General features: G+C 47.8%; 4 protein-coding genes across 39 annotated transcripts; all 4 read left to right on the top strand.

Annotated features, from left to right (window-relative positions):
- Positions 1 to 42,340: 42,340 nt before the first annotated feature.
- GTF2IRD1 (GTF2I repeat domain containing 1) lies at positions 42,341 to 105,604 on the top strand. 28 transcript variants are annotated; one of them, XM_065037199.1, is made up of 28 exons: positions 42,341 to 42,473; positions 63,502 to 63,630; positions 66,027 to 66,168; positions 69,444 to 69,590; positions 73,284 to 73,467; positions 74,536 to 74,828; positions 75,241 to 75,330; positions 76,175 to 76,258; positions 77,349 to 77,532; positions 78,665 to 78,690; positions 80,698 to 80,818; positions 83,393 to 83,430; positions 84,437 to 84,517; positions 86,220 to 86,309; positions 86,711 to 86,770; positions 87,210 to 87,275; positions 88,405 to 88,588; positions 89,745 to 89,803; positions 89,987 to 90,052; positions 90,851 to 90,934; positions 91,823 to 92,006; positions 92,767 to 92,795; positions 97,490 to 97,537; positions 101,205 to 101,282; positions 102,903 to 103,095; positions 103,524 to 103,561; positions 104,455 to 104,510; positions 105,352 to 105,604. In XM_065037199.1, exons 2-28 carry the CDS (start codon positions 63,508 to 63,510, stop codon positions 105,424 to 105,426), a joined length of 2,823 nt encoding a protein of 940 aa, XP_064893271.1. In that variant the 5' UTR covers positions 42,341 to 42,473; positions 63,502 to 63,507; the 3' UTR covers positions 105,427 to 105,604. The 28 variants fall into 28 exon arrangements, with proteins under 28 accessions (XP_064893271.1, XP_064893259.1, XP_064893269.1 ...); XM_065037187.1 differs by having other exon boundaries at positions 104,455 to 104,591; XM_065037197.1 differs by having other exon boundaries at positions 86,708 to 86,770.
- Positions 105,605 to 114,791: 9,187 nt separating this feature from the next.
- GTF2I (general transcription factor IIi) lies at positions 114,792 to 177,574 on the top strand. 9 transcript variants are annotated; one of them, XM_065037168.1, is made up of 33 exons: positions 114,792 to 115,034; positions 122,136 to 122,241; positions 123,520 to 123,658; positions 132,683 to 132,817; positions 133,233 to 133,416; positions 133,581 to 133,609; positions 134,914 to 134,962; positions 136,754 to 136,794; positions 138,046 to 138,123; positions 145,125 to 145,187; positions 145,802 to 145,906; positions 148,941 to 149,006; positions 151,219 to 151,402; positions 153,664 to 153,722; positions 155,669 to 155,740; positions 155,923 to 156,106; positions 156,423 to 156,481; positions 157,495 to 157,566; positions 159,076 to 159,259; positions 159,724 to 159,782; positions 161,072 to 161,155; positions 161,637 to 161,732; positions 162,756 to 162,821; positions 163,756 to 163,939; positions 164,513 to 164,565; positions 165,374 to 165,484; positions 166,265 to 166,348; positions 168,293 to 168,476; positions 169,064 to 169,092; positions 170,483 to 170,539; positions 171,616 to 171,654; positions 173,646 to 173,721; positions 174,987 to 177,574. In XM_065037168.1, exons 2-32 carry the CDS (start codon positions 122,143 to 122,145, stop codon positions 173,702 to 173,704), a joined length of 2,907 nt encoding a protein of 968 aa, XP_064893240.1. In that variant the 5' UTR covers positions 114,792 to 115,034; positions 122,136 to 122,142; the 3' UTR covers positions 173,705 to 173,721; positions 174,987 to 177,574. The 9 variants fall into 9 exon arrangements, with proteins under 9 accessions (XP_064893240.1, XP_064893241.1, XP_064893238.1 ...); XM_065037169.1 differs by having other exon boundaries at positions 114,831 to 115,034; positions 171,622 to 171,654; XM_065037165.1 differs by lacking the exon at positions 114,792 to 115,034 and adding an exon at positions 115,209 to 115,654 and having other exon boundaries at positions 171,622 to 171,654.
- A 2,172-nt stretch (positions 177,575 to 179,746) lies between these two features.
- Positions 179,747 to 187,740, top strand: NCF1 (neutrophil cytosolic factor 1). The gene is made up of 11 exons (XM_065037170.1): positions 179,747 to 179,927; positions 180,393 to 180,473; positions 180,797 to 180,872; positions 181,815 to 181,980; positions 182,119 to 182,174; positions 182,441 to 182,563; positions 183,095 to 183,202; positions 183,969 to 184,086; positions 184,576 to 184,683; positions 186,281 to 186,423; positions 187,058 to 187,740. Exons 1-11 carry the CDS (start codon positions 179,856 to 179,858, stop codon positions 187,174 to 187,176), a joined length of 1,170 nt encoding a protein of 389 aa, XP_064893242.1. The 5' UTR covers positions 179,747 to 179,855; the 3' UTR covers positions 187,177 to 187,740.
- Positions 187,741 to 188,544: 804 nt separating this feature from the next.
- Positions 188,545 to 203,960, top strand: RCC1L (RCC1 like). Its single transcript, XM_065037172.1, has 11 exons — positions 188,545 to 188,894; positions 189,807 to 189,936; positions 191,997 to 192,125; positions 192,990 to 193,056; positions 194,155 to 194,206; positions 195,828 to 195,912; positions 196,894 to 197,075; positions 198,530 to 198,614; positions 199,665 to 199,838; positions 201,159 to 201,244; positions 202,825 to 203,960. Exons 1-11 carry the CDS (start codon positions 188,607 to 188,609, stop codon positions 202,900 to 202,902), a joined length of 1,356 nt encoding a protein of 451 aa, XP_064893244.1. The 5' UTR covers positions 188,545 to 188,606; the 3' UTR covers positions 202,903 to 203,960.
- The last annotated feature ends 1,048 nt before the right edge of the window (positions 203,961 to 205,008 follow it).

Below are 205,008 nucleotides of genomic sequence, written 5' to 3'. Positions count from 1 at the left end.
CTGCATTTACAAATTTACAACCATTACAAACCAAGAGCTTTCTTCATTTCTGGGAGTGGTTGGAAACATTTAGCCTCTTTCATTGCAAGGTCATTTTCTTTGGGCAAGCGAGGACCAGCTTTTTCAAACAGTACAAACCCACGTTTTGTGGGAGTCTCAAAAGCCTCTGGAAGGTGCAAGAGGAGGCAATGGCGACTGTTGGGAGCAGTCAGGATTTTCAGTTGTCTGCTAGTTTGCCTGCAAGAAAAATAGTACAACCTGTCATCTGCATTACTACCCTCTACAAATTGCACATGTTAATTAACAAAGATCTCTCCAGTTCTTTATACTATTCTAGCCCAGAACTTAGAGGATTCCTTCAAGTAAGATTAGGGGAAGAGTGAACCAGTTTTATACTGACAATAGTAAGTACAATAAAGAATCTGTGCTTGGATGTTAAGCAGACAACTTGTACCTTCAAACAAAACACAAGTTAATGTAAAGGGTGGCCATGCTAGTCCTGGAAAACCAAGAACTGAACCATTCAGTGCAACTCTTACCTGTTAGCACTTCTACACATGTCAGAGAGTTTCACAGCACATACTCTAATTTCCCCAATTGTGTTTGGGTTTCAGAAAAGACTGTGGTTACAAAAGTGTCAAACTGTACTAGTTCCTACCCAGGGATGCAAATACAGCCTGCCAGGTTTTGGAAATCTTTATAGAAAGTTTCCTTAAGGTCCACATCTGAACAGACTTGTGAGGCTGCTCCATTTTTATAGAGGCAGGAAAACTAAAGGCCCGTAGAAGCAAAAGCATCTGCTTAGCAACACCAGCACAGCAGGTATGAGCCCATGGCTGCAGATTCCTTGGTTTTGGTGATCTGACCAGTAAGACATGACACTTTCTGAACCACATATTTTCACAGAAATCCAAGCAAAGCAAGGCTGAAAAGACAGAGAAGGTGAGCTGAAAGAAATGACATTTCTCTACCATGTGGTTCCCTTTAGTTGGCTTGTAGAACGATATTTACGTTTCATGTTTATCAACTTCCATTTATTTCCTTCACTTGTCACACTAAGCAAAAACTTAATGGTTTACTTGAAATGCCTGTTAATTGTTACCCATTATTGCTTGTTTTAATTCTGTTCTTTTTGTCCTCCCCTTAAGAAACAGGAAAGAATAGAAAGATTATGTATGTGCTTTGGATGAGGGCAGAGGATAGACAAATTGCCACCTTTTAAATAACAATACCAATTAAGTTACCAAATCGGACCAGTCAGAAACCTCTCAGAAAACTGCCTTGCAGATGATGTGAGAACATCTGTGGAAAATCATCTACTGCTGACGTTCTGCGCAGGTACCAAGTGTTAACATTTCCACAGAACTGGAAACACCCACCGTTCTCATGATTCTTTCTGTGAAATGATCGCTAGGTCTGAGCAGTTGCACTAGCAAACCCTCTATTCCAGAGAGAATCATCCTTTAACCCCAACGGCAGCAACAGAGAGAAGACTCTGCAATAGTAACCTCGGTGCTCATAGCAACAGAGGCTGAAGGAGTTAAGCCTTTCCAACGCTGTGTTCTCCTTTGATGTGTCCGTGTTCCATCTCTGCTGCCCAACCCTTCACACTGCAGCCAACCCCACGTGAAGCAGCAAAGGTTTGAACCTTCACCCCAGCCTGTTTCCAAAGAGGAGGACAACCTGAAGCTTTGCCCAGGTCAAAGATGCAGCTGAAGAGCCTCTCATCCTTTTACGCAGGGAAAGGAGCCATGAGATGAGATGCACGTCTGTTCTTTCTCACTGTGTAGAATTTCTCACATACAAGCCTCACCCTCCAGAGGTCTTGAACATCAGATGCTCCCGCTTCCAAGGTAGCTCTCAGCTTCGAGAAGAGTCACGGTTTACAGGGCTGTTTTTCTTCTTACTCCTGTAGACAGGCTCACTTTCTCTAGGTGGTAAATTATTCATTCTACACATTCTCAATCTAGGCCCTGGCACCACATACACTTTTAAATGCTGCAAAATCAATATATTCCAAAACCTATGGTAGTCTGTGGCAAGCTGTAGAATTTTGAATCCTTTCTCTAGCTATGGAACTTCTCCATTTTTGCTGTTTTCCAATTAAAAATAACCTCTGAACAACAGTGCACAATTTTAAACAACAGTAGCCTGCAGGAAGGATTGAGGTATGTTGTAGTTTGTCTACTTAACACTGTAAAGCCAAATACATATTAATATTTTATTTGCTAATAATGTCTAGGTGTTATAGGGGTATCCAAACCAAACCATCAAATCAACTGTGTTTCCGTAGTTTTGAAAACAATAAATGCTTGCTCAAATGTTTAACAACTGACTGGCATTCTACAGTTGAAAGACAGTGAAAGCCTCTCTCCTCCAGAAGTTAAGTTTTAAAAGAGGAACTTATTTTCCCCAATTTCATTGTGACTACACATGTACCAAGAGTTAAATATTTGTAGAATCTAGATTTTCCACAAACTACTTAAATTTGCAGGCTCTGCAAGGTGTCACATACACCCATGATGCTTCTCCAAACAAGGAATAAGAGAAGTCCATCTGTACATTCAGAATGAAGACTATATTAATTTTGAAATCAGGTTACTAAACCCAAACAGATTTAAAACTTTGGCAAAAGAATGTCCACAGAATACCCTGTCACAGCCCTCTAATACTTCCAGCCTAATTTAAAACAACTGCTGTTCCCAGGCATAGAGCAGAGAGCAAAGACAAAAATAAAGGCTAATAAGCCTCCACCCAATCACCAGTAAAGCTGTGGGTTGCTTCACTGAATCCAGTTTCTGTTCCTTTACAAAAGCCAGTCACAGCATTGACTCCATCCCATCACCAGCAAGTGTTCCCCTTCAAGTCTGGACTGAAGCTCTATCATTACTTAAGGCATGGGAAGGAATGAAATTATGTGCTAGTCAGTTCTGTGCACTACTACTGCCTTATATTGATTAACATTAAATTCAATTTCATGCTAATCATCCTGAGTCCTTGCTATATATATATATATATATATATATAGTAGGAATGGGTTCTACTGTGCCCTGAGTGCTGCAAAAGCTGTGTCCTTTCAGCAATTATTGCAGTGTTATTCATTACAAGACTCTTCTCCTCCTCCTCCCTGGCAGTCTCATTCTCCACTGCTGTGCTCAGACACAGCTGTGACCAGAGGAGAAAGTAAATCATCCCACTACAACAGATATTCGATAAATCACCACCAGGAAGAGTCCATCTCTCTTTCATACATAGACAGATTGGTCGAATGTCTAAATTCTGGAAAAGCAGACTCCAGGGACATCATCCTTTCCCTTGCCTTGACTTCCATGCTCTTCCTTCAGCTGGCAACTTCAAGACTCAAGAGTTCCTAAGAGGGAACAGCACCATCCAGCTCCTAGCAACAAAATCACTTGCTCTGCCTCGGCTTTCAGGATCCTCCTGCTCACTGCTGTGTGCTGAGAGGGCCTGCACAGCCCAGCCCTGAAGGATGCAAAACTCCATCTGTGCTGCCATGGAGCAGAAGCTGACCCTAGATCAGCTCTCAACACGACTGTACATAGTACAGGACTCCGGTACGGCTGCTCTCGGTGCTCACTCAGCCTTCGCATTTTGAGACTTCAGCCTTCGCCACGGAAACACACAGAATATCTCTGTAGCTTTCAGCAAGTCGTTTTCAGAGGTACTTTTAAATTACAAGCCTTACAGATTATTCAAACTGTCCCTCTGAAGAAAAAAAAAAAATAATAACCCATTCTGGACAGGTAAAAGCATGCAAAAAATTATGAGCATGATACATTTGAACATGATAATAAATGGATTTGCTTCAAAGACAGCTGGCAAGAGCAAAATGCTCCCACTAGGTCCCAGCGGCTGCTTTGTGCTGTGCCACCATGCTTCATGTGAGAAAGCCCAATCAACACCAGAGTCTTTATAACCCTATTTGCCAGTGTGCACCAGTAGTCACTTCGTGCTCTCCTTTTGCTCTGCCCATCCCCAAATAGCCAGGTGAATAGCAAAGAGTGTTTCTTCAATGATTTATTCAATAAAGATCACAAAAATAATCAGATAAATTATTCAATACGTTATTTACCAACTTTTGCTGCTCACATTTCAAGAAAGAAATTGAGCTCCAGAGAATGTTACACACAGAGAGGTTGTGCCTATGAAACAGCTTTGACAAATCTTCAGACTATTATTTAGCAATCCCTATGCTCAAATAGCTCCTACTGCCCTGAGAAGGGCCAGTACAAGAGACAAAATAGAGGCTTGCTCTCCAGCATCAAAATGGGGAAAAATACATATATTTATCTTAAAGGTCGGTTCAGTCATTGAATAGTTGCCTAGCAACATTTCCTAGCAACACCACTGCAGAAATACCACAGCAAGCACTCTCCTACAAGTCAATTAGAAATGGTAATTTGTATGGGAAGATCCCACCGTCCGTTCCAATTAGAGACAACAATTCTTTCCTCATCACCATTCTTTTTCATTAGAAGCTTCGTAAATTTATCCCTCGCTTCATTTTGCTCTGCTTTCTTTCACTTCTCTTTCCCAGGTAACAAAACTTCACGTCAGCAGCAAGTCAACGTCGACAGTTTCAGGAGCAACACCTAGGAATAACACAACCCATTCATCTTCATCTCCAAATCAATGATCTCCTCTGCAAAAGCATCTCAAGAGACACAACTCGCTCTGCAATCCTCTTCAGATGTGGAGATACTTCCAAGGGAAAAGTCGCACAGCAAGCTGGATTTCTGGCACTGAAAGTTGCATTGTGCTTTCCAAAGTTCACAGTGCTGTGGGTGGGGAACTTCATGTCCTGAAGCGGAACACAATTAGGCAACGTGGTATCACATCCCTAAACTGTGACACTTTTCTGTTTCATAGAGTCTGTAAGCAATAGCAATGAGTGAGAACAGTTTGATTAAAAAAAAAAAAAAAAAAGTAATTAAAGTGCTTGGTAATTTCAAGTCATTTAAAGCAATGTGTTCTGAAATGAGATTGGAAAACTAAAAAGCCAGGCAAATCTCTGAGATGGGAACAATCACATACTTAAAGCCTTTCATGCTTGAATCTGTCAATCTCAGCAATGAAATTAAATGAAGAGAAGGAGGAAAGAAGAAAGTGATACTGCGTGGGCTAGTGACTGATCAAGGTTTAAACAATCTCATTTATTGATCTCTCCAATATACAGTAATGACAAAAAATAGATTTCCTGCTGTCAAATGACCATAATTTTCTAGCTGTTTACTCTTTCCAAAGCCAATCAACTATCTCCTACTTAACTGATTGCAAAAACTATTATATGCTTTCATTGGTGTTTTTGATACTCCTTCATCTAGATTGCAGTAACTGGAAGGAGACATTTCCCTCAAAGTTTGAGTGAGATAAGCTTCAATACAACACTGACCTACAGGCCTCACCCATAACTGACTCACTTTCCTAACAAGCTGCAAACTCACAAAAACTTGAATTAGAGAAGTCCTTTCAGGGCCTTAGATCCCAAAACACCTTTTCCCAGCCCTGCTCTCCCACAGCAAACAGCGCTGCTGACCTCAAGGCCTGGGATGCCTTTGCTACCGACACAGTCAACGCGAGCACATTTCCAACAAGGTATGGCTGCCTTGCAGTGGCTGGGGAAACACAGCAGGCACAGCTGAAAGTATCTAACTTCAGGTTGAAAAATGATATTACATCTCTAGCAGCACCAGCTTTATAGACACTATTAAGAGAAAGCTTATTAGTCTGTCAAGCCTATGTGGTGAATCTGCAACCCCCGGGCTGACTACAGCTAGCTTATTTCATAAAGCCCACAGCAAAATTATTCAATAGTAACATAAGGGGTAAAAACCACAATCATGTGTTTTAATGTATAGCTTGTCAAAGTTATTTGAAAGGTCTATACAGCCTTTAGCAAGGAAAAGGTTCCCCACAGCTGCCCAAAAGCAATATAGTTGGTAATAAGCTCATACAATCAAAAAGCAGACCTTCCTCCATAGCAAACACATTCTGATGTCCTGATTTACGTGACAGTATCCTGCAACAACTAAAGCTGGATCTGCCTACACCTCTGCTTGAAAGTGAACACAGTAAAAATACCAAAAGAGCACCAAATCTCCAGAGTTAGCTCAGGAGAGGATCAACCAGAGCAGGCCACATTCTGCAGCAGCAAAACCAGAAGTGCACCAAGTGTGACAGATTTAAATGAAAGGGCCTGAAACAAGTACTGCCATTCACAGAATCCCAGAATGTCAGGGATGGGAGGGGACCTGGAAAGCTCATCCAGTGCAATCCCCCCGCCAGAGCAGGAACACCCAGATGAGGTTACACAGGAAGGTGTCCAGGCGGGTTGGAATGTCTGCAGAGAAGGAGACTCCACAACCCCCCTGGGCAGCCTGGGCCAGGCTCTGGCACCCTCACCAGGAAGAAGTTTCTTCTCATATTTAAGTGGAACCTCTTGTGTTCCAGTTTGAACCCATTGCCCCTTGTCCTACCATTGGTTGTCACCGAGAAGAGCCTGGTCCATCCTCCTGACACTCCCCCTTTCCATATTGATCCCCAGGAAGGAGTCACCCCTCAGTCTCCTCTTCTCCAAGCTCCGGAGCCCCAGCTCCCTCAGCCTTTCCTCACATGGGAGATGCTCCACTCCCTTCAGCATCTTCGTTGCCCTTCACTGGACTCTCTCCAGCAGTTCCCTGTCCTTCTGGAACTGAGAGGCCCAGAACTGGACACAATATTCCAGGTGTGGTCTCACCAGGGCAGACTAGAGGGGCAGGAGAACCTCTCTCAACCTAGGTGAACATGTGAAGGGGAAGGCAGGGATAAACCAATTGGCTCATCTCTCCTTACCATGTTCTCAGCCTCTCCAGGCCTCACTGGGCTGCAAGTCTGGTCCCCTGTTTTCCCCTTGCTGTCCCCTGTTGCTGCTTGGGGGGTTCTTGCTGTGCATCTCAGGTCTCCATGAAGGAAACAGCCCTCATGCACAGGATCAAACCAGGGATGAACAGAAGCAGAGGGGTATCTTTTTCGCTTCTGCCAACCACAGATTTTAAAAATAAAGCAAACCACGACAAGTGAACAAGAAAACACATCCCCCCAGCTAGAACCACTGGCACTCCCTGGACATGGATCCAGCTTCACAGAAGTTAAATTTAGTTAAGTGGTTAGAAGTTACTCTTCCAGTGCCATGATTTGGAATTATGTAAATTCTGTGTTAAGAGCACAGGGAGAGATTTATAGCCTTTTACTGAAACTGCAGTACTGAAACTGTGTTTGCTCATCCCTCAAAGGCCAGAGAAGATTTCTACAAAAGAAATGAAAAGGTAAGATTTGAAAGGCAATTTTAGAATTCAAATGAGCAAGTAGTGATTATGCCTTCAGCCCTTCACGACAGACAGAAGGGCTTTGTTATAAAGTTAGGCTGGAACCAGCCCAATTCAACTATCAAAAAAATAGAAAGAAAACAAAACAAACAACTTCTTTGCATTAAAAACATCATCATGTTAACAGTCCAGAGATCCAAGACACCCTTCCCTCACAGGAATGGGAGGGCAAGCAACTGTGTCACTGGAGAGGCCCAGTTAATCCTGAAAAATTTCAAAGCACCCGGAAAGGATTCTGTAGGGTAATACACTGGCAAGATGAAAGACATTACAGCCTGTGTATCCCAAATTCCTTTATGTTCTTCAGAAGCACTCAGCCATGGCAAGCGCCAACTGCTCCTCTTCTCAGCGGAGTTAACTGCTCCGTACTAACCCTGCTGCTGTCCCAGCAACTCGGTAATTCAGCTTTATCCATGCTGATTTGACATGGATGGAGTTGGAAGACAGGATGGAGAGAAAAGACAGAGCCAGCGGATGCTGCTCCAGGTCAAGGGGAGCAGTGGGCACCCTCCCAGCACCCCAAGGCCCCAGGGACACAGGCTACCCAAAACCCTTCAGGAGAAAGTACTTAATTCTGTCTTGCTGTTTGATAGCTAAGCAAGAGGAATCCTCCCTGTGCCCAAACAGGAAAAAAAGTATAGAATAATATGTAAGTTCAAAAGCCTGCCTTTGTTACAAAGAAAAAAAGGCATGGAATGAATATTGGGGGGCAATTATAAAATAAGCCCAGGTCATTGATGAAGTCTGACAGCCTCCAGGCAAAGTCCACAAGCTTTCCTGGAGATATCTCTCTTGAATACCATGTCCATTTTTGTTTTAAGTTCTCCTTTTACGGAGAAACCCAAGTGCCTAAATTGTTATTTGTGGAATACTAATAAGATCGGTTTGCAATTGAAATGAAGACATACTGCAGCAGGAACCGTATAGTTAATCCATTTTGTCAGTCAGAGGGTACAGGTAGGATGCAAGCTCCTAGATATCAAGAAGCACAGCTGTGGCAAAAAAAACCCAAACGTTTTATGAGCATCTTTGTCTCATAGATAACCCGCAAACTCAACCTCAGTTCCCAAAGCTTTCACACTCACCACAAGTTCACTGGTCATTGGTCACACACAGGGTAAGTCGCTGGCCAAATCTTTACTGACAACAGAAATTCAGTATCATGACCCTGACAGGGAGCCAAAGGAAGGCAGGGATGGGACTGTTCAAGGCTAAGTCTCCAGTTTACCCATTAAACTTGCAATTTAACCTAAGAATACAGTAGAGGGTGGGTAGAATCTGTCCCTTCTACAGATCAACAGACTTCAGTTTCTCAAAACAGTTATTTTTGTTTAAGACTAACACACATTTGTCAAGTCATCTCTTGCCAAAGAATCTACAAGTTCTTTGCAGAAAACCATCTCAAACAACAGTACTTACAGAGAGATGCAAAACAGAACCGTAAAAAACCCGTTTTCTTCAGCAGTTGTCTTGTTGTCCAGCAGGTATTTTCACAAAGAGGTTATCTTCACATCTTCCTCAAGAAAGACGACACTGTTTAGGACTAGAACTTGCAATTGATTCTCTGACCCTTCAGTAGCTTAGCACTCAAGGAACATTACTCTACTTGCCTGTGTTTCCAGACTACAGAAGGATTTTATTTCTGACTGGAGTGGCCTGCTATCTCTCTCACTTTCCCTGTCCATGCTTTGTAAATCACCAAAAAAATAAAAGCAATGAGTGGAGACCTCCCATGTTCAGATGGAGCAAAACTTCCATTTGGTCCCACTCCTTTCTTTAGGCAGTTTGGCCCCACACAAACTTCAATGAGAGGAATGGTGTGCTTGTCAGACAATCGGAATTTGGGTGGATTCACATCTTTGACACAAGGCGACACTCAACTCTTCCAGCAAGCCAGGGGTGCAAACAGAGTTGGATCCGTCACTCCTCGTTCTCCCAGGAAGGTGAGAGGCAGCAAAATCTTCCGCTGCTCACATTCAGCATCTGCCAACTTGCACATTTTTCCTCAGAGAAAAGAGAACAAGGGGAAGAAGTTTTGCAGAGAACATTTTTTGCCTCCTCTGACTGCAGCCTCATTACCTGTCAGAGTTCAGTCTGCACCTTCCCAGAAATGACTCATGAGCAGAAGGTAAGGCCAAGACAAGTTGAAGTCCTCTCTGAAATTTCGTAACATTGAAATGCAAAACCATCCATAGGAATACAGATCAGCTGGAACAGCAGTAAAGATCTAAGATGTTTGGCAAGCCTGAAGTAGCGAGCACAGTAACCCCAAGATGAAAAGCATTTGGGAAGTGACACAGCAGCATACTGATGATCCCTGCAAAGCACTGCTGCTCCGAAAGGCACAGAGAAACCACATTTCCAAATGGCAAATCTCAGGGTGTTCACACACACTTACACCAGAACCATCCACATGTATCAAGCCACATGCAAAGGCTGTGGGGAAAACCTGTTCACAGAGCTTTATTGTGCTAAGGACCCACTCTGTGTGACTGGAAGTGCTTAACGATGTGCCAATTATACTGTTCCACAGTAGTTTGCAAAGAGAGATGGCAGAGGAGACCCATGCTGCAAAACCAGCACCCATTCCTGAGTGGAAAGTTTAGAGAAAAGCCTTTTTTCAGCCTTGTTAACTCTCAGGATTAGCACCCTTTCCTACCGAAGGCAACAGGCTTGCTCAGCCAGAGGCTGCAGCAGGAGCGCAGGTGGCTACGGGGAGGGATTTTGCTAAAAGGTACATAGACCTTTTTGTAGGCATTGGATCACTCAAATATGTGCCCAAGAGGTAAGGCAAGAAAAACAGCAGGTTGAACTGCAATGCACTGGCAAACGGTCTTGAGCAATGAACAGCAGCAGAGGTGGGAGCGTGGCTATGGGCCACCTGTTTGTCACAAGAAGCCACTTTCATCTGGCCTACTTTGGATGTGGCAAATATGCTGAGAGTAACTGCAAACCCCGAGGCACCATTGCAACAGGCTTGTGTACTTCAGCACTGTAACACCAGAAGCTTTAAGATCACTGGGCACTTGATCTGTAGCTCCTGCTATTGTGCAATTATATTAGTGAGTGTAATGAACATATTTCTTCCCTAAACTACCTCCCTGAAACACCTCAAGAGTGGCCTAAAGCACAGGTCAAGAAGTCCAAGTGGTTATTGCATTGAAATGATGAAACCTGAAAGGCTCTAAAAATGAGAAATGCTAACTATTGTGATTGCCACAAACTGATCTGAAAACAGATACTGTGATAAAGAGAAAAGGATAGGCACAGTCTTCAAAGGATGGTCATTTTTCATTATCCATCAGCAGCAGTTCAATTATAGCACACAGTGTCCCCATGTGCTATAATTATACTTTCAGCTGTGCTCACAGGCAAGTATTTCTCAAAACTAGTTTCAATTCTGCTACAGACACTGCAAGTCAGACAAGGCACTGGACAGGGATGTCAGGTGCACGGAACTAGGTGACCCTAAAGATCCTTTCCAACTCAAACCATCCTATCATCTGCTATGATCTTCTAAATCAAATTAATTAAAAGCATAAAATTATACACTTGCATGCACACCTTGAACAGGCCTTTTGCTGTTAGTCTTGATGCAAGGCCTGGATTCAGTAGAAATTTACTTACAAATCAGAGCACTCAGGTAGCCCAGACACAAAATAATCCATCATGTTCATGGACTACAAACAGGTTTCTAAAAATGCAGCGGAGGGAAAGGCCCGGGACACAAGCCTAGTGAGCGCTCACAGAACACATATGCAGAGGTTTTGGGTTAGTCTGTTAACAAGCACTAACCACCTCTGTGCCATTGCAGGGAAAGCAGATGAAGGTCCAGAACACCCAACCCAGTACACTTCATTCTGCTCAAGAGAATTAGCCACAAAAAGCTGCTATTTCTTGTCAAAACAGCCAGCAGATCTGCATATCCTGCAAAAACAAAAGGCAACCCATGCTTTACCACTCCTGTGGCTGCAGGAGCTCCACAATTGCCACCTGCTTCCTAAACAACTGAGTGCTCCAGAAAGGAAACAAAAAATAGACCCACTGATACAAAGGAGCAGAGCATCCATCAAGTGATAGGACATATCTATAACCCTTGCGCTTTCATTAAAGTCAGTGATTTTATGCTAGTTATCCCTAACCTACCATGCTGCACCAAAACAAATGCTTGTTTCACACTGTGTTGCTCTCTTCCTGCAGACCCTTCACTACATTGCTCCCTCACTGCCTCCCCACTGCCAGACCTTGCAATATTTGGCACTCCATGACACTTCTTGTAGTCTTCAAAGCTCAGGATTTCATTAATTCATTTCCATGCTTTATTTCACCTAAGAATTCCTTCGCGAAGTCTGCTCAGTCTTGGGAAGCAACACGGCGCTCGTGCGCGCCTTTTATAACCACGAGTTCAAGCGTGAAATGGGAGACAGACTGAGCATCCGTATACTCACACTATAGCACAAATAAGTTGGAGAGTAGAGGTCATACGAGAGATGGGGAACAGCTTGCTGGCCTAGGAACAGCTTTCCATTCCAGAAGATGAAAATTGATTTCTCCGCTCTAGTTCAACTAATTACTATAGTCGGTCCCATGTGATTAAGTAGAGAAGATGCTTTAGACCAACAGATTTTCCACCAGCAGCTTCAACAGCAAGCAGAGCTGGAGGTTGCTGTGCATAGTAGTGCCACAGCCAGGCTGGCTGTCGCTGTGCTCCATCATCGCCAGAACCCAGATTTTCCTGTGTCTTTAAGCAACTCACAAACAACTTCCCTACCTATCTCACCAGCAAGCCACACTTCATAGCAATCAACAAAATCCAGGATGTCACCATCCATAAGTCCTGTTGCTTTGCCATCACCTCTTCGGGTTCTTTCCCTACTCCGATTAAAACCCAACTACAAGCAGTTTTGCAGTATCTTTTATTCCGCATTGTGGCTGCTGCACAGTTTCTCCAGATCAACTCCTCCTTTAGCTCCTCAGAGTCTTCTCTCCTGGGGTAAAGACAATGGTTTCTGCAGGTAAGGAGCACGACCTCAGGAACAAGCCATAGAATCATTCCAGTTGGAAGAGACCATCAAGATCATCAAATCGAACCATAACGCAACTCCAGCACTGAACCATGGCCATGAGAACCTCATCTAAATACCTCTTAAACCCCTCCAGGGATAGTGACTCCAGCACTGCCCTGGGCAGCCTGTTCCAATGCCCCACAGCCCTTTGGGGAAGAAATTGTTCCCCACATCCAACCTCAACCTCCCCTGGCGCAACTTGAGGCCGTTTCCTCTGCTTCTGGTGCTTGTTCCTGGGGAGCAGAGCCCGACTCCTCTGGCTCCAAGCTCCTTTCAGGCAGTTCAGAGATCAGAAGGTCTCCCCTCAGCTCCTGTTCTCCAGCTGAACCCCCCAGGTCCCTCAGCCGCTCCCATCACACTTGTGCTCCAGCCCCTCACCAGTTTCATTGTCTACCTTGTAACTTGGTTCAACCAAACATGCAAACAGTCCTATTGCCCACGGATTTTTTTTAACAAAGCTTTCAACTCTTAAATTACAGACCACATTCAGATTCCCCACCTTTAAATTATTAGTCTAGGATATGTACAAGTTTCTGCTACAAGGAACAGAACCTAAGATTCTCAAAGCTGAGTATTCATTTGAATTGAGACTAGTTGAGTTAAATTGATTTTTTTTAATGCGTTTATCCTCAACAGGGACTTATTTTTTTTCCTTAAATGCTGATTTGCTGAAACTGTGCCTATCCAATACTCATTACTGAAATGCATGGAAAGCTGCCAAAAGAAGTGATGCCTTCTGGACTAAACAAGGGATTTATTACTGAAAAACCACAGCACAGGGTAAAAATCCATCACAAACTTATTGATTTAAACTGATTGTAAGTAATCACACACAATTTATATTAAGTGAAACATACTGCCATCTAATTTAGAGTAAGTTAATTGAATGCTATTACTCTGAATTCAGTTTAAAAGCAAACTCTAATTGATCTCCAAATAGAAATAATAGAAGCTTTCAGAAAATATGAACAAAAAATTCCGCTATCTCTGTTTATTATGCATTGATAGGTCATTTTTACCTATTTTTAAATAGTTAGACAGCCATTATAGTATTATATTTCAGCAGAGATTTATATGTAATCCTGAGTTCAAGCTAAATTGAACTGGACAAGTACTGTGCCTGCAGTGTGGAGAAAATAATTTGATATGCAGGATACAGTTTGAATAACTTCAACTCACTCTTTATATAGAAGCCTCAAACTTTGCCTGCTTTCCACCCAAAATATGATGAAATAAAAGTCATACATTTTACTAAAACATGATTCTCTCACTTTCAGAGAAAGCATCTCAGGATAATAATTGTATCGTCTGGCACAAGTTATCACTGCAGCACCACATCTTCCCTCCGTGATCCCATTCAGGGAATTGTGCTTGTCAGCCTCCTTTGATATGTCACATAATTGGATCCCAATCCTCAGCAGTATTAGTCAGCACTATAGTCAATTTTATTTCTAAATAAACGTTTGAAGGTATTTGCTTTTAAATTGTCAATGTATAAACACTGCCAGGAAAAAAAAAAAAATAAAAAGTTCAGAATGATCTCTCTCACACTCAGAAGTTTGACTATCAATATTTAAGGATGTCAGACCATGTTACTTTTTATTAATAAAAAATCACTCACTTGTTACAGGAGTGCAGAGTGTGCCACTGCTTTCTGTAGGCAACTGGCTTCAGAGCTTTTGAAGACCCGGAGGCCCAACTCAAACATTTCCTCATGGAAACCCCTTCGCAGGTCACACTTAGTTCAAGACTGACAATTTCTCAACAGCAGCACTTGTGCCAGATCACAACACGATGAACTCACAGGGCTCACTGGAAACATTTCAGCCATCCTTCCCACTGCAGGTTGGGTTTAGCAACTCATCAGCTGCCCATTTGCAGGTGTTTCAAGTCTTACATGAAGCTAAAAGCATAAATAAGGCCTTCAGATGGCCTTCTGACAACTTGGAAATTTTATTTTTAAAGTAATGCTCTAACATATGTTGCACTCATGAGTTTGAACTTAACCCTGCAAGTAAGTAGCCTCATTACAACTCAGTTAAGTCAATTTGCGGAGAGCATTGCAGGACTGGGCCCATAGGAATTTATTATGTTCCTGGAGCTGATTAAATTGCTGGATACCTTCAGCAAGGCAACAGCTCTCTATCCAAATCATCATTTACTCCTATTTACCTGGTTAGTACTAGCTACCTGTTAGCTGTTATTTTTTCACAACTGGACACTTCAGTCTTAGAAACTTTCCCTATTTTTATCATAACCTGGCTCTTAACACCAATCCCTTGATTAACTACCACAAAGGACTCTCTGCTTTTCTGCTGCTTTGAGATGAAGTAATAATCAACTGCCATGGAAAACTCTGAATAATACCAGAGGATGCCCATGATCCTCTCAGGTATTTGCCAAGCATGACTTAAATTCTATGCAAAAACAACCCTAATTTACAATCTCATTTTTTCTAAATAAAGCTACAATGCCATTTAGCAGAGACTTTTTTTCTCTTCACTAATGTGGATGTTGCCAGACCATAATAAGCCTGTTTGGGCCTCCCCAAAACCCCATGCTACCACCTACTGCACTGTTTGTTAAAAGAGTAATTAGCAAGTCAGAGTAACAAGTAATCCTCTTCTCTGAGGGGGAAATTTATTTCTTCATCAATAAATACAAGTAAAGTTCAGCCAGAGATAAATTGTCACAAGGGAAGGAAGTGAAAGAAAAGTTTATTTTGTCAAAGAATGGCTAAGGTTGCACAGATACAACTTGTAATTTTCCTGCTGTATTTCTCCCTCCCCACCCAGTCTCAGCAGTCCAGCTATTTCCACCCAGTCTCTGGAGTGTACAGGAGCAACAGACAAATTAACAAAAAAAAAAGCCAAAAGAGGAAAGTTCAATGGATCACATGCAGAAAAGACAACCCTGGCACAATCTCTGAATAGGAAATAGTGAAATGCTCAACTTGAGAATCAGCTTTTGGCATCAAAAGCTGCTCGCAGTAGAGTTGTTTGCAAGCAGAGTTCTACAGGCTACCGTTGCAGTCAAGGGGAAACAAGGGCCGCGCAGGTGCTTTCACAGCAAAGCAGCAGCAACAGCACATCTTCCTCCTTTGTAACCTGGTGTGGGAACTAGAGCATCAAAAAGACATCCTAAAACCAGGAGCTTGTTTTTTCAACTAACCCATTTCCTCAGGCTTGGATCATTGTGGAGTACACCACAGAAAACATGAGAGCTCCCCAAGAAAAAAAAAATATATATATATATATTTCATCTGCTGTTATACTAGTAAGACCACACAAATACATAAATACAATTAGCACTAATGTCATCTCTCTCCCCACATCCAAGAGTCTCTTAGCTTCAATTTTTTTCTTAGCCCACAGTCTCTAAGCTTCAGTTCTGTTCTAGTAAAAGCCATTTGTGCTGTACTGCAGCAGTCTGACACTTTGCTTTTCAGTATTAAAGTAACTCCCCTGCTAACATTTTCCACAATCCTGCACCAGAGGATGGCAGCAGTGCTGACACCATTCAGGAGGACAAGGGACGTGAAATGAGATGTTGCAAAATGAAGTTTAGACATGCTGAAGCAGTTGAAACACCAGTTAATATTTGCTTTCTTTCCAGTCCAAAAGGAAGCAATTTTATTAAAGGATAAGCTACCCTACACACTCAAACCCCATAAATCCAACAGCTCTAATCGAGGCCACTGCTCTCCTGCCCCACAAGGCACATTGCCCCATATGACAACAAAGCTGAAGTCAGACAACAAACACAATCAAATCACAAACACAGCATTTAACTCACTGCAGGCGACAATCAGATTTTTCCGAGCATTAGGGATTAGCCTTCTATTGTGGCAACAGACAGAGAGCAACCCCCACACCTTTCTCAGGCCTATCCTAAGTCTCATTCATAAAGCTCCAGCCTCTTCCAAATATGGTACCTTCTGAAATACTTGCACTAAGGCTTAAAAAAAGCCACAACTTGCACTATTCAGCTCAAACCCCTTCAGCCCTTGCCCCGACCCACGCACAGCTCCCCAAATCTTGCTGTTCTACTTGCAACATTTGCATCTCCCCTCACTATTTTGGCAACTCCTGTCCCCTAAGCCACAGCTCCAGCCCTCTGGATGCACAAAGACTTTGTTTGCCAACCCTTGACCTCCAGGCTGTGGGGAAATTCTCAGTAATCACCCCAAACACTCCATGGGGAAACCCAGGCCACCCTGGGGAAACAGAGGTTGTAGGAAGTGAATCTGGAAAACACTACTGAAGTAATACTGGAAAAATAAAAGCGAAAAATAACAAAGTGACAGCTAAAAGTCTGCAATTCTGTGAAAAGTTGTTTACAGCATACGTGAGAGTTTTAGAGAAACTGGAAGAGGTGTTGCAGAGAGCAGGAGTTACTTTCACCCAAGGAACACTTTTCTAACACCAAAAAGCAATACAAAGCTTTCCTTTCTCAAAGCTGCCATGAAACACACGTTGGGCAGTGCGTCAGAGCACTCATCAGAGATCCATCTGCTAGATAAAGCAAATAAAACACCAAGCTTGCAAGATGAACCATTGTCTGGCATTTGCTCCCTGGATGTGAAAGGCCACAAAGGAGCAAACAGCAGCACCAGAACTCACCACTGTGCTGGTCACAGCCCAAAACAAGCTTCAGAAGACCAGGATTAAAAACTCCAATGTGTAACTGCCTCTATAGAAATTATTTTACCCCTATTTCTCTTGCTACAGGCTGTATGACATTGCTCTGTCTCTGAAAGGGGCAAGAACAGACCCCAGAGTGGTTTGGTTTTTAAATAACTCCCCTGACACAGTCTCCAGGAAGACTGGGAGGCCATGACTCCCCACCAACACAAGCAAAAGACAGCAAAATACTACAAGATGTTTGCTGTCCTGGGTGGTGGTTTTAGCCTCAGAATTTCTTTCAGGAATGAACTAAAATTTAAGTCAATGTAATGCCAAATAGCACAAAAAAATCCACTCATACTCACATCATCCTTTGGTATCCCTGTGACAGCATCCCCACACACCTCATGTTTAGAGCCTGTTACTTTCCAATGGTCGTCCTCTCCTTGCTTACATTACAGCTTTGGATCTCAGGAAAGTGAAATATTGATACTGAACAGGAAAGAGAAATTCATCTGTGTGATGAGAGTAGTGAGCTGGAGTAGAAGCTGTCAATCCAAGGAAGTGTGTTACAACTGCCACAGTATAATGAAAATATTCTTTAAAACTCTTCAACAACTGCAGAGTGAGCCAGAAAATAAAACTGCCTTCACCTGGAGACTCTGTGTGTGAGCATATCAGCTTCTGCTCTGGACTGTACAGTCAGTTTGAGTGGGGACTAGCCCGATTTCCAAAATGCTTAATTAACAGCAAAAAGGGACAGACAGACCATTTTGCTTCCCATTTCCCCTGTGCCAAGATAAGTCATTATTGCAGTACTGTTCAGGGGAAGGCAGGAGAACTTCCAAGATACCAAGTACAAGTAGGTCCTTGCAAAGGATCAGCCTGGGACACCCTGTCCCCTCGGCAGCACACAGAGCACTGCTGGGGCAGGAAGGATGAAGCCTCAGACACATCCAGAGCCACACAAAGCCAAGCAGGGGAGGGTCAGGTAGAACGAAACCTCAGCTTATTTGAAGAGAAGCTGGGGACAACCACAGCCCAGCACATGTTTTCAGGCTTTTAGAGGATGCAGTCTACATAATGAATTAGGAGTCAAAGTTGCACATAAAGCTGAAAACTCAGCAGAGTCCTTACTTACACTTGCACATCTGACTGTCAAATAATAAAAGACTTTCTTAATAGAGATCATCAGCACAGGTTCTCTTTTGCCAAAATTTCTAGAAAGCTACTGATAATTTCTGTGAATTAGACTTTGCCTCATTGCAAACATTTCTCAACTCTAAGAAAGTGCAAGATTTATATGCTTTAGACACTTAGGCAGAGATTTTCACAGGTCACCAGGGAATTCAGATGTTTAGCTCCTGCCAGAAGTTTGAACATTGAAGAGTAAGCACAGGCAAGCAAATATTTGAGGTATTTAACCTCCTCCAAAGGTACCAAAGCTAAGTACCCAAGTGACTAACCACTTGCACAAATACAAGCCTCCAATTTTGGGGGGTCATTTGTGTCAGCATGAAGCAGCTATTAAGAGATGTGGGAGCATTATCCAACACCTTCGCAGTAGCCCTCTGTGCTAATGGAGTCAGCCAGGCACACAAGGCAGAGCATGATTAGCTTCACAGCTTTTAATCACTGTTGTGATTTTATACAAAGTGCAGAGGTGGGGAGGAGGGGCATTTAGTAAGGCTGGTTTGAGGCCAGAGAAAATATGAGGTTATGGTTAAGAGTGGAAGATTGGTATTTATAAACCAATACTGTACAATAAATATAGTGTGTTAACCCAATTAGCTGAGTGGAGTAAGATGAATGTGGGGTATACTACTGAAACAGCAAGACTGCAAGAGGCTAAAATTAAATATACCCAAAAGAGAAGGGCAACAACAACACTATTCTAAAACAATGGGGCTTTGGTGACTATGTGCAGTTCAAAAACTTCACTGAGCACAGATGTCTCGGCACTTTTGGCGTTCGTATTCTAGACAGAGAGTGAACGGGGCCAAAAGTACACATTTTTTCACAAGTGAGAACACAATAATGCCAAAATTCTGCAGATGAAGCTTGTTAAGCTGTTTGCTAAATACCACTGCACTGTAATACACTGAAAAGAAAGAAAACTGTCATTGTAGAGATCTAGCTGCTTGCAGAAGCTTATTAACTTGTACCACAGCCCACATGTCCTCAGAGAATACTCAAACAGTCAGATGCAGCCAGAAACTGTGGGAATAACGGGGAAGAGGAGGTGGCCAGGCTAAGAAAAGAAATAACAGCTGAGGAAGAACAGGTATTTTAGACAGTTACCAACATTTAAAGCAGAGAACTAAGCTAACATTATATCAGTCTGGGGCTGTTTGCACTGCACCGTAAGTCAATGGCCTTTACATGTGCAGGAGGAAAAAGAAAGTAGCCTGCTAAGAATTAATTTCAACTAGGCACTCCAGCAAAAGGAAAACAGCTCTCCTAGAATGTTTAAGGAGAAGCTAATGGAGAATGATGTACACATGCATATATTAAAATTTTCTCAGCAGTGAGCATTTCAACTTCTAAGTTTCCTGTACAGCTTGAAAGCAAGGCAGAAGCCAAATTCTTAGGAAGAACACCATCTCTTCAGAGGATTAGGAATTAAGTTAACTGCACATTAGAGATAAAATAGTGGAGTGCTTGTCTTTATTCTTAATAATAAACCATAAAGCATTGAACTATACAGCACGATTAACTTCTTTCAACTTCTCACTGTTACTGCTGAGACAGCAACATGGTAGTCTCACAGAAACATTAAAAAATATGGAGTGATTAAGTTAAAATTAAATAAATTCAGGGTAGGCAAAAAATCCTACACTGCAGCACAGAAGAGATCAGTCTTTTGTTCGTGTAAAGAACAGCCTGAGCACTAGTAGTGTTAGAATGAAATCCTCAAAAGCAAAAGTCATTCATGGTTTGAAGTGACCAGCTCTGTTGCTTTACATGTTACCCTGCATCCCTTCTCCTTCCTAACTCAAAATTCATCTGTCTGCCTCGTCTCTAGAATAACAACACTGCTAATGATGCCTACTAAGCTGCTGAAAAGAATGAACTCGGGAAACCGCAGCTAAGGTCTCATCCCCTCCTCCTTTTCCAGCTCCATACACTCCTGAACTTCATTTTTAGTTGAATAGGTTCCCCATTTACAAAAATCCTCCTAAAAAACCCAATGACTAAAAACATGTAAGTCTGTGAGATGCAGAGATACTACACAAACAGGGGCCATTCTGATCATTAGACAATCAGCCCAACACATACTAGAAGATACCAGCAAAATCCAAAACTTACCAAGACTCCTGGGAATGAGACACTCTCTATAAGATGGACAAAGTTCTGCCTTCGGTGTGTAACTACAAGTCTTCAACTATTCTCTATCATTCAATGAGTTGCTAAATTCACCTTTACCCTGACCTGGCTCAGGACGACTGAAGAGAAAAAACAAAGCAAATATCCCATCCCTCCTCTTTCTCCCAGCTTTAGCTATAGCCTATGAAAAAACACCTACATTCTTTCTCCTATTTTATTGTCTCCCACCCCTGGGAGAAGCTCACCTGAAAAGTAGGCACAGCTACTGGTTTGAGCATTCATCAAATCCCACATTAAAGTGCTTCTTTACTGCCTGAAAAAGCTGGGCAACACTTAAATCACTGACAAAGCTCTGGCACCAAAGCCCTATTTTCTTGCATTACACAGAGACTAGCACAGGTGACTCAGATCAAAGATTAAGCAAATCTAAACAAGCAAATGGCCCCACAGGGAACAGCTGAACTCATCATGGCACAACACACAGCAGCTGCTGTGAGGTGAAGCACCCTCCCAGTGACATCAGCAGCAATTTTCCTTCCCATCTGATTTCTGGAGCTGTGTGAGGTCCTAAGCAAAGTATCAAAGCCCTCTCAGCTCGATATGATGTGTCATCTGTGACATGGTGGAACACATACCTTAGCCAAGCACACAAGGATGACTATTTGGACATCTGCAGTGGCCTTTGGGCATTAAAACTCGGCTGCAAATGGCCCAGGACCACACGCACACATTCCGTGTGCCAGGCTGCTCCCTGAGGTGTTTGCCACCTAAGCGCATAAGGCAGAATTAGAGCTGATGACAATTTTCCAGGAAAATACCAGAAAAAGGCAATGAAGCAAAATAAAAATTTTCCATGGAAATGTACTAGCTTACAACAGCAGCAAGGTTCCCCTGTAGGCTACAGGGATTTCACAACATCAGAAGCAGAGCAGACACATAAATTACCTGAAAGGGCTTTTGGTTTCACTGCTACAGAATCAGCAGCCTGAGGAAACTTGCATCTTCCAAAGACAGCAATGCTTTCAAATCTGTGGTCTGTGCACCCCTCTGGGAAAATACAAGAAATGAGTGTTTGCTCAGATTTCAAAAGGAAAATATCTTCTTTAGAAGCTACTTTGGGTTCCTCTGGGCTGATATGTGTCAGTATTTGGGGACCCTGAAAGTCTGGTTGCTGCGAAGTCCTAGTTCCCAACTTCACAGACCTGAGAAACTCATTCTGCTCTGGAAATATGCACAACAAAACTGGAGTTCAGAGAGAGCTGAGCTCTGCTCCCTGAGGCTGGGAGGGTCCCAGCTCTCTGTTTGCTCTCAAACTCAGACCTTGGCTGTGCTCAGGCTTTAGAAACCATTACTTCATTTTGGGTAGGACAGTTCAAAATGACATTTCCTGTTTTGTCTTTTAAAGTTATCACGAGAATTTCATTCTCCACCCAGGAAAGTAACCTGTCTTGTTTATGCTTTCATAGTTCTACAGGATAGAGATAGAATACAATGTATAATAGACACAGAAGATTTTGGAAAAGTAGGTTCATTTTGATATTAGGTAAACTATGTAAGCCTGAGAGTAACAGTAACAACTCTAATAGGTTTTTTCATACGTGTGGCAAATTTAGGAACTCCTGGGACTTCTCTGAAGCTCAGCAGCACAAGTTAATTATCACTGTCAACAGGTCTTCAGCTACCTACTGGAAGAAAAGATTCACAAGTACCATCAGCCCTTTAACCTGTTTTTGCACCACTTTCAGGTTCAGAGATTCACACTAGAAACCATTTTAGTTTGGAACCGAGTATTCTATTATGTCCAAATCATTCCCATTAATTTCCTTTTAGACCCGTTCATCTCCCCATTAGACAATCCACTGCCCCTTCCTCAAAAGCATAAATATCCTCATAAAACATCCTCTCCCAGGCTAACATTAAAGTATGTTTTATACCCATCAGATATTTTTACAGGCTACTCACTCCATATTTGCCAATACTTAAGCCATCCAAAGAATCCATCAGAACTTCCTGAAGACAGCCACATGCCAAAAAGAAAACAGCAAAATAATCTCCCTTTATAAGAGCCAACCCCAGATCTAGTTATTCTAGATTAAAGAAAATCCTACAATCTTATATTTAACCATCACATTTCAGCTTTTGTCCCCCCTAATACATGTATTTGTGAGGGTCTTTTTCTTGTCTTGATAAGTGTGCAACATGATAGTCTTTCACTGCAATCTCACTGATGATATGTGTTTACAATGAAAATCAAAAGCCTGAATCACAGACAAGCATAGCATTGCAGAGCTGTAGTCTTATTTTTCAGTAGTGCTTCCAGGTTTAGCAAAGCTCACACACCAAAATGCTGCAGGCATTTGTATGCATGGTGTTTCAGAAGTGCAAGTCAAGGACATTCAGGATTTAGCCCTTCAGTGACAGGAAAATTGAGTTCTGAAAGTCTGGATAGAACTGAAGTTGTCAAAGGTACATGGACAGTTTGATCCCACTGTAGTCTAGATACCAGAATTTCATGGAAACTCATGTAAATGATCAATTAGAGAGAGATCAAACTACTCTGTGCTAGATTTACTTGAGACAGACTGTTCTCTGGTTTATCAAGCAGTCTTGGTGCCATTCAGATCAAAGTTTACTAAGTCAAAGCTTTGGAGACACAGGAAAAAAATAACTTGTCTCCAAGTAAATGGAGTTTGGAATTGGCAGTAATATAAAGCTATTGCCATTACTACAGAATACTTATTAAAATCTGATGCCCTTGAACCATCATCCCTCCAAATTCAAGTTTACCTAAAGATGAAACTAAATAATCTGTCGAAACAGCCTTGCTGTGTTGCTAGTGGGTATTAGAAAATAAGGTGGGGGGGGGGGAATAAAATAAAACCCCCACCATGATTGAATCTCTCATACAGAATTTTTAATAACAGATCTCAAAGATCTTTACAGAAAGGGGCAATGGGGGAGAGTCATATCACAGAGAAAGAAACAGAGCCACAGATTCTCAATATGACTTTAAGACTCCCCAGCAGCCTGGAACAGAAATCAAGCCTGAAGACTCTCACCCTTTGCTTTGAAATACAATTTTAAAACATGCTATCAGCTGAAGAAACACACTAGACACACAATTTACCTCCACACAAGAAGAGTGAGAACAAATTTTACCTCTAATTCTACATAGTACAGCTCTATTCCCATGTTACCAGAATTCATGGGTCCTGCTATCACACTAAACATGCTGGAGCACTGACAATTTCCAATTCAAATACTCTTCTGGAGGTCTTGCTTCCTACACCCAAGGTGGAGGATGCAGAAATGAGGTGACTGCTGGTGACAAGCTCCCTGGCCCTGTTGTCCGGCTGTCTGGCCATCCTGACGTGCTGCGAGGATTTGACAGTATAGTATCTGAAAAAAAAACAACTTTCCTCACGCAAAAACTTGTCTAATGAAACTCAACTTCGACAAAGAAAAAAAAAAAAAAAGACTAAGTGTTGATCTTGTTCCCCAGCATCCTACCTTCTTAATCTGAGATAAAAGAGGGAAATTAAGTAAGCTATTAAAGAAGCAGCAACAAGCTGAATACAAGCAACAAAAACCTGGAAAAAAAAAAAAAAGTTGTTGGAAGTTTCTTTAGCCTCCTTAAACAAGCTTTTCCCCCACTTTCTTAATTCTTAATTTTAACCAGTTTCAGATGGAGCTGCAGATTACCACAACAGTGACTTCCCCAGCATTTCTGCCCCTCCAGGAGCCCAGTCTATCACATCTGCTCCTTTTCCATCTCTGCAGGCAACACACAAACTTTCAGCTGGTGCATTATTTTTCCCCCCAAGGCTTTACTTCAGCTTGCTGCATTCCTCAATAAGTTTCTCAAGATGCCATTATCAAAATAACTCCCAACCTAAGCTTTTCTTGTGGAAACACCTTGCAAGCCTAAAGTCAGAAGCTCCTGGGGTTTGTGGAGACCAAGAGACACAAACACCTGAGGGGCACCAGCTGCTCTCTCCCTGAGGGTGGGCACAGGATCCGTTTGAGGGTTAAAAAAACAACCAAAACACACCAGTAACAAAAGAATATCATAAAAAAAGAAAAAAAAAAAAGGTTCTCCAAGAAAGCTGAGCTGGCGTCTCCCTCTGGCGCACGCAGGTGGCAGCGCGGCCGCCATCTTGGCTGGGCTTTCTCTGTCCTACACTGCCCTCTGCAGCTCGAATGGAAAGGCTCAAAGTGAAGAAAAAGAACCAAAACTAAAACCACAACAACAGGTAAAGAGTTCAGGCGGGTCTTTCCGGCCGGGAAAGCGTGGTCAGAGCAGATCGATGTCTTCCCCCGGACGCCAACGCCTCACGGGCCGCGCTGCCTCAGCACCAGCACAGGGGATCTTACATGGATCTGACAGGAATCTCTCATTTTCTCATAAAAGGATGCCAACTTCAGGTGGCATGAATGCATGCTAAAGGCAATCAACATGTTTCTGCAATTATGTCACCAGCCGGATGGATTTCTGCACCGTGTCAGTGTGGTATCACCAGAACAGATGCCCAGTGAGCTGGGCCAGGAATCACAGACACACCTGCCCACCCTGTATTTTGCTAAATAGATACTTCAACTAAATCAATTAGTGTATTGCTGTAGGATTCAGTGATGTATTTACTGCTGCAAAGCTCCAGATGCTCTGTAAGCCACAGTAATACAATTAAGTGGAAAATGAGCCATTTTAAACCATAATGACTATCAGAGCACGACTCCACTGACAAGAAAGCACCACAACAATAACGCTGCAAGGCAGGTGAAGAAGCCCAGCGTGGAGCAGCACAGTCAGCCACGGGCTGAGCTGCTCCTGCCCTCCCTGTCACGCAGATACAAGGCACCATCCCCCTCAACGCTACCACCCTGCTGCCACAGACCCACCTCACTGCTTGGCCTCACGGAAACGGCTTTTGTGACTCCCCCCCGCCACCTATTTTCCCCCACCCTCGCTGAGGGGGACGAGGAGACGCCCGCTGATTGGCCGGCGCCGGCCAGCGGGAAAGCCTTCCATTGGCTCAGCCCCGGGGGAGGGGGCAGCCTCCGAGAGAGAAAAAGGTGCTGATTGGTCATTACGTTTCTGCTGAGCTTTGCCGACAGCAGCCAGGCGCTCATTGGCCACCGCCACTGAGGGCGGGCGCTAGTGCTACTTAATTAATTAATCTCGCTCATTTACTGACATATTAACCAGCACAGGACCCCTCAGCGACACCCGGGAGTGGCGGGGAGCATCTTGAATTAATTAACGGGAGGAGGGGGGTGGCGGGTCTACGGCTTTAATTACCGGTGCAGCTGTTAATTAGGATTCGAGGGGCTTTTTTCCTGGGATTTTGAAACCAAATTCGGCTTTTTTATAACAACTACAGGTGCAGCTCTTGCCCAGAGAACGGTGGATGTGCACCAGCCAAGCCCCGCTCCCTGCCGGCCACGCCCCCCTCCCCGCCCACAATGGGCACATCACAAGAGTCTATGGGGCAGGTGTGGTGTGGTTGTGGAGGCTCACAGGTTCTGTGGGGCTCAATGGAACTGTTTTGGGGTGAAGCACACCAGAAGAGGCTGAACCCCCTGCAACTGAGTGGCACACGCACTAACCCACAGCCCCAATACTGCCCTACAGCCACCCAAATGCTGCCCCATAGGGACTGCAAACTGCCCTGTAGACCCCCCAGCACTGCCCTACAGCACCCCATAGTTCCTACATGCTGCCCCATAGATCTGCAGCACTGCCCCACAGTACCCCTAAACCACCCCCAGTCTCCCCATACACTCCCTGCACTTATGGGGCAGCAAGGGGGTGCTAATGAAACCACCCCCCTGCCAGTGACCCCCAAACCCCCCAAAAGTGATGGGGTTTGGAATCTGTTTGGGGATTTTTGGCATCTGACAAGACAGGGTGACCCCAATGCCACAACAGGGAGTCCTCAGGTGACTTCTGCGTCATGAATGGGGGGGTCTTGGGGTGACCCTAGGTCTTTCTGGGGGATTCCTTGGTGGATCCCTGCAGAGAAGATGCTCAATTAGCCTGAACTGTGATTGACAGAAGCTGCAGCCACCATTGACCAATCACCGTGATCAATGTTTTCTGAGCCCCTGCAAAACGAGGGATTTTGTTCTTGTATTAGATCCTTCTGCAGGACAAGAGGAGGCAGATTAATTACCACATTGTTCAGAAGCAGAGTGTGTAAGGGAGAGGGAGTCCAGGAACAGTCACTTTGGGCGAGTTAAGGGGGCAGGGAACTTCCCAGCAGGATGCCCACTTGTGCCAGGCAGGGCAGCTCCAGCCTGCGTGTCCGCATAGTTGTGTAGTTTGAGAAGCCTGCCTTGTGCCTACTAGACGACCCTGGGATCTCGTTGTGCTTGAGGGGCACGGCAAGCATCTGGGGTGCCATCCCAGAGTCTGGAATGCCCATGGCGATTGACGTAGTGCCAGCTGGGTGCTGGTTTTCTTGCGTCAGCAGCTGAAAGCGTGGCTGGTTCTTGCACCTCAGACGATTCCAGTCGGTTGTGGCGCCATTTGGGGCTGCATCAGCAGCTCTGCTCTCTAGCCATCCTGTTTAAGAGACTGGCACTTCTTCTCAGCATCCCAAAGTTACCAGGTCTTGCAGCCGACTTCTTGTGCTTGAGTCGTCTCTGTTTGCCAGTACCGTCTTGTAAGGGGCTATCATGTTTGGCTCCTTTTTCTTTTGAGGTTGCAGTAGAGGCTCCTTGCCTCACAGCTGCCTCCCTGCAGGTTCTTTTACTTGATGGCGTCTCTGGTCTTGAACTCATTCATGTTCTTGAGCTCTTTTGTTGTTGTTGAAGTCGTGTGGACTATAGCACTCTGTGGAGTGTGAGTCTGCGCATGTACACAGCTGGCTTGGAGCTGCTCTGCCCAGAGGTGTAGAGTCAGGGAAGGTGGATTTAGCCCTAGGAGTCCATGGTTAATCTGTTGACATGTCTAGATTATGTAGGCAAAGGTTGTGCCGTCACTTGGGATGGAGTAGCCATGAGCCAGGGGAATGGACAGTCCCTTCACTAGTGTTTTATGGATTGGGTTAGAGCCACTGCCGGTCTGTAGGTTCTTTTGCCTGATGGCATCTCTTGTCTTAAACTCTAGCACTCTGTCAAGCTCTGTCAAGCCCTGTCAAGCTCTGTCAGGCCAAATTGAGCTCTGTCAGGCTTTGTCAAGGCCTTTCAGGCCCTGTTGGGCTTTGTCAGGCCCTGTCGGGCCGTGTCAAGCCCTGCCTGGCTCTGTCGGACTTTTTTGGACTTTGTTGGGCTCTGTAGGGCCCTGTCGGGCTCTGTCGAGCTTTGTCAGTCTCTATCGACCCCTATCGGGCTCTGTTGAGCCCTGTTGGGCTTTCTTGGGCTCTGTCTGGCCCTGACAAACTTTGTCAGCCTCTATCAACTCCTGTCAGGCTTTTTCAGGCTTTTTTGCACCCTGTCAGGCTCTGTAGGGCTCTGTCGGACCCTGTCAGGCTCTGTTGGACCCTGTTGGGCTTCATCCGGACCTGTCAGACTGTGTCAGGCTCTGTCAGGCTTTGTCAGGCCCTGTTGAGCCCTGTCACGCTTGCCAGGTTCTGTGGGGTTCTGCTAGGTTCTGTCAAGCCCTGTTGGGCTCTGTCAGGTTTTTTCAGGTTCTGTTGACCCCTGTGGAGCCCTATTGGGCCACGTCAGGTTCTATTGGGCCCTGTCGGGCCCTGTTGGACTCGGATGGCTCTTATAAGGCTCTGTTGAGCTCAGTCTAGCTCTGTCAGGCTTTTTCAGGCTCTGTTGGGCTTTGTCAAGCCTTGTCAAGCCTTGTTGGGCCCTGTCGGGCATTGCTGGGCCCTGTCGGGCCATGTCAGGTTCTGTTGAGCCCTGTCAGGTTCTGTCAAGCTCTGAGAGCTTTTTTATTTAATTTGAAGTGAATTACACCACCTTGTGTTCATTACTGTGACCATGTACTGAGACAGAATTTCACACCTGACTCCCGGTGTCTGATAGCTGCTCAGATGGGGCGTGCTGCAGCCAGGGCAGGTTATGCTGCCTTGTGCAAGGCCTGAACCGCCTGCGGCCATGGGTGCAGACCCCAAGGCTGAGTCACTACGGCACTATTGCCATCCATCCACGTGGGGTTTGCTGCCTGGCAAACAGGCTCTCAAAGCAGAGCTCAGGTTGAAGCTCTGCCTGTTTTTCCTGCCCACACTAAACCTCTCTCCTGTAGGGTTTATTATGCACATTCATGGTTACAGTAAGAATGGAGTCTGGGTGGCTGGCACTCTCTAATGATGGGTTTTAAACCCTGAAGTCTTCTCTCCCCATAATGTCTGGTTTTGTTGACATCAGCAATTCGCCAGCAACTGTGAATCTGATTACCAAAACCCAGGCAACTGATGTCTGGCTTGCTGTGACTCGAGGCTGCAGCTTTCTGCTCTCGTTTGTGCTGATTGTACTGTCATTTTGAAGCCGAAGGGCTCTATATTATCCCTGCTAAGGAAACATTATAAATGTTTTAAAGTTCTTGTGCTTTCCAAAGATAGAACAGCCTGTCCTGGCGGCCAGACTTGTCCCCAGAGATGGGGAATGGCAAATGTCCTTTTCACTGCTGGGATGTTCTCAGGTCCCTGCAGTCCTCTTTACATGGGTAGCATTCAGGGGATGTGCTGTCCTGGTGTCCCCTGGTGTTCATGATGTAGGACAAGACCTGTAGCCTCAGACTTCATGTCCTCGCAGACAGGATGGCCAGCCTGGAGAAGGGACAGTGTGGTTTACTGGGCAGAGCAGTGGTCAGGACATGACAGGCCTGGCTTCTCTAGTCCTGGCATCCCAGTCTGCACCTCAGTTTCCTCTTCTGTGAAAAGACCTCTGTGCTTGGCCTCAGTTTGCCTAACAAGGTCTCTTTTCTTCCAGGAGAAGCTCTGATAGAGAAGAGATGAAGAGGATCATTTCACGCCAGTATCAGCTCCTGTGCACCGTCACAAAAATAATACCTCAGCACCTCCAAAAGACTAGACGCAGTATTTTCACTTTAAAGCAGGACATTGTTTATAATACACTAACTGATGTAATCAGGACAATCCTGGAGTCCAGTTTTCCAAGACAGCCATTGTTCCAGGAGGGAGCAGAAAGATCTCTCTGGGTTTGGTTTTCTTCCCTGTATTGGTTTTGACTGTGGAATTTGTATTGCTCCAGCTGCCCTTGTCCCACCAGTCTGGATGACAACTGCCCCGAACAGTGCCCGACGTGTCACTGAGTCCCTGTAGCCCCACAGGAGCTGCAAAGGGATTTGCTTGTGGTGTTGAACTCCAAAGCACGTGCCCAGAGGCTTCACACTTCCCACATGGTCGGTACCTTCCCTTCCACCCACCCTGGTGTCTTGAAGACCTGCTCAAGTGAGTGAAACCGGCTGGTCTGACTATTCACGCTGGCACGCGTAGGCTGAGTAAGACGAGGTGAGGGGACGTGTGTCCCTCCTCACCTTGTAGAAGACATCGCTATTTTAGAGCATGGAGGCTGTTCTTAGTACTCGTATCATAGCATGTTGTGGGAGATCATCTGGTTTCAGGAGGATATTTATTTTGTTTCTCACCCCCTGCTGTTTGGGGAAGGAGCTGTGGTGGCTCTGAGTTTGAGGACAGGCACAGCTTGCTCAGGTTGTCCTTTCTTCCTGCAAAGAGGTCACTGAGCAGGGCTGGTGCTGCCCTGGGCCACAGCCAGGCTGCCCAGCCTGCTCCCCCCAACTTGTGTGAGTTTTATTTGGTCTTTTTTTGAGCACAGGACTCCACAGACAGATGAATCTCCGCATTGTTGGCCTGACGGCTCCATGCTGGTTGCATCGTCGTGGGACAGATGCCTGGAGGAGATGGTTCCCTCCTTGCCTGTTTAATTTAACAGCTAGTTGGGGATTGCTTGCCCATTCTGCAGGGCTGGCATTGGCCCATCCACCACTACCAGGAACAGAGGAGGCTATGGTGCTGCTGTGAGTACTCATGCAGTGGTGGCTGTCTGTATTTGATGGGTACAGAAACCTGTGTGTGACCTGAGCATTTGGGGCAGAAAGAGTCCAAGACTGGAACCCACACAGCTCTTGTGTCTGTACACAGCAGTGCAGGCCTGGGCAAAGGTCTTGTTCCTTCTGAAGGTTTTACTCTTTGCACCACAGCTCCCAAGGGACATTAGGGCTGAGGAAGGGGGCAACATGCTCTTAGAAGTGTGAGAAAGTCCAGGTCAGATTCACTGTGCAGCACTACAGGCAAGAATCACAGCAGTATTTTTTACCAGGCTTCCCCTAGTTAGTGCCCAGCTCCTCCAGGCTTCAGAAGCTCTTGTGTAATTAGGGGGCATCTGTGGAAGACAAAACAGAAGAGACCACTGAGAGAAGATCTGAGCCTAGACCACAGGCAAATGAACCTCACAGCGTGTCAGCTGCTTTGCTTTTTGCTCTCATTTCCTATGAAGTTGTGCTTCTTTTTCTTAGGGGGCTGACAGGTTTTTATTTCCTTGAAAAATGGGCAGCCAGAAGCAGCCTGGGAAAGGCTCAGGCTCTGTGACTGCAGTTCTGCCCTGAGGAGGATGTTGCTGAATCTGGGCTATGATAACATCTTGGGCTCTGCTCAGTGGATCCAGGATGGGTGGTGTGTCCCTCTGCTCAAAAGGAGGATGAGAGAAGAAGGCGACTTAGGGAGAGTAAAGCAGGTCAGAAAACGCAGCTTAAGCCTGGCTGACAGCAGGGGGAGACAGAGCTTGGGATCTAACCGGCTGGAAATAGTTCAAGTGGGAGCCCATCCTGCCCTGCAGAAGGCTTTAATCGGCTCTTGCTAATCACCAGGAAGATTGCCGCATCTCTACCTAGCTCTGAAACTTTCCCAAAGGATCATAGGGGTGGTCTCCAAAATCCTTCTGGTCAGTGTATTCAAGTGATTTAGGAAAATCCCAAAGGGAATGATCATAGGTACAGCCTGCGACAGTGAATACCTCACTGGGAGCTGCTGTTTTGAAGAATTTAGGGCTCCTGTGGGCTGGCTGGTCTCCCAAGTCCCTGCCACAGCTCTTGTTGGCATGACTGGACCTGTCTCTAAGCCCAGGGCTTCTTGGGCACCTGCAGGTGAGAGCGCATGTTCTGGTTTGCAACTTATTTTCCCTGATAGGTTTACTAGTGACTTGTGGCCAGCTGCTTTCATCTATGGAGGGAAGGTTACCTATATTTTCCACCTCCCTTGATGAACCTTTGGCTCTGCATGAGGTGGGATCCCCCAGGAGTGGTTACAGGGACCACATCTTTGGCTCCGTTAAACAGATCTGGAGTCGTCAGGGTGGCACTGGTTCAGGCTGGAGTGGGATTCTGTCCCCTGTCTCCTCCCAGGGACTGTCCTCAATGAGCAGCTCAGACCTGTGGCTCTTCCCAGTCAGCTCAGGTGACAATGCCGAACAGCAGGTGGGTCAGAGCAGGTGTAAAGTCAGTGCTGATGGTCTTTTCTGGCTGTAAATCACTGTGCTGGTCCCTAAGGATGAGCCAGGAGTTGATGGCACTTCTTGGCTTTCCATAGAGGCCGTGTGGTCTTTGTGTTGCAGTGGGGTGAAGCCAGGTCCCCTGTGTCCCCACCACCCTTGGGGTGCAGGTCCGTGGGAGCTGCTCCACAGACAGGACTGACTATGGTGCTGACAGGACGTTTTATCTCACGTGTCATCTGGGTTTCAGCTCAACCCCATCTGAAGTGGCCAGGAGAGAGTTTGGGCACTAGCCGTGTCTTCTCTCTCCAAAATTGGCACTGTCTGCCCTTCAGAGGTTGTAGGAGACCAAACTAGGGACAAACTTGGAAAAGACAAGAAGAGATTCCCCAGCCCCTCTATTTATTTGTAAGTTTAAGTGCTATTTTTGCCTATGTGGTGGTGTATAAAGTATTTCACAATATTTGGTCTTACTGGCTTGGTTCTTTGGGTGGGATTTTCAAGGGTGTTGGAGCAGTGGTGCCCCCATCTCCTGCTGTCAGTCAGGGACTGGTTCCTGTTTGTGCCTTCACTCCCCTTTGGCTTCAGCCTCGCTCTTGTCTTGATCCCCAAGAGTGGGTACGGGGGGCTGTGTGTTCTCCCCAGCCCCTCTCCTGGCTCCTGTGTGCTGTGCTGGTTTTGCACCCAGAGCTGGGGTCGGAGCTTGCAGGGTGGGCAGCAGGAGCTGACCTCGATGTGCTCAGCATCCTGCTGCAGCCCCCAGCTGCCTCACCCACCCTTAGCGATGCTTTTCTGCTGCAGGCTGAGTCATTACCCAGCAAAAAAAAGGGTCTTTGAAATGGAGACTATTGCGTGTTTAGTGGTGTCTTCTCTAACTCTCTATACCAAAGGGAAAAGAACCTGTCTTGGTGATTTCAGCTTTATCTCCTACAGCATCCAGAGCGCTGGAGCGAGGGGCAGCACCACGCTGGGTACCGAGCTGCCCAAGGCTTCACAGCTCCTGCCTCCCCTCAGTCACCAGCGATTCCTCTGGCTTGCACCAGAGATGCATGAGGGTTTCATTTAAAACAAAACGATGTAAACGAAACTGTAAGAGTCTTAACAAAAATTCCAGTACTCTGTTGTTCGGCAGCTTTAGCAGCTCAACAGTATCTTGTAGGGAATTACTAATACACTAAGATCCTATAGGCCTCATGTAAGTTACCAGAATAAAAGCGATACTAGATGTATAAATGGATGATAACCTTTTAACCATACAGTATGTATTACAATTTTGTAGCTTAGTCAATTTTTAGCTATCAGATTTTGTTAGTACAATATTAAAAAAAAGGACAAAAAAAATGTTCGACTGCTATTTTGTTATTTGATTCATTTTATTTCTTCCTCTGTACAAACGCTGTACAAATCTCAGTCTGTGTAACTACTACAGATAATGCATTCATGTACCATCCACCCTGTCCTGGCTTGCTGGTGTGGTGAGCTCGTTACTAAACAATAAAATCTGTGGCTGAAGTCGGGCACCCTGGGGTGCTGGGGCTGTATTACGGGTGTTCTGCAGTGCACCAGCCCTGCCGAGATGGAAACGGCTGGGGGCACGGGGGTGGCTTTGGCAAGTCCCTGGTCCCTTGAGCCCAGACCTGGAGCCACCAGCACTGGGGAGAGCATGTTTGCAAACAGCCGAGATGCTGCAGACCTGCCCTGGGATGGGCTGGGACACCCCACATCCTATTTGTTCTGCAGCCTGGGCTGGAGGTGAGGACAAGCAGACCAAATATCAGCTCCTTCCCGGGGTGACTCCCACCCTGCTGCTGTCAGGTATGTCCTGAGCTGTGGACTGACGGTGCCATTTACTAATCTGTTATTATTTTTCCTCTCCCTCCAGTCCCACCATGGTGCACCCCCCTCCCCTCGAGACTGGCACACATCCATTTGAGCGGTGCCACCTCGATTTTGCAGGGCAAAGATGGTGGTTGTGTCATCCTCATCCCCCCCAGCTCCCTGCAGATCGCGGGGATTGCTCTGGATGGGTCCTGGGGGCACAGCGGTTGTTGCCAGGGTTGGTGCGGGTCCAGGTGAGCCACGCTGCTCCTCCTCCCACATGTTCCCATCTTGTGCCCATATGGATACTCTGAGCATCGTGAGGTTACACCAACCCCCATGGGGCAAATCTGGGGGAATTTACTCCAGGGCTTGGTGCTTTTTTTTCATGGTACAAAATCTCTTATTTGGGAATTTCCTTGACTGCCCATGGCTGGTGCCCCAGCTCAGCAGTACCCCATGCAGCAGTAAAACATCCATCCTCCTGTGTTCTCCTGCACCCGTGGGCTGTAGATCCTTTACAGGGGTTTCCCAGTATTGACAGATGTCTTAGGATTTAAGAAAGAACTGTGGTCCTTTTTTTTGTTGCTTCCTGGCTGCTTTTTGTGGACCTCTACAAAATTCTCTGCCACCAGGATTACCTGAGAGTTTGAAACTCTTTCTGAACAGCTGATGAGGGTTGCAGGTGATGGGTTGGTTCCAGAAGTGTGTCCCCAAGGAAATTAGAGATGACTGACAACAAACCCATGAAAACTAGCAGTAGCCTTATTTCAGAGCTGTAACATGGTCTGGACATTGCAGTCCATGATAACCTGCTATTTTGTGTGTAAGAGTTGCTGTCGAAAACAATGTGAGACTTTCTTCAGCAGCTCCCTGGCTCTGTGCAGTGCAGGGTCTCAGGATCTCCTACAATAGCTGGGTCAGTGCTCCTGGAGGGAGATGCACCCAGGAAGGGCAGATTTTGGGGGACAGGAGGCTCTCCCCAGCACAGCTGGCAGAAAACAGTGAGTTTGCCAGCCACCAGCCCATTCCTGGGCTCTGGGCAGGGGCTGCCTGGGGCAGGAGGCAAAAGCAGGTGATTCCAGCTCCATCTTCTATGCAGTTTCACTATATAATTCATTAACATGCATATTTACAATCAAGTGCCCAAGCCCCGGTATCTCATAGAGATAACACTGTAGCACATGTGTTTGCAGACATCACATTTCAGTGCAGTTAATCGTACGGTGAGGATTAATAAAACATGAAGTTTAAAGATGCCTAAATCACAGTGGGGGAGCTGGTAATCTCTGCCAACAATAATATTTGCACTTTATTTTCATCCCAGCATCCAGCCAAGGAGCAGAGCCTGGGCTGGGGACTGGTACCGCATGCAAATGGACGGGGTGAGGATGGGCCAGGATCCCAACCTGCTTCTGGGGTGATGGGTGGGATGTCCTTACTCCTCTGTGTTGGGGACGTCCTCCCCCTGGGATGCTGTGCTTGTGCCCACACCTGGACAGGTGCTTTGGGGATGGGTTTAACCCATGGATGAGACATGAAGCAGCATCTCTGTATCAGGGACATGCACAGATGGGACATCTCTGCATAGGTGCGACCACCCTGCTCTGACCACACATCCTGCAGCCACCTGTGGTCTGTGCTCTGCCAGGGCCTGTCACCCAAGGGCATGTCCCTTTGGGGTGTCCCCTTTGAGAGGCAGATGTACCAGGTCTCTGCTTGGTTCTGGGAGATCTGTGGGCCACCAAAGGGACAATTCTGCTTTTGCAGGGGCTGCCCATGTCCCCTCCCTGCTGCAGCCCCAATGCCAAGAAGTCCAGCAGTCCTAGTGCTGACATCGGGGCCGGGAACATGCTGCTTCCCTGGCAAGGCTGTTTCCTCCCCATCTCTTTGCTGCCTAACAAGCATCCTTGTCAAAATAGCTAATTTCCTTTCAGAACAAAAAGTCACCTGAATACATTTGGAAGCTGTATTGCACTATCAGGGTAATCAGAATTTAATTTGATGCAGTCAAGGCTCTAAAAAGATGTTATCAAGGGGAACATCAAAGCTGGATTCCTGTGCTTGGAAATACAACTGGAATGCTTAGTCCCGATTTCTCATTTTATCAGAGACTTTCAAAAATATCAGTCTAAATAACAAAAATGAATATTAAGGGTATTTGCAAATTAATGTCTTTTGTAGCTGAACAAAGGCCACTGTCTAACCTACTTCTTTTGCATGTCTGGGACAGTCTCTTATTAAATCCTAATTATACAATTTTGTTGTTTCTAATCATTTCTGCACTTGCAGGAATTAAAACTGAAGCTCATTTCCCCATTTGCTGCACCATGTTGCTCCTCAGGGCCCCAGTCCTGCAAAGTGAGGCTGATCCCACTCAAGCCGGGGGGATCCCGGGGGTACAGGGACGAGGGAAGGTCAGACGGGGACCTGGGCTTGTTCATTCTCTCCTGTGTCTGGGTTGTATCCTTAGGGCTTTGCATCGTTGCCAGCTCTTGGGATAGCTGAGGAAAAGCTCCAGCTCTTATTCATCAATGTGATGGTGCGACAATTGTAGGTTTCACTTTTACAGTATAATTTCAGAAGGAAGAAAGACATCTCTAGGCCTTTTAGGTGCCAAGAAAGTTGAAAATGTGTCCAAAATGCACCCTGGAGATGGGGTGCTCCTATTTGGGGTGGTTTTGTTCAACCTGGGAACCACAGCTGGGTCATAGCAGTGGCCAATGCTGGGACAGAGGATGGCAGAGCAGCAGCCTTGTGGCCACATTCACTTCGAAAGCCACGATTCCTGTGCCAGGCTCAGGCTGTTTTGCTGCCCGGCACTGTGCAGGGCAGTGGGTGATAGCACAGCAGACCCTGCCCAGTGCCACCACCATCGACTCCATCTCTTCCCTTGGCTCCAATTTCTGCAGAGCCTGAGCCCAAACCCCATCATCCCCCATGCAGGGGACACGGGGGACAGACCCGTCCCCATTTTTAGCCCTCGGAAACGTCGCAGGGGAGCTTTGGGGAAAAGGAGGTTCAGTCAACTTCGTTAGGGAAATAGCATGGATCTCATGTTCAAACCTTTGAAGTGTTAATTAAAAAGAATTATGCAAAGGAGAGAGGATTTGAAACATTCATTTGAATCTCAATAAGGCATCTGTATTAAAAATAGCAGCGGGATCAACTAAAGATACAGCAGTTTTGGAGCAAAAGGTTCCCCGTGTCCCCGGCACTGTCGGGCAGTGGGTTTCTGCCCCGAACGGGCTCTGCAGAGCGTGGAACAGCGAGAGCCTGCAAACATGCTTCTTGCCTAATATTGAAACATCTTGAAAGCATCTCATTTAAAAAAAGACCCAGTGGGGACCAGTGTGGCAGTCAGCATGGGGAGGGAGAGGGGGTGCACGGGTGCTGAGGTGGGTGCAGGGCTGGGACCACCTGGGGCACCCAAAATGGGGAACGAGGCACCTCACACAAACCACAACCCCCCTGACCTCAAACCAGCCCCGAGCCTCCCCCCAGCACAGCCTCTTCCAGGGGAAACCGGAGGGATACACCTCTCCAGCACGGCCCCTCATTAAAACCCCTGGCATGTCCCGGCCCTTGCTCATTCCAATAAAAAGCATCCAGAGTATTAATTACCAGATCGGCAGATAATGTCGTTAAGTTTACTTTTGCACTGTGCAGACCCAACGGGAATGTCTATGGCTCCTGCCCTTGGTGTTGGTGCCTCAAGGGCGCGAGCGGGTGGCGCTGGGTGGGCAGCGCTGCGGGGGCTCCAAGACCCCAGGCCCGCAGAGAACTGATGCTGTCAGTTCATCCCTGGCCGGGGAGTGGGTGGGCTGAGAGGACACGAGTCCTCTGGTGGGGGTGACTTTGTCGGGTGGTGACTTGGGGTTTGTATTTAGGGCTAAAAGCAGCCTGGGCAGGGCATGTGGGGCTGCAGCCCCACAGGGGAGGTGCTGGTGGGTGAAGCTGGAGACTCACCACAAGATCATGAGATGATTTCAAAGGCTGGGGCTGTAAGCTTAGCTGTGGGTTTGATTAAAAATGAGTGAATATCAGCCCAACCTTGGGCAGGGCTCAGGGCCAGTACACCCCTTTGTCCCCCAGTGGTGGGAGAAGGTGACACTCTGGGCCAAAACACAACACAGGGACAACCCCAGTGCCTGGGATTTCCACAGATGGGGCTTCCCCAGTTCCATTTGGATGTCTGAAGTCTGAGAGGGGACCCCAGGGCCAAGGGTTGGGTGGTCAGACTCCCCCAGGGATGCTGCTGTTTGTGAAGGATTCCCTGTCCCTTGCATTGATGAGCCAAAAAAACCCCTGGGGACAGTGCCAGCTTAGAAAAGGGCTTTTCCTTCCATCAGGTGATGTGGAACTGGGAACGACTGGGTGGTCAGAAAATGGAAATCATAGAATCATTTCAGTTGGAAAAGACCTTTAAGATCATTGAGTTCAATCTCCCCGCTCTGCTCCCCAGGATACTGTCTGGAGGCCGCGGTTCTGGAACACCTCGCAGGGCTCTTGTTAGCATGGAAATAATTCAAGGGACACATGCAAGACACCTGGCAAAGCATTTTATCAGTTGTGCTGGAGCAAACTCTTTTTGCAGCGCTGTATTCAAAGGATGGCACAACTGGAGGCAGCTGGCACTGCAGATCAATGCGTTAAATGCAGATCAATGTGTTAAATGCAGATAGATGTGCTAAATGCAGATAGGCAGAGTAAATATTCACTATTATCCATCCACAGTGCCCCAGCAGGCAGGGAATGGACAAAGAGGTTTGGTTTATTTTTTCACCTTTCTACAAATATGTTTGAGACCAACAGTTATCAGTTTGGGTTTTGCAGGGAATCCTTGCCAGTTTTACTCAATAGCATATATCTTGCAAAAGAACTACTAACACTTCTGGCTGCCTCGGTGCACAGCTCTGCAAATGGACTCACTGCAAACACAGCCCAAAAAGCCAGCGGTTCATGTGCTGCGTGCAAAGTGTGGATGAATTCTGGTCTCTCCAAGTGCAAGAGATGGATTGAAAAGCTCTTTTTTCCCCCTAAGCCCCCAAATTTCCCCCCCCCCAGAGCCACAGACCCCAGGAATTTCTCCTCTGGGCTTTTCCTCGACGTGTTTCTTGCCATGGATCCTGCGCTCCCAGCCCCGCTCCGGGCGGCACCGCCGGGTCCCCGTGTCCCCATGGCTCCCCAAGACGTGCCAGCAGCCATGAGCACTGAGGGGCTTCCAGAAACGTCCCGCTCTTTGATCTATAATTTAAAAACCGTTTTGTTTTGCCTTGGTTGTTTTAACCAGCAATTTGCTCTAGCAAAGAACACAATACCCCTTTAGGAAAGAAGAAATAAACTCATTCTTTCAATTAAATTTCTCCTGACCTTACTAAAACTTTTTCCCCATTCCCTTTTCTAAAGAAGCAGCTTTTCTTCTTTTTTTTTTTTTTTTTAATTTTAAATTTTTGTGATCTCCAATTCCACTGAGAGACAGAAGAAATCAGCATATCAGAGAAAACAACGATTCTTGTGATGCCCAGCAGTCACTAATTAACAAATTAAAAAAAAAAAAGAGAAATCTTTCTGCAGATAGGATTGTTTCCTGGCAATGTTGCCTTTTCTTTTGTCAGCACTGTGACAAGGAACTTCTTTATTGCTGCAGATAGAGCAGATTAAGCCATCCCTCTCACGCTGTTTGCCTGGCTGGATGAGTTTGTGCAGCTCATTGTTTTGCCCCCTCGAATAAAACACCTTGCACTTTTACCCTGTTGTGGTGGGTTCCTTCGGAGACATGCACAGATATGACAATTGTCAGTGTTTAAGCCATCACATCTGTCCCCCAGCTGGACCCAGTGTTCTTTTAATAAGCGTGAGCATCCCCAGAGGATGGGGGCTCAGTGGGGATGAGCCCACCGGTGTGGACTCAGTTTCAGTGGAACATCTGGAGAACATCTGGGATCCCACCAGACGGTCTGTAGCCCCCATCTGGCAGCAGCCCCTGGAGCCATCCCCATGCAGCCGAGCTGCAGCTCAGTCTGTCCGTCTTGCGGCTCAGCCACAGCCCGGCCTCCCCACCACCATCTCCCCAGGCTTCTCCAAATCTCAGGATCGTCTGGGCCTCTCCCCCTCCCAAGCACTCGCAGCCATACACGGGGACAGCACCCAAAGCAGAGGCCCTATTGGGAGCTGCTGTGGCTGTGGGGCTGAGCTCTGTCACACACCTGTGACCAAAGGTGACACCCACAGGTCTCCAATCTTGATTTGGTTCATGGTCCCCAATGGTGAGGAGCAAAACGGGACCCCAAAGCCAGGAGGCACAGAGCCCTACTGGAGTCCCAGCCTTGCGACCAGCTCTTGGGGTCTCTGCTGGGGCAAGATAAAGGGGCAGGAGGGTTCCCCACATGTTTGGGGTGAGGCAGATGTTGGGTTTTGGCCAAAGGATCTTGGACACCCTCTTTGTCAAGGTCCCCTCCCAGGGCCAGTGTCCTTCAGGGGACTCCAAGGATTGTCATCCTGCAGCGTATCTGCAGGAGCATCAAGTTGAACACACGCAGGGGGTTGCATGATTCCTGATCGTGCTTCTCTGACCTGTCCATAGATGTTCCCGGGGGGCTGCTCCCATGGGACTGGGAGTGGGGGCCATCCCCAGGGAGGGCAGATTTGGGGAGCAGCAATGAGCACAAGGCTGACTGTGGCCACAGGCAGGACCCAGCGCTCCCCAAACTTGCCACTGCGATGGATGTTGCATCAAAATACACTTTTTTTGCCCTTCTTTTTAATTGCACAGGTTTCCCTAGTCCAGCCTGGGTTTGAGCCTGCAGTGTCCACAGAGGGGCTGGAGAGCCATGGTGAGAGCATCACATCCTTCCCCGGCAGCTCCCCCTTGTTCGGCTCCTGCACTTGGGTGACCTAATTAAATTAATTTTGGTGGATTTTTTTATTTCTTTTGTGATCTGGCTTAAAGATAATTAGCCAAAAGATGCCCTGATTTCTTTCTTCAGAGCGAGATCTTCCATTTAATTACTCAGCAAGTGGGTTGTCACTCACCATTTATGCTCCCAGGGACAGTCGATGCTGGGTGCAAACTGGGGACCAGCTCTGGCCACCCCAGTGGGGCCCACCCTGCCCCAGGGAACCCCCAAACCCTTCATCCTCCTTAGCTTTGCTGGGACACCACACAGCCCCCAGCCCAACTGGCGCAATGAGTTTGCCAGGCCTGATGCCACGGAGAAGGACGCAGGGGGTGCCGGGTGCCTGCGTGGGGCTCGGCAGCGCCAAAAAGCCCCTTCCCCGCTTCTCCAGGAACTGGAAAAAAGTGTTTGCTCTTAAAATCTTTTCTTCTCCCCGTGGCCCCGGAGCGGTAATAAATCATCACTTATTTAAAACAAAACCCAGCTAATGGAGCAGCTGCATAATGTGTGCTTCAAAGGGAAAAAAAATGTCAGCAGTTTCCAAACTTTCGAGGTTAAAATGCTGTCAAGTTATTTTTAATAGTTTTTCATTTGTTTTAATTTGCCATTCCTTAATATGCAGTGAGGAACTTGGAAAATGATCGTTTCTTCCTTGCAGGTCGTCCTCCCAGCCGGCAAATGCACCCTTGCTCCAAACGGGCATGGTGGGCCGGGCCATGCCGGGCCGAGCTGTGCAAGGCCGTGCTAAGCTGGGCCATGCCGAGCCAAGCCATGCTGAGCTGAACTATGCAGGGCAAGACTGTGATAAGCCGGGCTGTGCCATGCCAGGCCATACAGCATCATGCCATGCCAAGCCTAGCCAAGCCGAGCCAAGCTATACAGGGGGAGGCTGTGCTGAGCTGTGCTACACCATGCCAAGCCGTGCCATGTGAGCCATGTCGAGCCAAGCTGTGCCAAGGCATGCTGTGCTATGCTGATCTGTGCATGGCCAAGCCACACCTTGCTGGGCCAAGATGTGCTGAGCCAAGCCGAGCCATTCAGGGCAGGGCAAGGCTGTGCTGAGCTGTGTCATACCCTGCTGAGCCGTGCAGTGCCATGCCAAGCCAAGCCAAGCCAAGCCAAGCCAAGCCAAGCCAAGCTGTGCCAAGCCACACTGTGTGGGACCAGGCTGTGATATGCTATGCCATGCCATGCCATGCCATGCCATGCCATGCAGGGCCAGGCCAGGCCATGCCAAGTCTTGATGAGCTGAGACGAGCCATGCGGTGCAAGGCAGTGCCAAGCCATGCCAAGCCATGCCGATCTGTGCAGGACCAGGTCATGCCAAGCTGTGCCATGCTGAGCCAAAACACATGATACTGAGCCAAACCGGGCCAAACCGCGCTAAACCATACAAAGGCCGCACTACACCAAGCTGTACCATGCCAAGCCCAGCCGTGCCAACACCAACAGGTGGCGACAGGTCCCCACTGCACCCACCCCCAGCCGGGGCTGTGCCGCGCTGTTCCGGGGCCGTTCCGGCTCGGCGCGGCATGAAACGACTTAACACAGCTCGTTCCCCCCCTCAACCCCCCCCGTCCGGTTATCGGGCTGGTTAATCCCGTATGTAAATGGCAGCCAATGGATGGTGCCGTTGAGCGGGGTTGGGATTAGCGGCGGGGCGAATGGCTGGCACTTTTACTGGGATTACAGAACAAAGAGCTGCTCTCCATTCCCAGCCTGATTTTTTTTTTTTGCCCCCCCCCCTCCTTCCTCCTCTCCGACTCTCTCCTCCAAGCCCCCACCGGGAGCACCGGCTCCGCCCGGGGAGGAGGGAGGCGGCGGGAGGCGGCGGGAGGCGGCTCCATCCCGGCCCCCGCCCGCCCGCCCCCGCCGCTCCCGCGCAGCCTCGCCGGGGGAGGCAGGAGCGCCGCGCCCCAGCCGCCCGCGGTAAGGAAAAGTTTTGGCCCCCTCCTCCTCCTCCTCATGGTTACCCCCACCCGGGTCCCGGTGCTGGGGAGTGGCGGGGGGGGGGATGCGGGGGTTGGGTGCCATGGGGCTGGGAGGGGTGCTGAGGGGTGCAGGGGGGCATTGGGGCTTGGGGAAGTGCGGGGGGGTGTTAGGGTTGGGAGGGGTGCTAGGGTTGGGGGGGGATGCTGGGCTTATTAGGGCCAGGGGAGCGCAGGGGGGCAATAGGGCTGGGGGGCTGCTGGGGGGTGATAGGGATGCAGGGGGACATCAGGGCTTGGGGAGTGTTGTGGAGCAATAGAGCTGCCAGGGGATGCTTGGCTTGTTAGGGCTGGAGGAGTGCGGGGGGAGCGATAGGCTGGCGGGGGAATGCTGGACTCAGTAGAGCTGTGAGAGTGCAGGGGGATGCTGGGGGAGGATAGAGCTCAGGGATGCTGGGGTGCAATAGGGCTGGGAGGTAGCGGGGGGCACGAGGGCTGGGGGATGCTGCAGGGCAATAGGGCTGGCAGGGATGCTTGGGGGGGTATTAGGGCAAGGGGAATGTGTGTGGGGGGCAATAGATGCTGGGGATATTGGGGCAAGGAGGGGGTGCTGAGTGATGGGGGGGATATGAGGGCTGGGGGTGATGATGGGGCTTGGGAGTGGCAGGGTCCATCAGGGCTGGGGGGGATGCTGGGAGGCATTAGGTGTTGGGGTGCATTAGGTGTTGGGCTACATTAGGTGTTAGGGTGATGGTGGTACAGGGGTGCTTGGGGCAGGGAAACATAGACAGATGCAGGGATCAGTAGGGCTGGGGGATGATGCTGGGGGTTGTCTGGGTGTTGATAGCACTGGGGGGGTGCTGGGGATGTCAGGCTGGCCCTCAGTGCCCACCACCACAACCATGTCCAGCATCCCAAAGGCAGCTCTGGTGCTGCCACCTGCCCCGGCTGGATGTGGTGGTGCCGGGCAGGAGGGGAAGCTGCAGGCTCTGCCAGGGCTCGCCTCCCGCTCCGCCGGCGCAGGGAAAGGCGGCAGCGCGGCTGGAAATAGAAACGCAGAGTTGAGCTGACGAAGCGCTCGGGGCTTCGGCTCAGCCGGTAACCTGGCCTCGGCACCGCGGCCCGTGGGGCGGAGGGACAGGCATCCTCTGCAGCTCCCCGGTGCTGCAGGGGTACATGGAGGTTTCTCGGTGCGTGGGGACGACCGTGATGGGGAGAAAGTTGTTCCCCGGGGAGCCAGTGCCCTTGTCCTTCCAGCATGTGGGGCTGGCGGCGGGTTTATCCAGGATAAACTGTTAATCGGAGTGATCCCGTTAATGTGCCTTGTGCTGGAGTGAGCCTCGGACCTGGTGATGCTGTGCAGGTAGTGCTGGGTGTTCACGATGGGTGCCGGGCACACTGGGGCGTGAGTGTTTTAGGAGGTGTTGGTGCTGCCGAGGATCGCTGCAGAGCCGCAGGGCTGCGTGTTGTGGGCACTTTGGGGTCGGTCACTCGGCCTCCTGCTGCATCCATCGCCTGTTGGTGTGCACGCTCCGGACAGAGCGACTGTCTGGGGATGTCGGCACAGAGCCTCGTGTGATGGGAGCCCCCGGCTTCGGGGTGTCTGCTCCCCGTGCCGCTCCTGCCGGAGGAGCTGCTGGAAGTGCTGCAGCTGGGGAATAATCCCGTGCATGCAAGCGCCTCTAATTCTGCAGGATCCTGGATCTCAGATCCCCACCAGTGTGGCTGGACCTGCTACATTGGCTGTCACTCATCCAACCCCACAGAATTTCTTTCTCCTGTGGAAACCACCGCAGCTCTCACTCCGAAATGAAAAAGCGGTATGGTGGCTACCAGTGTCAGACCTGACCCCGCCAGCGGCTGAGGGGCTGGGATACTAAAGGCCACGGCTCGGTGCCTCTGCTGCATCCTGTGGGCCCCTGTGCCAGAACCGCGATCCCTGGCACAGCGGCGTGTGCCTCTGTCAGGGCGATGTGAAGCAGCCGGTTTGGTGCTGTTGAGCCACGGCACTGTGCTGTGATGTGGCTCTGCGACCGCCCACGAGCCCCACGCTCCTCTCCCGTCACCCCGCAGAGCTGGCGTCCCAGTGCTGGGGTGGCGGTGATGACCAGGGGATGGGGTGTCCCGGTTTGGGGCTGTGCCGCTGGTTTTCCCATGCACCGCTGCTGTCTGAGCTGGCACTGCTGCTTTTTGCGGTGAACCCTGCCCGGGATGTGTCGCCGCTGGGAGTGGGAAGGGGTTGGGCAGCTGCTCACAGGGTCGGCAGGGTGACGAAGAGGACACACTACAGCGGCCACCACCGTGTCCCTCTGCTGTCCCTCCCGGGAGGGCTGGTGCTGCTGTGGGTCGCTGCTCGTTTAGGTTTGCTAATGAGAAGCTGGGAGAGGAGGGAAGAAACCTGCTCAGGGACATATTTAGCAACCTGCCCTACCAGCCTGGGCGAGGGATGCGGTGCCCGTGCTGGCAGCCTGGCACTGTCCCGGGAGGTGTCGAGGACAGTGACCTTTGGGGACAGCACCGAGGGAACAGGTCTGACCATCCCATATGGTGTGCATCACATATGACTTAAGTGATACTCTGTTTAAAGGAAGGAGGGAAGCCCCAAAACCCCAAAATCCCAGACCAAAACAAGTGTTGGAGCTATTGGGGGATTCCCATGTACTGCTCCCCGCAGGAAATAGCTGGAATTTTTTTCAGCAATTATCAATGCCCTGTACTTCCTTTGGGAATTTGGCAGCTGCGGGAATGCAGAGACACTCCGGACAGGCTCGTCCCTGGCCAGTCACCCGCTGTGTGGCGGACCCCTGGGGTGGGCACAGGGCTTGGTGCCACTTGTCCCCGGCTTGGGCAGCAGCTCCTTGCTCTGCCCATCGGCTGACGAGCGCGGTTATTCCTTGTGCCACCAATATCCACGTGCAGATGCCTGTGGCGAGTGGACGTGGAGGTGGTTGATCGTGGAAGAAGAGGTGTGAATGGGGACGCTGCTCCTGGGGTGACTGGGCTTGAGTGGAGGTGGTGGGTGATGGTTTGGGGAAGGGGACATGTGGGCTGTATTGGTGTCTGTGCTCTGCTCCTGGGCCTCTGGCCACGTCTGCGTGTGTGGCACCTGGTCTGCAAGGACAAACCTCATCTAGGGCTTTGGGGGAAGCGGAGGCAGATGCTGAAGGCACATGGGTGGGTTTGCCACCATCAGGAACCTTTCCCTCGAGGACAGGGAGGAGGAGAGGAAAGGACCTACTGGGAGCCCTTTCCAAGGGTGGAGATACCCTCCAAGAGCTAAAAATGTGTTTATTGATTCATTTATTGGGAAGAGCCCAGCTGGAAGCTGCAGGGAAGGGCCTCTGGTGTCCATCTGGATGCTGGCCCGAGCAGCGGGGCTGGGGGCAGCGAGAGCCCCGGCTGCAGGTTTGCTGGGAGGTGGCAGGTCTGCAGATGGGAGCAAGGTTTCCCAGGACCTCACGCTACCCCGTTGCAGCCCATCCCTTTGCAGGACATGTTTTATTTAAACCTCTTGAAGCATCATCTTTAAAAAGAGGTCAGGAGCGCTCTGTCTGCTCAGAAGTGGCAGGAGGCTGGGGGCTGTGTGGTGGCCGGGGTCCAGGTGGTCTTTATAGTTTGGGGCTTTTTTGCTCACTGTTTTGGGACCGGTTCAGTGCTTCATTTCTTAATGCAGCCTAGTTGGTCGAATTTGCTTTGAGCTCAAGAGAAAAATGTCAAGCGAGTCTGGGTGGTGCGTGGAGGAGGTGAGAGCCGCACGATGCCCCCGCGGTGGTGGAGCCGTGGGCTGGGAAGGGGCGGCCGCTGCCAGAGAAATCTCCCAAAGCAGCTGCTGTGGGACACCTTCATGTCTCATCCTGGTTTGGGAGCTGCTGCCAAATGCTGCTTTGCAAACGCTTTGGCGGTGGTTTCCGAGGGACCTACCTACGGCAGCAGCAAGGCTTTCCCGTAGATAGGATGCTGTGAGGAAAAGCGCCCGGTACACAAGTCCACTCCTCAGGAGCAACCCCACCACGGTGGGGTTTACATTCCTGCAGGCAAACAGCTTCTGTTTGAGTTTTCTGGCTTCACGTTGCCTTGTTTCCACTCTGGTCTGGCTGGTTTGAGGACAGAATTAACCTCAGCGGGATGAGGAGGGGGCCAGCAAAGAGCATCGTTCTGCCGCTGCGTGTTTGCAGGGATGTCATTGTCCTCTACCACGGCTTCCCCCCCAGAGCTGATCTCCACCTCTCACATGAGGGGTGAGGTGCTTTCATCTTCATTTTCTATAAATCCACAAGAACAGAAGGAGCGAACACCTGCAGGGAGGTCGATGTGGACCCAGAAACGGTCCTGGAAATGTGTCGTCCAGCACCTACCTGCGTGCCTGGTTCCTCAGCCTCGGAAGCTTGAAGGTGACAAACCTGAATGTCCTCTGCCCACAGCTGACTTCTCCTTTGGCATGTGCCGGCGTCTGGCTGTGCCCCTGGCCCATCCAAGCAATGGGTGCAAGTACTCATGGTGGTCACCATGGACTTGTTTTGAGCTGCTCCTGGAGAACTTGGGGGCTCAGAGGGTGCTCTGGGGGCGCAGGTCCCTCTGAAGATGGGGAGAGGGGAAACTGATGGGCAGGATGTTTTGTAACTTTTAAGATTTTGAATCTTTCTTGCACTTTTTGGTGCATGTTGATTGCTGCCAGGGGTTACATGTCCTGCTTAGCTGGGGAATTTGATGTTCCTGGAGGAGAAACCTCCTCCTGTGACGGGTCGATAGAGGTTGAAGGGATTTTCACACTCCCGAGTGAAACGTGTGGCGCTCAGTAGCTTTCTGGGGTAGTTTGAAGAAGAGCTGAGGAATCCATTTACATGAGCAGAGCTGTTCGGCAGACAGGTGGGAGCTAAGCCCCATCCCTAGCTGGGGCAGGGGATGGATGTGTGGGATCCCAACCAGTGGCAAGGCCTTTGAGGAGGCCTTGGCTTCCTTCTCCTTTGCTGAAAGAAATGGGGAAAAAAAAGGCAAAAATCCTCAAAGCTTTCCCTTTGCCGAGGTTTCAGCCGAGCTGGCATCTTGCCTCTATCTCCGGCCGCATTTGCATGGGAAACTACCCGCTCCTTAGTGCCTGTGTGAGGTGACCTTGTGATGGGACACGGGCCACCAGGTTGCTCATCTGCTGCTGGAGCTCCAGCCTGGTGGCACCAAAGGCTTGTCCCTGGGCAGAGGGAACAGCTCCAGCCGTCATGCTGGGGATGGAGGTGGCCCCTTGGGTAAACCCACCCTTGCTTATAATTAGTGGCAATCCTTGCGTTGGAAATTAAACTTGTCCACTTTTTAAGGGCTCAGTGCTAGGAGCACGTGTGGCACATCGCGGTGACGATGGCACTTGGGAGCAGTGCTGGTGAGGCCCGCGCTGCCCTCCCCTGCCTGCCCACCTCTGGGTAGAGCCTCCAGGATGCTGAAAGCTTTAGGATGAGGCTTGGGCTGAGTTTCTGGGTGCTGGTCCATACCCCACTGCAGTGGTTGGGTTTGCCCTGGGTGGATGCTGCTGCTCACACCTTCCCAAAAAGGACCCTGAAGGATGTGGTGTGCTCAGGTTTGAGCCCCCCAGGATGGGTATTTGGGCACATCTCCCCCGGCACCGATATGACGGGGCTGTCCCCGCTGCGGTTGGGCTATGGGGGCCTACTGAACACTCCCATCAAAGTCACGCACCTCCCCATCGGGTCGGTTTTCTGCTTGTTTTATTGCAAGGTAGGAGCCAGGGATGGGGAAACCTGTAGGAAAGGCAGGATTATGTCTCCCTCATTAGTAGGGGCCTGATTATCATTTCTACCCAGAGCTCTGGGAATGATTAAATATGTGGGAATTATCTTTATATTGCATTAGTATTTAGCAGGCTAGGACCCCATTTGCCGTGGAAACGGGGAATGTCAGTCCTTGCCCGCAAGAACAGCCCTGGGACAGGTAGATTCGGGTTTGTGCCACACCCCAGCATTAAGAAGGATTTAAAGCATTGAATTGTATGCATTTTTTTGGTCCATACAAGTCACATGTGTTTTAGTATGTGGAAAAAATTCAGCGTATTAATGTGACCTCTGAAATAATGATTTTTGTATATACATCAAATATATATATTTTGGGCACCTGTGTTGTTGAAGCCGAGGACTTGTCCGCTGCCTTTGAGCACTCTCACTTTATTGTTGGAGGGCTACAATAAAGTGATCTCGTTAGTTAAATACAGCGACATGAGGATCCGCCATCCACAGAAGCTGCCCGGCTCCTTCATGCCGTGTCTGCTGTGGGTCTTGCATGTCCTGGGAGAAACATGAGCGGTTGGTATGGATGGATAAAGGGCTTTTTCTTATGGTTTCCTCGCATTTAACCAGCCGGGCAATGAGCTGCTGAGCCCTTCAGCTGGTGGGACCGATTCCCATCGGAGCTGTTGGGATGGTGTTGGGGTCATCGGTGAGTCCCCAAAAAACTAGGTCACCCCGTTGCCCGGCTGAGGAAACCCCGATGCATGGGGGTCCTCTGGTCTGCAGGGACATCCCAAGATACCACCAGGTCCCTGGGTCCCATAGCATCATCCTTGCTGCCATCCAAGCAGTGGGACACCCCTGTCCCGATGGCAGCAGGGACACCCCGCACCCCCCTACCCCCCCAGGCGCTGGAAGCCCTTTTGCAATAGTTGGAAATGCGCTTGGTCGGCGAAATATGTGAGGAACTCTGCTTGTTTAAAGTGCCTTTGGGGTTTTGGGCCTTAAATAAACATCCTGGTTGGGGTTTGGGTTGGAGGTTTTCATCCTGGGAAAGGCGGGGGGGGGGAAGGGAGCCGCACCGGTGCCCCAAGTCTGCGTGCGCCTTCTGACAAGGTTATAAATTAGCTTCATTAGAGGAGGATCACTGAAAATAAATTGCTCCGCACCCTTTAGGGGCATCGTCACACTGTAATTTCATCTCTTCTTTCTGGGAGAAAAATACCTAGAAATGCCTGGAGTGAAATTACAGTGTTTTACCCTGCATTAGAGCGTGATGGTTTTGCCCCCCAAAATGCAAACACCCCCTGTGCCCGCAGGTGAAGCTCAGCTGCGGGTTTGCATTGGGAGCAGGGGGTTAGTTGGGGTTTGCTGCACATTTCTGGGGAGGAGATGGTTTCCTGGGTACCAAGCGGCCCATGGGCTGTCCCGGCACCCACTGGTCCCTGCCATCCCTGCCCGATGCTTCCCGGGGGGGACAGGGGTGTGCGGGCATTGGAACCCCAAGGGAATGGTGCGGTGCAAACCCAGCGCCCCTGTGCTCTGAGTGCAGGTCTGCAGTGGGAGCGGGAGGCAGGCGACCTTTAACAGGACATTAAGCATTTATTAAAACTGTTAGAATTAGTGTCAGGTTGTATTTATTTATTTTATTTAGAAAGAGGAGGGTTAAAAAAAAAAAGGCACAGGAGAGGGGAGCGTGACCTGAGGGTCCCATGAGGTGACCGACCCATCGCGGTGCATCCCCAGCCCGCCCTGTGAGAGCTCCCGGAGCAAAGTCCTGGCTCTGGAATGGATCCAGTATCTTCCCATAGATCCAGCATCTTCCCGTGCCCTTCCCGTGGATCCAGCATCTTCCCATGGATCCAGCATCTTCCCATGCCCTTCCCGTGGATCCAGCATCTTCCCATGGATCCAGCATCTTCCCATGCCCTTCCCGTGGATCCAGCATCTTCCCTTGGATCCAGCATCTTCCCATGCCCTTCCCGTGGATCCAGCATCTTCCCGTGCCCTTCCCACGGCTCTGGGATGGATCCAGCATCTTCCCGTGCCCTTCTCATGGCTCTGGGATGGATCCAGCATCTTTCCATGCCTTTCCCACGGCTCCGGGATGGATGCTGCTGCAGGGGAGAGCAGGCACTCAGCATCTGTCATGAGAAATCCCACCTCCATCCTTCATTCCTCAAATTCTTATTGTTCAGGTGGGTTATTATTTTTTTCCCCACCTGCCTGAAGGTTTATTCCTTTATGGGGAGGTGGGAGAGCCCGAGATTAACCCCGCATCTCTCCCATGTCGTCTCCCCTCAGCTTTCCCTGAGCCTCCCCTTCGAGGATTACGCGCTCTCTTGAAAACCTCTTTGTTTCCCCATGTTTGCCGTTGTAATTTATGTACGATGCTGCTGCTTGTTGAAAAACAAGGTCTTTATCTCCGTGGGAATTACACCTGCCGAAATCCAGCCCTATCACTGCCTGCATGATGCGAGGCTCTCCATGATAAAAGCTGGCTCCGGTGCTGCCGCATCCATGGAAAAGTTTCCTCCACTTTAGCTGCCAGCGAGGGTGATGCTTGCGTGCCCTCCACACCTTAGAGCGCACAAACCCCCTCATCTTGAAATGCTCTCTGAAAGCAGGCTGCTTGGGTTGTGGCTTCATCACCAATACATTTTCTTTTTCATTATTTGTTTCTTCCTCCCACAGCAGTTTAGTATCATTGAATATATATATATATATATAAAATTTTTTTTTTGGCTTTGGTTGGTTAATTTACTCTTTTGTGCATGTGATATGCATATTTCCACACTCACTCATGTTCTGGCACCATGGACCCAGCACGGTGATGCCGATGGATGGAGCAGAGAGCATCCATCCCACGGGGCCAGGGTGCCTGTGAGTGGCTGCAGCCGCGCTCCTGGAAAAGGTTATTTTTAACAGCTGGGCTTGTGCTGGGTTTGCCATCGATGCGCCGGAGCACGTAGGCATCCTTTGTTATTTTAAGCCCGATAATTAAAAATAATGCAGAGGTTGTCTCTGCTGCAGGTAGCTGCTGCTGAGGATGCTCCGGGATGCCGGCTTTCCCTGCTGGCACTGTCCCCATGTGTCCCCTCCCTGCGGCTCCGCACCCCCCAAAATCAAAAAGGCAGCAGCTGTTTGTATGTTGGTGTCACCTGGATGGGAGGCAGGGGTGCCGGGTTCTCCCTCCTCTTCCTCCTCCTCTATGTGACTCTTCACTCATAGTCTGATCAGGCTCTGGGGTTCCGGGCTGGGTCTGCGCCCCACTGTGTGCTCCCCCCCGAAACCCCCAGTGATGCCTGTGGAAAACCTTACAGCAAACGCTGCTCCTCTCAAACTCGTGTGCGGGGGGTTTTCTCTCCTTCCCCCCTGGCTCCTTCACTAACCCGCTTCTCACCAGCGATGCTGCGAAAGGCGTTTCAGCCCAGAACCTTCCTTCTCGGTATTGATTTTGCTTTCTGCTTGACTCTCTGTGTTGCCCTTGGTATTCTGAGGAGCTGGAAGGATGCTGGGGACAGCCAGGTGGCCTCTTTGGGAGCTTTGTGTCCCCGGCAGCAGGGGGACTGGGAGAGGCTTTTGTGGGGATGGGCGATGCTCCTCCTTGGGGTGCTGTTGTCCTGGGGGTCCTGGTGAGAACTGTGAGAACCGCTTCTTGAAGATGCTGGAGAGATGCAGGCTCACACTTGACACCCTGGGAAAGCCTCTTGTAAGGCAACCAGGACCATTTCTCCTCCCGGTCCCGCATCACTGGCCTTGGGGAGAGGTTAAGGTGCTTTCTCACATCTTGGGGAAAAACAGCATTTTGCTTTTAATCAGGTTTTTGGGCCCTGCCTGGATCAGCAGCTTCACAGAGGACAAGGCACAGTGGCATAGCAGCCGAAATAAACCCACCTATTCAAATATTTACTTGCCTGTTATAGAGTAGCTCCATGTTTACCTGCTCGGTGGCTGCGTGTGACACCAAGAGCCATGCCGAGAGCTCGCTGGGTCCCCTGGGCTCAGCACCCTTGCTGCCGGGCATCGGGCACCCATTGCCTAATTGCTTGCTACCCATTTAAGGGGAACCGATTAAAAAATTAATGCACAATCTCAGGCTCCAGGGGTCCTGGTCTGAATGCCATGACTGCGGCAGAGTGGGGATGGATGCAGGTGAGCGCGCTGCTTCCCATCCTTCTGGCTGAAGGAAGAGGTAATTAGGGGGCTTTTGGTGTTGGGGCAATTTGGTATTCTAAAATTCTCACATTTTGATCCGTTTCTGCAAGTTTTGTGATATATGAGGCTCTGTGGGTCTTGGTGAGGTTTGAGGTGTGGGTCTGTGTTCAGCAGCATCCTGAATTGGGGTGACGGAGAGTCTGAGCTGGTCCCCAGCAGTGCAGCCCCTCATTTCCCATGAAGACATCAGAGGGTTTCCATTTTCAAGCCGACAAGTGCATGTGTGAAAAAATAAGCTGCGAGCCCAAAGAACAAACTCTGTGCCATCTGCCTTCCCCGTGACAAGGTGATCTCTCTTCACTCAGCCCCAAAGATCTCTTTTGATTTTGTCCCCGCTTCTGGTATCACCTCTCCTGGAAGCATCACCATCCCAGGGCCACATCAGCACTGGGCCTCCTCCCAGCACCCAAACCGTGGTGCACGTGTATTGATTTTCTATTTATGAGGCACCTGAGCTGGGAACTTGCTGTCCCTGGTGGTGAGGAACCAGGGAGCCTTACAGCTGCCTCGACACCCCCCGAGACCACCCAAGGGACCCCAAGAGACAGCGGGTGCTTTAGATTCCTCTTTTCCTGCCCTTGTACCTAAAACAGGCACCAAATTTGGCACGCCGCTTCTCTTGGCACTTCGTTGGGTGCCAGAGCTGCCGATTAAGGGAAATGTGCCACGAGGCAGGTTTGCTTTGCAGGATTAAAAGCAAATAAATATTTATGCGCTATGCAAAGCGGGCCTGATAAGATATGCGTATCATTGGGAATTTGAAGTGGTTTTGGTTTGGGCTCAAGATGAAGGGATGTGCGTGTCGGTGCGTTATGTGGGTTTAAAGGGATGTTTTTTCTCCTGCTGCACGAAAATAAAAATAGAGAGGGGGGGCGAAAGTTTTTTTTTGCTTCTCAGGCTGCTCTGGTCTTCGATTTCGCCATCTCCCCGCATCCTCTTGTCTTTAACTATGGGGATGGAGAAGAGCCAGGGGGAGAGGGCAGTGCAGGCAGCATTTCATATGCAAATATAATGCTGGCCCCGTTCCTAATATTCACTGTGTTTACACGTAAATGCAAACAACTGTTGACTTAGTTTCAACAGATAATGTGTTTCATAACACAATGGAAATGAGAATTAAGCTGGAATTTAGCAGGGGGGAACATGTGTTTCTGCGACACCTGGGGCTCCGCCGTGCCCGTGCGCCGTGTCGTGGTGCTGCTGACACCATGGGGCCTTTGTGCTTTTGGGGTGGCCCCTTCTCACTGGTGTTGGGGGATGCTCCTGCTGACCGATTTTTCTTGGTAAAGCACCCCGAAATGGGATGAGTGAGGCAAGAGGGCAGGGGTGGTCGGCTGTAGGATCAGTGAGTTGAGCTGGCTCACCAACGAGGCTGGTGTCCCCCAAGGTCACAGGGAGCTGATCCAGGGCCAGTTTTCCCCTGAGAAAGAAGGGGCTTGTGTGCTTTGGAGGTCAAGGCGTCAGGGAAATGCTGGCCCAGGCCATGGTGCCGGCACATCCCAGGAGGGAGGAGGTGGCAGCGGCCAAGTCACCTTGTCCCGGGGTGACTCTGAGCAGAAGCATCTGGGAGAGGCCCTGGCTGTATTTTAGGGCCGGATCCTGCCCAGCCCGGGGCACCCTCACAGAGCTCCCCGGGGCCAGCCCTGACACCAGCCGGGCCACCTTTGAGTCACGGCTCAAACCGCCAGCTATCAGAGCTGCTCCCGCCGCCTCCGCCCTCCCCTCCCCACCCCACCGCACCCCACCCTGCTGGGGGGTGAGGCGGGACCCCAGCACCACTGCGGATCCCCCATCATGCTGTGTTGCCCTTCCCAAGTGAAGGCACCAATGCACATGGGCAGCCCTGCAGAGCAGAGGCATCGCTGGGACATCAGCAATTTGGGATGATCACCACCTCTGGGTGCGTGCTTGTCCCCGTCTGTCTGTCCGTCTGTCCCTTGCCTGCTGGCTGGCTGCCATCCGACATGGCCAGGATCACGGTGCTTGGGGCATGGGGTTAAAAAAGGCTGAGCCCTTGTGAATACGGTGGGGAGAAATTTTGTGATGTGGAGCCAAGCTGTATTAGACACCAGCAAATGTCCCCTCGAGAGCAGTAGGGACGGTCATGTTGGAGACGACACCTCACTGGAATTAGATGGGCTCCACCAGCCCCTGGGGAGCCCAACCGCAGATCGGGGACCCCTAGGGACCCCCAACTGAGGAGCTGCTGCTCCCAGGGTGCAGGAGCAGCACATCAGGACCCAACATTGAGCCCCAGCCATGATGCCGGGGCTTAGGGAAGCCAGAGCCGGACCCGGCGGCTCCTGGCGCGACACCTCACGGTGGAGGGTGACGGCTGCTCCCACGCTGTTTGTGTCTGGCAGCCGGCGGTGATGCCGAGCCCTGATAGTGCGAGGTAATGGTGGGGTTTGCTTGTGACACAGCAGGTTTCGGGGCTGGTGACACGGCCAGAGGCTGTTTAGGAAGGAAATGGGGGTTCCGGCCGGGCCGGCGCTGCTGACAGCATCCCTGCCCGCTGGAAGGTGACACGGGGCGGGTGCAGGCCTGGCGGCACCAAAGGCTCCTCCGTTGGCGGTGGTGGTGCCTGGGCAGTGCCACGTGCCCCTGCCCGTGCGGGATGCCCGATTCTCATTCTGTAAAATAAAAATAAAATAAGGCAGAAGGGAGCAGGCAGGATTGGGGAGCTCGGGGTGCGGGTGTGAATTTAGGGGTTGTCCTGTGCAGGAATAGCAATTGGACTCGATGATCCTTGTGGGTCCCTCCCAACTCAGGACATTCTATGATTCTGTTCTCCCATTTCTGAGCCTCCTCTCCTCCCCTTAGAAAGCCATTTTGGTTTTCTTATTAAGCTTATTTATGTGGCGGAGAGTCAGGCCTGGGATTAGCAAAAAGCCTGTCCCATAAAACAGGGAATACTCAATACTGAGACACCAGCAACCAGAGAGAAATATTAGAGATAAAATTAAAACATAATGAGATTAGGCGGCGGCTTTCTATCAGAGACCTCCTTACGCAGAGGTAATTACCTGGGCAGAGCAGAAAGCGGGAGATGAGCAGTGCTGGCCGTGGGTGGGGTTGGGGTGGGGGGCACAGGGCCACAGGTGCCATCAAAAGCAGCTTTGCGAAAGAAAAGAGCATCAGGGTTGAGCGATGAGGAGCGAGACGAAGCGTCTGCAGCATCTGCTCCCACAGCCAGGACTGCGGTAGATCATCCTCCGCTGAGCCCTTGCAAACTCATTCTCCCCAGGCTCGGGTTTGTGTCTTTGTATGTTTGCAGTTTGGTTGGGGTTTTTTTGCTAGGTAATTCAGAATTATTATTATGATTATTGTTGCTATTAACTAGAGCAGCACCCAGTTAGACGGACACAGGTGGGCATGCAGACGGGTGACAGCCGGGACGGGGTATCGCACGCTGTTTGGAGAAAGCAAATCTGTGGGACTGGTGGTGCAGCACCTGCGGGCATCATGCACATGGGATTTCTCTTTAATTTAGAGGGAAAAAAAGTCGAGGGGGAGGAAGCAAAAAAACCATGTGCCTGTGTAATATATAATTCAAGTTAGGCTCTCAGTGACTGCATGGAAAACAACAGGCTTTTTATGTTGGCTCTTGGGGTAGGAGGAGAGCAGGCTAGAATAAAGATTTACAGTGTTTGGGAGATTAAAGGCCCTTGGTACATTGTTCAAATACCACGAGATTAGTTTCCAAGGAGACGGATACCAGTTGCCATAGGCACCGGGGGGCCAGGAATTAGGATTGCGATTTTTTATCCTGATCACGCAACCAGTAGCTGAACGCTGCTAAAACTCGGGCTTTAAATAACCCCAGCATTAGTTTACACACCGCCAAACCAGAGGCTGGAAACTGTATCTGCCCTCCTCACCCCCAGCCCAGTGCCCATTTGGGGGTGCAGAGTTGGACCCGGTGTCAATAAAGGGGTGCAAAGGGATATGGGGCTGGGAACGGAGGTTGATGCAACCCCAGGACCTGCCTTGCAGCTTGTCGTGTGGCTTCTGGGCTTGTTTAGTCTCATTTTTTTCTTTAGGAAAGGGATTGTCGGCATCTTGCGAGCGCCAGCAGTCACCGCGGTGCAGGGGCAGGGGATGTACTGAGGGGCAGAATTAGTCGCTTGCTAATTTTGGTGCCGCCCGCTTCTGGGAAGTGCAACCCGAGCCCAGCGCTGGGATGCCGGATCCCGGCCCTCGCTGCCCAACGCTCCTTCTAGGAACTGCAAACACCGGGTTTTGTCCAGGCTGCCCCGATGCCGGCACGGGAAGTGGTGCTGGGCTCCCTGCGGGATGGGTTTCGGGGCTGGGGAGGGAGGCTCAGCCTTGGGGGCCCTGCGAGCACCCAGATCCCTTTGCTCGCCCGTCGGGCACCGTAAAGCTCATCTCCAGCTTCGCTGCTGAGGCAGGATCCAGCTCAGCCCTGGCCGCTTTCCAGGCACGATACTCACAGCATCCCTTCCCTGCAACAGTGGCAATGCTCCGATTAACACTTACTTCCCCCCACCCCCCCTTTTTTTTTCCCCTTTTCTTTAATAAATGAAGCGGCAGTTGCTCGAAGCGGGAGCTTCTGCGCCTGCCTGCCGTGAGATTGCGGCGTGGAAACTTGTCTGGAGCTGCAAGCCGCGCTGCTCGAGCTCTGCAGGCAGAGCGATCCCCCCAGCAGCCGCCGTGACATGAAAGTGTTTATCCCGGGGGAGATGAGACGCAGCTTCTGAAGGGCACTTGATTCTCATGTGTCTCTCTTTGCACTAGACAGAAGCCTACTATAATTTTACTATATTATATTTGTGTGTGCGCCTAGGCCAGGCTTAAGAAAATGAAGGCGGCAGCAGAACACAACGCCCTGGTTGGAGGGGGGGAGGCTAAATTCCTGCTGTGGATACGTACCCCCGCGGGAGCCCCTGGGTTGCTCTTTGCGTCTTTTATAAGCGGGACTAAACCGCGGCAGGCGCCGGATTATCCGGGAATGCGGAGCCGAGGCGGCGATGCCGGTGGATGCTGTCGTTGTGGTGCCAGCGTGTACGTGAGGAGCTTTTCCAGCAGGTGCCCTGGGTTTTGTCGTTAAAATAGAACAGGGGAGGAGGTGTCTGGTGGTGGGAGCTGGTTCTGCCCGGTAGCACCCAGCTGGAATGAGACGAGGGGAAATACGGGGTGAGGAGGAGCCAGCAGACCCGGCAAGGTAAGGGCTGCTGGCACAGTGGGGATGTGGGCACGAGCGGTTGGGTTCTCTGTCCCATGCCAGAGGGTTTTTGCCCCCAACTCTGTTGCTTTCAAACTTTTGCAAAAAGGCATCAGCTTGCAAAGCAGCAAAAAGAAGGGAATTAGTGGATGTGGGGAGAGATGTGGCAGTGGTTATGGGGCAGCAGTTGGACCGGGGTTTGGGGCTGGGGGATGCAGATGTGGCCTCAGCAGATGCTTTTTCACACTGGTACAAGGGCAGGGCAGCACCCAGGGTACCCCAAAGGAGCCCCCCGCCCACCCCAGGAGGGCTGCGCCACAGGGGCACCCGCACATGGGGCTGGGATTAGGAATTTTGGGCAGGGTTGGTTGTGTTTAGGCATTTGAGGTGATTTCTGGGTGTTTTGCAAATGCCCCAGTTGTCTGCTGTACTGCTGGCATTGGTGCTGACCACGCAGCTCACCTGCTAACGAAGCATCGTTAATGAAGGAATAAACCGCCCCGGCACAAGTTGTGCAGCTTCACCGTGTGCCGGTGCGGGATGGAGAGGAGGCGGCTGCGGGGGCTGAATTGGGCTAAGGGATTAGGGTTTAGCCAGGCAGGTTAAAGCCATCATGCTGCAAGCAAGTCACCCATACAGAGCAGAAATCTACACTTTTGCGGTGAAAACCCCGGGCCGGTTATTTGGCAAGCACAGGGCTGAGCCACGGTGCTCTCGCACCCAGGACGGCTTCAGTCACACCCACCAGCTCTGCTGATACTGGTGTTTGCTTAAACGATTAGAAAAAAACCCACAAGTTGAAATTCAAGCCTGGTCCCTACCCCTGGCTTTCACCCCGCTGTGGTTTGTGTGGTTTCCAGGGCTTTTTGCTCAAGCGACTCCGGCTCGCTGGGCACCGCCAACAGCCAGAAAAGGGACCTCGGATGGAGGCAGACAGAGAAATACCTTTGGAATCGCTGCCCCTTCCTCATCATGGAGATAACCCTTAGCATGAGTCCTGCCCCAAAGCGATGTCCCCAGCAGGGATGCAGGGGATGGTCCCCCAGTTGGGAGGGGGATGCTGTCCCAGCACCAGCAGAGGACATCAGTTGTCTCTGGCTCCTATCAGGATGGCTCCTGATGGATTTTAAAGCGTGTTTAATGATAGTCAAGGCTAATTGCTTAAATGTCCTTCAGGGCTGGTGTAATTTTTTAAATCTCCTTTAAATACACCCTCTTGGAGTAAAAGGCAGTTACAAATAAAATCACTGTTGTCTCGTCGTTACGTGTGGGTCATGGTGACAGTCACGTGCTGGGGGTGTCACCTCCTGCTGGACGGGCTGTGGGTGCCGGTCCTACTCCCTGTGTCCTGGGGATGGAGGCGCCTGAATGTGGTGCCCAACGTCCCACGGCTCATCAAGCATTTCGGGTGCCAAAGAAGCCCAAGCACCATGTTCAAAAATGCCCCAGCAGTGCCTTCCCCTGCTCTAATGTACCTCAGGCGGTCCCTCCTCTCCCTGGGAGAATCGGTGACTCATAATCCATCTCAAGACCTACCTCTAATATATATATTAATAAATTAATTTTTTTTACTATTTTGCTGGAATTTGGGCCATCTCACCAGCATGGTTGAAGCAACAAGCAGAATTTTCCTGGAAAAACAAATAGGCAAATAATTTCCAAATTTCCAGCCACTCTTGTGTGGAGCTGCAGGCAGGACCAGCGTGATGGTCTTGGTTTTACTGAGCGGTCCAAGCTCTCATTAATTTGAATTCCCGTTTGGCTCCTTGAACTGGGAGCCAGCCCACGCTGTCAGAGGCTTTATAAACATCCCGGCCGGGAGCACGAGGGGATTTCCGTGGTGATGCTGCAATGTCCGTAGGGCAGCAGTGGCAGCGTCTGTTTGTCTGTCTGGGGCTCTTTGTGCTGCTCCCTTGTGATGGTTTTGAGTGGTCTGTTGTCCTCATTGCAGGAGATGCTTCATGCAGTGAAAATCACCAGGGTTACATTTCTAAGATAGAGTAGAGATGCAGGAAAAAAAGAGAAATAAATCACCTAATTGGTTTAAAAACAGAATTGGTAGAAAGCAGTATAAGAAGATGTAGATGCAGGATGCCCTTGGTCCCTCCTGGGCATTTGGCTGTTCCCATCTCACGGTGTCTCCTGCTCTGCACTGGGTTTGGCTGTGGGTAGTTCCCCAAAAAAAGGCTTATTGCCCCTTTTTTTGATGATGGCAATGGCAGCCCAGAGGAGCGCAGGGCATGGGGACAGCCAGCAAGAAGTTCAGCCGAATTTTGTGAGTCCTGGGTGAGTGCATGGCTCCCTTTGGGAAACCGGATTTTGGGGTTTATGCTAAATAAGGGTTTTGTAGGAGAAAGCGGTGGGGAGGACGGCAGCAGGGGTCCTTCTTCAAGCTCCACCATGGCCGTATGGAAACACTGGCTCAGCTTCATAAATAAAACACTGTTGCTTGTGGTTGTGGCATGGGGCTGGAAATTGCTGCAGGGCTTGAAAAGGTGAACAAGAGCAAGGGGGACAAAAGCTCTTAAATAAACACCAGGAGGTTACAGCACCCATCTTCACCCCGAACCGAGCCCCAGGAGCCATGCAAGCTCCCCTCGGTTTCTCCTAATTGAACCTGGTTATAATTTCAAGGATACAGTAACACAGTTTTCTGCTCGGAAATTTCCTTTGGGGGGTTCTCATCATCTTGGTTTTTTGTTTGTGGTTGGGTTGTGGTTTTTTTTTCACTGTTTTGTTTGCTCTGAACACTTTGGAAATGGTGACGCAGCGCGCAAGACTGGAGGATGTTTATCCTGGGGAGAGGTGCTGCCCCGCGGCAGCGGTCGGGGGGATGGAGAGGTTTGGGGGAACCACTGCAGGGCTTTAGGAACCTCCCTGTGCGCCTGGTTTTTCCTTCGCTGCAGCCCAGGTGATTCACAAGTGAAACTCCCCCAGGGCCAAATTTATCATCTTTCCCAGGATTATGAAGCGAGGCGAGGAGGGAGGTGTCGTAAGAGCCGAGCAGGTGCCGGCCCATGCAGGATCCCTGCCTGTGTCCCGCGCCGGCTGGAGCGCAGCACCCCTGTCCCTGCGCTACCCGTCCTGTGCCCACCAAACTCATTTGGAGGGGAGAAAGAAATAAATATTAATAGTTTAAATTATCATTATTATTTTTAAAAATATTAAAAATATAAAACCAATCTGCAAACGTTCGCTTTGGCCCCGTGACAGCGGCGTGACGGTCCCTGAGTCACCCCTGGGATGTGAGTTGGGGTGTGGATGTGGGATGGGGCTGGGGCTGAGCCCCCATTTCCCTGCTGTGGGCTGAGATGGGGAAATCGACCCCGTGGTGGGTACCACAGGGTGGGATTTCAGCAGGATGGGTATGTGGTGCCTTGGGGAGGGGGGTAAGATGCTCTGCACCCATGCTACCCCTCTCACTCCCTACCACCAGCCCTAACTGCTACAAGAATGGTTTACCCCAGTTTTCCTAAAGATTACTTGGCTTTTGATTAGACAAACAACTTCAAGCCGTACGTCTTAATTTGATTTCAATAAGCCTAGCGCTTGCCGTGAAGTTTTTTTCCTCCTTTTTATTCCCCCCCTTCCTAAATCCTCTGTCGCTGCTCTTCGTGACCATAAATGATTAAAAGCTTTACAGGAATATTGTTCCCCTCATCCCTTAAAGTCCTGTTCTATTACTTAGGTCATATTTTTATTATGATTTCTTTTTTTCTTGTTGAGTGATTCTCCCTTTTTCTTATTAAACAATCAGCCAGGTGAAAGGGATTATTTTTGTCCTGTTCTCCTGCAAAGCAGGGAATGGAAGGGAGAGGGTGATGAGACCCTGGCCCCACTTCCTGCTGATGTTATCCCAAGCTTTCCCTTCGGTTCCACACCTGGGGCAGAATCCAGCTCATGGCTTTGCCGTCTGTAGCCAAGGGAGAGGCATCTCTCCCTCATAAGCATCACTTTCCATGGGAGACCATGGCCAAGCAGGTTGGTGCAGCCTGAGCTCTCCGAGGAGCTGTGATCATCCCCACCGAGCCAGGGACCAGCTCTCCAGAGCACTGCCGGGAGGCAACATGAACATCCATGTCATAGGAGTTGTATTAAATCATAATTAGGGCACTCGGAAATCCGTATGGGCATAAAAATAAGGTGCTTCTTTTCCTCCAAGCAAGTGCTCATGGGGGGCGAGTTAAGAAGAGAGTGATGCTCCCTGGACCAAGTCCTTCTCTGGTGGGATCCCCAGGTGGTGGCTGGTCCCAGCGCGGTGTCACAGCTGCCCGGTGTCCTGTGGGCTGGGAGCGCGGCTCAGGGCTGGCACCGGCGCTGCCGTTGCCTCGCTGCTCCCTGCCAGCCGCAGCGAGGCACCTCTTATTAACACAGCATCGATTAAAAGCAGGAATCTTGAGTTCCCTGCAGCCGCAGAGCTGTGCGCAGGAAGCTGCTCGCGAGCTTGCACGTGAAATGGTCCCTTGTCTGTCTGTCCGTCTGTCCATGCACAAACTGCAGGGCTGGAGTGAGGCAGATGGTTTCCCGGTGCTGCTGTGACCCTTCAGGATGGTAAAGCTGGAGGAGGCAGGTAGAGCCCTGTCCCCAGTGCGGGGACATCCCGGGGGCTGTGCTGGTGGGTGGCAGTGCCCAGGCTGCAGGACTGTGCGGCTGCTTTCCTGCTTTATTTTCCAAGCTGACACATGGTTTGGTTTGGTTTGATTTTCCCCCAAGATCATCCTGGGGGAGAACATTGTGCCATCAGCTTCGTTTGGGCAGTGGGTGCTGTTAAGAAGCATTAAGAGTCGGCCTGGAGGTCCTGATGAGAGTGATTTCTGAAATTTGGTTATTGTTGTTTGACAGGGAGTTGTCTCCACCCTTGGCTTGTTTAATGCCCAAATGACAGGGAGGTTTTGTGGAGGTGACCTGTGTGTCCTTGGGCACCTGCAGAGCTGCCAGCCTAGGGACTGGCTTGTTATTTGGGGCCAAAATCCACAATTTCCCTAATTGCGTGGGGCAGCCCAGCCCCACTTTGCACGCACATTCCTTCTGCTTGGACACAGGTACAAACCGGGGCAGGAAGGTGAATTTGGGTTTTTGCTGTTGACTTTTAACCCTTGTTTTCAGCAGCTGTGGTTATCAGCTGAGCTGCAAATCAAGTTACATGCAGGCGCCTTCATTCATATTCCCTGTCTCCTGCCCGTCTCGCCTTGTTAGAAATTCTTCTCCGGCCTCTTTTATCCGCTCGCGGCTTCGAGCGCATGATTTACGATCCGGTTTGAGTGGCTCCTGAGCATTGCCGGCTAATTTGCCGCCCTTTATCCACGGGATGAAAGCCGGGCGGCGCGACGCTGCCCTGTGGATGGAGGGGCGATAGCTGGGAGGGACGGTGCTGGGGACGGAAGGGTGATGCTGTGTTGGGTCTGGATGCCCCAGCACAGGAGCAGGACAATCTGTGCAGGGTGGGCCCTGCCTCAGTTTCCTCTGCAGCATTGGCCTCACTGTGGGTCATGTCTGATGGATGGAGACACGGGCATTGGGGCACAGAGACCTGGCTCAGCTGCTGCATGTGTGGCCAGAATCAGGTGGTTTTCCTCCTTTTTTCCCCGTTTTGCAGTGAGGGATGGAGCTCCCAAGGGCAGAGGTGACCTGGCCACTGCTGGGACACACAGCATCAGACCCAGGGTTTGCTTATGGCTCAGCAGCATCCACAATTATCTGCTTTTAGCAGAGACAGGGAGTACCTGGGGTCAGGCTGGCCCTGGCCTCTCTGTGTGCCTCAGTTTCCCCATCTATCCATGCCGGCGTTGCACCGTAGTCTGTGGCACACGCCGGTGTTGTGCTGCGCTGGTGATGCTCAGCGCCAGCTCTCCATCGGTAACAGCAATGCACATACCTCTTTTGTTTTCTATTTCCAGGTGAATATGGCCCTGGCAGGGAAACCTTTAGACGTGACGCTCAGCACCTCCAGAGCTGACCAGTGGAATATGGTTTTTCCCCAGAAAGATGAAATCATCACCAGCTTAGTGTCTGCCTTAGACTCCATGGTAAGAGGCCGGTGGCATCCCCGTCCCCTCCATCGTTTCACCCCAGGAACTGCTGGAGAAATAATCCTCTCCTGCACTGACAGCCGTAAGGATCATAAAGTCGGCCCAAGTTAATCTCAGATGTGTATTGTTTTCCCATTAATATTTATGTTGGTATCAGTTGAATATAGGGTGGTTGGGATTTTTTTTTTGTCTTGATGTTTTACCAATGTTACCGTGAGCTTTTACACAACAGGAGAACAATGGCTTTTATCTCCGAGAACAAAGAAAATAACTTTCATATCTTTTGACGTAGAATTCCCAGTGGAAACCTTGCCTAAGTCAGCCAGGCTTACATAAACAAGATAACTGTCTGGATTAAGTCTTGTGGACCAGAGCTAATCTTATTTTTAACTATGGATGTGATCAAGAAGGGAAAGCGAGTGTGTAGTAACTAATGTGTAATGCAATGCGACGTGCTAAATAGCCCTCCCTTTTTAAAGCCAAGTTGTGTTTAATATATTTATCTTGGATACATCTTTTTCTCTGCACAGGTAGGGATTATTTTCATTAATACTGATTTCCTTCTCTTTGCCCATCACCACCCCACTAAAAAGCAGGTTCCCCGGAGCTGACGCACCCCAAGCAACTTTGATGATTTATATACGTGCCATCCCGTACAGCAAATTGCATTATCGTAGTTTGGCTCCTTAATGAGTATACATTATTCCGCAGTCCTTGTCAGGTGCTTAAAGCAGGGCCAGGGGGCCAGGCGGTTGCTGAGATTCAGCTTTAGCCCAGCGCTTCCCCAGTGCCAGGCTCTGCACCCACGGAAGCCCGGCTGCCTGCGGATGTGATAGATGAACCATGGGCCACATGCACATCACCGAGCATGGGTTTGGATTCAGTCTGCATCCACATCTCGCACCCCCTAGATTTTGTATTTATTTTTCAAGTGTCAGGCTTTTTGAGCAAAATTCTCCCATTAGTTGCTGGGTTCTTTGAAAAGAGATTTCTTAAAAATGTCTATATTGGGGGATGTGATTCAATACCTTCTTCTTGAAGAAGGTGAGCAGGAGGTAAAATGACCCGATATAGAGCTGGCTTTGAGCCCACACAAATCAATCTGGCAAGGAGCTGAAGGTAGCTCGGGGGGGTTGGTCCGTGGTCCCTCCCCAGCATCCTTTGGCCCCTCCGTGGTGCTGGGGACAGGTGACATGTCTAACCAGGGCTGCCAATGGGAAAATCCCCCCATTCTACCCATTTAAATTGTGACCTGGGGTAGCGTCTTCATAGCGTCAGTGCCGTAGCTATGGGAATATGACTCAGGCTGCCGGCACTGCGTAACTATTATAATACAAAAAATAATAATAAAAGCACATATACATGTGTATTATGTAGAGCAGGAAGCGCATGTTACATAAAGTGGATTAATAGAGGAAGTCTTTTCCATCTCTTTCATGTTTTGCATAACTGTACAAGAGGAATCATTCGACTAATCCAGACTTTGACCATATTAGTGTTCTGCGGCTGAAATAAGATTCCCGTGCTCCTTATTTCATTAGAGCTTGTGGAAAAATAGAAATTGTTGTTGGTTGGGATTTTTTTGTTTGGTTGGTTTTTACAGGAATGTTTTCTTTTAAAGTAATGCTATAAAATGTTTACTTTTAGGATAGGAAAAATTGAAATGATAGGTAAATACTTCTTTTTTTCCAGCAAAGCATAGCTCAGCATGGCTCTACTTTCCGGAGCTGTAAAGTGTTTAGGGGATGTCATAAAACCCATGAAATTCTGACCCAAACCAGAACATTGCTTTTGATGGAGGGATCTTTTGATGGGAAGGGAAAAAACCACCCCACTGGAAAATCCAGTTGTGGCCCCTCAGTTCCAGCAGGACAGGGAACTGCTGGAGAGAGTCCAGCGCAGCCACCAAGATGCTGAAGGGAGTGGAGCATCTCCCGTGTGAGGAAAGGCTGAGGGAGCTGGGGCTCTGGAGCTGGACAAGAGGAGACTGAGGGGGGACTCATTCCTGGGGATCAATATGGAAAGGGGGAGTGTCAGGAGGATGGAGCCAGGCTCTTCTCGGTGACAACCAATGATAGGACAAGGGGCAATGGGTGCAAACTGGAACACAAAAGGTTCCACTTAAATATGAGAAGAAACTTGTTCCTGGTGAGGGTGGCAGAGCCTGGCCCAGGCTGCCCAGGGGGTTGTGGAGTCTCCTTCTGTGCAGACATTCCAACCCGCCTGGACACCTTCCTGTGTAACCTCATCTGGGTGTTCCTGCTCCATGGGGGGATTGCACTGGATGAGCTTTCCAGGTCCCTTCCAATCCAGTTCTGTGATTCTGTGTGAATGGCAGGGGGTGCCAAGCGGGGCTGCTCCCACGGCCGCCCTGACCTGCTGCCTCCCCACAGTGCTCGGCGCTCTCCAAGCTGAACGCAGAGGTCGCCTGTATTGCCGTGCACGAGGAGAGTGCCTTCGTGGTCGGCACCGAGAAGGGACGGGTCTTCCTCAGCGCCCGCAAGGAGCTGCAAGCCGACTTCCAGAAGTTCTGCAGTGAGTATGGAGTGATGGAGAAAGCGGGTGGGAACTGTGGCTGGAGGCACCGCGCACCCCGGCACTCTTCTCCGAAAGCAGCCCCGGCGTGGCACAGGGCTGGGTGGCTGCACGGGCAGAGAGGCTGGTGAGGGGCTGGAGCACAAGTGTGATGGGAGTGGCTGAGGAACCTGGGGGGTTCAGCTGGAGAACAGGAGCTGAGGGGAGACCTTCTGATCTCTGAACTGCCTGAAAGGAGCTTGGAGCCAGGGGGGGTTGGGCTCTGCTCCCCAGGAACAAGCGCCAGGAGCAGAGGAAACGGCCTCAAGTTGCGCCAGGGGAGGGTGAGGTTGGATGTGGGGAACAATTTCTTGCCCAAAGGGCTGTGGGGCATTGGAACAGGCTGCCCAGGGCAGTGCTGGAGTCACCATCCCTGGAGGGTTGGACAGACGGACATGAGGTTCTCAGGACATGGGGCAGTGCCAGGGGTGGGTTATGGTTGGACTGGATGATCTTGAGGGTCTTTTCCAACCAAAATGATTCTATGACCCTGTTGGCCGTCCCCTGGCACTGTTGATCTGCAGTGCTGGTGTGCTGGAGTGGTTTTTGATGGCTTATAGCAAAAGCAGTTTGTTCGAATGATGCCCCAGGAGCAGAGAGGCTTTCTTGGGCCAAGGCTTTTTTCCTGCTTTTGAGAAGACAGGGATGAATTTGAGAGCTGGGAGTGTTGTTTTTGAGGGGCTAACAGTGATGAAAGGTTGACTTGAGCAAGACCCGTGGTCCCTCCAGTCTCAGATTGGGGTCACCAGATATTCCAGGGGTGTGTGTGACTGGCACAGGGAGGCCAGCACCCAGCCCTCTTTGCCAGCTCTGTGGCCCTGCCAGCTCCCAAAAAACAGCCTGGGAGCTGAGAGGAAAGTGGGAATAGTGCTGCAAGCAGGGACCTGTGTTTCTTATCATAGAACCCTTTGGGTTGAAGGGCTCTTCACGGCTCATCCAGTGCCACTCCTGCCATGAGCAGGGACATCTTCAGCAGCTCAGGTTGCTCAGAGCCCCGTCCAGCCTGGCCTGGGATGTCTCCAGGGATGGTTCATCCACCACCTCTCCGGCCAACCTGGGCCAGGCTCTCACCACCCTCAGTGTAAAACGAGGCACTGAATGGCATCAGCCCTGGCACGCGAACTGCTGCTTTCCCTGCTCCATGCTGGACGGGCTCTGGCTTTGGTGGTGCCGGGGACCCCAGAGCCAGGGGGACCCCAGAGCCTCTCACACAAGCTGCTCACAGTGGGATGTCAGTGGAGAGAAATGACTCGGCTGTGTGTGCACACGTGGTGTTGACGGAAACCATATTGGTGCTTAAACCGCTGGAGATCTGTCTCAGGAAGGGCTCGCTCCACTGCAAACATTAGCGCTGTGAAGCTGCCAGGGTCGCCGTCTGCTCGGGCGAGTCGGCGCACGTGTGCGGGCTGAGCCGGCACGGCTGTGCGGGAGCAGCTCCCTGCCCGGCCCTGCTCTGCCCCTCGTCCTGCCCGCCGCCTCCAGCACATCATACACACCTGGGAGAGCCGCTGTCACTTATCTTCTGCTTTGGTGCATCGTGCTTTGCAGGACAGGAGGCATTTTGGGGATGTTCCTTGCGTTTGCAGGTGCCTCTGCCTCCCCTCCCACTGCCCACAAGGGGCAGGGACGTGCCCCAGCGTGGCCAACGGGACAGAGCTGCCTCTTATCTACTAAATGCCAACTGTGTCTCCCTAGAGCTCACAATATTTAATGACCTTCTGCAAATGTCACTTTTAGAAATATATATACATATATCCTAGCTGGTGACCTACCACTGTGCTGGGGCAAGGCGTTCGGCTTTAGGTTGCGATTCCCTTCTCCTTCGGTTTCATTTACACTTTTGCAAAACAAAATGGTCACGTCTGGTTGAAAGCACAAAACGATGGGGTTCAGGCGAAGCGGCTGATGCTGGAGACAGGGTGAAACATGATAACTCTGTCTTGAATTATAAATGGCCCAGGCTCAACTCTGCTCCATAAAGCTCTTACAACTGGCACGCAGTGGAAAGCATCCCTGGAAGTGCCTCTGATTTATGGGCTAGCTGCCCCCTTCGAAAGGATCGGAAATAATCTAAAGCAGACATCGCTGAGAGATGTAAGAAGCCTCTTATCTCTCTGGGTGTGCAGACCTCGCTTGAACGCGCTCCTTTATCTGCACCTCTGGCTCAGCCTTCCCTGGTGCACAGGGGGAACTTGACAGTGATCAGGATTAATGTCAACGGAGCAGAGTGAGTGCCCGGCTTGGGGGGAGAGTCAGTTGGTGTGGATGTATTTCACCACCATGGTAAAACACCCAAAAAGTTCTCCAGAGCCTGTTTCCATGTGCTGTGGGGGGCATTCAGAGCTTGCCAAGGGTTGTGCAGTGTTGGATCCTGTCCCCTTCCCTGTGGCTGGTTGTGTGGGGACCCTTGGGTGGCTCTTGCCCCCATCCCAGTGATGTCCCAGCCACGGGCTGTTTCCACGGGAGGGATCCACGAGCTCCTCCTTGAGCAGCATCCAGGGCCGATCGCCGGCAGGAGCCTGTCAAGGATGCTGAAGGAATTAGTCCTTCACCACCGAAAATCCCTTGTGAATCGCTTCGGATAGAACGGCAATAATGCACTTGTAGTGTTTAATTTTCTGTGCGTTTAGAGATGGAAGGAAGTCGTTGCCGAAGATATGCTTTATTTGAGGTTTAATGGGGGAAATTAGCAGGAAATAGCTGGTATTACCAAGCTACGTGATGCTGAAGGGTAAAAAAGCCTCCAAGAAAGGCGGATTTTCTTTTCCTGAGAGATTGGAGGCTAAGCAGATTGAAACCAGAGAAAAGAAATGCGCTGCCCAATTAATCACAACAGTTTTAGTGCAGCTGAGCGGGTAAAACTGGGGAAGGGGGGGCACAGGCAGGATGACCAAACCCTGCTCACAGCGGCACTGCTGGCACCGCTGCCGGTACCTTCCCCTGCACACCGGAGCTACCATGGGCACATCCGAACTGGGGCTGGGATGAGTGGGAGACGTGGGGCATGCACCTGCCTGCCCAGAGGACTTTGCTGATGCTGTGGGGGTAGCGAGGGGCCCGGCACACACAGGACCCCATCTTGCGTGGGGCTTGGGGGCCAGAGATGACTTGCTGAAGTTGGCGTAACCCAGCTGGTGGGTTTGATCACTTCACAGCCACTTGAAAGTGCATGTGGCGTTGCCCATGAACCCTCTTCTCACCACAGCATCTCCCGTTTTCTCCTCTCCCCACCACAGGAATCCAGCAGAGGAAGGAGCAGGACGTGGAGGCGCAGAAGAAGGCAAAGGAGTGCGGGCGAAGCGTGCTCAGGGTCTCCCCGGACCAGGGATCAGACGTGTACCTCCTCAGGAAGATGGTAGAGGAAGTGTTTGATGTGCTTTATAGTAAGAACCTTCACGCTTCCATTTGGGGATTTGGATTGCCACTGAGGCTTGCTGAGCTGCCCGGTGCCACCCACGGACGTGGCTTTTGTCCCCAGCGAGGTAGCAGGCGCCTGGCAGGGGCGGGACGTGCTCCTGCGTAGGGTTTGTGTTCTGTTGAGATGAGATCCAGCTGCTGCTTCTTCACTTCCCAGTGTCCCAAACTGGGGAAATAATCTCCTTGTGCTGGGGGCAGCATCCTCTGTGCTCCCAGCCAGGGGAAGCCTCTGCCATGCCCTGAGTGTGATTTTCAAGCACACCTTTGTCCCTGATGTCACGTCTACAACACCTCTTTCACAAGCGCTGTGTCAGGGCTCTGCAGAGACTCTCTCGCCCCTTTCCCTGGCAAGTCTATTTAAAAGGAAAAAAGATGATTTTTCTAGCAGGCGGCCCCGCAGCTTCAACTCCGAGAGACAAGCTGGTGCCGTTCCAGCACATGCATCATCCCCGGCAATAAAGCTTCTGCAATTAAAATGTAGATGACCATATGGCTGTTGATATGTAACCCAGTGGGTTGCAGGGCTCCTTCTGAGCCCAATCTGCAGAGGCTCGAGCCGCAGCATTGCCTGTTTCTTGCTTGGGAGCTCCCTGCTGGAGCCCCCATGGAGTGGCTGGAGGTGACAGTCGTGCTACTGGCTTGTCCCCTGGCAGCACCTCTGGGGCTGTGTTGGCCTGGGTAGGAAAGCAAGGTCAGGTTGGGAAAACGGGGTGGTGTTTTCCCCTGCGCTGCTCAGCGGGTTGCATTAGCCCAGCATGATGCTTTGGGGGAGTTTGTGCCGTGTGGCTGGACCAGCTGCAGAACCGGGTGTTTTGCTTTCCTGGGTGCAGCTCCACGTCACCATTTGAGATTTAGGGTGAGCTACCCAATCCTTCTGGGGCTGTGTGGGTCTCCTTGAGCCTGAAGTGCAGCTGTTGCCCCTGTTTATGTGCTGGGTTTGGGAACAGGCTCTCCCACCACAGTGGGAAGGGGATAATGGATTCCCCCACCAACCGCCCCGGGCTTGTGCGCAGTGTTTGCTGTTGCTGGCTGTGGTTCCACTCTCGCCTTGCCAGCACCTGCTTCACAGAAAGGGGAGATGGCAGCCCTTCCTCTGGGGATGGACAGTCACTGAGGTTTTCTGAAACCACGTAAAGGATTTGGAGGTGATATTCCCATTAGCAGGGGTAATAAAATCCTCTCGCTGACTCCAAAAGGTTTGGCCCAAGTGGGAAGGAACGGGCAATGCAGAAGAGCCAAGGGAACAGGATGGGGAGGGTGTTTTGTCGCTGGTTGGATCCCGTTCTGAGCTGTGGGTCTCATCCTGCTACTGGGAGAACGCCAGGCTCTATGGGCCTCTTGGGAATATGGGAATTATCCATGTATGACATACCATAAATATATAATTGCATAAGAACGCTTGACCAGGGTGCATCTGCGTGAGGATGTACAAACCAGGTGGCCCACGCCGTGGGATGAGTTTGGTGATGCTCTTCACCTTCTTGTGTGTGTGGACACTCTGGCCAGGTCCCCAGCCCACAGTGGTGACATCATGGCAGTGGCAGGGGGAGGTTGGGCATCCCTGGGCGGTGATTTTGGCCTGGCATTGGGTGTTGTTCCAGCTTTGGATGTAATTCTGGCTTTGACTTTAATTCTGCCTTTGTGGTGTATTCAGTAGCACCAGCTGTTTCCATCCTTGAGCCACCGGATGGGGAAACCCACTGGGCAGATGCTCCCTCCTAGTGGGAAGAGCCTCTCCTGGAGGAACGGGCAGAAATACCACAGGAGATAGTGGATGTCCCAGGGTGATTCTGTTTCCAACACCAAGACAAGTATCAGAAATTAGCAGTTATCTTTCTTCTGTGTTTCGGGGTTTTTTTTTGTCCTTTCGGTCGCCTCCCATCAACAGGGACTGGAAACAAAAAAATCTTAGAAAATACTCAGTCAAAAAGATCGCGTATTCCCTCCAGAGCCAAGTAATCTCCACACCAACAGGATGACTGATTACCGCCAGCTTCTATTAAACAGGCATTAATGATGATTATTGTCTCTCTTTAGCTAAACCGTGAGCCTCTGCGCAGCAGCATGAGGCTTGGTGAAGGTCACTTTGGCAGTAACACGTTCCCCATAAAAATACGTTCAGGGAGTTACTGAGCGTTGGGTTGATAAGGAGCCGCCGTGGGCATCGGGAGCTTCTCCTCATCATGAGGAGAGGTGATGGAGGGAGGTAAAAGCTGTGAGAACTGGTGCATCAGGGCCAGGAAACCGTCAGTACCTCTGGACTTGCAGAAAGTGGTGGTGCGGTGCAAAGGTTTGGTTTGAAACTTCTGTTATTGGCTTAATTGAAACATTATCCATCCCGCCTATGAGGAACCTTAATGGTTCATGCAAGTCGCATGTCGTTAGTTATCATAGTTATCACACGTTGCTTCAAAGAACATGTTGAAGAAATCGCTTTTAATAAGGACTTGCTGACAGCACCACAAGATTTCTGGGGTTTCTGTAAGACCTTTTTTTTAAAAGAAGAGAGAAAAAAGAAAAGATTTTAAAGAAAATCAACAGTATAAAATCCCCCAGCTGCTTAAAGGTCCCGTAATCTGCTCTGCCTGCCCCTCAGCCTGGAGACGAAGGTGCAGACACCTTGCCACGCAGCCAGATGTTCTGCATCTGGACGCCTCTTTGCCAGACAGGTCGCATTCCTGCACGGCTGTTTCTTCTGCTTCGTGCTTTCAGCACCAGGTTTATTGGTCGCAGTGACTTGGGTTGGTTTCCAAAGTAATTTTTCCACAGAGAGCAGCTCCAGGATTTGGGCCATTCCTTGAAACCATTCAGAGTGGGCTGATTTTCCGACAGTGTCTTGTCTGGAGACCATCCCAGGTTCAGGCTTTTTAGCTGGTTTAGAAAAATCTCCGTGTAGCTGCGATTTTTCCTGGTTGTATTTTGCTGCCAGGGAAGGGAAAAGAGTTTGCTTCCAATTCCTGGGGTAGATTTTGGTCTCAGAGGTACAACAGAGCCAGCCCCATGTGGTGGGGACACAGGGGGACTCTGTGCCCATCATCAAGGGGAGTGGGTGAGATTTCTGGGCTGCTGGAGGAGATCATGCAGTCAAATGTGTCCATGTTCCTGCTGCCTGCGAATGGTGGGATGAAGGGAGCCTGTTGTTGGTTTGGTTTTTATTCTTGTCTTCCAAAGTGTATTGAGGCTGCCTGACAGCACCAGCAATCAAAATACTTTACATTCTTCCAGGAGGTAAAATAAGAAAATCAGCTGAAAATAAGGTTCCCAAAATATCTCAGTAAACATGATAAAAATCAGCGTGAGCCCTTCAGCCTCTTCTGTCAGCCCTCGGCTCCCTCCCGGCTTGCCGGTGGCCACATCTCTCGCTGGCATGTGTCCGGGCATCCTGGGGCTGGGCTTGTGCCAAGTGACCCCAACCAAGCATTTTACTTTGCAACCCAAAAGATGAAGCATCTGCTTATTGGCTTTTGTGAGCTTTATATTAATTAGTGCTTAGAAAGAGCTTGCAAGTCCTTGCGTGCCAAGTGCCGAGGTAGAATGCAGTTATCTTCTCATAATGTCTCCACCGGGATGTCTTGCTTTGGCGTTTGCTCCTCCAGCCTGGCTCGGCCGCGGTGGGGGTGCGGGGTGTCCGTCGGTGTGTAACTCTGCCCCCTCCCCAGGTGAAGCCGTGGGGAAGAACAGCGTGGTCCCTTTGCCGTACGAGAGGTTCCTGAAGGAGCCGGGCTCACTGGCGGTGGCCGGCTTGCCTGAGGGGATCAGCTTTAAGAAACCCATGGAGTACGATGTGAAGTCCCTGATGGCCATCTTAGAGCACAGCCACAGTATCCGCTTCAGGCTAAAAAGGTAATTCTGGGGTTCCCCGAAGGGGCAGGAGGGCAGTGAGCCCTCGGGATGGTGGCTCCTGTAACGTCAGTGAGTGACAAAGATTTTGCATGGAGGAGACAGGAGGGTCTCCCCCGTGTCCCAGCTTCTCCCTTAGACCCAGAAACCTGGATCCCACCACGCCAAACCCAGCCTTGCATGGAGGTTCGTTGGTGTCAGGTAGCTTGAGACCATTTCGGACTCATTCCTATAATAATTGCATGTAAACGTGCACATTAACCACATCGTGTCGCCGCCAAAATTTCCACTGCGGCTAGCTAAGTGCTTTCTGGTCTCCAGAGAGATTTCCAGTGTAAACGCTGCGAGCTTCTTCCCAGGCTGAAATGGGATTTTAACAGCAGACAAGGAGGGAGGGAAGGTGGGAGACCACGGCGGGGCAACCTCCCCATCTTGGCCACATATTGGCCAGGGGCTCTGCCGTTTTGGTGCAATTCCTCTGCATTTGCCAGGCTGGCAGCTCCTCGGATCTGTTCAGAGAAGTGCTGAGCGCTACCAGATACCTGCTCTGAAGGCTCGGCACTTCTGGAAAATCAGGCTGAGACAGCTAAAAGTAGGACACACAGAACTGGAGCTGTCTGTGAGCTTGTGGCCGCCTGTCTCATGAGAAGCGTGTGGGCTTCCTTGGTCTGAAGCTCATCCCTGGGCTGACGGGTCCCTGTTGGACGTGCCGTGGGTCCTGGGGCTGGGACAGGCACGGCAGTCTGGTGGTTACGGTCACACAAATTGTTTTACTCTTTAAACACACCGAGCTCAGTGGCTTTGCCCCAGCTAATATAAACACTTTGAACTACTATAATACCAACCGGTTCCACTTAAAGAAGACAAAAATGGTGCAGACGCTCGAAGAAACTGGTGGAGGTTGGGTGATGGCTGTAATTTCTGGAACAAGAGCCTGGCAGTGCAGCGTGTCCCCCAGTCCTGGGCACAGCTGTCCTTCTCCCTCCACATCCTTGCTCATCCTGGCTTAGCAGAGCCAGAGCACCAAAGCAACCTGTTTTTTTCCTCATTTTCTCCCTCCTTTCCCCTCAGGCCGGCAGACGAGCCCAGCCGAGAGCCGAACCCCAGCGCCGAGCTGACTTGTACCTCCCTCGCCCCCAAGGGCGGCCGGGACTCTGGTGCCAATGGCCCCATGGCCAAACCCTCTGGCCAGGACCCCCCCTCCACCGTCACCAGCTTCTTATACGGCGTCTCACTGCCAACTCAGATGGCCGTCGACCTAAAGCAAGAGGTGTCCGGGCCGAAGGCGGCCGGCGAGGTGCTGCTGCCCCGGCCAGCGGGAGAGCTGAAGGTGCCTTCCTCACAGGAGTACAGCGACTGCTGTGGTAATAGCCTGGAGTTTGCTCTCAGACGAGGGCCTGGGCAAAGCCCACCCCCCCCGGCACTGACAGGGGACAGGCCGGGGTGTTCTGGCGGTCCTTGGATGAAAATTGGTGCAAAGCTTGGCCTGTATGGAGAGGAGTGGATCCCCCACCATTTTGTGTTGCCCCGGCCTTTCCCCTCCATTTCTGCCCTGACACACCAAGTGCTGCACCCCGAGGCTAGAGGAGCAGCTGGGGGACAGTGGGGACTTGGCCTGGCCAGGACCATGCTGGGTTGTCACAGGTCAGGGGACACGGAGGAGAGCTGATGGGGTCAGTGTCACCGGCAGGGACAGCACCCGGGGGCTTGCTCGGGTGCCCAGAGCATCGGTCAGGCTCTCATCAGCCCTTTCTCCTTGTCTCCCCTCTTGTCCAGGACAGAAATCGTCAGTCTCCGGAGGTCCCCTCATCCAGAATGTGCACTCGTCCAAGCGCATCCTCTTCTCCATCGTCCACGACAAGACAGGTCCGTGTCCCATTTTGCCGTTGGAGGTGGCCAGCAGCCACCTCTTGGGGAGAGGTTTCCCCCCAGCCCCATCTCTCTGTGCTCTGCTGGAGGATTTATACCCTTTACTTGCTGCAGCATCTCAGCTTCATCCCTGCTCAGGTCTGTCCCTGCCATCTCCACGATGCTCAGTCCTTCAGCAATGCCAGCCGGCTGGAAAATCCCGTCCCCGCTTCGTGCCCGGGGAACCGAGGCACGGCTGTGGGTGAGGCCGTTCACCTGAGCTGCAAACAGCAAATACCTGCCAGAACTTGGCGTTATTTCAAAGTAACTGAAACCCACTAACCCCGGCGTGATTCTGCAGTGGTGCCTGGGGGGATCAGCAATGGGGAGGAGACTCTGCCATTTCCCCACCTCCACCCCACCCAAGGGATATGCAACCTGAAATTCTGACGTGTTTACATCAAAACCCTCGCCTGCCCGTGTTAAAAAATACGTGTGGGAAAGCTGGGAAAGAAAAGGAGGTGAAAAAGCTCCTCTGCGAAACGGCCATGCCTTTCAAAGGTTCATTTCAGGTTGAGTTTGCTCTGTCCTGGAGGGTCTTTCATTTCAGGGTTGAGAAGTTTTATGGGGTCATTTCTTAAGAATCTGCTTTGCACATGCAGGGCTGCAGAGGAGGGTGCTTGGGCAGGGGAAGCCGGACCTTATCTGCCAGCCCGGCAAAATCCGCTCGGGAAGAGGGAAATCATTCTTTTTGAAGCAACAAAGTCTTGTTCCTGCTTCCCAGTGCTTTGCACCAGAAAAGTGCATCTGCTGTGTATGAACCATATGGAAGTTCCTTATTTCTTATATTTTGTTTTGATAGATAAGTGGGACAGTTTTATAAAAGAAACCGAAGATATCAACACCCTTAGGGAGTGCGTGCAAATTCTGTTTAACAGCAGATATGGTGAGTAGGAGTTAATATCCCATTATGCATCTGCAGCGCTTGTGGTTTGCATATCATTATATAGCAATCATTTTTGTTCCCTAACACAGCAGCAGAAGCCATATGCTAGAGCTCCCTTCTCTTCCTAACACATTTAGCCCAGCAGCTCCCAGTCTCTGAGTGTCTGCTGAAGGTTATGTCAATATTTCCATTTGGAGCCCCCGCCGCCGTCGAGGAATTTATAACTGGGCTGTAAACCAGCCCCGGTTGGAAGCGTGGAACGCCGGGTCGGAGCACCCGGGCACCGCCGGCGCTGGGGGCGAGGGGGATTTAAATTAATATAGCAGGAAAAAAGAAGGTTTTCATTATTGCAGCTGCTTTTTTTTCCGCTCGCACGGCTTACAGGTGTTGTTGGTGCTCCCCTTGCCACAGGCAGTGCTTTTTGGTTAGTTCCTGGGCGTTTGGGCAGCTGTAAGCTCAGGAAATTGCTTGGGAATGGGCAGATGGGCTGGAGGTTGTCGCCTGAACCATCCTCATCAGGCTGTGGAATCCATGAGTTACAGACGGGCTATAGATACGTGCTACATCACTCGTGAGTTATAGATGGGCTATAGATACATGTTACATCACTCGTGAGTTATAGATGGGTTATAGATATGTGTTACATCACTCATGAATGGGCTATAGATGAGCTCTGTAACTTATAGACTGTAATTCACTGTGCAACTCCTGAATTATATATGGGCTATAGGTGAGCTCTGTAACTTATAATCTATATATGTGCTCTGCTACTCACAAGTTAAATAGTGACCTGCTGTGGTCTCGGGGAGGTTGGGGACGGCACGTGGGCCAGCTTGCCCCTGGTTTGAGCAATGCCGGGCACGTTTGGGGGTTTGGAGGACACTGTTAGCTGTGTTTGCGGCTGCCTTGTCTCTACGTTGTCCCATCTCCCGTGAGCGAGCTGCTCCCAGGGCTCATCTTGCGGGACAAGCAAAGGAGAATTGGGCAGGAGGCACTCGTTATCCTTGGGTTGAAGCCTTTACACCTTCATTTTATCATCTGTAAGAGGAAGAGCCCGTGTTTGAGTGCAAACCATGCGTTCATCTTTCAGCTGAAGCCTTGGGGTTAGACCACATGGTCCCTGTCCCGTACCGGAAAATTGCCTGCGACCCCGAGGCGGTGGAGATCATCGGCATCCCGGACAAAATACCCTTCAAAAGACCTTGCACCTACGGCGTCCCCAAGCTCAAGAGGATACTGGAGGAGAGGCACAATATCCATTTTGTCATCAAAAGGTGGGTGGCAAGGGCAACTGCACAGGCTCAAGGGGGCTTGAGGATTTAAGCTCTGTTCCCTCCACGCTTAGAAGGTTTATTTGACACCTAAAACTCATTTTACCCATTTTAATGGAAAAGAGCTATAATTCTGCGCAACCCCCCACCAACCTCTGTTTTCCATCTCTCTCTCCACTTTTTGCGAGGATGTGGCAGGGTTGGCCATACCACGGTCACCCCCAAGCCCCGCCACCCTGTTGTAAGTCCATGCAGACATTACCAGTGCCATCCTAAGCATTTTGGGTGGTATCAGGACCCCCTGATCACGACACGACTATCTCTAATGGCATTTGGTGTCTGGGAGGAGGAACATCCATATTCACACTGCACGGGGATTCCCCTCCACCTCGTTTTGCAGCATGGCTTATGGGCGTCCCGTGTATAGGATGATGAGGATGTATCGCCTGCGGGCAGGGCGTTGTGTCTTGGTGACTGTATTTGCACTGGAGCAGGAGGAGCAGACGCTTTCCTGGTTATCTCTGCACCGTGCAACCCCTCTTTGCTTCCCTGTCAGGAAAATCTGCTTTATAATATATTTATTTATTCAATCCTTGCCTCTGTAGTGCTCATGTTGTTCCCTTGCTAGAGGTGTGAAACTACAGCGCAGTACCTTTGCATAGAAGCTGTGTGTGGCTCTAAAATACAATATGTGGGAGAAAGGTGACATCCCCAAGGGTATGTGTGCCACAGCAGGAGGGTGTAAATACTGCAGCTCTGTGCTGGTGGCGTCTGCTTGATGATCTGTGTTGTGAAATGAAGGTCCAGCAACAGCTACTTCGGTCCCATCATCTCTTTTGGTAAAGCCAGCCTGTAGCAGCCTCATTTAATAAGTTAATTAAATGAAGAGAAGGGCTTATAAGCAGATTTAAAGGTGCTTTAGTTAAAGAGCATATGCTGTAAGATTGCTTGTTTGCACAACAGGCTAAAAGGCTTCTTTTTTTCTTTTTGGCTGAAAAATTCTTTCCCTTTTTTTTAGGGGATGAATAAAATCACTGTTTTGGCTTGGTTTAATGCTGTTCATTAATAAAACCTAAAATTCAGTCATTAGACGCACCTATTTCTAATCCCTTTTTTTTTTGTCGTTTCCTCCTAGGATGTTTGACGAGAGGATTTTTACAGGTACGTTTGATTTATTGCCCACAAAATTGAAAGATTACCCAGAGAAGCAGAGTTGAAATAATGTCGCCTGTAAGCAGCAATAGTGCAGGACACGTGCAATTACGCTCAGTGAGGAGAAGCCTCGGCTGTGCCCTGCACGCAGCTGTGCCGAGACCGCCGTTGCCTGCGATCGGTGCAAGCACCGTGCGCCCTTTAAATCATGTTCTGGAGGTTTAAGTGAGAAATCCCCAGTGCGTGAGGCTGGGCTGGCTCCCTGCGCCAGGCTAAGCCGCAGCTCCAGGCAGCACATGGCATATTGCTGTGCTTTCAGGGGGAAGAAAAATCACTGCTGGGTTCCTCGCTGGTAAATTATTCCCGTTTTCTTTTTGGCTGGGAAGCGCTAGCGTCATCCAGCTGCTGTTTTTAAAAGAAAAACTTTGGTTTTTTCTCAAGAAAATGATTTTTTAAGCTCTAACCCACCCCCAAGGGATGGAGCACTGAACTGTGCCTTGGGATACTTGGATTTTGCTTGCGAATCCGCCGTGGTTGTGCGGTATGTGGGGGGAGGCATTGCACATGTCAGTATATCAGCTCAAGAGCTGCCGATGGAAGCGCCGTGCTACAAACTCAGGGTTCCACGGCGAGGTGGTGCAGGTGGAAATTAGGGGAAGAGGAGGCAAAGCCAGCAGCACTGGGGCTGGTGGCAGCTCCCCCTCCCTGCCTGGTCCCTGCAGGGTTACCAGAAGCAAAACACATTAAACCAGGCTTTTTGTGATTCGCATCAGCACATCTGACTGTGCAAAAGCATCTGCTGAGTCAGGAGGTGCCATTTTTGCAAAGATACTATTTTCTGAGTGGAGCTGTATTTTAAGTTGGCGACTGCAAAATATCCCAAAGCTTCCCCATACAGTTTTGCTCACCCTTTAATTAAAATACCCACCACTGCTGGGAAACCTATTTTTTGCTTCTCCCCTGGGTAGCAGCTTCAGGCAGGCTCCGCTGCTGCAAGAACAAGATTTGGTCCATAGAAAGCACAAATTAAAAGGAGTCTTTTGGACTGTCGGTAGATAAATAGTGAGTTTAAGACTCCGTATTGCTGCTGGTCCCATTGCCAGAGCCCTGCCCTTCCTTGCAGGCTAGAGTAGAAGGGAAAAAGGCTTCGTGTTCCCATGGACAAGGTGTATTTTGGAAGGGTGGGGATGTCACGATGGCACTTTGAGACCACCAAAGGGCCTTTGGCAGCAGCTATTTAGCAAGACACCGACATGGTTTCTGCAGCCTCACGGCGTAATTTCATTCCCTCCTTCCTCCAGCACTAATTCTTCAGCTTTTCGCTCACGTTCCCTGCCCAGTTTTCATTTCCTACCCTGCCTTCAGATCATTCTTTTCATCTCCAATGCCATTGCTGAGTCTTCGTTCCAGCTCCTTTCAGGTTGCTGAGGAACAGGGAAGGGTGAGGGGAGGTTTTTCATGGTGACAAGATGCTTTTGTCCCCCTCCGCGTGGCTGCAGTGGAGATTTCTCCTGCTGCACGTGGAGCTTGGAGCTGTAGGATGGGCCTGCCTGTGTCCCCGCTGCTCTGGGCTTTGCTGAGCTCCTGTCCTTTGCAGCACATCCCCTCCCTTGGGACAGGGCTGTCCCCGCGCTGGGGCTCGCTCCTGCAGCACTGAGCCACGGCCCCGGCCATACCTGGATTTCCCAACAGAGTCGCCACCTCTTGACACCCTGTCCCAGCATCCAGCCCTTTCCGGAGATGCTCTGTCCCTGGCAGGGCTTCCCAGAACACACTTCATTACGCAGAGCTTTAAGCAAGCACCTTGCTATTATTTTAGCATGTAAACCCAATTAAATCTGCACCCTTGCCTTTGCAAGCAAGTGACTCTTGAAATCCTGTCACCCCACCCTGATCTCAGCTCTGGGACTAGCGGGGGGCAAAAATGGAGGTGGAAAAGCTGCATTATTGGCACCTCTGGTTTCTAATTCTGCTTTTTCTTTTCCTTCCAAACCTACCCTGTGCACCTGGCACCAGGAAGCAAATTTACCAAAGATCCAACCAAGCTGGAGCCGTCCAGCCCCCCCGGGGAGATCTCCCCCGAGCCGCACCGCGGGGCCGGGCTGGACCTGGCGGGGACCTCCCAGGCCAACAGCAGGTACGTGACACTCCTGTCCCTCGGCCACCGCAAAGTGACGTCCCTCAGAGAGTTACTTTGGGGGTATTAATGTGCACAGTGGGTTATTGCACCTGCTGGGGAGGGTGCAGTGGGTGCAACTCAGCGGCAGCGTTGGGGAGATGTTATAGGTAACGTGGTTGTAAGGGCGTCGTTCTTCTGCCTCCCTAAAAACCCGCTGCGATGGTACAGGCGGGAGACTGAGCACCCCCATCCTTTTGCAAGCCAAAACTGCAAAGTTTGGAATCATTGATGTTGTACAAAACTGATGAAATCGAGGCCGTGCCCGGGCAGGCTGGGATTATCTGCAGGAGCACTGTTAAAGCATGGCCTAAGGATTCGCCCTCAGCTGGCACTGTAACAGGACATCCTGCTAATTAAGGATTACTTGTTTATAAAGCTTACAGGGAGACTAATAGCGGATTAACGGATGTTTTAATAAAGGTGGGGTTATAGAGTTCAGCAGGGCAGGAGGCTTTTTATGAGAGTACCTGTTTCGGGTACAACCATGTCACGAGCTAGATGGGTTTGCAATTTGCTGGCAGCACCTACAGAGCATATAGCATTGCTTTTCAACCCGTGCTGGGAGATACAGAAGGGATTTTTCTCTGTGTAGCTCCAGTTTCCTGTATTTTTTGCTTCAGCTGGTCTGAAGCAAGGTAATTTTTAGCCACAGCATTTACCTTTAAAATCACTTTAAATAAAAGAAGCGGGGCAGCAGTTCATAGCAGTGTAACTGATGCTTGCAGGCAGGTCTGTAACTTGTTCCCATCTCCTCTGTGGCATGTGTTGGGTTCCCTCCCTCCTTGGTTCTTCATGGACATGAGTCCACCACGAGTTGAAGCCTCCTGGTTCTCCCAGTGCTGTTTCAGGTTTGTTCCCAGGGATGTGGCTGCTGGGTGTCCCCAAAGCCGTGCTCGCCCAAGGACTATGAACCTGCCCCATAAGCAGCATTAGAACAGGCACCTTGAGAGGGCAGAGACCTCTCAAGCTGCCCAGTTTGGGGGGCTGGCATTTGGCACCCAGCCCTCGAGGTATCTCCAGCTTTAAAGGAGGATTTGGGGGTGGTTTGGTGGTGGAGCGCAGCTCACTCTGCCTGCTGCAGGGCTAAACTTAAATATTGTGAAACCTCCCAATGCACTGATACCACCTATCTGCGGGGAAAAGCAGGTGGATATTCAAATCCCACTTTTGTTCTTCTGCAAATAAGGAACATCTGTTCCATGGCTGGAGCAGAGCATTTCCATAGCAGTTAGTCCACCCAGGTGAGGGTCCAGTTCTAGGGCAAGGGCAGAGCCAGACAGAAACATAGAAACATTGAATCATAGAACAGTTTGGGTTGAAGGGACCTTCCCAGCTCCCCAGTGCCCCCCCTGCCATGAGCAGGGACATCTTCACCAGCTCAGGTTGCTCAGAGCCCTGTCCAGCCTGGCCTGGGATGTCTCCAGGGATGGTCCATCCACCACCTCTCTGGCCAACCTGGGCCAGGCTCTCACCACCCTCAGTGTAACAAATTTCTTCCTCATGCCTGAATTTCCCTCCTTTAGTTTAAAACCATCACCCCTCGTCCTATTGCAACAGGCCCTGCTAAAATGCCTGTCCGCATCTTTCTACTCCAGGGAGAAATACCAGATGCTGTGAGGAGTAACACACTCCCTGGAGAAGCCCTCCTTCCAAATTTCCTTAGTGAAAGGTTGATTTTGACCCAAAATGAGAGTTAAAACCCTTCCCACAGCTCCTAGCTAATACATACAGTACTTTCTAGACCAGAGATTCTTTTTACCCGTACCACATTTAGGAAGAACATTTCAAGAGCACTCCTGGCTTCCTTCACGTTGCCTGTAGTTTGTTCTGCTGATGCTGCTGAGTGGATTTAGGCAAGAGAAGTGCTTTTGAGCATCCCCCTTGAGGCAACAGGGATGTGGCGCTGGCTCTGAAGGGTTTTCCTTCCCCCTGAAGCACCAGCGTCGTGGAGGGATGTGTTTTGCAGTGCCTCCCCGGGCCCCTTACTGCCAAAGAGCCGTGGTTGTTCTTGGTTAAGAAAGAGAGAGACAGAAAGCAATCATGTCCTGAGAAATGCAAAGTAATCTCATTTGGATGCCGAATGCCTTGGGTAAATTCCTGAGCATGCAAAGTTAACTGCAGGCGCGAGTTTGGGATAGCGCCCAGTTTTCAGGGGAGAAAAGCTTTGGGCAGAATAAATATTTATCAAATCAATTGACTTTTTTCCTCTTTCCCTGTTTGCTTTAGCTCCATGAGTAACCACATTGTAATGATGCTTTATGCACTGCTCACTGCCACAAAGGGATGGAGTCAACCAGGTTTTGAGCTTAAAACCCCTCTTGCTTCCAGGAGCTCCCTGCTGCGGTCATGTCCGTTGGTCTCTATCGGCAGAGATGACACCAGGGGAGAGGTTGGGAACAGGACTTGAGTTGCAGAAAAACCCGCAGACCGTGGGTTTCTCTTGCAGCCATGGATGCCGTGGCACTGTTGAGTTTTTCAGCGTTCCCTTTGGTTGCTCCATGACCACCTCTCATGTCTGCCTTTCCCTTCCAGGTCCGAGAAGTGCAGTGTTTCTGAAAGCTGTGAGCCAGGTGAGGAATAATTAATTTTCTCTTGCGAAATAGTGATATTTGTAGGGGGAACACTAAAGAAAGTTGCCTGTGTAGTAACCAGTTACCCATTTGCCCCACGGGACAGTTCTTTCAGGATTTTATCCCCATTCATTAGATACAGAGATGAAGGGTCTTATCCTGTGACCTTTCAGTTGGGTCCCAAAAGTGCATAAATAGAAATAACAAGACTTAAGCACATGCTTAAATGCAATGCTAAGGGAAGTCTTCAGTCTCAGAGTTCCCCTTTCCCAAAAAGCTGCCACGATTGGATCACCCAGAAATCAGCAGCGTTGGTGCTCTGCAAATGAGAAGGAAACGCTTTTCCCCAGTTTTAGGGGCTTAAATCACCACTGAGTAGGTGAAGCCACGCAGAGCCTCACTGTCCTGCCTGCCCCAGCTGTGACCCAGCCCCTTGCAGTGAATCAGTCCTACCCTAAATGAGGATATCTATCCGGAGATAAGAGGCAGCTGGGCTGAGCAGCATCCCCCAGGGCAGCCTCTCCATGGGCTGGTGTGGGTTCCCCACCTCCTGGGGTTCAGCTGGTCCTGCCCTGGTGTGATGCAGCTGTGATCAGCCCTCCCAGAGCATGGCTCTGCAGAGGAGCTTATCTGAAATGTGAGATTGGGAGCATTAAAAATGCCAGAAGTGCCTGTTGGAGATGGCTCCTCCTGGATCCCCAACAACACTTACAGGTAACTCAGTCTAAGTGAGGAAAGCCAGGAAACAAGCACATAACCAGAGCAAGCAACCAGTTTGAGGCCACCAACAGCTCCTGCCAGCCAAGCTGTTTTCAGAGGCTGTGTCCATGGGAGCCCTTCGGGTACCTTGATGCCAATGGCCTTGATGCCACTTGACCAAAGTCTGGTTGCTGCAGGATGCTCAGCCAGCACTGAAGTCACAGCTCTGGTTTCCCTGCCTGCATTCAGCAGATGTGGCATGGCCCATTCCTCTTGGCAATTGCCTTTTGTTGCATCTCCCCGGTAGGTACCTCAGGAGATCTGGGTGGGATCAGGCAGATCAAAATCGAGCCGGACGAGCTGGACATCATCCAGATCACTGTGCCAGGTAGGCACTGGGGTACCGGCTGGTGCGGTGGCCTCTGTGCAGGCTGGGCTGCTGCCTGACATCTCAGCATGTTGCTTTGAGAAGAGGATGTTTCACAGCACAGAAGGTCCCCTGTGCCCGTGCACTGGTGTTTCTTCTCTGAAGGTCATTTTAAGGGGCATATCAGAAATCAGTGGATTTCCTGGGGGCAGTACAAGGTGGTTTAGGGCTTGCTCTGTCTCTCCTGCATTGCTTTTTGTTGCTGCCTTTCCCTTGAGAAAGTGAGCCTGGTTTACTGTTTCCCCTCATGCTCGGGCTTAGAGGATCCCAGGTATCGAGTGCAGGATGTTTTTGATGAGGTCCTTAGTTTAGAAAAACAGCCTGGTTAGTTATGAGTTCATAAGAACAGGTTTAATATTAAGCATGTGCTGAAAATGTGTTGGAATTGGTTGTACCAATGCATTTCTTCACGTTTCTGCCCTGAGAGGTCGGTGGTGATGGAGGTGAGCGGTTGGGTGCTTGAGGGGCAGCTGGGAGAGTTGTTTTCCATTCACCTGACCTGGACAGTGCAGCAAATGGTAGGATGATCCCCAGGGTTTCATGAGCGGATAGTTAGCACTTTGCATTTTCAGTGTGCTTTACAAACATTAATTAATAATCTCATGAGAATGAGGGCAGCAACAGGACTCCCAGCATGCCCAAGGGTGAGCGATGCTGTGGACAGCAGTGACACCCAGCCCCACCACACCAGTGTGATCTCTGTCACACCCAAATTATAACAACCCCTTAATACAGTGATATCTGGGGAGTCACTCCAGGCTTATCGTAGAATGGACTTAATGTACAGTTAATATAGGGGAAGGAGAAGAACAAGGTATAGTGCTAGATCAAACATTTAATTTTCAACTTGGCAGCTAATGGAGGAGAAGAAAGCTAATATGTGGCGAGCTGGCAGTGTGTGGGAGGAGGAGGAGGTGTTATCGCTTCTCTGGTGCCGGGTAGATCACACTTCAAGGCCAGAGTCCACCTTTTCTTACCTTATTTGAAGATCGAGTTCAATCAGAGGGAGTACAGCTGAGGGCAGGGAGGAGGATTAATAGGCAAGAGGTGTTCATCTACAGGGAGAAATTGATGAAATTTGGATTATTTATCCTGTGAGGTGGTTGATTAAGCAGTGACCTGACTGAAGTATTTAAAGTAGCTGAAGGTTTATTTAAAGCTAAATTTGGGTAGTTCTTTGAGGGCACTGGAGAGCCCAGCATTAGGGGAAACAGGTTTAATCATGCATGCAGGTTACATAAGGGAAACCAAACAGGTGTGATTTTGGGGAGGAAGGCAGCATTGCTGGAACGGTTTTCCCTCAGTGGAGTAGCTAAGTCAAGCAGCATTAACTTTTTAAGCCAAAATTGAGTGTCCAGATGGAATTAAGCCAAGTAAATAGTTTTGAACTCTTTTTGTTCTTTATCTTCCATGGAGGTTGGGAAGAAGCTTTTGATCTTTTCCCTTGGGCCAAGAGGTCGGGTGTGTTTCGGAGGCGAGCTCCGGGTGGTCCTGGGGAGGAAGAAGGCAGATGCGCCCCCAGAGCAGCTCCTGCTGTGGGGCTGTGTTGCGGGGGAGCCCTTCGCTCAGCCCCTGCTGATGGGCCAGGGCCTTCTGAACCCTGTTTTGGGGACGGTCCCCTCCATCACTGAAACAAAAGCTGCCCATGGGGTTTTCTCCGCAGACCGATCGCCCGGTTCAGATGAGATGCACGACCCAGCACCCACGCACGTATCCTCGGAGGAGTCGAACTACATCGTAGAAACAGTAGCAGGTACCAGGAATGAAGCATCCAGGAGACTCTGTGGGGGCATGGGAGTTTGTGCATGTGTCAGAAATGAGTAAATACCATTTAGGAGCCGTGGGGATGGAGTTGGGACCTGCTTCCAGAGTCGTGACCTCAGTCAAGCCAGCTGGGAGCTCTGACCAACAAACTGGTGGCTTTTTCAGCACTGCTGCTTCTTCCCAGACCTCTTGGATGTAGGCGATGGGTTTGTTTTGCCTGTGCAGCTCCTGGCGTGATGCTGCCAGCCCGAGCCTGCACTGGGACGTGTGCTCAGAGCTTGGGGAGGGGAGGAGGAGCTGGATGACTGCAGGGGACCTGGGGACGTCCTGCCCACGTCTGGTCTGGTTTTACTGGTGCTGGCCACCGCTAACCCTCCTCTTCCTCAGCAGGGACAGAGAAGGGGCCCAGCGAGGAGTCACGGCATGAAGAAAAGCAGAGAGAGGGATCAGGTGAGTGTACAGTGAGCTTTGCCCATCATTGCAAGTTTTTGGATGCAGATGTATTTTGCGTTGGGTTTTGTGGGCTTCCTATATGATCAGCAAAGCATTCAGCCTCCAAAAAGCCCGGTACAGAAGGTGTTGCTGTGTTCCTGGGCTCTGTCCTCCCTACTCTTGCCCAGATTTACTTTTTCCCCCATTTTGTCCCTCCTTGCTGCCAGCAGAGCTCTGTGGCTGGTGCATGGCTGCCCTTCCTTGCTCAGGGATGAGCTTGGAAGCAGCTGCTCATGGTTTGGCATCAGTTTGAGAGGTGTGAAGAGCGTGTGGCCGGCCCTGCCAGGGCTCACGGGCTGCTTGCCTGTGCTGTGTGTTGCTGGCCCCAGAGGCAGCTGGTTTTTCAGAGCATTTCTCTTTTTCTTTTCTGTTTGTTTTTATTTTTTTTTTTTTGCAGATGGCATAGGGGATGTTTTAAGTCATTTGAGAAAACAAGTTGAAATTTTGTTCAACACAAGATACGGTAAGATAGTCATAAAATTAACGCATGTTCATCATGCCAAGTGCTGGCCTCTGCCATGGGGAGCTCCTAATTGCTCACAAATGTCACCTACCATTTCCAAACCAGCAGCTGAGTAAAGGTGCAATCTAATTTGTTCATTTGCTGTCTGCTGGGCTTACAAATGCATTTGAAATCTCCCCGGGCCTTGTTACTGCAGCTCTTCGTTTCCTTGATGCTTTTTCATCTGGCTGCAGCCCAGGAATTGCTGCCATGACCTTCAGTGGTGTAGGCAAGGACCAAAGTGGTTTCCCCCATCACTTGTTTGAAATATCAGAGAGGATTTTCCACCTGAGGTGGTCACAGCGTGGCTCAACAAGGCTGGTGGGACCCTGTGTTGGGGGCTGGCACTCGGCATCCTCTGTTTGCCCCTCTTTATAAAGGTTATTTAACCTGGAAAAAATACTAGTGAGGTCATGTGCATCTTGAGAGCTGGCAGAAGGTCTTTGCCAATGGAAGGACCAGGAGACACAGGGAAGGAGAGCAGGGGAAGGACAAGGGCTGGGATGCTCTGGGCAGGCTGAGGCGCTGGGGATGCAGCTGGAACAGCCAGCAGAGCGATGGCTCTGTGTGCACCCCGCGCTTTCATAAAGGACTGAGGGTCCTCATCCATGTTCGTGGGATTTTGTCCTGGTTTTTCACCTGGCCAAACAGCTCTGCCTGGTGCTGGCTGTTTGCTTGCTTATCAGCAATATTTAGCAGAGCAAAGGGAGCCCTCACTGCGGGTTGCACAGACTGCAGGGTGCCCCAGGCATGTTCCTCTTCCCCTCATCTGGCAGAGGAGCATCCATGGAGGGCTGGGCATGGGGTCCTGTGGCTTTGGGGAGAGATGCTTGCAGCCTTTATAGGAAACCCCTTTGACGTGTGCTGCTGCAAGGCAGCCTGTGTTAGCACAGCAAATGCAAAAGCCAGCTCCGGGCAGCAGCCTGGCTCTGTCCCTTGGCTGGTGTCTGCCATCAGGACATCCCACCAGGCACAGAGTGACAACAAACTCTTCAGAAACCTCTCCAAACCCCCACCGACATATTTTGTCACTGCTGCTTTGCCCTGACATGGAGATCCAGCAAGCTAACGAGGTTCGGTCCCCATGCAGCGAAAGCCATAGGAATATCGGAGCCAGTCAAAGTTCCTTACTCCAAGTTCCTGATGTATCCCGAGGACCTGTTTGTCGTGGGCTTGCCGGAGGGCATCCTGCTGCGCCGCCCCAACTGCTTTGGGATTGCCAAGCTGAAGAAGATCCTGCAAGCGAGCAACAACATCCAGTTTGTCATTAAAAGGTAAAGCAGGTGGAGCGGCTGTACCTTGGGGAGAATGTTCCTGCTCAGACATCCTGCTGCTGTGCAGTGTCCTAGGGAACATCCCTCTCTTGGTCACCTTCAATACATTTGCTTGATTAGAAGCAACCAAGGGTTGTTGCCTTGTTGGAACCATCCACGAGAGGCAGCAGTGTTGTCATCTCTCTGTCGATGTCTTTTGGGGTTTTACCCCACTTTTGCAAAGACTTGGCCCAGGAGCAGGGAGCACCCAAGGGTGGGTGAGAGGGAGCCGGAGCCTTTAACCTTCGGGGTGCTCAGGCGTGGGGCAAAGGATGTGACTGGGAGGCCTGGAGGGTCTTCTAATGGGAAGCAGCTCTGACCAAGGTCCAGAAGTGCACATCTGTGCCTCAGCAGGATGCTGTGGGCACCAGGGAAGGTGCTGTCATTGCACTGGGGAGCAGGGAGTGTCACAGGGACCTGTGAGAGGCCAGGACTGCTGTGACACAGCAGCATTGCCCTGAAAGAGGAAACAGATCCAACAGAAATGGATTTTAAAGTGTCTTTAGGTGTTTTGGGGTTTTTCTCACCCAAATGCTGGCTCAGCCTCCATTGCAGAGGAGAGAGCTGATGCAACCAATGTGGCAGGCAGCTGAAATGGAAAATAAACGTTGGGAGTACAGACATTTAGTGGCATCACAGCAGCAGCTCCCAGGCCAACCCAACTGCGTTTTGAGGGTTCTCCTGTTCCCCTCCCAGACCCTTTTCTCTGTAGCGCAACTCGTAACAAGCCCTGCTATCACCTCACTATGTGATTTTAGCATTTGACAATTTTGGGAGCCAACTGTATATTTAAAGGAGCTGCGTACAGCTTCTCCCATCCCTAAGAAAGATGCAGGACCGCGTGCCCTAAAAGCCTGTAACAGCTGATTTAAGCTGCCCACCCATCACCAGCTTATTCTCATCCCAGGGAGCATCACATCAGCTCACTAGAGTCTGTTGGCATGAAAATGCCTTCCAAAGTTCCTCTGCTGCATTGTGGGAGCTTCACAATTGCATTGGCCAGACGCGGTTGGTGGGTTGTGGCCGTCGGGGCACTGCCCCAGGGGACACCGGAGCAGCGGGGTGTCACTGGCCAGGGAGCTCACAGGTGTCGCCTCTGCTTCTCGCTGTTTTCCAGACCAGAGCTGCTGGCGGAGGGTGTAAAGGAGCCGGCGTCGGACAGCCCGGCAGCCAAAGGTAGGCTGCGAGACGCCCGGCAGCCGGGCCGTTAAGGACTAGGTAGGAGAGGAGTGAGAGCGTTTTCCTCCAGCGCGTCTCTTGCCTTCCCTCCCCACCTTGTTTTTTGGCTGGAAACCCCTTTCTGTGCATCCCCCTCGGAGGCACCACAAATCCTAACTCCTCTTATGTCCCTTCTCCCAGCCGCCGGTGAGAGGGACTCGAGCGAGGCGCTGCTGGAGGACGCTGTGAAGAGACAGGGCTTCCAAGGTGAGGGCCTGGAGGCATCTTGGGGGGGTTGAGATGGGGTCCTTGACCCATTGTGGGGCTGGTAGAGTAAATAGATGCGGGCAGGGAGCAGTCACAGGGTGTCAGGGCTTGGTAGGAGAGGAGGAGGTGGGTGAGATGACGGGAAGGACAGACATCCAGAAAACAAGATGCGCAGCCAGGCCGAGTAGTCCCGTAGGTCTAAGGAAGAGTCTTGATGCGCTTTGGCTGGTGCCCTAATTAACCAGCTTTGCTTATCTTGCCGTCTGACCTTGCGAGATGTGTAATTAAGTTTGCCTTTTCTGGAGTTTTTTCCGGCCGGGCGAGGTTTGTATAAGCACTGCTCCGGTCCGGCGTGTACCAGCACCCGACACGGTGGCTCTATCGCGGCGAGGAGCAATGGTGAGAAGCCCGTGGGCTGAGGGGCAAGTGCTGCCCTGCTCGAGCATCCTTTTCCTTGGGCCATGGGAGCCCGTGAGGGTTTGCAGGGAGGGACAGAGGCTTTTCAAAGGCTTTGGCTTTTCAGAGAGGCTTTGGAGTACATTTTATTTTAACGCCAGTAATTATCGCAACTGAATCTTCGATTTCATGCAGCTTTTATTCTTAGCAAACAGGCGAGGAAAAAAAAAAACAACATATTTCTGTTTAGATTATTTTTAAGGACTTTGAATGGCCCACTCCAGAGATTAGCTAATTGCAAGATAAGGACTTTCCTATAATTAGAAAATGGCATTACTTAAAAGTCACAGAGTGCCTTTTAATTTACCAGCAGAAGTCCATAATTGTTTCTTTATTTTACAGAAAATTATGATGCCAGGCTTTCTAGAATAGACATCGCTAACACACTGCGGGAACAAGTCCAGGACCTGTTCAATAAGAAATACGGTGAGAAACCAGGGTGGGAGTCAGTTTTATTCCCTCCTTATCCCCTCCTCATTTTTTGCTCCCTGTCTCTCCCCTCTCCTCTGGGTTCCTCCTTGCCAGGTGCTTTTTTGCCTCCCCCCTGAATGGGCAGCACCTCATGGGGACAGGGAGTGAGGGTCTGGGAACTGCTGCTCTTTGCTGCAGGCATTTGCAGTGTAGGTGGCTCCTTGGCCACCTTTTGTTTTGTCTTTTAACCCCCCTCCATGAGGAAGAATGATGGTAAATTAATTAGCATAGAATTGCAGAGCTGTGGGAGTACAGGCCGTGGCGGGAGGTTGGGGGACAAGTAGTTGCTGTCCCTCCTGTCCCCAGGGCACCTACCTTGTCTCTGCGGGGTGCTACCACAGCCTCTCTGCCCCAGCATCTGTTCTCTATCAAGCAAGGCAGGGAAGTGCTGTTATCCCCGTTTTCTAGGCAGGGGTAACACTTGTGTGGGTTCCCAGGTACACACAATAGCAATTATTATACTTGCAAGGAAATGTGTAGCCTCAGTCCTGCAGTGCGACCTCAGAGAAGGAATGTGCCTGTGGAGTTATCTCCAAATAATGTCCTGAAGCGAAGAGCAGCAGCTTTTCCATCCCTGCCACTGGGCATCATCCTACAGGACGGTGTCTCTCCTTGGCCCCGCCAGCTCTGCTGCGCGCTTGTGGCTGCCTCGGCACCGCTCCATCGTGGAGACGGCCCAAAAATGTTGGTCCTTGATCTAAAGCCTGACATGGTACCTTGAGCAGCCTCCTCATGCCTCACTGTGCTTTGTTGGGGCTGGGGATGGAGCCAAAGCCGTGGTAGAAATGGCATCCTTGGCATCCTGAAAACTTACTGCTTGCTTACCGCTTGCTTCTCTCTCAGGTGAGGCCTTGGGGATTAAATACCCTGTGCAAGTGCCATACAAGCGGATCAAGAGCAATCCAGGGTCGGTGATTATCGAGGGGCTGCCCCCCGGGATCCCCTTCAGGAAGCCGTGCACCTTCGGCTCACAGAACCTGGAGAGGATATTGGCCGTGGCTGATAAAATCAAGTTCACCGTGACAAGGTGCGTGGTGAGAGGTGTTGGTCACCCTGCCGGGCAGGAGGGGAGAGGAGGGAGCAACATAAATGCACCCCCAGCTCTGCCAGCCCCGTGGAGGCAGAGCTGTGCATACTGTAAATGCCTTCATCCCCCAAGACAGCAATTAAGTTGGCAGCTAATGGTTTGCATGAAGGAGGGGACCATAAAATAGAGACTCCTGCTGTTTCCTCCTGTCCACTGCCTGGGAGGTGGTGGGGAAGGCGTCAGTGGGAGAAAATGCAGTGTTTGGTGTGATGGTTGTATGGGCAGAGAAATCCCAGCCCCTTTTTGAGGAGGCTTGAAATAGGAAAAACATTGCTGGGCTTTTTGCTGGTGTAAGACAGCACTCAGGGTCCCACAGCGCCACAGAGCCACCGGGCACTGGCTGTTTGGGCAGGTCCAGTGGGTTTTGCAGCCAAATGGGATGGACACAAATGGGAGGGGAAAAGCACTTTATCACTGTTTCATTGTAACGTGGGACAGGGGAAAAAACGGTTTTAAGAGTGGCTTCATCAGCCTCTGTCTGGGCCACACTGTCTGTGTGCTTACTGATGGGACACACGCTGCCCCGAGCAGGGACCTCGTCCCCACCGAGCTCCTGTGGTCTCGCACGAGTGGTGGCACAGCAAGAGAAGGACAAACTGATCCCTCATCCCCCGGAGCTACAGGAGGATGCTTGGTCCAGGTGTGTTGCCTTCCCAATGGCGTTTCATTTTAAATCTCCTTTTTTCCTTATTTTTTACAGGCCTTTTCAAGGACTCATCCCCAAACCCGGTAAGAGATTATTTCTTTTTGCCTAAGTGATGCGTTGGCCAAGTGTTAGTGGTGGTCAGGCAGTTGTAAGCTGTGGATGGCAAGCAATAACTTTACCAGCTGGAGGAAAGTTGCCCCTGACGTCACATTTCTGGGCTTGCCGCTTTGGTTTTGTTGTTGTTTGGTGTGTTTGCTGACACTCCCCTGACTGAGACATCTGGCCTCAGCGTCACCCATCGTACTGCTGCTGGTGCCTTGAAACGATGGCACTTTTCAAGAGCTAATCTAGAGCAGGGATCTGTGTTCTGTATTGAAGAAAGAACCCGCTTTCTTAAGCATTTTGTTAAAATAAATAGGAGTTGCAATGAGCTGGCAGGTTTGGTGTCGTGGGGACGGGGTGATTAAGCACAGGGCTGCAGCAGCGTGGCAGTGAAAGCCCTTGTTGGCCCATGGGCGTGTGGAAACGCTGGGGACATGGGAGAGGAGAAGACAGGGTGTTTGGGGTGTGCTCTATACCCAGCTGCAGAAACAACCATCGCAGAGCCGTGTCCTTCCCCGTGCATCGCTGCGCTTGCTCTGTCCGTCGCTTCCAGGCTACCCAGAAAAGAGAGCTGCTGTTAGAAATGTGGGTAAAGACCTGTCTTGGTTTTAAATGTCTGTAATTACAACTGTTGGAAGAGCACAGATGGGTGCGAAAACCGTTGTCGTCTTTATTGATGGCTTCCCATTTCCTTGGCCAGCCTCCATGTGGATGGCACAATTTAGGGAAGACAGATATGACGGAGAGGAAAACATTTATATGCCCTTATTGGGAACAGCAAAAAGACGAGCTGAGAAATTCAGTCCAGGGCATGATCTTTGTGCTGATCTCTGCATCCCTGCATATGGCCCAACTGAGCTGATGGGGAGTCCCCCGAGACCTCTGCGGACCTTGGATTTAGACTCGTTATCTTTTGGTCCTAAGCAGCAAAGTTCCAGCTCACACCAGCTGGGCCTTAAACCAGCCTTGGATAAAATGCAAGTCTTGCAGAATTCTGCTTTTCCACGAAATTAGATGGCTATAACACCAGAGTAAGCCGAGGATGTATCCACTCCTCCAACTGCATCTTGTCTTCCCATTCCTCCGCCGTAATCGGTATAATTACGTTAAGAGACGCTGATCTGACACAAATCGCACCATTAACAAAGGAGCACATCAGAAGGCAAATACTTCAACCTGCCAGCTGGCTGGGAAACACAGCCTGATAAATAGAGATGTAGAGGAAATTGATTTTCCTTTCGATGCACGACATTTCTTTTTCTTCCTTCTCCAGCTGAATGCTCCTAGCACGGGCTGGCCTGTGCCAGCACAAACCCAAAGCCATCTTTTATTCTGTGTATTGTGGTACCCGAGCGGGCTCGGGAGGAGGTCGCAGCATCTCTTCTCCCACAGGGGTTTTAAATAAGAGCAGTCGCAGGTGAGGGGTTTTTCTTACTTGACATCTCAATTTGTTAGAGACTACTTTAGCTAAACCTTTGGAGACAATCTTAGGATTTATAATTATTTTCTGGTAGTCAGACTACCAATAGAATGTCCCCTTGAGAAAAAGCGGTTTGTATTTTGCCCCCCAAAAATCCCTGTTGACAGCAATTAACCTCTTGTCTGCTTTTCCACCCCATTACACCAAAGTGGATGGTGGCAACATGGTGGTGCATTCACTGCTTTGGCTTTTCATCTGCTGTAAAAAAATTAATGATTTCCAACTAGCCATAGATAATTAAAAATGTAAATTGAAGCGTGTTCTTTTTACCTCAATCTTGTGTAGTAAAGTCCTGCCGTGTAAAACGAAGAGCAGCAGCAGAAGTGTGTGCTTGGTGTTAAAACAAAGGCAATGAATATCACTTTTATTTCGCAGAGGAGCATTAAAATGAAAGCGATAGTTGCTCCCAAGCAGGGTGGCATTTCAAAGGCATCTAAAAGCTGGAAAGCCAAGGAGATGGCTGTATAAATGTGTGGGAAGTTCTGGGTTTTGTGGATCATTTTGGCCAAAACTTAGATGAAAAGTGTGCCTTCTAAGAGAAAAGGGAAATTTAACATAATATTTTAAAAAAATCACTTTGAGGTGGTTTTAGTTGTCTTTAGGTTAAATTATGGGGTTTAATTTGATTTAAACAAGTTGTGCACCTCCTGCGTTGCAAAGAGCATCCCGGATAACTGCAGCATCACAGAGGACCGGCCTCCTTATCTCTCTATTTGGGGACACCCATTTTTTTTAAGTGTGACAGAAACAGCTAAAAGGATTTCAATATAATCTGGGCACCAAACGTGCTTTTTCTCCAGATTATCTGTAGTTTCTCCGAGATGGTATATCCCCTCTAATGGGTCGCAGTGTCAGGGGTGAGGATGCCGGCGCAGAGGCAGAGGGGGATGCGTGTGTGCAGGGATGCTGCTTGCAGAAGAAAGTGTTTTTGGGGGGAAAATAAGGGTGTCTTTTGGAGAAATAAAGCCGGTGGTGTTGCCCAGCACCCAGAGGAGGTTTACAGCCCTTTCCCAAGGAGGGACGATGTCCCCGAGGTCACCGGTGCCTCTGCCCATATGTTCCCTGCCCCAGGGCTTCACGCGAGCAGCACAACCCTCCCGGCATCCTGAGATTTTTCCTTTTGATTTCCAGTTTCTTTTTTCCCCACTGCTGCTTTCTTCTCTGTGAAAAAAAAAAAAGACCTTCTGAGCCCCTTTTTGAAAGCAGAATGATCTTTTGCCATTAAAACAGAAACGAGCGAGCAGGGGTGAAGCTGCAGCGCTGCAAACATGGCACTTATCCTTTCTTTGCTTCTTTCCTGAGGCACAGAGATACAAAACAGGCTTAATTTGAGCCTTTGACAAAAAAAAAAAATCAAGCATAAGTAATCTAGCACAGACACACACACAAAATCTTTCTGTATGTTAATTTTTATGTGCTTTGATTGAAAATGTACACCAGCTCCATCTGTCCTATTCCCCAAACTCTCTACCGCCCTGATAGATTATTTCCCATACTCCAATTAATAAAGTAGGGCAGGCAGTGTTCTTTAATTAAAAAACCCACACATCCAGGCATCCTTTTCTTTATATATATATATTTTTTTAATCACAAGAGCTCAATCCTCTTCAAGACTTTGGTGAGATGTGCCTTGCATTGGAAACTCCTAGCAAGGAAAAATGAGGAAAGCGCTTGATGGGGTGGTGATGGGAGCTGAGCACATCTCGCTCCATCTCCAGGTGGCTTTTTGAGGTCCGTGTCCCTCTCCCTTCACCCCCAACCCCAGTGTTTAACCCCCATGGAGCAGCCAGGTTATTTTTCATTCTCATTCACTCCCTCCTGGTGGAATGGGGGAGAGAAGCGGAGGGGTAAAAGTGAGTGGAGCATCTCCCGTGTGAGGAAAGGCTGAGGGAGCTGGGGCTGTTTAGCTTGGAGAAGAGGAGACTGAGGGATGACCTCATCAATGTTTACAGATATCTAAAGGGTGAGTGTCAGGAGGATGGAGCCAGGCTCTTCTCGGTGACAACCAGTGATAGGACAAGGGGTAATGGGTTCAAACTGGAACACAGGAGGTTCCACTTAAATATGAGAAGAAACTTGTTCCCGGTGAGGGTGGCAGAGCCTGGCCCAGGCTGCCCAGGGAGGTTGTGGAGTCTCCTTCTGTGCAGACATTCCAACCCGCCTGGACACCTTCCTGTGTAACCTCATCTGGGTGTTCCTGCTCCATGGGGGGATTGCACTGGATGAGCTTTCCAGTGCCCTTCAACCCCTGACATTCTGGGATTCTGTGAGAAAGCTCATGGGTTGAGATAAAGGCAGTTTACTAAGCAAAGTAAAAGCCACACATGCAATCAAAGCAAAACAAGGGATTCATTCAGTGCTTCCCATGGGTGTTCAGCCATCCCAGGGCTCCATCATGTGCAATGGTGACTTGGGAAGGCAAATGCCATCAGTCCAAATGTCTCCCCCCTTCCTTCTTCTTCCCCCAAAATATATACTGAGCCCAACACCATATGGTGTGGAATATCCCTTTGGCCAGTCTGGCTCAGCTGTCCCAGCTGTGCCCGCTCCCAACCTTTTGTGCACCCCCACTTTTTCGCTGCCAGGCCAGTATGAGGAGCTGAAAAGTCCCTGACTGTTCAGAAACAACCAAAACGTCAGTGTGTTACCAACATCCTTCTACTAAATCCCAAACCCAGCACTATGGCAGCTACTAGGAATAAAATTAACTCTGTCCCAGCTGAAACCAGGACACTCGTAGCCGCAGAACTGACACAATTTCCCTGTTTGTTTTTCACCTGCTTTGACCTCAGGTGTTGTTTTCCTCCCCTGGAACAGCCAGGCAGCACGACTACTGCTGTGTTGGCATGTGCTGGAAATGCTGTGATTTGTCTGCGCATCCCTGGGCACACATGGACCTGGAGCTGCTCAGGAGTGCGGTGGAGCTCGAGGGATGCTCATGGGCTCAAGCGCATCCCAAAACAGGTCCCTGGGCCAGGGAAAAGCCCAGCCTGCCCACCCAGCTCACCCACTGGTTATTTAGCCACTGAAAGCCTCTCTGTGCCAAGGGGCCTCGGGACCAGAGGAACTCTGAGCTGCTAGAGCCGGTGTCATCCTGCGTTTTGCTTTTGTTTGTGACTGAGAACCAAGCTGCAGCACTCATGGCTTTCTTCTTCTTTCTCTCTCTCTTTTTTTTTGTTTTAACTTGTGCTGTAGCCCCTAGACGGATAACGTCATTGGAAAAAGCCTACGCTGCCTTGAATGGTACGTAGCTCAGTTGATGCATCGTAGATGGTAGCAGACAAGAAATGCATTTGCGTTTTAATATGGGAGTGAAAATGTCTAAAACCCCCCAAATTTCAGGTATTTTTTTTTTTCCTCTCTGCTCTGTTTCCCTGTGATACCAAGAACTGAATGATGCAAGTTGTGTTTAACAGTATTTTGTTGTTGTTATTAATCCTCTCTGCATTTCTAAGCACCATTGCTGGCATCGGTGCCGGTTCTGCTCCAGACACACCGACCTGCCACGTTATCCTCAGCTCATCCAAGCAATTAATTTGTTAAAAAAGCCCCTTGTTATTCACAAGGAGAGCTTGCACAGATTTGGGTTGGGGTCTTTTTTTGCTTTGCTTTAACACATACTCTGGGCCAGGGTTGGTGTGCAGTCATGTAGGCTCTGGGGGCTGATAAATGTAATATATACTAATTCACAGGAATAAAGAGGAGCTCGCCTACCTGTATCTGCGGCTGGGCATGGCTTATCTCTGGCAGATCCAGCCTTAGTCCCATCAGCTGCGATTCTGGCTGTGTGTCTAGATGTTAACTGCCTGCTCCCACAAGTTTATAGCTCCGCTTTGAAAACGTGCATATGTTGAGCTGAATCAAGCTGTGCTTAAACCTGACTTACTGTGGAATGGCCTCAGTAAAGTCAGCAGGTTTATTCCAGGTTTACCCAGGGGTGTAACTGAATTGCACCCACTGAAGATGGAAGTGGGGAAGAGGGCGAGTATTTATCCTCTTAAGATGATGGGGATTGCCCGGAGAAGGGACCTGAGCCGCTGTCCCATGGGATGTGTTGGGGGGGTGGCCGTTTTCCCAAGGAAATGGGCTTTAATGTGCTTCACACCGGGTGTTTGGGTAACTGGCCGGGAGGAGGATGCGCATCGCCTGGAGCACCTTCAATTTGGTTTCCTTGCGTTTTTTTAAAGAAGAATAGGCCTAAACCCCGTTTTTAATAACTACTAAATATGACGTGGTGTTTCTAAAAGAAAGGTCGAGCTCTGATAAGTCCTATTGGAAAAGAGCAAGTGGTGCTTTAAAAATATGACCACTTGTATGGAAGAGCCTGAGGGGCACGGGGGTCCTCGCGACAGGCAAGTGGGATTGGGAAAAACATAAATCAATCAACCAGCTGCTTTTTTTAATTAAAAAAAAAAAAAAGCAACACAGGCCTGAAGCCAGCAGCATATTATAAACCTGCTTGATAGGAAGGACTCAACACATTGCAGGGGTGCCAGTGGCTTCCTCGAGTTGCTTATTGCCCAAACCCAAATGATAAAGTCCAAGGTAGTGGGAGATCCCTCTTGCCCGGGGATGGGGCTCGGATCCAGGGAAGCGGTGTTGTCGGCCAGAACCTCTTCTCTGGCTTCTGTGTTATGCATGCTCAGTTCCAGGTTTTTTATGGTATCTAATTGTGTCCTCAGATGGGAATTTGGGATGGCAAAAAAAAAACCCCTTGGGATCTTGTTTCTTGCACTCGGGGCACGAGCGGAAGGGAAAGAGCTGCTGCATTTTTCAGTCCCAGAGAATTAAACAAGTGAGAACACTGAGTTTTGGTGTTTCTTTGTCTGCTACCATCTACACATCCATATGGGTGTGTGTATACAGCCCAGAAACTGAGCATCGATGACAAGGAAGTCACAGAGGGAGCCCGTAGGGTTTGCCCCCCCGTGGCCTCAGGAGCAGCAGAACAAGGCAAGGTCTTGGTTCTAGAAATCAGAGCTCCTTGGCGACGTTTATTTGATTTTCTTCCATTTTATTTATTTTTTTGCTACATCCCTTTCAAGCTGCTTTGTTGCCATTTCTGGATTTGAAGCACAACGTGGCCCTGGGGTTCCTTCAAAGAAACTTCTCCCTTTTTTTTTCCTAGTTATATACAGACAAAACTGTTGTTTTCCAGGTGGAGAAGAGGCTTTTTTTTGAGGCCATACCCTGCAGTAGCAGGGTGCAGAGATTTAGGGTGTCAGGTTCTCTCCAGCACCCTCAGCTGCAGGGTGCTGAGCATCTGATATCTGGGGATGCTGAGCGCTGGGCTCTGGGGTCCCGTGCAGGGAGGCAGGGATTCACATCACACTGTCAGCTCACATTTAAAACAAGCTGCAAGCCACATGTTTGCTTAAAACCAAAATTAAAATCATGCCATTGCTCAAAATAATCAAAATCATAATAATGTGATTGCTCAATAGCACATTAAACAGCTGCAGACTGAGGACAGAGGATGCTCAGGTCCCTCATGCAAAGGTTTGCAGAGCTCACCTTGATGCTGTAAATAACCATTCTGGGTTTCCACCCTGTGACATGCCAGCCTGTGAAATGAGCCAGCATGTGCCCAGGTGCCTAAAAAGCCCACCAGCGTCCTGGCTTGTACCAACACTAGTGTGGCCAGCAGGGGAATGACCATCCCTGGGGAGGCCAGAGCTCAAATCCTGGTGTCAGTTTTGGGCCCCTCATGCCAAGAAAGGCCTTGAGGTGTTGGAGTGAGTGGAGAGAAGGGAACGGAGCTGGTGAGGGGCTGGAGCACAAGTGTGATGGAGCGGCTGAGGGAGCTGGGGGGTTCAGCTGGGGAACAGGAGCTGAGGGGAGACCTTCTGATCTCTGAACTGCCTGAAAGGAGCTTGGAGCCAGGGGGGTCGGGCTCTGCTCCCCAGGAACAAGCGCCAGGAGCAGAGGAAACGGCCTCAAGTTGCGCCAGGGGAGGGTGAGGTTGGATGTGGGGAACAATTTCTTCCCCAAAGGGCTGTGGGGCATTGGAACAGGCTGCCCAGGGCAGTGCTGGAGTCACCATCCCTGGAGGGTTGGACAGATGTGGAGATGAGGTTCTCAGGGACATGGGTTAGAGGTGGACTTGGCAGTGCTGGGTTAACAGTTGGACTCAATTATCTTAAAGGTCTTTTCCAACCAAATTGATTCTATGATACTAAAATACCTGAACTGGGTGCAGCGAGGCTCGTGGTGACTCCTCTGCAGGAGGGGAACCCTGCACTGCACACCCCAGCTGGCTCAGGGCTGGAGGGGTGACCCTGGTGAGAGGTGGAGAAGAGTTGTTCAGATGGTGCTTCGTACCTACGGGGTGAAAAAGCATCAAACGGGACCGGTATTGACCCCAGTCATTTTTCCTGGAGCGCCCTGAGGGTGCTGAATAGCTGGCGGAAATATCTACTGACATAGGCACGTTGTTTGAAATGAGAGAATGGGGGAGAAACTGTTTGGCACAATGAGGATAATTAAAAAAGCTAGTAAAGCCAAGCTGATTATATGGCATATTATAAAACAATACTGTACTTAGGAGCCCAGCTATAAAAGTGCTATCTCATTCCTTGATATCACTTGTGGGAGCATTCGTGGCACCGAGGGCCTGAGTCTCCGTTGCTTTGCATATTTTGCAGTCATTTACCGCACCACAAAGTGGATGTAAAATGCTCTCAGCCGTGGCAGCGCGTAGCAAATGCAGATTTGGCAGCATTTTATAGCTACTTTGCACGGCTCTAAAAGGCGACACAAGGTGTAAGCGCAGAGCCACCGCCTCTGAGGTGTCCCCACGCCACACCGGGGCAGAGGGACAGAGACACGGTCGTGTGTAGTGACAGCGTGATGGGTTTTCCAGGGGCTCAGAAACGGGGTATTTTATCCCCTGTCCCTTTTTGCTTTGCAGATGAGGACGATGCCAACAGGCTCGGAGAGAAGGTGATTCTCCGAGAGCAAGTGAAAGAGCTTTTCAATGAAAAATACGGTGAGTCTCCCGTCTGCACGCATCGCCAAGCAGGTTTGTTTTTGCTGACAGCAGCCATAGTTAAAATTAATTCGACTGAAGGCCTCTATTTATAGGCCGAGCGCACGGCAGCCGGCTCAGCGCAGGTTTCATCCCACTGCTTCACGTTACAGCCTGTCCCTGGGGACGTTCCCGTGTCTCGCGCTCGGCAGGTGGGACCGTGACCTTCTTGTTGACAGCTCATCCTCAGCGAGGGGAGGGAGGGTGGAAAAATGCAGCCGAGGAGCAGGATTTTTTCAGTCTGGCATCAGCCTTTGATGTGTTTTTTAAGGCGTCCGTGAGCCGTGGTGTGTGCGCTGCTGCTGGCAGCAGCCCCTGCGTGCCGGGTCGGGAGCACGGCTGGAGCCGCAGCCTGACGTGGGGCACGGCTGGGAAAAGCTTGCTGGAGCTGCCGTGGGAAAGGTGGTCAGGAGATTGAAGAAGATTTGAAAATGCGGTTTGCAGGCTCCTTGCGCTGCCCAGCAAACCCCTCCTCGCCCCCGTTGCTGGGAAAAGGCACAGCAGGAATAGCAGCCGGGTGGGGATGCACAGCCCGAGCAGTGTCACCCTCAGCCCTGCGGGTACAGGCTGTTTGGAATGACTCCTGTGAGTGCTGGGCAGCTATTTTTCAACCTGGGAGACCGCAGGGCCGCACAGCAGTGTGGTGTCTTGCCTTTCTCCCCAAAATAATTGCCTGATGGAGAAGGAAAATAGACAAAATGATAGCAAAGCAGTGGGGAATGTCATTCCTCTCCTTTCTCAAGTCTTCCCTTGTCAAGGCTGCTCACCCTTCCTGCAAACCCTGTTTATTTTGGGGTGCTGCTCGCAGTGCAGGCTCTGTGTTGATCTGGGGGTGGATTTGCCCCCTTGGAGGTGCCAGCATACAGGTGCAGGTCCCCAAGGAGGCTGGCGCCTATTCTCTGAGCATCACCATCCACCCTGGCTCAGCAGTGCTCACCCTACACGGGAGCCGAGCCCACAGCAGATCCCTGCATTCCCACAGCAGATCCCTGCATTCCCACAGCACATCCCTGCGTTCCCAAGGTCCAGGCATGGTTTGTGGAGCACAAGATGCCAGGTGGGCTCCAGGGACAAACTCCCTGCTAGGAAATCCAGAAATGTGGCTGGAGGGCCGCTCACACCTTCAGGTTTGGGGGCTGCAGAGATGCGATGTGAGAGCAGGCTCTTACGGTTGGGACCACCATGGGAGGGAGGGTTGTTTGCTGCTCCCCACCGTGCAGTAACTAAAGGGGGACCCAAGAGACGTGGGCAGCACGTTTAAATCATGCAGAGGGAAGTACTTTTAATACAGCAAAGAATTAAATTGTGCTGTTTCACTGCCATAGGATATTGTGAGGTCCAAAGGGATAAAGTGATTTAAAAAATGGGCAGCAGCGATGTGATGTGATGATGAGTGATGGACGTGATCTCCACCTCAGTGACCCCCAAATCTTCCAACAGCTGGAGGCAAGAGATGGACAAATGTCTCCCATTTGCCACAGCAGCTGTGGCTTCCCAAAGTTCTCCTGGGGCTCTTGGTCCTTCAGATCTGGAGCCCTGTGGGGTTAAGCCGGTGCATTGTCCTCTGCTCTGCCGTTACAGGAGAGGCTCTGGGCTTGAACCGGCCCGTCATGGTGCCCTATAAACTCATCAGGGACAGTCCTGACGCCGTGGAGGTCACTGGGCTGCCAGATGATATCCCTTTCAGAAACCCCAATACCTACGACATCCATCGGCTGGAGAAGATCCTGAAGGCCAGGGAGAGCATCCGGATGGTGATTATAAACCAGCTCCAGTAAGTTCCCCCAGCTCTGTGACCGGGGAATGTTTCAGTTCTTTAAGTATTGCCCTTGCTTCTCCAGCTATGAGTGGGGTAAGTCACCTCGGGGCCACCAGAGCAGGACCATGTACCCGCAGAGGACCCACTCCATCCCCAGCACCCACTGTCCTGCATCGCTTGGCCAGGGATGGGCTTAGGAAGCACCAGCGGGGCCAGTTTATCCCCTCTTCCTTGTGCAGGTTGAGATGCTGATGCTGGGAGGGTGCATGGGGGCAGATAGTGGGACAGCTCAGAGACCCAGCTGAGTTATTTCGGGTTCTTTCCCCCTGGGGAGGGGTGGGGAGGCTCCATGTCCCATCCGCACGCAGAGGTGTCGGGGTCTGGGCTGTGTAGGGGAGAAACGATGGGACCTACCGGCTCTGAGCTGCGTGTCTCTTACACAGGCCGTTTGCCGAAATCTGCACTGAGGCCAAACAAACAGGTGAGCGGAGCGCTAATAACCGTGGTTTTCCCTGCCCCGTGGCAGAGAGAATATGAGGGCAAAATGGATGGGGGTCGTGGGGAGGTGTTCAAACCTCCCGCATCCCCAGGGGAGGCTGGGGAGGAGATACTACCTGGAAAAAGAAAAGTCAGGCTCAGTGTCTGTTCAGGAGCAAACCATCAACTCAGACAATTGCACTTCTGTGAGCTGGGCAGAGACTGGGCTGGTAGAATCAAACTTTCAGTGTTTTCAGGAGGTTTTGATTATCCCTTTCCTATTAGCAATTTACTCACTGGTTAAAGCCTTTAATTTGAGCCGTTGTTTAGCAGTTGAGTGTCTAAGGAAACAAGGTTTCTGTGATCACTGGGAATGCATTTCTCTCCCTGTCCCATCATCCCCAATAACTTTCAGCCAGTGTTAATCAAATGTGTCAGAATTGGCAGCCTCGGAGGTAATTAGGATCATATTCGTTTTATGAAAATAGGTGGCTAGGTAGAGAAGGGAGAACTAGCAAGCATGAGCATGCCTGCAACGTGATGTAAAAAGAGATGGAGGAACTTTATTTATGTAGGTATATATGGGCATATCATATATATGGGCATACTGTCTTTAGAGCTGGCACCTTGATGGCCCCAAAGCATCCAGCAAGGACACAAGTCTGTGCGATGTTGGGCTCTGTAAGAGCTGGAGTTTGGGATTTGCTTATTTTGGGGATTTTCTTTGCCGGTGCCTGAGGAAAGCTGGCGGCTCAGTGCTGGGTTGTGGAAGCCAAGCCTGTGTCACCAAGGGTGCAGGGGACGCTCAGCAGGAGGCAAGGTCGGAGTGGTGGGACGGGTCCCCACATTTCGGGGCTCCCAGAGCTCAGACACCTCACACCTTCCCTCTCCCTACAGAGAAAGACACCAGCGTCCCCAAACGAAAGCGGAAGAGGATCTCCGAAGGGAACTCGGTATCTTCCTCTTCCTCATCTTCCTCCTCTTCCTCTTCCAATATGGAGTCTACATCATCAACAAATCAGATCTCCCTTGTGGTAAAGCCTTCCAGATATTAGGGGGGTTACTGCCTACCTAGCTTTCTGCTTCAGGACGCTGCTCTGCCCTCCGCGAACCGTCACCACCTCCCTCTGCCTGACAAACGCTGTAAAGTGTGACATAAAGTGGCACAAGCAGGTTTGGCGAAGGAGGGGACGCGGCTTTGGGGCTGCTTTTTCCTGCCGGGTTTGTCTGGGGGGGGTTAGAGAGCAAAGTGCCCGCTGCCCCTTGGGGTGCTCCCCCATCAGCCCTCAGGGGATGCTCAACGCTTGGTGTTAGTGGGAGCCGCACGAGACCAGATGGGGCAAATCCCCCACCCCATTGGGTTAAAATGTGGGTGCTGAGGGTGTCTCAGCCCCGTAGCAGGACCTGGCGGTTCCCCCATGGTCTGAACCGTTGCTTCAGCTCCATCCCAGAGCGATGCAGAGCTCCAACGTGCATCCCAGCTGTGAAAATAGGAAACAGAAATCAGGGAAGTGCATCCAGCTGCTCTCCCTCAGGGCTTGGCTTCGTTGTGGCTGATACCAAATGCTTTTAAAAAATAAAATTAAAAAAAAATGCACAAGAGGAACATAAACTTAGAAGGAATTTTGGTCAGGTTTGCAAGCGGTGTTTTGACTTGGGGTTGGTTCTTTTATCTTATTTGGAAAGTGTGAGCAAAAGCCCATGTCAGAATGTGTCAGAGATTTGATGCATGCACGGTTTTGTGTTGTGTCCTAACAGAGACCTTTGCCTTCTTTTTCTCTCCCTCTCTTTCAGCAATGGCCCATGAACATGTACATGTTAGACTATGGTGGTCTAAACGTCCAGATCCCAGGACCTATTAACTATTAGACCTCGATACCGAACAAGAACCTCAAATGAAAGAATAAATAAATAAATGTAATTTATGTAAAAAGTGTATATTCCAATATGTATCAATGCCTTTTAGTTTTTCCAATGATTTTTACACTATATTCCTGCCATCAAGGCCTTTTTAAATAAAAATAAAAAGTGTTGCCTTGCTCTAAAAGTACTTATTTTATTACGTATATTATTGATTAATAGCGTTTATAGGTAAGTGCAGGAGCGCACCCCTGGATGGACCTTGATGTGCTTTGGCTACTCAATAAAATCCTTAGTGCCACCAGTGCTTGAAACCAAGAGGTTTGACACATTTTAATGCTTCATTTAACACTGATGTGTTCAATTTAGATCAAAGGTGTAAAAACTGACTTAGGGAGGAGCAGGGGGAGTGGTACCAAACTGCAGCGGGGACAGGCGAGGGAACCAGCCCTTGGGAGCATCACAGACCTGCGTCCACAAGTGCCGTTGGCTCTGGAGCAGAAGCAATTTCAGTTGCGTGTGTTTAATCTGCTTCCGGACAGGGAGAATATTTTCATATGATGAAGTTCTTCACTGTTTATGATTTTCTACAAGGCTTTGATGCCTTATGGAGGCATACTGCTCTTGCAGTAAGTACAGGCTGATCCGGCTGATGCTCCAGTGGTTCCATAACGCTGGACCAAGAGCTGTGTCAGTGCTGAGAGTGTCTGCGGGAGCCCCTGGGCTCCTCTGTCTGCCCTGGATGGCTTTGCCCTGTATAAGAAGCAACCCAGTAAATGGTGGGACCTTATTTGAAATTCCTGCAATTTTACTTCCATTCCACTTGTAGAATTTGGCAGCAGAAGCGAATGGTGCCATTACTGACCACTGCACGTTAAACTTGTGCTTCGTGTCCCCTGAGAGCCGTGCACGGGTGAGACATGGGAGCTAATGCCGGCGTGAGGGCAGCATAAGAAGCCAACGAGAAGAAACATCCCGGCTTGTGTGTAGGTACGTGCAGCCCAGCAGGAACCCCTGTGAAGGGAGATGCCACATGGGTCATGGCTTCAATCTCATCCCAAACGGGTAACCACGGGGTGACCATTGCTGGCTGTCGCTGCAGGACAGGTCACAGTCCTTTCACGGAGCAAACCTGCCCCGAAAGCAGCGGCCGTGTTCTGCTGGAGGGCTGGTGGTAGCAGACACACGATCAATGTCACTCGTGATGGTTTTTCCTGAGTGCAACGTGCTGCTTTATTGGTTTTACAGGTTTTCGGTGTGCTCAAATCCTGGTCTTTTCAGGCTGCAGGAGGGTTTTGATGGTGGGCAGAAGCATTTCAAGGCAGCTGCAGTTTTGTTTCCTGGCTCTGGACTTGCATTTGCTGTAGAGTTAGATGCAAATGATCATATGAGATAATAAAAGCCCAAACAAACGTAGGAGACGGCACAAAGACAGCAGCTGAAAGGAGGGCAAAGATCTGTATCCGTGACCCCAATTAGAGAGACAGTTTGACATCTGAGCGGCTGGCATCAAAATCTGAAGCCTTTCATGTTTCTGCCTGATGCTCAGACCTGTGGCATCCCCAATTAGGAAACAAGGAAACATGATTCAGAGGTAAAAATACAATCTTCGCTTCCCAAATGTCTGAAAGGAGCTTATTCGCAGATCAAACCCCACTGAGTACGTGTCTCCTAAGAAGGCGCACTCATTATATTTTGGCTTTTTTTGCCATTAAAATACAAAGGTCTGATGCCGTAGCACCAAAGACAGTGGCATGGTTCGATAACGAGTGGAGATGTTTGAGGCCGTCCCAGGTCTGCAGTCGGTCCTAGCACCTTGCGAATATACCGGGGGCAGAGGGGAGGCTGGATGCAGGGCTGGAGCCGCAACTGAACGCAGGCACTGGAGTTAAATTAGGGCACAGGACCTACGCTGGGACTAATGATTTAGTTCAGAAAGCTGGACGCAGGGCTGTAAATGGCGGGGGGGATAGAAGCTGAGGATGGAGGTAGCATAGGGCTGTGACCCCGCTCAGGTCCCCGGCTCGGAGTGTGGGGAGCAGGATGGGGCAGGCAGGCTGTGCCGCTACAGCACAAAGCTCTAGGCTCTGGTTTTCTTCCCTAAGCTTCTCCCCCAGCCCTGCCCACCAAGAGGCGCCTCCTGCCCTGGCCTGTCTGCTCAGCCGGGGAGCTCCAGCTGTCCGGCACCTCCAGTATCCCCAGATTTTGAGGCTGCTGGCTTCTGGTAACATATCTTTTGGGGAGGGAACAGCTGTAATTCCTGCTGTAATCTTGGGGAATCCCAGGGCCACAAAATCTACTTTTCATTTTCCGTGGCCGGGGTGGGAAACAGCTGCCCTCAGTGCCTGCGTTTGCTTGCGACCCAGGAGCACTGACCTGTGGAAAACAGGCACTTTGCCACCGTTTTCCCTCAACTGTAATTCCTGCAGCTTCCCTAATCTCAATCCTGCAGTTGCAGGGTATTTTTATACTCAGTTTTTGTGTATAACATGATTATTTGCTGAATGGGATCCGCTCCATTACAATTAGACAAGTGAAGATGCAGATCTTAACACTTGAGCCACGTTCCTCATTTATTACTTTTCAAAGACTTTGGTGGGGGTTTTTTGTTGTTTGTGTGTTTACAAATCCAATAACAATCCTCATTAAGAGTTGCAAAACATGAAGCCATTCTGATCCCAGGCAGATGGCAGCTAAATGAAGTTTAATTAAAGAATGAGAGCTTTGATTCACATCATTTTTTAAAAAAATATAGTGCACCGAGATGCTAGGGAACAGCATAAACAGCATCTGGGCTTTTATTCAGAAGCACAAATGCATTTGTGAGGAAACACTTTGCAAGCCCTTTGGAAGCAATCGTGGGTTGTCGACTGCAGCTCGATGGGCTGGTGCGGAGGAACCTTCCCCCGATGGCACAGCAAGGCCGGGAAACGAGGAATGCGCCGAGCGGGAGGCCTGGCTTCCTTCTCTGGGTGCTTATTCTTATTTTTAAAGTGTTCATCTGATGCCAAGTCCCAGGCTGTTTTCCAGCAGTCGTTACACCCCACGCCTCCCCGCAGCAACCAGCCCCTTCCAGCAGCACACGGTGCGGGGACAGCCCGGCGGATGCTTTGCCACACCAAAATGTCCTGTGGTCCCAGTGAGAAGCAGACACGGGTTTCTGTGCGGGCTCTTTGTCCAGCATTTCATCCATCTGCAAACTGTGTGACCTTCAGCCATGGTTTTCCTTCCCCCATCTAACTTGTGTGTATATATATTAAAAACTCCGCTATAACTTGTATATAACATATAACTGGCACTTTGCCATTTCTTGGATTATTTTCTCCGGTTACTGGCTCTAACGCTGTTTAGTTTAAACTGCTAATCCTATTGATTGGGATTAGCTAATCCAGAGAAAGAAACCTCCCTGATTTGCCTGTGCTGCTGGATGGGAGTAATAGTGGGTGACGCTGGAGGCTCTGGGGTCAATCGAGGGGACAGAGCTGCGGTGCTGTAATTCATGAAGACGCTGCCGATGGAATATCCAAGTCTTTTGTTAAATGCATGTATTAAACAGCTGTCTCAGACTCAGATTAACAGGCCTGTGGGGTATAAAGGCAGATTGATGTAGCTGACCCGGCGCAGCCTCATGCAAAGATTAGCGTCTTTTCATGAGTGGGGTTTTTCAAGGGGTGACGTTTAAGTGGAATGAATGTCTATAAGCCATCATTAAAGTTATCTATTAACTTTTTTCCCCAATAACATTATGAAATGGACACTCCTAGAAGGGAGAGGCCGAATCCCCAGCAAGACCGTTCATCTTAATAAAACAGCTTCACGGTTCTTGTGGCACGGGCTGGGATTTCACTGCTGCCCGTGGGATTTGGAGACGCGGCACAGACGTCGGTGGGCTCGGGGAGGAGGCAGATGGTGGCAGAGAAGACTGATGGGCATATCCCCCAGTAGCAGCTGTGTGGTCACAGGAGGGTAATGAGGCTCCTCGTTAACCCACTCATCAACACCTCCCTGAGAAGCACCTGGGCAAGAGCTTTTTAAGGGCAAAAGGAGGAGGGGAAGGGTGCTGGGATGGTTCATCAAGGGTCCTGGAGGCATCTGTGCTAAAGGATGTTATGGGGAGTGTGTGAACTCACAGGGAGGCTGGACAAGTAACTTAGAAGCAAGATGGTCCCCATCACAACTGCTGTGGTTCCCCCTGCATCCCCACACAACCCGGGCGGGCAGGAGTGTGCAAGGGGAAGGGATGGATGTGTCTGGGAAGATTGAACTAGAACTATAAACTCAACACAGGTGAGTCCCTAAATTGGTTGGTTGTGTTGTTAACTTTTTTTTTTTTTCAGTTTAATTGACAAATTATTCTGTAACATAAAGCAAAACCATTCCCAAAATCCCTTCTACTAGAAATGTAGGTTGAATAGAAAGGTCTGTCTTCTTTACTTGCAAACAAGAATCTCTTTTCAGTCTTCAGCGCTGTGGGTATTTGTCTCAAACATGTAGCTGCCCAAACTGCTGGTCTGCTCAACAACAGCTGGATCTAAGCAAAGCTTTACTGGAGTGGAGCACGGAGGGGAGAAGAAAAACACAAACCAGAACAAAATCCTCCCAAACACTCCACTGGATGTTAAGGTATCGCTGGTGAACTCCTGATCCAATTTCATTCTAATAGCAAAAAAATAAGCACCTTACTGCAGATTTGCTGTGTGTTTTCAAAGTGGCAACTTCTTTTGTGCTACAAATAGATGTGTTTAGGGATTGCCGTGGCCTGTTGTTGGTCCCTGCAATTTTGGATATTGTGTCAAGTTGGGTTTTTTAATTCCTGATCTTTGGAAAAATAAGTATTTGCTGTCCCTGTAATCATCTCTTAGAAATGGTAAATGATTTTAAAATACTTCCTTCCTCTTTTGAAGAGTTCCAGTACACAAGCCAGTGCAGAACTCCTGCCTGCTCTATAGACCTTCTATTGTCATTAAACCTGGTGGTAATAAAAGGCGCTTGGTTTAAGATCATCCCTGTGGGGGAACGTGGAGGGAAAAGCTGAGACATTCTGATAGATCCTTCCTTGCTGGATTTCCCAAAACACCCTTAATTGAGGGCAGAGGAGTAAATGACAGGAAAATGCAGTGCCCATGCCTTTATTAGCCAAATATTTGTGCTGCCGGTGTGTTCACCAGCCTGATCACATGCACAGTGTTCAAAGGAAAAATACAGGATGTCCTTATTTACTGTTCAACAGAGGAAAAGCTCAGGGAAAGAAAACTCAGAGGAATCCAGACAACTGGAGCAAAGGAAAATTGGTGAAGGAGCATGAAATAAGCTTATCTGGAGCTGCATGCCGGAAAAATGTGGATGGCTGTAGTCTCGTTGTGGTCCCTCATCACTGCTGTTCTCTGACACAAAGAGCGCGTTGCTGCTCCTGTCCTGCTTTGGGAGTTGCAATTAAAAACTGATCTGGGAGAAGGAAAAAGAGTATATGCACATATAAAAGAAATAGTGCACAGCGGGGAACGATGAGCTCTGAGGGTCTGGCAGGGTTGCACGCAGCTTCCAGGCGCTGCAGGCTGACCTCTGCCAAAATGTAACAGAAAATAGAATTCTGCATTGTTTTTTTTTCTGAGAGGTTGGGGTTTCCACCTTCCTCTCCCTGTGCACTTCCAGGGTTCACGTAGAGAGGAACCAAACCACTTTGAGAAAGAGATGGCAAGACACCAAGTAAGTTTAAAAGACAAACAGGCATGTATTGGTCTCAATTTCTTTTCGGAAGGAGGCTATGAGCTTGAAATGGAATTTCTCCTTTTTAATGATGATAAAAATAACTGGCAATTCTCCTGCTTTCTTCCAGTGTTTTCAGTTTTACCGTCTGGCTCCCCTGTTTAAGAGAAATGTTTTCCTTGCCTTACAGTCGTGTGAAAATCTTGTTCGATCTGAAGCAATACAAAACACTTTTAAACCAAGGCATTTAGATCAAAGTATTTTGTGCCAGAAAACTTGGCCTTGAATATTAAATCTAGAAAGAATATCAGGATTAAGTGGTTGGATGTTATATTTAATAGTCAGTTCAGGAATCTGCTGCATATGGAGCTGGATGTCTGTTCTGGAAAGAAGCTGCTTGAATTCCCAGGCTCTGAACTGATGGAGAAATTCTCGCGGTCCATGGTAATAGATTACAGTTGTTAATTACTCTAGCTACTAAAATCATACAAGTTATTTCTAGTCTGAGCACTCATTTACAACACTCAGTGAGTGTCTCTGATGGATTTAGAAGCCTTAAGGAACTAATTTTCAGTTAGTCATCTGGTAACCACAATGGGTAAACATTGTTCCACATAAAGCACGGCTCAAGTTAACCCTGACTGCAGTTATAATAACTGGTGTGCTTTATCCAGCTCCACAGCTCGTGTGGCTGGACCAGGTGGTGGACAGGGATGCAGAGAAGGAGGAGGAACCCTATCCTGGAGAAATACCAAATTTCAACTCTTCCACAGACCTACATGGCAGCAAATGAGCCACAGCAATGATGGCCTTACAGGTGGGAAGCAGCTGCCATGTATGACTTTCAAAATAAATCGGAATGTGATGCTGTGTAACCAAAACTCATCTTTACTGGAACCAGAGCAGTCTGTGTCTGCGGGACATGGGTCTGGATGCAGCCCCTGAATTATGTCCTGGCAATTTCCCACTCAGTAAAACTCCTCCTGCCCTCCAGGAGGATTTTGTTGAGTCATTTTTGGACAGGGCGGGCTTAGGACATCTCAACCTGTATGAAATGGCCAGTATGGGCTATGTGTGCAGTGAGGTACAGCTGGAAGATGACAGCACGGAATGATGCCTTCCACTAAAAATGCCATCTACCAACAGCTGAGGGAGCTGACATTTGTTCAGAAAATAGTTGAGGCTACTTAGATTTGGTGTCCCCGTGCTGCAGCCCTTCACCAGAGGTGACGTGACGCCTTTCCCCACACAGGATCCATGGAAAGGAGCCACTCAAGCACTGCAGGGTGAAATCCTCTGGTTTTGGTTAAGTTGGCGATGAAAGTGGGCGGTGTGGGATTTTGTTTGGTTTTTGTCTTGTTTTGGTAGGCCGCTGCAGAAGGCTGCCGTCTCCTTTCCCACAGTGTAAATCATGAGAACGGTCACATCCAGCTGAATGCTGGCAAGGAACCACCGAGAGCCACAACATCTTGGATCGCTCAGACTGTTCACTCAGGGGATGCTGGTCGGCGTTTGCGGATGGTGTTTGTTTTGCACAGCCTATAGCCTGGAGAGCAGTGGGGTGGGAACCACCACGGTGCCTCCTGCATGGTCCTTTTCCAGAAGGCACCTTCTGAGTTTTATTCCCAGGTTTGATTTATCTCTATTTATGGCAGCTATGAGGAAGCTGGAAGCTTTCAACTGAGCACGCTTCTGTTTCATTTACAAATGAGATTTACTTGGAATCATAGTGTTTGGTGGTTACTCTTGACCAACTCTAAACACACTGCTAACATTTCAAAATTGCCATTAACAGTCTTGCATAAATCGTAAAAGCCCTATACACACTACAAACAATGTTGAAATTTATTAAAATAGTTTGATTTGAAAACTAGCTAAACAGCATGGTTGTTTTTGTTTGGAACAAATTTTGAAATGCAGTGTTTCCCTTTGCATGAGAAACTTTCTATCCAGATTTATTGTACTGAACATAAATTCAAAGGAAGAGTGATGCCACCTAAACCACTTGCCTGGTTATGTAGGAAACAATTACCTTGCCAATATAATAGACCCAGGCAGGATCTCTCAGCAAAGCATATGTTATTAATGATTTTGCAAGACTGGGTGTTCTAGCTAAAGGTAGGCACATGGAATAGGGCAAAAAGCCCCTGTTTATATCCCCCCCAAATCCTGGCCGCAAATTCCCTCCCCTGTTCCCTGCTGGTTGGTACTGCAGGGTTTACAGACCACCTGACCTGCCTCAGTTTACCCATGTCATTCATCTAACAACCCCTTACCCCTGTTGATTCATTTAAAATATGGAATCCTGTCTCTTTGGCTACTCTTCCCCCTAGCTTAACTTTTTAAATACAGTAATTGGTTTGCATTCCGGGATTAGTTCGAAGAGACTGTGTTTTACACTAAGGATTCATAGTCTCATGTCCCTCATTCCTCCTTCAATGCCTCCTTCCAGTCATACCCAGGAAAATCGATCCCTTTTATGGGGAGCACCCTTGTTAAAAGTGTAGGAAACAATTATTTTGCAAATATAATAGGCTCAGGCAGGATCTCTCAGCAAAGCAGTTTTTTTTTTAAATGATGATATTGCAACACCAGGTGTTCTACCTAAAGGCAGGCACACATAATAGGGCAAAAAGCCCCTGCTTATATTCCCTCAAAATCCTGGCTGCAATTTCCCACCCCTGTTCTCCATTGGTTGGTACTGCGGGGTTTACAGACCACCCAACCCTGCCCCAGTTTACATACAATACCCTTCCCCTTATCAGTCTATTTAAGATATGGTACTTTGGCTACCCTTCCCCCTAAATTAACTTGTAAATACAGGTATCAGTATGCATACAGGTGTCAGTATATATTCTGGAAAGAGACTGTGTTTTACATTAGGGATTCATAGTCTGATGTCTCTTGGTCCTTCCCCCCTGCTGGGGTCAGGCCCAGGTCCTCAGTGATGTAAAAACAACAGTTCTTCCTTAAATGTTCCTTACAAAAGTAACAACTTGCAGCAACATGGATGTTATTTTGCTGTAAAGCCCATTATTGTAGATGACTCAAATGCAGTGGTTCTGATGAAGGGAGTGGAGCATCTCCCGTGTGAGGAAAGGCTGAGGGAGCTGGGGCTCTGGAGCTGGACAAGAGGAGACTGAGGGGGGACTCATTCATGGGGATCAATATGGAAAGGGGGAGTGTCAGGAGGATGGAGCCAGGCTCTTCTTGGTGATAACCAGTGACAGGACAAGGGGCAATGGGTACAAACTGGAACACAAGAGGTTCCATTTAAATATGAGAAGAAACTTGTTCCCGGTGAGGGTGGCAGAGCCTGGCCCAGGCTGCCCAGGGGGGTTGTGGAGTCTCCTTCTGTGCAGACATTCCAACCCGCCTGGACACCTTCCTGTGTAACCTCATCTGGGTGTTCCTGCTCCATGGGGGGATTGCACTGGATGAGCTTTCCAGGGCCCTTCCAACCCCTGACACTCCGGGATTGCGGGAGGGTTCTGGGAGTAGCTCTGGGTGTTAAACCCGGATGGGTTTCGGGGGAAGGGCCCGGGAGGGCGGGACGCCAGCAGCCCGGGGCCGGCTGAGGGAGCACGGTCTCCCCGCCCCGGTCCGGCCGCGGGGCAGGGCGGGAGCCGCAGTCCTGCCCGCCCTGGGCCCGGCCGGACTGCGGCTCCCGGCGGCCCCCGCGAGGGACGCGCCTGCGCGGCCGCGGCTCCTGGAACAAAAAACCTGCCCCCTCCCCCGGAGCGGCGCTGGGATCAGCCCGAGACCGCGAGGGGAGAAGCGGGGCCGGGCTGAGGCCGCGGGGAAAGCGGCTCTCGCCGGCGGGGCTCCGCCGCGCCCGGCCTTCCCCCGCAGGCCGGCGGCGCCTCCTCGTCGCCAGCCGGCAGGAGCGGTCTGTCCGCGCCCGGAGGCGGGTGAGTGGGAGGGCGGATCGGGCCTCGCCGGTACGGGGGACGGGGCCGTTACTACGCGGGTTCCTGAGGGGAAACCCCCTCGGCCCGGAGGGGCTTTGGAGCCGGGGTGGGGGGCGTATCCCGCCCGCTCCCCGGGGGGTTTGTGCCGCCGCTCGGCGGGTTGGCGGTCCGAGCCCTCCCTGCGCGGCCATGCGGATGAGGGGGGCGCCACGCCCTGCGCCGCCCCCGGGCCCCCGCCGCCGGGAGCAGGGGGCGCTGCCACGGCGCCGTCGTTTCCCATTGGCTGTTGGGGCGGCGCGCACGTGCCGGAGCCTTGTGCGCGGCGGCGGCGATTGGGCGCGGGCGGGAAGGGGCGAGGCGGGGTATGCAAATGAGCCGCTGTGGAAGCGCCCCCGGGGGGCGCTGGTGCGGCCTTTGCCGGGCCCTGGCCGGGGGATGCGGGTCCGTGTCCTTCCCAGCGCCGGGAACCCCCCGGCGCCCTGGGGGAGGGTGAGCGATTGGGGTTGTGGGCACGGGCTGAGGCCTGAGCCCCTCCCCTGGGACCTGGGTAGGCCCTCGTGCCCAGGCAGCGGGGAGGCAGCAAAGGGGGCTGAAGTGAGGAGTGCCAGTGGTGACACAGAGTAAGCGGAATTATTTTTCTTTATTTTTTTTTTCTTATAATCTAGAGGCATTCGTGTTTGTTTTTTTTTTTTCCTTCTAAGGCAACTGAACTCTGAATTCAGTTTAACACTGAAATTTCACCCTGCAGGTGACAAATCTGCGCTCAAGTCATAGAACAGTTTGGGCTGAAGGGACCTTCCCAGCTCCCCCAGTGCCACCCCTGCCATGAGCAGGGACATCTTCACCAGCTCAGGTTGCTCAGAGCCCCGTCCAGCCTGGCCTGGGATGTCTCCAGGGATGGTTCAGCCACCACCTCTCTGGCCAACCTGGGCCAGGCTCTCACCACCCTCAGGGCCAACAATTCCTTCCTCATGTCTGGCCTGAATCTCCTTCCTTTAGTTTAAAACCATCACCCCTTGTCCTGTTGTAACAGGCTCTGCTGAAAAGTCTGTCCCCATCTTTCTTATCAGCCCCTTTTGGGTGCAGAAATGCTACACTAAGGTCTCCCCAGAGCTTCTCTTCTCCAGCTGAACAGCCCAGCTCTCTCAGCCTGTCCTCCCAGCAGAGCTGTTCCAGCCTCGGATCATTCCTGTGGCTCCTCTGGCCCCTCTCCAGCAGGTCCATGTGTGTCCTGTGCTGTCCCCAGAGCTGGACCAGCACTGCAGGGGGTCTCACCAGAGGGGCAGAATCCCCTACCCAACCTGCTGGTCACACTTCTTTTGATGCAGCCCAAGATATGATTGGCCTTCAGTTAGCGGCCAAGGGGAACAGATCACCTGGGGAAGGGCATCAGGGCAGAGACCCCAGACCGCGCTTCTGCAGCGGGGTTGCTTGAGGCAGGAACTCAGCACAAGTGGGTTTATGTGCAGAAATGCAGACAGCAGCAAAGAACTAACCTATTTATCAGCAAAGAATTGTTACACAAGTTCATCAACCTGATGCTCAAGGGAGGTTGACCTAAAATCCTACACCTGTCTGGATGCATAACATCACCTGCCTCACTTGGATTTGTGACAATGTTTTTAGTCATCACAGTACTTTGGTAATTAGCTGTTGTGTTTCCAGTTCTTTTATTTGCAGGATTCTGTTGGCAAAGGTTTGGTGTGTAAGTTGCTTGAGAGAAACATCCAGGTGATGAGTGTTTAGTGAGTGCAGCCATCCCCCTGTAAGCTGGTGGTGTAGCTGAGTTGTTGTCAATGTGCACAAATCTTTGGGTTACTATCTCACTATAAGGAGCAACTTCTACACTACGTTTTTAAACATAGCTGGTATTTGTTTCTGTGTCTAACTGTAGCTCTACAATGAAGATATCAAAACCCTATGTAACATTAAAAAACAAACAATCAGGCTTGTGAACCCATTAGGTAAATTAGATGGTGTAAAAGCTTGTTCCCATAAGTGGCTGCTGGCAGCTCTTTGTCTTCTCCATCAAGACATGAAAATCTTTTCATAGAAGTTTGGCTGAAACTTGTGTTCCTCTGGAAAGACTGTGAATTTGTAATTTTCTGACAAAAAGTTACTGACCCATTCCCAAACTCTTGCTTATGGAATTGACTTATGTTTCTGGTCTCAGATCCTGGGTGGAAAGAGACTTGTAATAGGATTGACACAAATGCTTTGGTTCAAGGAAGGTCACATGTAATTGGTTTCATGGAAATGGGTGTTCTGGTTTATTTGGTTAAATACAATAATGGGAAGAAGGGAGAGAGATGCAGAGGGAATTGAGTGACTAAATAGAGAGTGGTGATTACTCTGAGCTGTGGACACCGGGCACTTCAGGTACTGGCTGTATACTGATTTGATGATGTTTTATTAAGGTGTTAGAACACAGATGGGTGTTTAGCATTGGTTTAGCTCTTTGGGGGAACCCTGGAGGAATTAGAGGGGTTCTGTTTGCCCTTAAATTGCTTTGAGCCTTTTGTTTGCTGTGACCATTGCAGTATGACATAGAAATCCAAAGGATGAGCTCGCACTAGTGAGAACAACCATTTCTCACTCTAGAAGAACTGCCAGCACCAGTTTTGTTATAATTAAATAAATACCAATAGAGTTGAGACTACTTCACTTCTTAAATGTTATGTGTAAGTGTTGATGGACGCACAGAACTAAAGTAGTTGTTACTTAACATGATAGTCATGTTGACTAAGTAAATATAATTACACTGGTAAAGACAGAAATTATCAGATGGTCAGGACTGCTGGGATTAATATTTCATTGTGTTTACATGGATTCACTGCAATTCACGAGTGCCTGGTGCTGCAGTAGGACACTGTGTGCTTAAAAACTAAGTGAATTGTTCCCTGAGTCTGTCTGACTTTCATACAGAAATGGATTGTTACACTAAGGGTTTCTTAACTACTTCAAACCAGGTAATATATTCATTTTTACGTAACTGCCTATGCGGTATGTTAGATACTGCATTTTAATTTTATCTAAAATTTGACAATGATATGTTGGTCTATATTGGAATCTTTAGGAATAGTGAAGATCAAATTTAAAGATCTCTTTGCAAACATGAACTTTCAGACATGAATAAGAGGAATCAGAGGTGCTTTTCAAAGAAAAGTTTGTGGAATTGTGTTTTACATTTGTAATGATTCGTAAGAGCAGTGGGGGTCGGTGCCATCCGGACTGGGTAAAAAGTCACCACAAGGTGCTGAGTGTCATCAAAGTACCTTAAAAAAGTGAATTAACTCTTACTGGTTTTTAGAAAGGTGTTGTGGTTTAACCCCAACTGGCAACTCCTCCCTAGTGGGATGGGACAGAGAAAACTGGTGGGTTGAGATAAAGGCAGTTTAATAAATAAAGCAAAAGCCATGTGCACAAGGAGAGCAAAACGAGGGATTCATTCAGCGCTTCCCATGGGCAGGCGGGTGTTCAGCTGTCCCCCAGGACAGCCGGGCTCCATCATGCGTAACAGTGACTTGGGAAGGCAAACAGAATCACTCCAAACATCCCCTCTTCCTTGTTTTTCCCCCAAAATATGTACTGAATACGATGGTGTATGGTATGGAATATTTGCCCAGTCTGGTTCAGCTGTCCCGGCTGTGCCCCCTCCAGCGTCTTGTGGAAAGTCATTGACTCTGTATAAACGCTGCTTGGCAACAACCAACACAGCAGCGTGTTATCAGCATTCTTCTCATTCTAAACCCAAACCCCAGTGCTATAGCAGCTACTAGGAGGAAAATTAACTCGATCCCAGCCGAAACCAGGACGGGGGGCTTGCAGCTGTGTAATGAACCTGCATCCCTGCCCCAGCAAAGGGCTGCGAGGTCCTTGGAACAGGTGTTTCCCCTTGGAGCTCTGCTTGTTTGGGGCCCTTGTTCTCCTTCCCAACCTTCTGCTCGGCTGCCCTTGGAGAAAATAAACCCTGCAAACAATGAGCACTGCAGTAGGGATTTGGGGCAGCGTGTTGGTTCACGGCGAGATCGCATTTCTGAGTGGTGTGATTCTGCGAATCGTTTCGTTAATTAGAGCAGGACGTGGTGCCCCGGGTAGCACTGCCGGTGTGTTTTGTTGGGGAGCACCCTTGTGTAAAGCAGTCTGTGCTGTGTCTGGTGGGTTCTGCTGCTGTGAGTTAAATCCCGGCGGTGGGAGCTGAATGGAAATGGCGACGGTGATCGTGTTGGGGTCACCACGGCTGCGCCGGTGTCGGTGTGAATGGAACCCACCAGAGCCACGGCTGCAGCCCTACTGCCTCGCACTGGGGAGATATTAATATATAGTTTAAGGTTAGGGAGATAAACACGCTTAATTTTTAGCGAGCAAAGGAGTGAGAAGGTTGAGTTGAATTGCGATGTGCGCTTTTCCTGAATCAGCCACTCCGCTGCTTCAGATAAGAGGCTGGAAAAAAAGGCAGTGGAGCTATTTCAGCGAGTATCTGTGGAGAGTAGGTGGCAGAGTCTTCCTGGGACATTAAGGCTTCTTTGGGGCTACTCTGCTGTCCTTGAGAGTTACCTTTATTCATTTTTAGGAGGGGTTAATAGCCTGGGTTCAGTCTTAGCTAAGAGCTGTATGTACATGGTGCTGCTTTCTAGCCGATTAGTCTGGGTTTGTCCCTCCAGTTTGTGTCGGTGTCCTGGTTTTGGCTGGGATCGAGTTCATTTTCCTCCTAGTAGCCGCTATAGTTTTGGGTTTAGCATGAGAAGGATGCTGATAACACGCTGCTGTGGTGGTTGTTGCCAAGCAGTGTTTATACCAAGTCAAGGACTTTTCAGCCGGGAGGCTGGAGGTGCACCAGGAACTGGGGGCGGGTGACCTGGACCGACCGTAGGGATATTCTGTGATATTCCGTACCATACATCATCATTCTCAGTATATAAACCTGTGGAGTTGGTCGGGGGGGTGGCGATCGCTAGGATGGGCTGGACATCAGTCAGCGGGTGGTGAGTAGCTGCTTTGCGCATCGCTTGTTTTGTGTATTAATTTATTATTATTATTATTATTATTGTTATTATTATTCTCTCCTCCTTTGCTATCCTATTAAACAGTCTTACCGTTGAGTTTTTTTCGGCTCACGGTGTGGGGGGGTGAGCGATTGGCTGTGTAGTGTTAGGTTAAACCACAGTGACAGGGTCCGTGTTGTCACCTTTGCAAACCGGAGCCGTGCTGTGTGTCCGGGTTCCACAGGAGCCCCGAGCTGTCCCATCGAGCTGCTGTGAAATGCTTCATTTGGCTGAGTTATCTTGACTTTCGAGGTGATTTTTCTCGGGATTTGCACATGGAGTTGTAACAGCTGAATCTCCACCAGTTCTCTCCTCCTCCAGGCATGTCGGGTTTTTGCATTAGATATGTGTAAACATAATAAGTTGCAACACTCCAATATAAAAATGTGCTCTCGGCAACTGCTGAAACTTCACTCTCAATATATTCATTCTTGTATAGACGATTCTGTCAGCAGAAGCACAAAATCACACAGAATCACAGAATCAACTGGGTTGGAAAAGACCTCAGAGATCATCCAGTCCAACCCTTGGTCCAACTCCAGTCCGTTTACTAGATCATGGCACTAAGTGCCATGTCCAGTCTCAGTTTAAAAACCTCCAGGGCCGGTGAGTCCAGCACCTCCCTGGGCAGCCATTCCAATGCCTGACCACTCTCTCTGTAAAGAATTGCTTTCTAATATCCAGCCTAAATTTCCCCTGGCAGAGTTGAAGCCCATGGCCCCTTGTCCTATTGCTGACTGCCTGGGAGAAGAGACCAATCCCCACCTGGCTAGAACTGCCCTTCAGGTAGTTCTAGAGAGTGCTGAGCTCACCTCTAAGCCTCCTCTTCTCCAGACTAAACAAGCCCAGCTCCCTCAGCCTCTCCCCATAGCTCTTGTGTTCAAGTCCCTTCCCCAGTCTTGTTGCTCTTCTCTGGACCCGCTCCAGCGCTTCAATCTCTTTCCTGACCTGAGGGGCCCAGAACTGAACACAATACTCCAGGTGTGGCCTCCCCAATGCAGAGCACAGGGGAAGGATCACTGCCCTTGTCCTGCTGACCACGCTATTTCAGATACAGGACAGGATCCCATTGGCCTTCTTGGCCACCTGGGCACACTGTTGGCTCATGTTGAGCTTCCTGTCAATGAGTCCCCCAGGTCCCTTTGTGCCTGACTGCTCTCCAGCCACTCTGTGCCCAGCCTGGAGCGCTGCAGGGGGTTGTTGTGACCAACAGGCGCGTGCCTGTTGTCCCAGCTGTGGAGGGAGGCAGAGCCTGTCGGATCGCTCGAGTCCAGGGTTCGAGTCCCGCAGAGCGGTGCTGAGGCTGCCGGAGCTGTATTCGGTGTTGAAATCCCGGAGGTGTGGGGCTGGGGGCACCAGTGTAGTAGTAAGCAAAACCAACTCTGATCATTACTTATGTACTAAATGAATTGAAAGTCTCCTGAATGGCATACTGAAAATAGGCTTAAATCTCTTTTTTGTGTCACTGCTTAAATTCAGTTTTTAATTTTAGTACCTTAATTGGGGCTACTTCGCTTTGGAGTTAATCCTACAACTGAAAAACATGTGAATGACAATGGCACATCCTGGTTACTGATGTGTAGTCTCCAAGGCCATGATTTCGGGGCAGGGTGGTAGTGGTTTGTTGGACCAGATAATGATAATTACAGGAGAGACTGTTGTAATATTTGTATCTTAACTATGATTTACCATTGCTGTACATTAATGCCAGGCTGGTTTGCTGTGTTTGTGTAGACTGCTGAAGTTCCAAACAGGCTTAGAAAGAAAACTTGTTGTTAATTGGGCAAATCAATTAATATGCATCTTTCTAGGCACAAAGGGCTTGCTGTCTAGACATGGCAGAAGTTTTTAATTGAATGTTTAATTCTAGCTTTGGATGAAACACCAGGAAGCATGAAAGAATAGAAAAGCGAGCACTTTACCTATTTGCTTGTGTTTGTGGTGGAGTGTGTTGTGTGTTTTTGAATACTGCTTTTTGTTTCTTTGCTTGCCTAAGAGAGGTTTTAGGTTTTTTGCACTGTTGTGCGTATCTGAACAGGTTTATTTCATTTTATAGGAGGAAAATGGCCCAAGCTACCGTGCCAGCAGCATCCATCCACGACGAGGACTCCTCTGAAAGCAAAATGGTGGTTACGTTCCTCATGTCAGCGCTGGAGTCCATGGTGAGTACAGGGGTTGGTCACAGCTCTGGTGACACCAATATCTTCCACTGGGGAGCAGGAGAGGGGTGATGTTCTATCTGTACCTTATTGCACGCTGTCTCTTTGCTTGTGGAAAACCAAGCAAACGCTCTTCTTAACACTTGTTTCTTGTTGTGATGTGGTTGTTTTAAAACTCATTTGGTCAAATAAATAAATGGGAAATGTTTCTTGATTGCTCAGGTCGAGCATGGGTGAAAGGTGAGAGTGTGTTCTGGTCTTCGTCACCTGTAATACAGAGAGAATTAATGGTCTTGAGGCTGGTGCCTTGTCCTCAGCTACTGCACCGATTCAACAACACTTGTTCAGAAAATACTTTTTAATGTTGGCACATCACCTGTTTTGTAGAAGGTACTGATTGTGTGGTGGGGTTTTAGGTTGATGAGTGGACATGCCTATCCTGTTTCCTTAAACCTGAGGCACTGTCAAAGATTTGTTTCTTTAATATTGATTTCTTAAATGATCAACAAGAACAAAAAATTTAATTTTAGCAATGAAAGTTGGGATGGTTATAAGAGAATTGATTGCAAGCCTTTTTTTCCCAATGGGTATAGTTGGTTCCTGAAGGCTTTGTGTCGCTTTTTCCTCTCATGCTGCAGTTGTTGGTGTCTATAGGTTGCAGCAAAGTCTGATTGTCCGAGTTCCTGGGAGAAACCGACGTTTTGTGAGCACTCACTGATTTTCTGAGGATCTTTGCTCACTCCTTGCACTGCAGGCGCTCTGCTTCACTTCTTTGGCAGGAGTTTCTCCCAGCAGAACCCACGCAGGCAGGTGCAATCCTTCTGCTCGGGAGGAATTCACAGCCGACCGCAGCGACCTGCTGGCAACCACCCCTTTCCGACCAGAACACGTGTGACAAGTGTGTCGAGAACCAGCAAAGCTCCCGTACATTCCACTGAGTGCCTTACTCCAACTTTCAGTATGATCATCTAGCAGGGAAGCGATAATTTCATGTGGATTGAAGTAATAAATCAGTTTAATTAAAAACAGTGCGATCTCTGAGACTAGACAAGGCCTTAATTTCTCTAATGCATCTACAATGCTTTTCAGATTCCTGATGAAAAGCGCGCCAAATGTATAAAGTACCCTTTGCCAATGGCTGATGTTATATTGCTCGCAGTACATTCTGAAGGGTGAATGCTGGCAGCCGAAGTAATAACTGTTTTACATCATACCACATAAGTTTCTATTAACTGTACTCTTTGCTGCGGTAATAAACGCTTTATGTTTTGCTTTTTATAGTGTAAAGAACTTGCCAAGTCCAAGGCAGAAGTCGCCTGTATCGCTGTATATGAAACAGATGTGCTTGTTGTTGGAACCGAGAGAGGAAGAGCCTTTGTCAATTCTCAGAAAGATTTTCAGAAGGATTTTGTCAAATTCTGTGAGTTTCAATGTTGTATTTTTGTTTCTCAAGCTGCTTAATGTGTATTACCTAATGCTAATAACTTCGGGGAGCAAAGTTAATAATATCATGGCTACATGTTATTGTTACACTGCCTGTGGCAAACCAGCTGTTTAAGAACACAAAAATGGTAGGTAACAGCAGACTTGTTTGGAGTGTTATCTCAGCTGTGGCTGGAAAGGTTCATTTTTTCTTAGATAATGTGACTTATAAGTACAATGAGAAGTATTATACTGTCCACACTCACAACACATCCTGCATTTCCTAGCGCTCGTTCATTTTTCTTCCTCTTTTTTCCCCTCGTGAAGACACAGAATGGGTCGTGCTGCTCCTGTCAGCTCAGGCGGTCCTGGTTCTTCAGATCACTTCAGGCCTTATGAAAGCAGATGCATATTCTTTACAATATATTTTTTTTTTGTCTAGCTTTCTTATATTGCTGTTGTGTAGCAGACAGAAATATGCATCTGTGCCATAATGCCTTGAAATTATATCTGCGTTACTTTTGTACTCCACATCTAGTGCCTTCTCGAGGGTTTAGGTTGCGGGGTGACAATCAAACTCTGGCAGATGTATTGTTCACCTCCTCTCCTGCCCCGCCTCCCCCTTTTGCCCCTCCCTCTCCCCCCTTCCCACTCAGCACAGGCGATCGGGAGGGAAAGAAGGACAGAGAGAAGAGAGTTGGAAACATTAAAAATGTTTTACTAATGCTACTGGTAAGAATAGAGAAAATAATACAAAATATGCAAAACCAATCTTGAAAGTCTCTGCAACTGCAGAGCCGGCACCCGAAGTCCTGGACTGGACTCTGCAGCCAACCGGAGCTGGATTCAGGCTGTCACTGGCCTCAGTTCGCAGGGACGACTCGCAAGGTCCTCTGCTAATGTCGGCCATAAGCAAAAGGGAAAAAAGGGACGAGATCCTCGTGATCTCCCACTTTTATATGAAGTATTCACGTGAATGGGATGTTATGCTCAGTTGGTCAGTTCCTTGGTCACCTGTTTCTTGTTGCCCCTCTCACCAGATGTCCATCCCTGCTTATCAATAACCTCGCATTCCATTGCTATGTTTACCAAAACATGTATCTGGTCCTCCAGGAAAATGCAGCTCATATGAAGCTTTAGCTGACAGGGAAATTCACTGAAAGAGAAACTTGGTTTTTAACAAAACCAAGATAGGCGTGGTTTTTGTTTAATTTCATGCTCACAGTAAAACAGTGGAACGTCTGTGTTTGCAAAACATGATCCACTGAGTACAGGACAGTATTTTTAGGAGTTATGTTTCAAAGATTCAGTGACTCTTTGTGGGGAGCGTTGATGTGCTCAGTTAAGAAAGTGATCTTGATGGACACTGCTTAACAAACCGTTCCTTTACCTACCTAGGGAAAGGGAGAAAATGCAGGTCAAGAGCAGGGTGCGAGAGAAGAATCAGTCTGGGGGGAGTTTAAAAGCAATAGCTGTAAAATGTTCTGTCTTCACTACGTTTGTTTGCCTGTCATCATCTGTCTTATGCTGTTTCTTATTAACAAGAGATACATGCACTCCGAATTGCCTTATAATATGTTTTTCAAACTAGAAGTATTTTGTGAAATGAAATAGTCAAGACTTGTGATTGAGGTTTAAAAAGTGTTAATATTCTCCATAGCCTCACCACAGGTGCAATTAGTTCTAATATTGGCAATAATAAAAGCAATGCTAGCCACAAGGCCAGAGCTGCAAAGCAACTTAGGTGCCTAAAAATCTAGATCAAAGCTTCTGAAAGTCTCCATGACATCTACCTGTAGGTATCTAAATAGCTCTTAACTAAATTTGTCTTGCGCTGTGTTATCTTTGCAGGTGATGATATCCAAAAAGCATGGTGTAGAAATACATGACATCAGTATTTTTTCTTTAACCGAAGCTCAGTGAAGCGTACATCATATTGGTATAAATATAAATTTTAACGTGCTGAAACTCTGTGATTGGCATGTCTTGCTGCTTTCTTTTGTTTTTCAAGTTGGTGAAGCTATTTACATGTTTGATCCCATCTGTGTATTGTCTGTGTGCTTTCACTATAAGCAACGCTAAACAGTGTGATACTGCAGGACTGAGAGCATCGTGCACAGCCCTGGTGTTCAGGAGATGATAGGTGGGGGTCAAACTACAGTACTGTGAATATTTTTATTAACTCTGGGTTAGTTTTAGGCTTGTGCTTAAAAATGTCTTTGATTAAATCTGCTGAAACAGCCCCTGGCACTGTGCTAGTGCGTGTCCTGTGCCACTGGTCTGGACGCAGTCCTTGTGTGGTGCTTGGATGCTCCAGTAATTATGTAAATAAAGCATTAATACAGTTGATTTGAACCTTACTGTTGTGATTACCTCTGATTATTTTCTGTATGTCTTTCTTATCATGCCGGTAGTAATTCTGGAACAGTATCTAAATGGGGTGTTTAGCTTTTTAGCTCTCAAGTGGAGTGTCTCAGATTTGGAATTGAGTACAGGCTGAATCCCCTGACCTGGACAGAAGCAGCCTAACACCTCTTCTGGATTAGTCTAATAACAGAGCTTATTAGTGGCTTTAACTGCCACTGATTGTGTGTGTTTGTCTTTGTTATAGTATCTAAAGGGCAATCTTCATCATCATCTTCGTCTCTGATCATGTGCTGTGGTATTATAGTGAAAACACCATTCTCTAACTAGCTAGCATCTTTTTATGTTGCTCAGAGGCTAATCCCTTGGCACCAATGCAGCTGGTTTAAAAATACCAGTTCTTTTTGATGGTGACGTGCCAGTGTGGAAACTGGTTTCCCACAGTCATTTTCTTTGGCCCTAAACTCTTCTGTGGCCAGCTCAGACTTCTGTGGCTTTTGCTGCTCCTGAAGCCACAGAATATTTTGGAAGAGAAAGGAGTTATTAAATCGTAGACATAAATAGTAAATGAAAGAAAAACAATAGGAGCCAGGTGGAGGATTAATCCTGACAAAACACTTATGGAGGTGCATGTGTGCCATCACTAATCTGTTACCTATTTTAAATGCAAATGGAGGGCCAGATCGCTGGTTGTTGTTTTAGCTTTGGTTTTCCAGTGCACTTCAAAACGGGCAAACTTTACAGAATGTGTAGCCTGAAAAAAGGGTGTTGGAGTAGTTGCTTATGAAAGCAGTGACTGTCAGGATGCTTTCCTGTTGCCAAGCCAGAGCTGGTTTACACCTCTGTAACTCTCAGCCTCTTTTTTCGTGCCAGATTTCCTTCCAGCTATTTGGGAACGGCCTCTGTAAAACAACCTCTGCTCATGCTTGTTCTGTTGGAGCATGTGCTGGAACAGGCTCTTCCCAGTTTCTTCTGTTGGGAACTTACTCAGCTGTGGCTCTCAGTTGTGTTTCTGAGTTTTCACCTCCGTTTTTGCAGCAGATGACTTGGAATAACTTGCACTTCTCCAAACTGCAAGACCAGGAGAGCGGGGTGGCTGCTCCTGGCCACGCTGACTGTAACCCGTCACCGTTCCCCAGCCTAATTGTGCTGGCAAACATGATATATTTACTCATACTGTGTCTGTCACTTGGGAGTTAAGAGACTGCACCTCTGCTAGGGAAGGGATCCTGTGAGTGTTCACTTGTCCGTTTTACGTTACGTGAGCCGGGTTGCATCATGCCTGTTCAGTGATGTGCTCATGCTAACCCAGCCAGCTCTGCCCGGGCTTAATTAGGGAACAGTTTAATAATCCTTTTTGCTTGGGAGGGTTGTGAGCATGGTAACCACTGGCTTCCTCTTGTGTATCTCCTCTCCAGGTCTGCAGCTCTCTGTGCAAGATGTGTTTCTGCATTGGTGCCCAGGCCTCTGTACGTCTGCTCAGCCTCAGCACTGTTATTTCTGGGCTCCCCATCTCCCTGGGGTGCTACGGAGATGTCTGGAGTGCCCTGACTGCTAAAGCTTATGAGATATCTTTGTTTATTTAATAAAAAGCTTCATATGTTCCTTGTGGAAAGCCAGGCACTGTGCTACATCCACTGACTGCCTGCAGCACTCTGCCTTCCCAGTCTCTTCAAGTATTAACTCTGTTTATTTTGCATCTGTTTCTGCCCCACCCCTAATTTTTTGGGGAGGTTTTCTGCTGTGGTTGTAACTGCTTGATAAATTAACTGAACTGTGTTCATTCTTGGAATCTCTAAGAGCTTTTTTAAGATCTAAGATTCCATCACTTTCTATTTTGTATTTGCAGAATGTAGCTGTGAGTTACAGCATCTACCCTTAAAGATTTGATCAGTTTATTCAGAATACGTCACGTGCTTAGAAATTAGTTTAAAGATAACATTCCTAGCACTCACCAAACAGTTGCAGTTACAAGTAGTAAAGATAAAATCCAAAGCAATCATCTCCATCTTTCTTACTGTAAGAGCTGCTTTTTTTTCCATTGCTGTCTGCACTTGTGCTCGCTTAGATGGCTCAGCTCACAGTCCCCTTCTGCCTGGCCTTTTCTAATGCAAATAATGTCATTTTTGAGCTGTCCCATGCTGCATATTTCTCACATATTAATATGTGTTCATTAGCTGAGCTCTCCATTAATAGCCTAGATCTTTGTGAAAGTCATGGACATAATTCTGCTGTCTTTTAGGGCTGTGATGGCCAGCCCTGGCTAGCTGTGCACTTTTGTTGGTCCCCTTTGTGAGCTCTTTCTCATGGTATTAGGGGTGAATTAATCTGTTTTTCTCAAATTTTATGTTACTGTCAGTTCCCCTTGTTTCTGCAAGTCAGTTTACCCCTTTTTTCCAGGTTCTCAAAATGAAAAGACAAATGCATTTTCAAAATTTGTTTGCATAGTTAGACACAAGTTATTTTTAAGGAGTTTTATAGGGTCACTTTCTCGCTTCCTTTGCTTCCATCCCTGCCTGGCTGGCTCCACAGATGTGCCAGGAACAGAGACTTGCAGGTCGTGTGCCTGTCCAGGTGCCTTTTTCCAGCCCCTTTAGCTTTAGCTGGGCCGAGCTCCGAGCTCCGTGCTATTTTTCTGGCTTTATTTCATATTTCATTAACTGGCCTCTTTTGTAACCTAATTGGAGCTATGGTGCTTGGCTTGATTGTCAGGAGCCTTTCAGGTTCTGTCTCTGCCCAGCAGTTTCAGGGTATGAGCTAAAAGCTACTTTAGAAAACTCGCTAAGAAAGTTGAGTCCCGTTTCAGTGGAGAACACCCACCTCGTTCCCTCAGAGTTGTAAACCAACAGAAAATTACCGTAGGTGGCTGATATGTTTGAAATTTGCTGGCTCCTAAATTCTCCCCTGGGCGATTTGCTTTTCTTGTGGTTTAAGCGATCCTTTGATAATCGTAAAGTGATTTTTCTTTAATTTGAGGTTATTGTCTAATTTCCTGAACTGTAACACTGGATGGCCTTAAAAAGCTCACAGGTGAACTGGGTGGATACCAAAAGCAAAATGCTTTTGGTCACACGCAGTTACCTTCCCTCTTTCATTGCTCCTAGTTATTTTCAGAGGGCAATTTTCCTTAAGCACAAATGATAAAATGTGTGTGTTGTCGCAAAATAATTGTTGCCCTTAAGTTGCCCCTGGGAGTGTCTGCGCAGGGGTGACATTCGTACTCTTATAATCACTATTTGGCTTTCTCTACCTGGGGGGGATTAAAACCCACCTGATTAAAACCCTTCTGGTGTTGTGAGATGCCTTAAGTGCAATGGGACTGGCAGCTCTTTTGCTAGAGGAGCGCTGAGCTCCATCAGCCCCAGATACTCAACCTGCCGCATTTTCTCTTGTTGTTTGCGTGGCACCTCACCTTCAGGTCACATTTTTGAGGAAATTTCAGTTAAGTGGATTGTTTCACTGCTTGTCAAGGGTTTAGATTGCGGGGTGACAATAAAACCCTGGCAGTTGTATTGTTAACCTCCTCTAAACCCCCTTCAGCCCAACTCTCTCCCCCCTTCCCACTCAGCACAGGTGATCGGGAGGGAAAGAAGGACAGAGAGAAGAGAGTTGGAAACATTAAAGATGTTTTACTAATGCTACTGGTAAGAATAGAGAAAATAATACAAAATATACAAAACCAATCTTGAAAGTCCCAGCAACTGCAGAGCCGGCACCCGAAGTCCTGGGCTGGACTCTGCAGCCAACCGGAGCTGGATTCAGTCTGTCACTGGCCTCAGTCCGCAGGGACGACTAGCAAGGTCCTCTCCTAATGTCGGCCATAAGGAAAAAGGGAAAAAGGGACGAGATCCTTGTGATCTCCCACTTTTATATGAAGTATTCACATGAATGGGATGTTATGCTCAGTTGGTCAGTTTCTTGGTCACCTGTTTCTCGTTGCCCCTCTCACCAGATGTCCATCCATGCTTATCAATAACTTCGCATTCCATTGCCATGCTTACCAAAACATGTGTCTGGTTCTCCAGGAAAATACAACTAATATGAAGCTTTAGCTGACGGCAGATTTACTAAAAGAGAAACTTGTTTTTTAACAAAACCAGGACACTGCTAAAGCTTGATTTTTGTTGTTTATTATTCTGTGGTGAGATGCAGACAGGGCTGGTTTTGTCTCTCGTCTGCAGCGGATGAGCTCAGCTCCGCAAAGATGCAGCTCTCCCCTTGCCTCCCCATCAGGTGCTCTGAAGACAGACCTATTTCATGACCTATTTTAGTCTGCTGCGTTCAGACCTCACTTTAGCAGGCTTTCAGAGTGGGTGTTGTGTAACACCGCTGAGCATTAACTCATTTCATCATTTATACGCATAACAGCATGTATTTCAGGCAGGCGGCTGTGCCGTCTGCCCGGACAGAGGTCAGTTCGTAGCCATCTCATTGCTGCCGTGCAACGAGAAAAAATGGCCAAATTTAAATTTGATCCTTTCAAGTATTCTATTTTTTTTGTTCATCATAAAAAAATTTGTAAGAGTTGTTTTTTTTTTCTTTTAACTTTAAAACAGCGTATTCCTGTTGTAGTATATCCATTTTATAAGGATGGTGACAGCTGAGAGATTCCAGCCAAGGCTGGACTGTCAAACCCAGTGTGACCAGGAGTTGGACTCGATGATCCTTGTGGGTCCCTTCCAGTCACGACATTCTGTGATTCTGTGAATAACCGAAACACCTGGATATACAGAAGAGACGAGACACTCAACCATCTATGGACTCTCAGTAGAAAATGAGGATTTGATTGAGTTGGGTCAGTGTAATCCTGCTGAATCCAGAAGAGCTTTTGCAAAGTAACTGGACTAATCCAGCGGGTCCCTTCCAATCCCTAACATTCTGTGATACTCCCAGCTGTGTAGAATGCAATTCTTTTACCATATAACCATTCTTCGCCCTTCCTGAGCCATTTTCCCTGTAAATTCAGCCCCCCATCCCTCTTGCCCTCCAAGTTTTGTTGCGCATCCCCTCCCAGACGGAGCCCGAATCCTGCCGGGTGCTCAGGTAATTGTGGTGAGGGCTTTGGCAGAGCCCTTTTGTTGTGGACGTGTGTCCATCCAGATAAAAATAATGTCATAAAAAACACTAAGTGTTTTACTTAAGAAGGAACATTTTTTGGGTCTTTTTGCCTACTTTTCATTTGAATGGGAAGCGAGCGGTGTCGTCATCTTGTTTTTGCTTTGCTCGTTATTTTTAGGAAGTGTGGGTACATTTTTGAGAAGCCACTGGCAATAAAGGAGTTTTCAGTGAATCAGTCCCTTGTGTGGGAAAAAAACCCACCCAAAAAGCGACATTGCGTGTAGCTGTAAATGGAACCTGATGTCTCCTACCCCTGAGTCTGCAGTCACACCCCATCAGCTGTCATTATATACAGGGGCTTAGTTAGAATAATATTCTACTTTAGCGTTTTTTGTGTTACGATTGCAGAGGAAGCAAAAGTTGGAGGCCTGGAGAGCTGAATGTCCCGTGGATATGGGTTTCCAGCACAAAGCAGGCATGGGATCTGTAAAGGAAGGAAAAGATTCTCTTTTAAATGAAGATACAAGTTGAAGATGATAAACGTGTTTTGACTAAAAGCGTTGCTGCTTCAGCTCATTTCGCAACTCATTTGTAATCAGTTGTTCGAATTGCTGTTTGTTTTCTTGTGTTAATGTAGATTACGATCCCAGCAGCACCGGTAATGCAAATCGCAATGTTTCAGACCGCGTTTGCTCACGGGCAAGTCGTGACACAACCAGCGCTCTGATGGTTCCCGTGCACACAGAACACACAGTGCACACAGAACACACGTCTCCCTTCTTCTTTCAAATGCAGAATATCTCTCTTGTGTTCCTCTGTTCTTGCTGGTGATTCTCAGTAAACCTTCGCAAGAACTGAGCCATAAGAAAGGCAGGCTGCCACCTGAACCAATCCCTTCTGTTTGCTTTTTAATATTGGAAGCATTGTTATCTCCTGACTCCTTTTGCAATGAATTTTGCTCAGAGGCTGGAACAAAAGCGTAGGGCTTTATTCTTCTAGAATTGTGTGTGGTGATGGTTTGTTGGCAGCTCCTCCTATTTGGTGATAAGAGATGTGTATTTAAAATGTCTTTTGAAAGATAAAGGAGCTGTTGTGGCAAAAATCAGGTCCCTTCTCTAAAAAGTTCAGCTTAGCACATACAGCAGGAACAAAGCCGGATATAACAGAACTGCTGCGTAAGACATCACATATAGCAGCTGCGGGACCCTCCACACAGGCATTTGATTTTTTCCCTGGTGACAGTCTCGGTCCTTTTCATGGCAGTTTTGCGTTTTATTTCTATTGTATTATCCCATCCGGAGATTAATAGTGTTTTCTACCTCTTTATGCAGAAGAAAACCTGCTTGGGTGTGTGTCTCAATCCATCGCACTTATACCTCAGATGGTGATATTTACAAAGGTTGTAAGGAGGGTATAATAATCTTGGTATAAATTTAAATTGACTCATTGCTTTTGTGTGTAGATAAGTGCATTTGCTTCTAAGGCAAATCAGTTCTTACAGTTTTCTGTCAGGAATCTCCCTGAGTGTCTATAGTCTAAACTGGAGGGAATAGGTACTGGGAGTTTTAATAACCTATTATTTTCTTTTTGTCTTTGCCAGGTGTTACAGAAGAGGAGAGGACTGCAGAACAGCAGAAAACAAAGACTGGACCACCCGTGAACAGACTGACAGTGGATATTGTGGAACTGGAAGCTCTCAGAAAGTCCGTGGAGGACTTTTTCTGCTTTTGCTATGGTTGGTGCTTTAGGGTTTTCTAAATAGCTGTGCTGGTTTCCTAAGCTTTTATTCCACTTGTGAGTACAGTACTGCATGAGCTTAGCCTTCCAACTATACTGCTGTTAAGGTGATAAGTTTAATTTTAGTAAGTGATTCTGAAACATACACGTATATTGGATAGTTTTCTTCTTGATGTGTTTTGTGGGGTGTGATTTGAGATTATTGCAGAGCACAGCTCATTTCTAGTTTACTTTCAGGAAAGCCTCTCTACCTTGGTGGGTTCCAGCGCACGTTAACGCGACCAGTCTTTGGTTTCCTGGTGGGATTTGCACTTTACTTTCGCTCCCCGCCTCTCCAAAATAAAACATTTTATGAGGGACTCATCCTTTTGCTAACTTTACCTTAAAGCAATGTCCTTTTATTTTTTTAATAGGTAAAGCTTTAGGGAAGTCAACAGTGGTACCTGTGCCATATGAGAAGATCCAGAGGGACCAGAGCGCGGTGGTGGTGCAGGGTCTGCCCGAAGGACTTGCCTTCAAACATCCAGCAAACTACGATGTGTCAACCCTGAAATGGATTTTGGAAAACAAGTCTGGGATCTCATTTATCATCAAAAGGTTATTTTTTCCCTCTTGTGCTGGTCTGTCCAATTAATTTTAATTAAATACATTGCAGCCTGTTGCTGTTAAACAGGAGAGCTCTCTCTTTAATGTTAAACTCCCAAGTAAATAATGATGTCTTTGCTAAAGCTGTGGGTTTTTCTTCTCCTATTTCCACACAGGCCTTTCCTAGAGTCGAAGAAACACCTCGGTAAGTTCCTACTTACTCAGACTAAGCAGAAACAGATCAGAATTTTAGTTTAGATAGCACTACAGGTACAAGGTTTATTCAAGTGCATAAAGTGGCAAACGGTGCAGAAATTCCTAGACTGTGAGTTGTCTTACTTATGAAACTATAACCTTTTCCTTTATGCGTTTTGCCAGGAGCTACTAATTAGAGATAAAATTTGTTCTGTTGCATTCTTCAGTCTTTTACTGAATTTAAATTTAATGTGAATTGGATAGTATCCTAGGGAAAGGAGAAGTGAACTGCATTGCATTTTTAAAAGATGCCAAGACTTTACAGTGCTCTGTGTTCCAACACATGGCTGATTTGGGCATTTATAGTTCATTTTAAAAATTAATTCAATCTTCTGAAGTGGTTAGGTGTTGTAGTTCCTATGAAAGCCTCTATAAATTAAAAAATCTAAGCTAGAGTGAGTGTTTTAAAACTCCATAAAGATTCACTTCTGGCTCAGTAGAAAATCCCTTCTCCGATTCCTTTCACGGGGTCACGTCGTCCCTAGAGGTTTTTAAACTGAGATTGGACATGGCACTTAGTGCCATGATCTAGTAAACAGACTAGAGTTGGACCAAGGGTTGGACTGGATGATCTCTGAGGTCTTTTCCAACCCAGTCGATTCTGTGATTCTGTGATGTTGCTTTACTTGCAAAATTCGCACATGCGAGGGTTTGTTTTATGAAGAGGATGGGGCAATCTCTATAGGAATGAAGTCAGGAAAGTTCCACTTTCTCAGGTGAACCAGCCACAGGTTGATGCTGGGTTAGTAAAATCAGCAACGTGTTGCCTGTGCCCAGTGAGAAGAGCAGAGTGAGGGAAATTACAGAGATTCTGGTAATAATATATTTCTATTGAAAATGCAAGGCAGGTTTTCAGTGTGGTAAACGACACTCTAAAAAAATAAGCTATTTGTGTCTAGCTGTGATTTAGGACTAAGCCAAATCTCTATAAAACTCTCCCATTTTCTTTTAGCAAAGTTTAAGTGCAAGGTTTGTTTCCCTTTGCTTCCCAAGATTTTCACTTGGCGTCATGCAAGAGAGCATGAAAGGCATGGTGTGATGCGCACTTCAAGTAATTTTATATGAATGTTGCTTTAGAGATTAATAAAGCAGCTTAACAACATCTTTCCCTCGGATCTGTGAATACAGAAAATACGCACATACGCTTGTAAAGCGTGAACAGGGTTTCACCTTATGAAATTAATGTAACCTTTTCAATTTGTATTTAAGGTAAAAGGCGTACAGGAAATTCAAAGTTTGTCTTTTGACTTTCAGGAGCTCATATGACAGATCCTTCACATTCAATTATACCTCCAAGTGGAAGGTGAATCTAAAATAATGTCTTTTTTGTTCTTGTTATTGTCTATGTATTTTCATATACTTAATCCTTCCCTAATGTCCTTTTCTGTCCAGCTGACCTTTGGATAACTTTTGCTTGCCTGGGATTATAAAAAGCATAAAGCTAAAGTTTCCCTTTCAACCATTATTTATGGGGAAACTGTTACGAATTAAACTTCTGATTGAAGCAGTAAAGGTTGAGGGCTGCCTTGGTTGCAGCAACCATGAGATGGTGGAGTTCAGGATCTCATGTGGCAGGAGCAGGATAGCAAGCAGAATTGCAACCCTGGACTTCAGCAGGGCAAACTTTGGCCTTTTCAGGCAATTGCTGGGGGAAATCCCATGGGCAAGGCTGCTTGAAGGTAAAGGGGCTCAAGATAGTTGGTTAGTGTTCAGGGACTGTTTCTACCGGGCACGAGATCAGAGCATCCCGACACGTAGGAAGTCAAGGAAGGGAGCCAGGAGACCTGCGTGGTTAAACAGGAACTGCTGGGTGTGCTCAAGTGGAAGAGGAGAGTTTATAGATCATGGAAGGAGGGGCTGGTCACTTGGGGACAATATAAGGCTGTTGTCAGAGGGTGTAGGGAGGCAACTAGCAGCGTAGGGGAAAGGGACCTGGGGGTCCTGGTGGACGACAGGGTGACCATGAGCCAGCACTGGGCCCTTGTGGCCAGGAAGGTGAATGGTACCTGGGGTGGGTTAGAAGGGGGTGGTCAGTAGGTCAGAGAGGTTCTCCTGCCCCTCTGCTCTGCCCTGGGGAGACCACACCTGGAATGTTGTGTCCAGTTGTGGCCCCTCAGTTCCAGCAGGACAGGGAACTGCTGGAGAGAGTCCAGCGCAGCCACCAAGATGCTGAAGGGAGTGGAGCATCTCCCGTGTGAGGAAAGGCTGAGGGAGCTGGGGCTCTGGAGCTGGACAAGAGGACACTGAGGGGGGACTCATTCATGGGGATCAATATGGAAAGGGGGAGTGTCAGGAGGATGGAGCCAGGCTCTTCTCGGTGACAGCCAATGATAGGACAAGGGGCAATGGGTTCAAACTGGAACACAGGAGGTTCCACTTAAATTTGAGAAGCAACTTCTTCTCAGTGAGGGTGGCAGAGCCTGGCCCAGGCTGCCCAGGGAGGTTGTGGAGTCTCCTTCTGTGCAGACATTCCAACCCGCCTGGACACCTTCCTGTGTAACCTCATCTGGGTGTTCCTGCTCCATGGGGGGATTGCACTGCATGAGCTTTCCAGGGCCCTTCCAACCCCTGACACTCTGGGATTCTGTGAGATGGCAAAGTTTCCCTTCAGTTTAATGAGCCTAACGAGTGTTCTTAATTCACAGTCAGGGATAAGTTTGTCATGTTTTATGATACAGCAGCAGTGGGGAACAGATTGATGTTGCTACCTTCCCCCTCCTCCATTAAAAAAAATAACTTGTTTGTTAGTAAATGAAGTGGCTATATCTGGAATAAATCAAAAATTGCTTAATGTGAAAACAAGGGATCAGTTTTTCCTGCTCCTGAGTTTGCTTCTTATTAAAGGGTAAACACACTTTGAATATTGTGTATGTCCCAAAAATACAGTGATAGGAGATTCCTGGCAATTCCCTTGAGGTAAATCAGATGAACCACCATGCAGGGTTTCACTTTTGTGTGCCTACTTGGAAAAAAAATACTGGGAGATTGATTTTATTTGACAACCTGTAAAGCTCGAGGAACTTTGCAGAAATATGATATTTGGGTTTGCCAATGTGTTCTTTTGTCAATGTGCTCGCTTTGTTTATTTTTGTAGTTGTCCTATTAAAGTGAAAACGGAACCCAAAGAGGATTCTGGTAGGTTCCAATTTTTGCTCTTACTTGCAAAGCAATGGCCAGTTTCTGTTCAGAAGGCTGAATTTAAGCAAAGATAGGAAAAAACACAGGCTTTGTGAGAAGGAAAAGCCGCTTTCCTCAAAATTGTCTGTTTTCAGTTGGAGTTTTTATCAAGTATTGAACCTTAGCCGTATGTTTCCATTTCTAGGAGGAGGAGATTTGTAAGATGTTGTAGACTAAAATGATTTATCTTTGTAAACAGTTTTAAGTGGAGAAGAAGAAAACCCTCAGGTTTTTATTTTGTTCTACTTCAAGATCACTCGCTGTATTTCTTAACGTTACTAAAATATTGAAAATGTCGGGATGTCCATTTTCCAGCTAAAATGGAAATAAATAATAAACAGCAAAATGTGTTATTTCTGGTTAAAGAAGTGCCCAAGCATGGTGAAGTTCCCCAGCAGGTAGGACACCATTTGGGATTGCAGCAGCGTGTGCTTTGAGGTAAAGATGTGAATAATCCCATTAAAGCCAGCGAGGGGATGGGTGTGCTTAGAGATAAACCGCTGACTTTCCCTTTTCTTGGGGTGCGCTACATTGCTCAGCATTTTGTGTAGGAATTCAGGTCTTATGTTTAGTCCCGTTTTGTTCTTTCCTTTGGTTCTTTGTGCTTCACGGCTTTAAACCTGCGGTTTGAGAGCCCTTTGTGGTTCATGTTTGACTTGACGTACATGAAGAGTTAACTCGAGCGTTTTGTCCAGTCAGTCCCAGGCTCTTTGCAGTGCTGCTCTCTAGGCATTTTAAATCAGTCTCCTTTTGTTTTGAAAACATTTTAGGGAATGCCGTGAAGGCTTATGCAGACTGTATCTGAACTTGGCTGTGCAGATGAGCGAGCAGGAATAGGTCTGCAAGTACTTTCAGCACAAGTAGTGATAAAACATTTGGGTTTTTGCCTCTTGTAGTGGGCAATAAGGGAGATTTATTTACTTATTTATTTTTTCATTCTTCAGATCCGAGGTAGCATTTGCAAGGGCGTCTAGTTTGTAGAGAAGCATTTAATCCCGAAGCCCTTCTGAGGGTGACCAACCTGACATGTCAGAAACCAGCAGGTCGCTTCGTTACTGATGGTTAAGCTCAATGATTAAGTGCCTCAGCACCTGAGTATCTTTTTCTTCTTTTAAACAGAGATGAGCTGGGATCTCGGTGGATGTTTGGGGTTGCTTTTAACAATCTGGTTATTATTAGTTTCCGTATTCAATTCCTTTGTTTCTACAGGAGTTTCTTTGGAAATGGCAACAGTGGTGGTGAAGGAGGAATCAGATGATCCTGACTACTATCAATATGCTATTCCAGGTAATGATACCAACTTTCATGTGTGTTTATCTCATGAAAGGGTGAATTGCTTAAGTGTCGTTCTCTCTCTATGCCTCTCTTTTTGCTTGTTTTGGTCATTAAACATGCCATTACTTGGCTCTGTTAGGTTACATTTCCATGCTGGCTATCATTTAAGTTATTCTGAGGAATACCAAAAGAGCTCAAGTGCAACTTCAGCATATACGTATGTGTGTGTGTGTGGGCTGGAGGGGAAATTCATGGGGTCTTTTGAACTGCTTGGGGTTTTTTCTGAGGATCGGGTGTGCAGACTCTGATTCCAGTGATTTCTTTCAACAGGAAATAAACCATAATAACGATGCTGCCCAGAGCACTGCTTGGATCTCTTCTTTAGTTTAAATTTCAATAACTTTCATAGTGTATCAATTACTTTTTTCGAAGGGAATGACCACTGTGTGTCTAAATAGTATCGAAAGGCTTTTGTATATAGACAAAACATAACACCGTGTGTGAGGTCCATGACTTGTGCATGTGTTAATGTGTCTCTCAGTTGCCTTGCCTCATCTCTATGTATCCACTTAATACAGCGTGTCAACCTCAACTAGGAGCGGAAAAAACAAATCGTTCTTTCTGTAGGTTGAAATGAACAGTAACTAAGAAGTCATGACTATTAATGGCAATGTAAAATAACTAGAACCCTGTATTTATTATTTCAGCCAGTTTGCATTTGTCGTTAGGTTGATTGAGCAATACAAAGGAACACAGGTGAGCTGCGTGTTCAACAGCAAAGTGCAGAACAGCACAGCCTTTCATTTTGTAATATTAGGGATTATCGAGATAACATGTTTAGACACACAGATTCTTGTGAATGTGCTTTACAGCACAGCAAAGTGTCACCACTTGAGATCAGAATTGGAAAGGTGAATTCTCTAGTGTTAGGATTATCTTCTTTTCATTATTTGTACATTGCCTAGCTGCAGGGGACATGGGGGTTTACAGGCTCGATATAATGTAGTAAAAATAGGTACTTTCTTGGAGACAACCTAATCATGTTCCTTCCAAAGCCAAGCGCTGTCATCTTTTTGCTTTTCAGCCCCTTGCGGCTTTTCATTTCATGCATAAAAACAATGTGAGTATGTAATCCAGTGCCGTTTGAAGAGAGTGTGCATTGAAACCGCATCCTTACAAAATAGTAACCCATTTTTCTGAGCTGAAAAATCCCATTTATACAATATGCTTCCATGCAACGTGAATTTGGAGGTTGGAATTTCTGTCGGCTTTTACAGAACTCTAAATTTGAATCTTCTGAGTGGTGAAGAGCAATGTGTATCTCATTCAGATAAAACATCATTCAATGAATAACTTCCCCATTGCCCCCTCCCAGTATAATCCTGCAATCTTGCATTTAAAATGAGACACACCTGAGTATATTGGTAGAAGCTATGGGGTCCTGTGGCTTAAAAGAGATTTTACTATTCCAAGTCGTGCCGCCTTCCCTGCAGTTAAGCAGCTTCTTCAAGTTGCTACTGCTCAGATTTGAGCCAAAGGTTGTACAAAGTACCAATTCACAGAATCACAGAATCCCAGAATGTCAGGGGTTGAAGGGACATGGAAAGCTCATCCAGTGCAATCCCCCCATGGAGCAGGAACACCCAGATGAGGTTACACAGGAAGGTGTCCAGGCGGGTTGGAATGTCTGCACAGAAGGAGACTCCACAACCTCCCTGGGCAGCCTGGGCCAGGCTCTGCCACCCTCACCAGGAAGAGGTTTCTTCTCATATTTAAGTGGAACCTCCTGTGTTCCAGTTTGCACCCGTTGCCCCTTGACCTGTCACTGGTTGTCACCAGAAGAGCCTGGCTCCATCCTCCTGACACTCACCCTTTCCACATTGATCCCCATGAATGAGTCCCCCCTCAGTGTCCTCTTGTCCAGCTCCAGAGCCCCAGCTCCCTCAGCCTTTCCTCACACGGGAGATGCTCCACTCCCTTCAGCATCTTGGTGGCTGCGCTGGACTCTCTCCAGCAGTTCCCTGTCCTGCTGGAACTGAGGGGCCACCACTGGACACAAATTCAAGAGGAATTTAGGGGTTTGTGTGTGCATGAAGGTGCTGTGCAGAGAAGGAAACGTTAGAAAAGTCCCGTTATCCTGAGGAACGGCACAAACCTGCGCAAGAATTGCTACAGAATAAAGAAAATTGCTAGGGTCGTGGTGCTTACTAAAAATACCCTCCAGCAAAAGCTGGGCTTATCCATTTATGAGAAGAAACAACTTAACTGTTAGAGAGCAGCAATCTGCTTGGGGCTTCCTGGAGAAAATGATTTGCTGATGACACTTCACAGTTACCATTGTTCTCTGAGTGTTTCCTCTCACCAATCTGCACTGCTGACCAGAGCGCTCTGTGCCTCGGTGGCACACGAAATGCTCCCATTAGTCAAACAAGGGGAAAATTACACCTGTAGGTGGACTTTCTTCTAATCTTTTATTATCTGGTAGTCGGCTGCTGCATTTGGATGTCGCCATGAGTTAATACTGAATTACTAAATTTAGCAATGGTGTAGCAGTACTCAGGAAGAAGACTGAGAAATAGGGACTTTAGCCATCAAAAACTTCATGTGGGTGTTTTGAGAGTATTAGGGGCCGTTTTCCATCAGTGGGCACTAGAGGTATGGCAGTGGGTGGTTTTTTTCCAGTGTCCTGGACAAATGTGAAGGTCAGTGCAGTGTTAAATGCTTTGGGTGACACTAAAGACATCCTGTTCTGGAAGAAAGGTCCAGATTTTGATGGTGGACTCGATAAGGAAAAGAACTGAGCGGAGATCTGCAGGACTGAGTAAAACACACTGGAGCATTTCAGCTATCACAGTTAGTATTTCTGCATATGCCTTATCTATAAGTACCAGTTATTATGGCTCTTATTAAAATGCTGTTTCTTAGTTTAGTGGTTGGAATGTGGTTTAGTCCTTGTACTCTTAGGTTGAACATATTCCTGCGCTCTGCGAATGATTCTTTTTGCACGGCTGGTGCGGAGGGACCAGCATTTAATCCAGCCCGAGCTCCGCACCAGCTGGGGATGTGCAAGGCCTGAGCCTACTAAAGCCAAGTAGCACTTCCCGTGTCCTGCGCTGTGTTAACACAGCATCTCTGTGCCCATAAATCCTCTGAGCTTCAATATGAGCCTCCTTGCAAACAGGAGAATGTGTCACTGATACATAAATGTATTGGATGGTGACAGACACACATCTTGGCTTCTTACTAGAAGGCTGCCCACAAGAGCCAGGCTACCTTAAAGGCTTTTCACGGAAAAAACTGAGTTCAAAATACCACCAGTGTGAACAACTCTGAATCAATTAACAGAATAGAATTGAGAGCTCTTCTTACTTGTTTTTTCCCAATTTACAAAGACTTTTCTTAACATATTCCTGCTTATTTTGGGAGACATACCATCTTCAGGGAAAAGCAAGGCTTTTAGAGACAAAGCCCACACAGAACTGAGTAATTCGCTGACAAAGGACCAAACATTTGCTGGCAGAGGCAGGTTATCCTGTGAATTGTGTGGATGCAAGTCTTGAGTTACCACTGACACCTTGAAATTAAAACTGAGAGAACTGGAAGCGGAAGGAAAAGGCTGAAAACAATGTGTCCTGGGAATTGGCTGCTCCGACTTACAAACCACTGACATGTTTTCTGTGTCACTGGTCACCGGGTGGTTGAACAGTGCTGACAGTTTTGGGATTTTAGGAAATGTTAGAGGGAGGTGTTTAAAATATAGGATATTCGTCCAAAACCAAATGAGTTTGAAAATGTTCTCTGCCCCAAACGGGAATGTAAACTGTGCTTTTATTCTCACCCTGGAGCGTTGAAAGTCATCAGCATCTTTCCATGTGTCTCCAACAACAAAATATGTCTTCTTTGGGGATCTCTCGCAATACTCAAAGTAACATCCATTTTAATGGGGCTAAAACTGTAAAGCTAGCCCAGCAGTACTCTAACAACCATAATGTGACAGTCAGCATGGAGATTCTATCTTAAACCAAGAAAGTCCAGAGAATATATTGAAGAAAACAAGAAAGCACGATGTTGTGCCTCTTGAAGGCATTCAGAGATTACCCTGGTGGTTGCATATTCGCGTTGCTGCCATCTGCGGCGTGAAAGAAAGACCCCAAAAAAGTGAGCATCACCAACGGTGCAGATCCAGGAGATGGTAAATCTGATGCTTCTGCCCACTGGCGCAGGTTTGGAGTGTGGTGTCAGGACATAATCCATTAGGAACGGAGAGATTTGAAGCTGGTGTAAGGAATAGCTGTTACTGGAGGGAATGGCAGCTGCTCCTTGTTTTAAAGGAATTGTTAGAAGGTTGAAAATGACGTATTTCTAACAGGCATTTGAGAAGTTTGTCATTTATGGCAATAGCCGTGTTTTATGCAGGTTTCACCTCAGTGCAGAATCCCAGTCCAGGTCCATGATTTAGGTGCTGGTTGGTATTTATTTGCTCACAACTTGAAGTGTTGCGGAATCCTACAAATCTTACCGTACTGCAGGGTTTTGCTTCTAATGCCTGTGGTTTTAGTAATGAAATCTCCCACGTTTGTGACTGTCCCTCCTCTGCTCTACCTGCTGCAGTGGAATTCAATTCTTACCTCTTGAGTTTTCTTCTTTTTTCATTTTTGTGATCTCCTCCTACTTTGATTTCTAAATGGAACTTTTTTTTGATCTTGTTACCACCATAATTGCTTTTGGCTTCTCTTAGTAATGTGATCTGGGTGTATCTGCCTGTTTTGTGCATGAATATATGAAAGTGGAGAAGTATCTGCTTTTGTTAATATTTCCTGGTGGTAGAACTTTCAAAATTCTTTTAAATTTGATTTTCTAGGCTTTACTAAATTAAGCTACCGGAATATATAGGTTTACACTTTTTAATTTCTGAAATATTTTTTTGATACTGTTTTTTCTTCTGTCAAAGCCGCAAGTTTCATAAAATAACCTGTGTGGGTCACCTGAAAAAAAAGCGATGGGTTTACTACATGTACTGTGGTTTTCGCTGACATTAAAGCTGGGGGGAATCACATTCTATGATTCTGTGATTGAGTTTGCTGTGCTTAATCCCAAGGGCTGTAAGCCTAGGAAGTGTGTTTTTTAACTAAAGAAATCTTTCTTCGAGATTCAGTGCATCCAAGACTTCTCATTTTTCCTTTTTTATTTGTGTCACAGCATATATTTGGCATGAAGATAATGCAATATAGAGACTATTGCGGGATATGTAGAGAAGGGTCCACAACCTGGACCCTTGTGGCCAAGAAGGCCAATAGTACCTGGGGTGGGTTAGAAGGGGGTGGTCAGTAGGTCAGAGAGGTTCTCCTGCCCCTCTGCTCTGCCCTGGGGAGACCACACCTGGAATATTGTGTCCAGCTGTGGCCCCTCAGTTCCAGCAGGACAGGGAACTGCTGGAGAGAGTCCAGCGCAGCCACCAAGATGCTGAAGGGAGTGGAGCATCTCCCGTGTGAGGAAAGGCTGAGGGAGCTGGGGCTCTGGAGCTGGACAAGAGGAGACTGAGGGGTGACCTCATTAATGTTCACAGATATCTAAAGGGTGAGTGTCAGGAGGATGGAGCCAGGCTCTTCTCGGTGACAACCAGTGACAGGACAAGGGACAATGGGTGCAAACTGGAACACAGGAGGTTCCACTTAAATTTGAGAAGAAACTTGTTCCCGGTGAGGGTGTCAGAGCCTGGCCCAGGCTGCCCAGGGAGGTTGTGGAGTCTCCTTCTGTGCAGACATTCCAACCCGCCTGGACACCTTCCTGTGTAACCTCATCTGGGTGTTCCTGCTCCATGGGGGGGTTGCACTGGATGAGCTTTCCAGGTCCCTTCCAACCCCTGACATTCTGGGATTCTGTGTGATTCTGTGAATTTCAAAAAAATCATTTTGTTGTTTTTCTTCTTTGAACTTTTCTGATGCTCTCAGAAAAGGTTCCAGGTGATCAGTTGAGGTGATGGTTATTTTTATGACCATACTTCATGTTCACATCTGCTAAAAACCATTACCTTATTTTCTTTTGCTGTGCTTTGCATTTACTGATTATCTACCCAGCACCCACTCTGAATTAGATTGAAATATCATACCATGTTTTCCATGAACTAAATGATATATTTGACATAGCTTGAATATATAGATAAGGTGTCTCAGTAGATATTGTTGAATCTCTGCTATACGTGACATCATGGGAAGAGCCTTTGAAATGGAGATTCCTTCCAACTTGCTCCCCAAGTGATATTTTACTCCCAGCTTCCAGAGAAGCTGATAGGAAGCTGATGGAAGAAGATACTCTTCAAAATACACAAGTGCAGCATCACTCTGCCAGAGTAATTAAAATATATTCCTTCATGCACTGCTGCTTAGTTTGGAAAAAAAATTCCAATATAATTAGCTTCACTTTATTTTACTTTACTACAGTTAAATGCAAATTGCTCTTTCTCCCACTGTGTATTGATAGGGCTAATTCTATTTATTACGTTGGTGCAGACTGCCCCAACAAAAACATTGTGATCATGAATTTCCCTCTCATTTTTCACTGTTGGCCTTGCAGCCTGCTATGGAGATCATTATAGCGCAACAACTGTGGATCTGTATAAATGGTAAAGAAATACATCATCTGTAGGGGCGCACAGCCTTTGTTTGTATTTCCAATAGTCCTTGATAACAAAGGAGAAAATATTTATGATTGTATTAATCCTGTTAAGCCAAGAATAAGGAATTTCTTACTGTCATTAGCACCAACTCTGTGCTGCTGCACACACAATTTAACAAGTATAATCCCCACCTCCTTACCCTTGTCTACAGAATTGCTTAAAGGCTTATGGTAAAATATCTTTGTTTCTGGTTTTGTATCATGCTGTGAATGCAAAACATATCAGTGAGCCGGGGAACTTCTTTAACAAGTGTTTGTTTAAATACAAAATCACAGAGTGTTTGGTTAAACATCTTTTCTCTGTCCATCACTCAGCATTCCTGTTTTTCCCCCTTCAGATCCCTCCCAACGCGCCTCCTCAGAAACCAGTGAGGATCCCGAGGTCGAGGTCACCATCGAAGGTTAGTTCTCCGGTCCGTTGATTTCCAGCTGTTGGGTATTTTGATGTCCAAAATCTGGTTTACAATGCCTGCGTTACTTGGCACTGGACAACCAGGATTATGTGCCAGTGTTGGCTGCAGTTTGGATTGTGCTCTGCTTGGTAAACATACCTAGTCCATCAGTTTTACATTGGTCTGAAACAAGTTTTAGCACTTTGAGTGCTTCAAGATCAAACTTAGGTGCTGTGTTTCAGCAGAGGGACTCTTCCAACTAGATAAAAAATACAATCTGTGCCCGCACAATTTATTTCCTGATTCGTTTTGCTCTTGTGTAGTCATTTTATGATCATGAGATGCCTGGTTGTATTTCAGAACACAATATTGTTTTCCTTAGGAGGTACAGAAGGAGATTTGCTTTTGGCTGTCTTGTGCCTTGTGCTGCTCTCTTGTGCAAATTGCTGATACACAGGCCAGCAGGTTTCTAAAGTTACTCACATAAATAACTAGTAGCAAAATGTGATGCCCTGATGAAGCACAGCTCAATACTTGCGTTAGAGCTTTGAAATTCAAAGCAGTTCCAATGTTACACATGCCTTCTCTGGACTTTACAACAGTGATATATTTGTTTCTTTAAGATGATGACGATGACTACTCACCCCCTAACAAGAGAGCGAAGAGCACCGAGTCACCTAGTGAAACTGCCAGTACTGGGAGAAGAAAAGCGAGAGAGTTCAATTTTGGTAAGAAAACATTATTTTGCGTCTGCTCAGTTTTATAAAAAGTTATTAGACGTTTTTACACTGCTGGAGTGAGAGGCGCCAATGCAGGTATTCATTTAAGAGCCCGGGGCTCTTTGTAGATATATTGCAGCAGTATGATCCCAGGCTACCTCTGTTTCTCGTTATTCAAAGTGACCATCTAAATAGACACTGAAGTACTTTAATAGAATAAAAATAAGTTTAGATTTTTGTCAGCTGATTTCGTGGACAAGATAAGACTGAAATTACTAGTGCGCTGAATTACGGCAAACCCGAGGTCAAGGAGCCTGTCTCTCTTGATACTGCTGTGAACAATGGAGATGGCTGAGGGAGGCATGTTTGAGAAGATAACCAAATGACTCTGTTGCGCTGAATAGCTTGCTTTGATCCCTCTGAGCACACAAAAAGTTGGGTCTTTGTGGCAGTGCTTTTTCATGATACCTGACATGGAGTTCTCACTGCAGAAATACATCTACACCCTGCAGTTGTTCTGGTTAAAGGATACGTCCCATGTGATTTGTTGCAGCCCCATACTTCTCCTTTATTTCTTGTTTTGGTTTGGTTTCTAGACGGATAAGCTATGAATCTGTAATTCTATAAGGTTCTGCAGTCAGGAATATGTCCTTTGGCACAGTGTTTGAAATGTTATTAGAGGTGCTGGGATGTGAGGTCAATTGAAAAAGCCCCACGGAACCTCTTCTGACATCTGTTTTGTGTGAAATGCTATTTCACGCTAATTTCAGCGAAAAATAACAAAACACTGTAGAGATCTCCATTCTCAAAAGATCATTAATGCTAATAGGCAGTTCCACATGTAGCATTAGTTAGTTTTGGTTGGTTCAGGAGAACATAATGGCAACAATAGCAGAGGAGAAGACTGAGCATTTAATACTGCAGAAGCTTTTGCTAGAATATATTCCCTTAGTAGAAAGGAGTATCTAAGCTTGACAGGCCAGCAGTGTTTGAAGAGAATAAACAGGAGGTTAATTAGACATGGAGAGGAAAGGTATTAAAATATTAGGATGATGAAAGTTTGAGTTGAGCGTGCAGTGTTCAAAGACCAGTTAAAGAACGTGTCACCACTTACCTGCTCACTGGTGCTTCTGAGCTGACCTGGTAGGGTTCTCTCTGGGCTGTTTTCTCTTAACCCCCGGCTGTGCAGTTAGATTACAGTGTTTTGCAGCTCATGGTTTACAAAGAGATCTTTATTCCTGGGCTTCCTAAATGGTACTGAGGTCATTGCCCCTCGTACCCACTTTTGGGGTTCACCTGCAGAAAGTGGTATTTATCGTGTCTGGTTAAAACACAAAATGAATGTGAGATTTGCAGAAATAGACTTCATTTGCTGTAACAAAAGAAGACTGGAAAGGAGGTGCAGGTGCTTAAGAGGGAAATCTGCCTCATCTGATAAGGGCTTTCAGTATTTTACATAATGCCGAGATCCAGATGTTTGATAGCTGGGGCTGGAGAGACTTTGTATGTGTCTTGAGTCAGAGATCAGGTACCCCGAGTGACTTGAGAAACGGGGTGAATAATGTGCTGGGCTCTTAGTTTTGTGGAAACAGGAAAACAAAGTGGAAAACAAAATAATTGGAAGCAGGGGGAGAATGAAAAGTGTCTGGTAAAATAGGATAATGGATAGGAAATGGATAATCTTTGAGAAGGGCAACTGGATTTCAAAAATCTTTCTGAGCCAACTATTTAAGGGTAAAAATATCTTTGAAAGGAACTGACACTGTCAGTAAAAATCTCTTCCCACAATGTTTTTTTGCTTGCTTAGAGATTTTATCAAAGGCTCAAAGGCTTCAGGTTGTGTCTTGCAGTTGTGTTGTTGTGCTGGTCTGACTGAAAGTGAGTTGATTTTCTTCGTGCAGTTAGAAACTTTTCCTTTTTGTAGCCAGCACAGTCATTGTTTTGTATTTAGTCTGAGAACAAGAAGATAACACCCCAGGACAGATCTTCAAGTTAGCGAGGCAGCAGGTGAAAACACCCTTTTCCCTCTATAAAAGGTCTTACTCTTGCCCACACCTGAAGCGTGCTGTCCTCCTGATATCCGTGAAATTACCTTAAAAAACACAAGCTTAAATGTGGCCAAAGTTGTGTACGCTGGTCTGAAAATGAATATTTAAACCCCTTTCGATACGGAGCCAAAATTCAATCCTCTGTCTTGTGTGATAGAAGAGTTATTTTGACACCTGGAAGTGTAATGGCTTGAATGGCCTCATTTTTTGACCCCTATAGATTCAGGTCTTTGGTGTAAGAAATAAGCTGTAAGTTCATCTGCTTGTTAACTCATCCTTACAAGGCCAACCAGCATCTGGTGCCATCTACAAAAGAGTTGTGGCACTTTCCGAAAAGCATTGAGATAGTAAATAAAGCTGTGAAAACGTGTGCCCTCTGTCGCAGGCAGAAAATGAGATGTTAAAATTTGGCTGTTTAATCCAGCTCTCCATGGAGCACACGTTTGGATTTGGATAACTTCTGTCGTGCAGCCGCTACCTTCTTTCAGAAGTAGGATTTATGGGGATGTTTTGCAACATCAGGACTTGGAGAAATACTGGATTAAGGTAGAGGATGGCACCATGCCTCCTGACCCACGTACTTGTTGTTTTGGCACAAATCTGTACTTCGTGTAGTCGCTGTAAGCTTTATCAAGCTTCAGTAATTAAGCTTTTCAGCACCCGGATTTAGGTGACTATCAACAGTAGTGAGAGCTGCTGACTGAGCCATCAGAGGGAAACCATTTGTGGAAGTTGCTTTAGCTTAGTTTATGTTGTGCTTTTGGTTTTGTTTTGTTGTTTTAACCTTGATTTAATATCTGCAGGAGTTCTGGAGTTAATCAGAAACATTCTGTCCTCTTTCTTTCTGAATGTATTGCCCATACCATAGTCCATAGGCACCTGTATGCAGTTGAGCAGTAAAAGCACACTGTATTTCCAGGTAGTGGTAACACAGATTTTACAAGAGATTCTCGGTTTTGCTTGTGGTCTGACACGTCCTTCTCTTTTCTTTGCAGAGAAATGGAACGCGCGAATTACAGACTTAAGAAAGCAAGTTGAAGAGCTCTTTGAAATCAAATACGGTATGTGTTACGCTCCTTTCCAAACAATTACCTCTAGTGCTTTGCACTGTAAATCGCAGCCCTTTGGCACGTGTCTTATGGTTGGCTCAGGTTCACACCAGTACTGACAGCACCAAAGGGTTACGTATTATTAGGAGACTTAAAACAGGGGGAAGCAGCTTTTTTGATGAGCAGAGTAATATCAAAATTGGTGCCTCTGTGTGGCACCTCAGTGTGAAACTTGATTTTCTTTTTCAGTTGTGCTCAGTTTCCTGGAGCTCCAGTGTGCACCCACATTGAGAGGTGGCTTTTTTTCAGTGATTACACTGTGTCCTTAAGTGAAATAATCTTTTAAAATGGCTCTGGGGAGATGTTACCACTGTTCCTTTCTGATTATGATTGATGTACAGTGAAACAACAATTCCAAGATTCTCCAAGGAGAGAAAAAGAAGCGCGTGTGTTAGACTTGGGGATTTGTCTCCAGATGTTGCATCCAGACGCATTTTGTGTCCACGTATCACAGACTAAATCAGCGTCAGCATAAGTGTCAGAATAAATGGTGGTGCTCCTCTGCTGTGAGAAGTGGAAGTGCTTTCAGAACGGGCCTTGTGATTTGGAGTTATTACACGTTCTGGGTGTGACTGTCATCTGAGATCTGAACAGCCCACTGAAAGCAACTCACACCAAGTAAAAACAGTTCAGAATCTAATTCCCAGTATTCTAATTGCTCTAGAAAGGAGCACCATTCTTGGTGAATCGCTTTAATTTTGATTTTGGTGTTAGCATGTAGCCTGCCTAAAAATTTCCTGTGGGCTCCGAATACGGAGCTATTCCTGACTTGCCACAGCAGGCCGTATGGTATTAAATGATCCCTTTTTTCCCCATGGATGACAACATTTCATTGATTCATGAACCAATCCATACCAGAATCCACTGCTTTCTATTTGTATGGACATACAGTTTCCCATTTCCCGAAATGAGTTACGGATATCCAGAATTCCCAGAGCGCTCCAGTTTGGGCCATCTTCTATTTGGCAGTTAAAACCAAGCCTGGTTGAAACAAGGTTCTTCTCACCGTTTTCTAAAATGTCGGTATTCGATTCTCATCAGAGAACAAGACTAAGATACACACAGTGTTTTCAAAGCCTCCCTCTTTTGTGATGAGCTTCCAAGTGGTTCAAAGATTATCTTACCCAAATGCCTTTAAAACCTAAATTGTCCTATTGCCTTTAAGAATTTCTGAGTTAGTCTGTTTGGTATACACCAATGTCTGAACCACAGACCAATTTCATGGTACGTTCAGTTCCTTGAAAAGCTGTCCTGAGTAGTTTTGCTTTCAGAAATGCTGCCCCATCACTGGACTCTTAATTTGGCCTTAGCTTGGCCTTTCTCTCCTCAAATAATTTTTTGCATCTAATTTCCATAGCAAACCAACAGAATGTACCAAACTATTTGCAGACCAGTCAGATGGTAATAGAGAATTCTTGTTGCGTGGCCTACAAAATTAACGTACCCTTATGAGTATAAAGAAATCAGCCCTTTTGGTATTTGCAAACCATGGGGCCACTCTCCAGTATTTGCCAGCCTGATGGGTGTATTGTTAGGATTGCGGTTCTCATAACTTAAAGAAATACATTGAGGTTATTTTCCAGCTGTGCGTGAATCTGTTATTTGCTTTTCATTTGCTTCAGAGATTTCATTAGTAGGGCCATGCTTTTTTTGGATGATGTTAGAAGTATATTGGTTTTTTCATTAGCGATTCCTTGCATTTCTAAAATACCCAAAGCTTTAGGAATTCACTCAAAAGAAGGGATTTGTGTCCCCCCTCCAAGGTATTAGTGACTCTTGTAACCCAATAGTAGTAACAAATAATAATAATTATCAGAGCTAATTAAATGTTTGGTCTATAATTAAGTCTAGATAATTTCATCTTTCAAAATGTGTTATTAAACAAAACCAGAATACTGTGAAATTTCACTGTAACAGGTGCTGTCTCTGTTATTAAACGTTTACAGAGTAAAGGGAAAAGAGGAGAATCTGCATATATATGCAGGTCTGCAGCTTGTTTACTGTGAATTAGAGTGATTTAGCTATAAAACAAAACCAAATCCCCACAAATAGGAATGCTTGCGTGTTTAAATGTGCCTGTTTGCTAATTTGAAAGCTTTCAGGGTGATATCAGAGTAGAACCACAAACTACTCTAATGTTTTTTCTTCTCCTTTTTTCTTGAAGCTCAAGCTATAAAAGCAAAAGGTCCCGTGTCTGTCCCGTACCCGCTCTTCCAGTCCCATGTGGAAGATTTATACGTGGAAGGGCTGCCAGAGGGAATTCCCTTCAGGCGTCCGTCCACGTACGGCATCCCCCGTCTGGAGAGGATACTTCTAGCAAAGGAGCGAATCCGCTTTGTGATTAAAAAGTAAGGAAGTTTGCATTTTTGTCCCTATAGGTTTGATTGTTTTCTGCTGCCTCCGCTCTGCTTCATTTTATCCTCAAGAACTTCCAAACTGATTTGTACTGAGCTGTTGTTGTGCAGCACTGATGAGTAATTTGATGTTCACTCATATAAATTCAGCTTATCAGATCCACAGAGCAGCATGGTGGTGGCTGAGATCAGAACATTTCGATATTATGGCCTTCTTGTCATGGGCAGATCTCTTTGTACTGTTTTAATCTCTGCAGCTATAATACGTGTTGGATCTTTGTTTCTGATTAAGTGCATCTTAGACTTCCCAGGTAATTTTAATGTAATCTGGATGTGACCATGAAATGTTATGGCTCAGGTGAATATGTGTATCAGCCATCAAAAACGTTTCACAGAATCACTCCTGCTTATTCCCATGCTGCACGCATTGGTGTGCAGGCATTTCAGAGAGCGAGCTGAGCACACCGATTTCACCCCAGGGGTATGGGAGGCCTCCCAGCCTTCATCAACTCTGGAGTGATGCCCCACTGATGCAAGCACAGCTACAACCCCATCCCCCTTCGAGTCTAGTTTAAAGCTCTCCAAATGAGCCCTGCTAATTCCTGTCCCAGCATCCTTTTGCCCCTGCGAGATAAACCTTTCCCATGTATCACTGTTTGGACTGAAACCTTTCCCACGTATCACTGTTTGGACTGGTGTCTTGTAAAACCAGCTGTTATCAAAGAACCCAAAGCCCTGCCTGTAGCACCAGTCTTGTAGCCAATTGTTTACAGACTGAATTTTTCTATTCCCTCCCATATCATCACCCAAAACTGGAAGGAGGGAAGAGAAAATCACTTGATCCGCAGACTCTTTTACCATCCATCCCAAGGCCTTCTCCCCACCTGTCTGGAAGATCAGCAGTGGGTAGTAGTCCGTTGGGTGCACCAGGTTGGGGAGCGTCCTGGTGATGTCCCTGATCCGGGTTCCAGGTAGACTGCATACTTCCCTACGATGAGGGGCAGCTCTGCAGATTGGGCCCTCTGTCCCTCCCAGAAGGGAACTGCCTGCTACAGTTACCCTTCTTTCTTTCTTATCTGAGGCGGTCTTGAGGCGTGGAGTCAACTGCCTCTTTCTATGTAACCTCATAGGTGGGCCTTGCACCACATCCTCACCTCCCTCCTCTTCAAGATCCAGGGCCTCAAACCCATTATGGAGGGGCACCTGGGGAAGCAAAGCAGATAGGGAGGGGGACTGCCCACGGCCCCAAACTGGAACCTGCTTCCAACCCTTGTCATCTTTTCTGTCCCCTACCTCTGCCCAACAGCGACAGGGGCTGTCTCAGGTCTTCTCCCTCTGCCTGACAGGACAAGGAGTTCATCACCTTTTGGGGGGTATCCTCCAGGAGCCTCTCTGAATGGCACACCAGGCAGTTACCCCACCAGTCGATCTCCTTTTCACACTCCCTGGTGGTTCTCAGCATCTCTACCCCCTCCTTAAGCTTTGCAACCACGTGGAGCAGATCTTGCACCTGCTCACAGCTCACACAGGTGGGATGCTGGCCATCGGCATCTGGCAGCAGCAGGCTCTGGCACTCCCTGCAGCCAGAAACCTGAACAGCCACGGTTCGGGGCAGACAGTCTGTCTGAGTTGCTACAGTCTTCTTCAGACAAGCTCTCTTTCTGGTCAAGGCCATGGTCAGCAACAGTATGAGACAGTGGCAATAGGTGAGAGAGTCTAACTAGCAAAAGTGACAACCTCTACACCCTAGTGCACGAGTTACCACACCCGCTGCTGCAGCACAGCGTGGGTGCTACTCACCCGTGTCACAAGCCGACTGCCCCTTCCAGCACCTGGTGAGCAGCGTCCCGGAGGCTTTTTTAAGACGAGCGGCAGGGGTGTGATCACCCTCGCTGCAGTAATGCCCACTCGCGTCAGCTGCTCTGGCAAGGGCTGCCGGGAGCTTCCGGGTCTCTAGAGAGTGAAAGTGCCCAATTGAGGGAGAAAAAAACCCAAAAAAAGGCTTCTCTGTACCTCGAAGATTTTGCTTAATCGGGACCTGCCGAGCTGCCTCCGATCAGCTGATCTCAGGAAATGAGAACATTTCTGTTAGTAGGATTCCAACCAGCTCTTACAATACTTTGATGTTGATGGAATTTAACGTTGGGGATTGTGATGCCCCCTATGGTTTTTATTTTCTAATCAGGTAGCTGTAGGCTGTAAATTCTGGTTTATGAAAGTGTGTGTCACTGAAGTGTGTATCTTCTATCTTTTAGGCATGAGCTTTTGAATTTGACACAAGAAGATGCACCGTTGGACAAACCAGTTGCAGGAGGTAGGTCTTCAAACATGCGAATTGTGCAAGTACAATACAATTTCCCATTTGTCAGTCTTTTGCTTTTACTAATAACAGATAGCAAATAATTCCACTTGTTTTGAATTTTCTTTAGCTACAAAGTGACAGCTGTTTTCCACTCCAAGCCAGTGTTAGTGACACTATCAACGGATTTAATTCCGCTGGCCAGAAGGAAAAATAATGAGCTAAGTGTTAGTCTGTTGAGATGTAGAGAAAAGGCGGTAGTTTCCATAGCTGGTAGAGGGTAGGGAACTGTCTGTCACATGGAATAATTATCTATATATGGTATTTGCCAAAATAAGATTAATTGAAATTAGATTAATTGAAATGCAATAATGAACATACTGCTTTTAGTGACAGTTATTGTTGCATCTGACTTGCTTGGATGATGAGACTCCATTTTCATGCAAACAACGTGTTCTCACGCTTCTGCTGTCAGCAATACTTCTCAGCAGATGCTCTTACAGGCTTTGTCTCCATCGAGTACCCATCCAAAGGTAACAAAAATGCCCATGTAAAACCAAGACTACAAGAACAGACTTTTGTTACAATTGCACCCAGAAACTCATTTCCTTGCAAGCTGGGAAAAAAAAAAGTTTAGTGTGGAGGAAAAAAAAAAAAAGAAGTTTTGATATAATTATGCCTTTGGGCATTAGTTGGTAAATTACTTTCCAGGACTCGTGTTTTCTCTTCAGTTGTGTTCTACTGTCTCTTGGGCTTCAGGGCATTTTTTTCAATTGTCCAATTAAGCCAAGTGTTGAAAGCTTGTAGGCATGAACCAGTGGCAGCAAACAAATTGATTCCAACCCCGGAATGCTAACTGCCAACCTCAGCCTGGCTGAACTGTGAATTGTAATAATACCAGAGAAATTGTTAGTTTAGACAGGGACACAAGCGTTTCAATGCTCATATCTGCACCACTGCAGCACGATTATGTTGTGTTGTATACTCATAGTCTTCTGTTGTAAAAAGTTCTATCAAAGGCTGTACTTAAAGTGAACATTAAGGATCTAAACTAAGCGAAGAAATTGTGTCAGAAGGATGTCACTTCAGCCTGTGTGTAGGAATTAAACCTTTCCTGCAGTATAAGATAAGCTAGTGTCTTGAATCTTAATAGCCTGCTGTTCCTTTGAGCACCAGATTTGACTACAAAAATAGTAGGTAGATTAATGACTTAACTGTACTCTTATGTGGGTTTTTTAATTAGCCCTTTTCTCTGTTTTTGTCATATTTAATATGGTTATACTCATCATGAAGACAAAGCAGATACATTACATATCCCGTAAAACCCCTGTAGCTAGGAAAACTCATGTCTCAGTTAGTGTCGAGGAACCATTTGGAGAGTTGGAACTCTCCAGATTATCCCCAGAATAATTCGATATAGTTATTAATCACCTTTTAAAAAGTATTGTCCATGAACAGTGGGAGAAGTGGATGCTGGAAATTCAACAAGAATATACAGCAAAGAGCAAACTGCTGAGCACACCCATTTGCAACATCTTGGTTTGGGGTTGTCAGTGCTTAGTGAAAATTCCTTAAAAGCAAGTTTTCACCCCGTACACGTACCAAACTCTCCACTGAATATCAAGATCATTTTTTTAGGAAATGAAACTGGCAAAAAATCTAACCCCATCTCCAAATGGGATGTACGGATTGGGGGCAGATGATGGCAGCATTGCAGTTCTTCCTGCCAGTACACTGCCTGCCATTTGTAGCATGAGCAATGTCACTTGTTCAATGGATTTTTATACAGTCTTATAATCTGTCCTTTTTTTTAATAATTAATTTTCCCCGTTGCGAGTTGAATCTTTGCGTAGTATTTTCTGGGTTACCTGAAAATGCAGGATAGCTGTGCCTGCTATAAACTGAACAACTGGAAATAATGAGGGAATGTTGGTTTTGTTCTGTGTCCCTCTCACATACAGTGAAGGAGGACTGGTATGCCAGGATCACCAAACTCAGAAAGGTGGTAGATCAACTCTTCTCTAAAAAGTTTGGTGAGTACAGTATTATTTTCTTTCATGGCTTTGTATTTCTTGAAGGTTCCACAGAATCACATGATTGCAACAGCCTGAGGAATTGGGAGCTTAGGTAGCTTTTCATAAAGATGGTGACCGAACTGTCGAAAAAAAGTTGATGGCCAAACTGTCCAGTTACTGGATGTGTTTTGTTCTAACAGCCGAGGCCCTGGGGAGCACGGAGCCGAAAGCTGTTCCCTACCAGAAATTTGAGGCCCATCCTACCGAGCTCTACGTCGAAGGGCTGCCAGAGAACATCCCCTTTAGGAGCCCCTCCTGGTATGGAATCCCTCGTCTTGAAAAAATAATTCAAGTGGGCAACAGAATAAAATTTGTGATCAAAAGGTACGTGTTTGTTATAATACCCAAACACTTTTTTTTTTCTCTTTAAGAAAGAGGCCAAACAAAGCACTCTTTGTGTAATCAAGCACTTGGTTTCGTTAAGTCATGAAGCGTTTGGTTACCAAGTAGGCAGATTAAATATTCTGCATTATAAAGTAGGTATTTGCAATCCAGACAAGTCTTCAAAAATATCTTTGTAGCATATTCACAGGTGTGAAAGACACAGTCGAAAAACCCAAACTTTTCAATTCATGCCATAATAAGTACTGGTGTTGAATTTATGTCAAGAATGGACAGGTGGTTTGTTTTCTGCTTGCAGGCCAGAGCTGCTCACTCTCCCTTCAGCTGAAGTTATTCAGCCCAAGCCAAACACCCTGGGTAAGAGTCTCCGAGTGGGAATCGTGGCATTTGGTGGGGAAACACGTTTGGGTCAGTGCAACGTTTGGTGATGGGTGTGCTGACAAACTCTTCCTGAGGTCTGAAAAGAATAAATGGGTCGTTGTGAACACGGGTGGCTTTTTGGATCATTTAAAGTAAATTAGTCTCACTCTTTTGCCAGTAAGACTACAACACGTGGATAAGTATAAACACACATGCCGGTGTTAAATACCTGTGAAATCTATCAAATAAGTAGGTGAGATTGCAAAAAACATGAATGCATTTTGCCTTGGAAATATAAGAAGCTAAGAATTAACAAGATCAGGTGATTTTTTTAGTCAAAAATACAATTTTGAAACAAAACCTTTCTGCATAGCTTCCTTCATGCGTGCTGTCCACAACCCTGAATGGTGTTAGCTCAGTAGTGGTTAATTGTTATTTGTGGTTTATGATGAAAAGTAATGAATTGCGGTACCGTTTGTCAGAAATGAAGTGCTTTTTATTGCTGCTAGTGTCCTTTGCTTTCTTCTCTACCTAAGCTACAAATCGCTTGCTCTGGCTAACACTCCTGTAATTGGCTTTTATTGACAATAGAGAGCACAACTGGAGATGATTTTTTGATGCTAATCAAAATGTTTAGCAAAGCACTCTTTAAATCCTCATCTTCTGCTCTAAAGAGCGTTATTCTTATGCAGTATGATGAATTAATTCCAACGTCGTAAGAGCCACAAGAGTAATTCCTTCCTCCATCTCAAGGCTCTGAAGAGCAAGTTCTCCCACTTGGGCCAATGTTTGAAATGTGTAACTATATATAAATGATCTTCTGTTATGTAGAGGCAATTGTGTGTATCATTTAAGCTGCCATTAATAATCATTACTCATGTGTCCTTGTCTACTCAGATGTCATTGTGTTGATAGTTTACAAGTTCTCGTGTTGAAAGAAAAGTGTTTGAATGTACCACTTCATCTAGAACTGGGTAATACTCTGACATATGCACATTTCCGATTTTCAGTGAAAGACGATTGGAATGTCAGGATCACAAAGCTGAGAAAACAAGTGGAAGAGATATTTAATATGAAGTTTGGTAAGTTAAATGTTAAATGAACTGTTTTATAATGCTGCTGCATTTTAAAACTCATCTGTAAAGAGTTTTAAATTTTACTGTGCTTCACTTATTTGAACATCAAAGTTGTACTAGGGTAAATATGAAAATCTTGAGTATTCTTACCTGCTTTTTACTGACTCTTTCCTATAAATGACACAAATGACTTTCACACAGAATCACAGAATCGACTGGATTGGAAAAGACCTCAGAGATCATCCAGTCCAACCCTTGGTCCAACTCCAGTCCGTTTACTAGATCATGGCACTAAGTGCCGTGTCCAATCTCAGTTTAAAAACCTCCAGGGCTGGTGAGTCCAGCACCTCCCTGGGCAGCCATTCCAATGCCTGACCACTCTCTCTGCAAAGAATTACTTTCTAATCTCCAGCCTAAATTTCCCCTGGCAGAGTTGAAGCCCATGCCCCCTTGTCCTATTGCTGACTGCCTGGGAGAAGAGACCAATCCCCACCTGGCTAGAACTGCCCTTCAGGTAGTTCTAGAGAGTGCTGAGCTCAGCTCTAAGCCTCCTCTTCTCCAGACTAAACAAGCCCAGCTCCCTCAGCCTCTCCCCATAGGGCTTGTGTTCAAGTCCCTTCCCCAGTCTTGTTGCTCTTCTCTGGACCTGCTCCAGCACTTCAATCTCTTTCCTGAGCTGAGGGCCCAGAACTGAACACAATACTCCAGGTGTGGCCTCCCCAATGCAGAGCACAGGGGAAGGATCACTGCCCTTGTCCTGCTGACCACACTCTTTTGGATACAGGACAGGATCCCATTGGCCTTCTTGGCCACCTGGGCACAGTGTTGGCTCACGTTGAGCTTCCTGTCAATGAGTCCCCCAGGTCCCTTTGTGCCTGACTGCTCTCCAGCCACTCTGTGCCCAGTCTGTAGCGCTGCAGGGGGTTGTTGTGGCCAAAGGGCAGCACCCGGCACTTGGCCTTGTTGAACTTCATTCCATTGGAATCGGCCCATTTTTCCAGTCTATCCAGATCCCTCTGCAGAGCCCTCCTGCCTTCCAGCAGGTCGACACTCCCTCCCAGCTTGGTGTCATCAGCAAATTTGTTGATGATGATCTCAATCCCCTCATCTAAATCATCAGTGAAGATGTTAAACAGGACTGGACCCAACACTGACCCCTGGGGGACACCACTAGTGACTGGCCACCAGCTAGATGCAGCCCCATTCATCCTAGGTCATAGTTTTTCCAGTTGTGTGACAAGAAATGTTATATGCACAAAAAGCTTTTGGATGAAAAAAGTTCTCAGAAGAAAATATTTGGCACTGCAGGCTTAGATGTTTTTTTAACAACATGGACCAAGTCCCTATTTGCAGTTATTCTACAGAAAATAACAGAAAATCTAATTTAATATTTCTCTTGAGTTTTTTTGTTATATCTGAGTAGGAGAGCTTCTGTACGCCAAGGTCCTTAGAATCACTTGAGGTCACATAGCCCCCGTTTGAGTGTGTGAACTATTGTTCATTCTCTGTTTTCAGCCCAAGCTCTGGGGCTCTCAGAGGCGGTGAAGGTTCCCTATCCTGTATTTGAATCAAACCCCGAGTACCTGAGCGTCGAAGGTTTGCCCGAAGGAATCCCCTTCCGGAGTCCCACCTGGTTTGGAATTCCACGCCTCGAAAGGATTGTCCGTGGGAGCGGCAAAATCAAATTTGTTGTTAAAAAGTATGTTTGTAATTCAGTTCTTTTTTTTTTACTCCTGATTTTGAAGTTATTTGATTTTCTTCCCTGCAGCTTTAGGCTTTCGATGCTACCTAAATTCGCTTCCCGTGAAACAGAATATTTTGCTCCTATGTTTTACCTCATAAAAGGATATACCTTCCTTATTTAACTTGTATAGATATATCAATTGCATGTTCCATGCACCAGAGATCTATGGGAAAAAATGTCCTTGTACCTAGAGAAATGAACCCAAAAGAAGATTATAGAGTAGAAAATGTAGCTTTATGTTTTCTAACTTTTTGTGGTTATAGTAGATGAAGAGTCACCTCTGCTTCTAGCAAAGGTTTATTATAGAGAGCTGATGTTGTGTAAATTGGAACTCAACGAATTCCAAGTAATTTGTGACATTTTGTGGTATTATTTTTCTCGCGTGTGATTGATTGGATCGTGTTCTGTTCAACTTTTAGGCCTGAGCTTGTCACTTCCTATTTGCCTCCAGGGCTGGCCAGTAAAATAAACGCTAGAGGTAAACCATTAATTATTATTTGCTGCCATCAAGTCATAAATATTTACTTTCTGCTTCCTTAACAGACTGAGAGATTGTTGTGGTTAAAAAAAAAAACAGGTGTTGCAAACAAAAGACATTATTTAATATGATCTAGCATAGAGTGTCAGTCACTCCTCCCAGCTTGGTGTCATCAGCAAACTTGCTCATAGTCACTCTATTCCCTCGTCCAAATCATTGATGAATATATTGAATAATACAGGCCCCAGCACTGCCCCCTGAGGCACTGCACTAGATCCAGGCCTCAACTGGACTCTGCCCCATTGACCACGACTCTCTGGCTTCTTCCCTTCAGCCAGTTCACCATCCACCTCACTACCCGCTCATCCAGACCACACTCCCTCAGTTTAGCTGTGAGGATGCTGTGGGAGACTGTGTCAAATGCCTTACTCAAGTCAAGGTAGATCATGTCCACTGCTCTGCCATCATCCATCCATCTTGTTATGTCCTCATAAAAGTCAATGAGGGTGGTCAAGCATGACTTCCCCTTGGTGAAGCCATGTTGACTGCCCCTAATGACCCTCTTATCCTTGATATGCCTTGAGATGGCATCAAGGAGAAGTCGTTCCATCAGTTTCCGAGGGATGGAGATGAGGCTGACCGGTCTATAGTTCCCTGGGTCCTCCTTCTTGCCCTTTTTGAAGACTGGAGTGACATTTGCTTCGCTTCAGTCCTCAGGCACCTCTCCCATCTCCCAAGACTTGGCAAAGATGATGGAGGGCAGTCCAGCAATGACCTCAGCACCCGTGGGTGCATCCCATCCGGACCCATGGATTTGTGGATGTCCAGATTGCCTAACTGCTCCCTAACCCAGTCCTCATCAACCCAGGCAAGCTCCTCCATTGTCCTGCCTTCCTCTGGGGCCTCAGCAGTACAGGGCTCCTCAGGACAGCCCCCGGCAGAGTAGACAGAGACAAAGAAGGCGTTCAGTAACTCTGCCTTCTCTGTATCTCCGCCTTCTCTGTATCTCCGGTCACCAGGGCACCCACCTCAAGTCTTCTGTTCTGAATTAATGGAGTGAAAATCTAGGTGTGATACCTGCCTTTTTCAAGAGCACTAAACCTACTTTTTAAGGCTGTGAGCATCACTGTATTGTTCCAATTTTACAATGCAGACTGTACTTAGTACAGACACAGGTGATTCTTTGGTCTGTTGGAACTTTCAGAATGCAGCTGCTTTTCCATTAGCTGTGCAGGATATACAACGATAGAGTGTTTGTGCTTTACACCTTTTATTGTGTTGACTTACAGCAACGAGTCCAAAGAGATCGAAAAGGTCACGAAGTCCTCCAGGGAATTCAAAGGTTCCAGAGATTGAAGTTACTGTTGAAGAAGGTATGGAAGGAATATCATTAAATATTCTTCTAATGTTCTATTCTTCTAATGTTTTCTGTTCTTCTCAGTTTTCGTAGCCCATAATTAACTTATGCATGCACCTCATGTAGCAAACTCAGTTTCATTTTGGGGATTTAGATAAACTTTTGTATAGAAACGGTTTTATTTTTTGTTTCTGAATACCAGTGGATTCTGTGCAGGTGATGATTATGTAGAATGTTGGAGTTTAACAGTTTTCTTGGGCCTTTATTTCCAAGCAGGGATGCAGAAGCTGATGCAGTCCTGAGCAGAGACACGACAGCTGTGATCAGTAGTGTCAAATGCTCAAATAAAACCCTAGAATTAGTTAAGGTTTTTTTTTAAATTCTATTCTTGATTCAGAATCTAAGTTCTCTCTAGTAATCAAGTTTGATGCGTTGTTCTTTTCATATGATGGCTTGCTGCTGCTGTCTGCATGTATATATCTAATGTCTTTTTACAGGTCCTAACAAACCACAAACACCAGATGTTCGAACTAATTCGCAAACCAATGGGTCCAATATGAGTTTCAAGCCCCGAGGAAAAGAATTCTCTTTTGGTAAGTGTTGTGGGAATTAGCACACATGCATTCTGTTAATGTTGGTACCGAAAATTCTAGTGATTACATATCAGAGATATTTTGAATTTGTGTTTTATTTTACAGTTAGTGACTGAAGTTCTTGTTTTCATGTACACTAGGTTCTTCATCATGTAGGATAAGTTGCATTGGAGGAATTCTGGGTGAAAATACTGTAAAATGCAGCACAGGTCCATTAGATCTTATTCACTTGGGTTCAGAATCAGTCCCTTTAGACCTTTGCGGCTCTGTTATTAATATTCCACAGTGCTGAGGTGCCCTTGCCTGTTCTGGAGGTTCCACTTAAATTTGAGAAGAAACTTGTTCCTGGTGAGGGTGGCAGAGCCTGGCCCAGGCTGCCCAGGGGGTTGTGGAGTCTCCTTCTGTGCAGACATTCCAACCCGCCTGGACACCTTCCTGTGTAACCTCATCTGGGTGTTCCTGCTCCATGGGGGGATTGCACTGGATGAGCTTTCCAGGGCCCTTCCAACCCCTGACATTCTGTGAATTAACATGAGTGAGCTGTGATCTACTGGAGCTGATTTTACAAGGTCACCATTATAGACCTCTCCAGTTCTGGGAAACAGTAAAGAAAAAGCCAGACCAGACTGGAAGCCATGCAGTTGTGTTTCAGGACTGTGTCATGGAACATATGAAGAACTTTCTGCCACTATTTTGAGTACTGGTTCAGATGAGTAAATTTTATGCTGCCTGATACCGTAAATTTCGATCACGCTTGGATTAATTTAGTTTTTGATTGCCCTTGCTGTGTGTAGTAGCAGTGTCTTTCAAAGCTTTAGGAAAATGAGAATTGACGTGGATGTAAGTTCAGATTGCAGCAGGTTTCAGTGCCGTCTGCAGAATGAAAGCCATTTTTGCTCATTTTACTGCCATAGTAAGTCAGTTATCAAGCATAATAGTTTATTAAACTTTTATTAAAATATTCTTCAAGGCCTGATTGATTGTGTGAGTATTGATTTAATTCTTCCAATTTCCTCCTGGCAGAGGCGTGGAATGCCAAAATTACTGACTTAAAGCAGAAAGTTGAAAACCTTTTTAATGAAAAATGTGGTAAGTTTATTGATTCTTTTTCACTGAGATGTCTTTCTTATGAACATGCAGTTAGATGTATGAGAGATACGTTCATGCATTTATTCCAAAGGTCCTGCAGTCTCTGTGTACTTCAGGCAATTTCTCATTTGCATTCATTCTCACATAGGTTGCTTCCAATTCTGTGTCACATTTCCACTAGTTATTTTTATTTGGGTGTGGAAATGGAGAAGTTGTGGTTGGATTACTGCTTCTTTAATGACCCAGGGACACAGTGACTCCACATCCTGGCACATCTTTTTGAGCTTTCTTCACTCCTGTGAGTGGGACTTTGTGTGACATCAGTCTCTGCGTGACTCAACCTATGGATGGGATCTGCAGAGACATGCTCCATCGTATCCCAGCGCTTCTTCTAGCGCAGGCTGTTTGGAAGCTGATGAATGTGGAAATACTGACTTATCACTGTGTTTTTTGGAACAAGAGCGCTGATCTCACCTGCCCTTGGTGCTGTTCTCTAGCAGAGACAGAACGTGTTCCTGTGTAACCTCATCTGGGTGTTCCTGCTCCATGGGGGGATTGCACTGGATGAGCTTTCCAGGTCCCTTCCAACCGCTGACATCCTGTGATTCTGTGTTGCCTGTAAGAAAGCGGAGTACAAATGGGACAGTCTGGTGTGCAGACCAAGCCAGTGGCATGAACTGGCTGCAGATTATTCATTTTCAACTGCAAATTATGATCAGATTTACTGTAACAGGATGAGTTCTGTTTGAGACTGATTTTCATTTTCTTCCAGCTTACTCATAACTGCAACCACAAAAACACAAAGCCTGCTGGTTCCGCTTAATCTACTATGCATGTGCCCACTACAACATACCATTTATACCTGAGGTTTTCCTTTCTGGATACACAGCAGTTATCTGGCTGGTGGCTCACTTGCTCTGTTGTTGCATTTCAGGGGAAGCGCTGGGGTTGACTAAACCAGTGAAGGTGCCGTTTGCGTTGTTCGAATCCTTCCCAGAGGCTTTCTATGTGGAAGGGCTACCTGAGGGGGTGCCGTTCCGCCGACCCTCCACTTTTGGAATTCCAAGGCTGGAGAAGATCCTGAGAAACAAATCTAAGATAAAATTCGTTATTAAAAAGTAAGGCTGTCGTGCATCTTTGATAATCTATTCTATGAGAATTGAAACGTAGACCAAAAAATGAAATTGTGTTGCCGAGTTGCTAAATTACTAATTAGAGTACACACTAGAGTATTTTTAGTAAATGACAAAATGGTCAGAAAGCTCTTGTAGAAGTGGAGCAAGATACAGTAATCTGTTCTGAAAGAGCCTCACAGCCTGTTTTGGGAGGAGGAGCAAGTCCAGATTTCTTAACCCATTTCAGTTATCACACCACTGGTTTAGTTTGTACTGCATGGAATGCTTATGGGTTACTCACAAAACTTGCTGGCAGCGTACTAAGAGCTGAGAACTGAAGACTGGTATATTGGGGAATGTAAGAATTTATTTTTCTTGTCTAGAACATGTTTAGATACCCACGTGCAAGTGTAGAAACAGTGGCAAGAGAAGTCATGGAGCCTCTCCGCCATTGCATTCTTGGCTGGCTGTTTGGCTGAGAGGATATAACTTGGTCCTTGTCTTTAATAAATTAATATCAGAATGTTGATTAATGTAATGTTATTATTGTACATGATATGCTCGATCTGTTTGCAGGCCCGAGATGTTTGAGGCAGCTGTTAAGGAAAGTTCTGCTGTAAGCCCCCAAAGTGAGTTTTACGGTTACCATTCTAGGATTAAATACAAATCAGGAGAGCTGCATGATGCTAAAGAATTCTTGAAAGACTCATTCTACATTGTGGTTGGTTGGTTTGTTTTTGAGATGGGAAGAACACCTACCAGTTACAGTTTAAATTATGCTTTAGCAAGGGAGTATGCCTCTAATATACTCTTTAATACCTTCTATCAAAATGTGACAGGTAACGTGTGATTCACAGAAGTAATTCACGTCTAGAGATGAATTATTTGCTCCTAATACGCAGGTCATCTAATAAGAAATGACAAGCACTTCAGAGTCAGGAGTGCTGATAGGAGAACTGCGTCAGGTCATGGATGAAATGTTTTGAGTTGTATTATTATGTGTAAACTCTGCACAACTCGGCTGAGTTGCTTGAACTGTGCTGGTTTGTGCCACTGGACAGTGTGGCTCACAGATATAACTAAGGGATTTCTTTGGTGAATGATCAGTTACTGAATTAACTGCAAGTGCTATGATTTTTCTAGTAATAAGAATACCAAAACACATGCTCCATATATTCTTTTTTTACCCCCCCTTAATAATCTTATAAACTTCTTAGAAAACCAGATAAAGATTAGCGTTACTTTTAATCTAGCTCTTCCCTTGGGTTGCAAAGAGACAGTAACATGTACCTTCAGTATGTCCTGCTTTGAAATGGAACTAGGTCTGCTTTCAAAACTTGTAAACATCTGTTATTTTGCAGTATTTTCTTTATATATGTTATTCAAGGTTTTCATTTCTCTACGAATGTTTTTAAAATTTAGTTCTTTTACTTTTAGGGAAAAATAATTCATCCAATATAGCAAATACAGCAAGCACCACAACAAACACAGCAGTGAACACAGCTGCAGGTGTTGAAGATCTTAACATCATTCAGGTGACTATCCCAGGTGTGTTCACTATCTGGTTTCACATCATCATTTTGTGCTTATATTCCTCATGACACTTGCTTAGCCTGAAGCCTTTTCCTGCGGTCAAGCTGGTTCACTGAAATTGCAAATACAGTCAACAAAGAGCATAATTTAGTATTCTGTTTGTGCTGAGATGTCAGGTATTTTCTAACACTCATGAATATCTGTGCAGTGACATCTCTAGAATATTCTTGGTCCGACCCCCTAGTTAAGAAGTATCCACATTTTTCCCTTTTTTCTTGTGTAATAAATTAAATACTGAATTTCCAATTTCTTCTCAACTTCAACAGATAAATACTCCGTCTGAGTTGAATAACCATGGAGACTGAACTGCTCTGTCCCAAAGCTAATTAGTACTTTCTCAGGCATTTATTACATTCATTAGAAACTGTGAGGAACATTGCATGCTGTGGCTGTCTGTTGAACGGTCACTTTGCTTTTAGCTTTCCCCACCACTATATATACTGTAAGAAAATAAAATATAATCTGTGGGTTTAGATTAAGTTTGAAAAATCATCTCTAGGCAGTAAAGCTGTTGTTGTTTCTGCAAATATTTTGAAGCTTCTCGTGGATTTCTTAAGAACCATCTATTTTTACATATTTCTACAATTCTGCATTACTGCTAAAACCAGGAGCAAAGGCAGCACCTGTTTTGAAGCACTTGGGTGTAGCTGCTTTGAGTAAACATGCAGAGATAAATGAGTTTCGGGGAAAAAAATAATTGCTTAATTCTGATGTTATTCTAACAATTTCTTCCAGATGACGAAAGTGAGAGGCTGTCAAAAGTAGAAAAGGCAAGACAACTGAGAGAGCAAGTAAATGACCTTTTTAGCCGGAAATTTGGTAATTGCTTCTTACTCTCCATTTTTACGTAGGTGTGAATGCAGTTAAGGTTGTTCATATTGAATTTACGGAAACATCACGGTGAATGATGTAAATGATTGTTAAAACAAACAAATATATATATGATCGTTAAAACAAACAGCTAAACTGAGGGAGTGTGGTCTGGATGAGCAGGTAGTGAGGCGGACTGTGAACTGGCTGAAGGGAAGAAGCCAGACAGTCATGGTCAATGGGCACGTGGGCAGAGTCCAGTTGAGGCCTGGATCTAGTGCATTCCTCGGGGGTCAGTACTGGGGCCTGTATTATTCAATATATTAATCAATGATTTGGACGAGGGAATAGAGTGGACTATCAGCAAGTTTGCTGATGACACCAAGCTGGGAGGAGTGGCTGACACTGGAAGCTGTGCTGCCATCCAGAGACCTGAACACGCTGGAGAGATGAGCGGGAAAAATTTAATGGAATATAACAAAGGCAAGTGTAGAGTTTTGTATCTGGGCAGGAACAACCCCAGGTTCCAGTATAAGTTGGGGAATGACCTATTAGAGAGCAGTGTAGGGGAAAGGGACCTGGGGGTCCTGGGGACAGCAGGGTGACCATGAGCCAGCACTGGGCCCTTGTGGCCAGGAAGACCAATGGTACCTGGGGTGGGTTAGAAGGGGGTGGTCAGTAGGTCAGAGAGGTTCTCCTGCCCCTCTGCTCTGCCCTGGGGAGACCACATCTGGAATATTGTGTCCAGTTGTGGCCCCTCAGTTCCAGCAGGACAGGGAACTGCTGGAGAGAGTCCAGCGCAGCCACCAAGATGCTGAAGGGAGTGGAGCATCTCCCGTGTGAGGAAAGGCTGAGGGAGCTGGGGCTCTGGAGCTGGACAAGAGGAGACTGAGGGGGGACTCATTCCTGGGGATCAATATGGAAAGGGGGAGTGTCAGGAGGAAGGAGCCAGGCTCTTCTCGGTGACAACCAGTGACAGGACAAGGGGCAAGGGGTGCAAACTGGAACACAGGAGGTTCCACTTAAATTTGAGAAGAAACTTGTTCCTGGTGAGGGTGGCAGAGCCTGGCCCAGGCTGCCCAGGGAGGTTGTGGAGTCTCCTTCTGTGCAGACATTCCAACCCGCCTGGACACCTTCCTGTGTAACCTCATCTGGGTGTTCCTGCTCCATGGGGGGATTGCACTGGATGAGCTTTCCAGGGCCCTTCAACCCCTGACACTCTGGGATTCTGTGAAATATGAGAATTGTATTTGGATGTTGTGCTTTGACTTGAAAAAGAGTCTTTTGTAAGTGATGCAGTGTGGTGTTTTAAACAAGAAATCCTAAGAATATAGGTTGCTTTATGTTCTTCCCTGTCCCCCCTGTTTTTTCTGTACAAACATGAATGAAATATTTACTTTGTTGGCAATCCGTGATTCTTAGGGCTTCATAATCCTGAACTCTTAATAGTAGTGTTATAAGGTCATTTTAAAAGTGTAACTTAAGCTTTTTGCTGTGTATAGGTCTCTTTTTTCTCTCTTTTTACTTTTTATTTGCATTGTACAGCAATAATGACCTGAGCTTCTTTATCTGAAATACCTTAATTAGTGCTGTGTTGAGTTGCTTTTCATGGCATTGCAGGAAACGCTTTGTTTTCCTTCAGGTAGCTGTTTCCTTAGATATCCTCTTCTTCTATGCCTTTTATTCAGTAAAAACAGAATCTGGGTTCTTTATATGATGAGCTGTCGGAGTTGGAGTTGTAGCTAATGCTCTCATAGTAAGGTTCATGAGTGTAATTCAGAACATCTATTTCTAACACTGTAATTGTTTCATTGTCCAGTGAATTTCCATAGTTTCAGACCAGATAGAAAGCTTGGCTTTGCTTTTAGTTTCTTAAACATCCGAGGACTTTTTTGTCTTCAACATAATCATAAATATGCAGACTTGAAAGTAAACATGAGCTCTCTCACTTAGGTGAAGCCATCGGCATGAATTTTCCTGTGAAAGTCCCGTACAGGAAGATCACTGTCAACCCCGGCTGTGTGGTGGTGGATGGGATGCCGCCCGGCGTGGTGTTTAAAGCTCCCAGTTACCTGGAAATCAGCTCGATGAGGAAGATTTTGGAATCAGCAGAGTTCATCAAATTTACTGTCATTCGGTATGTGATTGCCAGTGATCAGATGGTACAGGTGTTGCGAGGACAACTCTGTAGCTTGGATAAGTTGAGATTTGAAAGAATAGGAGTTGCAGTGCGTCTTTAAATAGTAGAAGATGCTGTCTCTTTTGGATAACAATATATCAGGACAAATGAAGCCGAAATGTTCGTAGCGTGAATGAAGATGGTAAGATTGAAGGACACGTCCATTCTATCTTTCTCAGAAGTCGGAAAGCGTCAGTTTAGAGAGAAAAAAATTTCTTAAATATCTTAATCACCAAGTGTTCTGACTGAAAGGACCCTTGCTTGATATGTTTTGTTTAATTGGGCTCTGAAGAAGAGGTGACTCCCTTGTTAATTAGCGCTGAGCAAGAGAAGGATTTAGATCTTTCTGTGTATGTTGCTTTTCAAAACGCTGGTGAGCAAAGCATGGTGCCCGAGAGCTGCTATGACAGTTCCTTTGTTTTGTTTGACTTTTTGTTCGTATTCTAGCACAACCTCTTGTTACAAAACATTGGGGAGGTTGCCTTGGGAGGAAGACCCCATGCAGTACATTTTAGAATCAGTAATTTTTCTTCTTGTTTTTGCAGACCATTTCCAGGACTTGTGATTAACAATCGTAAGTATTTATGACACACTGATGGCATATTTATTTTTGTAACTTACTGAGATTAGTTTTCTACATTTTGGCTTAGTGGCAGAGGCATCGCCGTGGTTAAGGTCTATGTATAACTCTTGTCTGTGTCTCTCTCATTAAGATTTCCTGACCAAACACGCATGTGCAATTAACTTGAGAGCAGGGTGGTAAATTTACAGAACAGTATAATATTAGCATTAACTTTGATATGAAAAGGCAAGACACTGATTTTGTGTTTTTCAGCTGCAAAGTCCCAAAGGGATTTAGGACACAGACTGAGCAGCAGCCTTACATGGGAGTGCCTACGTTTTGGGTTCTAATCAACCCATTCCAGTAGCAGTTAGTAAGGAAGAACTTTCCAGTAGCAGCACAACCACGTTCCAGTGAAAAATTCTGCATTCTGCTGAAACTGGAACAATTTAGAGAGGCAGAGTGTAATTACCTGACGTGCTGTGGCCAATTTGGCCACGTTAATGAAATTGTTGTCGGGGCGGGGGGAAAGGTCTTAGTATTTTCAGCTGCTTAAAATAATGGTGACCTGATTTTTTAGATCTTATTTAAGAGAGAAAACAAATCACAAAATACTGTCATTACAGTGTCCCTTGTGTCATGTTCTTTCTTAGCCAATGTCAGATTAGAAATTCAGAGGCCAAATAGAACCTCCTGTTGTTAATTTGGCCTTGCCCAGCCTGAGCCTTAGCGACCCAGCGTTCATTCGTTTGCATCCAGCCACAGGGAGGCCTGTGAACTGTTCTCAGTGTTCTCAGGAGGATTTTGCAGCCAGTAACTCACGCTGACCTGCTCAGCAGTCCTAGGGAAAGAGATCCCTCTGTAACGGGACCTTCCAGGCAGATAAGTGTGTAATAGCATTTCTAGAGGACTGAATAAGAAAGGAAGGGATCTATTAAACTGTTGTCTATCCAGCGTAGCTGTCAGCGTGTGTTTGGTGTGAGATCATATGCTGAGTAATAACGACACAGATATCCAATCATCTTCCATCACTGGAGGAGGTGACTGGTCATTCAACACATGGGGTTTGTGCATTATCCATATCCATTAAGATCATAATGGTCTGATATTGATAAATACTGCACTGAATGATTGAAAGGCTCTGAGTCTACTGCTCATAGGTATGATGCCTTGTTCTTCTGAACATGTGGGAACTTAAAAGGAGCTTTTTGGTGCTTGCAGGCAAGACAGGGAATGTTGTTTGTGTAACAAAAAATGCTGAACTGCAGCTCAGTCACAAGTGTTAGTAACCTGTTCATGCGACAAGTTTCAGGATTTGCAGATTCGACAAGTAAGATTGCCCTTGTGTTGCATGTGAACCGTTTTCATTGCGAAGTTAAACAGTGATCATGTCTCATCTTAGAGCTGATGGAAAAAGCTGAAGCAGAAGCAGCACCCCCAGCAGCACCAGTCCTACCAGGTGACGCAGAGCAGGACGCGTGTCCTTGCAGGACGGGGAGGGAGCGGAGTTCTCCATCTTATTGGCAGATGATATTAGTAATCATGTCCAGGGTCCGCGCTGCCCATCATGAGCCGTTTTATTTTGACAGATGGTGTGCGACGGGGACTTTTATAGCTATTAAATATTAATAAATTAATAGAAAGAGCCATCGCGTACCTCAGGCTCTGTCACCGGTGTGTTCCTTGATTTGATTTTTGCAGCTGATGAGTGAGCTGAAAAGAAGGATTAGTAAGGGCAATATATAAAGGCAATTCAATATGCATTTATTGATGCCTGCTTAACTCCAAGTGTGTGTCTGTGCCAGATAGATGTTCAGCCAAGTGCAGTTTGCCTGTGTAACGTGTCAGGACCTAGAATGGGGTCTTGATGGTATTTCTGCCCACTGCAGAGCTCTGAAACCCCTGCTAGGCTGTGTCTAGAGTGCACAGACATCACGCTTAGTCTGAATGAAGAACTTAGCTTTATGCTCTGAATAGCTGAAGTAAATGTAGTTGAGCAACTTCCTTTTGACCCAATATGGTTTCTGAGTGTTCGCAGGCCTTTAAAAAATGTGTATCCCAAGTTGGAGTAGTGGGGGAAATAGTTTAGCAATTGACTGAATAAGCTGTTACTCAAAGAAACTGGGAAACTAAATGAAAACGTTCAATAAACACTTTAAGAATAAGGGACACTTGTATGGTGGAAATAACTATAAAGGAAACTGCAGGCTCCTCCATTTACCTTTGGAGGTGGCAGGAGGGAGGAAAACAGCTGCTGATGGTCAGTGAACATGCTGAATTCTGTCTGTCCTTGACCCACCCGTAGTGTTAAAAAGGTTAAATGGCTTTTCCAGCACCTGTCAGTCTGTAATTTATTTTGCTGCAGACTCTATAGATACACATGTTTGTTGCAGACAAATATACTTGAGTCTGATCATAAGAGAAAAAAATGAAGCTTTTTTTAGGGAAAACAATTTCCCTTATTTGTCTATGATACTTATATGATATTGTTGAAACTATATTCGTATTCATTTGACTATATTTGTTTCATTTAAGATGCAGCTGAACCAAGCCGAATAGAAGTATCTGTAGGAGGTGAGTGTTTGTCTTCAACAAATATTTATTTTTAAGTCATTTTGAAGAAAATTGCATGTTTTTTTTAAAGGAGGCAGGTCGATCAAAATGAAAAAAAGGGCTTTTATTGGTTCTCAGGACACTTTTTCATCTGTATTAATGTCATGCAGCATCATGTGAAAACTGCTCTGCAGCAAAAGTTATTATTCAATTAATTCTACAGGGGAAGTTTGTGAACTCTTGTTCTTGGTTGGTAAGTCATGACTATACCCTTTTTCCCCGAAAAAAAGACCTACCCCGAAAATAAGCCCTAGCATGACTTTTCAGGATTTTTGAGGATGATGAAATATAAACCCTACTCCAAAAATAAGCCCTCATTACAGTTCGTAACAAGTCGATTTAAATAGTGTCCAGGCAGCTAGCTATACATGTAAAAAAGTAAGATTAATTGGCAATAGAATGCGGCAGGACAGATAGACCCTTCCCCAAGAAAAGCAGACACCCCCAAAACAATTGTGGGGTCTTTAAGTGTGGTTCTCTTGGGGGTGTCTGCTTTTCCTGGGGAAGGGTCTATCAACCACTTACTACATACAGTGCCATATGTAGACAGATGAACAAGAAATATACCATACTGGTATTTTGACCCCCAGACAACACGAGCGCAAAGAGAAAGAGCTATTCCGTCGAGTACAAGAAAGGAATCGTGGAAGACTCCCAGGGCAAAAATCTGACTGCTTTCTGCAAAGAGAAGATGCTGGATATCCGAATGGTCCGAAAATGGCGAGCGGAGTACAATAACCTCAGTCAACAGGCGTATGAGGGCAACGCCGAGAAGCGCAAGTGTGGGTCGGGTCGGCAGCCGTTGTTTCCTGAGCTGGAAGACGTGATCTGTGAATGGGTCGCGGACAGGAGAGCAAAGGCTTTGGTTGTGCGCAGGGCTGATATCCAAGAATTTGCCCTCGCGGTGGCGCCGCAGTTGGAAATCTCCCCCGGAGAATTCAAAGCATCGCAACACTGGCTGGATGGCTTCCTGCAGCGATGCGAACTGTCTCCAAGAAGATGGGCCAAGGGCTCTAAAGGAAATAGAGTCACAAATTCACAATGGAATTCAGGCTTTGGAGAGTTACGGTGATGTTCCAGAAGATGATGACGTGACTGTATTTGAATAAATGTTGATTTCTTTTTTGTTCGTGAATATCGGTAAATGTAGATTGTTGTACATGGAAAAAGGAAGTAGCGTCACAAGAAATTCATGATGGAATTCAGGGTTTGGAGAGTTGTGATGATGTTCCAGAATGTGATGACTTGACTATATTTGAATAAATGTTATTTTTTTGTTCAAGAATAAGTGTAGATTGTTGTTCATGGGAAAATAAGACATCCATTGAAAATAAGCCCTGATGCATCTTCTGGAGCAAAAATTAATATAAGACCCTGTCTTATTTTCGGGGAAATAGGGTAGGCTTTGAGTCTTTAATCGTGTCCTGAGCGATGCATCTAGTTACTCAGCGCAGTGGTTTCCACAATTTATGCTAACGAATTATTGCCATAATTGGGGAATTTGAATGCCTTATTGGCCTGAATAGCTGGGAGGGTGCATTGGGGAGGGGAGTATTGTTGTTCTTCCAAAACTTAAGGTCACAGTTGTTGAAAGCTGAAACATCAAATGCCTTTATAATGCCAAAACCATGTGGGATCACTCAAGTTGTTAGATGATGGAGGAGAGACGGTTGTTCATGAATACCCTCGTGTGAAGGAAATCTAGATATGGGCCTTCAAAGTGGTGGTTTGGAAGAAATGTGCTTTTGAATTTATCATCTCAAACTGGATTCACACGCCGTTACCAGAGGAATGATCTTGAGAAAAGGCATGCAATTGCTAAAGAACTCAAAATCACTTGAGAATTAGGCTGGAAGGTGTAAAATCATATGGTGAAATGGCTTGGCCTTGTAGTGGTGAATTACCCTAGTCCTGGACCCTTTTTTCTTCATTCATTACTACTTTTTCAACAGGTATCACAGAAACAGAAGAAATTTCTCATATAAAGCAAGAACCGGGCCCGACGTGGTAGGACCTCATCAATACTGGGTAAAAGAATTTAGTGTTTCTTTAAGTCAACACCTGTCAAGGAATAATGGTTTTATATTTTGGGGGGGCGAGGAGAGGGCTGAGATCCATGACTGAATGCCAGCAGGTGCCAGTCCTTCACTTGCGAATTATTTTATTTGTCTTGTTTCTCACCTATGAAGTGTAGGATGTTTTCACTACTTTATCCAGGTGCAACGTAAATCACATTGTGTTCAAATTGGTCAGGCGGTGAGTCTTGGGAAAATGTGGCTTATAAGGAAAAGCGGGTGATGGTAATTACATACCTCGGAGGCAGAGTAAATGAAAGCCTAGGGAATTAGTGTTTGTGAAGAGCTCTGACATGGCTGTGTGAAAGAGAATTGTTATTCTTGGTAAACCATGTGTATTTCCAAATTGTGATTGGGCAGGAGAGCTCTTCACTGTGGCTGCAATATTGTCTAAGCTCAGGACGCTTGGTAACGCTATTAACTGTGATGACAAACCAACTTCAAAGTTGATTTAATTTAAAAGTTAATTTAAATTTGTTTTTCCAGTAACTTCTATTAAAAGCTTTGTTTCATTTCCAATGCAAAAATGTCCAGGTTTTTATCTTATACTATTTTTAACTTTGCTCATTCCTAACAATGACATTTTGCTGGAGGCGGAGAGCAATGCTAGTGATGCTGTGGTGTCACGACATGCTGACCCACTGGGCTGTGAGTCTGTGCGCATCAGCCACAGCAAAGAGCCATGTTCAGCGATCACAGCTCTGTAATACTTTTTCCCATTTCAGTTTTTTGATAATGCCCCAAACCAAGTATTTTCCTTATTCCGTGGTGTCTGATACTTCAGTCATTTGGCTGACATAAAGTCAGGCGCATTTGTTTAGTCCACTCGAGCTGTAACCTGTCTAGGTTTAGTAAGAAAAGGACATTGTGTTCGTCCCAGCGAAGAAAATGCGTGTGGACTGTTCCTGTTCATAGACGAGCGTTCAGCACAACCCAGCTCAGGTTCATTTCTGCCAGCCTGAGCAGCCAAGAGCCGCGCCGTGGTTTGGATTTTCGAATGTTTTAGGCCATACCAAAGCAAATATTGGATTTAAGTTCTTACAGAGAGCCCTCAAGCACGCTTTTAATCTCATAGTTCTTGAGAGCAATATTCAGCTTCTGCGTGCTCTCTGAACCTAAAGAACTCAAAGCTCTGTTTTGAAATGCAAACTACTCATATTTGTAATAAGACACAGAGCTGCGATGAAACTAACCCCTTTTTGTAATTTTTCTTTCTAGTCAGAAGTATCCAGTTCTGAGAAGAGCCCGCCGGGACTGTCTTGAGCTGTGTAATATAACTGTATAAGAGAAGTACCTTCTATACAAACCGGTTTTGTACTTTTAGATAGAAATGTCTACTTTTTCAGCAGTTCTGTGAATTGACTTAAAGAAGGACTAGAGATTTGAAGATGTCCCTACTCATGGCGGGGTGGATGACCTTTGGAGGTCCCTTCCAACCCGAACTATTCTGCGGTTTGGAATAGCTCGTTTTCCTTTGGAATATATTATAAGGACTAAATTTGCTGCAACAGTGCTGGGGAGATGACAGGGGCTAAAATCAACAAAGACTTCACAGAGGCTGGCTGCACCTCCCAAGCTGAATTTCACCCCACCTGAATGCATCTCAGCTTTTGTAATGAAGAAAAATTCCTGCAAGTAGTTCAGTTTGTTAGTTTTACTTTGGGGAAAAGAAAACAAACAAACAAACATTAAGTTTTGGTTCTTATTAATGGACAATAGTATCTGTATATTTGAACTAATTTTTCCTATGGTATCTATCACAATTCATATGGTTTTCATAAATAAAAGATAAACTGGTTCACTTGACCGTCAGTACGCATTAATGAGATGGACTGTGAAATGGCCAGTATTTCAGCGTGTGGATTAGGAACCAATTTAAAATAAACCCTGTTGTAGTCTGTTCCATTTAATTCAAAGTAGTAAGTGCATGTTTTATCAGAATATCAGATGGTTTAGATACGCTGGGTCTGGTCTCGCAGAACTTGTGTGGAGCTGTGTGAGAGCTGTTTGGAGCTGTGGCAGATGCTCTTCTGGTCATCCTTCTCTGGAGACATTCATAACCCACCTGGACATGTTCCTGTGCGACCTCACCTGGGCGTTCCTGCTCCAGCAGGGGGATTGGACTGGATGATCTTTTGAGGTCCCTTCCAATCTCAAACATACTGTGATACTGTGATACTGTGATCCAGAACTAGTTATGGAAACGTATGCTACAAGCTGCTCCAAGTCTCACTATGTCAAAAGATAAGTTTCTCATAGTCCTGATTACACCCCAGATCATGTTAAAAACTCATGTATACTTTTTTTTTTTAAGTTTCACAAACCATAAGGGATGTAAAGTTCTGGTTCAATTATAATCTCTAGAGAGAACATGCAGATTATTATCAAGGTTTCTCTTTTATTGGCATGAGTTTGGGATGACTGCATTATGCACAAATGGTAAATCTTATTCCCTGATTAAGAAATAAAGACCTGTCTGGTGGTATTCATGACTGTCCACGCAGTATATTTTACAACAAGTCAAGTTCTAGCAGTAATTCTGTAGGCAGGTAGAGCATGCTGTAGCATATTCATTCCAGCAAAGGAATTTAAGTTCCAGTCGTGCCTTTCAGATGGAAACGCAGCTCCGGGTGGGTGAGATCGTTGTATCTGCAAGGAAAATTTTGAAGCCTTAAATTCAATTGGGTGGAGTGTCTGTTCCCAGGGAGCCACCTGAAATTCAGCAGCCGAATTCAGAGCTCGTTCTGGAGGCAAGGGCGCCCTGTAGGCCGTGTGCTTGCGTCCTCACGATTGCTCTGTGCAGATGTAGCAGCTCCCACTTAAACGTTCGGACCTTGTGCTGTTGCTGTCAGTAGGAGCAGGGTTAGTTGTGCACTGAGGCTTTTGGAAAGCGCTGGTCCCAGCTGTACCTTCCAGCTCCAGAGTGGAACCAGTGATCCGCAGCACAAACAGCCCCAATCTCAGTCCCATGGGCACTTACCTGTGGGTACTGTCCCGAATTACAAACACCAAGGTATTTCAGTGCTGATTACTTTAATCGACACACTCTATTAATTCACCTTCCATAAACAGGTTGTTATCAGAGCAATGGCCAGTTTCACAGTTGCTGCTAGAAATGTGTAGAACGGGGAAATGAGTTATTGCATCTTTCCCCGTGTTTTCAGCTGCTTTCCGCTTCCCCTTTCGCAAAAGCAGAAGGATGGTCCATCCCTCCTTCACAGCTGTCTTGGGGGACACTTTTTGCATAGCTGCCAGCTATAAATTGCTACTGGAGTCATTAGGGCTCACTCCAAATGAGGGTGAGACATCATAGCGAAAGAACTGTGGAGTAGTTCCAGGCTGCTGCCTCGTCAGGTGTGTAGCAGCGGAGTGTGGACACCCTGCAATTTCGTGTGCAGGAGCTGGGAAAAGAAAAATGAAGTGAAAACCGCTGCAGTGGTGTTACTGGAAGGACTGGGAGCTGGTGGCGGTGTCTGTCCCGCCCCTGGGCTTGCAGTAATGCTGGTGGGTGCGCCCGAGTTCAACACTGAGGTTTCTTTTTGGTGTCAGACGTTTTTGAGTTGTGTTCAATAGAAAAAAGATAGACCGACAAAATAATTGTGCCAATATTTATACCTTCTAAATATAAATTTTATATTAAAGATTATATATAGTCCTAACAGGTAGACTTTTATGATGTTGACCATGTATGAAAATCTCATTTCAAACTACTAATACATGAGGTGTTGTCACTCTTTGGGTATTGAGTGATAACGCCCTAACCACCCTTGGCTGTACTAATAAATAAATAAACTTGAAACAACTTACCAGAGCTCCGAATACTCTTTGTTCCAGCAGAGAAGCTTTGTGGCGATGAAGCAGCAAACAATGTTTATTCCCCAGGCGTTAGTGAACTTTTCAAAGCCTGTCCTGTGCCTTGGGCCGACTTTTCTCTCCAGCAGGAGTTTCGGATCCAAGCAGTGCGGGACCCGGGGGTTCCGTGGTGGAGCGGGGTGTCCCTCGGGTACCGCACCCCGATGGTCGCACAGCGCCGGCCGCCCGAGCTCAGATGGGCTCCAGCATCTCTGGCATCTGCCTGCTCACCACTGGTTTTTCTTTGGTTGATGAAGTTTTCCACATACAAAACTTGAACCCTTTCTCCTTCATTTCTGACAGACCACTAAGGGCAGACTTGGGCTTTTGTGATGTCAGGACACGTCGTGCTGTTCACACACAGAAGTTTGGCATCAGTGAAGTAAGCAAGGCCTCCTGTGGCTCTAGATTGAATTAAGCTTAATTTTAAACTACCAAAAAAATTAAAAAATCACATTTTGAACAAAATGAGGGTGTCATTCCTTTCCTCAGCTTTCAATTTGTAGGAGGTTTTGGTACTAGTTTTGGGTGGAGCACTGCAGAAAAGAGAATACTCCCTTTGCCTAAGAGGCTGAAGCTTCAGTGCTTTGTCTTCAATAACCTTGATTGGCATCTGTCACCTGATGTCCTGTATCTACTGTTGTCGCTCCAGCACAGCTCTGGTACCAGCTCTCTGTCCAGAGGCCAGTGCAAGTTCATTTCTCGAAGATCAGGTCCTGCAGCCACACACCAGCCTTGTCCAGAACATGAATCAGCTCCTCAACTCCATAAACTCAGCCTGTCCATCTGATGGGTCATTACTCCTCCAAGAATTTTCTTCTAAAATCGTCCTTGATGCCCGGTGACCATGGGACACTTGGTGGAAACACCACCGTTGTGTCACAGAGTTCCAGGCTCTGTCTCACTGCGAACAAACCCATCGCCAGCACTGAGATCTGCAAGCTCCGCTTCATTTCTCACATCACAAGATGAGGAAACAGGAAGAAACATGAATTAAGTGGTTTCCAGCGATGTGCTCTCTGTAAAGCAGTTCTAAATGTAGTACAAAGAATTTGCAATTATGAAATCAGCTTTCGTGACAAAGTTGGTGGTGGTTCTGCATAAGAAGCAGTGATCTGGCTATTAGCCGAGCACAATCTGAACAGCCCCAGAGGTATTTTTTTTAATATTACCGGTTGTGTAATTTTGCCTTGTGTACAGGGAAGTCCCCGTGTTAAAATAATTCGAAACCAAATTTAAATGCCAATATTTCTGATCTCAGCACCTGAAAGCACCATGCTTGTGATCCAGGGGAAAGCTGTAGTTAGTATTTGATTTTTTTTAATGCAGACAGAGCAGGCCTTTTTCTTTACAGCTCGTGAGGGCAGCGGGGCTGACCCTGGCTTCCCAGCTCTGTGTGCCCTCAGGTGCCCTTGCTTGGGGACAGACGTGCTCCTGGGTGCACCTTTGCCTGCGAGCAGCGCAGGATGGATCCGCGCAGCCCTCACCTCCCTTTTGGCCTTTCTGCTCAAAGCTGGGGGCTGATGAGGACGCTGGTGCCATTTCAGAGGGGATTTCTGGGGACCCTCGTGTTCTGGGTGTCCCCGTGACCAGGTGAGGGCTGGCTCAGGTCCTTGGGGGCTGCTTGAGGGTGGCAGACTCTGGAGAAGCTGCAGGTGACTGAAAGGGAACGGTGATGAGAGGGCAGGAGCTCTTGGCCCATCCTGTGCCCCCCCGCCTGCCCTGGGAGCGCAGGATGGTCCCCCAGCCGTGCAGAGGATGGCATTGCCATACCTGGGCTCTGGGGGAGAGTTGTGTGCTTCATTCAGCCCATCCAGCTCTGCGCCAAAGTGTAAAGACTCTGGTCACCATTGCCAAGGGACTTGTCTGTCCTTGACCCTCTGCAAAGCGGGCGCTGCAGCACCCTGTGCCGTCAGGGAACAGCATCAGCGGTCAGAGGGACCACTTGGCCATTGGGGCAGTCAACCTGGCCCTGGACCTTCTCTGTTGTCTGATCCCAGGGGTGTCCCCAAGGCCTCCTCTGCAGCCCTGGAGCTGCTGGAGGGGCCGGGCTGGAGACTCCCCACGGGAAACACCAACTCAATACAAACCACAGCGGGTAAACAATTACGGGTGCGATTGCAGCGGGACTTCCTCTTCCCCGGGGCTTTAACGGCGAAGCGGAGCCGTGTGAAGGCAGAGGGGAGCTGGGGCCGTGGAGACGGGCAGGAGCAGGGGCCGCAGCGGGGAGCAGCGATGGGGGATGTCTTCATCCGGCACATCGAGCTGCTGGGCTATGAGAAGAGGTTTTTCCCCAGCCAGCACTATGTGAGTATGCAGTGACCTTCTGGCAAGCTGAGCAGCCGGGACTGGTTGGGGTAAAAAGGCTGGCCAGCAAATTCCTTTAGATAAATATGATCTGGGGCTCAAGTGCATCCTTTTTTTGCGGGGGTCATGCCTGCTGGCATGAGCCAGAGGCTAAAAGGTACTGGATACACAAGATTTTGGGCAGATCTTTTGCAAGCCGTTGGTTACTTTGCAGGCTTGGAAAGGACTTTTCTCTCTTTGATTCCCACCCGTCTGCATGTTTCTGTCCCCTCTCTCTCCCTGCTGAGCTTCCCTAATGCCCACCTTGCTCGATGCCTGAGCCGAGCTGCTCCCACCAGAGTGGTGAAAGAACATGCAATTTATCTGAAATTGAACCACCCACGGGGTTCCCCGAGGCTTTGGTCACAGTGGGGTGTGGGGACCCTCTCACCGGCAGATCTGCAGCACCTCTGCTTTGCCCCTCAGGTCTACATGTTCCTGGTGAAGTGGAACGACCTCTCTGAAAAGCTCATCTACCGCCGGTTTACCGAGATATACGAGTTCCACGTGAGTCGTGCCGGGGGGCGCAATGGCCCCAGACTGCTGCACCGCAAGCATGGGGTGGGGGAAAATAAAAGGAGGGCAAATTCAAGGTGAAATTGCCCCAAAACAAATCTGGCTCAAAAGAAGCTCCCGTGTCCCGTGCTTCAGTTTCCTTTGTCTCTTGAAACGGGGAGCTGTCAGCTCTCTGCTCCGTCGGCTGGTTTCTGGGGTTGAGCTGCGGGGTTCAGCCAGCACAGGGCAGCGGGAAGGGGATGAGACACGGGCAGGGGTGTGGGTGTCACCGGGGTCCCCTGGTGCCGGTCTCACAGCCTGGCTCTGCTCGGCAGAAAGCGCTGAAGGAGATGTTTCCTATCGAATCCGGGGACATCAACATGGAGAACCGGATCATCCCGCACTTGCCAGGTGAGGGGCAGGTGCTGGGGCTGAAATAGAAACTGCAGCTGGTTGGGAAATTCCCCCGCAGGCCGAGCTCTGCTGGCCGCCTCCCACGCAGGTGCTCACCGCGATTTCTGTTCCTGCTCGCCGGGCTTGGAATCAAAACCCTAGAAAGGTCTGAGCAGCGGTGGGGGTTTCTCCCAACACTTGCCAGCCCTGCAGACCCCATCCTTGCTCCCCAAAAGCTGGGCACCCTGGGGACACAAGCTGCAGCATCGGCTGTGACCAGTGGCCGGTGCAAAGGGTCTGGCTTTGGGGAGCCTAAGCTGAGCTCAGCTAAGCCCTTCCTCAGTGACACTATCACTGGGACTGGTTTCAGTGCCCTTGCAGCAACACAGAGAATTTGTAAGAGGAAGTGATGCAATATGTCTTCAATCATAGGGAAAGAAACAATGCAAAGAGCAGACAGTTTGTCCCCAAGCAAGGTGTAGGTTGGCAAGATTCCCCCTTTTATTTAATTTCCTGTTTTGAGGAAGGCGGGAAGGAGCATGAGAAATAGCTGCAGGTTGTGGCTGACGCCTCTCGAGGAGGAATAAACCTGCACGGTGCTGCAGAGCGGGTGCCGAGGGCTGCGGGGACCAGTCCGGCTGCACCGCCCTCTGCTCCGCTCTGCCCATGGCCTCCCCGGCCCAGCTTTCAAAAGGAGGAACCCACAGCTTCAGCACTTCTGCAAAACAGCTGTGGCCCTGGGAACAGCTTCTCCCCTTTTTTTGGCACCATGCGTGGCGCCCACCTCTGTCAGGGGCAGAGCAGCGAGGGGAGGCTGGACCAGGATCACCCTATGGACGCCATGCAGCACCCTTGGGCCAAACCCACTCTTTTTCAGGACAGAAATAATTATTCGGAGCAGTCTGCTTGTGAAATTTGTAAAAACCTGGTGGTCTGTCTGCTTTGTCCCCTCTCCCCCAGCCCCAAAGTGGTTTGACGGGCAGCGCTCGACGCAGAACAGGCAGGGCACACTGTCCGAGTACTGCTATGTGCTGGTCAACCTGCCCCACAAGATCTCCCGGTGCCTGCATGTGGTCAACTTCTTCAAGGTCCGTCCCGATGACATGAACCCCGTCACAGACAGCCAGTGAGTCCCCCCGTCTGCCACTTCTTTTGGGGAAATCCTGCGTCCCGGCCCCAGGCGCTGGCAGCATCTGCGGGGAGCAGATGGCAGCTGGTGGTGAGGGGCTGCGACATCGAGCTGCCTTTGCTCTGAACCCTCTAGGATCAAGAAGCCCGAGGTCTTCCTCCTGCCAAAGGATGCCAAGAAAAACCCCAGCGGTAAGAGGCCTTGAGGGGTATGAGCAGCTGCCTCTGTGGCCGAGAACATGGGGCAAGAACTAGCCCTTCCTGAGCCAGGGCTGCATCTGGGAGGAAATCACAGCCTGGGGACAATGAGTCCATGTCCTGGGATCTGGCTGGTTTAGGTCCAGAAGATGCTGGAAGGGTGCTTTGGGCTGTCCTGGCTTGCTTTTGGCCTGCCTGAAATAGAGTATTTCTGTGCCAGGGGGCTGGGAAAGGGAACATGTCTCACTTCTGCCCCGCAGACATCACGGGTCCCATCGTCCTGCAGACGTACCGAGCCATCGCCGACTACGAGAAGAGCTCCACGTCTGAGATGGCTCTGAAAGCCGGGGACATGGTGGATGTTGTGGAGAAGATTGAGAGTGGTATGTGTCCATCTCTCCAGAGAGCCCCCAAGGGCCAGAGCCCTCCTGGCCACCATTTCAGCATGAGGACTGTGCTTGCAGCTCACATCTAAATGCAGCATGTGAGTTAATGCGGGTGCATGTGTCAAAAGGGAGGTGGTTCTGTCAGTGTCTCCTGATGGAGAGGAGAAGCTCAGAGCAAATGCAACTGGCAGCACTGAACCTCTTGGCACTTCCCACCCCCTTGGGACACATATCATATTCACATGGAGCCACATGACAGTCAGTTTTGGCCAGTGTGGGGCAATCCTAGAAAACCCTGCAATCTCCTCGCATGCCTCAGCCTGTGAGGTTTCCTGCCCAGAAGGGAACTGGATGAACTGGCCAAGCTCCATGGTCGCACCATGTAAACAGAGACCAGCCCCAGCACCATCCAGGCCACAGGGATCCCTGTGCCCACCCTGGCTGGGGACAGACCTGGTGCCCCCATGGTGCTCCCACAACACCCCCTGCTCTTGCTACAGCTGCTTTTTTTCGGGTTTTTTTTGGCAGGGTGGTGGTTTTGCCAGATGAAGAATAAACGGGGCTGGGTGCCAGCTGCCTATCTGGAGCCCATGGATGGTCCTGATGAATCTGAAGAGCAGGAGCCCAACTATGCAGGTAAAGTGCTGGGGTGAGCAGGGTGTGCACCAAAGCACAGCTCTCACTCCATTTGGGCAGCCCCCACTGCAGCAGGACCACTGGGCACAAAGATGTTGCTGTAGGAGCTGCCAGGAGAGATAAATCTCATGGTTTAATGCTTCAGCATCAACCTCAGGAGCTTCCCATGACCTGCAACTCTAAATTAAATCCTGCTTGGCTGATCACAGATGCACATCTTCGTCCAGTGTCCATCCTAAGCTAGATGGGTACAAGCTGAGTTTGCTGGGTTAGCAAAGGAGCTTGGCGCAGCATCCGAACCGAGACGCAGGCTTTCCAAGCACTTGGCTTCTGCACTTTCCTTATCAGCGCCCTGCATCATCCTGCTGTGACAGCGGTGCCTTATCACACAGAGCAGAGGGAGGATCCTGCAGACTCTTGCCGCTTGCTCTCTGGGCTTTGTCTTCATGGTTTTCGAAACATTGCAACAGGCTCTATTAGCACAACACTTTCTTCTTCCTCATTTAATCGCCCGAATTATAAACATGCTCTTCAGCAGAAACGGGTGTGCCCCCGCTGCCTGCGTTCACCAGCTTCCTGCTGGAGAGGGGCTGGGATGAGCCACAGGCACCGACACGGCTGGGGGAATTTTGAACCCAAACCTGGAGACCTGAAGTACTCTGGGTCGCCCCTAAAACGTAGGGTAGATGTTCTGGTGCCTCCTCTCAGGGGCTGGAGAGGCTGAGCCCATCCTGGGCTGGTAGCACACAGCCTGTTTTCTCTGCAGGTGAGCAGTACATTGTCCAGAAAAGCTACACAGCCGTGGAGGAGGACGAGCTGACCCTGCGGGAGGGTGACACCATTGAAGTCATCCACAAGCTCCTTGATGGCTGGTGGGTCGTCAGGTGAGAGATGCTGTGAACAAACCAGGCAAGTGGGATTCAGGTGGAGGGAAGGGATGGACCAGCAGTTCTGTGCCTTGGGGCTGTGAAACCCATGGACCGTTTGGTTCCGCTGCCCAGCACCTGCAGGGCTGCTTCAAGTAGCCTGTGGCTTTGCCAGATGTTAAACGTTGCAGCTGGGGGCTTCAGAAATAGCCAAGAAGGAGGCAGGTGGAAAATAAAGTATCTGTTATTTTCCTCTAAGTATTCTGTCACATTTTGCTTTGCAAAACCTCAGCTTTCATCCCAGCCCTGGCCTGCCCCACAAACTCAGGACTTTCCAAGGGGAACCTCAGCTGCATTTGTGCTCTGGAGAGTCACAGACTGGACACGATGTGCAAACCTTGGGGATCCTCCTGCCCCATCTGTGCCCCGGCGAGCGGGGACACGGGCTGGGAGGTGCTGGTTGCAGAGCCAAGACCGCTGATGACATCGCTTTGTGTTGCACTGCAGGAAGGACGAAACCACCGGTTACTACCCCTCCATGTACCTGCAGAAATCCGGGGATACAAACACCCCTGTGAAGAGCGAGCTGAGGAACCGGGGCGCTCCTCCACGAAGGTAGAAGAAGCCCTGGTCGGGGGGGCAGGAGGACTAAAGCTTTTCTTCGAAGGGGGTGAAATGAAACCAGACGGTGGTTTGTGGTGTCCCTTACTTGCCCTGGCAATGAGGAACTGCCCAGGAGAGATGTGAGCAGGGCAGAGAGAGTCCAGGAGGCAGATCCTGAAGGGCTGCAGCAAAGACAGCTCTGTGCTCCTCAATTTCCATGGACCAAGAGGCACCCCAGCATCACTGACGTGGGCTGCACGGTCCTTGCTCCAGCAGGGCCTCCAGCCCGGTGTATTTCTCCTCGTCCTTCTGCAAAGTTTCTTTTCTGGGCTGATCTCGTTTAATTTTCAAATTGGCCTTTTTCTTGTTTCCTAAGTGCATCCACTGAATCTTTGAGAAGCGAGGGGAGATTTGAGTAATCAGAGCTGCTAAATGGCCTAATCTAACGGGAGGATTTGAGTTAATGGAAGGGATTTTATATTTATTAAAAAGGTAGAAAGCAAAAATAACTCATTAATTACGATGCAAAGAAGACTGCTAGGAAAGGCAGAGCTTGCTGCTATCTGTTTTTGCCTACAAGAAAACACAGCAGCCTTGCTACAAAGCCTCACAAAATCCAGCTCTGCTGGAGCACAAATTGAGTGTGAAACTGTGTAAAATGTCCCAAATCCACCTATTTGAGCGCAGTGATGCCTCCTGATAACCCTTGGGCGAGGTGAGGTGGCCTGTTTCAAGGACAGTGATTGCCCCGCCGTGGTGAATGTTGTCCCTAGGCTGAGCTCTGCTGCAAAGCTGGAGACCTGCCCTTGTGGGCAAGAGCTTTGCTTTGGGGTGGACAGGGGCTCCTAGCAGGGAGGTGGAGGCAGGTGGGCACAGCAAGGGGTATTCATTGCCTTGCAAGAGCAGGGGGACAACGCCATGGGGGGATGTCAGGAGCCACCTCGCCCATGGCAATAAAGACACAGTGGTAGCATCTGTCTGCCTGCCTGGGGACGTCCCCTACGCAGGGGGTTCCCCTGAGGCTGCACACACAGCCCTGGGCTGCTCCGCTTTCACTTCTCTCAGTAGTTTCTGTGCTGTGGGTTCAACGTGGCACATGCAGGTGCAGGCTGGCACGTACCCCACACGCCGTTCCCTGATCCTGGGTGTTGGAGAGCCCTGCCAAACCCCACAGCAGGGATCCCAACATTGCAACCAGCATAGATGCTGCATGTCCATCCATCCGAGAGCTATAGATCACTTCCAGGGCATCTCAAACTCTGTTGAACAAACCTCATGCCCATCTCATCCTTTCAGCTTTATGTCCAATCTGCCTCACCATCCCCAATGTTACATTCCAGGCTTGTTCTCAGCTTCACCTTTCAGTATTTGCTTCCAAAGCGCTGCTCCAGCCGCCTCCTGATGTGCTGTACATCATGTCTCACCTCCGGCTGCTTTCGAGAGCTGGCATTCAGCCTCTGCCTTCTGCCAGGCAAAACCAAAAAAGCAGATTTTGGAGTCTGGGTGAGGAAGAGGAGGAAGTGCGGAATGGAAGTCCTCAGTGAGAAAAGTGCACGGTGTGAGAGCTGCTGGCCTGGGAACTGAAAGTTTTATTTCTAACCTGCTGCAGATCCACCATCCGGAATGCGAAGAGCATCCACAAGCAGAGCCGGAAGCAGATCAGCCAGGAGATCTACAGGAGGAACAGCAAGAAGTACATCCAGAGCCGGAAGAACACGAAGGGAAATCTCCAGAACAAGGCCAACGTCATCCGTAAGTCTCAGCGGGATGCGGCTGAAGTCCTGCAGGCACGGCCCGTGCTCTGCAGTGCTGGTTGCTGGGGCAGGACAGCACATGGAGCTCACACCGTGCCTGTCCGTCCTTCTCCTGTGGCGAAAACTTGTGCAGGGAGATGTTTCTTTCCAATGAGGTTTCTCACCTCTGCTTATAGGACTGATGGAGAAGGAGCAGAATATAGTGCTGGTGGGAGGCCAGCCCACGTTTGGGACTTGTGCTTTCCTCTGTGCACCTCACCTCACCTGTGCTGCTGTTACTGTCATTATCGTGTACGTTAGCTGTCAGCAAAGCACCTACAGGGAGGTGGCGCATAAAGGAGGAGGCTGCTATTGAGGCGGATGCTTTAGATCCAATAGTCCCCATGTGGGATCCATGACCTTCCCAAGAGACAGCAGCTCCTTGCACAGACCTGGACCTGGGCTCCTGCCTTAGCAGAGCTCCCAGCCAGGAGCTGGTGGGCTTACACCACCACCCCGACCTCCGGGAAGGCCTTCATACGTGGCTGAGACAGGAGGTTTGGTGGTCATAACATAGGAAGTTTTGAACGTTCACATGAAGGTGCTGGGCAGCGAACAGCTCTGATCCATCCGTACATTTGCTTTATCCGCAGTTGAGAAAAATGAGCAAGAGGAGAACAAGCCCAAAGCTCAACCTGCTGTTCCTCCCCGACCCAGCAAAGATCTCATCCTGAACCGCTGTACCGAGAGCACCCGGAGGAAGATCCTGTGAGGTCTCAGCCCCGCACCATCGGGCTGATGTTTCATCTCCACCAGCTCCTGCACGGCTGAGGCTCAGAGCGGACCAGGGGATCCCCGTGGCCACCGGCCGGACCAGCTCAGCCCAGGGCCCGTCTTCACCCACCGGCACGGCGAGCCCGAGCTGTCCTAATGATGCCATGAGGAGGGTTTTGCACATTTATAGGTATAATTATTCTGCTGCCAAGCTGTATAAAATTCCAAATACACTCTAGAAAGTGTTCGGTATTGCTTTAGTATTACCTTGCTATTGTAAATGAGCTCTTTTGAGAAGTAATGATAACCCTTGTTTTTCCTACGAAGTGAAGAAGTGGAGTACATTAATCTGTCCCGATCTAGTTAGACTCAATGATCCTGTGGGTCCCTTCCAACTTGAGATATTCTACGATTCTATGATTGTGACCCAGGCCCTCCACTGGCTCCTGGGGGGCTGAGGCCTCCACAGCCACTGGAGACCCCTCGCCACTGGACCCCCTTTATCCCCTATCTGTATTTTGAATGGTTTTCCGTTTTTTACCAATAAAGGAGAGACACTTTATAGATGTATTTCAATATCTGTATGGATGTTCGGTCAATGCAGACACCGCATGGCCGCAGGAAAGGCGTTTTTCCCCCACGTGTCCCGCGGGGGTTGGGGCAAGGGTGTCTTTCTAAAGATGCCGGTGGGGACGAAATTTGGTTGTGGGGGGATGAACCACGGCAGGTTCCTCCTGGAGAGTGGCCGCTTCGCTCCCTCTGGTGGAAAGCGAGGGCTGGGATGTGGGGTACGGTGTTTGCTGAGGTGGGGTGGGAGCGATGAGGGGTGAGCAGCTAGGTTTTAGGTCTAGGAATAGGTTTGAGTTTGGATTTGGGTCTGAATTTGGATCTAGTTCTGAGTATGTGACTACATTTGGGTCTGGATTGGGTTCTGTGTTTGTGTCTAGGAACAGGCTGGGTTTGGATCTGGGTCTGGATCTGTGTCTAGTTCTGGGTGTGTGACTACATTTGGGCCTGGGTCTGGTTTTAGGTCTGCTTTGGGGTCTAGGAGTAGGTTTGGATTTGGATTTGGTTCTGAATCTGGGTCTAGTTCTGAGTATGTGACTACATTTGGGTCTGGGTTGGGGTCTGTGTTTGGGTCTAGTTCTGTGTCTAGGACTAGGTTTGGGGTTGGATTTGGGTCTGACCCTGGCACTGGGTCTGGTTCTGGTTTTGGACTTGGGTCTGGGTCTAGGTTTAGATTTAGACCTGGGCTTGGGTCAGCGTGTGCGCTGGGCCCCACCAGCTGCGCGGGGCGGCGTAGCCCCTTTAAGACACGACCCTCACGTTGCACGTCACCGGGACGCCGCGGCTGGGCGCGTGCGCGCAGGGGGCGGGAGGCCGGCAAGATGGCGGCGGCGGCCTGAGGGGCAGCGGGAGGCGGGAGCGATGTGGGGAGCCCTGAGGGGAGCGCGGCCGCCGCCCCCGCCCGCCCTGCGCAGGGGCCTGGCCAAGGCGGCGGGTCCGCGGAGCGTCCGCCAGCTGCGGGAGGCCGAGGAGGCCGCCCCCGTCTTCCAGTACGCGGGGAAGGCGGCCAAGCGCAAGGACCGCGTCTTCGTGTGGGGCTTCAGCTACTCGGGCGCCCTGGGCGTCCCCAGCTTCGTGCGGCCGGACGCGGGCTGGAAGAAGCCGCGACGGATCCAGTCCACGCCATACCGGCTGGAGACGGCGGAGAAGGTGGGCGGGGGGCGATTGCCACGCGGTCTGGATTTTGTGTGTTCTGGGGTTGGGTTTGGTTTGGTGTGTGTTTTGTCATTGCTTTGTTTTGGTTGTAGTTTTGTTTTTGTTTTTTATTGGCATGGAGCTGTTCATCAGGGTGATTTTTGGTATAACAGCAGTAGCAGGCAGGAAAAAAAGTACTCGTGTAATTTTATCAGAGCAATAGGAGCGTGAGAGTGTAAACACCATTATAGAGCAATAAGGCCTGATTTTCAGTGGCTTTCGAGGCTATTTTTACCTTGACCGAGTTGAAACCTTCTGTTAAAAATCATATTATTCTTTTGCCTATGTGTTTGAAACATCATAGAATCATTTTGGTTGGAAGAGACCCTTAAGATCATCGAGTCCAACCGTAACTTAAATGTAGCGCTCAACCCTGTCTGCAGCTGTTCAGCCCCTCCGGGGATGGTGGTTCCCCCAGTGCCCTGGGCAGCCTGTTCCAATGCCCAGCAGCCCTTCCTGTGCTCTCCAGTTTAACAAATGTCAGAGCTTTAATACGGCTTTTTTTTTTTGGCAAAATGGCTACAACAGGAGAAGTTTATTCTCCTAGTATCTCTTTGTGTTTGGCTTTTCTTAACCTGCTGCTGCTGCAGGTCAGCAGATGGGTCTTCCTGTTGTGTTTGAGTGGCTGCAAAATAATGCAAAAATAAAGATGTATGCACACAAACTCAAAACTCTAAGTCAGGAACGCTCGACTTAAGTTTACATCATTGTGCGTGTTTCTGGTCATATTTGCAAAGACCATACGTGCCATGAATTTGGGCCGTATTTGGATATAACTTAGTGAAGCATGAGTGATGGTGAATCTTGTCTTTCTAGGCCATAATTTATAACTTCACGGTGTGCTTTTGTTTTGGTGTGTTTTCAAAGATCTCCTCTGCTGCCTGCGGGTACGGATTCACGCTGCTCTCCTCTTCCACCACGGACATCATCAAGGTGTGGGGCATGGGGCTGAACAAGGATTCCCAGCTCGGCTTCCAGAGGAGCAGGAGAGATCGCAGTAAGGATTGGGCTGTTTTAAAGACTTACAGGGCGAAGTTTCCCTTACTGCGAAACTTTGCATTAGAAGGCGTGGAAAACATCTAGGAGGTGTTGCTGCACATGGCAGGACTGTGCTTATTCTATTTTATTTTTTTAAAGAGCTCTGGTTTTGGAACTTAGCTTGTTTTTTTGTGTGCTTTGTAGTTGGTCAAGATATACATCTGTTCTTTGCACGGCACTGGATGTAACTGAAATCTAAGTAACTATTTATTCTGCAGAAGTGCATGTGTTTTGGTTAAGGTGTTGCTGTGACTCTCCATAGTTTGATACTAGACACTGTAGCAAAGTAGTTAATAAAATTATTCTGGCAAGGTGGTTTGCTCGCTTCTGTTGCCTTTGCATCTATAAACTAAATTGCTTTCCCACAGAGATCATGTTATGCAGTCAGTGTTTTGGTTTTTTTTTGTAAAACTGTAGGTTTTTTTAAATTTTAATACCAAATCACATTTTGAAGGAAAAACATGTTGATTCAGTCATTCTCTTGCATACCAGGCTCTCAAACCTGTTCTTGTTTTCCATCTGACCTGCAAGTTATTTTTGCCAGAGAATCCAGAAATAGGTTAAATGGTCACACAGTTCAAGCCCTTGTAAGTCAAGGACCGTTCAGTGCTTGGTAGGATGTGTAGGAAGAGCAGCGCAGACCATCGGGATTGCTACTACTCCGTATTTAACTTCCCACAGACAAGCTTCCTGTTGGATGTGCTGCTCGGTGCTCAGTTCTGTAACCTCACTTTGGCACATGCGAGTTCTCACGCTGTGTCCCCATAGATGGCTCGTTTCCAGGGCAATCTGCAGCCTTCTCTCTTTCAGGTGGTCGTATTTCATGCTCTGACTTCAGCTGTTCCTGAGCTAGACTACTGATACTTTACTCTCGCCTTCCTCTGCCTTAGCCACTTCATTGCCTCTTTTTTTCCAGAATCCCTCAGATATCAATGATGTTTCCCGCAGATCCCGGTAGCCTCTGTTGCTCTGCTGGAAAGAACAGAGAGAGGGGAAAAGGTTTTTTGCTTTGTAACTTCCACATTTTTAAATGGCTACAGACTTTGCTGTCTTTCAGTTCCTGCTGTATTGCATGGCAGCTCCTGCCGTTGTAAACAGCCAGTTGTGATGCCCATCCTCGCGTAAAGTAGTGTCTGGCTGGAAAAGGGAAAAAAGAGTGTGTGGACATTTTATTTTATTTTATTTCTTTAATTGAAAGCAGTGAGAACTGGTTAAAGCACTGCTCCATGTGAGCGGAATACTGCTTTGGGTCCTCTGGGATTTGATTTCACTTGTTAGAGTGGCTTTCTTTGATATCAAAGCTTTTTATCTCCCCTTAACCTTTTCTCTAGTGCTGATTTATGTTTTGCTGTTCTTTTTTTTTTTCCTTTTTTTCCCCAGCTGACCGTAACTGATTACATATTCTTCAAGTTACTAAATCTTCTTTTTCTAGTACAGCCTGTCATTTTCTCTCGTAAACCTTAGATCTCTTATCCCCTATGGAGCCAGGCTAGCTAATGTTTTCTTGCATTCCTTTTTTTCTGAAAGGGCCTTTAATCTACCCTTTTTTAAATATGAAGCCCTGAGATCTTTTTGTTCAGCTTTCGTGCTGTCTTTTTGTGGTTTGATGCTGGTGATTGTACCTTGTTTGGAATATCCCCACTTGCAGAGAGTACTTACTTGGTGCTTGTCGTTAGGCTCTCCAGTAATCCAGCCTGGTTCACCAAAGTGGTTGAACATATGGCTGAAAGCTTGTGTTTCTCAGGTCTGGCCACCTCAGGCCTTAATAACGTTCATATTCTAAGTATGGATGATTTTTGATTAGGCAGTGATTATTGGTTTCAGTCATCCCTATAGTTTTAACTTCCGCCTCCCCCTAATGAATCCCAGTCACCCTTTTACTCTGGTTAGTATCATGGCTTTCTAAAATGTATCTGCTTTTGGAACAAAATACGAGTGTAAGTACAACAGGATTGGCAAATATATTATGAATTTGCCTTGTGGAAGCTACCGACTTTTAGAATTTTTCTCTTCCTTAAGCTAAAGGCTATGAATATGTCTTGGAACCATCTCCAATTCCATTACCACTGGAGAAGCCGCAGCAGACTCGAGTCTTGCAAGTGTCCTGTGGGAGAGCCCATTCCCTGGTCCTGACAGACAGCGAAGGAGGTACAGTATCGCTTGTGCTGGTGACAGGGGACACCTCACCGCTTCCATTAAAACCTTGGGAAAATATTGTCTTCTGTCCTGCCAAGCTAGACCCTGGTGGGCTGTCCGTGCTGTGAATGTGGTGCAGGTGGTTGTTGGCCTTGCTGCGATTGCTCCCTGGAGTTGTGAGCCGATAACTGTGCGTTGAGCTCTGCTTAGCTTCAGCTGTAAATGTGTTGGAAGTTTTTTCGCTACAAGTGTTGCAAAATACTGTTTGTTTATCTAGCCCCAGGCCTCATTTAAGCATAGCCGATTTGTCCAGTCTGATGTGGTTTGGAATTCAGTTTTGGATGGCTATGCCAATACTCCTGTGTTACTTTCCCCTGGAAGCCCCAGAGTGCTACATTTATAAAAGCGATTAATTAGTAGGTCTTTATACAGAAGATTCTGTTTGTGAATTGGCTCTCCACATCTCTGAGAATTCTCTTGTGCAGTGGCTTCCGTGCTGTGCTGAGCGATCCAGTGCTGCTTCTCAGCGGGTGAGCTGCTTGGTTGGTTGATTTAAGGCTCCTGTGGGAGCGCTGATCTATTTCTGCGTCTCCTTGGCAACGGCAGCGTGAAGCAGGCAATTACTGACAAACAGCCAGTGGGCTCCAGGTACCGCTACCGGGCCTGCAACAATATCACCGGGATGTTGTTGATGAAAAATGGGTTCAGTCCCTTGAATTGAGGGACTTGTCTTGAAGGAGCCTTATGCCAATTTTTACAGTGCTGTGTTCCAGCTTTCATACTGAGGACCATGTGAAAGTATTTTGTGTACTTGAAAAGAGGCTTTCAGGGGATTGGACAGTAATAAAACTAGTGCATTTTATCATTGTTTTCCAGTTTTCACCATGGGGAACAATTCTTATGGACAGTGTGGCCGTAAGGTTGTTGAAGATGAAACTTACAGGTGAGAATCCAAAGATCCTGAACTTCCTTAATGTTAAAAACAAAATTGCATGAAAACAACCTGGGGGTGGAAAAAATCTGGTAGCATAAGGTACCATTTAAGATTAAGGAGCTTGAGAACATTTCAGGTGTCATATGAACGACCTGTCTTTAAACCCAGGCTGGGCACAAGCTCTCTTGTGACCACGTTCACAAAAGACAGAATGATGTCAGCAGGTGGCAGTTTTCACAAGGCAGAGTGAGAATATCCAACCTTCATAAATAGCCTGAGGTAATTGGTGTTAGCAGTTGCTCTTTTTCCCTTCAGCCTGTCAGAGTGCAGGTGCTATTTCTGAGGGTGTTAGAAATGCCGTTTAACAATAAGAGGCATTCTTTTGACAAATCTCTTTGCTGTATCTGCCTTTGAATCCATAGTACTTTTCCTTTACAGGGGTTTTGTGGGCCACACCAAGGCATATTCTCAAAATGCTCTGTAAAATAGCTGTGTAAGTGGATAGTGGGAATATGCTGAAAGTTACTGATTCCTTGGTAGGGTGTAGAAGAGATCTTGCTGATTGTTCTCTGTGATCCACAAGCCTTGGCCTATACAGCTTAAGAAAATAGCTGTGATTTAGCCTGCTTTTTGCCTTGAATACTGAAAGTTAGTATTGTAGTTGGATTGTTCAGGATTCCTCTTTTTGTAAAAGAATGAAATGGATGTTAACACTACACTGTTTGTGCTCTGGCATTTAAATCTGGTTAATCGCTAGTTAAGTGCAGCGTTTATGTAGGTGCTGCAGTATTATGAGTGTCTGTGCTCACTCCAGACTAGGGAACGTGTCTGAGGGCTGCTCCCACCCCCAGTTCCCATTTTAAAAATGACAGCTCTGAACTACTTAAATAAGAGAATGCAAAATTACTTTCCTTCTTTGCACAGTAATTTTACACTGGATCTGTGCTCTTTGTCTGTATTAAAGAATATGTGAAATAATCTCTCTTCATGTAATAACAAAGAGGCTCTCAGTAAAGCCAGGCTTTACCTTCACGTTTTCCAGTTGCAGTCCTCTGAAATCCTCTGTGTTGCCTTTTCTCTTCTCGGTGGTGGTTTGCTGGTCTCCAGTGAAAGCCATCTAATTCATCAGCTGAAGGAGTTTGACAGCAGAGTTGTCCAGGTAAGAGGACCTTATTTATTGAATTCTGAAGGTGCTTTGAAAACTAGCTGAATAAGTGAGCCCAGAGTCTGGTAATCAGTGGCATGAAGACTAGTGGAATGCCAGTAACTAATGGGGTATCCCAGGGATCAATACTGGGTCCGATCATCTTCACTAATGAAAACTGAGACACAGGAGGTTCTCGATGAACATCAGGAAACATTTTTTTGCGGTGACTGAGCACGGGTACAGGTTGCCCAGAGAGGCTGTGGAGTCTCCATCCATGGAGATATTCCAGAAACATCTGGACATGGTCCTGGACAACCTGCTGTAGGTGGCCCTGCTTGAGCATGGGGGTTAGACCAGGTGGCCTTCAGGGATCCCTTCTAACCTCAGCCAGTCTGTGATTTTGAAGTAGTTGAAGCTCTTTGAAATGATAAGGTGATCTACTATATGGTTGCTTATATAAAGCAGAAGATGGCATTTTGCTCCGTGCCTCTGCAGAGTGGAACAGTTGCAACTGGCAATGCAGGGTCTCACCTTCCTGAAGAGTTTGTTGGGAATGTCGATGCAGCGTTTGCTTGCTCAACTTCTAGGTAACACCTGCGGCAGGGAGGTTGTTCTGAAATGTCATCTCTTCCTGTCCTGGTTCCTCACTCTTGTTCCCCTTTGGCACTTTTATATCACTTGAACTGTTTTATTTTGAATTTTGTCTTCCCCATTTCCAAAGTGAGCTGTGAGACTGTCTTCTTAGGTGGGCCAGCATTTCCCTAGGGCCAAGTTTGTAGGAGAGCAAGGGACTGCAGAGCTGCAGAATTTCGAGACACAGGAGCAGCTAACTGGTCTGTGCCACTGGAACAGTGCTCTGGGCAAACATTGCTCCTGTTCCATGCAGCATCCTAGAAAGCAAAGGTCATTCGTGTAGGTCCACGTGATGAGAATGTGCTGTGGTACATTCTAATGATGTTTTAAATTAGGCTCATAAACTTCTGTTTGGATTTTTATGATTTTGTTTTTTTTCAAGGGGTTTGAACAATTGGTACCTGTTTGTATTTTGAGGGCAGCACTTATGAGCTTAATATTCTTGGTAATCAATCTCTTAACTGTTGGATCCCTTTAATCTTTGGCTAATTTTTAATGTCTGCTTTTGAAGATCTTGGCTTTAATTCATGCCAAGCCTGTGGCAGACAGGATTGCTAGTTCAACATCAATGTCAGTTTGAGAACAGATGTGTTCCTAGAGTGCTCGCATGGCAAGGAATTGGTAGCAGTTTGGAGCTGGCATTGAGAGCCATGCAGTAGCACTCTGGGAAGGGAGATCTCTTATTGACTCTTCGCTGGTTTATTGTGTTGTGCTCCTGAACTGAGCTTTGTGTTAACTAGGCCTTGTTGTGGATCTCAGAGCACATCAACTGCAGAATCACTTTCCACAAGAAAATGCTGCTGTTTTCTCTGCTGCATCGTGCTGTTCTTGTCCTGCCCTGCCTGTAGAGCCATTCGATCTAGAGAAAAAGGTCAAAATCTGAGCAGATGGGCTCTGTTAGAGGTTCATTGCTCAGTTTGTCTGCCAAGTAATGCTTCATTGAATTGATTCTGAACACGTGGCCATTCCTGACCGACTCTGACCTTCTGTTTGTGTGCAGGTTGTGTGCGGGCAGGACCATAGCCTGTTTAGAACCAAGAAAGGTGCGGTCTATGCGTGTGGCTGGGGAGCTGATGGACAAACAGGTAGGAGCTCAGCTCAGCTTGTGTTTCAGTGAGGAAGCTGTCCTGATTCAGAGATTGTGATATATATTTGTCATGCATATGTGGACAGAAAGGGGCTGGTATATTTCCAGCTGTGTGTGGATGTTCCCAATACTCTTGTGTAACCAAACTGAGACAAACTAGTTCATTTTTAGAGGAGCTTTAGGGTGCCTTGCTGGTGATCCAAGCATGCAGTCTGAGGAGAATGTGTCTGCTTGTGGAGGGATGTGGAAATGGCATGGGAAGGTTAGCTCCCTCATTCTGTGCAGACTTTGCCTTACCAATTCTCATTTTGGGGTCTGTTTTACTTCTTCCTTCTTTTGAACCAACAGAGATTGTTGGCTGGTACCATGCTCTTATCATGGGATCTTTCGCCAGGCCATTTTTCTGGTTGCTCATCCTGTCAGAGAGCTTCAGTCCTTCCTGCTGTTCCATCCTGCTGCTCCTGAAGCTGGGTTCTGCCCATGGTTCTCTTGGGTGGACATACTGTAGCACATCTTGTTTGTCATCTACATTCAGGCCTCTTGTCCAGACAGCTGTTTGTCCTGCAACGTGTTTGCTTCCCAGCCTCTTGCTGCTTCACCTGCTGTTGTATAACCTGATGGCAGTGCGCTGTCGCTCGTGGCTCTCCTTGCAGGACGCAGCTAGTTTGTGAATCTTCACCTCCGTCGGGATATCTGCCTAGCTTGGTTGATGCTTTCTCAAACACTTTAGTCCACGCAGATGAGAGATGAGAATGTGGACAGTTTTCCAGATGTGATTGTATAAAGTTGTTTCATACTCTAAAGACATAGCTTTGACCAGTAGAACTGGTGCTTGTGACTGCTTGTTGAAGCTAGCAGTTAAGAGATTTCTTTTGGAGGAAGTGTGATTGGGTTATAACATGACAAAATGGTCCTATGTAGGTGTTGAAAGTTTGTCTGGAAAAATTTCTTTGTCATCTCTCTGCTTTTTTGCTTTCAGGTCTTGGACACTACAACATCACCAGTGTTCCTACTAAGCTACGTGGTGACATCGATGGAGTGAACATTATCCAGGTCTCTTCCTATGGGGACTGTTGTCTGGCTGTTTCAGATGAAGGAGACGTCTTTGGCTGGGGAAATTCAGAATACTTGCAGTTGGCATCTGTGACAGAAACCACTCAGGTCAGTGAGCCTGGGGGTGTGTTTTTACATGTTTCAGTTCAGCTGCTGCACACAGAGTTAAAAATCACACACTTTTCCCTGCTCAGGGTTCTTTTGACAGCAGCATAAATCAATTCAACACCGCTAGCAGGCTGGTTTTACCTCTGTTTACAAACCGCATCTGTCTGAAGCCGTTGTACGGCTTTAGGGCAGGATGTGTCCCAGCTATGGATAGGCAAAGACTTGTGTCGCCTCACCCTAGTCTGTGTCATTTGTTATGAAGGAGGAGTCCACCCTCTTCTCTCCTTTCCCCATCCCATGGACTTTCCACCAAATTGAGATCCAGCTTGAGTGCTTGTGCTGGACAGGAATTAGTTTTTTGGCTGGCTAGCTAGAATTTTGAGCCATCCTGCTTTGAGCGTGATGTCGGTCCAGGTAACCCTTGAAAGTCCCTTCCACTCAACCCTTTTGTTGGTGAATTTTTCACCAACGACCTTAGTAGGTTTATAGCTGAATCCTTAACAAATTCCAGTGTTTCACAGATTAAAGTTTTTTGGAGCAAACTTACATAGAGGAAAAATGTAGCACTGACTTGACACTAAGCATTGTAGTACTGAGGTCATTAGGCAGTTGGTGTCTTCTTACAGTTAGTGTAGGAAATTGAGTCAGGTAATTAATACTCAAGCTATTCTTGACAGAAGGCTGAGAGTGGACAGTTGCTGTAGTAAAATACATACCTGTGTTATTCACACCTCTCCTGATGCATCCTCAATGTAGGGCTAATTACCAAGACCCGTAAGGCCTGAAGACAATGACCAGGCTAAATAGTGCAGTAGTTTTCTGGCTGGGTGCTTGGTGGAGGTCAGAGGGGTCTGAAACAGATGAATGGCAAGTTAGCGTGAGTTTTAGGTACAATATAGATAAAGTCCGAATTGTGGAATAGAAGAGCTGGATGTTGTCTGTGAAATCTGAGATCACTGTTTACATGTGTCAAGCCATGTAGGTTCCTGTTGTGCTAAAATGTACAAAATATGAGTGATTCTCCTTCAAGTGATTTTTCCCTAGTATGTTAAAAATGCCACTGTATTACCATGTAAAATGCCACCAATTTTAGTGATTTTTGTCCACTGTGAAGACTTGCAAATGTGCTCAGCTATTGACATTTCCATTGTGTCTGACTTGGAGAGCCAGGGATATAAGCGGACCTTAAGCATTCCCAGCTCTGTGCCATGCACGTAGGCTTTCCAGTGGGTAACTTTTTCCACTTTGTCTGCACTCTCAGCCTTAATGAATTTCACATAGTTTTTTTAACCTTTGGACTTTCATTCATTCTGTTATTCAGGCAATAAAGGTTGACTCTATCAGGAGTTGAGTGTATGTGAGCTCTAACCAGAACTAAAGAACAAGGTAAAAGTGTACCTCTAGTTTGCAGTTTATTACCTTATCTCTAACAATTCTCTTGCAACCTCATACAGGTGAATGTTCCCAGACATTTGCCGTTCAAGATTGGGAAGATAAAGGAGGCTGCGTGTGGAGGGACTGGCAATGTCGTGCTAACAGGTGAGTTTGCTTTTACAATCGTCGTCTTGTGCAAAGCTGTGCAGCAGGTGGATTGGAACATCATGGAGAAGACATCTTATTCAGTGGAAACAGGGAAGTACTGTCTGTTAGGAGGAAAGCTGGAAGACTGGGAAACCTGTGATTTAGGAATGTACTAGGGGAGCTATTTTCAGTAGCCACAGAGCTTCCAGTATGTGCTGTGTGAGCGCTCATGCAAACTAGGACAAGGACGTGGTCGCTGCTTGTTCTTCAGATCCCTTGTTTGCTGATCACTACATGTGTGGTCTGTAGTGAAGATGGATGTAGGAAGTAGAGCAACACTTGAGAGATAGAAGAGCCCTTCAGTCTTACTGTAAATCTGACATGTAAATAAATATTGAAAAACTGGGGTGAAGAGTAGAGAGTTCTGAGAACAGTGAAACTCTGCAGCAGGCTTCTTATTGGGTGCTGCTTTGGATTGGCAGTGGCCAGGGGAGCATAGCTTCAAAGTCACTGAGAAACGGGGAGAGGAGTGTACTACCTTTGTGAAGGATCATCTCAAGGAAGACCTTCATATATATGATGAAGTTGTTGTGATAACAAGACTTTGGAGCTTCTGGGGCGAAGGGAGCAGAGCGAGCAGACACAGCACCTTACTGTGTTATGCTGTCTGACTGCTGCCTTTCCCAGGCAGCCAGGTAAGGCAGGATGCCAGGCAGAGCAGCCAGTTGCTGCTCTTTTGGCCATGCCTCAAAGGAAAAAGCGGCAATAATAAACACTCAACCTCTGTCCCATCAGTCATTAAGCTGAGGTATTTAATCTAGCCAGCACTGTGCTGACATTATTTCCCCATGGAAGTTTTGCCTGTGAAACCTGATCTACTTGCACAGCTTAGGAAAAAATTAAGGCATTTGGATGGGAATGCATTGTTTGCTAATTTATATAATCAAAAGGTGCTAGACTGCTCTGGGAGAAAGGAAAATATCCCTTTGGATTTGATTAACTCCTGGTCATGGCATGCATTGCACAAGCACAGACTTTCTTACAGAATGTGTTCTCATTGTAATGCAGAAGAAGGAAATGTTTTTGTCTGGGGATATGGAATTCTTGGGAAAGGACCAAACCTAATAGAGACAGCAGTGCCAGAGATGATCCCACCCAGTCTTTTTGGCTGGTCGGACTTCAATCCAGACATCCGTGTTGCTCACGTTCGCTGTGGACTCAGCCATTTTGCAGCACTCACAAGTAAGTTGCTAGTCCTGCTCTTCTGGGGACATCGCGCTGCCAGGTTACTGGTAGTTAGAAGGAAAAAAAAACCTTCCCGTCTTTATTTAAACTTAAAGCAGACTGGAATGCAACAGGAGGGGTGGGCAGCACATTTACAGGTGTCAGCGTGGTTTTTACCATAGGTGCTCTTGTGATAAAGCTTATTACAATGTGAACATAAGGCTATTACATACCTGTCCTTTCTAGAAGTACTTTATGCTTTAATTAAGGATGTGTTATTCTTCTCAAGCAAACAAAAGATTTCAGACAGAAAACCCAGGAAGGTTTTTTCATTTCCTTGTACAGACTGACAGTCAGTTGCACTTTAGAAGCAGCAGGAATTCGTGTGATAAATGGACAAAACTGGGAGTCTAAATCAGAGGTAGATGTCAGGGTTTCTTGGCTCTTCTGGCCCATTCAGTTAGGAATCTGAGGTGAGAGGACCTGCACATTTAATATGCACAGGGTACGATACAAGGTATGTACACCATGTACTTGATACCAGCCTTTAAAGTTTTGAATGTGAAGGTCATTTAAAAATGGGCAGCAGAGGGCAGCAGCACAAACTCATGTGCTTGGTAGAGAAAAGTCACCGTGCACTGGTGAAAAGTGCCAAGTGCTTGGTCCTTCGTGGGGAAGCAGCGTGCGTGACATGGGTGTTCAGGAAGCGTTAGAAACTGTGTTCCCATTAAATCTTGATTATAGATCGTTTTGGTTGCCTCTGCTGTGGGGCTGATCTGAATGCTTTTGAGATCTACATGTTTTGCTGAGGAGCTTAAAACTTTCCAACTCTGTTGAACACAAGTTTTTTTCTTTTCCCCAGTTGCTGTTATGTCACTTTTGTCAGGCAGCTGAATAACCAGTCCCTGGGTGCTGACTGGGGGCAGATTTCACCGCCGTGCTTACCCCGTTTGCTGTGCTGGTAGCTGATGTGGATCAGCTCTAATTGTCTAACTTCCAGCACAAATGATTCAGTTCACCACAAATGATCCCCTGGAATCTCTTCTGCTGCATTCTTTCTTTAAAGAATATTCAAAGCAAGAGCTGCAAGAGGGGGAAGCAAAGACTTGTGCCCAGAACTTGATGCTTGTCCTGCTCATTGGGCATCATTTTCCCCAAGCACAAGTACATTTATTGTACTTGGGACTAAACCCGATGGCTTTCATGCTGCATGTATAACCCTTTATACTCCCAGAAGAACTGAAGCCACACTTGCCAGCATCACAAATAGAATTCTTCCTTTTTAATGTCTCTGTCCTATTTTTTATTCTTTTTATTTATTTTTGTTTTCCTGTATAGACAGAGGGGAGCTGTTTGTATGGGGCAAGAATCTAAGAGGGTGCCTGGGAACTGGAAGAATGGAAGACCAGTACTTTCCATGGAGGGTAAGGGTGGTAGTATTAAGGCCATGAGTATGTTCTTTAGCTGGTCTTTGTTATCCTGATGTTAAGAAACATCATGTGCTGCATGGTTTTGTTGAGTAATTTTGAAAGAGTGGAAGCCTAAGATGACTGTAGAACTGCTTCATTTTCCAGAGATCCTTACCTAGCCTGCTTAGGGATGGAGATACTCAGTAAATTTGAGTCTTCTGGTTCTGCTGTTTCAGTATAGATTTCACATTCCAAAGGAAAATCTTATGCTGTGCCATCACTTCTGAGTGGTTCTTCACTTGCTCTTGTCCATAGTCTTCTACCTCCTTCCCCTTACTGACCCTTCCCCTTCTAACCTGCACTTCGCTTTTGTACGTGCTGCAAAGAAAACCACCAGTATTGGTCATCTGTGACCCAAAAGACTTGCTTTGCACATCTGAATGAGATGAATGTTTTAGTCCTGGTGGTCAGACTATGGTGGCAGCAGGTCCACAGCACAGTGAGCTGCCCTCCCCTGCTGCTCTTCCGAGCCAAGCAGCTCTGGTGGTGGGTCGCTGTGTGGTTCAACAGGGGATCCTTATCCACGAATTGGTTTTATAACTGTTTTCACAACACTTCCAGTTCCACACCCTTCTCTCGGGTGGCTCTGAGAGCCAGACTCTGTGGGTGTAGAAGAGTCTTTGGCTCTGGAGTTCAGTACTCAGCCCAACAGATGTTCCTGCTCTTCTTGAAAGCCAAGTAGGAGAGGAGGGAGGCAATCAGTTGGACCACCCACATCCACCCATGTGTGGATGTGTTTCTTTAGCATGCTTTCTTTTAAAAATGAGCAAAAAAAACAACTCTGGAGCATTTGCTTAAAATCTCACTGCTGTGGCTGAGTGGAGCTTCTGGATTCGCCAAGCGTGGCATGTCCAGGTTTCCCTGTGTGGACACAGAGGGTTGTGCTCCCTGAAACAGCCAACGCCTGACACTGCTACAGCCATATACCAAAGCAAGGGCCGCTACCAGGGTACTTATCTGTCACCTCCTGTCCTAGAACCAGCCCTCTCCCTTAGCTGTAAGGAAAAACTGGTGTTTACAGCCTCTGCTTTCCTTGTATTTGAAGTCTACTGTAAGTGGAAGTGCTATAACTACAGTCGTGAGCGAGCAGGGTCTGCTGAGCATTGAAGTAAAACCTGCTTTAGGCTGAGTTGAGCTTTTGCCTCGCTCCAGTCCCTGCTGATGAGAGAAGAGGCAAATCCTTGTGATGCTTGGGCAGATCGTTCTGCTGTGTGGATTACTCTCTGCTCCATCATGCTCTTTCTGCTGCTGAACAGATGGGCTGAGGCTACAGCCTCCTTGCTGTCTGCTAGTGAGACCTCTCTCCGTGTCCTTCCCAAGGCTGACATGCTTCTGCAGAGGGAGAAGTGGAATATTTCACAGCTCAGGGCACACGCATGTCTGGTGCTGAATCTTGCTTTCTCTGGGTTTTCAAGATGGCACTTGCATAGGTACATGTCCCTGTGAAACCAACTGGCATGTTAAGCAGAAGGAGGATGAGAAATAGGAAGTATCAGGTACTTGAGAAGTAATCCACTCTTGTGTGTCTGCTGCAGGTTACGGTACCCGGCGAGGTGGTGGATGTTGCGTGTGGAGTGGATCATATGGTGAGCATGGTTAAGTCTTTCATCTAGGCATGTTGTTGGGCCTCAGCACTGCGCTAAGATGATGGGGGACTTGGTGACGAGCTTCTTGGAAAGGAAGACTCGTTCCGTGAAGCCAAGCAAGAAGTGACTGCGAGCAGAGGCAGCCACAGCAGTGCGTGCTGTCATGTCCGTGTTGTTGAAACGCTCCAGCCCGCCTGCAGGAAAGATCTGTGTTTCCCTGAGGAGACTGGAAATGAGGGGAGAGCTCTGGTTGGTTCATGACGAGCTCCCAAAGCCTCCGAGACTCAGCCCACAGCTGCTCATTCCCTCGTGTAAGTATGAAGAGCAGCTCCCTCAGGGAAAACTGGCACGAGGTGGAATTTGTAGCACATTTATGGATGCTTTCCCTGTCACCAGCTCCGGCGTGTCAGTGTTGGGCTGAGCCAAACCATTTCTCCAGGGAAAGGGATTTTTAATAACTATGTTTTATGTGGAAGAAAAGTCATGCTGGCTGCTGGATTCCAGCACGGCTGTCCTGGGTGTCCCCTGCCAGCTGCGCCCTGCCCAGGCTGCTATCACCACAGAAGCTGATCACGCAGCCGCTGTGCTCTTCACCCAGGACATGGTGGCTTTTTGCGTGGACTCTGAACGCCCAAGGAACATGTTTGTTACACTGGAAGGGTGAGAACTCATCTGCAAGGGGAAAGGACTGTTAACTAAGCACAGGAAGATAAATCACAGGCTGTCTGTGCTGCCGTTGCTGTGCAAGGAGACTGATGGTGGCAGTAGCCAGTGGAGCCTGTTCATGGGGTCAGCTGGAATGAAGCTCCTCCTGGCTCCAGCAGGGTTGGTGCTTGTGCAGTGGGCACGAGCAGCGCTTGCTGCTCATCGGGTACTTGTGTCTTCATGCACTGATCACAAACAGCGGCCTTAGATTATTTTTTGGGTGTCCCTGTGCTCTCTGTCTTCAGGTGTGTGGTGGCTCTTAGTTGCAAAGAGCCCTTTTAAATAAGCCAGGTTTTTTGGTAGTGCCTAGCAGGGGAAAGAGTCGTAATGGGCAAAATCCAAGCTAATATATTTTTAATAAAGTGATTATAAAGTCTTTATCAGGAGTGATGGAAATATTCTTGAGCTTGATGTCACCCAAGAGCTGCTCTGTCTTGCACTCTGCATTCAGACACAAGCATTTTGGTTCACGGTGATGTGACAGGGGGAACCTGTTCTGCACACCTGCAGAACTGAGACTTTCTAGGCAGGCACCGTGTCCACAGACCACCATGGCCTCGCGTTTTGCCTCCATGAACTGGAATTCTGTATCATATCTGTTGCGTAATTACTGAAACTCGGGGGGTAAACTCTACCTTGATTAAATTACTCTTGAAGGGCTTTGCATAAAACATAGGAAAGGTGAAACAGAGTACACAGAAGTAAAGAGTGTGTGAGTTATTAACGTGACTGTGTATTGCTGTGGTGGGTTGAGGCAGAACAAGCAGAAAGCTGCCGTTAAATTGTGGCAGACTTTCACTGCTGTGAATTCCCATTAATTTAGCTTTAATTTATCCCTTCTATGTGTGACTTGGGCAATTTGAGCTGCCCAAATGTCTGATTGGCCTTGTGGGAGTAACTATGCCTTTTTAACGTGAAGAAGCTTATTAAAGTGTTGAAAACAAATTGAAAAAAGGGCGGTAAAAAGGTGTTTCAAGCACTTCCCTTGGTGGATGTTGCTGTTGGAGGTGCTGGGAGCGCTGCAGGGTGTGAGCCGCTCGCTCAGAAGCGCTTCCTGATGCCACTCGGGGCCTGGGATGAGAATTAATGCCGTGTCGTACCTGGTTGTGTTGCAGTCTTGCTGTGCAGTAAATTGCAAACTCTGTGTGTTAATTAGATGCCAGCAAGGACTTTAGCCCTAAATGGAAGTGTTGTGTGGCTCAAGGCGGTGGGAGCGTTTGTGCTTTTGTTGCAGAGGCTGTTGATGGGAGTGGGGTCAGCGGCAGAGCCCGCAGGCTGGAAAACACCAGCACTGACCCCTGTTGGGGCTACAGTGGGGTCTTGACCTCGGCCAGGTGTTCCCCAGCTGCTCTGTCCTCTTCTCCATCAACAGAAAATGGGAAAATAAGCTGGAAAATTCGTGGGTCGAGATCAGGCCCATGCAGGTGC

This window comes from Columba livia, chromosome 20 (assembly GCF_036013475.1).
Source record: "Columba livia isolate bColLiv1 breed racing homer chromosome 20, bColLiv1.pat.W.v2, whole genome shotgun sequence".
NCBI classification, from domain to species: domain Eukaryota; kingdom Metazoa; phylum Chordata; class Aves; order Columbiformes; family Columbidae; genus Columba; species Columba livia.
Note: the sequence above shows the minus strand (reverse complement) of the source record. Positions and strands in the feature narration are given on the sequence as shown.

What these genes read in the sequence shown, in the direction of transcription:
- GTF2IRD1 (XM_065037177.1), top strand. Translation starts at nt 57,421, where the DNA reads ATGCTGTCGTTGTGGTGCCAGCGTGTACGTGAGGAGCTTTTCCAGCAG. An exon ending in GTGAGGAGCTTTTCCAGCAG is followed by an intron (nt 57,469 to 63,501) that starts GTGCCCTGGGTT and finishes TTCTATTTCCAG; the next exon opens with GTGAATATGGCCCTGGCAGG. An exon ending in TGTCTGCCTTAGACTCCATG is followed by an intron (nt 63,631 to 66,026) that starts GTAAGAGGCCGG and finishes GCCTCCCCACAG; the next exon opens with TGCTCGGCGCTCTCCAAGCT.
- GTF2I (XM_065037161.1), top strand. Translation starts at nt 115,224, where the DNA reads ATGCGGATGAGGGGGGCGCCACGCCCTGCGCCGCCCCCGGGCCCCCGC. An exon ending in AGTGCCAGTGGTGACACAGA is followed by an intron (nt 115,655 to 122,135) that starts GTAAGCGGAATT and finishes TTCATTTTATAG; the next exon opens with GAGGAAAATGGCCCAAGCTA. An exon ending in ATAAAATTTGTGATCAAAAG is followed by an intron (nt 156,107 to 156,422) that starts GTACGTGTTTGT and finishes TTCTGCTTGCAG; the next exon opens with GCCAGAGCTGCTCACTCTCC.
- NCF1 (XM_065037170.1), top strand. Translation starts at nt 179,856, where the DNA reads ATGGGGGATGTCTTCATCCGGCACATCGAGCTGCTGGGCTATGAGAAG. An exon ending in CCGAGATATACGAGTTCCAC is followed by an intron (nt 180,474 to 180,796) that starts GTGAGTCGTGCC and finishes TCTGCTCGGCAG; the next exon opens with AAAGCGCTGAAGGAGATGTT. An exon ending in GATGGCTGGTGGGTCGTCAG is followed by an intron (nt 184,087 to 184,575) that starts GTGAGAGATGCT and finishes GTTGCACTGCAG; the next exon opens with GAAGGACGAAACCACCGGTT.
- RCC1L (XM_065037172.1), top strand. Translation starts at nt 188,607, where the DNA reads ATGTGGGGAGCCCTGAGGGGAGCGCGGCCGCCGCCCCCGCCCGCCCTG. An exon ending in GAGGAGCAGGAGAGATCGCA is followed by an intron (nt 189,937 to 191,996) that starts GTAAGGATTGGG and finishes CTCTTCCTTAAG; the next exon opens with CTAAAGGCTATGAATATGTC. An exon ending in CTGTGACAGAAACCACTCAG is followed by an intron (nt 197,076 to 198,529) that starts GTCAGTGAGCCT and finishes AACCTCATACAG; the next exon opens with GTGAATGTTCCCAGACATTT.